The 285,805-nt window shown below is 34.0% G+C and overlaps 26 protein-coding genes, 1 long non-coding RNA gene and 3 pseudogenes across 35 annotated transcripts; 19 read left to right on the forward strand and 11 right to left on the reverse strand.

The window, feature by feature from the left end:
• Positions 1-3,287: 3,287 nt before the first annotated feature.
• LOC145605282 (putative pterin-4-alpha-carbinolamine dehydratase, chloroplastic pseudogene) lies at positions 3,288-4,098 on the reverse strand (annotated as a pseudogene).
• An 812-nt stretch (positions 4,099-4,910) lies between these two features.
• On the reverse strand, positions 4,911-8,510 carry LOC145604898 (small ubiquitin-related modifier 1). The gene is made up of 3 exons (XM_081660886.1): positions 8,329-8,510; positions 5,421-5,570; positions 4,911-5,230 (listed from the first exon to the last, which is right to left on the reverse strand). Exons 1-3 carry the CDS (start codon positions 8,401-8,403, stop codon positions 5,165-5,167), a joined length of 291 nt encoding a protein of 96 aa, XP_081517012.1. The 5' UTR covers positions 8,404-8,510; the 3' UTR covers positions 4,911-5,164.
• Positions 8,511-10,026: 1,516 nt separating this feature from the next.
• LOC145604495 (small ubiquitin-related modifier 1-like) lies at positions 10,027-12,549 on the reverse strand. Its single transcript, XM_081660378.1, has 3 exons — positions 12,352-12,549; positions 10,434-10,583; positions 10,027-10,337 (listed from the first exon to the last, which is right to left on the reverse strand). The coding sequence occupies exons 1-3, from the start codon at positions 12,436-12,438 to the stop codon at positions 10,269-10,271; spliced, it is 306 nt and encodes a 101-aa protein (XP_081516504.1). The 5' UTR covers positions 12,439-12,549; the 3' UTR covers positions 10,027-10,268.
• Positions 12,550-15,688: 3,139 nt separating this feature from the next.
• Positions 15,689-19,600, forward strand: LOC145605779 (uncharacterized). The gene is made up of 16 exons (XM_081661844.1): positions 15,689-15,826; positions 15,916-16,046; positions 16,425-16,533; positions 16,657-16,721; positions 16,856-16,894; positions 17,326-17,422; positions 17,530-17,614; positions 17,699-17,762; positions 17,844-17,920; positions 18,017-18,098; positions 18,240-18,319; positions 18,409-18,493; positions 18,591-18,659; positions 18,752-18,819; positions 18,922-18,970; positions 19,061-19,600. Exons 1-16 carry the CDS (start codon positions 15,760-15,762, stop codon positions 19,415-19,417), a joined length of 1,524 nt encoding a protein of 507 aa, XP_081517970.1. The 5' UTR covers positions 15,689-15,759; the 3' UTR covers positions 19,418-19,600.
• Positions 19,601-19,788: 188 nt separating this feature from the next.
• On the reverse strand, positions 19,789-23,943 carry LOC145605409 (mitogen-activated protein kinase kinase 3-like). The gene is made up of 9 exons (XM_081661453.1): positions 23,751-23,943; positions 23,386-23,640; positions 22,965-23,183; positions 22,714-22,851; positions 22,463-22,630; positions 22,123-22,236; positions 21,207-21,314; positions 20,556-20,650; positions 19,789-20,433 (listed from the first exon to the last, which is right to left on the reverse strand). Exons 1-9 carry the CDS (start codon positions 23,850-23,852, stop codon positions 20,064-20,066), a joined length of 1,569 nt encoding a protein of 522 aa, XP_081517579.1. The 5' UTR covers positions 23,853-23,943; the 3' UTR covers positions 19,789-20,063.
• A 2,875-nt stretch (positions 23,944-26,818) lies between these two features.
• On the forward strand, positions 26,819-32,597 carry LOC145605562 (APO protein 4, mitochondrial-like). 2 transcript variants are annotated; one of them, XM_081661631.1, is made up of 4 exons: positions 26,819-26,963; positions 28,301-28,710; positions 29,298-30,190; positions 32,016-32,597. In XM_081661631.1, the coding sequence occupies exons 2-3, from the start codon at positions 28,433-28,435 to the stop codon at positions 30,040-30,042; spliced, it is 1,023 nt and encodes a 340-aa protein (XP_081517757.1). In that variant the 5' UTR covers positions 26,819-26,963; positions 28,301-28,432; the 3' UTR covers positions 30,043-30,190; positions 32,016-32,597. The 2 variants fall into 2 exon arrangements, with proteins under 2 accessions (XP_081517757.1, XP_081517756.1); XM_081661630.1 differs by having other exon boundaries at positions 29,298-30,165.
• A 424-nt stretch (positions 32,598-33,021) lies between these two features.
• Positions 33,022-43,781, forward strand: LOC145603669 (peptidyl-prolyl cis-trans isomerase PASTICCINO1-like). 2 transcript variants are annotated; one of them, XM_081659618.1, is made up of 20 exons: positions 33,022-33,306; positions 33,411-33,498; positions 33,626-33,695; positions 34,881-34,978; positions 35,608-35,730; positions 36,029-36,061; positions 36,993-37,051; positions 37,709-37,793; positions 37,933-38,091; positions 38,883-38,940; positions 39,725-39,873; positions 40,729-40,826; positions 40,992-41,061; positions 41,406-41,465; positions 41,743-41,799; positions 42,156-42,224; positions 42,324-42,401; positions 42,799-42,900; positions 43,021-43,092; positions 43,177-43,781. In XM_081659618.1, the coding sequence occupies exons 1-20, from the start codon at positions 33,230-33,232 to the stop codon at positions 43,498-43,500; spliced, it is 1,929 nt and encodes a 642-aa protein (XP_081515744.1). In that variant the 5' UTR covers positions 33,022-33,229; the 3' UTR covers positions 43,501-43,781. The 2 variants fall into 2 exon arrangements, with proteins under 2 accessions (XP_081515744.1, XP_081515745.1); XM_081659619.1 differs by lacking the exons at positions 33,022-33,306; positions 33,411-33,498; positions 33,626-33,695 and having other exon boundaries at positions 35,613-35,730.
• A 3,969-nt stretch (positions 43,782-47,750) lies between these two features.
• On the forward strand, positions 47,751-49,821 carry LOC145605083 (glucan endo-1,3-beta-glucosidase 14 pseudogene; annotated as a pseudogene). The gene is made up of 3 exons (XR_014105002.1): positions 47,751-48,498; positions 48,934-49,614; positions 49,740-49,821. The product of XR_014105002.1 is annotated as a glucan endo-1,3-beta-glucosidase 14 pseudogene (transcript).
• Positions 49,822-51,241: 1,420 nt separating this feature from the next.
• On the forward strand, positions 51,242-54,763 carry LOC145605579 (uncharacterized). 3 transcript variants are annotated; one of them, XR_014105103.1, is made up of 6 exons: positions 51,242-51,463; positions 51,907-52,021; positions 52,729-52,801; positions 53,032-53,070; positions 54,071-54,165; positions 54,389-54,763. It is a non-coding gene; the product is annotated as an uncharacterized LOC145605579 (long non-coding RNA). The 3 variants fall into 3 exon arrangements; XR_014105102.1 differs by having other exon boundaries at positions 51,917-52,021; XR_014105104.1 differs by lacking the exon at positions 54,071-54,165 and having other exon boundaries at positions 51,917-52,021.
• Positions 54,764-58,553: 3,790 nt separating this feature from the next.
• Positions 58,554-60,322, reverse strand: LOC145604405 (F-box protein At4g09920-like). The gene is made up of 3 exons (XM_081660312.1): positions 59,480-60,322; positions 58,954-59,115; positions 58,554-58,841 (listed from the first exon to the last, which is right to left on the reverse strand). The coding sequence occupies exons 1-3, from the start codon at positions 60,320-60,322 to the stop codon at positions 58,554-58,556; spliced, it is 1,293 nt and encodes a 430-aa protein (XP_081516438.1).
• A 1,820-nt stretch (positions 60,323-62,142) lies between these two features.
• On the forward strand, positions 62,143-64,397 carry LOC145604406 (glucan endo-1,3-beta-D-glucosidase-like). The gene is made up of 2 exons (XM_081660313.1): positions 62,143-64,190; positions 64,304-64,397. The coding sequence occupies exons 1-2, from the start codon at positions 62,143-62,145 to the stop codon at positions 64,395-64,397; spliced, it is 2,142 nt and encodes a 713-aa protein (XP_081516439.1).
• A 22,687-nt stretch (positions 64,398-87,084) lies between these two features.
• LOC145605977 (ethylene-responsive transcription factor 3-like) lies at positions 87,085-88,948 on the forward strand. Its single transcript, XM_081662048.1, has one exon. It carries the CDS (start codon positions 87,496-87,498, stop codon positions 88,252-88,254), a length of 759 nt encoding a protein of 252 aa, XP_081518174.1. The 5' UTR covers positions 87,085-87,495; the 3' UTR covers positions 88,255-88,948.
• Positions 88,949-99,690: 10,742 nt separating this feature from the next.
• LOC145605627 (uncharacterized) lies at positions 99,691-104,850 on the forward strand. The gene is made up of 4 exons (XM_081661698.1): positions 99,691-100,115; positions 103,425-103,874; positions 103,954-104,260; positions 104,363-104,850. The coding sequence occupies exons 1-4, from the start codon at positions 99,711-99,713 to the stop codon at positions 104,494-104,496; spliced, it is 1,296 nt and encodes a 431-aa protein (XP_081517824.1). The 5' UTR covers positions 99,691-99,710; the 3' UTR covers positions 104,497-104,850.
• Positions 104,851-110,644: 5,794 nt separating this feature from the next.
• Positions 110,645-114,938, forward strand: LOC145605156 (uncharacterized). The gene is made up of 4 exons (XM_081661183.1): positions 110,645-111,101; positions 113,112-113,561; positions 113,865-114,183; positions 114,318-114,938. Exons 1-4 carry the CDS (start codon positions 110,679-110,681, stop codon positions 114,449-114,451), a joined length of 1,326 nt encoding a protein of 441 aa, XP_081517309.1. The 5' UTR covers positions 110,645-110,678; the 3' UTR covers positions 114,452-114,938.
• Positions 114,939-115,702: 764 nt separating this feature from the next.
• LOC145603764 (dihydroxy-acid dehydratase, chloroplastic-like) lies at positions 115,703-121,915 on the forward strand. The gene is made up of 15 exons (XM_081659747.1): positions 115,703-115,818; positions 116,440-117,003; positions 117,571-117,642; positions 117,738-117,785; positions 118,169-118,323; positions 118,395-118,589; positions 118,664-118,775; positions 118,927-118,996; positions 119,101-119,159; positions 119,267-119,390; positions 119,552-119,622; positions 119,711-119,812; positions 121,114-121,194; positions 121,346-121,504; positions 121,589-121,915. Exons 2-15 carry the CDS (start codon positions 116,458-116,460, stop codon positions 121,637-121,639), a joined length of 1,845 nt encoding a protein of 614 aa, XP_081515873.1. The 5' UTR covers positions 115,703-115,818; positions 116,440-116,457; the 3' UTR covers positions 121,640-121,915.
• Positions 121,916-125,449: 3,534 nt separating this feature from the next.
• LOC145605103 (GDSL esterase/lipase At4g26790-like) lies at positions 125,450-128,544 on the reverse strand. Its single transcript, XM_081661122.1, has 3 exons — positions 127,537-128,544; positions 126,777-127,266; positions 125,450-125,708 (listed from the first exon to the last, which is right to left on the reverse strand). The coding sequence occupies exons 1-3, from the start codon at positions 127,900-127,902 to the stop codon at positions 125,515-125,517; spliced, it is 1,050 nt and encodes a 349-aa protein (XP_081517248.1). The 5' UTR covers positions 127,903-128,544; the 3' UTR covers positions 125,450-125,514.
• An 815-nt stretch (positions 128,545-129,359) lies between these two features.
• Positions 129,360-131,663, forward strand: LOC145605226 (photosystem I chlorophyll a/b-binding protein 5, chloroplastic-like). The gene is made up of 6 exons (XM_081661264.1): positions 129,360-129,603; positions 130,156-130,288; positions 130,492-130,604; positions 130,696-130,797; positions 131,139-131,227; positions 131,375-131,663. Exons 1-6 carry the CDS (start codon positions 129,395-129,397, stop codon positions 131,506-131,508), a joined length of 780 nt encoding a protein of 259 aa, XP_081517390.1. The 5' UTR covers positions 129,360-129,394; the 3' UTR covers positions 131,509-131,663.
• Positions 131,664-132,242: 579 nt separating this feature from the next.
• Positions 132,243-134,630, forward strand: LOC145604818 (chloroplast stem-loop binding protein of 41 kDa a, chloroplastic-like). The gene is made up of 6 exons (XM_081660786.1): positions 132,243-132,736; positions 132,986-133,107; positions 133,270-133,372; positions 133,481-133,619; positions 133,829-134,106; positions 134,198-134,630. The coding sequence occupies exons 1-6, from the start codon at positions 132,308-132,310 to the stop codon at positions 134,366-134,368; spliced, it is 1,242 nt and encodes a 413-aa protein (XP_081516912.1). The 5' UTR covers positions 132,243-132,307; the 3' UTR covers positions 134,369-134,630.
• A 1,940-nt stretch (positions 134,631-136,570) lies between these two features.
• LOC145605450 (mitochondrial pyruvate carrier 3-like) lies at positions 136,571-138,664 on the forward strand. Its single transcript, XM_081661504.1, has 5 exons — positions 136,571-136,780; positions 137,266-137,364; positions 137,595-137,647; positions 137,751-137,824; positions 138,202-138,664. Exons 1-5 carry the CDS (start codon positions 136,726-136,728, stop codon positions 138,245-138,247), a joined length of 327 nt encoding a protein of 108 aa, XP_081517630.1. The 5' UTR covers positions 136,571-136,725; the 3' UTR covers positions 138,248-138,664.
• A 1,263-nt stretch (positions 138,665-139,927) lies between these two features.
• Positions 139,928-145,955, forward strand: LOC145604490 (EH domain-containing protein 1-like). Its single transcript, XM_081660372.1, has 10 exons — positions 139,928-140,133; positions 143,508-143,621; positions 143,768-143,870; positions 143,969-144,018; positions 144,158-144,286; positions 144,374-144,625; positions 144,757-144,836; positions 145,010-145,136; positions 145,355-145,498; positions 145,608-145,955. The coding sequence occupies exons 1-10, from the start codon at positions 139,960-139,962 to the stop codon at positions 145,791-145,793; spliced, it is 1,359 nt and encodes a 452-aa protein (XP_081516498.1). The 5' UTR covers positions 139,928-139,959; the 3' UTR covers positions 145,794-145,955.
• Positions 145,956-146,158: 203 nt separating this feature from the next.
• LOC145605519 (nuclear pore complex protein NUP214-like) lies at positions 146,159-172,635 on the reverse strand. Its single transcript, XM_081661588.1, has 17 exons — positions 172,319-172,635; positions 172,017-172,225; positions 169,738-169,903; positions 168,550-168,687; positions 166,390-166,514; positions 164,005-164,117; positions 162,159-162,292; positions 161,711-161,876; positions 159,519-160,398; positions 158,528-158,680; positions 155,647-155,704; positions 155,106-155,239; positions 153,573-153,697; positions 149,889-150,237; positions 148,634-148,808; positions 146,550-148,445; positions 146,159-146,471 (listed from the first exon to the last, which is right to left on the reverse strand). Exons 1-17 carry the CDS (start codon positions 172,536-172,538, stop codon positions 146,359-146,361), a joined length of 5,154 nt encoding a protein of 1,717 aa, XP_081517714.1. The 5' UTR covers positions 172,539-172,635; the 3' UTR covers positions 146,159-146,358.
• Positions 172,636-175,556: 2,921 nt separating this feature from the next.
• LOC145605504 (grpE protein homolog 1, mitochondrial-like) lies at positions 175,557-180,685 on the forward strand. Of its 2 annotated transcripts, none has more exons than XM_081661565.1 (6): positions 175,557-175,796; positions 178,298-178,490; positions 178,575-178,774; positions 178,869-179,036; positions 179,419-179,547; positions 180,338-180,685. In XM_081661565.1, exons 1-6 carry the CDS (start codon positions 175,644-175,646, stop codon positions 180,422-180,424), a joined length of 930 nt encoding a protein of 309 aa, XP_081517691.1. In that variant the 5' UTR covers positions 175,557-175,643; the 3' UTR covers positions 180,425-180,685. The 2 variants fall into 2 exon arrangements, with proteins under 2 accessions (XP_081517691.1, XP_081517692.1); XM_081661566.1 differs by having other exon boundaries at positions 178,298-178,442; positions 178,578-178,774.
• Positions 180,686-181,667: 982 nt separating this feature from the next.
• Positions 181,668-184,693, reverse strand: LOC145606077 (uncharacterized). The gene is made up of 3 exons (XM_081662136.1): positions 184,277-184,693; positions 182,647-182,799; positions 181,668-182,074 (listed from the first exon to the last, which is right to left on the reverse strand). The coding sequence occupies exons 1-3, from the start codon at positions 184,637-184,639 to the stop codon at positions 181,955-181,957; spliced, it is 636 nt and encodes a 211-aa protein (XP_081518262.1). The 5' UTR covers positions 184,640-184,693; the 3' UTR covers positions 181,668-181,954.
• A 2,149-nt stretch (positions 184,694-186,842) lies between these two features.
• On the forward strand, positions 186,843-193,466 carry LOC145604578 (trigger factor-like protein TIG, Chloroplastic). The gene is made up of 13 exons (XM_081660465.1): positions 186,843-187,243; positions 187,704-187,787; positions 188,820-188,948; positions 189,144-189,232; positions 189,605-189,788; positions 190,427-190,517; positions 191,131-191,285; positions 191,552-191,644; positions 191,732-191,824; positions 191,978-192,058; positions 192,635-192,784; positions 192,908-193,003; positions 193,104-193,466. The coding sequence occupies exons 1-13, from the start codon at positions 186,932-186,934 to the stop codon at positions 193,179-193,181; spliced, it is 1,635 nt and encodes a 544-aa protein (XP_081516591.1). The 5' UTR covers positions 186,843-186,931; the 3' UTR covers positions 193,182-193,466.
• Positions 193,467-199,225: 5,759 nt separating this feature from the next.
• LOC145605051 (65-kDa microtubule-associated protein 1-like) lies at positions 199,226-204,687 on the forward strand. Its single transcript, XM_081661065.1, has 10 exons — positions 199,226-199,427; positions 201,295-201,389; positions 201,468-201,671; positions 201,804-202,052; positions 202,137-202,352; positions 202,706-202,861; positions 202,958-203,269; positions 203,506-203,593; positions 203,713-203,861; positions 204,210-204,687. Exons 2-10 carry the CDS (start codon positions 201,318-201,320, stop codon positions 204,495-204,497), a joined length of 1,734 nt encoding a protein of 577 aa, XP_081517191.1. The 5' UTR covers positions 199,226-199,427; positions 201,295-201,317; the 3' UTR covers positions 204,498-204,687.
• A 3,162-nt stretch (positions 204,688-207,849) lies between these two features.
• On the forward strand, positions 207,850-211,229 carry LOC145605840 (putative disease resistance RPP13-like protein 1). The gene has a single exon (XM_081661901.1). The coding sequence runs from the start codon at positions 207,954-207,956 to the stop codon at positions 210,798-210,800; it is 2,847 nt and encodes a 948-aa protein (XP_081518027.1). The 5' UTR covers positions 207,850-207,953; the 3' UTR covers positions 210,801-211,229.
• A 1,710-nt stretch (positions 211,230-212,939) lies between these two features.
• Positions 212,940-221,228, forward strand: LOC145605470 (protein HOMOLOG OF MAMMALIAN LYST-INTERACTING PROTEIN 5-like). Its single transcript, XM_081661527.1, has 6 exons — positions 212,940-213,197; positions 213,326-213,426; positions 214,389-214,498; positions 218,929-219,004; positions 219,102-219,242; positions 220,280-221,228. Exons 1-6 carry the CDS (start codon positions 213,104-213,106, stop codon positions 221,060-221,062), a joined length of 1,305 nt encoding a protein of 434 aa, XP_081517653.1. The 5' UTR covers positions 212,940-213,103; the 3' UTR covers positions 221,063-221,228.
• A 1,652-nt stretch (positions 221,229-222,880) lies between these two features.
• LOC145605839 (indole-3-acetate O-methyltransferase 1-like) lies at positions 222,881-226,449 on the reverse strand (annotated as a pseudogene). The gene is made up of 4 exons (XR_014105150.1): positions 226,156-226,449; positions 225,080-225,508; positions 224,203-224,471; positions 222,881-223,453 (listed from the first exon to the last, which is right to left on the reverse strand). The product of XR_014105150.1 is annotated as an indole-3-acetate O-methyltransferase 1-like (transcript).
• A 13,778-nt stretch (positions 226,450-240,227) lies between these two features.
• Positions 240,228-249,085, reverse strand: LOC145604527 (uncharacterized). Of its 2 annotated transcripts, none has more exons than XM_081660416.1 (8): positions 248,934-249,085; positions 248,245-248,719; positions 246,401-246,773; positions 243,138-244,633; positions 242,855-242,968; positions 242,503-242,654; positions 241,757-241,880; positions 240,228-240,473 (listed from the first exon to the last, which is right to left on the reverse strand). In XM_081660416.1, exons 2-7 carry the CDS (start codon positions 248,680-248,682, stop codon positions 241,832-241,834), a joined length of 2,622 nt encoding a protein of 873 aa, XP_081516542.1. In that variant the 5' UTR covers positions 248,683-248,719; positions 248,934-249,085; the 3' UTR covers positions 240,228-240,473; positions 241,757-241,831. The 2 variants fall into 2 exon arrangements, with proteins under 2 accessions (XP_081516542.1, XP_081516541.1); XM_081660415.1 differs by lacking the exon at positions 240,228-240,473 and adding an exon at positions 240,732-240,933.
• Positions 249,086-249,801: 716 nt separating this feature from the next.
• On the reverse strand, positions 249,802-255,331 carry LOC145604529 (putative BPI/LBP family protein At1g04970). The gene is made up of 6 exons (XM_081660417.1): positions 254,820-255,331; positions 252,854-252,993; positions 252,307-252,658; positions 251,514-251,762; positions 251,168-251,293; positions 249,802-250,185 (listed from the first exon to the last, which is right to left on the reverse strand). Exons 1-6 carry the CDS (start codon positions 255,231-255,233, stop codon positions 249,961-249,963), a joined length of 1,506 nt encoding a protein of 501 aa, XP_081516543.1. The 5' UTR covers positions 255,234-255,331; the 3' UTR covers positions 249,802-249,960.
• Positions 255,332-285,805: the final 30,474 nt, after the last annotated feature.

Below are 285,805 nucleotides of genomic sequence, written 5' to 3' on the forward strand. Positions count from 1 at the left end.
CCTCTATGGTCAATAGGATAACCCAAGAACACACACGGTGTAGATCGAGGAGCTAATTTATGTGGAGCTATTGCAGACAAATTAGGAAAACAAAGACACCCAAAAACACGGATATGATCATACGAAGGAGTTTTTCCAAACAAGGCAAAAGCAGGAGTATTGTTTTTAAGGGCTTTTGTTGGCAAAATATTTAGAAGATAAGTGGTCATTTCAAGAGCATAAAACCAATACGAAGGGGGAAGAGACGCATGAAAGAGAATTGTACGCTTAATATTATTAAGTGTGCGAATCATACGCTCGGCTTTACCATTTTGTGAAGAAGTGTGTGGACAAGAAAAGCGGAAGAGCATTCCATGGTCAATACATTTTTGCTTAAATGGGTCATTGTCAAATTCCCTACCATGATCACATTGAAAACATTTAATCTGACGTTCAAATTGGGTTTCAACATATTTTCGGAAATTGATAAATGATTGAAAAGCTTGGGATTTGTATTTTAGAGGAATTGTCCACACAAAATGAGTATGATCATCTAATAAAACTAAATAATATTTGTGACCTTGAGCACTACGAATAGGAGATGTCCATAAATCGACATGTATAATATCAAAAGCACAAATAGTAGTATTATTAGAATTTTCAAAGGGAAGACGGGTATGTTTTCCTAATTGGCATGAATTGCAAAACGGGGAGTCATGCTCCTTATTACAATAAATATGATTTTTAGACTTAAGATAGCTAAAAACTTGAGCTCCAGGATGTCCTAGACGGCTATGCCATGTAGAAGGTGAAACAGAAGTAAGGGAAGTAGCAAGACAAGTTGATGGAGTGGACTTGGTGGTTCTCACTGGATATAGGTCTCCCGAACTATCACATCTCGTTATTATTTTCCCCGTACGAAGATCCTTCACAGAAAAACCAAAAGGATCAAACTCAATAGACACAGAATTATCAGTGGTAAATTTACGAACTGAAATAAGGTTTTTAATGAGTTGAGGTGCTAAAAGGACATCACGAAGAACGAGAGGTGTTTTAGGATGGGGAAGGGTGCTATGACCATAACCTGTTACTGGAATACGATGACCATTACCAACTAAAATATGATTTTTAGTGCTTAAATTAAACAGGGGTAAGAGATTACCGGCATTATTCGTCATGTGAGATGTTGCACCCGAATCCACATACCACTGATTGTCGGGATTTGGAAGTGTCATCGTGGAGAAAGAAGATGCCAATTCCGTTGGTGTCATGGGCTGCCCGTATTGGGCCGTGTATGCTTGCTGCTGCGAGGGTCTAGGCTGAACGAGAATAGACTGCTGCTGTTGGGCTGGAAATGGAGCAGGAGGCCTGGCCCATGTGGCTTGCTGAGCCCACTGCTGAAAACTTGCCCATAGTTGTTGTTGGCTTGGGCCTGATTGATTAGCAGGGGTGGACTGGGCTGCCACGGACTGTTGCTGCTGGTTTTGCCCACGCCCTCTGCCTTTGGCTTTGGGTTTGCCACCCCTGCCCTTGTTGCCACGCCCACCGCCACCACCTCCTCTGCCCTGGTGTTGCGGCTGCTGCTGCTGGTGGTGGGTGGCTGCTGCGGAGGTGGTGGTGATGTTATTAGTTTGCGTAACAAAAGCCTGTCCATAGTTTTCCTTAGCCGACTTGCGAGACTCTTCGAGCAAAATTCGTGATCGTGCTTCATCAAATCCGAGTAGAGGGCGAATTTGAGTGATGGATTGAGCCACTCCATCATAGTCTGAGTCAATTAAACCTGCGCAAAGACGTAAAACCAAAGTTCTCTCGGACACGGGTTGACCAACGTTAGCAAGTTGATCTTTTAGTTCCTTCAATTTCTGACAATAAGAAGACACATCTGGAAAATTCTCAACAAACAAATTGTTAAACTGATTTTCAAGATAAATAGCACGAATTTCACCATTGTCTTGAAAAATATTAGCGAGCCTATCCCAAGTTTCTTGTGCCGTAGCATTCTTGTACAACACCGTGCTTCGTAAATCTGCAGAAATTGTGTTATAAATCCACTTTTTCACAATTGAGTCAAGGCGGTTCCACTGCGCCGTGGTGAGGTCCGTAGGACGGGGTGATTTTGGATCTATATGGTCAATAACATTGCAGGAATGACAATGAATCTCAAAGAGTTCTACCCAACTACCATAATTCCCTTTGTCACAATCAAGAATTTCAGGCACCTCATTCTTGATATTGCTAATAGAATTAGCAGGGTGATAGTCGTTGGAAGGTGGAGGAGATGGGGCAGGTTCATCATCTTTTGCCATTGTTAATTAAGGAAAAGAACAAAAGGCTGCTACTGGAGAAACAACAATCGTCAATCTTGCGGCAAGAAGGACAAAATAAGGTAGCAAATATGGTGATGAATTACCACGTGAAAGAAGAGTTTGCGGAAGAAAGGATCGGAATTTTTTAGAAAAAAAAATAAAAAATTTGTGGAACCCTAAAAAATTCTAGGCTGTGATACCATGTTAGATTTCGGGAAAACTCCTTGGGTTGGAGTGTGTACCATTGAATAATATATATAGTGTTACAATACTAGTCCTAATCATGTTAGGAAACCTAGTACGATAAGAATACAAACTATATCACAAATATATACAAATATATCCTACTCTGCGACAAATATTATAATAATCCTATAATATCTATCAAGTAGTAATGGACATGTGACTCTTATTTTCACAACCAGGTTAGGTCCCGTGCCATGCACGGTTATTTTAATTACTCCATATTTTAATTTATGGCATACAAAATAAAAAGTTAATATCTTTGTAGAATAAATTATATTCCACCATAATTACATCTTCAGTAAAAAAAATTATTTATTTCCTTATTAATCCGTATTTAATTGCATAATAACATAAGAAAGGTAAATATTATTGCTTGTTTATTTGTTTGACAAAAAAACTTTTCTTTTAAATAACTTCCCTAAACAATTTTTTTCTAATTAATTAAAAACAAATATTAAAGACACACCAGGAAATGACACGTGTCATTACTGATGTGTCTTTTAATATATAGTTATTGATTGATGACAAGATTTAAGTGATCAAAGTGGAAGTAACCTCCAAATCGGCTCTCAACTTCTCACTATAGTTGCGTTTTACTCCGTAAATACAAGCTATACGACACAATGATCAACTACAAATTGCAATGGGAGTGACCGAGTGAACCACATTTTCAGGCAAGAAAATTCTTATGTCAGGATTTCATCTTGACATAAGAGATAAGATTGGGAAAAAAAGTGAAGATAAACCCTCTATGAATTCTTGCAAAATTGGGATAATGGAATCAATTGAATTAATTCAACCAATTTGTAATACAACTTTGAATAACAAAAATACTAAGCCCAAAATCTCTTCTTAGGAAGAAGATCAGAAATCTTAACCTTATCAATTTTAGCAGCAACAATAAAATCATTAACACTCAACCCACCAATTTGCTCAGTCCACAAAACAGCAGTCATCTGATTATTATCTTCCTGATGAAAAACAGGGGAATGTCCAGTTCCAGCACTTTGAACAACCTTAGAAATCCTATCTTTCAACTCAATTCCTGCTTCAACATCCTTCAACTTCCACAAACACTTCAACTTCAATACAACCTTACCATCTTCGGTTACATCTTCGAGTAACCGCCATCCGACAACCTTCAAGAGGAGCTGCTTAGCATCATCCTTAGACATTGGAGCATCAGTAGGAGATATAGGGATAAAAGGCTGTTCAGAAAGAGCAAGAGCTGAAGTATGTGGGATGAGAATCTTATGTTCTGTGCTCACGTTTCCTAGGACTTTTTCACCGAAGTTGCTCTCTAGTTCAGCTGGGAAAGGGTCCCTGGCTCCGAAATCGCCTAGGAAGTCTGTTCCTGTGACCATCAATGGAGTGAGCCGAAGGCGACGAGTTTGAGTGGTTAGAAAAGGAAGGAGGGTAGGAGTTGAGGGAGTAATAGAGGGTTTGATGGAAGATTTAGAGTAAAAGAGGGAGGTGATGGCGGATGTGGTAGCCATTGAAGAAAGTGAGAGTGTAAAGAGTAATGGTGTTTGGGAAAGGATAGAGTGAAAGATAAGAAGTTAGTTTGTCATACTGTTACAAGTGTTTGTTGAATGATGTGGGAATTTTGTGGCTGGAAAAGTTTGTTGAGTAATTGGATAAGGCCCACATAAGAAAAAGGCATTATTTTGTGGCCTTGATTGGAGTCGTGTTTTCATGAACTATTCTGCCCATAGCAAAATAGGATGCACGAGATCGGGTACGGAAATAATTTGGATACCGGATTCGGTACCGTTTAAAATATAATGGCACAGTTAATAATTAAATTTATTTTTTTTAAAAAAATAATGATAACCTTTTTTGATAAAACACGATTTCTTTTTATTTTTTATATTTATGAATAAATAAAACACAAAATTCGTATAATTAAAACAGAAGGAAAAATCGGTTTTTCTAAAATAAAAAATTAAATAAATACAATGCAAGTAATAGTTCAGCTATCAGATAGACAGATACAAAGACACATTAATAATATTACAACTTAACAAGAATTAAGATTTCTAAGCACTTGAAACAAGAAAATCAAACACATAAGGGTCAAAGGCATTAAAAAGTTTGAAACAATGAAACTCTTATGAAAGCTATTTCCAGCACAGTAGTCTACTAGTCTTAAGTCTTAACCTAACTAATTCCCAAGGGAAAAAGTAATCAAGCTTCAAACTGAGCACACAAAACCAAATAACCATTGGTAAAGAGATCAAGTTTCAAGCATAGTACTCCTCGGACAGCTCAAGCTTAATTACAATCGAATTCAAACTTTGAGCACGTTTATAACATCCCTGGATATTTCATTAGGCAACAAATAATGAATTTGGTTCCAAAGCCACAAGACAAGGAGAATATACAAAATAGTTTCCATATAGTTGAGAATCTTGAGATACTAATACGATGTGCTTTGGGACGATGCCCTAACAGGTAAATGACATACCAAGCATCCAGAATTCACGTCAACAAACAGAGCTCAAACAGAGCACAAAGTTCAAAATAGACTCATCAAGTTACAATAAAGTTTTAGACATGGTCTTTCACAAAGCCAATCTCAGAAATAACCTAAACTTTTTTTTCAACCTAGTAAACCTGAGGTTCGGTAATAACTAGATCATAGCACCTCCAGTCTGATGAAGCATAGCGTCTATCTCATCACCATCCTCCATTTCCAACTGTTGCAAATAACATAAATTAGTTAGAGAGATATAGGAACATAAAAGGTAAGTATTACCATTAAACCCATCATTGTTCTGACAATCTGACTCAAGACCAAGAAGATAAGTAAAACTGATATAGACTCCTTAAACCAGGATACATAAGTACAAGAGTAAAACAGAAAAAGAGAGAGAAGAAGAGAGACACCTCTTCAGGAGTCTGCTCGGCTCGAAGTCGACGCCCATCAAACAAGAAAGCAATGGAGTTCAATTCCACTGATTGTCGGTCACAGTAAGCATTCATAAGTTTCTTCAGCTGTGTAGACCTCTTGATACGAAAGAAGACCTCATTCCCATCCTAAAACAGGCCCCAAACAGAAACACATTAAGAACTGAAGCAGTCCTGATGCATATACTCAAAATAGATAAAAAAAAAGTGTAATACGCTCAGTTAGAGGTAAATCCGTAAATATCATATCTGACACTGGAACAGAAATCATGGCCAGGATATTTAAACTGGACATCAGTAAAACCATGTGGTAGAGATAAAAGGGAATGGTAAAAACACACGCATGCATGCAAAAGGAATGCTTTTTAATACCAGCTTCAAGGCTGCCTTCTCAGTTTCTCAACTTAAAAAATAAAGATTTTGGAAAATAAAAATGTTCATAATAGTTTAGGAGGTTATGATAAGTTCAAACAAGTTTAGATAAGGGCTACAAAGTTGAAGGCTCATTTCAGAGCTAAAAATCAAGTTCAGTACAAGGACCCAAAAAAAAATCAAATTATTTCAGATACTCCGTAAGTGATTTTCATGTGAAAAGATCATTAGGGATAATCCACTTGTTCTAATGGGGGCAGGGGGGCAACCTGTGTCATAATTCATAACTAAATCTGGGAAGGTATCAATCCTTAAGGTTACAAAAATGGCACCTCGTGATCTAGAACTCAAACCATAGAATTTATTTGAAACTTAAAAATTCTGTAACTGATTTTAGTATTTAACAAAGCTAAAGGGTAAAGTGGAACAATGAAATAGATGTTTGCCCAAATTCATCAACAGAAAACATATAAAAGACCGTTTAATTAATCCTGCAGTGGACAGGATTAAAGTAAATTGGGAAAATAGAATGATCAATGGTCTAGTTTCATCACTTTCATGGATAACTACATTGCAAAAATTTTGTAACAGTAGTCTATATCGAGCATATTTTATTCACTCATCATCCCCCTCTTCCATAGAGGCAATAGAACCTAGTAGCCTACTTCCTTATCCAAGCATTTTCAATAAGACAGAGAGAGTATGCTTTCAGCTATAATTGAAATATGATATCACGAATCAATACTTGACTACTTGTAAAATACACTACACAGTAACCATCATTATCAAGATTATAATAATTACACATGAGAAACTGTAGAAATGTATGCTGTAATATGAAAATGCATTAATAAGGGAAAAGATATGATTGAATACAATTAGGAAAGATATCAGGAAATAATGGAATAAATCAAAAGATATAATGCAATTATACAAGATACAGATTACGAGAATAAATTTGATTTAGTTCCTTGTATTGCATCTAGTGGTGATGTGAAGGAATTTGATTAATAATTGACTGTCAATCAAATTAAATCAGCTGTCAATCAATTAATATCACCGATTCATAATGTCTACAGCATGAGGTTGCTTTAACACAGCTACTAACCATCAAACACCAACAAAAAAGATACGCAGATAGTCAGATAGAGCCCACATGTATGATATATCGACTACAATTTCATCCGGCAAACTCAGTAACCTATCACTAAACATGTTCCAACATCATAGAACACCACAAAAGCTTGGCAGCGAGCAACAAACATCGACGTTTAAATTTAAATTGCACCGCAGATAAGGTGCTTCTACAACAAATTTATTAACTTGTAATAAATAATAAAAAGTAAATCCTACTTGATCTTTGTTCCTCTTTCACACTCAACCCTTGCTATCCATCAATTATAACTATTTCCAAACCATCCGTCAATTATAATTGTTTCCAAAATATTCATCAATTATAATTATTTCCTAAATATCCATCAATTATAATTATTTCCAAAATATCCATCAATTATAATTATTTCCAAACTATCCATCAATTATAATTATTTCCAAACTATCCATCAATTATAATTATTTCCAAACTATCCATCAATTATAATTATTTCCAAACTATCCATCAATTATATCTATTTCCAAACTATCCAACAATTATAACTATTTCCAAACTATCCATCCATTATAACTATCTGGTCAAATAAAACCATGAATGCCTCACGAGTCACGACCTTGTAACCCGCTAAGTCACCTCTAACCAAACTCGTAAACAGATTGTTTCTCCCCTGAATACAAAAATCTAAATCCAAGGACCAGCGACATCCTTTCTACTCAGCAATCAGCATACAACAATTCAAAACAAATTAAGGAAAACTGTACACTCAAACCAGTAATTCACTCTGACAAGGTCTTGCAATTCTTAAAACAACATATAATTTGATTCAAAGGCTTAATTGACAGTTGATTCAATGATTCTACTCCATGGAAGCAGCGATAATTAATTCAATTTATTAAAAAAAAAAAAAAAAAATTTATTGTACTTAATTTTGATAATTGAATCAACTCAAAATCAATATACAGATCACTTTAATCAAATGCCTTATAAATCATCTACTCGTATCACTCAAATTCAAGCAATTCAAAAACACTAACAATTAATCGCAAACAACAATAGAGTGAATTGCCACCAAAAATCAAACCAAACAAAAATTAAAAAATTAATCTCTGTACTTAATTATAATAATTGAATCAACTCAACATCAAACAAACAGATCACTTTAATCAAATGCCTGATAAAATCATCTACTCGTCTTACTCAAATTCAAGCAATTCACAGACACTAACAAATAATCGTAAACAAAAATTAACGAAAAACAAAAAATAAATCAAAAGGAGTTAATTACTACCAAAAATCAAACCAAAACAAGCAGCAAAAACCCTAGAATTACAAAAACCACAAAATTCAAAAATTAAGCATAAAAATCACAAGAATTAAACCCTAAATCGTTGAAAAAATTACCTGACCCTTGACTTTGAGATTGATGTGAGCACCTTGGTCACCGGGCTTCTTGTCTTCTTCCTGAGTTCCTGACATTTTTTTCTCTCTCTTCGAGCTTCGCTTCGTTATCACGCTAACAGTCTCCCTCCCTCCTTGAATGCACCACTTTCTCCCCCTTTTTTATTTTCAATTTTGAGTCTCTCTTTTATAAATGGAGTTTTGGTCTTCTCCACTTTATTTATAATTAAATTAATTTAATATGGCGTCAGCGGCGACCTGCAAGTTTTGAAGCCCAATAGAAGCATAGCCCAATCATGATGAATTTGGTTTTGGTGATAATGTTTTAATGGGATCATGTAGGGGATAATATAGACAAATTTGATACTCGATTTTAAGAATTTGTGTTGATTACTATATTTATCGGAATTTCTTGGTTAATGTATGTTGCAGAGTTTTGATTTACACTGAGATAATGAAGATGTTGGCTGAGTGCGGTGTTATCATGTTTAGAGACGATAACTGTAGACAAATTTGATACTCGGTTTTAAGAGTTTGTGTTGATTACTATACTTATCGGAATTTCTTGGTTATGCTGATAGAATGGAAAATCTTGGTTGAATTCAATGTTGTCGTGTTTAGAGGCGATGATGTAGACAAATTAATACTCGGTTTTAAGAACTTGTGTTGATTACTAATTGGGATTTTTGGTTGATGTATGTTGCAGAGTTTTGATTTACTCTGGGATAATGAAAAATCTTGGTTAAATTTCATTTTATCGTGTTTTTATAGGCGATGATGTAAACGAATTTGATGCTCAACTTTAAGAACTTGTGTTGATTACTATACTTATTGAGATTTCTTGGTTGATGTATGCTGCAGAGTGTTGATTTATGCTGGGAGAATGAAAAATCTTGATTGAATTTTATGTTATCGTGTTTAGAGGCTTTGAAAAAGAAAAAATTCGGCTTTAAGAGCTTGTGTTGATTGTTATACTTGTTAGGATTTCTTCGTTAATGTATGTTGTACGGCTCTAATTTTACACTGAGAGAATGAAAAAACTTGGTGAATTATTTGTTATTGCATTAAGAGGATGTAGACAAATTTGATACTCAATTTTAAGTTCGCAGGAAAAATGAAAAATATAATCTTCGTCCTATCCAGAGTTATCATGTTTCTATTTTCTTGAATCTTTTTTCAAAATGTTTGCGATTGGTATTGGAAGATTATGGACTCTTGATAGGTAGTCAAACGAGGTAATGAATGTAAGATATCTCGATATTGCTAATCTTGATATGGTTAGAAGGGTTACATTACAAGGTAGTTAAATTGGTGCTTCTTATTCTACCCTCCCCGTCTCATCCCCTTCATCATTGCTCCTATTCGCAACATTACCGGCCAACATCAGCCCCAGCAAAAAGAACTAATGAGGAAGGGGGGAAATTGATGGTTATGGACATTGTGGTGGTTGGGGATGGAAAGGATTAATCAAATTAGCAGCTGGTAAAGACCCAATTAACATAATTTGGATCAAGCTTCAATTTTGTGAGCACCCTCAATCTTAAGATTGACTTATCCTACTTGATTGAAATGTTGGATATTTCAAAGTTCACCTTTCAATAGATTTACCTGTTTAATGAAACTCCATCCAGGCACATAAAATACCAAAAAGATTTATGCTAAAGGAGAAAAAAAAAAAAAAAAAAAAAAAAAAAAAGAGGCTTTGATTCCTGCAAGTCTGCAACCAATTGATAGCAATGTATAGAGTACAGACACAAAGCTTGCTATGCTTACAAGCGCTATCTTGTTAACCATCCGCACTGATTAGTACTAGAAACTAATGGTAAAGATCATAATCACTGAAGTTGCCTATATAGTTACTATACCATGCCATAGCCTATCCAATGAAACAAAACAATACACGGAAGCCTACTTCATCCTACCAAAGTATCAAAGTACATCCTCTAGAAGAAAACAGCGCCTCCAGTCTGATGAAGCATAGCATCTATCTCATCACCATCTTCCATTTCCAGCTGTAAGTTATGTGCAATGAGGTTATAAAGTGACAAGTAGAGACATTTGATACAAAAAGACAATCTGTGGAGGGAAAGCAGCATAAGGAAAGATACCTCATCCGGAGTCTGATCTGCACGTAGTCGACGTCCATCAAACAGGAAAGCAATAGAGTTAAACTCCACTGACTGTCGGTCACAATATGCATTCATGAGCTTCTTCAGTTGGGTGGACCTCTTGATTCGGAAGAAAACTTCATTGCCATCCTGAAAAACCAAATATCAAACCAGAATTAAACATGGAATCGGGCAGCTTTTATAACAACACATGATGCAAGACAATTGCATGATTCAGTGATTAGTCCATACTGCTTTACACTGGACATCTAAAAATCTAATAACAAAACAAGATTCACTCAACATAACAAAATGAGATCATTCAATGAAATAATACCACAATTTATCACAATACGTAGCAATTACATGAAGCTTAAATCATGCATGGGGAGTAAAGGCTGCACAAATCTGCATACTTCAAAATTGCCCATACTATTTTTTTTGAATCATAAAAAAATATCTTACAGCACATTTCATGCACTAGTGAGTTTCATCTGGCTTAACAACCCCACCACCGCCACAAGTGCCTGTCATTAACATTACAGACCACACAGCTGAAAGAGACAGGACTTCTGTTCCCATTAACATATTTTCTTGACAAAGACTGATTTAAACTGCCTCAAAAGCTTATGGATCAGATTCATTAGCTTCTCAAATCATATAGCACCAAGAATTGAAAACACGTTATCATGAACAACATACATAGTGATCTTCTTTGTATTACACAGACTCCTCACTTCAGGCTTGGGTCTTAAAGTGTCACTTTTACCATGTGAAGACTTAGAATCTCAAACAAGTTGTATATAATATACAGACTTCAACTTAGCCTAAAATCTTGAAACTTTCTTAGTCAATTAAAATTACTCCGTAATCTAGAGATGACCGAATTTGAGATGATGACATATTCACATGAGCAGAGCCCATCTAAATGCAGAATCAAGTCTTACAATATACAATGCAGACATAAGACTCAAATGAATATACACAAGCCACTCCTCCCCAAGGGGGTAGCAAAATAGTGTGTATGAGTGTATGACCAAATGTTACGCACCTAAATTCCTCCGGACAAAAGTTATGAGAACACCCATACCCTGGATCCACATTAACACATCTCATAGACAAAAAACTTGACATTACAATCATTAATAAATTGATAATTCCCCTATGATTCCTCGAAACAAAGTAATAATTGCAATTCCATACTCTCTCAGTAGCAAAGAAATTATGCTCTCACTTCTCTTACTCTCTTAGCATGCATATGATTTACCCTTTACTTCCTCAGTTATCTAAAGATAACTTTATACTAAACGTTTCGCGCAGCATTGGCACCACTTCAAAACAGATGCATTAACTTTAAACTATAAAAGGAGTTCATCAATTTCATACTTAATACTTGTTACAAAATACAAGTCTTACAACCAGAAAATCCATATATCAAATTAAAACCACAAACTTCCCAAAGCAGTCAATAATCCCTGTCCAACAAATTTAATATTCACAACAATTGTAATATTCGCAATTTAGTGGTCAATCTGCATTAAAATAAACAAAAATCACCAATAATTCCTGAAATTCAAACTAAATTTCACATAAAAACTCACATAATTACCAATTACAAGCCATATAACCTAATCTCCTCCAATTATCCAACACACATAGTAATATACCAATAATTTAAATCAGTCTTAATTCCTCACACTAATCAACAATCTCAAACAAATTATAGCAAAACAACTAAACACAAAGATAGCAGATTAACAAATTAAGTTTCCAAACACAGAATTCAAACTTAATAACAGAAAATACATCAAAATAAACAATTAAAAACGCCAACAAAACCCAAATTAAAATAAACGATGAACCCTAAATTAAGACAAATCAATTAAAATTAAAACAAACAAAGATTCAAAACTCAAACCTGGCCTTTGACTTTGAGATTGATATGAGCAGATTGATCGCCAGGTTTCTTATCTTCTTCCTGAGCTTGATTAGGCGGACTTGACATTTTTGTTCGTCGAAAATTACAGAGGAATAAACGAGAGCTTGAATTGTACGCTGTTTAGAGTAAGCAACTGAAGCGCCTCTCACCTGCTGTTTTGAGTCATCCAATTAAATCAAAAATTTAAAGCTTCTCTCCCTATTCACCGACTTAGTTTTCAGGCCCATTATCTGAGTAATTGGACCTTATATTTTTATCTTGGGCTATTGAACAAGTAGGTCGGTCCATATATCGGGCTTTGTTTGGTTCACCTGATTAAATTATACGTAGTACTTTACTTTGTACTCCGTATTATTTTGTCTAGTATGTATTTATACCCGTATTAATTTGTTGAAACTAATCTTAGCTTATAGTACTTTTTTTTTGTGTGTGTGTTTAGAGTGCTGTAAATGTGGTTGACGAGAAGCGATTGAAATCGGAAGGAAAACTCTAATCACCTGAGTTATTGAAATTGAAGTAACATGAACCGAAGATTGAATAAGGGTGGCAAATTGGCATGTGGAGGAGGTGAGCACAATTGTGCACAATGTGATATAAATGCACGAAATGATATGGAATGCATTAAAGGCATGAAAATTAAGTTTATAGGACAACATTTATTTTTAATCCACTCATTGTTTGGACCAAATTTATTAATTTGCCACTGTGGTACAACTTTGATCTTAAGATAAATGATTTTCTCTACATATCTAAAATTTAAAGAAAAAATACACTTTAATAATCCCAACTATTGCCGATTTACTTCTAATAATCCTAAATAAGGTTTATTTTTTTTAATAATCCTAACTATTACATGACTTTGCTTTCAATAGACCCAACCAGTCAACACCAAGTCAAGTGACTTTTTGTAATAAGTCACCAATACACGTGTCAGCACGTGATTGGTCTATAATATAAAAAAAAAAAAAACTTAAATCCCTAACAGCCACCACCCCCTCCTCCGGCCACCGCGAAACGCTATGGCCAACCCCCAGCTCATAAGAAAACAGCCGGTCGTCTCCCCTAACCCTCACAAACGGTCGGCCGTCCCCTCTCAACACCAAAAACCACCCTAGCCAACCTCACTCCCACCCCAAACCACCCATCCTCCCTTGAAATAACCTCCGCCCACCGCAATGACACAACCAAAGTAGCGACAGCCATCACAATGGAGCAACCGCAGCGACAGCCACCACAATGGCGTAACCAGAGCAGCAGTTGCCACCGTAGCAACAACCATCGCAACGGCGTAACCAAAGCAGCTGCCACTAGGGGTGTCCGTTCGGTTTTCGGTTTGGATTTAGTCCAAATCCGATCCAATCCGAAATATAATTCGGTTTTCAATTTTTCAATCCGATCCGATCCGAATTTCTCTCTTGAAAGTCTTGATCCAATCCGAATTAAAATTCGGTTATTTGGATCCAATCCGAAAATTCGAATTATTATTACATTATTTTTTAGCTCCTAATACAATTATAAAAATAAAGCTTTAATACAAATAAAATTTTTTAAAATAATGAGTAAAATAAATAGTTCAACGTCAAGTCATTAATTAATTAATACAAAGTCTCCCTAATTTATTTTTTGTACTAGTAAGTATTTGAGCTAAACTTCAAAAAATAAAGAAATCCATATTTATACAAGCTTAATTTTACAATTCGATTTTCGGTTTGGATTGGATCCAATTAGGGTAAATCCGATCCAATCCGAAAATCCGAATTGCCAAAAAATCTCAATCCGATCCAATCCGATTTAAAGTTCGAATCCGATCCGATTTAAAGTTCGAATCCGATCCGAATTGATAATTCGGTTTGGATTGGATTAGATTTCGGTTTTTATCCGAAGAATGGACACCCCTAGCTGCCACCGAAATGGCGCAACCAAAACAACGACAGGCACCAGTGATTGCATCGACAACCGCAAGCTGTTGCTGCTTTGATTACGGTTGCGGTTGAAGCCTATATTCGCACCCATTTCGGCCTCGATTCGCAACATTTGCGCACAACAACCACCATACATTGAAACCCAGATTTGGTCCGACCATTTTCGAGTGGTCAAGGTGGTGGTCGGTCGGTTTTTCGGTTGCCTGTGGTGGCTGATATTTCACGGTGGGTTTGCCGAGATGCCGGGATAGATTTTTTTTTTTTTTTAATATTGAGCCAATCATGTGTTGATATGTGGCGTTTAAAAAACAAAAAAAAAGTTTACCATTTCAACAGGTCACCTGTTTTTGGGTCTATTGGAGGCAACGTCAGGTAATAGTTAGGATTATTAAAAAATACACCTTAGTTGGGATTATTAAAAGTAAATCGACAATAGTTGGGATCATTAAAGTGTATTTTTTCCAAATTAAAAATCTTGGTTCGTTTTTTACTCGAACCAATTTTGAAATCTATGAGTAACTCCTTTTGTTTCGAATTAATGCAACGCTTCTAATTTCCATTAGTCACACAATTTGACCATTAAAAATTCATACTTCTTTCGTTCCCCTGATATTGCAATATGCATGATATAAAAGTTAAGATTATGAATATAGGAGAGAAATAGAGAATGAAGATGACCAATGGGAAAAGGACAGAGATATCGAGGAAAACACGTGCGATTATCAGGTGCAAATGTCGCATATTAAGGGAACACATGAAACACATTAGTGAAGAAGCATATGATTAGACAATAGATAACAATGTAAAAATGACTGTACATGTTACGATTTATCTGAAACAATCTAAATCGAAGAAGCAATGACTATTGAATCACTGTCATTAATGTTTCTAATCCTGCCAAATGAGAGTTCGTAATAGCTACTAGCCGCTAGGGATAGGAATTCTATTACCATTCCCTATATTTCTAAGTGCCTAACTTGTAAATATTTATTAGAAAATGCATTAAATTTGAGGATTGACCAATTGAATGAATTGATCAGTTTTTTTTTATTTATTGAGGAAACCGACAGAGAATATTATTAAATCAAATCAATCTCCGCCAATAAACTTTGGAAAAAAGGACCAAAACATACAAAATTACAAATTAATCACAGTTTCTAGAATCCCACCTTGCTACCAAATGAGCTAAGGTATTGAGTATTGACCGATTGATCAGTTCTCTTACCCATTTTTCAAAGATAAACAAAAACAAAAATTAACACGTCAAAGGTCAAAGAAGTAACGAGGGACAGATTGGCGGTCAGACCACCAAAACATCAAATTTCAAAAATATTCCCGCTCTTCACTCCTCCCGCCACCCTACACAAAACCACTTAAAACACTGCAAAACTCTCAATTCCCCAACTTTTTCTCTCTCCTCTTTTCCCCCTTTCTTCATCTCTCTTCTCTCTAAACCTCAACAACAATGGAGATCTATAACTCTCACTCAATCCTACATGACATTAAATCAAGAGAGCTTCATGGGTTCAAAGGTATTTTATAATCCGTCTTCTTCATTTTTCGATCCTCAATTTTTCTGGGTTTATTTTGGAATCTTAAAAGTTTAATCTGATTTTTCCAGGAAGAAAACGACCATTGTTTGCTTATAATACCTCATTCGATGATCGGAATGATGAACCTAGCTGTAGTAGAGGTGTAGAGAGCTCACATGATGGCGTTCCTACTCCGCCGATGTCGGTCTCATTTGCTAAGGTTACCTCTAATTTCTTATTATTAGTTTAATTTTCTGAATTTTTTGGTAAATTTTATTTGGGGTTTATTGATTTTTATAGTGGGTTAGCTTGATGTGTTCATTTTATGAAATGTTGTAGATTTTAGTTTAATTTTTGCAGAAAATTAAGAATCTTTATGTTTTGGAGATTATTGAAAATTTGTCAATTATTAATTGGGATTAATTTGTTTTTATAGTGGGTGTGTTCTATATGTTCATTGTTCATATTTATTTGCAGACAAATAGATTTTAGAAATGTCCATGTTCTTGACAAATTTTTATTTGGGATTAGCTCATTTTATTGATTTAATTGTGGGTGTGTTTTATTGTTGAATGTTTGAAATTTGTTATTTATGTAGACAATTAGGTATGGTCATATTTTGGGTGTTACGGATGAAGAAGGTTATGTGAACTTAATCAATACTCGTTTGAAGCTCAAACCTTCAGCAACCCACCAAGAAAATGCAGGTCTTTGAAACGAAAAATCCATCATCTTATTTATTCACAATCAATTTTAGCATCCAGTTTTTAGACAAATCCATTTGATGAGCTAATGAAGTTTATTGCTATATGTTCCTTTGATCAATGCAGAAAAAGCGATTGTTTCGAGTTGGGTTGCTCATGATAATTCTGTTTATGATATCTGTTGGACTAAGGTGACCCCCTTTTCTCTATTGACTTTTTTTGGGGTACATTTATATTATATTGTCCTTTGGTTTTGGCATGTTATTTGTTCCAAAAGCTATGAAGACTAAAAGAGTTCGTATCATGATGCACTTGTTCATTGCAGGATGACACAAGTGTTCTGACAGCTTCAGCTGACCATACTGTAAGTCACTAAAACTTGCAGCAGAATATTAGCAATATATGGTGTATTGGTGTGGTAGAGCCGTAGAGCAAGGAATTAGCTTACTAGGTATTTTTTGGGATTGTTTAAGTCAAAACCGGTCTTTCTTCTGACCTTCATCACAATCTACTTGGCACATTCATGGTTCTACAACATATTCAGCTTACTGTATAACGAGCCAATACACTGGATTATTGTCAAACATCTACCATGGGTGCTTCGCTGTATATAATTTCCTAATAACTAAATCTCCAAAACTCTTGGCTTGTTTGCACATACTATTCAATGATCTAGCCATTGCCCATGGTTAATGAAAATGAATGTTTGCACAATTGCATTATTGCGCATAATCAAGAAAGAGAAGACTGTTCTGATTGAAAGTTTGTTTATGGGTGTTATCCTTTTCTTGCCAGATCAAGTTATGGGATGTTGAGCAAAAGAAATGTTATGGAATGTTAAGAGGCCATGTAGGCAGTGTTAAATCTGTCGCTTGCCACCCTACAAATCCTGGTAATGATATAGTTTTTTTGTGGTCCTTCTGCCTCAACTGTTAGTATTGTGTTTAAGAGGTGTACAATATTTAATATTTCTGTGTTGGTTTCTTTACAACCCAACAGATCTTGTTGTATCTGGCTCAAGAGATGGGTCCTTTGCGCTATGGGACTTGAGGTCTAACCCTTACCATGGTAGAGACTGGATAATGTAAGTGAATGACACTTTCTTTTGAATCATAATATTTCAATCAAAAGCTGTTATCTGATAGGTTTTTTACTTGCTTTGTTAAAGGTCAACTGAACAGGTTAATGGGGCTCATGCCTCTGCTAAACGTAAGCGGTTCATTAAAGGAAAGGTAAGTATCATATATGGCAATCATAGTAATTAAAAAAATCCTTACAATTGTATTAGTATAATTGACATTTCATGCTTTCAGGCAGCTTCAATGACTGTAACGTCAGTTCTTTATCTCAAAGATGGAGTCTCAATTGCTACAGCAGGGGCAGTAGACAGGTACTACAGATATCACTCCCCCTATGCCAATACTCTTAAAAGTATCTCTATCTGTATTAGTTTGAGTGTGTGACATTGTCATTTATTCAAATTCAGTGTTGTAAAATTCTGGGACACAAGAAATCTTCGAGTTCCAGCTGCTCAAGCTAGTCCACTTCATGACTCCATGACAGACACGGTTAGTATTAATAATGTGCTTTCTTTCAATCTCACAAGTACATTGTGATCACTCTTATCAGCAAGAATATCCATCTTATTCTTTTCCATCCAGTCCTTTTTACATAGTCTCAATTTCTATGAGCTGTTTGGGCCTTTTCAGAACGGGAGACAACATGGAATAACCAGCCTATCCCAAGATCTTAACGGAGTGCTGCTTTCTGCATCTTGTACAGATAATAGGTACCTTTAAGAGTTGAAGACATTAAGCATAATGTCAGATATGATCTTGATTTTCCCTTAGATCTGATAATTGTATTTCTTTGTTTCAGAATATATTTGTATAATGTTCTCCAACCAGAAAAAGGTCCTATTAGCTCCTTCACAGGCTGCCAAATCGGAACATTTTTTATAAAGGTAAAACAACTGATCTTTGCATGTTCAAATACATGAAACTGTATGTACAACTGCTTTGATCGTTCTCTTATTTGGTTATGGTTTTGTATGGTTGTAGTCAAGCATCAGTCCAGATGCATCTCACATACTGAGTGGATCTGGAGACGGAAATGCCTACATTTGGCAGGTTTGAATTCACTTTTCAATCTAACAAACCAGTGATTTGTCATATAACCTTTTTGGTATAATACTTTGCTCAATCAAATTTGTTGAAACCAGGTAGATGAACCTCATCAAGATCCCATTTCATTGACAAGCCATGAAAAAGAAGTCACTGCAGTTGATTGGTATGTTTCTAACATATACATAGTTGTCAATGCCACTATCAGCTCTATCACATTATTAACAGCAAACAGAAATTCATCCAAGCATTCAATTGTATGCCACAGGTGCCTACAAGAACCAGGGAAGATTGCTACGGCTTCAGATGACTTCACAGTAAGCTACCTGACAGTTTAAAAGGAGTAGTTTACAGTATTTGTTTTTTTGCCTTAACTTTACGATATTAATTACCCCTTTGTTTCCCAGGTTCGCTTTTGGAATGTACAGAATAGAAACTATCTGTCACCAAGAACAAGTGCTGTTCGTAGAAGAGTGATGGCAGTGTCTAAAACTGACTGCCATGAGCCTTCTCCACAGAAGGAAAGCCTGTGTAGTTCAAGTCATAAAGAAGAAGTCATACAAGATCAAAGCATAGTTGAGTTGATGAAGACACCAGAAACCATACCCAACAAGTTTCTAAGAGATAGATTACTTCCAGGAGTTAACTTGAATGAAGCCTTTAATAAAACTCCTGAATCTGCATCAAGGAGCCCGTCTTCTGTTTTAAGTCCTCCATCTTCCTTGAAAAAAAGAACTATCCGGGATTACTTTGTTGTGTGTTAAGCATCTGTTTGTAGAAATGTACAGGTCTTTCTTGTAAGCTTGATATACTCCTGTTGATTCTTAAACCATCCACAGACCATAAGCTGTTTCCCCCACCTTCTTTCTCACAAATTTTGTAGTAGAAAGCTTGATGGTACTGTACTTGGATGATCTTCAATCTTGAGGAAAAATGATACAATTGTAGGTGTGTAGCCGTTTCTTTCACATGATATATACAAGCAGACTATTCTAATAAAATTTAGAGCTAAAAGTTTATTATTCAGAAGGATTAAATATAGATTAAAGAGTATTCCTCACACCTTGGGTTACAAATTAAGGTGTAATATTAGTGTAGTAAGGAGAGTAAACAAGTATGAAATATTAGGACTCACTTCAAGTTGGAACTAAATAATGATGATTATTGTTAAACTTACAAAACAATGTTACACATACATTATTCTCTGTAATAAATCAGCTTTTATATATATATATCTACAATTTGAATTATAATTGATGATAGGCTGCAGTGCTAGACTGCTAGCTATTATCACTATACAAATTGGATTAACTAGTTACACACTTCTATAAACTTAAAAATACAGTAAAAGAATTATAACTCTTAGTGGAATACACTAGCCTCGTAACTAAAATAAGGCATATGGCGATCTTAACTGTTTGATGACATGATGTAAAGCTCTTGACTAGTAATGTAGTAACATCCGATGGCGTCTCCTGCTTCAATGATAAACTGCTCTTTAAATGTTCCCATTTGTTTGCTTGGTATATCAATGTCGAGATCTCTAAAATTTGGCAAGCCCTCTACTTGCATACCGTCACCACATATAATAAACTGGTTTCCAACAATCAAAGATCCAGATACACGAATTGCAACTCCACCTTTACCATGAGCTCGACACTGCAGTTTCTCTACAACGTGGACGAGCTTCTCAGGAGGCCATTTGCCTGCTAGGGTTCTCCGTACATCCGACAATTTAGTGAAGATATCATTTGATCCTACATATTGCACCCCAGAAAAACTGGCAAAATGAAAAGAACTGTTATATATCTACAATGCATTTGACCATGAGATAGCTTTCTTCTCAAATTGCTACATTTTATTTTGTGTAATAAACTAAATAAAGAAAAGGAATATACGAACCTGAAAACAGATTCTTCACTGTAGAGCGACTTCACATGTTGCCACTCTTCATCATCAGGTCCATCAAAGAGCAAGTAATAGTGGATACTAAGCATCTGCATAAACAAAATTTTGGAATTTGAGAAAAAATACATGAGCTATAAGTTAACTATATGTTATCAGCTCAAATTGCATCAGGTTGTCAGCTCTCAAGCAATAGCAACTCATGTATTTGCAAATTCTAATGCAGACAGTGGATGCCACATTGTCACTAGCTTAGTTAGTTTAACCGTTCAAGTCTTGGGGGAGTGGTACATCATTGCCCTGGCGCTCTCTGAACACCCAAAAAACATTCTAATGCAGACACCACAGGTGGATAAACGATAACAGTTCAGAATTTTAATATTCTTTATTGAAGTTTACGTTTTACAACTAAAACCTCATAACTAGACAGGTATAAGACTTAGAACTAGTATAGAGTACAAAGAAACAACACTAACCCTAGAAAGTAGAAACTAATCATAACTTCAAAGAAAAATCCAAGAGGCTTAGAGTATATAAACGTACGAAAGAAAAGTTCATGCTTTTCATGTGTTTGAACCATATTTCAAATCATCCAATATATTATTACTTTAAAAGGTAAACAAAGGTATATAAGAACAAGAAGCTTACATCAGCCAAATCCTTCAACTTCTGCACAGGATCGAAAACCCTTTGAACAAAAGCTGCTAAGTCAACTTGAGAATCCTTGTACTTTGTAATAAATGGATGTGAAAGAAGCTGCACAAAAGCAAAATATAAATTTCAAACCATAGTTTTCTTTCATAATCCTGAAATAGCACCCAGAGAAATGTCACTGATAAACTCAGATGCCTATAAGTCACAGGTAGTCTCAACATTCAAGTAACAAGCCAAGGCCCAGGGTAGCTCACAAGTCCAAGGCTCACAACAGAGACATGTTTATCCCTGCAAGCACTTCCTATAAAATGGTTTAATAAGAATTACAAGCCAGCTAGGACTCTAGGAGTGAGCACCAAGTTTACAAAAAGCTAATTGGGCATATTAAGAGGACCAATAAGATGATCCAACCAAAATTTGATACTCAGGGTATTTATCGATTTATGTGTGGAAAATAAAATATGTAATCACACAATCACACCCCCATGCGGTAGAAAGGCCATTTCTAGAGTACCTGACTGAAAATTCCATGAAGCATTGTATTTTTTTGGCATCTTTCTAGAATGGGCTTTTATAAAGGGCTTTGTCACTTGAACACTTTATATAAGCATGGTCAACAAGACAACAGTTAGGGTCTTAGGGAGCTCATTTTGTAATGAGAAATTAAATGCACATCAACAAAAGATCACAGTAAAAGATCTTTTCCTCCACTAGCAAACTATCCTAGTCCCACCAATTACAATTGTCCTGGCGAGTCAAGTTCCAACCAAAAGTCACCAACAACCATAAACGTGTGCAAGTCTCAAGTGTTATACAAAGGGAAATCCTTACTTTATTGACACATCGGCACATAATGTGATATAAAGGCCTAATTCTATTGCAAGCATCACACAAGTGACATATAACTCACCTGTTCTGCTGTGGGCCGTGCCTCAGGATCCTTTTGTAGACAAGCATCAATAAATGAGCAAAATTCTGACGAGAATTTTTCCTTGGATGGTGAGGGAGAAGGATCATCCAAGATCTGTACACATGAAAGTGAATTAATATTGTTAAGAACAAGTGATCCCCTCCGCTATAACAAGGATGGAATTGACAAAGCCAAGGCTAATAAACAACCTAAATTATAGAAGAGAACAATATAAATTGCTCCAAAAAGTTATCATGTAGGAGACCAGCATTAAAATAATAAAAAAAATTATAAATAGAGGGAGAATAAACATAAGACTAAAAAGAAGAATAAAAATAACCTGTAGCATGAGACTAACGGGTCCATCATTTGCAATATAAGGAAACTCTCCTGTACCGCACTCAAAAAGTGCAAGACCAAGGCTCCAAATATCAGCTGGATATGAATATGACTCATTACGAATTCTCTCTGGAGACATATATGTGACAGTTCCAATAAAGGTGGCGCACTGAAACATAAATATTCATGAATTAAATAGGTGAAGCGAAAATATCTTAAGTAAATTTATCTTGTGTAGTAATAGGAACTAACCATTGCCATAGAATTCTCCAGTCCAGCACTTATACCAAAATCTGTTATCTTTGGCTCTCCCTTGAGGTCGATAAGCAAATTGGCTGGCTTAATGTCTCTATGCACCAAATGTCGAACTCCGTGCAGGTAGCTTAGTCCCTTGAAGAAAAATACAGAATATAGGAATCTTCAGCAAAATAGCATAAACCACAGCACATCACCATAAACAAGTAAGGTACAATTAAGTGAAAGAGGACAAAAGAACAAATTACCAATAGAAGCTTTCGGACAATAGATGAAAGAAGAGGTTCTGGTATAAATTTCTGAACTCTTATGATATCTGCAAGAGATCCACCATTCATGTACTCCAAAGCAATACTAATTTGTCCAGAGTCGGGAATATAAAATGCCCCATAAAATTCTACTAGTCCTTCAGAACAAGGTGCTTCGCAGAGCGTCCTGATCTCAGTAAGGAGCTGTTGCCGTTTCTCCTGAGTGACACATATAGTATTAATTTTACAAATCACACCAAAAAAATTTCAATATAAAGTAAAGTTCAATCAAACGATCATTAGAATAAGACAAGAACAAAAGAGCAAGATATAAGTAAAAATTTAAAGTGTCTCTTATTATCTAGTGATGAACAGATAGATTCAGTAATGATAATAAACCATAATTAGAAAGAAAACCCACCTTCTCAAAAATATTAATCTTCTTCAATGCAATAATTCTATGAGTGGGAATGTGAATAGCTCTCTGAACAATACTACTTGCACCACTGCCTATAGCTCCAAAAACCCTCATCTCACGGGATGCAATCCGATATGTCTTTTCACTAGGACTGCTTTCATCCACTGGAGATGAAGAGCATTTTTGCAATCCTAATTCATTAAAGTTGTAAACTCCATATGATCTGCTCAATAAGTTAATGGTTCCACCATCTGAGAGCTGCAAAGAACACAATAGCATATTAAAATAACGAAACATTCTACACATGCTGCCTCTTTTTTTTTTTTTTTTAAAGACACCTTATTAACTTTAGGGATAGGAAGTTTTACCATGTCATTATCACCACATTCAAGGGTGGTTTCAGACGAAAACCCTTTCTCGGCATCAAATAACGGAGTAAGCTTCTTTTTCAGGGCCTCGAGCGCAGCCATATCAGAATCAACTTCAAAGTACACCAGATGCAAGGGATTAATAAAAACTTCCTCAAAGCATCCTACTTCAAAGTGCTCTCTTACAGTGTTACTCACTCACCTGTAATCAACCCATCATATCAAGAAAAATGACAATAATTTGTACTGTTATAAACTTCATATTCAGCAGATTAAATATAAACTTCGATTGACCTGACCAAATATTGAATTATCGGTCAATAATAATGAGAAATAAAGAACAGGTCACATTAGTTGTACTTTAACAAAGAACCCAAGCATGTATTCGTCATCCATTTGTATCCCTCAACACCCAACTTAAGTACACAACAAAATTTCCCTTCTTTCACGAGCCAAATAGGCACAAAATGCCTCACAAAGTGAGAAAACTATCAACCCAATGGTATAAGTCCTAGCTATTTGCAACATCTTGAAGAGTGCAGGAACACCAATGATGGGGGTATACCGAGCCCGAAAGAATCTTCGTCTTTTAATTATTCCATTCCACTGTCATATTACTAGCATGCGATGTTCTTATCGTTTCATATATCACTTTATCTCTACATTAGTGAAGATATCATTTGATACAACATATTGCATCTCAGAAAAACTCGCAAAAATTTAAATAAAAACTTTTTTTCTCAATTTTATTTTCTTTTATATTCTGTAGTAATCAGTAACACATTCGTGTTTCAAAATTCCGTAGTGGAAAAAATCATTGCAACTAAGCACTATCTACGAATTAGTCTAAACCCGAGACATTTAAAATAATAGTAATAATAATAATAAAATTTAAAAAAAAACAGCAAAACTACTAAATTATATACATCAATTCATCAACTAAGTAGCGTCAAAATTAGGGTAAAATCAAATTGATAGTAACAAATAGCAGATTTTATGATATAGCGAACATGAAACATATTGATTAGAGATTACAAAGATGAATAGCGAAATAATTTTAGGTTTTAGAAGAAATTGGTAAAGGTTACCTTTTAGTTGATGAGTCGAAACTCAGAAACTTGGAAAGTGAAATAATTTACTGCCGTTGAGCCGGCGAACGACGTCGGATTCCGGGCTGAAGACGGCGGCGATAAGAGGGAGTAATAGATCAGATTAAGACAGAAGTGCAGTTAATTTGGTAAAGGCGGTTAACTAGACAATTTATAGTTTAACTCTACAGTTACACTACCTCCTTTACATAAGTTCCCCAAGGCACAAATAGAGTAATGTTACACAATTTTACCAAAATTACTTTATCAAAGAAACGGTTAATAAACACTTAAAAGGCCCAAAAAAAAGTCCAATCACAACTCACCAATATATGGTTAATGACTTGAGCCCTATTCGAATTTAAATTATTTTTACTGAACTGAAATTATTTTTACAGTTTGGTGTGGTTTGATTTGGGTTTTACAGCACTATAATAATATACTTCCTCCGTTTTCTTTTATTTGCAACACTTCCCTAAAAAAGAAATGTCACAATACTTGTAACACACTATAAAATGAAAAGGAAAACTTTTGTATACACCCGGTTTTCAGTAATTTACTGTACATCGGATACACTTTTGTCAGATTTAGTGTCACTTTTGTCAGATTTAGTGTCACTTTTGTCAAATTTATCAATGAAGCATAAATAACTCTTATATATGTCAGGGTAACTTTTGTACATTTTAGTGTAACTTTTGCACATTTTATTGTCACTTTATAGTGGATGTTCAGTAATTTACTGAACATCCGTTTTATTTAAAAGTTTGTCAAATGAAAATTACTTTATGGAAAAACTATACTATTTTCCTTATTTAAAGCACATGGGCCACAAAATTACACTCCTAACAACCACTCATCCTATTTTAAAGTTTATTATATCATGTAAACCCCACCTTTCTTAATTACCGCGCTAAAGGGTGTGTTGCATCTAAAGAAAATGGAGGAAGTATATTTTTTTAAATGTAAAAAATACATTTTTTTTCAAAAAATTTCATATGTGGTTGGCCACATGGTATGACTAGGGTTACTCTGTCAGGGGCCAGTTAGTGTTTTGCTATAGTCAGCTTGTTGCACGGTGTGGCTAGCCACACAAAAAAAAAAAAAAAAAAAATTGTAGTTTAATTAGATAACTTAAAATGAATTGAAAAAAAAATCACATTAGTCTACGCATAAATCAAATTATATAGTATCGAACTTTTATACTGTAATTACATTTAATTTTTTAAAAAAGGAAGCTACAAATTAGTAATTATTTATAAAACGGTTAGCCAATTTATGGCGTATTCCTTTCACCTTAAAAAAAATTATGTTTAAGAAGTTCAAATGATTTTAAATCATGTCTAATGTACCAATAATGTCAATCGCGTTTAATAGGCTTTAAGTTCAATCAGATCTAATAAGCTGTAAAAGTTTAGGTCTAATAAAGTGAAGAAAACATACCTTTATTATAGTTTGGGTTTGGTTTCAAATTTTCAAGAAACCAAATCGAACTATAAGCGATTTCAAATTATTTTAAGGTTTTGTTTGGCAAAAGTAGTGTTACCGGGTAGCTTTTAGCGGTGGAGTAGCAGGTAGCTATTAAGATAGTGAGTGACTGTCAATTAGTAGTGGGTAGAGGTCAGCTGTCAAAGTAACGGTTGATAGTATGAGTGTTTGACAAAAGTAGCGGTTGCAATATTAAAATATACGGAGTATTAAAGTTCATATAAATATTGTTTAAAAAGTAGTAAAAATTTGTAAACGCTATCTGTTACTTCTAAACGATACTATATATTTAACACTTGAGAAAAACTACCTAAACACTACCTCTATCGCTAACCGCTACTAAAACCGTTACCTTGCCAAACGCTCAAATTATTTCTTATAGTGTTTTGATTGGTCAAAGCGTTAACCGCTGCCTCAAATGCTAGATTTGAAACAATAAACCAAACCGAAATACCCATTTGTTGCGAGTAAATTGAACCGGAGGCAGTATTTTCTTTTACCCTTTGCCCTCCTATTGTCGTCTGCGCTAAATCGCTGACTGGCTGCACCTCGCCCCCTCTCACTCCTCCATTGAAGTGCACTCTATACTCCATTGAAGCGGCTTGTGATTTTTCTCTCTTCTCCTGAAGCTGCTTCTGAGGTAAAATTTCGAATATCAGTCTCAAAATCTAGTGTTAATCGTTGATTTAATTGTCAGTAATCTCAGTATAGTCAATTTAGGGTTCTTCTTAGGTGGATTATTGAACTATTGGTTATAGTTTCTGAATTTATGAAAGATTATAACGGCCGATTTTGTTTCTAGAATTTCACTGTTCTTAACTTCTTATACTTAAGCAAGTAAACATTACACAGAGGGGAATACAAAGAGAAGATCATGGTTGATGGTACATGAGATAAAAATCTTGTATTAAGGTTTTGATTGTTGCTGTTGTTATACTATACTATAGAGAAGAAATTAACGTAATTTTTCGAGCCTACTTAGATAAATGAGTCAAATTTGGTTGTTATTTGCTAACGTGTTGCTTACTGACTTTTGTTTATGTAACCCTTTAATTGTTAGAATCAAACTATTGAAAAAAATGGACTTTTATCTGCCCTTCCTGCCCTCGATCAGAGACGGGGTTGATGGGGATATCTGAATGGGATGTTCTTATTGTGATGTTGAGACATTGAGGTGTTTTGCAGAGGCGAGGGAGCAAAGGTGTATCTTTTTCTATATACTTCGTAGGTGTTTACATCAAGTAAAAAATTGTAATGGAATTGCATGTTGGGAGGTGTTTTAGTGTATCGAATTTTCAGTGAAGAAAGTGTAATGAATTTATCCTCAATTTGAATTTTGTATCAAGTGTAAGTCTTTGTATAAAAGGGTTGTGATGAGTTTTAGAGTGAAATACAAGTTGCAATGCGTCCTAAGACTTTTAATTTAACAGGTGTATATAGTTTTATGTCTAATGAGTTTCGATTTGATGGGTGTTTTAGTCTTCACAAGTTCATGGGTGTTTTTAGGTGTAATGGGCTTTACCTCGTTGGGTGTGTAGAGGTTCAATTTCATAGTGTAATGAGTTTGATTCCTTTCATACTAGAACTTATAATTATCTGATAAGAAAAAAGAGAATATGATTGTATAAAGTAGTTATTCGTAGCGAAACGCTAGTATGTAGAAGATGAAGATTGTAATTCAATTTTTCAATTGAACTACATTACTGAACATTGTATTGTATGATTCGTGTATTTGATATTTAAATTGCATCCTCATTCCAAATTATAAGTATTTTCCCTACTTTTGATTTTAATTGCACTGTTTCTCTGCCAATCATTTCTTCTCTTTATTTTTTTTGGCACTAAATCTTACATTGTTACTGCATTAGATCGAATTTATAGATATCTGTTTGCCTGATTTTTAGATTTGACCTGATCTCTGTCTCTATCTAGCTTGAAAATCTCTCAATTTTTGTTGTTTATGTATTACTGTATTAGATGCGTGGGCCAGGTTTGGACTGTTTCGTGGACTTAAACTTGCACTCTCAATAAGACTCGTAAGCCAGACTGCAAACTTTCTTTCGACTATTACTCTGGAAAATTAATTCCCTGGAGCAATCATTTCAAGACATGGCATTCATTAAGCATAAGAACTGGTGTAAAATCTTGAGTGGAATGTTGATAGCTAATGTAGAGATTAATGCGATGGGAAGAAGATGGTATGCTAATAATACAAAGATTGACTGGAATAAGCTGAGGCCAATGATAAAACAGAGGATAGAAAACAGGTATAGTGGATATCCAATCCGATCCATGATTCCTATTGCACAAGAAGTTCTTCAAGCTCGATCTGCTGTCATCCGCGGTGTCTCTGCACTCCTCAAGGTGTTGCCAGTACTAGCCTGCAAGTAGGTTTCTTTATTTATTCACTAATTATTTATTAGCATATTGATTTATTTGCGCGTAGTTGTGTTGCATTTAATTACTTGTTAATATTTAAATACAAAAATTTGAAGAATGACACTTGTTGGGTTTCTGTTTCAACATTTATTCATATGTGTTAAGCCTGTTAAAACTTAAAGTGATCCCATTAGTTTAATAATCATTGGCAGATAGTGATTCGGATGATTCTCTCATTTGTTTGTTGTATATTATTAATTTCTTGGTTGGAATCCCTTTCTGTTGAGTTTAGAGACTCAACTCAAAATTACTTTCTTGAAATAAATATATAGGAACATAAATATAAGGGTGTATAACAGGGGATGGCAATAATTCATCCAGCATTGTCAAAAAGTGGTTCAGAAAATTTCTCATTTGTTTGTTGTGTATACGTGAAGTCTTGCAGCTTATATATCACTGTCCTTTTTGATGAGTTATGAGATTCAAGTTATTCTCTCTTGAACGCTGTTTTCAAATACTTTTTTTTGGTACTATCTACTTCAGGTTTTGTAGTTACATCATCTTTTCTACTTTTGATTGGTGCAACTTCTTTCAGGTACTGTCCAGAAGTGTATGTTGGTGAGACAGGTCACCTTATTCGTTCGTGCCATGGCCACAGACGATTGAACAAGAATCAGGCTCATCAATGGATCAGGGCAAGTTTAAATGATATACTTGTCCCTGTGGAGACATTTCATCTCGATAACATGGTCCAAGATGTGATCAAGCACCAGCGAAGATTTGATTTTGATCGTGTTCCTGCTGTTGTTGAACTGTGCTGTCAGGCAGGAGCTTTTCCTCATGATTTGGATATTCAATCTTTGAACTGTTTGCCTGACCCTACTGTAGATCTTGCTTTGAGCGGAGCTGATTCCTTGTCTGCAGATCAACTGAGAGCCATAGGAAATCGAACATTAAGCGCATGGGAAATTCTTAGACATGGTGTGCAAAAGCTCTTGTTAGTCTATTCAGCTAAGGTCTGCAAATACTGTTCAGAAGTTCATGTGGGGCCATCAGGCCATAAGGCCCGACTTTGTGGAGTATTCAAGTATCAGAATTGGCGAGGTAATCATTTCTGGGAAAAGGCAGGTGTAGATGATTTGGTACCACCTAAAATGGTGTGGTTTCGTCGGCCTCAAGACCCTCCAGCACTTTTGCATGAAGACCGCAATTATTATGGACACGCACCTGCTGTAATAGATCTCTGCGTGAAGGCCGGTGCTGTGCCACCCAACAAGTATTTGTGTATGATGAAAGCTCAAGGTTTAAAAGGGCCGCCTCCACATAGGGCTTCTGGCTAAATGCACATCTTTAACTGCTCATGGCTTTGCATTCACTTGCCATTGTCTATGGTTTTTGAGCTCAAGCAAATTCTGTTTTAGCACGATCTTACATCCCCAAAGAAGCTTTTGGATGACAGTCTGGTATGTCCTTGTGACCAAATTCATTGTAAGTAGTATTTTGTTTAAGATATTTAGATTTAGTTGATTTTATCATTTGTACGCCTGTTGAAATAAATGGACTGGCAAACCCCACCAAAGTTTGGATCTAAAGTGGCGGAAAGGGGGGGGGGGGGGTTGTTATTTTATCCAGATTAGCTGAATTTTTGAGCTGATCAGTTCTGGTCCAGGATATAGTTCAGGTTTTGGCTGAAATTTTTGATTTTGACTTGTGGGTTGGACTATGTGCGTTAGTTTCTAGGTCAGTTAGTCTATTCTGGTCCAAAAAATGCGTACCCTCTTGATTTAGGCTGAAATTCGCCTGGGTTTTGTTTCCATAGCCGATTTGGTCTTTTGATAGATGAATTATGACGGGTAAGTCAAATAAAGAATCCCTTACCACTTAATATTTGGCAGGTTAGATTTACTTCTTCGCTGCTCCACCCAAAAGATAAATATCAGCTTTTTGAAGTTAATAATTTATAGGTCAGATAATTAATTTTATAAGATAATTCTAGGTATCTAGAAAAATAATACCTTGTGAGTCTGTCATCAGTTCACCACAATGACACAAAAGTACGAAGTATAATGGAGTGTAAATAATGAGAGAGATTAATGTGCTAATATGATATAATTAGGGGAAAAACCAAGGCATTTAAACAGTAGGGATTTCCGTACTCTGGAGCTGATTTCCATTGGTGATTGCACTCTCCCTCTATAAATTATAGTGTAGAAATTAATTCAAGGTGTGCGGAAATCTTATTAAAAGAATTTCCCGTTTGATTGTAACTAAAATGTATTCTGATCTTGGACTGATGCATGTTCAAGATTGATGACTAGTGATGTGATTCAACTCTTTTTTTTTTTTTTTTTTTTTTTTTTTTTTTAATGAAATCTTGGAATCCCATTATGTAATTTTCTTGCTCTACTAGTCTACTTTGTTTGCTTTTACAGTTTTGATTAACACCCCCAACCTGTGAACCTGGGCTAAAGTAACTCAGGGATTTCTGATTTTCCTATTCATTACCTACTGCTTAACTGGAGATTTTGATTTACTTGCTCTCTCTGCATGTTGTGGACATGTAATTTGACCTGCAGAGGATATTTGGTCACTAGTGTTTTCATCTCTTAGGCATGTTACAACAATTCACATGGTTAGTGCCCTAAAATCCTGAAATGCACCGGGTTTGACATTATTTTTGGCCTCTGTTCCCCTTTTTCCTAATCAATTAAGGGATTGCTTTGGCTTCCAAAGGATACTGGTTTTCAGATCTTGACAGGGAAATATTTTTTTCTATATTAAAGAATTGAAGTGAGTAGTGATCCTGTTAGGCCAAATTTCATACTTTCGAAACTTGGTAGTTGGAATTGGTGGCAGTAACTAACTGTTATGTCACCAATTCTTCCTTGTGAAATGCATGAGAATCACCTTGTCAAATTCAGTAAATTTGGAAGTTGCTGTTAAAGGAATCATAGGGTGTCAGGTTTGATGTATTGTGGGGATATATACCTTGGAAAGTAAAGAGGAATTTTGGAAATGTTTGAGGTGATGTATAACTTTTGTACTTACCTGAGGAACTCTTTTTTATTCTCGAAAAGAGAAATTTGATCTATTTTTAGGGTGCTCCTATTTTAAAGCTGCTCTCTAATTTAATCAGGTATCCAAATAATGTATGTAGTGCCCAGAAAATCAGAAAATGCCATAGAAATTTCTGTCCGATTTTAGATTTATCATTGCTCAAATTTTATCGCTCATAACTTTATATACCTTACTGATAATTTTGATAGTTTACCCTCTGACTTTGCATCTGTCATTGTCTGATGATGAGTTTCAGGTGCAGTGGTGCACTGTTGCCAAGTGTATATTACTCCCCGGCTCATACATCGCAACTATAAGCTCGTGCAAGCCTCAAGAAATTGTCAAGTGGAGATTCCTTCATGAATTACTCTACTCGAGCACCTATTCAAACCTCTTAACAGCTTCCAAAGGGTTGATAGTTGGATACTTGTCAGTTGTCATTGTGCATTGTATTTAGTTATGCTAACTATCCTTTAAAACAACAAGGTGCTGGAATATCTCATCATGATCTTAATAAGACACCGAATTTTATTATTTGTATTAATTATGATAATGAGCATAGAAGGAACAGCAAGGCGCCTCTTTACAAGCAGGAACATTATGCCAAATTTGGTTTACCAATACCACCTACCAATCTACCATATGGGTGCAGGAAGCAGAAATTCATCACAATCATGTGTGGATTACTCTCGCTGTCATTTGGACACAAAATTGTGGTGAAATGCCTTATGGAGCCTATGAAACTGACCAAACTTAAATGGTGTGACTGCGTTTCACACCAAAGCTAATGTTGACATGTTGTAAATACTAAATACTAGTATAGTTTCTCCTTCAACAATTGGTAACTTACCCATCAAACTACGCATTGCAAAATAGTATGACTATGGTCAGTTCGCATAATCTAATCTTCATATTTGACTAAACATTGATTTTATTTGTACATTATTTGTAAGATAAAATATTGTGAAATAAGATGTTATTAGATTTATATTAAAATATACACTTTTCAAATATAAAAACTTTATTTTAGGAAATTTAGTACATATAACGATAAAACTAAATATCTTGTATAGCTTTATAATTTAATGAAAGTCCACCGTAATCAAGGACTTGTATAGCCTCTGGCTTAAATAACTTGACCCCGTTTAAATAAAATAAATTAATAAATACGAAGTAAAAAAAGAAAAAACTTGAAGTACGAAGTACTGTATATTACGGAGTATTAGTAACGGCGTACTTAGCTCCTCAACCATCTAATTAATTTAACCACTCCACTAAAATTCACTCTCTACTTTTTTATAGAGTAATCAACCAAATCCCTAATTTATATCGTTAATCTCCTCTCATTCACCAAATTCTGCTCAAAATTAAGCTATTGGCGTGCAAAATTTGGGCCAATTTCACTCAAATTGAACATTTGTACGCAAATTTCTCCCAAATTACGAGCAATTCCTTCATCATTCTACTCTAATGGCGGTCTTGGAACCTGTGGAGCAGAACACCATGCCTCCGCCGAAGAAGAAGCAGCCTTCCGAAGATGATAAAAGGTTCAATTCAATTATTTCAACAAATTTTTTATTTTGTTGCAAAATTTCAGATTTAATTGCTTCATTTTTGATGAATTTCTCGTAAATTTTGCTTCTAATTTCAGAAGGAAGAAGAATCTTGTGCCTGGAGGATTGTTGAAGGCTGAATTGAGACCTGGTGGAGGAGAATCTACACCTTCTGATGGTGATCAGGTTTTTGATTATCAAATTTTCATAATTATATCATATTTTGATAAATGATATTGCCATGATTATTGTATAGTAGGTTAATTCTTAGTTATGATTTTGATGAAATAATTTGTATGACATTATTATTTAGGTAATCTACCATTGCACTGTGCGTACAATGGACGGAGTTGGTGTTTACTCTACCAGAAAAGATTTTGGAGGTCAGTATGACATTTTTTTTAAAATCTCGGCTTAATATATGTTGTTTAGGGATGTATTAGAAGCCACAAAGGGCAGTGATGTAGACGATGTACGATATGAAGTTTTAATTTATGTTGACGATGTTTCGGGCTTTAATGTTGGATGTCAGTGTACTTCCTTATTACTTTGTTGGTTATTATAATTGTCTTACACCTTAAATTGTATATTTAGCTAAGCGTTTCCAACATTTAAATATCAGCCATGTGGTTATATTAGTTGCTAAGTGCTAACAACGAAAGCATTGTACTTCTGTTATTCTCTTTAATGAATATTCTTTGTTGTGATCAAATGATCTGATTAATCTCTTTCTCGCCACTTATCATGGGAATGTTATGGATTAGTGAAACTTCAATTATTTTGTGCACGTAAGTGTCGAATCATTGGTCAAATTGTTGTGAGGCATCGTATTATAAAAGAGCAATGATCTGTTTCTTACTGCTAGCCTGATTCTGTGTATAGACACTTTTCTGTTTCATCTCAGTGTTTCTTCTCCTGGACTCTACGAGGTTGAAAAATGCTATATTGACGAAGTAAGAAAAAAGAAAGTGTAAGAAAGATATGACATCCTGTAAGGCTGTAAGTGAAACAGGGACCGGAAAAGGGTATCCTTGGAAAATGGAAAGCGTTATATCTAAAGTCCATTCACCCAAAGTGGCTCCAAGATTGTCTCTTACTCCCCCACAAATTAGAAAGAGCTTCTAGATACTAAAATATTCTAGATTCTTGATTCACCCAAATGCAAAAAATATTTGCTAGTATAGTGTCATGTGCAGCAACCAGAAGTTGCTATATAGATTTCTGTCTTTTCATTGGTCTCTTTTTATGCTTTTATTAGATTATTTTCCTCTTTGTCATCATCTTTAGGAAAGGAATTTGTTGTCTGAATCTCTATTCTCTAGTGATACTTTCTAAACTGCTATTTGGTTCTTGATAATTTTTGTGCGTTGAACTTTTGGTTGTGATTTTCTAAATCTCAACTAATTACAATGGATTTTGATTCGGTGCTGATATTAGTCATCTTTAGTGCTTGCAGAATATTTTTTTAGCTATCATTTATGGTCTTTGGTGACTTTGTATTTGATGCTTTTGAAAGTTAAATTTACACCTTGATGCCATATTTATTATTAATATCTCTGCTCTTGCAGGTACGGGAGCGCCTATAAGGCAAGTTTTGGGTAAAAGCAAGATGATACTGGGATTGCTTGAAGGAATACCTACAATGCAGAAGGGTGAAGTTTGCATGGTAATATTCTGTTAGTGCCACTGACAAATTGTTTAGTAAGCTGTTTATACTATATCAACATTATATATAAATGTATAATGTTGAAGACAATATCAACAGCAATAAAGGAAAGTCCAATTTCTGGATCTTCTCATCTTTGGGAGGGGGTGTTGGGGAAATAAAACTGAAAAACAAAGACAGGTGTGGTTTCAGATTGTAAGAACATATATGCCTGCTGCAAAGAGATGTGTTAGCTATAGGTGTTGAGGGTTTAGGTCTTCCTCTTGCATCTTCCAAAATTATGTGGATGTGTATCATTTGATCATATGAACTTTCCTTGTGATACTTATAGGCGCTGTAAATTGAAAGTATGCTAATGTCTCAAGTTGTTTTTATATATTAGACATGGGAAATCCAAAGTTATAGGTCCTTTTTTGACGCACCTTAAAGTTGGCAATTGCTTATTAATGCTTAGTGCTGACTCGTAGATGATCTCTGCTTGCATCACAAAGTAATGAAAGATAATACTCTATATCTAAGGAAGCTGCTGGCCTGCTGATTCTGCTTCTGTATTGCACATGCATGATGATTTTTAGGTTCTGAAATTCCTGCTTTGGGTTTATCATTCTGCTATTATCATTTGTATTCAGTTCAGGATGAAATCTGGGATGCATTATGGTGAGCCTGATTGCCCAGTTCCAATCTCAGAGGGCTTCCCAAAGGATGTTGATCTCAACTTTGAGATTGAACTCATTGATTTTGGCAAAGCTAAGGTAAGATTTATTTTTCACTAAATGTTGTATGTTGATATGATAACACTATAATGTCTACTTTGTGGTGAAAATTTTTGGAAAGGAAATTACCGACAAATAATATTTATGATAAGACTAGAATGAGATTATTTACATTTTGTGAGGTAACATTGAAGATCATATAAATCATATTTTGTCCTTTTTGATTTCAAGTACCTTTTGTTGTTTGGGTGCCTATAAATATTTAGGCATGAGGTTTAGCTTCTGTTGCATGAAAATTACATTTATTTTTAAAACATCAAACTTGTTTAATTTTCAGGTTATTTCTGAAGATCTTGGAGTTGTGAAAAAGGTATGAAAATGATCACAATCTTGTTTGGCATATAATTTTCATTTTTCTTATCATAGTGTAATGAACTGAAACTCTTGTCTGGCAAAGGTTTTTAGATTCTCTTCTATAGTGTAATAAACTGAAATTCTGGGCAAAAATTAGAGGGAGATGAACTTGATTGATAATATGAGATTTTCAGAAGATATAATTAATATTGAGCTTTTGAGTCTCTCTCTCTCAGTTACAAATAGAAAGATTAGAAACTAAAATGAACACTTGATAAAATTCTTCATCATTCATGTCTTTCTAATTTCCTCTGATTGTAGATTAACTGATCTTCCTCTTCTTGTTTCTCAAGCTACTTCTAATTGAATTGTAATGCTGTTCCTAATTTGCCCATCCCCTATCCCTGATGCATTACACATAGCAAAGATGTCGTAAAACTGGAAAATTCAATATTCTAGAGACGTGCTCTAGGAGAAAAAGAAAGCATGAATAGGTTTCACAGTGCAGAATGTTTGTCTTATTTATTTTGGCTCATGATTTTGGATTGTTAATACAGTCTGCAATAGAATTACTAGTTCAGATTCTGGTTTCCTCTGATCCTTGTCTGGTCTGAGTGTTTTGATAGGTATACATATGTATAAATTATACCGGAAGGTAACCTATGGTATATGTGATTGAGTGATGCTCTATAATATAATAAGTGTTGAGAAGTTAAACCAGTTGACAGAGCCACATATCATTTTCTATTCTTTTATCATGATACATTGTCTAGCATTAGTAATAAGGTGATGTACTAGGTCCATACATAAAAAAATTAAAGATAATGTCTCATTATACCCCCATTTCACCAGAAAGTTGATAGGTAATATCACAAAATGAAGTTCATGTAGTACTAGCATAGTATCTCGTTTCTTCCGGTGCATTTATACTTCCTTTACTTGTGTAGGTCATAAAAGACGGGCAAGGTTGGGAGTCGCCAAGGGCTCCTTATGAAGTAAAAGCTTGGTATATGATTCTTCCTGCACCAACTGCCATATCTCTGTTTTCCTTTAGTTTCTTGGATGGATCTAACTTAACTTGATGCTTGTTTGAAGTTTATAAGTATTTTCTCTTACAACCCACTACAATGGGTCAGTTGGTTTTATATTCACAGCTAGAAAGAGCAAGGATAGAGAGAGAAAATGCTAGTGCATGATTCTTGGCTAAGTTAGTTTCCTCTACCGTTTGTAGTGGTTGTCTCTCGTCATTGCTTGATTGGTGAATTCCAGTAAGGTTTCTAGAGGCTGCAAGGTGCTGGTTAGACTATGATGGATGTGATGTTTGGCAGTTAGGATGGTGTTTGATTGACTTGGTGTAAGGGAAACTATCTTATTGGCTTAGAAGCCTTGTACCTGGAAGTTTCATTTTTAGAAAGAAATGCAAATTTTTTTACATTTGGGGATTGTGTCTAAGTGGTGAAGCATTAATCTTAACTTTTTTTGTGAAAAAAGGCTCCTTCGGAACATGTTAAAGGCAAAGTTCTTTTGTTTCCTCTGTTGAAGATTAAATTTGCTTAACCAAAAAAATCCAAGTTCTTGTCATTAAAATATTTGCATGCTTGTTGTGAACAATGAACTGTGAGATTGGCCTTAATTTCTTAATGTAATTTATGCTTCATTTCAGGATTTTTGCAAAAACTGCAGATGGAAAACCGATTTGGAGTCATGTTGATGGAGAACCGTTTTTCTTTACATTTGGAAACTCAGAGGTTAGTTTGTTACACTTGGATTGGCTTGGCATGCCAGGCATGGCATGCCCATTGATTGAAGTTAACTTGATGATCACCTCTCTTCCTGTTCTTCATGGAAATAATGCCTAAACTACTCTTTAAATCTATGTGGTGACAGTTGCCTAAAGGTCTTGAGATGGGAATCGGAACTATGACAAGGAGGGAGAAGGCCATGATCTATGTAACCAATCCATACTTGACTGAATGTGCAGTCCTTCCTCAAGTAAAAGGTCTGGAAGAAGTTCATTTTGAAGTGGAATTAGTTCACTTTGTCCAGGTTTGTTTCATCTTTCTTAAATAATCACGCATTCTTTCTTTCTTTCTTTCTTATATCATTATACGTGTTTATCAATTTCTTTTAATTTTGATCGATAACAATGCCATTTTACTGAAAACTATGACTTGTCAGTAAGATGTAGTATGCTCTTTAAGTGTTGAGTAGTTTCTTGTCACCAAATTGCCTTAGTCAGTCATCATCTTAGTGAGTTACGTGGCCACTGCAACTTTCTGGTAGCTTATAACATGAAATTCATATGAGAGGCTTATGAATGTTAATATTTTAAATATTACTCTGTATCATTTTGACATCGTTATTTCATTCTTCTATTCTATCTCTGCTCAGTTGTTCAGTTAGATGATTATAAATGCCCCATTTATATATTCTGATGTAGCTGTGAGCTATGTCATCCGTACTCTTGGCCAAACCTCAAGTACCAATGTTGAATTCTTGATACTTAAACATGTAGGACATTTGACAAATAATTTTGGACTAAATACGCCTAACACGGAAAATTTTCATATAATAGTCTGACACTTGAACAGATACATGTGTCTGACACAAGTATCTAAATTCCACTAACACCGGTTGTGAGATCACCCAAACACAAGTCTCAGCCACACTCACATTCACACTCACACTCACCCTCACACTCACCCTCTCAAGCCGGTATATATATCAGTAACATATACCATGTTTTCTGAAAATTTAGAAGAACTTATTGTTCAATTTGAGTGATCTACTGAATGCTTTTATGATTAGATCATGATAATGGGTTTCTGTAATGTCAGGTCCGTGATGTGCTTGGAGACGGAAGACTCATTAAACGACGGATCCGTGATGGAGAAGGTTCAAGTCTATTTTTTTAATTTGTCTTTTTTTTTTTTTTTTTTTTTTTCGGGTGAGTGTGTGTATGTTTGGGGTTTTGGATTCTGATATTATACATTGATTAGATAATAGCAGATGATTTCTTGTGTATTGTGGTGTTTGTTTTTTTTCATCAGTCCACATCTTTCACTGGCTCTGGATGATAATTGTGGAGGTGGTCACATTGTGTACATATTATGATTATTCTATGCATGCATCCTAGCAGGCTGTTGTGGCTTGCAAATTGTACTCTCCATTCAGTTTGTATATACCTCCTCTTTTGCTGGAATCCTGGAATCTACGGATCTGCCAAGCTTTGCATTTCTTAGATTCTATATTGTAGTGTGCTGTGGCCAGTATGTATATGTGGTGGCTTTGGCTTCTCTCAATTGTTTAGCAAACTCATATCTCGATTCTGTTTACAGTTATTTTTCTTTCTTTTCTTAGGTGGGTTTTGAATGACTAGTTGTACTGTTATTTTTGCACTTCAGTAACTCCAATGTGTTGCACTATTCAAAATTATTATTTTTCGCTGCTTTATAATTATGTTTCTGATTGATATTGCATTTAATAGTTATATTATTTGAGCTATGACACTGAAATTTTCCTCCCAAAGATGACATCTGGTCTGGTTTAATGATAATTTCATACTGAAAAGTGAGGGATATCTGAGTTTTAATCTGTGATGGTTTATTTAGATCCTGTTTGCCTTGCAATATTACATTTGATGTATGTTTAAGCTTTTCTTATTCTTTCTGATTACTAGGGGAATTTCCCATGGACTGCCCACTTCAGGACAGTCAACTATGTGTCCATTACAAGGGCATGCTTTTGGATGACAAGAAGACAGTCTTCTATGATACAAGAATTGATAATGATGGTCAGCCACTAGAGTTCTGTTCTGGAGAAGGCCTTGTGAGTTGTTATCTTTATCATGCACATCATGTACTATAGATGTATAAAAAAGGGGTTAAAACAAAATGCATTAATAATTATTTTTTGTTCAATATAGTTGCTGTTATCAATAAGGGAAAGACTCCCCTGCCCTTTGCATTAATATGAATTGGCCTGTTTGTTAGTATTATGCTAGAAGAGTGTATATGTATTAATGTATATGCCTTTTTTTTGTTCAAAATAAGCACACAGAAATTCTTATCAATTTGACAATATTTTTATAATCTGCATCTTACCAGTATTCGATGTTTATATTTTAATCTGCCCTCAATTTTTATATTTGAAAGTCACTTTTGTCATTAAAATACTGTAAAAAGAATAATTTTACCTCTTTGTTAACCCTCCTTGATTTCTGCCTATAAATCTAAACTACACCTGAATGTGGATGGGGAGTTAATTCTGTTTTATTACCTTTGAAGTGTTAAAGAAATGATGAGTATCTTTCCTTGTCAATTGAATTATGTGTCATAGAAGCCTTGGCAGCAGATTGCTGTGTAGCTGAAATCATATGGTGATAAGACAATTGGCTTTGTTTCGGCTCTTAATAATAGAATCTATATATTGTGCACTTTTGGTTGTAATTGCCCACTTGCTTGTCATTGTTGCCTTGTGGGGCTATCATCTTCCAACTAGGCCTGGAATAGCCAATTTCTTTCTCTGTATTACATGCATTTTGCTCATCAGTTAGTGAATTGGTTTAACTCTTTAAAGCGATCAATCATCATCTTTGCCTACTTTCACTGGGAGGGAGCTGCATACTTGCATACATACACATGATGTGAAATTGTGCATGACTCATATTCTTTGCCTTTGTAGGTACCAGAAGGCTTTGAAATGTCTGTACGATTAATGTTACCCGGGGAACTAGCTCTTGTTACTTGTCCGCCTGATTATGCATATGACAAGTTTCCAAGGTTACTTTCTCGTCTTGTTTCTCTGGATCTCTTATTTAAAAAAATAATAATAAAAAAAAAAAACAATATTTTTCGTTGTTTATGAATTATAAATTTTCTCTTGCAATGATTCTTCTTGTTTGAAAGTGCTGATTTACATCTCTCATTTTTGCTTTTGGATACTAGGCCAGCTAATGTTCCAGAAGGGGCATATGTGGAATGGGAAATTGAACTTCTTAATTTCGAGATGCCAAAGGTATACAAGTTTCCACCTTCTTTTAACTAACTTGAAATTTTATGGAGTTGATGGGTAGTATTTACTAAGCACCAAATGAATTCTTAGTTGAGAACTGGACCATGTATTGTTCATTATTACGGTGTATGATTTCAAGGGAACGGGATAGTGTGAAGTTTAGCATAGGAAAACTTATATGGGAGGTCACCCTTTCATGTATATTGCATGTCATCTTGACACAATGCTCTCTCATCCTCAAAGGATAATATATACTTGGTTTAGCTGTTATGAAGGATTAGCAAGGCCTTTTGTTTTATTTTGTTCATGTGCTTTCTGATTAACATTACACCGGTCTTTCTTGACAGGACTGGACTGGTTTGGATTTCAGAAGTATTATGGCCGAGGCAGAGAATATTAGATCCACGGTATTGCACTATCATTGATCTACAGTATCAGTGTTGCTTGGCCTCAGTTACTGATTTGTTTATGATATCATGTTCTGTGTCATTATGGGCTGTCTAAAGTGCTATTAGCTATTCAGTCATTTTAATTCTATTATTGTACTCTTAAGTGACCTTGGAAATTAATGCTTTTACTGTTAAGTACAGTTGAAAATTTTTGTGCAGCTTTTGTAGTTCTTTGTTAGTACTTTCTGCTTCAAAGATGTGAAAGTTGAAACTGCCTCTGATTTTTCATTGTCAGGGTAACAGGCTTTTCAAGGAAGGAAAGTATGGATTGGCAAAAGCTAAATATGAGAAGGTACATGTTTCCTTCATTAGCATGGTCAACTTTACTTGCATGATTTGAAACTTGTGAAAAATTCATGTAGTATAATTAAGTAGAGGATCTAATTATTATATATGTACATTGATCACTCTTAAGCATTTTTAAAAAATGAGGAAAGAAAAAGCATTGCTTAGTAATTTGCTATAAATAAAAAAAGAAATAAAAAAAAAAAAAGCATTGCGTATATTTGTCAGAAGTTTGATCTTTCAGTACCATTGTTAAATGCTACTTGGCTTTCGTATGTTTGTTTAAATTAATGTGATTCTTACAATGATAGGACTAAGCCACCACAATTTTGTTACTAATATATAAAATCATTATCTTTACAGGTGCTTCGGGACTTTAATCATGTTAATCCCCAGGATGACGAGGAAGGGAAAGAATTTCTGAATGCAAGAGTAGGTCCCTAATATTGGTTTATTATCGTTTGTTTTTCTTTTTTCATTTTCTGTAATGTTCACTCAGTATATTACTAACTTACTTGATTTGATGCGAAGAACATGTTACATTTAAATGTTGCTGCCTGCTATCTGAAAATGGGGGAGTGCAGAAAGTCCATTGAAACATGTGACAAGGTACGTGTGGTGTAAAGCTCCTTTTATACATAGAATAGTGGAAGAGTTGTTTGCTTTTTTTCTCCAATTCTAGTTTGTTTGCTTAACAAATTTGATTGATTTGCCTTTAAATTGTTCAACAACAAGAAATTTCTTACGTGATGTACTGATGTGTGTCATCAGACTCATCACCAATCAAATATAGCTTTGAACTTTTGTGGATGGATACTTCATACAAATTTCATCTGTAGTTGACAATTAATTTGGGATTTAAATCATAACTCTACAACCTGAGTTAGTCACCGATGAAGCTGTGCTATGTTTGTATTCTAAAAACAGAGGAGTACTTAGAAAGTAAATGGTTGACGTTCAGAATTCCGTTGATGCATATTAATGAATATGTCAAATATCACTGCAGGTATTAGATGCCAACCCTGTCCATGTCAAAGCTTTGTATCGCCGTGGAATGGCATATATGGAACTTGGAGAATTTGAGGAGGCAAAAAATAATTTCGACAAGGTACTTTACTCTTCCAATGATGCCATAATAGCAAGGTATTTTGATAAGGTATTCTGTTAATGAGCTATTATGGCAATGTAACTGTGGGCTGTGGCTTTTCAATTATTGGCTTTATTGCAGATGATGAAATTTGACAAATCATCTGAATCTGATGCTAAAGCAGCCTTACAAAAATTGAAGCAAAGGGAACAGGTATGTTTGTCACTAACTTAATAAATTTTGGCCATACAGTTTGTACCAAATTCTTAGTGCATGCTATTATTCACCTTCGACCAGGAAACTGCAAGAAAAGCTAAGCAGCAATTTAAAGGGTTATTTGACAAAAGACCTGGTGAGATTGCAGAGGTCAGCACTGAAAGAGCAGAGCAAGTAACAGATGAAAATTCTTGTGAGAACGATAATGATAATGAAGATTCAAGTAAAGCAAAATCAGATGAAAAACACATAGTAGCACCTAAAAGGCGTCTTGGGTTGATCATCGGTTTAACCTTTATGATGTTTCTAGTTTTTTTCGTATTGTTCCTCTTATTTGGTGGAGAGCTGCTCGGAATTTCTTCTTTGCCAGATGCCATGCCGCTGCATGATATTGATGAACTGTAGATGACTTCAGGTTGAGCTTAGATAGATTTGTTCTGGCGCATTGGGACCCATTCGAAGAAAACTTATCGTTGTGAGGTAGAACTATAGAAGGGATAAATTTTCAATGGCAGTCTCACTTATTGTATGTTTGTTGTTATTACACATAGTTAGGATCAAGCACTGGCATATTGTTAGCCAAAAATTAGAAATTTCTGTTGGAGTGTTGGAGTGGACAAATGATCCATTCACAGACATTTTGTATCAGTTGTTAACTATTGATAATACCAATATACCCTTTGAAAGTGGATTATGTCTAAACTTCATGACTATCACCCTTGAAACTGAATTACTAAAAGAGCTTAGTAGAGCTGGTATTAGGCTGTAAGGATGATCTCGTTCACTGTGCACCTAATTTTCTAATATCTGACATTAATAATCTAATATTTGACATTAACAATCTAATATTTGACATTAACAATCTAATATTTGACATTAACAATCTAATACAGAGTATCTAACATTAGATTATTAATGTCAGATATTAGATTATTAATGTCAAATATTAGAATATTATAGTCAGTATATTGAACTTACGAAGTTATGATGAGTCTCATCTCACGCAAAAGCTTTTCAAAAATTTATATTTTTTGCGTTTATCTTATCCTATTTGTCTTTTTAAATTCTTCATTCCTATCTATTGCCCTAAGATATCATACACAAAAGTCCAATTAATAATTCTTTCTAAATTAATTTTCGAGAGGGAGTCCAACTTAAAGATTGAGTTCACATATCACTTGGATTGCCCAAACTACTTGTAATAAATCAATACAAAGATGAACACAAACGAAAATGATGTTACTCCTACTTTTTTCCGCGTAATGTGTGTATTTCCAACTCTCCAAGTTCCCATTGAAACACGATATCATATTGCCACAAATGAGTATTGCCCCAACTACAATTTTCTTTTATACGAAGTTTTTTATAGGTCAACCAAAATAACACACAACTGTCATAGATACAGACAAACTATATTTTGACTTATTTCCATTGAATGTTGGAGATCATATGGTACAAAATTACGTCTTACAAGTTAATTATAAGGAGCATAAAAACAGGTAGTAATTTTTGTTGATGCAATGTATTTCATGTTAGGTGTTATTTTACTTGGTAGTTATTTGTTAGCTTTTAGACGATTATATATATAACTATCAAATCAAATATGGAGTAACGGAGTATTGACTTGTAGATGTTTAACGTAGGTGTTCAACATAAGTAGTAGTTGAACTAGTTGGTAAATAAAAAATGATACCAATTCTAAAGGATTGTCATACATACGTATGTGTTAAAATCTTCTTTTGGTAATATTACTATCTATTAATTGTTCATGCATATGGGAAATCATCACTGATTTGCATAACATTAATATCTGAATTAGCTATATATTGACTAGTAGATAAAAACATTAGATGTTACAAAATTATTGAAGAATTTTTTTCATTAAAACAAAAGGTTTGAGTAGAACTATACACATATACGGACTAGATTATAACTAGTAGTGAAATATATCAAGTAAGGTTTGACTCATTTATTATGCGACTTGTATTAGATCTAAGATTAACGGTTCGACACCTAAGAAATGAGGTTAAACTCTTAAAAATATTGTGACATATGCATAAGCAGGGGTCAAAGGCAGTGGTTTATAAACCAACAAAAGGTTGGCTACTTTTTCGTAACACCATGAGTCAATATGCAGTTGGACAAAGTATTCCTAGATGAAAAAGTCTATGCACTTTACCATTATTTTTCTCAACTGTACTACCAATATTTTACATTGTTTTTCTATGACAAAAACTTATAAAAATGTGATTTCATTAAATTTTTCTAGTTAACTTTAAGGATTTCATTACACCTAAGGCAGTCTTCTTGTATGTTAGGCAAGCTTCAAGGAATAAATCTGATCTAATGCCATTAATTAACAAGTAAGAGGAACAAGAAAATATTAAATGTTTAAACAATTAACTGTTCTTTTCTTGTAAGTTTTAAATTCATCATTATATTGTTGCACAACTTGAAGACAAAAAAAATTGACCAGTTGGAGATTCTTCAAAGCAATGGTGCTTTCGATTCTCCACAAGCCACTTGTGATCATGGTATATATTTAAATCGGAAAATTTACATTCGATTTTAACCTTTAATTAAATCAACGAGCTAGCTATTAAAAAAAAAAAAAAAAAATCAATACATGGTCTGGATGTGAGTTGCAAATACAAAAAAATAGCTCACGAGCGTGAAAGATCAATCTTTGTGTAATACATTATATGTAATGTTTGGCCAAATTGGATGATGGTTGAGGTATAACGACGAAGGGTAAAAATCGAGAGTTTGACTATTGTCCAAGCCAAATGAAATTATAAATACACTTTCTATATATTTATTTATTTTTGCTAGCTTAATGTGTCACAATCTTAAGAAAATTTGAAAGAGTTGTATCGTCTATCCAATAGTTGCCCTAATAATATCGTTGACAATTGATATAATTAGCAAGGACAACTATCATTCAAACATCAAAACATTAACTGTTAAGCAACATCTAAAAACAAAGATTAATTATGTTCATATAATCACATCAATATGATTACAATTTTATAGTCGACCGTTGCAATTAGATGACAAATTGTCAGCATTCAGCAAATTGATTCTACCTGTCTATTTATCAAGTACTTGTTGGACTTATGTTTTCCATTTAAAAAAACACTCATAGCCCATGCAATAACTTCATAACGTACAACTATTTCTAACGTTTATTAAATCCTATTCTGTTGAAAATAATTTTTTAGGTCCCTACATTAATTATTTGTCACCTTAATTTTTTTTTTTTTTTTTTTTTTATCAAGAATAAATATTTGTCGCCTTTTAGTTGTTCTAAATTCAATATGTGGGCCATGGCTCAAGTGAATAACAACATATGAAAACTTGAAAACTTTGGTATATAAGGAAAATGACGACGTTGGTCTAAATTAAAAATTAATCTTATTAGTGTGAACCTAGTTAAGGAAATGGTAATTATAAATTAAAAAATTTGTCTAGTGGAGAATATGTGTATTGAATTTTGTCTTCTAATGTTTTTTCCGGTATCTATCTAAATATTATAATTATCACACGTAATTACGTAGATAGTTATCATTAGCAAGATGATCAAATTGCATAGGTATGGATTATAATTTCTATCAAAAATTGTTGTAGTTTAATACTTCATGAAAGCAAGTCGGCACATAGGCTATGCAAGCTTTGTATCATATGGTATTCTGTCATGTTAAAAAACCATCAAGTTGCTTCTTTTTTAAACAGCTTGTACTTGATAACAAAATATAAAAATAATTGACGAAATTAATTGTTAGTTTTTTATGTAGAAATTATTAGCCAGTTAAATTTGACAAATGCATCGGTTAAAATGTCAATAAATTTAGATAAGATAAGTCAATAAATAGATATAAGGAATTTCTTTGTTTAACGTATTATAAATAAGCTGAACATTTATATTTACTTTGATAACTAAACATTTTAAATTTATTGGATGGAATAAAACCTAATGATTATATATGTTCACAAAAACAGGTGAAAGTAGTTGTTTGTAAAACTAAGTTACAACAAGAAGTAAAAGGATTAATAAATATTTACATTGACTAAACACAAAAACAATAATTAAAAATAAGCAAAAATAACAACCCACAACCCCAATGACCGCGGCATTTTCTGAAATAACGTCCCCCATTTTGGCCATTATCACGTTTTTACTCCTCTTTTCTTTCCTTCCACTCTGTCAACTCTAAACCCCCACTTTCTTTCCTAACCCCCCATTTTTCCTCCTTATATAAACTATAAACCTCCCTCTCTCTTTTTCTTAACCTCTCCCACTTCTCCTTTAAACAATGGCTCCCTCATCTATCCCTTCCCTCCTCTTTTCCTTCCTCCTCCTCTCCGCCTCCACCCTCGCCGCCGGTACGAAAATTTAATTGTCTATTTATATTATCACTAATCCCTCTGGAGGGATTTAGTATGGTCCGATACAATTTTTAAATAAAGTGTATCGGACCATACTACTTTTGATATTATCAATCCTCTCCTGATACTTCTATTACAGTATCGGGAGGGATTTAAGTATGGTCCGATACACATTTTTATAGGTGTATCGGACCGTACTACTTAATATTATTGCATTTTATCGTAATAATATTAATTTATTATTATTATTATGATTCTAATACAATTTTTTTTTGTTTTTTTTTTCAGAGACCGGACAAATTGGGATCAACTACGGGAGAATAGCGAACAACCTTCCAACCCCCGACAAGGTGGTACAACTCCTTAAACAACAAGGAATAACACGTGTGAAGCTCTATGACACCGATGCAAGCGTCCTAAAAGCCTTCTCCGGTTCAAAAATCGCGGTCACAGTCGCCCTCCCAAACGAAAAGCTAGCCGAAGCAGCCGGTAGTCAGTCATTCACGGACTCATGGGTGCAAACCAACATCCTACCATACCACCCGAGCTCAAACATCATTGCAATCGCGGTCGGGAACGAAGCGAATGCCGACTCAAAAGTGACATCCTACGTCGTTCCCGCCATGAACAATGTCTATGCCACTCTACAAAAGAATTCTCTTGCAAATGACATAAAAATATCTTCTCCTATTTCTTATTCCGTCCTCCAAAACTCGTACCCGGCTTCATCCGGGTCGTTTAAACAGGAGCTTATGGACCCGTTTATTAAGCCTATGCTTGAGTTTTTGAAGAAAACTAAGTCTTATATGATGGTTAATGCTTACCCGTTTTTTGCTTATTCGGCTAATTCGGGTGATATTTCGTTGGATTATGCCTTGTTTAGGCCCAATTCTGGTAATGTGGATTCGGGTAATGGGCTTAAGTATAATAGCCTTTTTGAGGCCCAATTGGATGCTGTTTATGCTGCTATGGATGCCCTTAAATTCAACGACCTCAAAATTGTCGTCACTGAAACAGGTATTTATTTGTTTCGTTACGTATTACTCCTTCTGTTTCTTTATTATTCATTCAGTTTCATAAAAATTATGTAGTAATTATAAGTAAATGTTACATCAACGTATCCTTGTTAATCATAGAAATCGATACAACAATCATTTATTTAAGAAAAAATAATCTACATAGCGTAAGGCTCTAAGCTTCTAATTACGATAAAGTATGTTTGTACTTGTTATGTATGATAAGAAAATGATTAGTCATAAGACGTAGGTTTTAATTACGATAAAATAAGTTTGTTCTTTTTATGTACTCCGTATAATTATAAGACCGTTGCGCGTAACTTTATTGCTATTTGTTTTTTGTCTTTAGTGCTAAACTCTTAATGAATTTAATCTTTTTTTTTTTTTTTTTTTTTTTGTGGGTAGAAATTAATTAATTTTAATTTTTTTCTCAAAGGTTGGCCATCAAAGGGAGATGAAAACGAAATAGGAGCAAGCAGCCAAAATGCAGCAGCATACAACGGAAACTTAATCAAAAGAGTCTTAACAGGTGGTGGGACCCCTTTAAGGCCCAAAATTCCATTGGACGTTTACTTATTCGCTTTGTTCAACGAAAACCAAAAGCCCGGCCCAACAAGCGAGAGAAACTATGGGCTTTTCTACCCAACTGAGCAAAAAGTCTATGATGTCCCTCTCACCGCGTCGAAAGCTGCGGCGGCGGCTCCGGCAGTCGGCGCGGTGGCTCCGGCAGCAGGTGCGGTGGCGCCGGTGGCAGGTGCAGTTGCTCCGGCAGCTGGTGCGGTGGCGCCGGCGACTAATGCGGTGGCTCCGGTGGCTGGTGCGGTGGCGCCAGCTGCTGCGAATAATGCCGGAAAGACGGTAGTCCCTAAAGAGGGCCAGAGTTGGTGTGTGGCTAATGAGGCTGTTGATGCCAAGAAGTTGCAAGCTGGGCTTGATTGGGCCTGTGGTCAGGGAAAAGCGGACTGCCGTCCGATTCAGCCTGGTGCCACGTGTTACAATCCGGGTAACCTTAATGCACACGCTTCGTATGCTTTCAATAGTTACTATCAAATGCAGACACGTGCGGCTGGTACGTGTGATTTTGGTGGTGCTGCTCATGTTGTCACCCAACCTCCTAGTAAGTCTTAATTGTTATTATGCTCCTTAATTACATTAAGTAACTTAATTAATCAACAAATTAATTACTACTGTATTATTATTATTATTTTAAAATGACTTATGAATTTTTTTAATTTTTTGCAGAATTTGGAAGTTGTGAGTTTCCTACTGGCTATTGATGAGAATGAAGGACAAAGATGGTGTTTTAAAGCTTATTGAAATAGATTTAGTGTTTTATGCACATTAGTATAGTACTATATTTATAAATGAGTGATTTATTCACTTTTTAGTAAATTTTTTTAGATTATATAGTATTCTTTTACTACTATGTATTTCATATGTACCTAATTCTTTCCTACTAGTACTAGTAAGATGGAGATCATGGTTATGGATTTCTTGGTATATATATAAAATTTATTTTCCCTTCTAATTTTCCAAAGTAATTGGATCATCATTGTTGGTTTGATAATTTTATGTAATTGAAACAGAAAAGGATTTCAAGCTTTGGTTCTTAGAAGATATCATCTCTCTATTAACATTAGTTTATTTTATAAGCAATTATGAGATGAATGATAGTTACATATATCTAAACAACTTAATATATACATTTCTTAACTATAGGGAGAGCATGCATGTGAGATTTTGTGCTTAATACGTACAAATATGTGCAAATTAGCGGTTTTACTTCAATTTTTAATGTCCAACCTATTTAAATAAGCGTACCGCTACCTACCTACCGCACATTAGTATAATACTTATGGAATATTGGATGTATTTGATGAGTTTTTCCGTTCGTGTCATTTCTGGCTATTTAAAAAATCATAATTGAGATAATATCTATTCTTTAACAAACAACATTCCAACAATTTTATCATTATATGTTATACTTTTCCCCATTTAAAAAGAAAGAAGGTGAAAAATGCAATTACTTACTAAAGATTGCAAGTAGGTGTGTTGATGTAGGTTTATCATCTTCTTTGTTTAGCTAAATTTACAACTACCGATGCATTTACCAAATTTTGATTTTAAGGTATGTCATTCTTCCGACAAATAGTATGAGAATTCACATCAAACTGATACATCGATCTATGTTCATAGAAGTGCCCTTTTTTTTTGAAACGGGCATTAATAAAAACATGGCCTACTATGTCGAGACTTAGGGCCTGTTCACATTTACTTAATTTCAGTTCAGTTCAGTTCAGTTCAGTTCCAATCAGTTCAGTTCAGTTCAGTTCCAATCAGTTCAGTTCAGTTCAGTTCAGCTCTTAATTTCTCTCTCACATAAAATATTCATTTCAGCTCAGTTCAGTTCAGTTCAGTTTCAATCAGTTCAGTTCAGTTCAGTTCCAATCAGTTCAGTTCAGTTCAGTTCAGCTCAATTCAGTAAATATGAACAGGCCCTTACACTATCTCTAAAAAAAAAGAACGGAGAAAGGACTTCGTAAATCAGTTGGAATGTGTTATATTCTCATTCTAAAAAGTTAAAAATAAGAAAATAGTAATTACAGCCCAATAGGCCCATTGGATAAATGATACTGTAATAAACTGGCCCTATTATTTTGAGACTTTTGACTATTCCTTAGATTATCTGAGTCTCTGAGGCAATGTAGAAATACTAGTAGAATAATTGAATAAGCACAAATCGGGTCAAATTTGGCAGACCCAAATCCAATTACGGTTTTACTTCAATTTCAACTACACTTTTTTCTCTCTCTTAAACCGTTAAATTTAGCATGCTAAATTGGATGAATTTCTGAGATTTTGTCGTCGAATTAGCAAGTTTTAGCTCAAGATTAGCAAATTTGATTGCTGTTATTGCTCGAGATCAGCTGAATTGGCGAAACCTAGGGCAACGATTCATACTCTCGGTAAATCTATTTTTGTTTTAGGATGTTTTTATATCAAAAATTGCAAATTTTTAGGTCAATTATATGAAGCAAGAGATAATTAGAGCTAAAAGTTTCAATTTGATTGATATTATTGGTGTTTAGGTTCAGAAAACTTAAAATTTGGCAAACAAAATGTTGCTTTTTTTTTTTTTTTTTTTTTTTTTGATAACTTATTTAATTCTGCATTTAGATTTGTTATGTGGTAGAATTGAATTAATTGCAGCATTTATGAGTAGTATTATGATGAAGAATTGTTAGAAACACATATGATATACTTGTTTACTCAACATTAGTTTATGTTTGTATTAGTGATGAAGCAAATCATTGTAACCAGATGTAGGTAGTTCATGGTGAAAATTCTTACAGGTTTCAATTCAAATCTAGGAAAATATATATGTATTTGAGTTGTGACATTGATCTAGGGTTTTGCAGGTCGTGGTCGTCGAGCAATCATGAATTGGTTGCAACGTAAGATCTACCTTTACAATGTCACTTTTGGACTCTATATGTTAGATTGGTGGGAGCGTTACCTTTTCAGTATCCTTGATGCTTCGTTTGATTGTGCTCGCGTTTTTAAAAATGTCTAATATGTTGTGCTTTCTATTGTTTGTGTGTCAGCCATCAGTTCTAAATCATGGAGAACTATGGTATTAGTTGTTTTGTGGAGTTATAGTATTAATTGCGACTTCTATGTGATGCTTAGAATCGTGAACTCTAATAAGGCATTTGCCGTGTCTTTTTTCCATACATGTGTTGAAGTAGCTTTCCTGTCAATGACTGCTGGTGCCTTGATGTGATTTCAATCTAGTCTCGGTGTCATTCTTTGCGAACAGCTACGATTACTGATACCTTTATTTCAGGATGGATACTTGCTTTACATTGTTAAATTAATTCAACTCTTGAACCTCTTAAGCTATGTGATTGGGTTAAATACGGCTAGCTTGAAATATACAGAGTACTTCATATTCAAGAAGTGAGAGTGGAGGAGTGAATAACTATTGTCCTAATGTAATTTGTTTCCTTTAATGAGATTGAAGAAGAAAGTCTGACCACATAGGAATATAGGATAGTTTTATTCGTCTTGCTGGGTTACTTATGGTCTTTTTTGTTGCATGTGATAGTAAGCCTATCTATCAAAGCATATAAATTCCTTGTATTGATAAAGTGGTTTTTTGCTATCCAAAGTTATTCTGTTCACAGGAATTTCTTTTTTATCTTAATATTGAGCTCCTTAACTAGGGCAGATACACTAATCGTTATTTTAATGTGGTTTATTTTGTACAACGGATCACGGCAAGTATCTGAAATATGGAACAGGTAATGTAACTTACCACATGCTTGATTTAGTGAGTGCGTTTTTGGTTTGGTGATGAAGTGCTTTGGTATATTTTTTTATGACATCATTTTTACTAAAAGTAAATGTGAGTTAGAAATGGTCTCATTTATCAGAGAAAGGCATGTATAGTATTGTTGAATTTTGTGAAAAGATAGAATTTATAAGGGAAAAATATTGATTAACAGGGTATGCCTTTTGTATCTATTTGCAGTTCTCTTGGCTATGCTCAATCTCAATCAACGTTGAAAGGGTATGCACTTTCTTCTTCTTCTTCTTCTTCCTTTTTTCCCATTGTGTAAATGGACTTGGTTTGTTTCTTCTCATACATGAATTATGGTATCCCAATTCACCTTGAAAGGATCAAATCCTTGGATATTATGAATTGTATGCTATTGTACCAGTACTGTTAGAATAGAATTTGGCCTTCTTTTCCAGCTAGGATCCTGTCAAACTCGTAGGAATATTTATTGCCTACCTTACTGCACCTACGCATTACAGGATATCTGACATCAACTAGATGATTATAGTCTATAAGTGGTGCTTGATGAGGAACTTAAATCCTCTTATATAATTTTTTTTCTTGTTCCTTTTACCATTTACTTATTATCTAAGATATTTTTAAATCCTCTGATAGGATTTATTATAGCCCAATTAAAATCAAGAACAAGGACGAACTAAATTATCATATTTCCCCTCTGACTTCTGATATCCTCTTAATGAATTCAGATTCTGGGGCTGATTGCTTTGGATTTTGGAACCGTCTTAACTCCAAACTACTTTCCCTAGTAATATGCTATTATTATGTATGAAGTATTTACTTCCCCCGATCACTTTCTAAGCCTGTCCATCTGTGTTGGCCTTTCTTAATACATCCTTCCAGATTGTCCTGCTGCATTAGTCTGCAGATCTTTTCTTATATTCTTAGGATTGAACTGTTTGTTGATGTACATCTTTAATTACCTTTGACATAGACTCAGTGTGATGTTTGTGACTCTATATTCCAAAGCATCCTTTTTCAGCAATGCGTTTTTCATCTTTGTTAAAACCAACCCTTTGTCCATTGCGAGACTACCTGGAAGCTTTTTCTGTCAGTATGATGCACAAGAGGAGCTGTTTTTCTTTTGTAGTAAAATTGATTAGTGTATTTGTGCCCAGCTGAAAAAAAAAAAAAACAACATTAGTGTATGCTGAAACATCTTATCTTATATGCCAAAAAGTGACAACTGCATTTATGTTTGAATCTTATGTAGGATGAACCTTAATTTATCTGAAGTATCTTTCAAGTCTCAACCTGTAGTGCAAGGGGTGTTGCTTTAGTTCCTACTTCCTATTTTCATATGGAGGGGTAATGTTTGCTTAAAACTTAGTAATGACTGCAACCTCTTTATTTGCACCGAGGCTTGCTCTCAGCCTTTTTATGTACTCATTTGGTTATATCTATGTAGCTGGTTTTAATTTAGATTAATGATATTATGTCTTTCTGTGTTAGAATGGTTTAATCGCCTGCCTTGCATTTGCTAATTCCTGAAGGGTTGTATTGATATGCTTTTGCTCATCATTTTCTACAGGCATATATGGGGAGGTGCATAGAAAAATTTTAGATACCTCAACGTACAATGGGAAGATATAAGAAGTAATTCCAAAGTTGATGTCGGACAGAACTTCTGATCTGCTGGAAATTACTGGTAGATCCTATTAAATGTGGCTTTCGGGATTGTCTTTTTGTTCCTTTTACTCTGTAATCTCTATATTCAAAGGAGGATTGTTGATCTTGATTTTTGTTCCTCATCATATATTGACCCTTATACTAGTTCCATGTTGATATTGTATTTTGAGAATGAAAATCTTGGAAGAGGGTCATCAATCTCATCATTGAACAATTACTATGAACAACCTTTCATTTTCAATTCTTTTGAAATTACAGAATTATATTTTGATTCATACATCTTGGCTTTTTGAATGTTTCAAGTTAGAACTTGCCACTCATTCTTTTCATTTGATTGTTCACCAATGTAATAATTCACCATTGAGTTACTACAATTATTATTTTCTTTTTCACCATTTGATTATCAGAATTTGCAATATCTGTAGTAGTCATCAACTTCATGATCGTCATTTGCTAGCATCACTATAGTATATATTAGCTCATTATTTTGACAGATCAATGGACTTTAGCAAAGCTCTGTATTTTCCCCATAATTATCTTTGTACACATCCGTTACTATGCAGTGAAACATGCAAGTCAATCTAGGCTGCAAGGGTGACTGCCAAGATCGTTCACTTGCATATCTGAGCACACCTGCACACCTTCCAATCTCTACAGATTTTTTCGAGTAATTGTTATAAGTCAGGTTACAATTTGTGTAACTTGTTATGCTAAATGTTTCTTCAGTGAGACTATTTTTCCGATTGCAGTATCATTTTCTAGCTGAATTGAAGATATATGACCGAATAGAGTTAGAGTACTTCAAATTATGGCAGAAATCCAAAACATTCAAGGCTAGCTAATAGAGTATATTAGCAGTTTAGCACTAATATAGAACCATTTACATTGCAAACTCACCAACTCAGAGTAACAGTAGTGTCACTGTGTCACCTTATAGCACGCGTCGAGCTGCTAAAATCACAATAGGGGGGGTGTTTCTAAGTACTCAACATAATATTAATTTCCACTTTATTCGGCGATGCCATTGGGAAGCTTGATACCTGGTTAATGAATTCGAGCCCCTCTGTTGAAAACAACTGATCCTTGTTACTGCAGCGAATAACCAGTTTATCCAAGACTACGGCACTTTTAAGCACAAATTCTATCAACTGAAGTAGGCCTTTATATGGCTTCTCGTATTCATGTATGGTGATAGTTTTAAGCTTCTTCAGCACACAAGGAGAAGAAAGCTCACGCTGAAGCATGTTGCAGTCACAGAAATAATCCTGATGAACAAATTAAACGAAATAAGTTATATCAAAGTATATAACAATGTATATGTATACGTACATTAGCTTGAAAAACCTACCCCATTGGCATAGATACAAAATACTAAATTAATCAACAAATGATATTTGTTAACACCGTTGATAATGCATCATAAGTTATTATTATCCATACCTTTTATCGTAGCCACGAAAAGAAACTAATTCCAATGTATACTACACAATTTAAAAACCAAATCGGGTGTCAGCTTACCAATTTATCATGATTTTAATAAGTTTAACTAATTTTTGATTCAATTGTACATAAATCATACTACCTCCGTTTTTTTAGTTGACACATTTCTATTATCACCCTCGCCAACGCATATTTTTAACGTTTAATAAGATTCAAACAAGATCGCACATGACTATATTTTATGGTATTCATAAGTTACAAAATCGAGTCAAAGTGTAGTGTGTGAATAGTGTAAAAGTCAAACAGTGTCAATTAAAAAACGGAGATAACATGATTTTGAAAAGAAAAAAAGAACAAAAAACAAACTACAACAATGTCAAACGGATTCATTATATGATTGAAAACAAAAAATAAACTCACCGCAAGAACCTCAATATTTGGGAACTTATCAACTAATTGATCAAAATCGCGATGAGGAATGGCGTAAGGGGTGGTGATCGAAGCATAATAAACAGATGAAACATTGATGAATTGTAGTTGACGCATATATGTTTTTTCAACATGCAAGATGCTAAGGTTAGGGCAATCAATTGTAAAACCCGTCACATTTCTTTCATCAAGTTGAAGCATCAACATTTCGATATTTGGAGCCGTAAATTGTACACCTTGTATATATACCAATAGGGTTCACTATAAGCAATTCTTTCAAACAAGGGCATCCATCTATCACTTTTTCAAGCGCGCCTTCACAAAAATTCACGTCGACAAGGTGCAATCGCATCAATGATCCCGCGAAAACCGGGCCTTCGAGTTCGAGTATCATACCTTGGAGAACGAGCATAACAATGTACTGACTTCGAAACACATGACGAGGCACAACACGTAAAAATTCTCCATACCTTGTAACAAGAAAAAGTTGTTTGGTTTTTTTTGTTGAAGCGAGATTTGCACATTTTGTTTGAGTTGCTTGTGAAAGTCCAACGACACCGCACAATCTCAACGTGTGAATGACGGGGCTTTTGTGATGTTTTAGGACATTGCATACGAATTCATCGTCATTGGGATCTTCGAATGTAAGGGTAGGAATCAAAGTCCATAAGTTTCCGAAACAACGAAGTAAGACTGTTCGACTAGCGTCTGTAGTAGGGAGAAAAGAGAGAATATGGACAAGTAATTCGTCTGGTAATTCACTTAAGCGATCTCTTTTGTTGCCATGTTTGACTTTTTTGTTGCCTTGTAATTTTGTAGTTTTCATGGTTTTTGTTAAACAACAATGGAAGAAGAGGGGAGGAATAGGACTCATGGCTGTATGCATATTTGATGGAGATGTAGAAACCATAAATGGCGACAAAACATTTTTTTTTTTATTATTATTATTTTATTTTTTTTAATGTCAAAATACTACACGGACGGACTAGATTGATCTATATAATTTAAAGGGTCAAGATTGAATATAGTTTCAATGGCTACAATTTTATTGTAGCCATTCAAAAGTCTTCCATTATATTATATGCATCCGTAATTCCATATTGAAGATATGTGTACGATAACACATGTTCGAATTCCTCGGGCCCATTAGTGTAAAAGGCATGTAAATAGTGTGATGACTTTTTTACCCCTTAATGTTTATTTACTCATATACCCATTTAATTCATATTAACTCTTATGCTTTCCGTATTTATTTCTCTCAGTCTTTAGCCTTCATTCCTTCCCTTCCAACGCCCAAAGTTATTTTTCTTCTAACGTTAGAAGGCAAAACTATTTAACCTGATACTAGTCCTCTTCAAGGGGTGGAGGAATAGGCTGGATATAATCCACTTTGTTACTATTTTCATAAAAAAAAAAACATACACACACACAAATCCACTGAATTTAATTACCTCATCAGCTAATTAGACATTTTCCTTTTGAAACTTTCTTCATTAACTTTTACGTTTGTCAATACATAATTTCAATCTCTTGTATATCGCATTATAGACATGTAAAAAATCTAAAGATTAAAAATTTGAAACATATAAATAAATCGAGATGAATCTAATAAGATCTCACATGACTAATATGCCCAACAAAAAAAGGCAATAAAAATAAAGATCAATTATAAAAAAAATGAGAAATGTATATATATTTTCAAGTGTTGCAACTAAAAGTGACAGATGATGTATACTATAATTCACAACAAAAGTCATATTGCACCATAAAAAGCTTACAACTAAAAAGTGAATAGTGTATATATGTTTTCAAGTGTTACATTTTCGTACCTACGCAAGAATATGATTGTCAACAATTTATTTCTTAGTATATGCGTTTAAAAGCCTAGCCACTAAGTTTTGGGTGTCATAACAAACTATTACATCTCGACCTTAAATATCGAATATGTCGCCCGCGTTGCGCGCGTAGACCCCTAATTAACACCCCTAATTTAGAAAAGTAATTTAATAAGGTAACTCATTCGACATTACTTGTATAACAAATCAATAATCCAAAATATTAAGGCTAATAGAGTATATTAGCAGTTTAGCACTAATATAGAACCATTTACATTGCAAAACTCACTAACTCAGATTAACAGTAGTGTCACCTTATTATCTCACGCATTAGGCTGCTAAAATCACAATAGGGGGGTGTTTCTAAATACTGAACATAATATTAATTGCCACTGTTTTCGGCGATGCTCTTGGGAAACTTGATACCTGGTTAATGAATTCGATCCCCTCTGTTGAAAACAACTGATCCTTGCTACCGCAGCAAATAACCAGTTTGTCTAAGACTACGGCACTTTTAAGCACAAATTCTATCAGCTGAAGTAGGCCTTTAGTTGGCTTCTCGCATTCATGAATGGTGATAGTTTTAAGCATCTTCAGCTTACAAGGAGAAGAAAGCTCGCGCTGAAGCATGTTGCAATCACAGAAATAATCCTGATGAACAAGTTAAAAAAATGAAACAAGTTATAGGAAAGGTACACCATACATATAACCTTGCGTATACACATACATTAGCTAGATAAACTCGGTGTGCAGAATGACCTACCCCATTGGCATATATAATAAGTTCTTGCAAGCAGCCCGACCCTTTTAGCAATTTACAAATGATGTTTTGTAAGCAGCTTCCATGGATTCTTGGCCTCAGAGCTAAACGGACCCATTTGTTATTTTCCAAATCCAGTAGCGAATTTCCACAGTGTGCTGGTTGCTGGTGAAGAGTGGAACAACAATAGGATATTAACTCAATAACTTGATTTTGATAATCATACAGAGTAGTATTCTAAATTAGATGACTCCACAAACATGTAATAGTCAATAAACACCGAGAATTTGAGAGAAACTTAAATCTGTATATTCATTACAAATTGCTCAGTATCTAGCGACTGGTCCTCTATCACATCGCGCATGATTAGAAGATTTCAATTCAGGAACTACTCAAGATACTTTCAACTAATTTAATTAAACTATTGTGCTCACAACAAGCACATTTATAAACAATGTAAGAAAAAAAAAAAAAGTATTTTTACTTTTCTGTTGTCAGTTTTTAAAATTCCTGAAAACAAAAAACTCACCGCATAAGCTTCATTATTAACATGAAGAACCTCAATGTTTGGGAACTTATCAACTAATTTATCAAAATCGCGACGAGGAATGCCACACTCGTAAGGGTTGATCGAAGCATAATAAACAGAGGATACGTTGATGAATTGTAGTTGATCAAAAAATGTTCTTTCAACATGCAAGATTCCAAGGTTAGGACAATCAAGTGTAAAAACTGTGTCATGACTTTCATGAACACAAAGCATTAACCTTTCGATATTCGGAGCCGTAAAATGCAAACCTTCTAGTCCAATAGGGTTCATTATAAACAATTCTTTCAAACAAGGGCATCCATCTATCACTTTTGAAAGAGCGCCTTTACAAAAATTCACATCGATAAGTTCCAATCGCCTCAATGATCCCATCGATACAGGGCGTTGGAGTACGAATCCTAAACCATCGAGAACGAGCGTAACAATGTGTTGACTTGTAAACACATGATGAGGCAGAAAAAAGTCTACTTTGTAAGGATCATAATACTCCAAATTAATAAACAGGTGTTTGGTTTTCTTCCTTGAAGCGAGTTTTGCACATTTTGTCAAAGTTGCCTGAGAAAGTGCTACTACATCGCGCAATCTCAACGTGTGAATGACGGGACTTTTGTGATGGTTTAGCACATTACATACGAATTTATCGGCAATCGGATAATGAAATGAAAGGGTAGGAGTCAAAGTCCATAAGTTTCCGAATCGACGAAGTAAGACTGTTCGAATAGCGTCTTTAATTGGGAGAAAAGAGAGAATATGAACAAGTAATTCATCTGCTAATTCGCTTAAGCGATCTCTTTTGTTGCGTTGTAATTTTGTAGCATTCATGGTTTTTGTTTAAAACAACAATGAAGGAAGAGGGGGCGAAAAGGGCTAGGGTTAGGATAAGAAGAAAATATTCTAGTGTGGAAGGTTGTTACGATATATATATTAATCACGCAAAATCTAATCTAATATATATATGTAAAGGGGAGTTTTTTCCCGAGATTTTAGAGCGCCGCGTAGGATTTTTATTTTTAAAAAATGATTAGAGCGCCAAATAGGATTAATATTTTTAAAACGCTACAGTAGAGTTATGCCACCTAAGATTAGTTAACGTGCCACGTAGGATTATAATTTATAGTTATATCCAATAAATAATTCAATTGCCACATAATCATAATTGACCAATGAGATTTTAATGGTTACATTAATTAAATACGAAATATTATCATTTGAGATTAGAAATTTTATCAAAATTTTTTAAACAAATACGGAGAAAATGATATATTACATAGAACTAATAAAATAACAAATTTCTATGAGAAATGTCATCATTTCTATGAGTGATGTCATCATAATAATAAACTTTGAGCGAATAGGGGAGGGGGTCTAGGTTGAGCCGGTGGGAGAGGGGATCTGAGCGGTTGGTGGGATGAGAGACGCCACCACGCCAGACGTGGGTGGAGGTGGGGTTGTCGTGGGTTGGATGTTTTTTTTTATATTTATTTTCAACCATTTACGTGGTGACACGTGTCACTTAACTAAAAAAATTACCTCTTCTACGTGTTATTGATCACTCAAGATCATTTTGAGCGAATAACCTCGCTCCAAAGTTCAGATCTATTAACTACTAATATTATTAAAACAGAATATTGCTTAATCATCAACCCCTAATCTATATTATGCGTTATTCTCACATTAAAAAATTTCCCACCATTTCTATGAGTGATGTCATTAATTATGAACTTTCTTCTTTAATCTACATTATTATACATTAATTTTCAAACAAAAAATACTGATCACTCTTGTTACATTATTCAAATCTTACCGCGCACGAGTTTATTCTAGTTATTTAAATATAATCCAACGTTGGAAATATTTTAAGCAAACCGATTAAAGGTAGGATAATTTTTTTAAAATTTTCTTTTTTTTTAGGAAAATTTACCACCTTCTGTTATGTCCATTTTAGCAATTACCACCTTCTATTTTTTTTTTTTTGAAAATTACCACCTTCTATTTTCAAAAACATCAAAAGTTACCACCTTCTTGCCCCTCAACTACCACGTGACGTCATTTTGGGCTCATTCTTTCCCTTTCCTCCCAATTTCCCTCACATTTCTCATTCCTAACTCTATTCTCATCCCCCCTTTCACTTCTTTTCCCCCAAACAATCAAAAACACTTCAATTCACTCCTCCAAATCAAAATTGACCAACAATTATTGGTGGTTTGGGGGGAAAAAAGTGAAAGGGGAGATGAGAATCCAAATAGGAATGAGAAATGTGAGGGAAATAGGGAGGAAAGGGAAAAAATGGGCCCAAAATGACGTCACGTGGTAGTTGGGGGGTAAGAAGGTGGTAACTTTTGATATTTTTGAAAATAGAAGGTGGTAATTTTCAAAAAAAAAAATAGAAGGTGGTAATTGCTAAAATGGACATAACAGAAGGTGGTAATTGTCAAAATTTCCTTTTTTTTATTTGAGAAAATACAAATTTATCTTCAACATAAATAGAAAAAAGTGGTAGAGATAAACGAGGCCTCAATCGGCTTTTTCCCCCAATTTTCAGCTTTTTAAAAGTTCAAATTCAAATTTCTATTCAAAAACACCATCATCACCATACTTCTTAAAACCCTCTCATTTTACACTGCATTACCAAATTCACAACAATGCCACCAACCGAAACCCCTTCATCTTCAACCTTTCAATTCTGCTTCCCTCCATTAACAACAATGCCACCAAAACTCGAAACCCCTTCATCTTCTTCAACCTCTCATTTCGTCTTCCCTCATGCAAATTCCAATATTACCCCTAACCCATCTAAGTTCTTCTCCCCAAAACTCCTCTCCTCTGCTCTTCCCGCCACTTCCTTCTTCACCAATTTCACCCTCAAAAATGGCGATCAACCCATCTTCGTCCACCCTTACCTCGTCAAACTTTCTCTCTCCTCACTTTCTCTCTCCTACCCATCTCTCACCTCGTCGTCTTCTTCTATTTCCCAGAAATTCACCCTTGATTTCACCGTCTCAACTTCACAGTCTTCTCCTCATTTGGTCTCATCGTTCAGTGACTTGACTGTTACTGTTGATTTCTTAGGCTCTGATTTTAGGTTTTTGCTTGCAAGAGGAAGCCCTTATGTCACTCTAGAAGTTTCTAGACCTTTGCCCCTCTTATTTGCGACGAATTCTGCCATTCAAACCATCTCCTCTTCTTCTTCTCAAACGAAACACAGAATCGAACTTCAAAACAATCAAACTTGGGTTGTTTACTCATCTTCTGAGTTAAATCTGGAAAAACAAGATAATACCCATATCAAAAGTTCAAAATCATTTTTTGGGGTAGTTAGAATTGCAGTTATTCCTCAAGAAAAATCAAACAAATTTGAGGAAGTTCTTGATTTTCACAACACTTGTTATCCAACAAATGGGGAAGCAGTCTTTTCAACCCCATTTAGTTTGGATTACAAATGGGAGAAAAAGGGGTGGGGTGAATTGTTGATGTTAGCCCATCCTTTGCATGTTAAGCTTCTGTCAGTTTATAATTCTAGGGTTAAAGTTCTTGATGATTTTAGGTTTAAAAGCATAGATGGTGAGTTAATTGGAATTGTTGGTAATCGATGGAATTTGAGGGTTGATAATATTCCAATTTCTTGGCATTCAGTTAGAGGAATTCCTGAAGAAAGTTACCCAGAAATTGTTACTGCACTATGGAAAGATGTTGGTGCTTTAGATTCGAACCCGATTTCGATAACAAATGTTTATAGATATTCAATGCAGGTTTCTAGGGCTGCTAGATTGGCTTTGATTGCTGAAGAAGTGAATTGCTTGGAAGTGATTCCAGCAATTAGGAAGTTTTTGAGGGATTCAATTGAACCTTGGTTAGTGGGTTCTTCTGAAAAAAATGGGTTTTTATATGATGAGAAATGGGGTGGAATTGTGTCAAAAGATGGTTCTGTTGATCCGAAGGCAGATTATGGGTTTGGGTTTTACAATAATCATGTTTATGCATTGGGTTATTTTGTGTTTTCAATTGCTGTTCTTGCAAAAATTGATGTTCAATGGGGGATGAAATTTAAGATGGAAGTGTATGCGTTGGTAGCATCTTATATAAGCTTGGGTAAAGGGGAAAAATCTAAGTATACTAAGCTTAGGTCATTTGATGTGTATAAATTGCATTCATGGACTAGGAATTTCAATGATGATTATGAACGGAATTCCGAAAATCCAAGTGCTTCTATCAATGCTTACTATTCAGCTTCACTCTTGGGTAAGGTGTTTGGGGATGATCATCTTGTGGCGATAGACTCGACACTTGCTGCGTTTGAGATCGAAGCAGCTAAGACTTGGTGGCATGTCAAGGAAGGTGGAGAGGTGTATGAGGGCGAATTTGTTAAGAAGAATAAAATGGTTGGTCTAGTTTGGGAGTACACGAGAGAAGATAAGCTGTGGTGCACTGCAACTGGGAACCGGGAATGTAGGGTAGGAATACAAGTTAAGCCACTGATGCCTGCATTAACTGAGATGCTGTTTGCTGATCTTGGATACATTAGAGAGGTCATCGATTGGGTGGCACCGTCTTTGGCAAAAACGGATGTTAGTGATAATTGGAAGAGCTATTCTTACGCATTGGAAGCTATAATTGACTCAAAAAATGCATTGAACAAGGTCCGAAATCTGAAAGGTTTCGATGAAATGAACTCATTGTCGAACATGCTCTGGTGGTGTCATAGCAGAATTGGGAAGCAGGATTATTGTTCTTGGTGTAGAAAAGAGTTGAAAGATTGCTCCTATTGTTGCTATTGCTGCTAAATTGACCTTGTTAATCTTGCAGGATGTTCGAGTTTAATCAGTTTATTAGAGCACTTGTAGTTTTTGCTACCATGGTCACCCTTTTGAGTTTTGAGTCTATATGGTTATTTGTGTAGTTTTTCATACAGTAAGGCAATCGAGCTCTTGCAGGTTTTGCTACCTCTTGAAAATTAGTTATCATAGGGTATCTGGAGCTCTATTTTTGGCTATGGCTAATAATGAACTATGTTATGTTTGTGCTCCCTAGTTTGTGGTAAATCAAATCTCTTCTAGTAAAGAATTTCTTGGCTAGTGTAGTTCTCTGTTTTTAGTTAGCTTTATTATAAAATATAAGTTCGAAGTAATATGATATGTTCAATTTGCTTGTTGTGAATCGAATACTCCATATTCAAGTTGTTTGAGCTCTTGTAGTCGAGTGTTGAGGCAAACTCTATGAAATTTCAATAATAGGATATGTTTTCAATGTGACATCTTGGTTATCTGATGAAAAATGTGAGGTGTTAGAATGGCAAATTTTGGATATTCGAGCAAATGCTTACACTACATTGTAGACTTGTAAGTCTTTTATTGTGTAAGTAGTAGTAATGTTTAGCCGAAGTTACCACACCATGGCTGTGAGGTTTTTGTGTTATCTTGTGTTAGCAAATCATGTGATTCATGCCTCCTGCATTATATTGTGTTAGTAGTATTTATGTTTCAATCTTGTGTAGGATGGACCTTTATCTATCTGAAGTTCTTTCAAGTCTCGACCTATAGTACAAGGGGTCTTGTTTTATGTGTAGTGGTAATGTTTGCTACTTAAAACTTAGTGTAATAGCTACCATTTCATTTGCGCTTAGGCTTGCTATCAACCTTTCGATGCATTCATTTGACGTTTATATCTGTTTTTCCAGTTTTTAGCTTGATGACAGTATTTCTCTGTGTTAGAATGATAAGAAGTAATGCCAAAGTTAATGTCAGACATAACATCCGATCTGCTGGAAATCATTGGTAGATCTCCTTTAGTGTGACATTCGCGATTTTTTGTTTTTCTTTTTTTTTTGTTTCTTTTAACTCTCTAGTCTCTATAATCAAAAGAAGGATCATTGAGCTTAGTATATGTTTATCATCATATATTGGCTCTTATGTTAGGTCCATGTTAATATAGTATTTTGAGAGTGAAAATTCTTTGAAGAGGGCCATCATTGAACCATTACTTTGAACAACCTTTCATATTCAATTAAATTGACAATGCAGATTTTATTTTGAGTTACGAGTCTTGATTGAAGTAACTCACCATTGAATTGCTATGATTATTATTACCACCATCTTATTTCTTCAGTTCATCAGAAATTGCAATTTCTATTAGGCTGTAGCATCTCGACCTTTTTTTAGTTGGGCTGGGCTGCCTCTCTACTATTGAAGGTGCTCTTAGCCCACTTTTTAAAGTCACCGATTGATAAAGGTGGCCCAATAAACTAAGAGAACGTTGGTTCAGAAAATTTTGATTTCTTTTATTCCCTTGGTTTTGCATCTTGCTGATTAGTGGGCGCCTAGGCATATATTTTTTAAAAAAAATACAATACAATACCTTGGTTTAGTATTGACATTAGAAAATCAATTGTTGATATTAGGATTAGAGTTTTATACTTCTTATCATAAGTTTGGAAATTTTCAACAACGAGAATAATGGTATTTATTAAATTAGTTACTTACCCTTGATATGTACTCATAAACTTAACTAAAGCAAAAATCTTTTAGATGACATTGGTTGGTTGAAAATTAAAAGTACATTGTAAATTCGTGTGGACATAAGCAAAAAATTATATGCATTTCATTGTTTATAATTCCAACAACTACACAGTACGTGATATAGTTATGTATGATAATAATTTAATTTAGACGTACGATAATAATTTTTAGGACTTTATTTACTAAATTAAGCTCGTTATATCCTTATGCTAGTTACACATAGCTTTTGCTAGTTAAAATTATTATAACACTTTAATTTGAGCATATTGTAACAAGCTTAGCTAAATCATTCCATTCGAAACTAATTGATATTGTCATAAATTCAAATTTTTTTTTTAAAAAAAAAAAGGAGTAATCGTCTTCTCCCTTGAATCTTCTCGTCTCTAGTCCGTAGAAGTTAATTAGTGGAAAGCACTTCGCTTAGCGTGATTGTAACTCCACTCTAAGAATTGTCTCTCTAATCTCCCCAACTAGACAATGCAACTACTCACAACTACATTTACAAATATTGAAATATACATCCTACTCATCAATAAATTATCAATTAATCATGGTAACTACTTTTGAAGTGGTAATTAATTGCCTAGATCGCAAACTAGGATGGTTTACGATGTTCAAAGTTGATCTTATATTACGGAAAACTAGAGCATACCCGTGCAAAGCACGGGATACATTATACATGAAAGAAAATCACCTGAAGTGAAATGTTGGTGGTTATAGTAAAACTTTAAAATAGTAGAATGGGTAGGGTAGTTATTAGTGTTTACAAAAAAAATCAAGAATAATAATATTTAAAATAAAAAATGGAAGTTACTTAATTGTAGGTTATAGCCAAAAAAAAAAAACCAAATTCATGAGAGCTGGGGATTGAGGTTTTGAAGAAACCTCATCAACAAACTCTACAATTATATATTAGACTAGAGTGTACCCGTGCTAAATGCACGGGATGTATAAGAAAAAATATATTTAAAATATGGAAAATTGATCTTGATGTTATAACTTATACTTGGGCTGCAGTGGCCGGTTTTGGACTGGTCGGTTCTGTTGAACCCTAATTAGTTTTGTTGTACTGAGTATCACTACAAGAAAACACCTTAATTGCGACGGAAAAATTTCGTCGTAAACTATGTAAATTCCGTCGTAAAGTTGGTTTACGACGGACTTCCGTCGTAAATGGTTGTCGGAAAACCCTTTGTAGGAAAATGGCCATTTTACGACGGAATTTCCGTCGTAAACCAACTTTACGACGGAATTCACGACGGAACTAATATCGTCAGACTTGGAATTGGCCTTTGAAGAAGTTCCATCGCAAATTTGCGACGGAAAAGGTTCCCTCGCAAATTATATTTTGCGACGGAATTTTCCCTCGCAAAATATTACTTGCGACGGAATATTTCGTCGTAATTTACATATTTGCGACGGAATTTTCCCTCGCAAAATATAATTTACGACGGACAATTCCGTCGCAATATATATTTGTACGATAGAAAATTCCGTCGTAAATTATATTTTGCGAGGGAAAATTCCGCCGCAAATTATATTTTGCGAGGGAAAATTCCGTCGCAAAATATAATTTGCGACGAAATATTCCGTCGCAAATTGTATTTCCAGCCCAAAACAAATTTTTGTAATTTACTGCATTTTCAAACCTTAATTTTTTTAATGATAAATCGCTAAAAAAAAAACTAAATATTGAGTCCTTAAATTGTTGTTTTTAAAAAATTAATTACCGACCTACGAAATTGGGGTTATGTACATATATATACAATAATTATGTCCTAGTACAAAAGATAGTCCACATTTTGGTAATCTATACCAAACAAAAGCTAGGTTAGAGTGATTCTATGCTAGACTAAAGCTAAGCTACGCAATCGCCTGGAAACCCTGGCCTGCTCCACCACCACCTGGGTCGTCCCTAGGGTCTCGATGCTGAGGATGAATGGTGGAACATGAGTCGTTGTTGTTGAGACGACTCATCATCTCATCCATACTCTCCTTGTATCTCCTCTCCATTTCAGCCATTCGGGCTTCCATTTGAGTTTGGAGAGCTTGCACCCTGTGTTCCATCTGGTCTTGCATTTGAGAAATGACAGACGGCGTGTATTGCTGTGAAGAACGGGAACCTCGACCCATCTGTTTGCCATAGTAGAGCTCTGCACTTTGGCCAAGTCCCTTCACATGCCCCTTCATATTGCGCCCACCCACCGACTTCCAGTACAACTCATTGGGACTCTTCTGAATCCCCTGACTCCTTGTTTCTTCGAGCTTCTTCTGGTAGGTTTCCTACAAAATATTGAAGATAATAAAAAATATTGTTAAAAAAACAACCAACAATATAAGGTAAGGTTTCTTTCTTCTAAAATTCCAATATCACATATTTTTAAGTGCCTAAGGATATAGAAATAAAGAGAAATAAGCACATAAGTCACTTTTCGACCCTAACTCATCCAAAATCACCCAAATTTGGCCTATATGGCTAAAACCATGCCTATTTTCTAAATTTACAAGCAAATGGACTCGTTCTTTCTTATAACATTCCAATATCACATACTTTTAAGTGCCTAAGGATAGAAATTAAGAGAAATAAGCAAATAAGTCACTTTTCGACCCTAACTCATCCAAAATCACCCAAATTTGGCCTATATGGCTAAAACCTTGCCTATTTTCTAAGTTTTCAAGCAAATGGACTCGTTCTTTCTTATAACATTCCAATATCACATACTTTTAAGTGCCTAAGGATAGAAATTAAGAGATATAAGCACATATGTCAGATATCGACCCTAACTCATCCAAAATAAGCATATAATGTGTTCTACTTTGCTAATTTGCCATATATCAACTCATATAATAAGTGTTTACCGCATTCCTTTTTGCTTTGTTGTTGGCAGCCACTTGGCCTTTTCCAGGCACTTCCTTGAAGTGTGTCGACAAGAAAAGATCATGGGGATTTGGTGATTGGCCTTGGTTTTTTGCAGCCTTTATATGTACATGCAGAAAATCATTGAAAACATGTTAGCCCACCAAAATTCATTAATAGACAAATGACTTAATTGTTACTGGACATATTGTAGGAACCTTACCATCCTTCTAGCATGTTGTACTGATGACATTGAACCTTGAAAGTGGGTCGGTTCAACGACATTTTCCATGGATCCGCCTCTTCGGTTCTTCTTGTTTTGTTCCGACCGCTTCTTATATTCTGGATCGGTTGCAACAATTCGCATCATGCCTTCGTGGACATCCTTATTAAGCCATCTTGGTTTGCGACCATTCATCCTGTGTGTGATGTTGTAGAACGTGTCACGTAGGCGTTCTGCAAACTTTACGACGAAAGTGTCCTTCACTTGGTTGTTTAACTCAGGTGCCCACTTGAATTTTTTCTGCAAATCAAGAAAATATCTTTATTACAAAATTCAACTCTATCAATATAATTTATGAAACATGTATTATGTTAGGTTAAAGTTATCATACGTTGAACAAGTTCCAAAAGTGCTCTCTCGAATCTTCATCAACCTCTCCATAATTCCTCCAAGGCTGAACATAGTAGCCGGTTAGCGAGTCGGAGACCGCATTCTTCACCGGGATAATCCCAAACCTATAATAAAGGATAGACATTCATGTAAGTAGATAATCAACAAGAAGTGAACAAAACATGGTTAAAGAAATACAAATTCACTTTATCAAAGTAAATACGAATTTAAGGATATTTCATTATACAAATACATACGCACCAAAGTGTGGAAGGGTCCAACTCTAGCAAGTCATTAGGATGCGGGTCCTGTAGCTCCTGTTCCTGTTGCTCCTGTTGCCCTTGTACATGCCTAGGAATCTGTCTCTGATTGACGATTTCTTGAGAGGCCCCCAAATCATGTGCCTCCTCTTCCTCCATTGACTCATCCTCGTCATCACGTGCAACCTGAGATTTCCCCTTAGTCTTTCTCCTATTGGACGTTTCTCCTTTATTTCCTCCTCCCATGATGACCACCTGAAAAAGTTGTTAGTACCATGATCACACATTGTAAATTCATAAATTAGAATAAAAAAGACATTAAAATAATAAAATGAGACCAAAAATGTAATGCAATATTAAAAGTCCGAGTAGTCATTAAAAACTAAACATTCGAAGACGATAGTTAAAGGAGTAACTACATATTCTCCTCTTCATTACTCTTATCACTACTACCACTATCATTATCACTATCATTATCACCATCACTAGTGTCATCTAAAAATACATCGATGTCCTCTTCTTCGTCACTGTCACTGGAGCCAATGCTTTCTTCTTCTTCTTCATCGCTTGAGATAATAAAGCCATCGTCATCATCATCATCACTATCAAGTTCATAGTCTGGAATGTCATTTGGTGGACAAAGCGTTGCATGTACTTGTGATGAAGGACTCTGCAAAAACTCTAAATCCACCGGAGCATCAATCACCGACCTTGCTTGAGTTCTAAAAACAGCCCACCATTGAACCCGATCACGTTTAAGGCTAGGGTAAGATGCATAATACACTTGAGACACTTGGTAAGATAAGACAAATGGATCATACTTGGGATACTTCTTAGTATGATTTACTTCGACAAGCTTGTATTGTTCATGAATGTTCATTCCTTTACCACAATCCATCCAACTACAACTAAACAAAATAGTCTTGTACTCTTTTTCGGGACCGGTGTAGACAAGTTCAATTATGTCGTTTAAAATGCCAAAGTACTCTCCACCGTCCTCACTTGAGACACACACCCCATAATTCATCGTAGATAATTGTTTGCCATAGGACTGTGTGTGGAAATTAAATCCACCGACAAATATCTGGTTCCAAGTTCGAACACGCTTGAAAGGCCTCATAGACAATGCTCGCAATACATCGGAACTTGGTTTTTGTTCTCTCACCTATAACCGTTACAAATACAAATGTCACACTAATTGAAATGAAATATATTATATTATATTATGACAAATTAATCGATATACAATGTTCCAAAAGTATTATCACCTTGTGATGAAACCAATTAGGGAATTCACCTTCCCATTTCTCCATGACATCTTCTCGGCGCTAGTAAGTTCGAGTACTAAGAATGTAGTCCTCAAACTGCCTAATAGATTAATGACACATGGTTAATCTTTGCAGCAATTATATTAAATTTAAGGGATTTTCAAAAGTTTATCCTAAACATATATACCTTTCGTATTCACCAAGAATGCCGGTATTTCTTAAAACGAACAAATGAGCACGTTCGAGTTCCTTGTCATCTAAATACCGAGTTTTACCCTTATTTGACACACGACCCTTATCCACAATGAACAGCTCTGGGATTTCATCGTTGTTGGCCGGTGAATCCACATCAGCATTCACATTTCGACCTAGATCTCGTGTTTTTGTGTCAACTGAGGGCTGAAAGTAATTGGAGCAGAAGTTTGATATCTCTTCAGTGAGATAAGCGTTGCATATGGAACCTTCAACACGAGCCTTATTACCAATTTTTCGTTTCAGGTGATTCAGGAACATGTAATTATGTTTATGTAGCCGTAGAAGTATAAGTAATGAAAAGCAATGAAAGAGATGAAAGTAAGAGTTAAGAAAGGACCTTTGATTTACCTTTCGAAAGGATACATCCACCGATATTGAACAGGTCCACATAACTTGCCCTCATATGGCAAATGAATTGGTAAATGCTCCATGGAGTTAAAGAAAGATGGGGGGAAAACCTTCTCAAGCTTGCACAGGATCTCAGCTATGTTTTTTTCCAATCGCTCCATGTCGCTTACTGTAATTGTGTAGCAACATAAATCGCGAAAGAATTGGCTTATCTCTGTAATTGCATTCCATATATGGGTAGGGAGCAATTCTCTCAAAGCAGTGGGCAACAACCTCTCCATGAACACGTGACAATCATGACTTTTCATTCCATGTAACTTACCTGATTGCAATTCAACGCATCGGCTCAAATTGGAAGCGTAACCATCAGGAAACCGAAGCTGTTTGACCCACTCACACAAAACCTTTCTCTGAGCCTTGTCAAGAGCAAATGGAGCCTTTGGCATGAATTCTTTTCCTCTATCATCCTCTTGAAGATGTAGCTGGGGCCGTTTATAGTATTTAGCAATGTCATTCCGAGCTGATGGCGTGTCACAAGAAAGCCTTTTCACGTCCATTATAGTGTGAATCAACTGATCAAAAAAGTTTTTTTCAACGTGCATGACATCTAAGTTGTGACGAACAAGCAGATGTTTCCAATATGGAAGGTCCCATAGAGTGCTTTGCTTGAACCACCCTTTTTTTGCCTTCTTGAGACGTTTCAGTGCCTCGGGGCCATCTGTTGCTTTAGGGAGGTTTTTCACACATTCCCAAAGTTCCTCTCCTGACATGATGTGAGGTGGTGAACCTTTTTCGACTTTGTTTTTACAAAATGCAGTTTTACTATTTCGAAAAGGATGATTTGTCGGAAGGAATTGACGATGGCAATCAAACCAAGAAACCTTACCACCATTTTCGAGCCAAAATGCTTTGCTTTTTTCCATACAATATGGACAAGCCTTCTTACCGGCTGTGGTCCAACCAGATAACATACCATAAGCCGGGAAGTCACTAACGGTCCATAGGATGGCTGCTCGAAGATTGAAATTTTGTTTTCTCGAAATATCGTAAGTATTTGCCCCAACTTCCCACAACTGTTTCAACTCGTGTATGAGCGGCTGCATGTAAACATCCAAGTTGCCCTTAAGGTTTTTAGGACCAGGAACAAGTAACGACAGAAACATGAACTGTCTTTTCATACACATTGACGGAGGCAAGTTATAAGGGGTCAAAATGACAGGCCAACATGAATATTGTCCCCCAAACTGACCATGTGGAGCAAATCCATCCGTACATAGGCCAAGTCGAACATTACGAGGTTCAGAGACAAACTCAGGAAAGCAACTATCTAGGTGTTTCCACGCTTCACTATCGCTAGGGTGTGCCATTGTGCCTTGAACTCGAGGATTTTTAGCATGCCATGTCATTTCCTCAGAAATGTTTTTAGTTGCAAAAAGCCTTTGCAACCTAGGTGTGATAGGGAAATAAAATAAAACATTCAAAGGCACTAAGCTACCTTTAGAAGTCTTCTTGTATCGGTCGCTGCCACACACCCTACATGTAGATAATTGAGCATCATCTTTCCAAAACAACATACATCCTTTCGGGCATGCATGAATCTTTTCATGGGGCAGCTCTAACCCCTTAACAATTTTCTTGACCTCATAGAATGTCTCGGCCATGTGGTTGTTGTTAGGAGTCGCTTCATTAACCAAAGAAGCAAATCCATCAACACATCCGTGCGGCAAATTATACTCACACTTTAGGCTAGTGATTCTAGAAGCCATCTCTAACACAGACAATGAACTTCCTTCGTATAACGGTTGCTCAGAAGCCCTTAACAAATCAAAAAATGGCTTGGCTTGTGCATTAGGCTCCTCCTCTAATGAAACAGGTGGCTCTTCGGAATGGCCTTGATCTTGAGACTGACCAAAGGCATCCAACACCATTTCACGATATTCATTTGACTGCCTTCTACGAGTTCCTGGAAACCCTTCCCCATGACACATCCACTCGTAGTAATTAGGTAAAAAACCGCTACGATACAAATGAAGTTTGACCGTATCTGGATCCCAAAAACGTTTGTTTTTGCATTTAAAACATGGACACCTAACTTCATTCGGGTTGCTACTCTCGGGATGATCTTCCACATGTTTAAGGAATTCATCTACCCCCTTCAAGAACTTAGGATTAATAGAATTCCCAACCTTCCTTTCGTACATCCAGCTACGTTCTGTTCGTTTCATGATTACAAGTTCTACACAACTAACACATATACCATTAATCACATTAGTCATAAGCAAAATATATATTCATTATAGATCAAACTGTTATGGAAATGCAAATGAGAAGAGAAATGATTTCCAAGGGTCCTTATCACTCCAACCTAACCCATCCTTGTACGTTCAATCTCACTAGTGAATGTATGCCAGAATTTCAATTCTATGGAAAATCCGGCAGCATCTCCCTACAGTTCCCCAAGTACACAATATAGGCGATTAGAAACACCTATATATGTACCTAGAGAACATTGTAGAGAAATGACAAGCAAGGATCTTCCTTAGAATTAAAACAAAGGAATACATTCACCACCTAAGTGAGAATAAACGTACAAGGACAGTCCCAACTGGGGACTATTCAAGACATACTCCTAATGTGTATGCCTTGAACGGATATCTAGGCATATGATTATGCAAATGATTTTTTTAAAAATATATATACTTAACTAACATACATAATATTAAACAAATATATCAAGATTAAACTAAACAAGAGAAACAAATCAAACCAAACCAAAGTAAACTAATATATCATATTAAACTAAACCAAACCAAACTACCGTTTTATATATTAAATTAAACTAACATATTTCTAAAAAAACTAAACTACAATAAGATACGTTATATTAAAATAAATTAAACTAAAACACAATATATTAACATAAACTTAACTAAACTACATTATGTTACACTAAACTAAACCAAACTTACATTATATTGTTTTTTTAAAGAGAAGGGAGCAATTAATTACTTATAAGAGATGACCAATGTCACTTAATTAACCAAACTAAAAGTTATTGAATACATTCTAATTATAATTCAACACACTATCTAACAACCAAAGTAAGATACACACATACATTATATTAGGGTTTGTAATGTAGCTAACCTTTAGATCTGCACTTCTTTTTAACAATTAAACCAACAAAATTGTACAAATCCTACAACAAAATTAAAAAAAATAAAATAATTAAGGGTTTATAAGTAAACAAAATTAAATTTAAAAAAAAAGGGGAAAGCAAAGGCAACTTACTGTCAGGCGGAGGTGTGGCGTCGCCGAAAACAACCACGGCCAGGTGGTTCAGTCACGGCTAGGGGACGGAGGTGCGGCACATAGGCTGCATTGTGGTGGTTATATGTTAGCTGTTGGTGGTTTTTTTGCAAAAAAAAAAAAAAAAAAAAAAAAAAAAAAAAAAAAAAAAAACAATTAATTGACCAATTGCACACACTTACCTAGACGCGGCGGCTCGCCGGAAACCACCAGGGCTCGACAGCTCTCCCTTCCTCCTTATCTTTCTCTTTCCCGTTCTCTTTCTCCTCTCTCTTTCTTTCCCGTTCTTTTTCTCCTCTCTGTTTCCCGTTCTCTTTCTCGGCGGCTGATGTGCGTCGTCTGCAGGTGTCACCGGCGTAAAGAAATCACCACCGCCGCCGCGACTTTCTCATCTCTCCTTCTCTCTCTCCTTCTCTTTCTCTCTCTCCTCGCGCTGCTTCGCTTCTCTCTCTGATTTTCAATTATTTCCCCCTTTTTTTTTTAGGTCGCAACTTTTAATTTTCAAAAAATGACAGTAATATTTACGACGGAATTTATTTCCGTCGTAATTTAAAACTTGCGACGGAATACTCCGTCGCAAAACACTTTACGACGGAATATTCCGTCGCAAGTTTTAAATTACGACGGAAATAAATTCCGTCGTAAATTTTACGAGGGAAAATGCGTCGTAATAGAAATTTTCCGTCGCTAAATTGTGACGAAATATTTTCCGTCGAAAATATCCACCTTTACGACGGAAAATCATATCCGTCGTAAGCATTCCGTCGCAATTTAGCCTATTTCTAGTAGTGTATTAATAATAATCGTATAAATAATGTGCTAACACCTGCTGTGCTATGCTGAAATATGATATTCTATGCTTTGCTTAGAAGCTCAAAAAACAGGGTCTTACTCTTTTATGTCGGTGTCTACGCAATGCTATTATGGGGTTTACTTTTTCAAAGTTATAGTGGTTACCCGTTCAGTGTTATAGGGGTTACTCGTGTTACTCAGTTAGTAAACCCTAATTTGTACTGAGTATAAATAATAATTGTATTAATAATGTGTTGACACCTGTTGTGCTATGATGAAATGTGATATTCTATGCTTTGCTAAGAAGCTCTAAAAACGGTGGCAACGCAATGTAGTTAGATATTATGGGGTTTACTTTGTCAAATTTGAAATATTTTCCGTCGAAAATATCCACCTTTACGACGGAAAATCATATCCGTCGTAAGCATTCCGTCGCAATTTAGCCTATTTCTAGTAGTGTATTAATAATAATCGTATAAATAATGTGCTAACACCTGCTGTGCTATGCTGAAATATGATATTCTATGCTTTGCTTAGAAGCTCAAAAAACAGGGTCTTACTCTTTTATGTCGGTGTCTACGCAATGCTATTATGGGGTTTACTTTTTCAAAGTTATAGTGGTTACCCGTTCAGTGTTATAGGGGTTACTCGTGTTACTCAGTTAGTAAACCCTAATTTGTACTGAGTATAAATAATAATTGTATTAATAATGTGTTGACACCTGTTGTGCTATGATGAAATGTGATATTCTATGCTTTGCTAAGAAGCTCTAAAAACGGTGGCAACGCAATGTAGCTAGATATTATGGGGTTTACTTTGTCAAATTTATAGAGGTTACCCGTTTAGTGTTATAGGGGTTACTCGGGTTAGTCGGTTAGTGTCATATTGGTTAGTGCATGTCTTGCTCTAAGAGTTATATACTTTAATATGTTGCAAATAGTTATTCAGTGAGGCCGGTTGCGCAAAAACGTGTTGCACTTTTTTTTTTTGTTTTTTTTTTTTTTTTTTTTGATGATAAGAGAAGTGGAAATTGTTTAGAAGGTAGTGCCTAAAAAAATGCATATAATTGAAGGGTTGAAGATTTAGAGTACTATAGTGAATTGTTGATAAAGGAATTGTATACTCGTGCTTATGCATGACATATATTATACTATCTACCAAAAAATACTCGTAAAACAAAGTGAAATGTTAGTACATATTGTTTTAAAAAAAAAAAGTGAAATGCTGGGAATTTTGAGTGTTACAGTGAATTGTTGATAAAGATTTTGTATACTTGTGCTAATGCATGTCATATATTATACTACGTACCAAAATAAAAAAAAAACATAATAAAAATTAAAAAAAATAAAAAAAAAACACAAAGTTAAATGTTAGTAGTACTTTCTTGAAAAAAAACAAGGTAGTTATGGTTTTTTTTTTAAAAAAAAAAAGATAAAAAATAAATAAAAATAAAGTTGTTGGATAGGTAGTTATTTTTATTTAAAAATAAATAAATAAAAAAAAATACCTTAAATGCACGAGAGTTGAGCATTTGGGTTTTGGAGGATTTTGGTGAAAAGTGTCTCTACAATTATAATATAGATTTCATATCTAAAATTAACTGTTTCAGGTTTTTTTTATTGTTATAAATATAGCGATTACATACGAAAAGAAGAATGAACTAGAAATTTAATTAAAATGAATTCTGGGCAGCGAAAATTTAACACGCATTCATAATATAACTTACAACTCTATTACTACCTCAGTTACATATTATTTTCAACAAAAAATAACTTATTTTTCACAATTAATACTCACAAAGTATTGGGTGAAACAAGCTTAATAAAAATCAATATACCAAAAAAAAAAATTACAAAACTATACTATTAGGGCTTGTTTGGCATCATTTTTGGTTTTCAGTTTTCTGTTTTTTTCAAAACTAAAAACCAAAAACAGGAAACAAGAAAAAGGTGTTTCCACTTTTTTGTTGCCAGTTTTAAAAAATATTATGATTTTAATAAGTTTATATAATTTTTGATTCATTATGTGGCATATATCATATACTTTCATATAACAAAAAACCAAAAAACAGAAAACCACAGCAATGCCAAACTAACATTTATATTTTTGTTTTCAGATCAAAGACTTGAGTAAGAGGCTATTTAAACCAAAAACTGAAATTTGACCCATAATACTCACTTTGTCTCAATTTACTTGCAACATTTTGACTAAACATGCTTGTCGATGCACGTGTTTCACCGTCGATATCTTTTATTACATATTTATAAAAGCTATATAAAGTTTATATTAAGAGACTATATATTAAGAAAGATCCAACAACATTTTACATAATTACATTGGCTTTTATATAATAATTAAAAATAATGATCAAAGTGAGATGCGTTAGTAGTGAAAAAAATCAAAAAATTGCGAGTAATTTAGAAAAGAGGTGTAAACATGGGAGTAGATGCCTAAAATCACCTTAATAAACATAAACCTTGCAAAAGTTTCAAGCGGTACGCAGCTCTAGTCAGCTTGTTAAAGAAAAGGAAGAGGTGGGTCCAACACCAAAGAGGAGCTTTCTTTTCTACAATGAAATTCGACTACTCTGAGTCTCTCTCTCTGACCGACCATCAGTATACCGCGGCACAGACTAATATACCGTATACTTTATACATGCCATATTAGTATACGGAAGCGTTTTTTTTTTTTTTTTTTTTTTTAAGGTAAGAAGAAGGACCCTATTGAGCCAGCACCTTTCACAGGTTTAGCCAACCCAGTGTAGAGTTTTATTATGGAGTACTCCGTATTATACTATGTGGGTTTGAAATCAGGAATAGAATTGTGGTGATAACCGTCAATTATAGGAGTATAAGTTATAAAGCAATGATTAAATACATGTATCAATAGCAAATTATGATCAAGATGAGTTGACGTTGGTACTTTCATTTAAGTGTATTATTTTTATTTGACTCAAACAAAACAATCCATATCACACATTAAAAAGAAAAGATCAAAAAATTGTTTTACAAGTATTTTTTTAGTTTGTGCACATTATTCATTAAGATGAGTGTAGCCAAATTACATTTAGTAAAGATTTTTCTTTCAATAATACAAGTACTAGTAAATTCAAAGTAAAATTAAAATTAGACTAAACCAAAAGCTTTCAAACCAAATCATTTCGAAATATATACTACGATTACAAAGTACTCGTAAATTTTACCATAACATTTCATTCGTCAAGAGTCAAGACACACCCTTTGTCCAAAACAAGTAGAGGGGAAGGTAAGTAAATTCCTAACCGTAAGTACCCTTAGTTGGTAGGATTTGAACCCTGAATTTCTAGCATTTGAGACAAGAGTCTGACTAAGTGAGGGTCTGTTCCGATTTACTGAAAACAATTGAATTGAGCTGAACTGAATCGGTTGGGGCAGAACTGAACTGAAATGAAATGTTTATGAGAGATGAAATTAAAAATTGAACTGAAATAAACTAAACAGAATATACCTTACACTTTAATGGTGTTTTTTTTTTTTGTTTTTTTTTTTAGACACACACTTTATTGGTTCTATTACTGAGTATTTCCTGAATTCAAATACTCATTGTATTTCCACTCCATATCTTATATGCAATCTCCTCGTAATTTGCTCGCATCAATAATTAAATTCATCACTTACAAACTTTCATTTAAAAAAAATTAAATAAAGTCTTCCAAAAACGTGTCAGGCTATGGTTGGCTTATTAGAGCTCGTGGAAGATTATGGGCAGGCTAAGCGTGATATGTTGGCGCGTATTACGAGTTGAGTACACACTTTATGGGGCCCATTTTCTTTGTTGGGTTCTTTCTTTTTTAAAATCCTGTAAATCTGTGTTCCGAACCACCCGGCCCCATACCACAAGCTGACTTTCTCTTACGTTGACAGAATCACAGAACCAATAACTCATACTAGTACAATTATGCCCTCCATCCAAACCAAGGTTACACTCTCCTAACCCCTCCTTTTTTTTTTTCTTTTTTTTTTCTTTTTTTTTTTTGAGGGGTTACAGTTTCCTCACATTTAGGTTATGTTCTCTTCAGCTTATTCTCAGTTCAGTTCAGCTTCAATAAGTTCACTTCACTTCTTGTCTTAATTTCCTTCTCTCATAAAATATTCAGTTCACTTTAGCTCCGATACATTACGTTCAGTTCAATCAATCAATACAGACCGTTAAAGTGTTATGGATAGAGCTTGGGATATTGTGTTTTGGGTAGAGCTTCGGCATGGCTTAACCTGGCACGAGCCTATCACAAGTTCAGCACAAGATGAGAGGCACTTTGATTGATTATAGAGCTTGTACAGTTGTATTAAAATAATATTCTAGATTTAGCGCAAGTTCGATCGACGCGAGTACGATGGGTAGACTCGTGTGTCGGCTTGCTTGAGCATGACACGACTCGTGCCTACTTTTGGTTTTGGATTCTATTTTTATAGCTAGTCTAGAAACCTTTGACGTACTCATAGTGCGAGTAGATATGTATTTGAATTCACAATGGAAATATAATTTTGGGTTCAACACTTCAGCCATTTACATTGGATATTGAATAAATTGAACACCTCTTTTGTTTCAATTTTTTTTCATCATTGACACAACATTTAAGTGTCCAATTTCATAATATCAGGCTCTGATTGACCACTTAAGCTGAGTTGGCACTTGGTTGTCACGTGTTAGCCTCTCATAAAACTTACTAAATTTTCTTCTTGATTCACATGGAAGAGATCGATGCTTTTACCCTAGACATCTTTTGTTTAATTATTGAATACTAATGAAAAGAGAAAACCTAAAACTTACTAACTTTTCCTTATTGTACGTCTTTGATTAATAATATTGTTTTAACTGATAATATGTCGATTGTGAACTGAATATACACATCGTCAAAGTTCTTTTGTTTGCTTCATTACTGCTCGAATCATCATATAGTATGGACGTATGGTTAAATAATCGTCACACTATTCGGAATAATAACCTTATTAAGGGTCTGTTCTCATTGACTAAACTCGCTGCACTGAACTTATTAGATCTGAACTAGACTGAACTGAACTGAATATTTTATAAAAGAAGGAAATTAGGAGTTGAACTGAACTGAAAATAATCGTATGAGAACATGCCCTAAGTCAAAACCCGATTAAGAACTTAAGATCAATGTATGGTATGATATCTTTATCTTCCATCACTAAAACTCCAGATTGTTATATGGTATGGATTATAGCCAATTATGTTAAGTGTCCATTACAAATGATTGGTGGATGAGGTTTACTAATAAATATTCCATCCCATGGTTAACAGTACGTACATGTATATTAATAAAATTTGGATCATCAAAGTCCTAATCCTAATTTTTGTTAACAAATTTTACAATCTCTATAATGTGACACGTCTAAAACTTTAACCAATGACTTGTCAATTTTTATTTTATTTTTTTAAAAAAACATAATTTGATATTGAAGCTATTTGTCATTTTACTAACTAGAGTCAATACTTTCTAACAAATTAAGTTCTCAACTTATTGGATTTTGGGCACAAGCCCGACAAATACAATTGACCAAACCTACCAACCATTTTAAGAGAATAGTTAACAAATACAATGGGTGATACCGATCACCGAGGACCATTGTTAATGCTAACAGGGCCTTTAATAATTAAATTTAACAAGAAATCACTGAAAATTCTACAATGTCATTCTTCAAAAAAGGCACCACAATATGTTGACATGGCGAAATTTGATTGATCGATATTTAGTATTTTGATTTTGATTTTGAATTATTTTAAATGCCCATAATGTATTAAAATTATATTTATATTATGTATACTTTTTAATACATGTTTTTTTTTTTTTTTTTTTTTTTTTAAGAAATACATAATTATAAATTATGAAAATATATTAGTCTAATATCAATAAAATTTCGAAAATAATTTATAATTAAAAATTAAAACTTTTCATCATCAAACTGTTCATCATTGTTCATCCCAAAATGAATGATATGGTATTCTCAATTACCCCTTGCACCACGAAATATCCAACAAACAACCAGAATGATGGTCACGAAATTGCTACCCAAGAAGAAGAACGACTGCCGAAATATTTGCCTAAAAGTACCTTCCTAAAATTGACCAAAACCAGTCCTAAAAGCATCGCCAAACAGTCCAAGAATTGCAACGCCGCAAAGCCTTATTATCGCCAGAAAACAACCGCCTAAACCCCCCTGTAAAGTCGCCTGAAAACCGCCTAAAACTGCACCAAGAATCAAGAAATCCACCAGGAAAGACGCTTGAAAACGCAGCCAAAATTTGAGCCGCCACCGTGGGCCCTTCGCCGGACCTATGTGCGCCAGTAATGCCGTCAGTTGCTGCACCCTAATTGCCCAGAATCGCACGGGAGCGAGATCATAAAGAAGAAATTGCCATGAACAATCAAGAACGATGAAGAACGTATTTGATTTTCTAAATTTTAATTATTATTTAATTTTCAAAAATAATTTTACAGTATACAATAGATTTTTAAATATAATAATACATGTAATCTGGTAAAAAAAATACAATTACTTCGTATTTACAATTATACATATATTATAATACAAATTAACCTTTTAAAATTAAACAAAAAATTGACTAACCATAACATGCCACGTCAGCATGTTATGGTGTCATTTTTTGAAGAATGACACGGTAGAATTATCCAGAAATCACACCTAAGTGGATGCATGATTCTCAAAGTTGTTCCTTAGTATTTTGAAGGTCTTAGGTAGGTTTTGAAATATCCAATTTGTTTTTTATATTAAATACTTTTGTATAAGGTTAAGAAATGAATAATGCGACAAGCTCCATTGGGTTGTCTAAGACAACAAATAGGGTTCCATCCTAAAATTTAGTGGTAATAGGTGGAGCCGTGGAGGCCGTGGAGCTAGGCAAGATAGACTTGGCAAAAACCAACCTATGTTCAGTTCTCTTACTCGAAATAGATAAATTGATAGAAATCACTAATTTATTCTTGACCCATAACCAGTCCGATCTAATCTAAACATATACAAATCATTGATTCTAATATATAATAATATGATCGATTATATTAATAATACAAGCATATAAACTATAAAAAAGAAAATGACTCGATCTAACCAGACTCGACCCTAATATATATTCGACCAACTTGAATATGAACAAACCAAAATTGACTCAATTTGACTCCAACCTGAATGATCTGGTTCCACCTCTGCTATAGAGATGATGTTAGCTATTTTATCTCTATTATTTCTTTAATGTGGGACAACTTAACATGTTATTTTTCAACTCTCCTCCCCTAATGTGTGATACCTTTTGATCTTGTTCCAGCCTCACTAGACCCTCTATAGACTTCCAACATGATGAGGTCGATCAAATGTCCTCTACTTGAGGTAATCACAAAATTGTTGGACTACTTAGCTTGCTCCAAATAGAACTTGTAATTTTGGCTAAAAGATCATGATATTCCGCCAGTGGGTTTAATTTTCTCATACCAAGCTTCGATGTGGTCAATTTCTCTTCCAATGTGGCCAGGGCTTGTGCTCGACCCAATAAAGTTATCAAACATCATCTTCTATACACCCTAACATACACATAGATATATAATAGATGTTTGGTCAGAAGCTTAGCTCGCATAATATTTTTCAGAATAAGTTCAAGAGATTTCGTAAGCCACAAATGAAAGTTACATTTAGCAATAAGATTTGAGTCAAAATTTGTGGATTACAATGAGTGTGGAATGTGGATACATAGAGCTTTAGAAGATTAAAACGAATATCCAGTACCTAAACCAACTCCACTTTCTTCCAATTGGTCACTCCCATTAGTAAAAAAAGTATGATGATTCAAATTAATTAGTAAATTATACTTTGATGTCCACATTTATGTTCATATTTAAGGGACTTTAATTTGTACAAACATTATTTTAATGGTGACATACCAATCAAATTTCTAATGTTGATAGGAATGGTTAAAAGCATATTCTCGTGATTTCTTTAAGTTATGCTGTTATGTTTCGATCTTATAGACATATAGTGCTCGAAATAAGCATAGTTTTCTGCCAATTTTGTGACAAAAAATCAAATAAGACACCATCTACATGGGGCAAATTATGGTGAACACGGAAGCATTGAGTATGGTGCTTCCATTCATAGATATACTTTGTATATAATTGTATGTTTGATCACGTCATGTGTCTCTCATGCATAACAATGTTATCTGTATAAAATCAATATTATGGATTTCAATTATTAGCTTAAGTTTTTTGTTTATAGTGTCAAGGGGGTGACAAAAAAAAAAAAAATAACGAGTTCAAGGGGGTGACAATATTATGGGTTTCAATTATTAGCTTAAGTTTTTAAAGTTATGACAAAAAAATAACGAGTTCAAATTTTATCTACCTCTACTAGTTCCTTCGGGACCTTTTTTGATTAAAGTTCATACGACTATAGTTATTTTGGAGAAAGTCATGTACATCAAGTCATCAATCCCAAGTATGTAATCTTAAAACCTAAATACTTGTATATTAGTCCTTTGAGCCCTTTCGCCTCTAAATACAATATTAGGTTAGATTTCTATTTAAAAAATTTTCTTAAAGTGCTAGCTCTATTACAACTTGTTTATATGAACTACAGATAATTTCAATAATAACCTTAACAGTCAATATCTTGTAGTATCCTTAAAATGTCATTATTTATCCATCGAATTTGGCACATTATTTATCGAGGGAAGAAGTAATACAAGTATACAACCAAATATCTTGGTATATATATACCCATTACTTATAGAACAATGTTACTCCTAATTATAGTTTAGGGCGGAGGATTTAAAAGTTATAGCTCGAAAAGGAACAGGTCCATGAAAAGAAAAGAATGATGATAAATCAAGTGAAATTATGATTAATTGGGTGAAAAATGAAATGCAAGCTGTAAATTGACCACCAATAATTGTCGTTTACTCTTTAATCAGCACTTAATCTTGATTAAAAATTGGATTACTAGCATACCACACACACAGGCACTCTTTTATTGGGCATGGACCAAATCAAAAATCAATTCAATTTTCTGTCACACGTCTTTGGGAGGCGAATTACATCCCATTTACTGTAAAAATTAAGGTGAAAATCCTTTACCATTACAATTAAACTTAACATGTTTGTTAATGAGCTAATTTGACCATAGTATATAAGTACATAATATTAAAAAATAATATTAATAATAATAAATATTAAAGTAGAAATTATAAAAAGTTGATACTTATTTTATAAGTTATAAGTATGATCGAAACAATAGTTAAACTGTCAAACAAAGTATGTGAATTATGTAAAGTCAAATTAAAATACGAAGTACATTAATATTAAAAAAAAAAAAATGAAGCATAGGCATAGCCGGTTCAGTATTGGCGCATAGCGCCTATATGATTTAGAAACATATAGGATGACAAAACGTACCACTACAGCATAATAGGTGATAGGTCGTAAGTATATTATGAGAAAATAATTAACAACAAAGGATGACAAAAAGTACCACTACATGCATAATGGTATACAAAAGTACTATTAAGACAATTTATACTTTAGTGGTACATTGTACATGCATAATAATACACAAAAATGTACCACTATAAAAAAAATATATCAAATGAAAAAAAAAAACTCATAATGCCCTCCTATATGGCTATATGTATGCTTAACATATAAGTGTTATGCCCCCTATGCGCCTATATGCACTCTGCATAGCCAAACGAAACCTAAATTAGTTCCATTTTAAGAAGTACTTGCAGAATTTTGCTCCAAAGATGAACCTCACTCGGTGACTTTGTTGACTGCTTGATTCATATACAAATATTGAATAATATGATAGTTACCGAGTGATAAAATGGAACTATTTAGGTTTCGTTTGGCTATGCCAATACTTCATCACATTTTTTTTTTAATTATTTTTATTAATTTACGTATTTCAATTTGACAATCCACATACATTATTAGGGCATGTTCTCTTCATATTATTTTCAGTTCAGTTCACTTCTGCTCAATTCAGTCAATTAGAACAGGCTCTTAGTTTGACACTTTAAGGGTCTGTTCTCATATGTTGAAATTCAGTTCTGTTCAGCTCCTAATTTGCTTCTCTTATAAAATATTCAGTTCAGTTCAGTTCAGCTGAGTTCAGTCAATGAGAACAGGCCCTAACTATTGTTTCATACTTATAAATTAAATATCTCAATTCTTTGTTCCCTTAAGATTTTAACAAACCAAAGCTAGTTTCTCGTACATTCTAGAGATTACACAATAAAAGATCTACATATAAAATAGGTGATTGATAATATAACTTCTTTACTTGAGTACTTGTAGTGTACAAATCAAAAACACAGTTTAATTTCCATTTTAAAAGAGATTGGCGTATTGGCATTGCATAATTGTTAATATAGTAACTTTTTTTTTTTATTAGAATTTGGCGGGTGTGTCATAAATGTGAGTTGATTATCTTAACAAAAGATTTTCATAAAAGTGGTTCATAACTGTTAATATAAATACCTTTTTGATTAGAATGTGGCGGGTGTGTTATAAATGGGTGTTGATCTTATAAGTCGTTATAAAAAATTTCAAATGATTCAATATTATTACCTCACTATTTAGAATTCGGCGAGTGTCTTACAAATAAGAGTTGAATACCCAGTTCGTTATGAAATCCAAACAGTTCATAACTGTTAATATAATTACCTTTTTTGAAAGGATTTGGTGGGTGTGTCATAAATGAAAGTCGAGTACATGCTTTGTTATTAAAAGGAAACTACATGCTACTGTAAAACATATTCAAATCAAAACACACACTGGTATTTCCGATTCTCCGTTCCCTCAAGACATTAACGAACTAATGCTAATAACTCGTAGCACATATTATTTCGACCTTCAAGGCTTGAACTATAAAATACATTCAAATCAAACACACTCTAGTATCTCAGATTCTTCGTTCTCTGAAAAATTTTCACGAACTAATGCTAGTAACTCGTTCATCACATTATTTTGACCTTCAAAACTTAAACCGTAAAACATATTCTTTGTCCTCTTAAGACTTTAATGAACTAATGCTAATCATATAATTTTGATCTTAAAGGCTTAAACATTGATAATCTACATCCAAAGAGCACAAGTACAAATACTTTATTTATCAATACATTCATACCGAGTACACGGTAACCGTATTTAAATTATTTTCTGGTAGAGTAGAGTAGTCGGTTTGTGGGGGCAAGCGAAGAGAAGGTAGAGATTTCGAGAAAGCAAACCAAAAACAATGCCAAAACGCAATAAAAATTATTCATAAAAATATAAATTATTAATAAACCAACCAAAAATAAAAAAATAAGATTCAAAGACTTCCTTCCTCTCAGAAAAAAAAAAAAAAAAAGGAGGAGAGAGAAAATATGCCTTCCATCCTCCTACCCACACATTCCTCCTCTTCCTTTTAGAGAGAGAAATTTTTTCATTTTTCTAGAGAGAGAAAAGGAACTGCCATTGTTACAACCACCACCACCTTCTTCTTCTTCCTGCAACAAAACAATCACTGCAAAAAATTCCCCATTTTTATTTTTAATAAATAAAAAATACCCACAATTTTTTTTTTGAAATTTAATATAATCCCCCATTTTTTCACCCACTATTTGACAAAGCTTTTAGCTTTTCCTCTTCCATTTTATCTCCTCTTTCTCTCTCTGTAAAACCACCCATTATTCATTCATTTTTCTCTCTCCTCGAAAATCCAATCAATCATGAGAAGAGGAAGATCAACGGCTAAGACAATCCAACCCCAAACCCAGAATGGATCTACACCGTTGGATCCCCCACCGGCGGCGATTGGAATCAACGGCTCAAATTCAAATGTAAAATTCCGAGGAGTTCGAAAACGGCCGTGGGGTAGATTCGCGGCGGAGATCCGTGACCCGTGGAAGAAAACCCGGGTTTGGTTAGGAACCTTCGATTCTGCAGAAGACGCTGCACGGGCTTACGATAAGGCCGCACGGCAACTCCGTGGCCCCAAAGCTAAAACCAACTTCCCACCTTCTTCCTCCAATCACAACCATCATCAAAACGACACTGTTTTAAACCACCCTTCTCCGTTCTACCGAAACGACGCCGTTTTGGTTGACCCTTATCATCATGGAACCGACGGTGTTGGTGGTGGTGGTTGCAGCGATGCCGAGATGATCCAACGGCCGGCTTCGAGTGGGATGAGTAGTACCGTTGAGTCTTACAGCGCGTCTCAGGCGATTCGGATTCGTCACGCGCCGCCGGTAAAAGCGCGTGTTGTTCACGCGCCGTCGGATGATTGTCGGAGTGATTGTGATTCGTCGTCGTCGGTGATTGATGACGTGGACGGTGATATTGCTTCGTCGTCTGCAGCCGTTGGATTTAACAGTGAGGTGGTTTTGAAGCAGCCTCTGCCGTTCGATCTGAATCTTCCGCCGCCGGAGATTGACGGGTGTTTTTACGGGTTTGAGGATTTTCCGACGACGGCGCTTTGTCTTTAACGGTAAAGAAAATTAATGGTAATAATTTGATGACGAAAAAAAAAATATTGGAAGAAGGAATTTGATGAAGGAAACAAAAAACAACTGAGTGATTCTCTTTCTATTTCTTCCATTTCTCTCTACTATGGGTTTAATTTTATGTTCTTTGAAATTTTAATGCGGAAGAACAGGAAAAAAAAAATTGAAAAAATGGGGAAGATTGAAATTGAAAAATGAAATATGGGTATGAAAATATATCATCATATATTATAATTATAATATATGATATGATATGGTATGATATGATGTTATATCATATGAATGATGTTGGGAGAAGATTAACTTGTAGTTTCTTGTTAAATTTTTTTTTTTTTTTGGTTGGTTATAAAAATTTCCCCCTTTGATTTTAGGGGGGAAATAGTGATTATATGAGATCTGTTGATTTCAGAGGAGAGAGAAAATGAGATTACAAAAATGGTGTTTGTTGTTGAAGAAGGGGGGTTTGAAGATTGGAGAGTTGTATTTTACTAATAGAAAAAAGAGATCTGATGAAATTGAGGGAAGGGGTATTTTAGGTCTTGTTTAGAATGAAAGATCAATGCTAATACTCCCCCTTTTCATTCAACTTCAACCCCCCCTTGTTCATCACTTGTATTGTAGAGATAAAGAGGAAATTTCTATCATGAATGAATGAGAAAACAAAATTTCTTATTTACATGTTGATGATGGAGCTTCGAGTTTCGTTATTTATGTTCTTGTTTTCGATTGCTCGAATACGAGTTTAAGCTTCTGCTTTTGTTGTTGTTGTTGTTCATGAACTTGTAATTATCTTACCTTTGTGTGTATATGCTTGACATGATCCTATTGTGTTTATCAAACGTGGAATACATTTTGGCTAATTTGAATATCTTGAACCTTTTCTCACTATTGTGTTTGTGAGGATTAACCATCTAAGCTCAAAATGAGATCAATCTGTAATGTGCATATTTGAGCAGGTGAAATCGTTCCGTCGTGATTCTTTGTTGTTGTTTACAGATCATGAATATGCTTCATTTTGCATCATGTATTACATTCAACATGGATTTGTTCATTCTACTCTTTATCTTCATTTACTCATGTCATTAGATCGGTATTAGCCAAGGGCGATGTTTTAGTCTTGTTTATGAATTTTTTACTCTCATTTTCATGGTCATTAGATCGGTATTAGCCAAGGGCGATGCTGGTTGGATCAATAGTCTATCTTGTGATTTTTTCGATGTCCTTTGCTCGAATGCTGTTGTTTATGCTTGACTGAAAATCTCTTTAAAGATGCCTTTAATTTGAACATTTGATTGATAGGAAAACTAGATGCTTGTGTTTTGGGTCTTCCTTTTGGGATCTTTTGTTCAACATTTGGTTTACAATTCATCATCTTTGCCCTGTAGTTTTTGTTCTTTTCTCTTTTTTTATTTTCCTTCTTTTTTTCTGTATTCTTTAGAATTGGGTTTTTGCAGACTTTATTAGATTGCTATGATTATGCACAAAATCCTTTTGCTTGTAGGTGTGAAGATGAGTAATCATGTCACCCCTCTTTACAGGAATCTTTTTTGATAAGATTTTTTTTGCTGATAAAAGGCTCATTTTATTTCACGTCATTGATTAAAACTTGCTTTTATTTCCTGGCATGGCATACCCAAGATTGAAGGATTCTGGATGCTTCTTCGTTACCTTTTATCTTCGTGTTCATTATGATTTTTATTTTTCTAGTGTTTGTAGAAGACTTGGTTATACATTTGGCGTATTTAGGGGCGTTATCAGCTGAACCAGTTGCAGTTTTGGTAGTGGATAAAAAAAAAATGAGATTCAGGGTTTTGATTAACTTTCCTCTATGCATTGGGTTATGCATTCGGCGTACTTAGGGGCGTAATTGGCTGAACAAGGGGCAGTTTTGGTAGAGAAAGAATGGGATTCAATGCTTTGTTTAACTTTCCTTTTGCATTGGGTTATGCATTCGACGTATTTAGTAGCGTTTTTGGTTTAATAATGGGCAGTCCTGGTTATGAAAGAGAGGTCAAGTGATTTGTTTATCCTTGCTATATTACAAGTTTGGTTATGAATTGGGCTTACCTAGGGGCGTATTCGGCATCCTCGGGAAAAATCGAGGGGCATTTTGGGAAGAGAAAGGGATAAGAGCTATCTATTAGATTCATTTAACCCTTCATATATGGAATTTGGTGTGTGTGCCATTATGAGTTTTGGATGTAATGTGTGGGTGGGAAGTGGGAACTAGGGAAGGTGAGGTGATGAAAACTTTGGTTAGGCATAGTAGTTGTATGAATGTTGGATTTTTTATATCAACTTCTAGACCTACCTAAATGTGTTACTAGACAACATTTTGACCTAAAAGCTTATTGTTTTTGGTGCATTATTTTTGTCATCCACCTCTCATTTTTGGTTTCGGTTGTTGATTTTTAAATTATATGAACAAATTTAGCAGCTGGAAATTTGTTAGTATAATTTATATTTGAGGTGTTTTTTCTTTAGCAACTCACAAAAACCTTTTTTCTAAAAAATACATATAAAAAACAGACGTGTTATTTCATATTTTTTTTATTCATTTTTTGTGTGACGGAAAACTTTAATAATATTCGCAGTCAATCTAAAAACCATTGTTGCGGAGTATGAGATATTGTTACATTCGTTTCAATGTATAGTTTAATCATCAACTTTAATCTATAATAATATGTAATGAAATATTATTATGGTCAAAAGTTTGTTTTGGATACCGCACAAAATGGAAAAAGGCCTAGGATGAAGAGTATTTTGTATTGCAAAGATCAAAATCTATTGAAGTTTTGTGTTAGCTTGGCTACATCTACTTGTTATTGTTCAAATTTGATTATCAATGTTTTCGCTTGCTTAAGTTTTGTTACAATCAAGGTGCTTTGTGAAGTATAATTTTGGACCATATATTAGTAAACATATCTTCAAAGGCAAGTTGTCGACTGGATGAGTTGATTTCTTGTCCTTTCAGTATGAATTTTGACGAGCACTTTGAGTGATTATGCGTTTGATGTATTATGCTTGTAAATCATGCAATTTGGCGACCATTACTTTTTGGTTTATGCTTGTTAAGCTAACTTTTTGCTCCTAATTATTTTTATGAGCGACCACGGCATACTTGAAAAAATACATGTATTTGTAGATGCAAGTATTCTGTACTACTTGTCGAAACTGAAGGCTAAACGTTTGAGCAAAAAATAAGATCTCACTTGATACATTTATTCATTATACATTATCAATATATCGTACACATAAATTCAAAGTTTGGTTAAATCAAACAATCAGATTAGATTAGTCTGGATCAGATAATGTGTCTTTAAGACATTTCCATAGCCTATTAGCCTTGTTTTAAAACATTTTGCTGGGAAAACATGCAAATTGGAAAACCCTTTTTTTTTCTTCATATTGTAATTTACATTTCTAATGGCCTAATATGAGAATTTCAATTTCAACCCGTCACATAATCTATATGAGGAATTCTGAACCTCTAGTACTTTCACTTTTACTGCATTTGGAAAAAAAAAATGTCATAACACGTGTTGATATTTCATTATACTTTAAATGATATCATTATGATACTAATAACCTTATTCAGTGATAACAACGAATGCAAAAATGTTTTGTTGATATCAATATGATTTGTTGTTAGTATCATGTGAAATACCAGCGTGTGTTATTTGAGTCATTCGTGACTCTAACAATTGGAGGCTAAGAATTCCTCTAATTTATATTGCTAGAGAAAACCTATTTGTAACTACCAAGGGACAAAAGATCCAATAAACCTAATGTCACCAATTCGTTGTTTAACTCAAGTAAGGATGTTAATATCGTGTTTTGGCGTTTTTATTCAATGTAATGTGAGTTTGTGATACACATAAAGAAAAGTAGAAAACCACTAAATAAGGAGTATATATCTAGGTTGTGAGAATTTGTAGGTTTTCTAATAACTTGTAAATGAGTATATTGAGGATTGAGAAAATAAATTAACTAGGTGGTGAATTGGTGATGGTTTAGTTGAGAGATCAATTCAACCATTTCAATTCAACATGCTAGTGATATTCATTGTTCATGGAGAATTTGGAGGGCCATGTCGAATTACAAAATATCTTGGAGAAATTTTAAATTCTTTGAATTGGAGAGGGGAAAAACAGGAAAAGAAATGTAAGAATAAGTTCTTTCTTATCTAAGGAAGAATATAAGTATTTTCAATTATACTTTCATGCTTTATAATATATTTATTCAAAATGTGTTATGTTAATAATGATGGATCAAAATCATGGTTTGATTCCAAAAAGATACAATGTTAATATGTTTTAATATTAAAAAATAGGGTTACATACATGTTCAAACAATAAATTTAAAGTACTTACTAAAAATTGAAAAGTAGACCCATACAATGCTATAAAAAATAGGATTTATATATATATATATATATATATATATATATATATATATATATATATATATATATATATATATATATATATATATAAAATCCTGGCTTTCCTCAACTTATCTACTAAAACAAACTACGTTAAAATACCCTCTCTTTTTTTTCACGAGAACTACATTAAATACCAAATTCCTAGCTTTAATTATTTCTAAAAAATTTATTACTCCCTCCGTCCCCAAAAGAACGACCCATTTGGGTTGATTACGCAGGTATTAAGAAAGTTAAATGAAAAGAAGTAAAAGTATATTGAAAAGATAAATTTACATGGGGTTTGTAAAAAAAATAGAGAGAGAAAGTAATAAAATTACATGGAAAATCAAATTTTTATATGGGGAAGCTAATTTTGCGCAAATATTGTTGCAAATTGGTGGGTGTTTTAATGCAAATGGGTCATTCTTTTTGGGACTAAAATTAGGCCAAATGGGTTGTTCTTTCGGGGACGGAGGGAGTAGTTTTATATGCAAAATAAGTTGATTGGAAATCTACTAAAACAAACTACGTTAAAATACCTCTATTTTTCCACGAGAACTACATTAAATACCAAATTCCTAGCTTTAATTATTTCTAAAAAATTTAGTAGTTTTATATGTTGATTGGAAATCAAACAATTAATATTTTTATTTTTTGTTTTTTTTACCTCCCACTTGCAATCAAAATATTTTACTTTAATAATGAGCCTAATATTGAACCTTTCAAAAAAAAAAAAAAAAAAAAGCCTATTATTGAAAATTATCGTCCTTCGCCTAAGGACACACAAATTATATAAGTAATGAGTAAATTTGTCATTCAAATAAAAACTCATTTTACTTTATTAATATCAGCAAACAAATAAATATGTAGTAAAAATAAAAGCTTGTGTTATAAGAAGAGCATCAAAAATAGTGTTTTCATTATACATTAAACACACACAATACTACATAAGCTGTGATAATTGAATTCGTCTTAAACATAATTAAATCAACAAAAGTGGTCCAAACTTATACAGTATTTGCTCACATCTTGATTTGTGACCAAAGTAGGTTTAATTAGGAAGCCAAAGGAAGTTGGCAGAAACTTAGCTTAATAACTTTCCAATGTGTTACTCCTACAACTCTTAAGGATTTAAAGCATAATACTTGTATGTTAGAAGTATAGATTTTATTTACCAAAAATTATCAGAAATTCATATTTCCATGAGTTAGACATAAATAAATAAATAAATAAATAGAGGAAGATGGAAACCAAAGTGGATTGCACATCTTGCCAACTTTGACCTGCAAAATGCTAAAGTTTGTTTCTTTTTTCTTTTTATATTTTAAATAATATTTTTTGGTTGGTTGAGCGAATGATGTATAGTTTTGAGGCTTCTGCCTCCCTTAAAACTCCAATCTGGATGCCAAAGCTACACGCCTCCCAATACCGGCCTTTTATTTATTTATTTATTTCAATTTTTATTCAACTTTCAAATTTGGCTTTGGTTAATTATACTTGTTAGGCAATTTATTATAACTAAAAAAAAAAAAAAAAAAAATCTTTCCCAATGTATTCAAACTTTCCTATATACTTTAACTTCTATTTCAATACTTGGTATTTTTTTTATTGGAACTTCTAAATTAGTATTGTGTACATGCATTCATTCAAAAATGATTCACTTCAGCTCCAATCAGTTCAGTTCTAATCAGTTCAGTCCAGTTCTTAATTTCCCTCTCTTATAAATATTCATTTCAGCTCAGTTCAGTTCAGCTCCAATCAGTTCAGTTCAGACATTTAATTCAGTTCAGTAAATGTGAACAACCCCGTAGCATGAAAGATTGTGAGGTTGGAAGTTCAATCCCTACTAGAGACATTTTGAGGGTGGATATCCCTTACCCTTCTCCCTCTCACTCTTAAAGTGTCTGAGTGTCTGACCCGCAAATATACTGCAAGCAGCCAAGCATATATAGCATATTGTGTGCTTGTATATAATTAAGGACAAAGTGTAGTCAAGCTTGTATAATTTTGTAGGGTTGTTTGTGGATTATAGAAAAGCTACTCATGGCCCAGAAAGAGTTCGAGGGTGATCAAATTTAGATAAGATGGACTTTGTTTTCCTTACAATTAGCATTTATGTTATCAAGATTAATTCCAAATATTGCATAAAGTTAACTTGAGAAAATCAAGTAAAGATAAGTTAGGTTCAAATATGTAAAACTTACTAAATAAGGGTGAAATGACTGCGAGGCTTTAGCCAACTTGACTTATTGGTTTATGGCTTGGTGAACATCAAGTTAACATCTATCTTAATTAGTCTTAAAAGATTTTATTTTGAGGGATAATTAGACTTATAAGATAGACAAGTTAAAGTTGGCTTGATTAAACTATCATTTGAATTTTGAATCATACTAGTAGGGAATAGGGATGATTAAGGGGAAAAAAAAAAACTCAAAATAGTATAGCGGCTTGAGTTTAAAATATTTTTTTTTTTTTTTTTTTTTGAAAGAGAGTTTTAAAATAATTTAAAAATATTTAAAATGCTTTGTTTAATACGTCTCATATTTTTTTTCTAAAATGAATTGTCATGATTTTTGACCCATTAAAATGGCAAATTAGACTATACAGATAACTAGATAAGTGGATGATGTGTGTTCTGCGCTCAAACTACAAAAATAGTATAGAATAAAAATTAAGAGCTTATATGATCTTCATATATAATTCAATACGTAGTATAAAGTTCTTTTGTCACAATCTCATAAAATTATGATTTTAAATTTTATTTTCTTTTAAGAAAATAGCGCACATCATGCTATCAAGTGTAGGATTTAAGTATTATATAGTACTGTATTAGTTTAACTTGTTTACCAAATTAAAGTTGATGAGCATATACGTATAATTTAGAATTGATTGCTCAAAGTCAAAGGTTGATGAAACTTGATCTGACTTCACTCTTAAAACGATCTTGGCCCAAATTGGATCATATTGAAGCACGGCCATTGTTGATGAGAAGATGGAGGACACTAATGGAAACCTTTTTATTTTTGGTCTAAAGTAGAAACTTTATTAATTCGGTCCATAAATTAGATTAGGATTAAGTCTAATCATTTATAGTCTCATTTGTCCTCATTCTCAAATAATGTTCAATTATAAAGGAAGAAAACCAACACACTCACCACCTTACATTACTTCATACATTAAATAATTTGATAAATTATATACATTCAATTATTCACAAGGTATTCATAGGTGTTGGATGATAAGATAGGACTACTAGGAATGAGTTTTTATCACGGAAGAAAAGATTAGGGGTACAATTAGTGAGATTTATCATGATTTATCCCATAAAGATGTACAAATATAAAAGTTTAAAGTCTGATCGGAATTCTTTTTCTTGCCTTAAAAAATGTCGGTTAAAGTTTCACTTAGTAAAAATTCAATGGTAATCCTAACTTATCTAAGTTCACTTATAACTAAGTACACTTGATGTGGATCGGATAATAGAGAAGAAAATGAAGAATATGCTTCATGCATATGCATTAATGGATAATGTGGATCACATGATCCTTTCGTTTTTGTGATTATTTCTCTCACATGATTTTGCAGTTTTTGTTTATTTTTTAAAGTTTTTTTATTCTAAACTTTATTATACTTCTATGTGTTAGATTGAGGAGGATGCTGATTTAGTTGCCCACTTGGATAAGGCTAGATAAGGTCATAAGGGATGTTTCTTTATTAACTTTTGTTTGTTATACAAGTATATTATTATATTTAAAAGAGAAATAAAAACTTAAAGAGCTTAGACTACTACAAATAAAATAGTACTTCGTGTAATTACATTCATTTGTCTATTCTTAAAATCACTCTCATCTTAAATAATTAGGTATGTCACATATATGGTATATAACTTATACAATCTCTGTTTCATAATATTTTTTACTTTGAGGTATTATTTGTGAGATATAAAATATTTCAAAGTTACAAAGAATATGAAACGAAGGTAGTATATTGATTGAAAAAGAAAAAGAAATTATAGGTTGAAGCATCATCACCATATGAGTCCTCAAGCATTACACATGAATGAAGTGCATGTAGATACATACTATTGATATTGATTTAATGATAATAACTCAAATGTGAGTTAAGGATAATTACAAATTGAAAATTTATTGATTTTGTATGTAGTTAGAAAATGTATCTGTTATATACTTGTCCTTACTAATAGTTATTATTTTTTTTCTAGATATAATGTAAATCAAGATCTTGACATATTGGTAGTCATCAAAAGATAAACAATCCAACATTTTGAAATATGATACGTGTAAGGCTGATGTGACAAGTTGTTTAGAGCACAAAGTCGGGTTATGTTGATTGTCTTAAGAAAGAGTCGTTTAAACTTGTGTTAGAATGTTATTAATAAGAAAGGCGAAGAAAATTAATTAGCGTATTTATGTTTTGTAATCCTGTATTTTTCAATCAACAATTAAATGAGTACTTTGTCTTATATTCATGAATTTCCAACAACTATTTTTCAATCTATACCCGCTCTCAATTCCTAAAACTCTTATATTCAAGTCTCATATGCAAAATAAAGCTTTTAGGCCTATCAACTTAATGATTAGGGTAGAAATCATATAATGATGAAGGATTAAAGACTAAATTTTATATTTTCATTTTTTAATTTTTTGTAAAAAAGGTTGCAAAAGGGAACTAATTTAGGTAAAATTTGATCAGTGAAATCTTTAAAAACTTTAACCAACTAAATAAGCCGAAAACCGAAATCTACAAGTTCAACAATCAACATATTGGCATATTGCTCATTCATTGCTATATACACTTTTTGTTTTTTTGGGCACTACAATTCAATTGGACATTGCTATATTCATCTGAAAAATCTGATGGGCTTCAAAAGTTGTCTGATGGACTTTTTGGGCTTGCCTTTTTGTAGTCCATTCACCATCATAAGGCTTAATGGGCCTGGGTTTTATTACAAGTCAGAATTTTACTCGAAGAGTTAGAACTATAAAATCATGGCCCTCAAACCTTGATCCAGTTAGTACAAGTGCACGACCAAGGTTTTTTCGAAGTATAATATATAATTATTATTACTATTTTTTTTTTTTTTTTACTTAGCAAAACTAAACTTTAAAAATGGAATATTTAATTTTATTTTACTTGAGAGGTATATCAAGGTTATTAAAATAGATTAGTCTTAAATTGTTATCATCTCCAAAATTATTTAGAAGATCCGCAATTTACAATGTGATGCAACTAAAATAGGAGGAAATATTAATATTTTTCATTTCATTACACTATTATTTACAAAGTATTAGATTTTAGAAATCAGAATTTGAAATGATAATATAAAGTATATAAGAGTTAATTAAGTTATGATAAGTATCAACTAGCTCGGATTAGATCTAAGAAAGGGTACATCAGATTGGATAAGTGAAATCGCGGTTAGAAAAACACAATTGTAGGACTCGACGACTCGTAGTATGTGCATTATATATATACCTTTGGACTTTTGGAGAAGTCTTGTATAGCTACGTACTTATTCAATCTCGTTTCCCACAACTCGATTAGTACTTAGAAAATGGCATTCAACTCTCACATAAAATGCTTTGCTTGAATGTGTTGAAACTGTACTTTCCAAGTTTCCTACAATTATTGTCATTTCTCAAAATGAATTCAGACACATCACGTATCCAATTTTCCTTTTAACAGAAAAGGACATCCATTCAAATAAAAATGTGACAAAATTCATATTTGCTTCATTCTTTTCACACTCTTTCAACTTGCAACACCTTTTAGTAAAAAATTAAGATACAACTTTACTTCATCAAACAAATTCTAATACAACTTTTACTTTTATAAAACCAAATTAAGTAGTGTTTTACAAGGGGTTGAAAGACTTGTAATTAAAGATACAACAATGAGATTTCCACACGAAAGAATTCATACAATAATGTACTAGTGTTAGACAAGATGATAAACTTTCAAATACGGAGTATTATTATATCCACTCAGATGTAATTGTTGCATACGTTATTATGGGATGTTCAATTCACATTACCAATTTTAGTCTTAGTTTTATGTATAATTTTTTTTTTTTAACATATTTCTATTGTATTTTTCTTTTCTATTTACTAGTTTTATCCTGAGATAGATAGAGAGATTTTTAGATTCTAGTGGCCTATTCCTGAGATAGAAGGTTAATTAGACCCATATACTCTATTCCTACTTAAAAATATGACTAGGGAGAAGAGGAGTATATAAAACAGCAAAAACCATGTGATTAGGCCTTCTATTAACCAACCTTAAAGCTTAATATAGCCAATACATACAATAAACTTGACTTTTCTAACAACTGTACTAAAACCTTTTTGTCTAGGGTTCTCAGCCACCATGGCATAAATGCCTATAAATAGTCATTAAATGAAGATTAAGATTTCAAGTTACGTCTATTTACACTCACCATCAAGTGCTAACGTAGGTATCAGAAGAGATTTCCTTAGACGAATTGAATAAAAATCGAGGTTAGCTTACAAACAAGCAAGTTTGTATGTATAAGTTCGTTTTTAAAACCAAAAACACGTACAAATCTGTTTACAAATCGTAAAAATTTCATACTCGAAACATATACAGTGAAATAATTGGATCATATTGTGACAACTAAGTAACTAACACAACTTTGATTATTGATAGGGGAACAACTAGTATCAATTACAAAAACTATTATAAGTAGTTTAGAATTTCTAATTAAACTATAGAGTAGTACTAGTAGTCGGCACTAACTAAAAGACAACCAAATAAGAGCATAAAATCTAAATGCCAAATAATACACCAAAACTTTTGTGATCCACAATTAAACTAAGGGTCCCATTTGTCGTATTAGTGGCCACAATTTTATTTCACACTATCTATCTTTCCCTTCTTTTCAATCATTGTTCTTATTAATCTACTTATCAAATATAAAAACACTTATCAAATTTTTATTCTACAACAACAACACAAAAAAATAAAAATAAAAATGGCAGAAGATGAAGTTTTAATTTCCAAACACCAAAATAAATCATATAATCGTAGCTTATCCCATGCTAACGATGAATTATGTACAGTTCGTTCTTATTTACGTTACATGTGCGTAGACCAATCAACAATTTTCAATATTATTATTTCATGGACCGTTTTCATCTTTTTTACCATCATAGTTCCTGCATTTTCCCATTTTTACTTGGGTTGTGAAACTTGTGATGCTAAGCACCATCGGCCTTACGACGGTACAGTGCAGCTCTCTCTATCTAGCATCGCGACGTTGTCGTTTTTATGCTTGTCTAAGTTTGTGAGGAAGTTTGGTGTTCGGAGGTTCTTGTTCTTTGATAAGCTTGTTCATGAGAGCAACTCTGTTAGGAGTCACTATACTTCACAACTTGACGTATGTTTCTAATTCCTTTTATTTATTATTGCTTGATTGCTTATCCATATTTAATATTTGATTTAATTATGATTTTAACTTAAATTAAACAGAGTTTTTATTGGAGTGAGTTGACTGGTCGAGTTTATAAATTAAATTTTATAAAATAATCAACTCTTTAACACGTTAAATTATCTGTTTGGATACATATGAATTTCTAATTTGAGTGAAATTGGATTGTGTAAAGTGATCTTATATTCTTGAACTTTAGTGGTTCTATAATATAACAACAGTACAAAACTACAAGTATGACTTTAGTTTTAGTCTACATTTGTTAGAATGTTAGATTGTGTTAGGTGAGGCTTGATTATTGATTTGGATGAATGTTGTTGCTAGATTTGGTCCTTGCTACCTTGTTGTATGACTTTTGAGACCAATGATAAGGAGAAACATTATGAAATACGAAATTTATTGGAATTAGGAAGATCAAAATGAAGAAACTTTACTAATTAAGTTAGTTGATAAGGAATAAGACATATTTTAACTTATCAAAATGATAAATAAATGCTATATATGAACTACTCATTAACTCAAATGTATAAAGGAGCAAATTTAAAAGGTTATAAGCACTAAACTCTCACGAAAACATCAACTAATTCTTATCTTCAATAGTTACTTTTGAAAACAATATTCTTTTTTTCTTTCTTATCGGCTTGTAGTTCATTTCATTAGTTAACTCCGATCAATCGATTTCATCTATGTTTTTTGAGAAGCATTAAAGTATTTAATTAGTAATATTTGCCACTAAATGATTTATACTTTGAGGACGACATTCATCTTTACACCCTATTTTATTTAAACAATGATATTTCTTATTGTATTAATGGAATCTTACCATTACTTTCTACGTTCAGGTTATGACACCTAAATCGATAATAATAGTATAAAAATACTCCCATTATTTTACTATACTTTGCGGTTTACACAACCGTACATATAAGAAATGGATGATCCATGTCCATGGAAAGGATCCCGTCCTCAAAAGAACAAGCTTCCCATGACCCCATATTCCGCTTTCAATTCACAAAGCATCTCATTCCAACACAACATGTGGCATCCATTGCGGATGAGATTGACAAACCTTTAATTTTTATAAATAATGAGTTTGACAATATTATGATTTCTTTATTTAATGATGAAAATGACAACATGCTAATGTGTTACATTAGAGTATTAGACCTACCTATATAAAACAAAACAAAAAAAATAACACGACTTATCACAACTGTATCAATCTTCTATCATATAAATTGTTTACCAAACCCAAAAAACAGTAGATAAAAATTGTAACAACCCCAAAAAAACAAAAAAAAAAAACCCCACAAAAAATAATGGAGGAAGAAGATTTAATACCCAGAAATCAAAAAAAGTGTTTTGATCGAGTATTATCACATGCACAAGATGAATTGCAAAGTTATCGTATTTATCTACGTTGGATGTGCGTGGACCAATCAGATTGGTTGAATACTATCATATCATGGTCTGTATTTTTGGTATTTGCAATCATAGTCCCTGCATTTTCGTATTTTTACCTCACATGTCCTTCGTGTGATGACAAGCATAGACAACCATACGACGCCGTTGTGCAGCTCTCATTGTCAAGCATTGCAACGCTGTCGTTTTTGTGTCTTTCTCATTTTGTGAGGAAGTTTGGTGTCAGGAGGTTCTTGTTCTTTGATAAGCTTTACAATGACAGTGATTCTGTTAGGCATCATTATACTACCCAGCTCAATGTATGTTTCTAATTTTGGAGGATTTTTTGAATAATTTTTGTTCATGTTTTAGTATTTTTGATGATTTTTGAGGTGGGGTTTGATTATTGAATTGCATGATTTGATGGGTGATTTTGGTTTTTTGGGTTAATTTGGTGTTTTAATGGGATAATGATGTAGACGAGATTTGATCAGAGTTCGACATCCCAGGACTTTGACCAAATAACTAAGCTTTTGTGGTTTTTTGGTGTTTATTGATTTTGATTAAATTGGGTGATCTTGTAGTTGAGTTCAAAGTTTTATGGTGTTTTTATCTTTTAATTTGATGGGTTTTGAGTGTTAACTAATTTTTAACCTGGGTGATATTTATTGCTGCATTTGATTCCTTGTATCAGTTTGATGGTTGATTCAATTGGGTGTGAATTTGGTTATTTTTTGTGGCCTTGTGGGTATTTTTGTTATTCTGATTTTATGGGAAAGTCAGAAAATGGACCAATTGGCAATTGTTTAAGGAGTATTTTATTGTTGTAGATTGGTTTTGCACATTACAAATTAGAGTACATAGAAAGATATGCTTAAGTGAGTTACACTCCTTGGATAAGATGTATTCTTCATAATAAAACAAAGAAGATTTTATGTGAATTAAGGAGTTTAGTATAATGGAAGGACCAAGATTGTTGTTGTCGTAGTGGCTGTAGTCGTGGTTGTCTTAGGTGACACTCCTATAGTAAAAACCAAAGAAGATCCAAGTTTGATACTTGGAGGGTTTGGAAAAATGAAAACCTCTTGTCATATATGCTTTGGAGGAAAAAGTTTAGCTGGAACGGGGTCAACTGTTAGTTTACCAATATGCTTGACATAAGAAAACAAGTAAGGAGTACATCTTAACAAAACAGCAATTTACATACCTTTGATAGCCTAAAATTTTGAGTAGCTATTTCTATTACTACAGGTATTTCATGCTAAATGCCTTGGATTGGTTATGGCATTATTGAGTACTATAGTGGCATGTTTCGCTGACCACTAGATCATCGTGTTGCTTTTTGGCTTGGCTGTGTACCAAAGGAGATGGACCTAATGAGCGATGCATCGTTGATGTTTGGAGACAATAGTTGTGTATATGCTTTATCAATCTATTACTGCTTATCCTAGCATAACCATAAGACTTCTTACATGTCCTACCATACCATAGATACGACTAGGAAGTTGGCATTTTGCACAATGGTGGCGGATTATCCCAGAAACCAGGAGTCATATATCAGACTGATTAAATTTTAACCTCCTAATTGCTCTTTTACACCTTCTCCAAGGCTCCAGCTACATGAATCCATGTGGCTGGAATGCCTAAATCATTTGGCCATTAAAACCCTGATCAATCAATTACGACTTTGTACTTCACGAACTAGGCCTGGTTGAGGATCCCTACCAAAATTTCCAACTAGTCAAGTGAAATTTCTTATTGTCTTCACTATTTACAAACTTTCCACTCTAATGTCATTGTGAATTGATTAATGATAGTAGTAATGATGAATTAACTTTTCTTTTTTGGTTTATGCAGAGATCATTGAACATTCTGTGTATATTTGTTATCCCATGTTTTGTAGCTGAATGCGCATATAAAGTCTGGTGGTATGCTACTGGGGCCTCCCGAATTCCCTTCTTGGGTAATGTCATCTTGAGTGACATTGTAGCCTGCTCATTGGAGCTAATCTCATGGATTTATCGTACCTTAGTCTTTTTCCTGGTCTGTGTCCTCTTCCGTCTGATATGCTACCTCCAGATATTGCGGCTCAAGGATTTTGCGTCTGTTTTTGAGGTAGATTCAGATGTGGCTTCTATTCTAATAGAGCACCTGAGGATCAGGAGGCACTTGAGGATCATAAGCCATCGTTACCGTGCATTTATTTTATTTTCCTTAATATTGATCACTCTGAGCCAGCTTACTTTCCTGGTGTTGACTACCAAACCTAATGCTGATATGAGCATATTCAGGGCCGGGGAACTAGCAGTATGTCTCTTTTTTAATCATCTGAATACTAGTTAATGCTCTGAAACCACTTTATTTATTAATACTACTTCTGGTGCAGCTTTGCTCTGTGACTCTATTGGCAGGGTTGATGATAATACTGAGAAGTGCTACAAAGATCACGCATAAGGCACAGGCAATCACCGCTCTATCAGCCAAGTGGCATGTCTGCGCAACGATTGACTCCTTTGTCACTTCTGAGACTGAATTGCCAGGAGCAAACCATACTAATGCAGGTCTCTTTGATCCTAGGAGCTTAGATTCAGATGACGATGATGCAGGATCTGAGGAAGATGATGTCGATACTACCAAATTGCTCCCGGCTTATGCCTACAGCACGATCTCATTCCAGAAACGACATGCTCTTGGTAAGCTTAAAATTGTGTTACTTAAAAACAGAAATATTTATGATTGCTTATGTAGATTAGATATTGAAGCTTATATATTGCACTCTTTTTTCTGTATAACAGTAACATATTTTGAGAGAAACCGAGCTGGAATTACGTTGTATGGATTTATGCTGGATAGAACTTGGCTTCAACTTATTTTTGGTGTTGAATTATCCTTAGTACTCTTCTTGCTCAAAAAGACCATCAATTTTTGATGAAGTAATCATGATATTTAGTGATTTGGCTCCTAAGATCATATCAAACCCCTGCTTAATCTCCGTGAAGTTCTCCCTTTTTGTCATTTGGAGTGATGAGCGAGGAGTTGCAGCCTTTCAGGGCTGGAGAGAGAGAGAGAAAGAGAGAGAGAGAGTTTAAGCTGACGTATGACTTGTTTCGCAGTCTTGGTTCGGTCTTCCTACAAAGAGGCACCATTGCAGTATAGTGAGCTCCACCATTTTGTTTTATAATTTGTAATGTTCTTCCTGTTGTCAATTCTAAGATCCTTTTTTTATAATCTTGTAATTAACATCTCCACTTTCTGTGATATATCATATATGTTTTTTTTTGGATCTTTTATGTGATACTATAATCAGTGCATTGTATGGCAGTATGGGCGTGCGTATTCCTGTAATATGGTCCGATATTGTGCTGTATTCGTATGACTGTATGGTCCTGTGTTGTAATCTTATGACCGCATGGTTCTGTCTCCTGTGCTTTTTTACTAAAAAAATATAATGGAGCATTTGTTCTAAGTTTCTGACTTTTAGCTCTAATCTTCTCGAGTTCTTGCTACATAAATTGAGTTAATGAAGGAAAGACGATTGCCTGAAAAAAGCTTCAGCAAACAGCTGCTATGCATTCAGTTGACATACAAACTTGTACTCTTATTATGTAATGCTGGTAATACTCGACAGAAGTGTTGCTCATTACGTATATGATATTGTTTGCTTTGGTCCTAGACTGCACAGCCTTGGTTTTTGGCCTTTTGGGCACCTAATGGAGTAGGTGGACACTTATAAGTTATAAGGAACTAAGCAAGTCACCACATCCTTATTCTTACTAGGTGGGGCTTGGATTGCATACCCTAACATAGAATTACGCGGTTAATGCTACTCCTTTCGGCCTGGTGACCGAGTCTCACTCCTGTAACATGCTAGGATTTGGGAAGTTTATATAATCCAATGTATGTGCATAACCTTGATTAAATAAATACCGAGTACTTAGGTAGCTAAGTTACACGGGATTTGAGACTATACTTAGAAAATTTCCTGCATTTCCTCTAAGTTGGCAAATAGAAGTCAGAATGTTAAGTTGCCAAAAACAAAAGAAGCCGTAATGTTGAACATCAGCCCATGTGCAAAGTCAGCAATGAGCATAGATTTTGCGACACTCCAGCTTAAGTCAATTGACCATTAGTTGTCCTTGGGCCGTCAACTTAATTTTAGCCAAACTAGTGCTTTAAAAATGAATGTTTGATTGACATTGTACATTGACGGATTCAATTTTTGGCTTTCTTAGCTTTACAAATTTATAGGGAGAGTTAGAATTTGATCTACTCTCATACTCTGTCGACTATCGTCTCTTCTCAGTTCTCACCATGTAATTTTCTTTTTAGGCGGGGTAAAGAAGTCATAACTTAAAAATATATACTCCGTATCATCTCTGTTTCTTATAATTTACAATAAAATAATTTTTTATGTCTTACAAATAATAAGAAACGGATATATTACCACTTATCTCAACTAAATGACTTATAGATTTCATCACATACGCCATGTACGACCATCCTTCCAGCTCGTCTTCTACGACTCTTGCAACCCTCTTTCATCCTCCTCCTCCACCACCACCACTCTACCCTCTATAACCCCATCACTTCACAATATTCACTCTCATTCTTCCTTCATACTACAAATCACAACCTACAAGGCTACAAGCTCTCTAAATCTCCAAGTCATTGTAACATCAAAATATTTGTGGCATTATGTTGAAAAAAAGATTTTAAAAAAAATAATGATACGAAGACTAAAAAGTATATAATCACTGGGCCAGCCATTTGACAACAATAATTTTTTTTTATTACTTATTAGCTTACTACCTCCGTTAACATTTAGTTGCAACTTTGGGGTATTATTTGAGAGACATAAAATATTCCAAAGTTGCAACTAAATGTTAACGGAGGTAGTATTTCGGTTAGTCTTGTGCAATATATGCCTCTTTAAGAATCATTATTTGTCAACAAAAAAAAATTAAAAAAAAAAATCAAATTAAAATGTCAGCAAATTGATTACATAATCACCAATATTTTGTAGTGACTTGTTGCTTTCGTTCTCTTAAGAAAAGTGACATATTATCATCAAAAAAAGAAAAAAGAAAAGTGACATATAATTTATTTTATATAAAGAATTGACAAATTTCACTTTTATAGTATAGGCTGTAGCTAATTTGTGTAATCACCAAAAGAATAATATACTCGGTAATTCATTATAATGAAACAAAGAATTTAAATAACACAAATTCTAGATTAATAAAGTATTATTCAAGTATAAAGTGTATAGGTCAACCATCTCATGATTCTAAGAGCGAAACTTGACTGGTTGATTATGAATGGATTCTTCATTATCTCTAAGTTTAATAACTTCTTGGGACCTATAAATTAAATACGTCTAGTATTTGATTACTTGATGTTGATAACCTAACACAATCTTGAAGGGTGCCTACAATACATGACTCGGTTTTACTAATATTAATCTGATCCAATAATTAATATGACTAATATTGATTGATTTATGACAATAAATTAATCAACATTAATTTGTATATTACATGAATTATTGGCTAAGTACCGAATTGGATGAATTATCACTAGGACATTACACGAACCTAATTTATCTAAGGGTCTGTTCACTTCAGCTTAATTTTAGTTCAGTTCAGTTTAGCTCCATTCAGTTCAGTTCAGTTCAGTTCAGCTCAGTTCAGTAAATGTGAACAGGTCATAAGTACATCATTTTCACTTCAAATTTTCTTTGTAAGATTTTTTCCCCCTATTGTAGCTTGTTTTTAGATTAGGAATAATTTGCAGAATTACAGGTTAATTAATGTAATTACTGCTTACTTCGTACTCCTAGTTTAGTTTAGTGTATTCATCTTTAAGACTTTGCTGACTCATTACATATTTACATGATGCCCTAAAGCCGCATAAATAATTTTCCTGCAATTGATGAGGTCTTGAGGTGATAAAATCCAAAGGTTAAATTATTATTACTCCCTATTTTTTTTTTTTTTACAACTAAATTATCATTATTTTCAAAGTATGATGTTGACAACTTGTAACTTTGTAAGCTTATAACAAGTAAAACTCGGACGTATTTAAATAAACATTCTATAACCTCTCCCTCCATTTATACGACAAAACTAGGTGAGGACGTGCCAATTATCAACAAATCGGCCGCAATCACATAAAAACCTACATACTACATACAAGTATTTTTTAATTTTTTTTTGTGTGTTTGATACTATACTTTATGCAAATCTTTATGTCATGTCACAATACTAAGATCACAAGTGTCAACGTACTTAAGGGCCAGCCTTAGCTTAGAATGTTTAATTACTAATTAGCTGTTTAAAAATCAATGTGAAAGTTGCAAACTTGCAATTTTAGGATGTGGCACAATATTGTTGGCCATATAAGCACATTTGACGGGCGTTGATTGTGCCAAGTACACAGTATTATTCTATATGAAAATAACATGATCGATGTTAGACCTAATTGGTTATTAGCTGTGTCGTCATGTATACTAGTACTTCTTCTGTTTTTAAAAGTTTATTCGAATATTGATTGCTCCAAGTAATAGTATTACTCAGTACTCCATATTATCTTCCTATAATATTATTACAGAGTACTTAATAGATCTAAATGAAAATAACATGAGATTGGAGCGAATTGGATGTGTCATACGTATTTCCTTTGTTTTTTTGAATGTTGTTCTTTCAATTTTCATTTATACCCAATACCTAAAGTTTCAATAGATATGTAATTGAATAATTTTAAAAATGCACGTTAGAAATTTTGCTCAAAGAATTTGGATAGAAATGGAGAAAGTACATTAATATTAGCCTGATTAAACATTTTTTTGTTGCATTTCTTATTTACATCATCATATCATACTTTTGTAATTAAATTAATTTGTAGTTGGTAAACAAAGGATGTATAGTATTTGCAAAATATGATTAATGGACAAAGTGCCACAAATCAATTGGTTATACAGTACTAAACTCATCACATGGGAGTAAAGGACAAGTAGCTAGTGGTATATCATTTGAGTATGGGATTAAGTATTTAATTTCTCTCTTATATGGCTGATGATTTGGTTTAAGGTTGGTATTAATCAGGGAAATAGTAGGTCCGGAGGTGCGAGATCTGATCTAATTTATAAGTCAATTATTACTTGCATGATAGGTGTAATTGAATAGTAGGTACAAAATTATGTCATTAATCTTTGAACGATGTATGTGGTCGTGTGATTGTACATAAAACGTAAAATGTCCTTTAATTTGCAATTTCTAATACTTTTCATATATGGAGTAGCTAATATTAGTTGGATGATTGTGAAAAATCGAAATTCTTAGTTTAAGGCCCTGTTTGATTCACCTTAATTTTGCCGAACTGAAATTATTTTTACTGAACTGAACTTATTTTTACTGAACTGAACTTAATTTTACTGAACTGAAATTATTTTTACTGAACTTAAATTATTTTTACTGAACTGAAATTATTTTTACTGATTTTCTATTATAATTCTTCTTTAAGAAAACTGAATCTTACTGAACTGAACTTATTTTTACTGAACTGAAATTATTTTTATTGAACTGAAATTAATTTTACTGAACTGAACTTATTTTTAGTGAACTGAAATTATTTTTACTTAATATTATTTTTTTAAGGTGAATCAAACAGGGCCTAAATACTACTTACACGGAAAGGATAGTTAGCCAAAAAGTAATTTATTTTCCCAATTATGTGAGAAATATATATGAAACTCCTTAAGAAGTTTTCCATTCATCTGCATGTGTCTTATATCAACCAAATAATTTCTTAAATTTTAACTTTATAGGAATCAGCTCATATAATTTGATGTCAACCAAGCAATCACTATATGAATTGTATAGCGTTAGACAATAAGTGATGAATTTTACAACTATCTTGAACTCAAAATAGTCTAAATTCTACTTATCTTTCGCGAGAAAGCCAATGATCACCCGTTAAAATCATAGGCATCTAGACAAATGCAAATATGAAATATAGTATTTACGTGCTTTAAGTTTAAGTGATATAGAGGGTCGAAAATAAGTTGTTCGATATCTATAAAAGGCCATAGTTAAGATTTTCAACCTTTTTTTTTTATTTTTTTTTTATGGATGTTATATTTTGGTAATTGAAAGAATTTTTCTTGACATACACAAATTATTTACATAGATAGTCTAATAAATTTTATTCTAAAAATTATTATATGTCAAATTTAGGAGTTTAGAAGCCACAAATATTATTGTAAGCACAAATCTATGAAGTAGTTTATAATAGCACCAAAAATTTCACTCATAAGCCAAGGATGTCTAAATCATAGGAATAGTTTTCAATTTGCCACCTTAACATTAGCAAAGAATACTTGTTTTCTGTCGCTATTGTAAATGTGCTTGCGATATGTGGATGAAACTCAAAGCCAACCATGTTGATAGCTTTCAAAATTTTGTTGGTAGAAACTATAGATTTACTAGAATTTGATGTAAATTTCCTTAAAATAATTAGGTATAGATGTAACTCCAACCTGTAAATTCTAATATTGTAGAGAAATGATTTCAATTTTACGTCAATTACATGTAATGATGTAAGAGTTTTAAATTATCACATTTTATATGTATTGATTTTTACATATTAAGTTTGTTACAAAGAACCATTAAAACTATCTAGTTCGTATGAAGCTATTTTGTAATATCACTTACAAAACATTTCTTACATCATGGACAAAAATTGGTATCAAGTTCCACATCCTGGTCCTATTACATATTGATACTCTGTATTTGTATAACATGATACTCTGTATTTGTATAACATCGATCTTTATATTCTTTTAACATATCAACCTAAGATACTCGATAATTGGTATTTTATAATATTACATGTTACTTTAATCATATGACCAATCAGACAATCATTGTTTATAAACTTTAAACTATGTATGGTTAATTTTTATTACACATTCACGAGTCATCATAATCTTAAAATTACAATACCACTTATCAAACAAGTCGTCACGGGTACTAAACATTTATATAAAAACCCCCTACACCCAAATAGACATTCTTACACCCTCTTCTCTTCTTACATCTTTCTCCCCAAAAAATGGGGGATGATTCAACCCCAACACATAGCTTAATACCAACATCTCGAACTCCCAGAAAATCATTCAATCGATTACTTTCGCACGCCCAAGATGAATTGCACGGCTTTCGTTCTTACCTTCGATGGATGTGCGTTGATCAATCAAACATTTACACAGCAATTTTATCATGGTCTATTTTTCTTATATTTGCAATTCTAGTCCCTGCATTCTCTCATTTTTACCTCGCTTGCCCTTCTTGCGACGCCACGCACGACCGCCCTTACGACACGGTCGTGCAACTTTCTCTCTCCTCCGTTGCGACGCTTTCGTTTGTTTGTCTTACACAGTATGTACGGAAGTACGGTCTTCGAAGGTTCTTGTTCTTTGATAAGCTTGTTGATGAGAGTGATTCTGTTAGACATCATTACACTACCCAAGTCTATGTATGTATTTTTTCCCTTGATTTTTTTGATGATTAATTATTAAATTATGGATTTTTAATGGTTTTTTGTTTGATTGGTGAATTGGGTTTTTGATTGGTTGCATTGGGTATTTAGATTAATTTTTTTGGTTGATTTTATTCTCTGTTTATGGGTTGTTGATTTTTTGATTGAATTGGGTGAATTTGTAATTAATTTGTGGAATAAATGTTCCATTTTGGGGTATTAATTGGTTTAAATTTGATTTGTGTCATGGGTTTTAGATTAATTTGGAAGGTGGCATTGGTGATTTTGGTTTAAATGATTGCTTGATTTCATCCTCTGTTTCTGGGTTTGTTAAATTGTCAAATTAATTGGGTAATTTTATGTTTAAATTACTAATTTTTCTTTGATTTAATGGATTTTTTAATACATTGAATGTGATGAATTACATGAATTATGATCAATTAGCTTGTGAATTGTTTTTTTGTTTTGAAATGTGGTTTGATTGTGACATGGGTAGCCGGGTAGGTGTTTCTAGATTTGATCCCCTGTTCTTGTATTTTTATTTAATTTGATTTTTATGGAGTATATTATTTTATGGTATGATTTGATTTTAGATGTCATAATTATTGATTTGAAGACTTCATGAGCTGGTATTTTCGGTGATTATATTAATATTTTGTGTAATAATTAGGGTTCTTAAAGTCTTAATAATTCTAATTGAATTACTGTGATAAAAATGATTTCTTTCTAAATTTGGATTTTCTTGATTCATTCATTAATGCGAGTCCCTTTCCAATTTATCCCTTCTTTTTTATGAAATATGTTCGGATTGAATTATGCTTTAGTTCTTTTGATCTTTTGCTGTCCTCGAAATCGGTCAACTTAGTGTTTATGATCGGAATGTTGGGAATCCGAAGCAGAATGATTGCCTGAAATTTACCTTACTTCTGGAATTCTGGTTTGCTGATTGCTCAGTATGTTTGGTTTTTTGCCTGACCTTAACGAAGAAGTTGTGGCTGTCACCCTACTTGGACTAACTTTGGTGATTTTTATTTACGATTAACTCATGTGGGTTCTTATTAGAATCGTTATATTTTTCAACTTCTCAATACTCTTTAAAAAAATATTTATTGATTAGTAATTGATAATGCTAATGGTTGAATTTATGCATTTACAAACGTGAAAATAATAAATGCTCAGTAATTTGATAACGGTTGAGCTGTGATTCTTGTGAAGCTTGTTCATTTGGTCAATCTAAGGTTGGCTACCAGCCTGTCTTCTCAATACAGTTACCTTTCTTTCTCTTTTTCATTCTTTAGGAGAAAATATGCTTTGTGTATGTTCTTTTGCGTGTGTCATGTGTTATGGGATGTGTCTTGTTTTTATTAACCAAAATAGTTTAGTATTTTGGCTTAATATAGGTGTAACATTATTTGATAAAGAAATAAATCTTCCTGACCATAACTTATTGTTCCTTAGAGTATTCATTCACCATACCGTACATCTTTATAATTACGGGATCAGATAAGTTAATTAAAAGTAAGATTTGGGACCGACAGTGATTAGCCTTTTTTAATACTCTACATTATTCCTTAGTTAATCTTGCATTAGCCGACATAAAGTAATGATATAGTACTAGTATCATCATCAACTAGAAGAATCTGGAAATATTATGGATCTTGTACTAGTGGGTTTATGTGATTACTATATTAGTTGGTCTTGTTTCTGATCCACCTCATTAAGCACTGCATTAACACTTAAGAGCTGTTCAGCAAGACTGAATAGGCCGAATTGGGTTGGGTTCATCACAATATGATTAGCTCTAGTCAAGCATACTGTAGTGCAAACAAAGTTTTCCTAGAAAGTAGTACTTGTATGAAATAGTACATGTAATGTACTTTTGTCATTGGAAATTAGGGGAGCTTCATGCTATGTGGTAGGCCCTAGGAATTGTAAACATCGCAATAATCATGTAATTGTTAATTGAATGGTGATAACTGATTAGCTTTTCTTCCTATGCTTATGCAGGGATCACTGAAGATATTATCTGTATTTGTTCTCCCATGCTTTTTAGCCGAATGTGCCTACAAAATCTGGTGGTATGCTTCTGGTGCCTCCCAAATTCCATTCTTGGGTAACATCATTTTAAGTGACATTGTAGCATGCTCATTGGAGCTGATATCATGGCTTTATCGGACATTAGTCTTCTTCCTGGTCTGCATTCTCTTCCGTCTGATCTGCTACCTTCAGATCCTGCGGCTCAAGGACTTTGCCAACGTGTTCCAGGAAGATTCAGATGTTATGTCTGTTTTGATGGAGCACCTTCGGATTAGGAGGCACTTGAGGATCATAAGCCATCGTTATCGTTCATTTATCTTATTGGCATTGGTTTTAATCACTTCGAGCCAATTTGCTGCCTTGCTGTACACTACCAAAAACCATTCAAATATGAGCATCTTCAGAGCTGGAGAACTTGCAGTATGTTTCTCTTGCCATATTTCCTTTGCGATACTTAATTTCTCAAAAAGCTGTCTGAAACTAACCATAATTTGCGCTAAAATACGAAAAAAAACCCTGAAGTTTCAACTTTGATATAGCTAAGCATACACTAAGTAATGGTAACATGCTGGTATGCGCGGATCCTGGCTATCATGAAAATTTTCTCAGAAAGTTTTGGTCTTAGAAATGTCAATTTCCTTACAGAATACGGAGTAATAAAAAATGTAACAACAAATTCAACAATATCTAATGAGAGTACTTTGTTTTCTTGGAATTGTGCAGCTATGCTCCATTACTCTATTGACCGGGATTGTAATAATACTACAAAGCGCCACAAAGATAACACACAAAGCTCAAGCAATCACCTCTCTTTCCGCAAAATGGCATGTCTGCGCGACAGTTGAGTCCTTTGGTACCACCTCTGAGACTGAAACACCCGTAGCCCAGACCAGTAGTGGCGGAAGCCCAGGTTTCTTTGATTCGAGGAGCAGTCATTCAGATGACGATGAGGCAGGGGATGAGGAGGATGATGTAGATAACACCAAGTTCCTCCCTGCTTATGCCTATAGCTCAATCGGTTTCCAGAAACGACAAGCTCTAGGTAAGAGTAATAATTACTTCATTTTAACACAATATAATCTCGAGTTTTATCTGTCTTCTGATAGTGATTAAATTTATCAGTCTGCAGTAATAATAATTTACATACTGATTTCTTTATCTTGGGTAAATTGGCAGTGACATATTTTGAGAACAACAAAGCTGGAATTACAGTTTACGGATTTATGTTAGATAGGACTTGGCTCCAACTCATTTTTGGTATCGAGTTATCTTTAGTACTCTGGCTACTCGGAAAAACAGTTGGTATTTAACAGACAAGAACATCCTCATTTGCGCGTAATATTATACACAAACTTTGCTTCTCTGACCTTATACGGTCCTTGATATCCTTACAAGATCGATTTCTTCTAGAGAGAGTGAACGAGTCAAGGGAGTCAGGGAGCTAGCATAAGGACTGATTATACAGTCTCGGTTTGGACCTCATCATGCAAATAGATACTACTACGTATTGAAGTACAGTTAGTTTCACCATTTTGTGCACTTAATGCGATGATTCTTTTACAACATCCATATGTATGTAGATTCTATAAATATGTTCATGTACTTTAGCTTGTTCACAGCATCTACAACCTGTACTTGACTATCTTCATTTGGGGAGCTTATTGGCTTGTCTTCATGGCATTTGCTTATTTTTTTTTATTTATTGGTGTAATTTATTTGGGAAGAGTGGTTATTTGTATGTTGTAATATATATTGAGTATCAGTAATAATATAATGCATCATATTTGTTCTTTCGTTTTTGCAACTTGGAGTTTCTCTTATGCTTTTGTTTTGTCATTAGAGATAATTAGAGTTGATTTAAGAAGTGCAATTTCTGTCCAAGAAGAGATGATTAAAAAAAAAAAAAATTGTAGGGAAAGGGAAGAGAGAGGTAGACGTAGAACTAAACCTCTTAATCAATCTTACATGGACGGTATGGTGAGAAATAGTTTTCACATTAACTCATATAAAGATTAAAATTTTGTTTTAACATTATTTATGGAAATAGCAATTACTCTCTTCATAACAATATTTTTTGTTACCCTACCATTCCCTCCAAAAAAAAAAAAAAAAAAAAAAAATAGCATTCACATAAATATAGGGAAAAACCTAAAACAAGATAAACCTTCCAAATTTATAGGAAAACTTCTAACAATAATGACTATTATTATCCTTAACGCATACACATTATTTTTACTTTCACGGATTTTTTGAAAAGAGAGATAGAGAGACATAAATATAGGGATCCATGTGATGAGGAGACAGATAGAGAGAAACCACGTACAATTAACTTCGATACTTCGTATAAATTTTTTATAACTTTCTAAAATGATGATGGTCAATATTTAGAAAATGAAATACTTCTAAGATGATTAGCATGGACTTCCCTATGAATCGGCATTCTAGTTTGGACTATGATACTCCGTAATAATCTCAAAAGAAAAGACTTGAAAGCCCAACAACCAAAAACTGATTCCACTTTCCACTCACTTTTAAATAATTGGTTGGATTACTCAATTCTTGTACTTGTGTTAAACCCCCCTCATTCTCTCTCCTCGTTTCTTTACGTCCGCCATTTTTCTCACCTAAAACCTTCAGCTTTTGGGTTTATCTGAGGTCAGAGTTTGACAGTATTAAGGTAATTCCTACTTTTTATTTCAATTTGATTAAATTCCTTACTATAAGTTGTACTTAGCTTCATTTCAATGTATTATTCGTTGTATCCTTAATTTTTTGGCTGAAGTCATCAAAGTTTTGATTTTTAAGCAATTTCTAGCATTACCCAGGTTTGATTTTAGGATGGCATTTCTGTTTTCTTTTCAATTTAGACCCAATAAAGTGTTAGTTTTCTTAATTACAGATTTTTAATTTTTGAGTAGTTTTATCATATCCTAGAATAAAAGTGCTATTTAATTTGTTATTTTATCATGTTAGATGTTGCCCTTTTGATTTTGAAACCCTTTATGTTGTTTATTGTTCTTGATTGTTGTTGTTTCATTTGTGAAATCGTTTTTTAATCGTTCAACCTAGTGTAAAGTGTTGTTCTTGGCATATTAGTGATATTACTAGTCCAGAAATTCGAGCTAATAAACGAATGATTATATAATTATAGTTTTTTAGGTGGAATATCTGAGTAGTAAATGATAGAGAAGTTTTTATCATTGTTTTTGTTGTAATTTGGCTCTCATTGATATATTTCTCCCCGTAATTACAGTGTTTGTACCCATGTCTTTACCTAATTTACTCTTGTGCTATACAGCTATAATAGTCAACAAAGATGCAAGCTGCTCTTGTCGTTCCGAATGTGGGTTCAAACTTTGCTGCTCCCTGCATTTCAAAACGATTAGCTCCGAATGCTCGTAGCTATCGGCCTTTGAAATGTGTTTCTACACTCTCAAGTCCAGCAGCCGAACCACAGACAGTTGTTACATCAGAATCCACAGGGGGGAAGCTCAACAAGTACAGCTCTCGCATTACTGAACCTAAGTCTCAAGGTGCCTCGCAAGCTGTGCTTTATGGAGTTGGACTGTCAGAAGATGATATGAGCAAACCTCAGATTGGTATTTCATCGGTTTGGTACGAAGGTAATACTTGCAATATGCACCTGTTAGAGCTAGCAGAAGCAGTGAAAGAGGGAGTCCAAGAGGCCGGGATGATTGGCTTTAGGTTCAACACCATTGGTGTTAGTGATGCTATCTCGATGGGTACTAGAGGCATGTGTTACAGTTTGCAATCACGGGATTTGATTGCTGACAGTATTGAGACGGTTATGTCTGCTCAATGGTATGATGGAAATATCTCTATCCCTGGATGTGATAAAAATGTAAGTATTGCTTCTTCTGGTCATCAACTTGTCTATGGTGACCGAGCTTAGTATTTTCCTTTTGTGTTGAGTTACAATATCAAGTGTATTGTCATCTGTGGGATTTAAAACATAAGTGTTGTTATAATGGATACCCTAATCATGATGGTTGGTTCCAGTCCTAAAAATTTCAAATAATGACTTAATTTAAGGTTGTAATTTGTGAATAATTCAGTCGTGTGTTGATTGTTTTTTTCTTTGATGCATAAAATTGAAATTATATTACATATATGTTGCTCAAAATTTGATGTAAATGAGAACTGATGAATTATGTTATTTGGTAATGTGACACATGAGATAAATGTTCAATGCAAAATGTTTACTCTCATTTGAATTTTAAATTTTGTAGGTGTCCAGTAACCAATTTTTAAAATTGGGTCCCTGTATCCTGTTGTTTGCTAAATTGTATTATTGCTTCTTTAAGGCTGAGTACTTTCATATTTTAATAAGATGCTATCTTGAGTTTGGTTAAGCATGCAGTAAGTTGGGCCACTGCCTATACTTTGTTGATAATTGTTCTGTTTACAGATGCCGGGTACAATCATGGCTATGGGACGCCTTAATAGGCCAGGCATCATGGTCTATGGTGGTACGATCAAGGTCAGGGTTGGACATTGGAAACTTTGTATTGCTCCATCTTTCTTTGCCCCTCTGTAAAACCATCTTTTATTAATTTTTTTAATTTTGATTTGCAGCCTGGTCATTTTCAAGGTAATACGTTGGACATTGTTAATGCGTTCCAGGTATGTAGCTAATTTTACATGTGACCTTCGTTTCCTTGAATATGAATTTCATCTTCTTAAGAATAAATGTGCTGGATTTTAGGGATTTCTTGTCACCTTAATGCACAATTATCATGCTGTCAATCTATCTTTCCCTGTCTTTCTACTTTGAATGAATGGCAGCGCTTTGCTGAAAATGCGTGCTATAACTCTTAACTCTACTACTTAAGCAGCTCATTTGAGATTTTCATGTTCCAGTATTATTTAGAATATGTTTGGGGGACTATTATTGATGATATGTGTTAATGCTTTGTGTTAAATTTGTAATTTGTTGCTGAACTAAAGCAATTACCTTAAAGTGCAAATGTGCAATTTTTCAAAATTTTTTTTTGACTCTTCTGTAGTGTTATGGGGAATTCGTTAGCGGGTCGATTAATGATGAACAAAGAATGAATGTCATACGTAATTCCTGCCCTGGAGCAGGAGCTTGTGGTGGTATGTATACTGCAAATACCATGGCATCAGCTATCGAGGCTATGGGAATGTCTATTCCTTACAGGTATTGTATTTACTTAATAGAGTTGAGATTTTGTTCTTTCTTGGGTTATAATTCCCTCTTCTCTTTTTAAGCTCGTCAACACCAGCTGAAGACCCTTTGAAACTAGATGAATGCCGTCTTGCTGGAAAATATCTGCTTGAACTGCTTAAAATGGACTTAAAGCCACGAGACATAATAACTGAGAAATCTCTGCGGAATGCAATGGTTGTGGTGATGGCCCTTGGTGGGTCGACCAATGCTGTCTTGCATCTAATTGCTATTGCCAGGTGAGAGATGCTGCTGTGTAATTTCTGTAGCCTGCTTGAAATTGGTGCCTAATAGGCTTCTTGTGTCTTTGTAGGTCCGTTGGTGTAGACTTAACTCTTGATGACTTTCAGAAGATAAGTGATCAGGTTCCATTCCTTGCAGACCTTAAGCCAAGTGGAAAGTACGTCATGGAAGATTTACACAAGGTAGATTTGAGCTCCCTTAGCTTAATCGAGCTTTAACTTTTGACTTTTGTACAAATGATAATTTCCTTACTTGGGCTACTAGGTGAACTTTTGTTTTGTTTTCAGCATTGTAAGATTTATAACCTATACTTCTTTAAATGGATCTTTATAGGTTGGTGGCACACCTGCAGTGATTCGCTACCTTCTTGAGCTAGGATTTCTAGATGGGGACTGCATCACTGGTAATTCTTCCTGCACCCTTGGACATGCTTTTGCTTCAAGTCATTTGCTTTTGTTAATCTTTTATCTTAAAAGTCATGATCTTTTGTGTTTCTTGTTTGTCTAGTTACTGGGAAAACATTGGCAGAGAATGCCAAACTCTTCCCAGCCTTGGCTGAAGGTCAGGTATGATGCATATCTTCCATGCTAGTATTCACTATTCATGTAAAAAACTTTTATTCTTCAATTTTTCTTATTAATAATTTATTAATCTGTTTGTTAATATGTTTCAGCAAATAATACGGTCATTGTCAAATCCCATTAAGGAAACGGGGCATATACAGATATTGTATGGTAATCTTGCTCCAGAGGGCTCTGTAGCAAAAATTACTGGAAAGGAAGGACTATATTTTTCTGGTAATTTCCCTTCTAACCAAACACTTTTTGGGTTATTATAAATCTCATGGCCTTCTAATGTTAGAACTATGTGAGTTTGTGAACAAACAGGATTTTCCTAATTTTTTTCTCACCAGATCTAATAATGCAACTGAGAAACTTCTTATCATATAAACTTTTAGGTCCAGCCCTTGTTTTTGAAGGAGAAGAAGCTATGATAACTGCTATTTCAGAAGACCCTCAGAGTTTCAAGGTACTTTTTGTGCAATAGTTGGTTCATTCACAGTGACTGAACGATCGAAAAATTTCATATATATTCGCTGCTTGTAAACCTTTTTCAGGGTAAAGTAGTAGTCATTAGAGGAGAAGGGCCAAAAGGTGGACCTGGCATGCCTGAAATGTTGACACCTACTAGCGCTATAATGGGAGCAGGACTGGGGAAGGTATTTTGATCTGATCTGTATGCTTGCATTGTGCCTGAAATAATGTAATCTTGATCTCACTCTTCCCAACCTCCTTAGAAGCTTTGAGTTAATAATGTTAATGTTGGCATTCTGCTAGGCATATTCTCACTGTTTATTCTTTATCCTAAACGGACTCTCACAGCCTTTGGTTATGGCATCAGCAAGTTTTTATATCACTTTATTTCTGGGTCAGCTCATCATAACTGATAGTAGCATAACCCTTCACATATCTTGTTAGATGTATATGATTTCATCCCAGATGCTCACCTGACCAATTAACATCATTGACATATACAAAATACACATGATATGATGACATCTTTTGTAAAAGAAGGAAGAAGTTTTACTTTCCAATTTCTCCTTTAAATACTTTCACTCACTTCATTGGGTATTCCTTTGATGGGAAATGAGGTTGGGATTCTTGGGAATGGGGAATGATTTCCTAATGTAACTTATTTCCCATGTTTATTAGAGAGAGATGGGAAATGATAGTGGAATAGCGAATGGGAAATGAAGACCTCATTTCTCACTGTATTATTACGCAAGGAGTGGTAGGTATTGAGGATGGGAATTGGGAGGAGTAAATTGGTTCATTGCTATATTAAGGGAAGAGGAGAAGAATATCCAAGGATATATTTTTAACTTGGTGTTTATTCCCTACTTTTTCTGATCAATCCACCAGACAAGAAATTGTCAATTAATTTATGAATTCCCAAATATCAATTTCCAACCCCTATCCCACTCTCTATTCCCCATTCCCATCCCACATACCAATTGCTCTGTCAGGGTCAGTCCGACAGTCATGTAGCTTCTGTGTCACTACGTAGTGATTTTACTTACAAAAGTATGTATTCAATCTTTTGTGGCCTTTTGTACTTGTAATTCTCTATGTATTTGATTAAGGAAAATACGAAGTATATAGCAAGCACTAGTGCACTACTGCTACCAAGTTTGAATGAAAAGGGATTTTCGTATAAAATGCCAAAAGCTATGTTAACCTGACTCTTTGTTTTGCCTCAAGTACCCCTATTAGATCCTTCCTCTCTGAGACCTGAGTTGACACTTATTTCCGGACAGAAAGCAGAAAACATGGATTTTTTATTTATTTATTCTGAGTGACACTTGGACAGATTCACAGTACTCGTGTCTAACACTAATACTCGGGTTTGAGTAATGTAATCCAAAAGAACAAATGGGTGTACTATTGTATCAGTATAGTTGAAAAATCAGATTTCTTCTCGAATTAATGCCTAACATTACCATGCTTTGGATTGTTGCAGGATGTGGCTCTACTAACTGATGGAAGGTTTTCAGGAGGCTCACATGGATTTGTTATCGGTCATGTTTGTCCTGAAGCACAAGTATGCACAATTCTTCATCTTTCAGTGTTTACTCTTTCTTTTGATAATATTTTCAATCTAGGCCTTGATGGGTGTGGTTTAATAACTGTGAAGTTCTAGACAAAACAAATATGGAAGGATCTTAAACAATTCTACTTTTCGGAATGTTTAGGAGGGTGGACCAATAGGTCTGGTGCAGAATGGAGACATCATCACGATTGACGTAGGGAAAAAGATCATGGATGTTCAGCTGACAGACGAGGAGATGGAGGAGCGAAAGAAAAAGTGGACCGCACCTGCATACAAAGCTAACAGGGGAGTACTGTACAAGGTATCATCTTGCATTTCCTTACACCCTTCTAACAAAGTCCACACTCAAGTAATTTTGCTGACAGTTGTGTTCCTTCATTTTCAGTATATCAAGAATGTGCAGTCAGCTTCAAGGGGCTGTGTAACTGATGAGTAGCCAGATGAGAAAGCATTGATTTATTTAAAGCGAAAACAGCTCGCATTCTTGATTCTAGTTTGGGATTTTAAAAAATCCCACAGATTTGTGTAGGCTTGAGCTTTTTGTTTACAGGTTGTAGTTTTAGTTGCTTGTAATCTAGTCTTTGGTACGTTTTATGAGGTCTAGTATTCTTCGAACAGAAACGCTGAGCAACTCTGCATTTTGGAGGAGAAAGGGTTATTGATTGAAATTATGCCTGTGCTAAAGTTGCAGGGCAAAAATAAATTCACTGAAGTTTTTGCATGTTTCAAGTCCAAATTTTTTCATGTTCTATGCACTAGTGCATTTCTACTTCAACTTTCACCATTAGTCGAATATGAGTACGGAGTATCATTTATTCTTTAGAGCAACACGGATGTTTTATTATTAAGGGTATAAGTTTCTCAAATTTTGCAACAAGTGTCTTGCATCGAGTAACCATATTTTTCTAAGCTTTCACTTACACCTCTAGTTTACCACAAAATAAGCTCAGATTTGAAATTAACAGTTGAATTAACTACTAAAATAAATCCAGGTACGTTCAATTGTTCAAATGAGTGTCATAAAGCTTTGATAAATTCAAATACTACCTATTTAGTAAGAGAACTCAAGTGAATAGAATGCTTTCGACGTGGTACACTTCAACTTGCAAATGTACATACTAACACACTAGTATCAAACAAACTTGGGGAATTTAGGTTGTGTTCTATTCACCTTATTTCCACTTATTTCAGGAAAAATAAGTTTAAATAAGTTATGATAAGGGTTAATCAGGGCTACCAAGTTCAATTTATAACTAAAATAAGTTTTAATAAGGGGCTAAGGGCTAATAAGATCAGATAAGATCGGACCCTTAGTTTTTACGAATCTCGGTTTAAGTTAATTGTCACACCAATCTTTGCACATTTTCATTAATTTTTTTTTACGACAAATTGATATGAATCGCCCAACACAGAAAATCTAGCAGTACGGTATTAGCAATTTAGCATTTCAACTGTCAGCAAATTTGGAGAGAGGCTGCGCTCAAAACACTCTCTCTCTTTGCCTGCTGTTCTTCCCAATCAGCGTCGCTCCAATTCTCCAGGTTTCTTCTTTTTTAGCCTTAATTTCTCCTTAAAATTCAATTATTTGTTTAAATGATTCACTAAATTACAACCAATTTTTGAGCTTGTTGATCGATGACATCAATTATCACTATCACGTTTGCAAAATTACATACTAAATAGTAGTGATAAGGATCATGCACAACAAGTGTTTGATAAAAGTCCCCTTTGAATTTGCTCTGTTTTTCTGAGTTATAATCTTGTTGAATGATGCATAAATCTGTCCTAAACCTTGGAATTTGACTAAAGATGATATCTTTCTCTTTTTCCTCCAAATTAATTAAGTATTAGTACAAATTCTGAGATGGGTTTTCCAAGTTACTGACAGCAAGCTGAAAGATGAACTGTGGGGGTTTCAAGTCCGTAGGTATTGATAGGATCTAGAGTTGCTACATTTACATGGTATCTTTCTGGCATATCATGTTTCGTAATTGAGGATTCAGTTTAACTCGATTTTGAGGACCTCCCATTTTTTGTAAGTTTGATTTGATTGAGTAATGCTGTAATAATTGAACTGGTTATTATGTGCTATGTCACTCATGTGTTGCTATTTTTAGGTCCTTCCGTTGGAGGAAAAGAATTACACCTATATCCACTTTCGAGAAGTTGACATCGAGTTTCATGTATATAAGTGGTGAACTACTTGTGAATGAAATGTTATCTAGAAATTGAACCTTAGTGCTAAACTTTATGCTATGTTTTGGTCGTGCATGTTCTATGAATTAGCTATTGACAAAGAAAAAATCCCCTCTTTACCTTCCTTAATAAGGTCTGAAGATGGATCTAAAGGTTCTAATCTAGGCGATTTTTACTGATTATTGATTGGACTTGTGCACTTGTAACAAGCATCTAGTAGTCTTTTGTATATTATTGTGATATATCTAGCATTATATTTATTTTGAGTGGATTATTGTCTGCACCAAAAAATGTTCAGTTATATACTTGAAAGCATAGAAACAGAAGTAGATAATGCTGGTGACATTTAATCAATCAAAGCCTTATTCCCATAAAAGGGGTTGGCTAACTGGTAACAATTACTAATTTATCTTTATTTATGGCATGAAGGTTTGAAATGCTACCACCGCGTTTGAAGAAAAGTGTTATAGACAATCCAAAAAAGCTTGCTAATTTGATTGATCTAGTAAATCTCCCATCAACTTTGCGGGAGTTTGTTGGTCAATCTCAGATTTCTCGCTTGGGGTGCTTCATGCGAGTTTGGTCCTACATCAAGACAAATAATCTCCAGGTTACACCAAATAGTTCCTCTTTGATATTTAATCTTGATGATTTAAGGGATCTACTATCACAATTTTAAATGTTTCCTGTTGTCAAAAGGTTCTTAAATTATTAATGCTTAGATCCAGTTCAGTCAGAAGATATTATTTGTTGATGTAACATTTGATTAATGTATCGCCTCACTTTCAGCTGCTTTCGCTTTGGTGGTTAAGTAATACGAAGTATATCCTACAAATATTCTACTTTTGTGGAGTAGACTTTAGGCTTTAGACCCACGGAAATCGAATCCAAGCTTTTTTTCCATGGAGATTTGATTGGAGCTAGCTAGACTGTGGGGTTGGAAGTGATGTCAAATAAATTTCGTATCACCGTCTAGATATTCAATTAATAGTTCATGTTATATTTAAGTCCATTTGGTAAAAAGGTCAATTGAGGTGATTTTAATGAGTCCGTGCTTTTATTTTTTCTCCCTTCTTATTTTTAATGTTACTGCTTTTCATCTCCAAGTATTTGATTTTCTACATTAATTCTCATTTCCTACTCTGAAGGAGGTACCAAACGGTAAGAAAGTTTAGGAAGAAAAACACATGCTTGAGGTGGAGATGCAGTATCATAAACATGTCAATAGTATTTTCCATGCAAAAGTAGTCATTACCTCTCATTTACCTTATACTAAATATACAATTTGTGTACTATTAGTGTGGCATTGTCTCATGGTTTGGAACCTATTTCATCGTACATTATATTTGAACTATTTATTATCCTTCACATCAAGGAGTCTTAGATATGTTGCCTAGTTTTTTCTGTTAAATGAGCTGATGAAGGGAATAAATAACAGAGATAGGAGGGGTGCAAATATGTAACAACAGTTGATTCCTCTCCTCCATTATCATAGTACATTTGATTCTTGACATATTGTTTGCCTTGATGCTGACAAGAAGTGTGTCTATGCAGGATCCAAAAAACAAAAATTATGTCAATTGTGATGAAAAATTGAAGAGTATTTTGCTTGGAAAATCAAAGGTGGATCTAGCTGAGCTTCCTTCCTTGATCAAATTGCATTTTCCCAAGGAGCCGAAGTGATGTTCACTCTGTAGTCAAGGTTCATGCCATCCTCTGCTAGTTGTTGCAACATTCTATTATAAGTAGGCTCTTGTTTTTCTGATTTCCATTCTGTTAACTGCATATGATAGTTCTTGCCAATCTGCAATCAACATGAATATCTCATAAATCAACAGTATTTAAAAGTTATTTTATTATTTTGCTTGTCAATGTTGGGAAGCGTTGGGATGAATTAGGAGGCCTATCTCTCTCTTTTTTTTTTTGTTTTTTTTTTTTGGTAATTAGATTCCTTGTCAAGTTCTTAGACAATGAACTAACAGGATTATGTACTCAAAGGAGTAAGAATTTAGGTGCCTGATGAAAATTGTGTTATAAGGTCTTACTTTGATGCAATGTGGTATGCACATGATGCCTCATTGCATTGTAGGCGGGGATCATATACCTTGTTGTCAATTATAGAAACTTGGTTGACCATTTCTTCATCAGATGAGCAGCTACAAGACCATTTGTCCTTTCAGTGGGATGGAAAGCATCCCAAAATACATATTTATCAGCATCTTTACATGTGAATGGGTTGAGTTGATTGCACATGTAACCCATCTCAAGATATCCAGTGGCACAACATCCTACATCTGCATTGTCAAATCCTGAAAATAAGAAATTAAGCATCCATATACATTAATCAGTTGTTGCCACAAATTCAGATTACAAAGCAAGAGTGAAAGTCTTAATGAAGTCTGTTTTCTATTTCTCATTTTTTTTTTTTTATATATAGATTCTAAATCTCTATTTTAGCTGAGTTTTTGCAGTTATTAAGTACTCCCTCTGTCCAAATATTTAGTGCCTATTAAATTTGCAAGATCTTTAAGACTTCAAGACGTACATTTGTCCATTGACGTCTTTTATTAAGTATTAATAGAATATAGAAATTATGATATTATTAAACTACACATTGAGATGAATTTAACGACATATCTCACATGATTATATTTGTTGTATATATTGATGAGAATTTTTAGTCAAATTTTTTTAAAGTTCGATCATGAAAACTAAAATATGCTCTATAATTTGAGAAGAAGAGTAAGTATGATAATGCTTTATAATTTTAATAGAAAAAAAATAATTCTCTGTTTTTTTTTTTTTTTTGGTGTTTAGAGAGCCACAAGGGCGGGGGTGAGAATCGATCCCAGGTCTCCTGGAACCGGGAGGGAGCTCTAACCACTTGAGCTCTAACAAAAAAAATAATTCTCTGTAACTATATGTATTCTCCTGTTTAAAAATAAAAATTTATATAATAAAATTTATAACAAAACATTTGTAAACAGAGTTGCATTTTATTAAATCACTCCAAGAATTGACATACAGCATATAAAAGGCCCAGTAAGGTTATTTCCTGCAAGTTTACTTTAAATGAAATATTATAAAGTTTGGTTTGGTTTAAACTGAAAAGTAATTTTTGCATGTAAGTCCAAGATGTTTTCATGAAATAAATGTGAGGCATGAAGCTTGATATTTAATGCATTATGTTGTGCTGTATATGATTTAAAGGATTTAACTGCCCAATTGCTGAGTCTAAAGCCAGCTAGCAGTTGCAAGACTTTAGTTGGTTTCTAAAAGGGTAAATAGCATGATGTTTCATGTGACTGGAAATGTTTGTTGCATTTCTTCACACTTTTTAGGCTAGGCCCTTTCAGTTTTAAGTGAAAATATCTTACCGAAAAATGATGGCTTTTGAATCATCTCTAACAGAATGTCGTAAGGGTTTGATAATAATAGCTGTATTCCCTTCAGCTCTGTGTTTAGCCTGTCGACCAAATTTGCCAATTTCATATTAAATTCTCTAGCTACCTGGTTGTATTCTTCTATGCATTGACGCTTAAACATGATGTTTCTGGTTCTTTCCAATGGCAAACATCCCATTGGAGGTAGGCCACCGAGAGATATTCTACGAGCTCCAAGATTATATAGATCTTTAATGAAGTCATTAGCAATCCCAATGAGGAAATATTGGTACTCTTCAATACTAAATTCCGATCGCCTTTTATGGCGTGCATAGTAGTTCTCTAAGAAATCATTGGTTCCGATACTTATTAGGTATACTGCTTCTTCAAGAATTGTGTTAGCTCTGTCATCACCAAGATAGTCCCTCAGCTGCTGCTGGTATTGCTTATAATACCCCACTTCCTTCCATAGTGGGAGAACAGACTGCATGTTATAATTATGTACAATATGTTAGCTTTTTTTTATTTTTTTTTATTTATTATTTTTTTTTAATACATTCATCCTCATATAGGTAAGACTTGAACCCTTGGAGCTAGAACACCAAATTAAAAGCACATTTAGAAGATTCAACACTTACCCAACTATAATAGTTGGGTAGCCATTATAAAAAAAAGAAGGTTCAACACTTTATTAATTAAGAATGTGTAGCCATATTAGAATGTTTGCATTTTTTTTGGAAGTTAGAAGACTTACTAGCGTATCAGATGTAGCGTTATCATACCCTGTTCCTGCTGATGCAAAACAAACTCCTGTAGCAAAATCATCTATGTTGTAATTAGGATTCAAGAAGGCAGGGACTACTGGTTTCAGCCCAAATGCCTCAGATATGAAATCTGATGGAAGACGGCCATTGGAGAACCTCCCAGTGGGTTCTCCTCCGAAAAAATCACGACCATATGGCTCAAAGTTGCTCCTCAAAATTGTGGAGAGCTCATTGTTATTCCCTGTATCAACAGAGGAGTCCCCAAAGACTATGACCGCCGGAATTTTAGCATCAATGGCTAGGAAGTATTGTAGTAGTTTAACAAAGAGAAGCCAAAAGGTAGCCTTGTGTATCATGTGGGTTTAGTCCTATGTGCACCCTTTTCAATTTTTAAACGCTGGATATGCTGGGGTTAGACTCTGCTTATTGAAATAAACTGATGCTAGAAGGATTTCCCTTTCCTTTAAAATTTTTTTTTCTTTCCTTTGATGAAAAGATGGTAGAAGAAAAAGCTTAACAAGGGGGAATTTTTGAAATATGTCGGTGTAGTTTGTTACTAGAGGGAATTGACTTATGTTGTGACTTGTGGTAGTTGAAAAGAATAAGCTTTGCTTCCTGTTATTGTTTACAGGTGGGTGAATCAGTTTCAGATTATATACTTTGACAGTTATACGAGCACCCGTCATTGGATTTATAATAACGGATCGATATAATCTATGACGCGGGAACTAATTGATACTCCGTATTTATTACTTCATATGTATTATCATTACTTAATAGCTGATCTTCCTCTTGTATAATTTACCAATCTTTCATCATTATAATTTTTTGTTCTGCTAAATGCATGTACTGTCATTTTTCTATTGAAGAGCATTTATCCTTCATCAGAAAGAAGTTTTCTGATTACTGTCAGAAATGAGAAGTTCAGATACAGAAAGGTTGATAGAAGAAAAGGCAGTAGAAACTGTTATAGGCTAAGCTAAACTTTAACGCTTAAAACCCCTTTGTATACCCTCATTGCTATCACAGTTCAAGAAATGCATGATAACCATTTGTATTTCCGTTTAACGTGCATTATTTTTGTGATGATTAAATGCACCTTCACATTTTCACTAAACTGTTACATTGTGGTCTTGTGGATACAGATGAGGACGAAGACGAAGACGTTGGTGCATGCTGCTTCCATATCTGCTGGTTAATGATTCGACATCAGAGTGATCAATGACATGTATTTAATATATATAGCATAGTTGTTAACGAATATGCAGCATATCATAAATTGAAGGTTCATACACTTTTTTGTTACATCTCTGGGATTTAAGCAACTCTTCTTTTGGTTAGGAAAATCTTTGAGTACACACATACTTCTTATATTCAAACTATAATAAGAGCAATCTTGTTAAAAGTTCGTATAAATGAATTTATTTCTCCAACATATTGTGTTTTTAATTTGTCGTCGTAGCGAACTCGTGGTTAACCATTATTAACATAATCAAATTGAAATTTCAATTAAATAGTAAAATGATTAACCAAAATTGTAGATATGGTCTCAATTTAACGATATGTCAAGTTAAATTTCTAACGGGTAACCGAACCTGAATTTGGATTAAAAACCTTCTAACGGGTAACCGAACGTGAATTTGAATTAAAAACCTTTTAACGGGTAACCGAACCTGAATTTGGATTAAAAACCATAAAGGCGGGATAGGTTGCTCTTACGGTTACAATAGGATAAGTTGGGCCCATTATATATCTCATAGCCACCAAGTAAAATGTGAAGCATTTTTATGGCATATATTGCTCGAGTAGCTTGGCAATTTGGCATTAAGCAGGGAAAATTGAAAAATAATGGCAACTACTTTTGTAGCAAAAAACATTCTTAAACAACTACCTTGTAATTTTAGTTCATCATCTTTCTTAACAAACAATTTGTACAAATCTTCATCTATAATATTAGCTACTCCTAATGATAGATTAACTAGGCAAGTTGTTCTTCAAGCTCAAGCACGCCCCACGTGGCTTCCTGGCCTTGACCCTCCATCTCACCTTGATGGAAGGTAAGATTGTTTCTTTTCATTTCTTAATAATTTTTTTTCATTACTAAAATTTGCTTGATTAATCTCATAGTTGAACATTAGCTAATTTCTTGCATTATCATGTTACTTAGGATGAGTTCTCATCAACTTATTCTATAATCAGACTAGATCAGACTAGATATCGACCAATTCAATTCGGAACAACCTTTTATTATTCGGTTCACTTATTGCTTTAATTGCATAGTAACAACAATTAATGAACATTTAGACATTCCCATTGTAGGACACATGTTGAAACGAATTTCGCAAGATCTCACTTAATACTTTATTTATTTTTCCCTGACACATAATGCAAAAACACGGTAAGATTTTAGAGAAATAATAATAAAAAAATAGATTAGACCAAATCTTAACAAAATTAATATCATACCACAAGTCCACAACACCTTATTGCAAAGAGAATAAGCTATTAGAGTATTAGTGTTTTTTCTTTTTTCTTTTTTTAAAAGGAACTTAAGTAGGTCGGTCCATTTGTATTTATAATTTTGAACTTATGGGCTTTGGTTTGCTTAGTTTGGCAGGAGATTTCGGGTTTGACCCACTTGGATTGGGAGAGGACCCAGATAGCTTAAAGTGGTATGTTCAGGCTGAATTGGTTCATGCCCGTTTTGCTATGGCTGGTATTGCTGGCATTCTTTTCACTGATGTAAGTACTTGAACAATGTAGATGATAAATATAACTTGGCAAATGAATCGTAATTTTGTATTCGTTATATAACATTTGTTGCACGTAACCATAGATTTTGTTAGGCTTATTGAGGCAAATAAAATGAGACGAAGGGAATATTATTTCTTGAACTTGACTATGAGTCTTACACTAACGCGTGAAGTCTATTCTACTCTATGCAGTTGCTTCGGACTACAGGGATCAGTAGATTGCCAGTGTGGTACGAGGCTGGTGCAACTAAATTCGACTTCGCTAGCACAAGAACCTTGTTATTTATCCAATTAGTGTTAATGGGGTAAATTTTTTTGGCAAGATTACCAAGTTTTTGCACTCTTCATTTGCTGAAATTTAACTGAAGTCCCTTACTAATTATAAACTATTGCCAGATTTGTGGAAACTAAAAGGTATATGGACTTCGTTAATCCTGGATCACAAGCTGATGGTCCTTTCTTTGGCATGGAATCAGCATTTGGGGGCTTAGAACCTGGGTAATTATAATTATAATTACTTTTTCATATTAGTATACTGAAAATTCGACTCATTTTTTCGTTTTGAGGCATTTCAAAAAGTTTGATTTACATATTTTTTTTACTACCTTACACAGAGCAATTTATAATATCTTCCATTATACGGAGTCATTATATCGTACTGCTAACTCTTTTTCATTATACACATTATTCTTACAGACACGTACACACGTTACACTCTTTTTTTTTCCCCAAACTTTTTAAAAAACGAGTATACAAATGAGCAACCAAAAAATCAAAGTAATTTATGAGTACAAATTTTCTGGTTTGGCTATAGATGATTTATAAATTTGGAAAAACAGGTACCCAGGTGGCCCACTGTTAAACCCTCTTGGGCTAGCCAAAGATATAAAGAACGCTCATGATTGGAAGCTCAAAGAAATTAAAAATGGTAAGTTTTTGTTAGTTCATTAATCTAATTTTCCAAGATCAATGTTTCCTGTTTATTTTGTTTCAATAATACTAATATAATCTTTTCAAAATTTGGACTTTATTTATAGATGTTGATAATTAAGTGTGAATTATAATGTTTTCTCAGGAAGGTTGGCAATGATAGCAATGTTAGGCATATTTGTGCAAGCTTATGTAACACATGCTGGTCCAATTGAGAATCTTGTGGAGCATCTCTCTGATCCATGGCATAAGACTATTATTCAGACTCTCTCCAATTAAACATAATTCATTCTTACATCATTTTTTTCTTCTGTGATTGAATATCCAAAGTTATTCAATGTGTAACATGATCAGTACGAAGTAGACCACAAATTTTATCATTGTTCCATAGAAAAATAATATATACTCGTGAGATCTTGTTGGATTTGTTGCAATATTTACTTTACAATACCACATTTTAAAATTACTTGCATAAACGAATTTAGAGATATTTATGTTATAAGACGTGTCTTAAAGACCGTGAAAAGTCAAATGCAGCAAAAAATTAACGAAGGGGACAAATAGCATAAACTAAATGACATTTCGCATTTCGTTTACCTAGATAACTATTCTAATATAAGATATACTTGTATATGGAATGTAATTATGGAAAAGAAAATAATTGATCGCGCTTTTCTTTTGGATTGGTTTGGTCAGAAGAGACGTTAATGACACAATGAGTGCGTGTTGCATTTTGGTATTAAAATTTTTAAGGACAGAAACCTACTTTTAACCTTTGCGGCGGAGGACCGGAGGGGGGTGGGGTGTTTGCGGTCCAGCCTGTTTCGAGCAAGCCAGTAGAACAAGAGCCCAGTATTAAGATGACTCAGTTGGTCATGAATAACTGGGATAAATAGGCCCCTTACCCATCTCATTTCCTACCACATATATAGCCTCTCTAAATTTTGATCCTGAATGAATTAAGATGGTCCTCCCATCTTCAATTCAAATAAAAAAGCTTACAACTCCTTCAAATAAAGTTGTTGGGCTAGTTATCACAAGATCACTAGCATCAGAAACTAGCTAAACACTGAAAAAAATGGCAACTTTTGTTGCTGCTCTTTCATCCAATTCCCTCATTTCTTCCTCTGTACTTCAACAATCTTACAGCAATGCCAACAATCCTTCTCAAACACTCCCACCATTTTCGCTTTCATCTTCCTGCTTTTCTTCCTCCAAATCCTCCTTTTTCTCCCCTCTAATGAGTCCCTCACATTCATCAAATCGCGCTGTTTTTCCTCTGATGTTCAGAAACAGCAGCAATGTCTGCAGTAGCGGTTTCAGTATTAATGCCAGTGCTGCAGATAAGAAAAGGGTACTTATTGTTAACACCAATAGTGGTGGACATGCTGTTATTGGTTTCTACTTTGCTAAAGAGCTTCTGGGTGCCGGTCATCAAGTCACTGTCCTTACTGTTGGAGATGAAAGCTCTGACAAAATGAAGAAACCGCCTTTCACCCGCTTTTCTGTTAAGTTTCATTCTTCTGAATGTTTATATTTTAGTTACTCTAATCAGATTACTGTCTGTTATATATAATGTGGTACATTTATTTGGTTGTTCATGTGCTGTGTTAGGCACACCTCACATACAAGTATATATACAACCTGACTGTAGCATTTCGAGTTGATCATATTGATCAACTCGAAATGAAGTCTATTCAGAATTGATGAAGTGATTGATTGTGACACTTTCTATCCTTTATTTTGGTATGATTAGGAAATTACAAGTGCTGGAGGAAAGACGATATGGGGAAATCCGGCTGACATTGGGAGCGTAGTGGGAGGAGAAACCTTTGATGTGGTGCTCGATAATAATGGCAAGGACCTTGAAGCTGTAAGGTATATATTCATGTAGTAATATATGCTTTATCAAGACTACTTCTATATTTATGACAAGGATCATGAACTCTTAGCTAATTATCTTGTCAAATAATATCGATTATAATGATGTTTGTGTTAATTATAACAAATTTACTGATAAAAATCAGCTGTAACATGTAGTCCTGTGATAGACTGGGCGAAAAGCTCTGGAGTGGAACAATTTTTGTTCATCAGCAGTGCAGGAATATATAACCCTACAGATGAGCCCCCTCATGTTGAAGGCGTAAGTTTGCATTTCGAGTCCATAGAAAAAATTGATGCATACTTGTTTGAACAGCAAAATTTTTTATCCAGTAAAATTTATAAACAAACTATGATCATTCTGTTTTAGGATGCTGTTAAAGCTAGTGCCTCGCACGTTGCAGTAGAAGAGAGTATTGCTAAAACTTTCAGTAATTGGGCATCTTTCCGGCCTCAATATATGATTGGATCAGGAAACAACAAGGATTGTGAAGAATGGTTCTTTGATCGTACGTTCAATCATCATTACATTCTGCTGATTTTTGTTCATAACTTCATTTCTGACAGACAATATTCTGAGGCTAAGTTCTGTTCACTTGTTGCTTTTAGCCTGTTATCACCGCGTTTTAAAGATTAGATTCATTTGAAGATGATTATTAAAACTAATACTAACAGGCCTTATTCCTAATTGTATCTCATTTGATGTGTCTGATGTCAGGGATTGTCCGAGACAGGCCAATTCCTATCCCCGGTTCAGGAATGCAGCTGACTAACATCACTCATGTAAGGGACTTATCATCCATGCTTACTGCAGCAGTCGAAAACCCATCTGCAGCAAGCGGAAACATATTCAATTGTGTTAGTGATCGAGCAGTGACCCTTGATGGGATGGCCAAACTCTGTTCTCAAGCAGCTGGTCGCCCTGTTAAAATCGTGCATTATGATCCAAAGGCAATCGGGGTTGATGCCAAGAAAGCCTTCCCTTTCCGTAACATGGTAATCAACAGCTAACAGACATAACATTTCTGTTACATCTTTTTTTCTAGTGTTGTAACTCATTCTTGTGAATCTGTTGTCCTTTGTTCAGCACTTTTACGCGGAGCCAAGAGCAGCTAAGGATATCCTCGGATGGCAGGCTACTACATACCTTCCGGAAGATCTTAAGGAGCGGTATGAGGAGTATGTAAAGATTGGAAGAGACAAGAAAGATATGAAGTTCGAGTTGGATGATAAGATACTCGAATCACTTAATGTATAAGTGGCATGATCTTCACAGTTCAATAACATAAAAGAGTCATCTATCTTGTAAGGAAACTAATGATGGAATTTTTGGCAATTTTTTCATGTATGAAATAACTTCAATTTATCTCCAAGATCTTGAGTGTCTTTGTAAAATTAAGATGAGCTTCAGGAAATTTCTAAGTCTTTCAGAGATGTACTAGATGTATTCTATAACATATTTATCAAAAAGCTAATTGTGCCTGATTAGCAAAAAATATTGGTGCTCAAGTTAGATTTTTTGCCAGAATTCCTTATCATTTTATTAGAATCAGAGAGTATCCGTGCGAATGCACGGTATATACGTAACATGTATATTTAGAAAAAAATAAAAATTACCTTATATCATATCTATCTTTTTTATTCACGGAATTTAATTACCTTATCCAACAAATTAATAATGATGAAAATCTAAATGAAAAATAATAAACATAGTCCTTAAGGCTATGTATAAGAAGCTAAAAAAAGAAATATTAAGGTTAAATTAACATTAAATTATAATGATTTACGCGTAATTTTGTCATAAATTTCCAACTTAATTCAATTTTAGAAAGTATATTTAATGCGTATATAATCTACATATATATAGCCCTAAGGATTACATACATCATAACTGAGAAAATAAAATGGGAGCTCATATCAGTGGCGGATCCAGGAATTATACTTAGGGGGTTCGAACTTCATCAAACACCCGATATCCGAATGCACTGATATAAATCGGGTATTCAAGTATAAAATAGAGTGTTCAAATAAATACCAATACACAAGTACATAACAAAATAAGTCCAGATTCCAAAAAAATGCAAAATAATTATTAAAAAAAAATTAATTTTTGAGATTTGTTTTAAAAATGCTCCGAACTTTTCAGGGTCACACACTATAATAATAAAATAAAAAAAAAAACATTAATCACTACTCTACTGCCCATTTAACAATACAATTATAAAAGTATACAACAAAACAATCAACATACTAACAATTAAAAAATTGAAATACTCAAAAACAGATTATTCATTATTAGATTTACAATATACAATTAAAAAACAATATACAATTGACAAATTAACACTTAAATGAAAAAAGATTAACAATGTTCAATTTAAACAAGTGAAAAACATATTAAAATATTTTAGATTTTGAAAAAAAAAATATAATAAAAAATAATAAAAAAAAAACTGAGAAGTACAGCAGCACGAAATTGCAAAATATTCAGCATATAAAGGAGGTGGACTTGATTTGGTTATCTGAATGGGCCATAAGCTGCTCGATTGCAAAGGTGAAAAAAAAAAACGAAGAATGCGTTACTATAAGTCTCGAACATGGGACCTTCAGTCCAAAACTTACTAACTTATCCAACTGAACTGCGTGGCCAACATTGTACATATTTGTTTTGAATATAATTTATATAGTTTTTCTGTTTTTTTTTTTTTTTTAATAAAATTTCCATTTTTTTTTCCGGATCTAACGGGGTTCAGTTGAACCCCTGAACCCCCGTCCGCCACTGGCTCATATATAAAGAGTTCGATTCCCGTTACCTTCAACCTTTCCAATGGATAATTTCCTAGATAAGGTTTCCACGTTAAGACCTCTAAGTTTAGTAAATCTTCAAAACGAAAACTTAGGAACTTTGACGTCATGTTGTTTTTGGTAATAAGGGTATAAAGTTCTTCACAATATTTATTCATTTTAATTTCTAATGTGCACTTAGGCCCTATTTGATTCACCTTAATTTTGCTGAACTGAAATTATTTTTACTGAACTGAACTTATTTTTACTGAACTGAAATTATTTTTACTGATTTTCTATTATAATTCTTCTTTAAGAAAACTGAATTTTACTGAACTGAACTTATTTTTATTGAATTGAAATTAATTTTACTAAACTGAACTTATTTATACTTAAATGAAATTATTTTTACTTAATATTATTTTTATAAGGTGAAAAGAACCGGGCCTTAAAAATATAGTTATATGTTAACCTAATACTTTAATTGGATATGTTTTAGACTTTAGTCAAATCTTATCTCATAGTCAATTCATAAAGCTTTACTACTTTTATTTACTTGCATTATTTTTTGACAACCATACTTCAACGAAATACAAATATCTTATTATGAGAATCTTTTTCTTCTATATAAAGCATTAATAATAATAATATTAATTTTTATTATTTATATTAAAGATTACCTAAGTTCTTGGTGGCCAAACTTTACAAATAATAAATGCATAGCCATTAGCCACCCTTTCTTGATTGGATCCATTACAAACTAATTTTTATAAATAATATCCAAAAAAAAAAAAAAAAAGAAACTGAAAAATTGCTCTGCACAAGAAAATCATGGCGTCTTCGAAATTTAAAGCTTTCTGGAATCATCCAGCCGGTCTCAAAACAAGTTTGTTTTTCCCTCTAATCCACCTTCTTAACATCTCTAAATATTTTTTGTTCAATTTTTCTAGCATGTAATATTGTAAATGCTTAATTACTCATGAATCGTGATAATTCCATATAAAATGTTGTTATTGCGTTATAGATACGAGATATAATTAATAACGGTTAATTTACTGAATCATTTTTCGATTTTAATCTTATTACTTTGAATTTAAGTTGGGGCCTAGCTATTTTTTACTACAGATGGGGCCTTTTTTTTTTTTTTTAAGGTCTATTTTTACTATCGAGGGGTCTAATTGTTACTCCGTATAATTGAACGTGAAAGGATAAGAGTAATTTGCCACTTTCTTCCTTGATTAATTAAATGAGTGTAAAATAATCTTTGTAGTTCTGTTTGAATTATTTGAATGAATTTTGGTTATTCTAGAATTTGGATTATAGTCCTTATAATTACTAGTGTTTGATCATCAAATTAAATAAACAATACAGTTCACTTTTGGGCACCAACGTTCAAATGGGGTCTTAGCATAGCAAATGTTGCAGATTTTGCCAAGCCACCAGAGACGATTTCGTACCCTCAGCAAATCGGTTAGCCTATTTAACACATATTTACGACTTGTTTGGATAGCAATGTGGTAGCAAAAGGGAAGGGAAAGCGAGAGCATTACTCTTGACCCCTTCCCTTTCTACTAAAAACCTCTCGTCCAAACACATTGTTAATGATATTAAGTTGTTGCATATTTGGTCATATGTTTAGAATTTTAGTCCCATTTCAATAGTCTAAGGGTATGGCAGATCGTGTCGATTTTTGCTTACAGTCGTAGCAGCCTCAGGACTTATTTGGACGCGGTATGGCATGGTTATTACACCGGTAAGACTATATAGTATCTTCATATGATTTTCTGGTGGCCTTATTGCTACTGATTTCTATGTCCCTTACCCTTCTTATGTTAAGTTTTGTGTTTCAATTGCAGAGAAATTGGAATTTGTGTAGTGTAAATTTTGCAATGTCAATGACAGGGTTGTGTCAGCTTACTAGGAAGATTCGGTAATTTTATGAATCATTTCTCTATTTTTAGCATACTCAACCATTGTCATTTGGAGTTTACATACTTGTCCTCCAAATGTGAAATGTCTAGAACTTTCTATGTCTTTAGATATTAGGTCACATTATTTGATCATATCGAGGGTCATTTTAAAGTTAGTGAATCGAAATAGCATAATTAGTTTTCACTTTTTATAGAATGTTAGTCGAGGCTGTAAAGACTAAAATAGAAATGTGGCCTATTATTAAGGGACAGATGGAGTATCTTTTTAGATGGATTAAACCATTTTTGTCAGACCCAAGTCAATTTTAACATTCTTAGATTTCGCAATTTTCATTGTTGATAATCTTGAATTCTTGATGCATTGGCATTTTGGCAGGTATGACATCTCTAATGAGAGAAAAACAACTATTGTAAAGGAATGATCGATACAAAGTTACTAATACTTGGTGTAAAGATCAACATCTCTAGTATACTTCATTTGATTCCTGCTCTTGACACTTCAATCAAATTCGAAAACTTAACTCAAACTTTCTAGTTGATGATAGTACATGCTACCAAATGGAGAAGCACCATTAGCATATATATAGTTGTATTTTCGCCAGAGAATCGGAAACTTTGGTATTGATATGAAAGTTTGTTAAGGAAGATTGTGTAAAGTAGTTGCACGTGTAGTTATTACATTACAATTTACATAATTACATATCTTCTTCTAATGTATGTAATAGAAGTGTAGAAACTTATGATATGATAAAGTATCTCAATTGCAAAGTTCGTACTAGAAATAAATTGATTAATGGTTGTCTATTAAGGGTTTGACAATTTGATTTATTCCAACAAGACTTCCGATTGTTATATCATGTTCCTCTTCCATTGAAAACTTATATTACTCCCTCTGTGTTTTTTTAAGTGTTACACTTTCCATTTCCGACCGTGTTTTTTAAGTGTTACACTTTCTTTTTTTTGGCAAAAACCTATATTAAGATATTATATCTCTCTCTTCTTATGGTCCCACCCAAACCCACTACTACTTTTTTATTATATCTTTTCTCTCACATTCATTACTTTTCAATAAACTATTAACTGCACTATTTTTCTTTTACAATTTTTTAATATTTCAACTACCCCACTTACCTCTTATTATATTTAAGTCAATTAAATTGCCTAAAACTATGTACCGATCAAACTGTAACACTTAAAAAAACACGGAGGGAGTACATAAATACTGGTAAATTATCAACTGGAATTACATTAGTAATGAAAGTACTCTAATTTTAATGGGCCTCAAATTTATTGACAAACTCTAATTTTTACTTTTAATGTGCCTCAAGTAGGTGTTTCATGTGTACGTTACAATTTAGTGAATTTACATATCTTCTTCTAATGTAGTAGAATTGTAGAAACTTATGATATGATAAAGAATCTCAAGTTTTTATATTTACATTTTTTAGACAACAAAAGAGTTAAAATGGTTATTTATGTTTTAATCGTATTATTGTATGACATTTATTAATAAATAAATAAATAAATTATAAAAAATTAAAAAAGGTAATAAATGAAGGTGGTCTTTGTTATTATTCTTCAATTGTAAGAATATTGGTAATAATACTTCTACGGTTTATGTACTCTAAACAAATAATTTCAGCTCAACAGTGAAGAAACAAGCCTAATTGCCTAATTTATAAGATCACTCTATCTAGTTACAAAGTTTTTTCTTCCTTGAAACAAAATCACAGTCTTAGACTCTTAGGGCCTGTTCTGATTGACTGAACTAAGCTGAACTGAACTGAACTGAACTGAATATTTTATAAGTGAAGGAAATTAAAAACTGAATTGAACTGAATTATTTTATAAGTGAAGGAAATTAAAAACTGAATTGAACTGAAAATAATTTGAAGTAAACATACCCTTAGTTAGTTAGACTAGATTCAATATTTTGTATTTTTGTATGAACTTGTTCCCACGGTAATATGTTTGCCTAACTGTTTTTCTACCAAAAAAAAAAAAAAAAAAAAAGGTACGGTGTTTTTTTGTGCTTCTTTGTCAAGAAATCAGTAAACGGCACCGTTTTGTCAAGTGTAAGAATAACAATTCCTCCACTTTCTCGTTTCTCTTCCTTGGTTGAGATTCTGTAAAGATGGCGGCATCAATGTTTCTTCGAAGATCGCCATTAAAGCTTCTACCTCAATGTCGAAGCTTCTACTTTCTCTCTCCTCTTTCCTCTTCTTCTTCTTCTTCAACTTTCTACAACAATCAGCTTCTTCGACTTGGCTCCAATGGCTTCCACTCTCTCTCCAACATTCCCGACGAGGTATCCTCTCTTTCTTCTGTTGAATTTTGGTTTCAATTTTTCTAGGGCTTTTATTTTCCTCAATTTCTTCATTGCAATTCAATTATACTTGTAAATTGTAATATTGACTCAAAGTTTTGATATTCTGAATTTTAATTGAAGTATGATGTGGTTTTTATAATGTGAATTTCAATTCGGAAATTTTGATTGATTTTAAACTTGATTATGAGTACGAATTTAATGATCATCTGATTTCTACTGAAAATCATATAATAGATAAAAATCTGAATGTATTCACAGGAAAAATGTTGGAACATATATATAAATTGTGCTTGTGATATAATTTGATATATTTATGTTAATGTCTTCAATAAAATTCCAATACGAAGTATATATTAGTGTTAATTGAGTAATAGAGTGTATTACAAAAGAGACTCAATAGTAATAATAACAAATATACAATTAATACAAACTAATGTGTATTAGCCTGGCTAAACAACCAAGAGTGATTGAATCTTCTTTGTATCGCAATAGAGTTATCGTTCCGTTGTTCTAGACTTTTAGTATGAGTGTTGGTAAATTACCATTAAGAAAGTCGAAATTTGATACATTTACATTCATCTTCCCTACATTGTTCTAACAAAGATTAGGAAAAGGTTCATTGAGATAGGGTGATTAATTTCTACATCTTGTCATAAAGGTTCCATTTTTTGCTTTTGGCACAAGTAGTAAAACTCAGTAACCCTCACAAGCTCTAAACATGCAACATATATTGTGACGGATTAGTATGTATTAAAATATCAATGGGTTATTCTTTGAAAATTTGTCCAGATGTGGAGAAATTGGTTGCATGGGTTTATTGCTTGAGTAAAAGGCCTAATTTTCAAGTCTTTTGGTTATTGATAATTTCTAGTAATAGAAGCTACTTATGGCATTGGTCGATGATAGTATAGTATTAGAAGCAGTTTATATATTGTCTGTTGGGGTAGTAGGGAAGAAAGAAGTAATAATATATCGAATAGGAAAGTATTTGTGTCTTGACCACATTCATCAGCTATGAGGCCTATGACCCAAGGGTTGATAGTCCAATTCTCTAATCAATAATTTTGTTTGAGGTATACTTTATTTGATGCAAAAGGGTAGCTGTGGCCTGGAAGAACTTCAGGTAAAATCTCATATTTGAGTAATGTTCACAAGCTTTTACTTTATTATTAGTTGAGGTTGATGGAGCCAAATTAGCTATGAATGTGTTAAAGGAAGCAGAAACTTTGTTGGAGAAAGACATAGGAATAACAAAAAAAATGTTGACCTATTGAAGGGTTTGTCCTTGTATTATGGGAGTAAAGAATCCTTTATGCATGAAAAGAACAATTGAGTGTGAGGCTGTAATCAATTTGTAAAAGAGGATGCAGCATCCAAGGGTTTGGGATTTCTGAAGATAGAGCAAATTTGTAGATAATTGCAAGATATAGTTCAAAGTTTCTTGGAAGGAACACACTAAGTTTTAGTAAATGATGTTAACAGCAAATAAAAGATCATTTTAAAAGAAGAGGCAGAAGTTTGTGCTGTGATATTATAACTCTGGGAGTTGACTTGTCTCCCAGATATATGGGTTAATTATAGATTGTCCTATTGTATAAGGAGAATCAGACAATATACTGAATGAGTAGCAGGTTTCTGAAGCCAGCCATGCACACTCTGCGGTGCGCCTGTGCCACCAAGCTAATGATGATAACCATTTATTCAAACCCTTGCCAAATTTGTAGACAGTTCAAGGATTAGAGGGTAAGGATTGACAAACCTGTCTTCTGTTGTCCAACATTGGGTGAAGAGTGTGTCAAAGCGATAAGAAATTTGTTATTATTTGTCATTTCCTTGGATAAGCTTGGATAAATTAGGAAGCAGCTAATATAATCTTCACAAAACTTAAGTATAAAAGTTCATATTGTGTATATTGTGAATTTTTCAAAATAAAAATCTATGCTTGACTCAGGCTTTCATGTAATTAATGCTTGATGTCAGATTGTTAGCTAGAGAATGCTTATTAAGTAACCAGAAGCAAGGGCACGAAAAGGTGAAACTTTGTTTGATTCCTGGTTTAAGCAAGTACTCTGTTATTTCGCATTTCAGATATGGAATTATGAAGTCTTATATTTTGTCTTTATTGTTTAGAGTTGGGACAATCTTTTTCCCTACTCAGAACTTCTTGCATCTGTTTTTATCTTTTATATTTGTGCTTTTTTATCCTTAGGGTCATTTTTTTCCTTTTTCTAATTTTTTTCTTCTGCTTTTCAGTTAATGCTCGCATTTCTAATTACTACCTCCGTTTCACATAATCTGCAACAAACTCCCTTTCACATTCCCCAAGACAAAATTTCTTAAGCAAAGATTAGTAAAATAAAAACATGTGATTAATTGGATGAGAGAGAAAGCAAACACCACCAGCACCCACCCTCTCACCACCACCAAAATCTGAAACCCCACCACACCACCACCCAAAACCCACTTGACCAAATCGCACCACCACCAATCAGCTCACACCACCACCCAAAACCCACCCAACCAATTGCACCACCACCTATCAACTCGCACCACCACCAAACCAACCCAACCAGCCACCAATCAACACGCACGGTCGCACCACAACCCAACAAAACCACCCAACCAACCTGACGAGCCACCAATCAACTCGCACCACAACCCAACCAACCAACCCGACCAGCCAATGAACCCAACAAACCAACCAACCCGACCACTACTAATTTAGATCTAAAACCACAACTTACCACCATCCAATTTCGATTTTGAAAAGGGGCGAATTTTGAATAGGGGAAAAGAGGCGGCGGCGACAGCTTTGATAAGGGTAAAAGAGGCGGCGGCGGCGAACTTGCAAGGTGAAATATTCGGTGGTGCGGTGGATAAGAGAGAAGATAGAAGAGAGAGAACAGAGAGAAGAGATGGTGTGGTGGTGGTGCGGTGGAATGGTCGGTGGTGTGGTGGATCTGGGTGGTGGTGGTGCGTTGGTTGTGCGAGAAGAGAGTGAAGAGAGATAAATGTTGGTGCTGGTGGTGGTTTATGGGGAGGAGAGAGAAAAAATGGTGATGGTGGTGGTGGATATGGTTGTGAGGGAGGAGAGAGAATGTGGGTTAGGGTTTTAATTATGGGTAAATTAATTTGGGTTAAAGAGTTAATATGTTGTTTATTAAAGTTAAGTGCAATTTAGTAAGGGTATGGTGGTAATTTTACACAGAAAAATTTACTAAAAGAGGAAACTTTTTTTTTGTTGCACATAATGTGAAGCTTCCCTAAATGGAAATTGTTGCAGATAATGCGAAACGGAGGTAGTATTAAATTGGACCAAGTTCTCTGATCATAATTTTGGGTACACTTTTCAGGAACAATTGTCTACCATGACATCTATATATGATGGTCTAAAGAGGTTGTATGAACAAAAGCTGAAGCCATTAGAGCTTACTTATCAGTTTAACGATTTTGCATCACCCGTGTTAGTAAGGAACTAAAGGCACAAGATTTGCCAATTTTCTTTTTATTGACTCGTTCTCCTATGTTTGTAGTGATAAAGTGAGTTAATTACTTGTTCTCAAATGCCTATTTCATTATCTTACCATTTTCTCTTTCCCTTTCCGTGTCACAGACAGATAGCGATTTTGATGCAAAACCTATGGTCATGCTTCTTGGACAGTATTCCACTGGGAAAACTACTTTCATCAAGCACTTGCTAAAAAGTTCTTATCCTGGTAGTTATATAATGCCTTTTCTCTCTCTTTTCTGTTGGTCTAATTCAAATTGTGGAGTGGTAATACCATTTCTGACTGACCTTTACTGGTTATCGCAGGAGCTCATGTCGGGCCAGAGCCAACCACAGATAGATTTATCGTAATTATGGTAAAGGATTATTATCATTCTTAATTTTATTGCAGAGCTCAAAGACAGAATTTCCTCCTGTTCTGTTATGGTGGTGTAATTGCTGTTGTAGGGTTTTTTTTTTTTTTTCCCTTGGTTAATCTGATATGAATTTCTGCAGTCTGGCCCTGATGAAAGACGTATTCCGGGCAACACAATTTCTGTTCAAGAAGACATGCCATACAAAGGTCTTACGACATTTGGGTCTGCGTTTTTGTCAAAATTTGAGTGTTCCCAGATGCCACATCCAGTGAGTTTGCCTGCCACATTTCTCAACATATACATCTTGAATATGTACAGTAGCAGGAAGTGAACTTTCTGTTGTTTTATCTTAAAGCTTTTGGAGCATATGACTCTCATTGATACCCCTGGGGTATTATCAGGTGAGAAGCAACGAATAGAAAGGAGTTATGACTTCACTGGTGTAACATCTTGGTTTGCTGCCAAGTGTGACCTCATCTTGCTCCTTTTTGATCCCCACAAACTTGATATTAGTGATGAATTCAAACGTGTGATTTCATCGCTACAAGGCCATGATGATAAGATACGTGTTGTTTTGAACAAGGCAGATCAAGTGGACACTCAGCAGGTGAATGGCAAGTTCAAATTCAAAATACAGTATTAATATTTTCTTCTTAAAAGTGCTCAGTGCGATGGCAATAAGTTGATATATTAATTCTTTTTTTATTTCATCTCAATCCATGTTTGGTTATGCGGCAGTTGATGAGGATTTATGGGGCATTGATGTGGTCACTTGGGAAGGTTTTAAACACTCCTGAGGTTACTCGTGTTTACATTGGGTAAGCTTCATCCAGTTGAGCTTCATATGGGACTTGAATTATCTTGTCAAAATTGGAGTGCTTATGAATTTTGTTTGGTCTTTAAGCTTTTACAGCATCTCACATGTTTATGAGCCATAGTGCTCAATTAATTCATGAGGGTGCATAATTTACTAATTTAGTCATTTATGCAGCTCTTTTAATGATGGGCCTTTAAATGAAGCAGTGGCCGGTCCAATGGGACGGGATCTTTTCTTAAAGGAACAGAATGATCTTCTTGCTGATCTAAAAGACATTCCAAAAAATGCTTGTAATCGAAGAGTAAGTTTGCTGAATTCATTTTACTAGGACTATGAATCAATCGCAATCAGTGCTATTGTTAGAAATGACAATGCGATTGCCACTAGGTAGCTAGCTTGTGTTGTGAACTTGTAGCAGGGATTGCACTCATTGAAGTTCCTAGCAATAAGCTGCTTATATGATTTTTTAATTGTGAAATACACAAAAAAAAACAGGTACTTATGTTGTTTGATCTCCAGGTTAACGAATTTGTGAAGCGAGCTAGGGCAGCAAAGATTCACGCTCTTATCATCAGTCATCTGAAGAAGGAGATGCCTGTTTTGATAGGCAAGGCCAAGGCGCAAGAGAATCTTATTGAGAACTTGGACGTTGAATTCAGAAAGGTTTCTGGCTTACCCTATACTCTCTTCCTCTTTTTGTATGTATGATATCTGCAAATAGTTTATGATATTCCCTCTGTTAATCGAGATCTAAACTTTTTCTTCTGCTTAGATCCAAAGGGAGTACCACTTACCAGCAGGGGATTTTCCAAATGTGGAGCATTTTCAGGAAGTTCTCCAGGATTATAACATTGACAAATTTGAGAAGTTGAAACCGAAGTTGATTCAAGCTGTTGATGAGATGTTGGGTTATGACATCCCAGAGCTTCTCAGAAATTTAAAAAGTTTAGACAATTAATGATTTATATTGGAACAAAGCTTGCCAGTTCAGGAAAAAAAAAAAAAAAAGTTACAAGCAAAACTAACCACCAATGTAACCTTGGAAAATTTGGTTGATTATGATTATACGCCCTGTTTTTGTTGGGGAAATGTCATATTTGGGTAATTTTACCCTTGCATATTGTGTTGTATGCTTGACTGACTATATCCTAGCCCAAAAAAATACCCCTAAAGTGGTATACAAACTGGTTACTATTATGGTTGGGATTTATCCCTAACTAGTTGTATAATTCAAAGATGCGGAAATACAGCATCTTGAAAAATGTTTTTTTTTTTTGGGAGAATTAAAGAGCAAGGGACATTAAAGAAAGAACATGTTAATTTGCTAATTAAATGACTGCTTGATATTGCTTTGCTGGCAATGAGCACATTCACTTCTTCCAATTACATGCACCTTTTTTTAATCACTATAACAAAAGAGTAGGATCACAAAAAAGGTAACATCATCACGAGAAAATCTGAATATACAAGGGCTCAGCCCCTCACAAGCTTCAGAGGTCTACCACTGTTTCCATTCTCGCTAACTATTTTCTCATTTGCGTAAATAACTCGGGCGGTGCAGATCTTCCTCCAACACTGCTACCAAATGCAGAAAACCCACTATTCCCTGGTTTACCAAAAGCGCCAAATCCACCAGCTGCAAAATACAAACAGAATTAATCAGCTAAAAAACTTTATGAGGTGCAGAGGCCAGAAGTATTCTCAAGGAACTTACCCCCACTAGCAGCACCAGCAAACCCGCCTCCGCTTGGGGCTGCAGCTGCAAACCCTCCTCCGCTTGGAGCAGCAGCCGCAAATCCTCCTCCGCTAGGAGCAGCAGCAGCAAATCCTCCTCCGCTAGGAGCTGCAGCAGCAAATCCTCCTCCACTAGGGGCTGCAGCAGCAAATCCTCCTCCACTAGGGGCTGCAGCAGCAAATCCGCCCCCACTAGTAGCTGCACCAGCAAAACCGCCACCAAAGCCACTGGCCACCGAACTAATGCCTGCAAATCCACCAGCTGTGGTTGTATTTTGAAAACCTCCAGCTGGAGATTGAGGAATCCCAAAACCACTACCAGGTAAGCCAGCACCAAGTTGCCTTGATTGTCCAAATGAACCAAGAACCGACCCCAAAGCCTGTTGTCCTGAGCCAATCTGTGATGGCTGACCAAACCCACTTCCCAAGGAAACCTGCTGAAGTGGATTCGCAAAACCGAATGCACCAAAAGAAGCTCCTGTATTTGAGGGCTGTGAGGGTTGGGAAGCCTGCAGAGATTGAAGACTAAAAGATGCAGGACGGAACAACTCTCCAGAAGGGACATTTAGAGATATTGAACTCGACATAGTTTGTAATGCACTAGTAATTGGACCGCCAAATGGATTAGATTTGGGAGTGGTAGAATTGGGTGCTGATCCTAAGCCAAATCCAGCCAGGCTTCCTAGAGAAAGCTCTGCGGTTTGATTTGTCTCAGGTGCTACTTCCTCCATTTCATCTTCTTGGGCAACAGTAGCATCAATATCACCCTTTCCAACAGTTGTACCTCCAACTTCAGGAGATGTTGGGGATGGTGTGACTGCTGCAGATTGCTTTTCTGGAGTATTTGAAACCATATTAGATACATGTGTTGCAATTTTGTTCATATCAGGGCTTGAGGCAAGTGCTTTTGGGACTTCAGCTGAAGGAACAGATGGCATCAAATTCAAAAAATTTGAGCCGCCACTGGTTGAAGAGGCCAACTTTTCAGTAGACTGTGGAGTTGCAGCCAGACTATTAGCTGCACTTTCTTTGTTAGCAGCAACTTGAGGCCCTGCCGTTGAAATCTTTTCGGCTAAATTCAGAGAAGGTCCAGTAGAATCAGAATCTACCACTTCTGTACTTTTGGAAGGCAGAGAAATCGCAAGAGCTTCTTGTGGAGTAGAAACTGATATTGATGATGTCGAAAATCGTGAAACCTCCTTAAAATGGCTAGAGATAGATGAGGATGAAGATGCTGAAAGAGAGGAAGATACAGAAAAGGCTGAAGAGGAGAATTGTAAGCCTTCCTTGTTATCTTTGGCCATCTCTGTATTGGTTGTAGATCCACCCACAGATGTAGTTGATAAGGTCTGCATACTCAGATTAGGTAATGAAGAGTTGACTGGTGGAAAGATTGATGAAGGTGAGGCTCTAAAATCTTGCTTACTAGTCGAAGCAAAGCTTTGATCACCAACAGGCTTTGTTGTTTCAGTCTCCTTTTTACCAAAAGTTGGTATTTCACCACCTTTTATTGAGAAGGAAAATGGTTGTGGATGATTCTTTTGAATGATTGATTCTTCTTTTCCAAACTGTAACAAAGAAGGCACTGTGTCAGCTGAAGAAGTACCAGACCTGTCAATACTCCTTATCTGAGACCCTGGTCTTTCAGCAGTGGAACGAATATTTCCTTTATTTGCATTTGGATCAACAAATGGTGATAATAATGATGAAGATGAAGAAATGTTTTGGGTAGCCTTAATACTATCTCCTTGATTAAACTGCCATCTGGGAGGTTGCTCAGTTTCAGCCTCTGACAGTCCAGGGATGCTTCCAGTCCACTTGAATTTGGATACGGCTGCTGTATCAGCGCTGAGTTTTTGTGATGTGTCATTGTGTCCTGTGAAATGTACAAGTTTTCAGATTGCAAATAATTTTCTTTGAATTTGAAGGGAGGGGGGGGGGGGGGGGGGGGGGAGGGGGTGGGTGTTGGGGTTGAGTAGGGATTGGGTTACGGAATCCTTTCAAGCAAACTTGTTAAACATCAATTTAACTAAAGAATACCAGTCTCTGGTTATCTTTGCTTACCATTTCTATCTTGCACAGAAAGAACCTTGGAATGATTGGCTACTGACGCTTCCATTTTGCCAGGACTGGCAAATTGCTTATCCATTGAAGAAAACAAACCTCCAACTTTCTGGCGCTCATTCTGAACCACCATCCTTTTTACTGTTGTTTTAGCAGCCTCAAAGTTAACCCAATTCTGAAAGGAAGATTAATAAGGAACTAGAAAAAAATATAGATAAGAAGGGAAAGCATACTACATGAAGTACCTAAATAAGAATTAAAGTGGCTCCTTAATGGATGAACATATAACGATTATCCGCGGACATGAATTGTAATAACAGAAAATATTTTAGTAATCAAGCTGTCATTAGTATTCTTAACATAATTAGAGCATAAATGAATGCCTGGCTTAGTTAATGTCATCAATATGAGATTTAGGAGAGAACAACCGCAGTAGATGATAAAGAATAATCTAAGACTCCCAATTCAAGTTTGAACATTTGTAATAGTCCAGCACCATTATATATCGATTTCTTAAAAATTAAAAAAATACTTAAACCTTAAGCAAACTGCATTAAGTTCCTTGTTTGCAACTTCTACTAATGCAATGTAATCGTTTAGCATCAATACACAACAACAGAATCATTAGTAATTAACTAAACAAAATCAGACCAAAAGCAGCCTCTTGCCACCTATGATTGTGAACACATACAATGGCTAGTTGGCTACCCAACACCAGTAAATTCTTCAATTGAAGGTCACAGCCTGTAATTTCAAGGTAAGAAAGAACATATTTAAAGATCCCATTTAGTCCTCTGGCAACAATAATGCGCATACAGGTCATTTATTTCATGATACTCACAATTCCTTATACAAGGTACATGGTTTCTCATTCATAATCATATCATACAAAGCAAGGGTTTGAAGAGTTTCATTTACTGTTGACAATATCGCAATTTGCAAGCTTTCCCAGAATACTCATTTTAAAAGTTTAAATTTTTAATACCAATCAGATGGCAAAACACTTGCCACATAATCTTCAGAGATAAAACAATATCAGATTCGCCAACATTTGGACCATTCTCACATGGCCTCCTCACTTAGGGTGATAGACAAAATGAAAATTAAACAAAAACAAGGCAGCATATTAAATATTCTAGAGTGTACTCAGGGTTGTACAAATATCATATTTCACATGAAAACTTCACAGGACAGAACGTTGAAAGCGGTAGCATGTGGGAAAAAGATCATAGAAGCAGTTGAAGAAAATATTTACCCTATCTAGTGAATCCCTCCTTCTCCTTGCAGTTTCAGGCTCAGGATTGCTTACACCCGTCAATTGGATCCTTTTAGAATCATTACGAGTTTCACTCGAGCACAAAACCAATGGATGTCTGTTTGAAGGAGAATTCATCACCTTTACTGTGCCAGGAGAACGAAGAGGACCATCAGGGTAAGGTATTCCAATAGACTCAAACACTTGCTGTTTCACAGTAGCTTGTTTTGTAGGAGGTGATTTGATGCTCAGCACAGCCATTTGTTTGGACAGAGAGTCAGAAAGTTGACTTGCGGCAGCTAGCTGTGAAATTGCTGCATTATGAATAGCATGCAATGTCTGGTTGTGCCTGCAGAATAATTGTCAAGTAAATAAGACAGAAACCTTTTTAGGAGGGGAGAGGGAAGGGACAACAAACAGTCAAACAGAGAGTCAGATTGTAAAACAACAAATGCTGGGTCATCCATTAAACATGCCCCCAACAAGAAGGAGCTTCAAGGAATTGGAAACAGGTATTATTGAATCTACTGAAGTACTACTTGTTAAAAACATGATTCATTGAAAGGGCAATAAAAGAAATCCCAGAGACCTGGAGTTATATTATCATTCAACTATAGCTCCTAGAATAGAGTTTGCCAACAACAAAAACAAACAGAAAAATTAAATCCCCAAGCTGTTCGCTCTGACTGGTAGATCTAGTAAATCATTATTTCGGACGTCACTTCTCTCAGCATCTGAAATTAACAGTGATGAAATCTCATTGGACATGATGCAGCATAGTTTCCTATTCCAGCACTAGGACTTAAAAAAACTTCTATGTTAAACGAGTAAATGAATGAATCACCAATGTGTTATAGACCCAGTGTCTACCACCACTAAGCCAACAAGGAATACGATAGCACACTAGCACTAGAGGACAAAATAAATTAAGAAAGCACTAAGGAGAGGGGGAGCATGGGACTGATTCCTGATTTTGTATGGCAGCAGTAGAGGACAAGAACAATTAATATCAGGTTAATGTTTTGTAATGTGGCTTTAGTATATACAGTACAGTGTAATAGTGAATGCAGTAGGACATTATGTGAATTGTGGAGGAAATATGTTGAGAATAGTAACCTCAAGTTACTAGGAGAGTGATAACCTAAAGTTATCAAGAGAGATATAGCCTCAAGCTATTAACCTATCCTTTGTAACCTTTCAGCCATTATCAATCAAAATCTAAAGCTTTCACCTTTATTAACCCTTAGTATTCATATAATTTTTTTAATCAGAAAATCAGTCTATTACACAAAGTGAGTTCCATAGACAACAAAACACATGCTCATCAAGCCAACATACAAATAAGACCAAGACAAAAGGACCCCACAAATTTGTGCTGTATAAGAACTCCATAAGTATCATAAAGTCCTGTCACAGGTCATAAACTCAGTTAAATTACTGTATCAGATGACCTCTTCTATGTTCTTTATCTTCCTTTTCCTTTCTTGATGGGCTATAAACATAAATCTCTCATTATTATAAGAGAAAAAAAAAAACATTAAAGGCCCGCAGGCAGGAATCTAGCAAAAAATAGCTTTAAAAAAAAAAGGAACCATGACACTAATTACTTCCATAAGTCCACAAAAATGCTACCTCAGGTCATGTTCTCCTTCAGCTTCACTCTTCCTTTATTAAAGGGCATTATTTAAGCTTGACTTTACACGATTTAACTTCAATGTACCATTGCTCCCATGTTACCCTGAAATACAGATCTACTTAAGTTTTAACCCTGTCCTAGTACCCATGAAACAGCACATCCTAATCTCAGATCTCAAAATTACACAAATAATATAATGTTCATGTATAGACTATAGACATTAAAAAATACTTCTGTTTGGGTTCATAAAAAGTCTTATTGTAGCACAAAACTCTCAAGCTACTTGCCCATTTCTTGTGCAAGCTTGCACTCTGATGATTGACTAATTTTATTGGCTTAAATGATTGGCTTAAATGTTCCTCCAAAAACATTCAATATGTATATGTGCTGCTGATATAATCTTTGATACTTTTTCCAAATTCTAAGTTCATGTCAGTGCGTTTTTTTTAAATACATAGACAAAATTATCAAGTGACATGAACAATGTAGAACATCCAAAACTATTCTAGTTGACCAGAGGACCATGATATAAACCAACATCCATAGAAAAGCGTGCGTTTGCATCTCCACCACACATTCAAAAACTTCCAAAATGGACATATCTAGACCACAATCTCTTTTCACCACCCTTTCCACAATTTCTGGATGAGACATGTTGAAATCAAGAAATTGAACATTCTAACCATCCACATCAAAAGCCCTATTCCCTCTGGGTTTTAGTTAAGTGTTATAGTTTGACTTTTTGCACTATCCACATATTACCTTGATTTTTCAACCAGTATATAAAATTAGAAGCAACGTTATTGTGTAATATGTTATTAGAATAGTTACAATGTATACTTTCATAATATCAAAATTTAATAATTTTTACTTATAGATATTGAAAGATATTAGTGGCCAAAATTGTATCTTAACATGCGTACCCGGTCAAGCTGTAACACTTAATAATAAAACAATGGCAATATCATTGAAGAACCTACAGGCTGAATTGCTTATTACTCCAAATCACATATCAATCAATCAATACGAGTATTTCATGATCCTATACCCATAACTTTTAAAAAAGAGCTGTACTTCAATCCAATTATTATATTCGTGTCACCATAACTTAATTTTAACTCTATAGCTCACCTCATTTTTGCTTTATTCAAAAATATTTATACCAAATCAAGAAAATATGTAACATTAAACCAGCTCATCATCAGAATTTATCATTAATGTAATTTGAAGTAAAAAAACAAATTGATAAGATAATGCCAAGTCATCATATGCATTTACTAGTAGCACTATTAATCTTTTATTGTCAGAATATTTTCTTTTTCTTACATACTTCAAATTTCAATACAAAAAACATATAAACATTATATATATATATATATATATATATATATATATATATATATATATATATATATATATATATATATATATATATATATTCTTTAAATACGAAAAAATGTGCAAAACAAACCATTATCTTACAAAAAAACTAGATAATTATTGTCACTTAATTAGTAAATGAATAACCCCAATGTCAATAAAGTTTCTTCCCTAGAATTTACTTAGCAAAAGAAAAAATTGATGATAACACTAGTATTTAGTAAATACTCTGTCTATTCCATTTTAACAGAAAATTAACTTTTTAAAATTGTTCCACATTATCTGTCATATAAGATATCAAAACCTCAGAATTTGTTTGTTTAAGGTGTCGATAGAATATTACCAGACAGTTTTAAAAAAAACAGTGCATTAAATAAAATATCTGAATTCGAAAGCAATTAATTGGGAACAGATAGTATATAGTAAAATCTTATGTTTCAAAGATGTTCTGCTTAAAGATCAATTAATTTCAGGTGAAGAAAACATAACCTTTATATGTAAGGATAAAAAAAAAGGTCACACCCATCACAACTTTAAGCAAAAGGCACACTTCAAGCATCTGACTTTTTAAATAATTAAAAGAAAAAAAAAATGCTCATATGTTGCAACATCACGCAAGTGCAGACCTCATCACTGGAGGGTGCTGGCTGGATGAAACAATTCAATACCTTGATGGCGCAGATCTGGAATGGAGAGCTCGAGAAACCAAGTTTGCCCCACTGCTTTCACCAAACAGGTTCAGCTCAAGATTGTTGAAATGCCTTTCTAGTTCGATCATCCGATTAGTCAGATCCTGTGCAAAAAAAAATTGATAGATGATCCACTTGTTAGAATACTTAGAATAACACTAATGACACATCGTAGTCTTGTTTCCTCAGTCAATTTTAATGGAGCTATTAGATTCAGAGGCATCCATCCTTTATATTGTTTTTAAACCTAAACTACATTTCATACAGAATTACAGGAGCTACAGCCACTCGTTATCATCTTCCGCATCACTACCACAGTACCAGCCTATCCTTATTCCTCATGATCGCCACTGTCACACTCTATAACATAAACTCCCTTGTCTCCCTCTATCATCAAAAGCACAACAAAGAAGCACCTATAGTCGTATTCAAACTTCAGATCCAAAGTTTTAATACTCGAATTCAAATTCAACTATAAATTCCAATCTAGAGTGCCCAAAAGCAATGTTCTCCAAACAGATTTTCATAGCAGGAATTTGTATTCGAAGATCTGACATAAAGGTCACTATCAAGATACATCTATCCTCAGGCAAAATCCAATCATACATTAGTGTTGAAAATAATGCAGACAAGCAAAGGGGGGATTGCAAAAGACTTCAAAGCCTATTGTTTAACAAAAAGATATTGGGTAATTCTACAACCCCTCCCCATCCAACAAAAAGTTGAAGAAAATTAGGTGAACCCAAGTTTTGACACCCAGCTCCAATGCATTTCTATCACCTTCCCATAAGAACTACAAAAGCTGCATGATAGGTTTTACAATGGGTATATATATAGTCCTAGAGTACAACCTACTGCATGTTTTAGCTCAAATAAAGCTTTATTACCAGTTTTCTATGCCACATAATCAAATATTCCTACGCCAAATGATCATTACCAGTTTTCTTCATGACAAAGGTTTAGTAGAAGTCCTGACCAAATGCTGTTTCCAACAGGCTAGATAATTGGAAACAAGGATGTAACTCATGTTTCTATCATAAGATGTACATTTTATTTTTTATTTTTTGAGAAATTATGATGTACCAACAAGGAAATTTCATATAATAGTTATCAGCTTATCATGACATTTTAAAGCAAATATCCAGTGATTCACCCTGTGAAATTACAGACAATCAATAGGACACGATATTTATCAAATCCAGACACGCCATGCAAGTTATCTAAATCCCCAGGCTAGCCTGAAAATCGTTAAAACTTCTTATGCAATTGAGTCTAACTAACCTGATGACTTTGCCATACGATTAATAGTACCAACAAAACTACACCCAGATACTGCAAGAAAATAGGCTAGTGACTCACTTCATTTACCCAGTTATACAATGTTCTTATAACAAGGATGAAAACCTGAGTTTAGCACCAACACTGAGTATTATAGAGATCAATAATCCACTTGAGCAAGCATAACTGCAAAAACTTTCACTTGTGCTTATGTAGCACAAAAAAAAAATGTACCTGACTCCGATTTAACACGTTTAGTCGCTTTTGATCGAGTTCTGAATTTAACTTTTGACGATTCCATAAATCCCAATATTGTCCATCAGTAGTCTGCCTCACGACACCTTCCATGTGTGTTTTCCTTGCCAAAACTGTAACACGATTGAAACAAAAAATCAAAGTAAAGGCCAATTAGTCAGGCCAGAAATTAAGGAGGCAAGTAAAACTGTTGATAGATTGGAAGGTAACATTTGAAAAAACACCAGAGTATTGCATTGCTGAGTAGTTATGAAAACAACAAATGCATTGCATTGGGAAACTCGCACCGCATTAATGTATTTAAAATGTTAGACGTAATATTAGACAATTTAATGGAGCCTTTCTATTCATGGTAACTTCTGTTAAGGACAAGAAAACAGATCCTACAGATTTTGGATAAAGCAAGGGTGAAAGCCTCGCCCAGAATATAACATAATAGTAGGAACAATCACAAAAAAGCCAAAACAGGGAAAATCAAATGCAGACCACAGCGAAATTGAACTTAGGTGCCAGTAAATACCTTGTACAGTCTTATCAAGAAGAAGTTGGATCTCTCTATGTTGTTCCTCTGTATGATTCTTCAGAAAATATAAGCAAATTATGATTAGTAAAAAGAGAGTGTGTTTTGTGTGTTTAATTAGCATCATATATATATGGTCAAATGAGAAGGACCTTATAATGAGAAGAATGAGAAGTAATCTCATCCATTGAAATAAAAAGATCTAATGGCTCTAATGACATACTTCATTAATGGCAAAACTGTAAATACTGTAAAAAAAATTAAAAAAATAAAAAAAATAAAAAAAAAATATTTGTCATTTCTTTCTTTCCTCACGTGTTCATCTTCAATACATTTCCTCCATATTCATCACTTTCCCCCATTTTTTTCTCTCTGATTTGATTTTCCCATTTATCTCTCTTTCTCTCTCCTCCCATTCCTGATTCCTCTCCTTCTCGGTGCTCTATATTCATCTCTTTTCCCAATTTTTCTCCTCAAAATATGATCTTTTAATTAAATGTGCATCTTTCGTGTACAAAATATGCATTATTGATCTACAAAATGTGCATTATTCTTGAACAAAATTGTTCAGATTTTAAAAGTGATACATAAATATTTACAGATAGAAACGTGCAAATCTTTTGTACTAACGAAATTAAATGTGCGTAATGTTGAATGTTTTGTATATACATGAGGAATGTATTTCAATTAACCTCTGTTCAACTGATTGATTGATTTTCAAAATCTATATTTGCTAAGTTATAAGCTAGATCTTTTTTTAGGTTAAGACATTGTTTAACGTTATAAATTTGTAATCCTAGAATAATGTTTAACACTACGACGGGTTCGAGAATGCGAATCGACAAAATAACTAATCTACTTAACAAAGCCCGAAATACTTATTATAAAGTATGCAAGTTGTTCACTACCACAATTACTTTCTCATCACTATAGTTAAAAGCTTGATCTTTAAAATAAGTTTGAATGGAGAAATCTAAGTGTTTCGTTGCTGTGAAGAGATGTATTGAAAGTAAAAATTTATGTGCATAAATTTGGTATTAAATGTGCATAACTTTTATATTTAATGTGTATTTCGGCAGATGAAATATGAATCGTGAGATTCATATTTACAATCAAGATTCCTTCTCATTTTAAAATCATATATATATATATGTGTGTGTGTGTGTGTGTAATAAAATAAAAAAAAATAAAAAACATGCGGCTAATAAGAAGTGCAAGGGGCCTAGGGATCAAGTGGGAAGAAAACTAGATTGTGCAGAATTAACAACTCCTTTCTCACCAGAAATTAGTATTTCACTCATGGAGTGAATAAAGTATCGTATCAATGAGAAAAATAAGCAAGTGCATGGATGCCCTTTATAAAGTAATAAAATGGTTCAAGTAATAAGTGCCAAGTTTCCAATGCCTCTCAATACCCATGGTCAAAAAGAAAGTCTAGTTAGAGATTATCCCAAAAAAAAAATACAACTATTAGCTGCAATCAATATCACTAGGAAGGAAAGGCTTCTCCACATATATCCCCATTTCATGGAGATTCCAATAAGCATCCCATAGCTGTCATCTGATTCCTTTGATCAGATATGAATTCTGAACATCAAACTAGATCATACAAGACATAATTCAATAGATCCAAAGTCTAGTGAACTTCCAGCTAGCCTACACAGCTGGAAGTAGGGTGGAGAATTATGGGGCGAAAGAAGATAGAACAGAGCAGTACGAAGCAAGAGCAATGATTTGCATTATTGTTACAATAGACACCCCAACACTCCATAGAGAAACTCAGAAATCACATGGGATCAGAATAGTAGATAATTGATAGAAAGGCAGAAAGAGGAATGCTTACGGCGCAAAGAGAGATAATCAGACATCAATTGAGATTATAAATTAAATAATAAAAAAAAAAAAATTATGCTGCTTCCATGCGTGTTAACCTATATTTGCTTTGTTCAACCCAATTTTGTGTGGCATCCCTCTTCATTGGTCATATATTTTATAATTCTCAATACCATTTGAACTTCTTCAAGGTCCTGTAACTCAGGCTCACTTCAATGCTGGTCTGGCTAGGGCCTAGGGGTGTACTAGAAAGCCAAGGAAAAGAGAAAACCACAAGCAAAATTCACCACCATAGCACCACTAGGGCTTTAGTTACTAGCTTACTATAAGGGTGAGATTGGTAACAGTTGAGCCCATAACCCTTGAAAAGAACGTTTTTAGTTCCTTGATCGAGAATGGGTCTGTGGTGATGCCCATATTATCTGAAGTCTTTGCTTCTTGATCCTTGATGATATTACTTTATTTCATATCTTTGACAAAACCCTCATTGCCAGTAACTATATCATAGTCAAATTCCTCAAAGGTATTACAAGGTAATATCATATACATCTTGACATACTCACATCCCCATAAACACCTATAGGTGGTGTATTGTTTTAGCTAAGCAAAATTCTTTTAAGGAACATCTCAAATCTCTCCAGGTGTAGCGAGGAGTAGGGTTGAGTAATCTCCCCACCTTAACTCCCAAAGTCGCAATATAGAATAAGTCTGGTATACAACAAGCCTAGTGATCCTACATCGCATAGAAGGTAAACCTTTGTAAGGTTGACCATTGCCACTTGGCTAGCAATATAGAGTAAGTCTAGTATACCATTGCCACTTGGCTAGCACTATAGATGAAGCTTATAATTACCTACGATCCTATAGATACAGTTAAACATAACAGCCAGTGTAGTTCATGCCACTTGCAGAATCTAGCAATGAAAAGTGTACACAGGCACACAGCCTTAATTGTAAAGTCTAAACAATCAAAAACTGCAAAAAACAGTAGCAATTAGCAAGAAACCACAGGCAATGCAAGACTGACTTAGTCTACATAATAAACTACCTGCCACACTCTGTTCCTTTCAGAGAGACCATTCATGCCTTCCTCTAGGATTTTTAGAGAATTTCTATGAGCAGCTGTGCAAATATCCTTGAAACCTCCCTCTTCTTCTATAGATTTGAGAAGTTTATCCAACTCCTTTGCCATATTTTGTACCTAGCAAAAATATAGAAATTATGTCAGAATCTCAGGTTCAGACTTCATACTCAATAAACACACTCTGGAAAAGCCTATACCTGCACTTACATAAAAATTCATTCAAGCAAAACAAGTCTCCACTTTTTAAAGGAAATACAAAGGAATCAATCAGTGCATACCCAAAGTAACATCAACACCCTGCCAATGACTATGACTGTTAAATAAGACTAAAAGCTAAAAGTGGAGACCTAGAAATAATGGATAATATAAAAATATCAAGAAGAGATGAAGATATTCCATAACCCTTAAAATGCCAAATATTAAGTAATTGACAGTTTGGTGCAGAAACCGGCTTAAAAACATCAGGAATGGAGCTCTGTAAAGCTGCTTCACAATGTTAACCAGCAGTGGTGGATTTGGGGAAGGCAGAGTGACACCAATATGAGAAAAAATATTAATCTCCATCCCTAAAAGATTGGCTCATTTCCTTTTTGATTTATCCCGAAAAAAATTTCCAATTTCCTTTTTATTTAACATGGCTTCCCATAATCTCTGACTACACCACTTTCTACCCAGAGTGCAAAAATTCTACAAAAGGAAGGGAAATATGTCCACTGATCAAAAACATTTTAAGCTATATCATGAATTCACTTAAATCTGATTATCTACTCATAAGATACCTCGCCACTCCACCCTCCCTCTAGTAAGTAAACTCAAGAACGATCAAGGTAGGCCAAAGAGGAAGGAGATCATATGAAAAGATGGCTTTTAAGGCAGGGGAACATGTAGCAAACACATACAATCAGCAAAACAAAAAGAAACCATATTGCAAAAGGAAGAGAAGCAAGGATCTTACATTGGAAAATTGCTTGGGTAAATTCTGCTCAGAGTTCAGCTGCCCAAGAGGAGAAGATCTCCTATCATTACCAAACATTGGTGGCACACTTTGACCAGTTAAATTCTGTAATTTGCCACTATCTTGTAACAGCATTTTTGAGCCAGGAATATTAGACGGTAAGCCAGACATGCCACTGCTAGTTATTGATTTTTGACTGTGGTCCACACCTTTTGTTGAAGAAACAAATGAATCTGATGGACGAGAACTAGAGTTTTTAAACAAACTTTCAGAACTATTTGCTATGTTTGTGGATGTAAAAGGGCTACCAGATAAGGTACTTTTGTCAAAACTTTGTGGTGAAAACAGAGATCTTGAATTCGGTACACCTGAGCTTCCCAGAAAACTGCCTGAAGTTGTGGGAGTTAGGGTTCTATTCAACTCACCACGCTCAGTCTTCGAATTTTCAGTCACAACAGTATTTCCTGCAGCAGAACCTAAGCCATGCAAGCTCTTAAATGGCGACTGGTTTAAATTTCCCACTTGAGCCAGCCCCAATTGTCCAAAAGGCTTAGAGTTGTTGACATCTGCCACCTCCTTCTGATGATTGCTTCCAGAAATTAGTTCCTTTCTGGTGTTCTGATCAAAATTAGTAATACCAAGAGTGTATGCCTTCTGCTCAGGTAGCTCTTGAACCTTGCTAACAGGAACATCAAGAGCAGAGCTAATTTTCTTTTTACCAGATTCACATAATCCCAAATCAAAAACAGATTGTTTAGACCTTTCCTCCTCCAATTGAATAGGAGCTTTACTAACATTTGAAGATTCAACAGCAGATATGCTTTGTGCATCAGATGAAGCAACAGATGAATCCTGACTTGAGCGTTGAGACCCTGCAATACTGCAAGAACAGGCGAAAGTGATTCAGAAAATGGACAAGTGGGCAACATTATTAAGATTAGTGAGAGAAATTTAACATGTATGGGACTGAGTGGTCTCTCACTCTCAAGTATTTCCATTAAGACATTCTACTAGGACTTTACAAAGGATTCTTTCTATGATGTGAACTATAGTTTTCCAGCACCACTACAGGATTACTGATCTTTAACATGTACAGAGAATTGTGTTATAAATTAAATTTATAAATATATACCGGGGAAGGCTCTCGTGAGAACCTCTCCTTTATGTAAAACCCTTGATTATGTGAGAACACTTTTAATGTTCTAAATTTTTACTCATATGTTCTAAATTTTAAATCTAATGTGTTCTAAATTAAATCAGATACTCTAAATTATTACTCACATGTTCTAAACCTTAAATTAGTTAAATCAAATGTTATAAATTTTAAATGAGCTGTTCCAAAATTATAACTTATACTTCCTCCGTTTTCTTTTAGATGCAACACACCCTTTAGCGCGGTAATTAAGAAAGGTGGGGTTTACATGATATAATAAACTTTAAAATAGGATGAGTGGTTGTTACAAGTGTAATTTAGTGGGCCATGGTGCTTTAAATAAGGGAAATAGTATAGTTTTTCCCTAAAGTAATTTTCCTTTTATAGTGTGTTGCAAGTATTGTGACATTTCCTTTTTAGGGAAGTGTTTCAAGTAAAAGAAAACGGAGGAAGTACTTTCTGAATTTAAAATCATGTGTTCTAAGATTTTTAATCAAATGCATAGGGGAGCTCTAAATTTTTACTCACATGTTCTATTTTATAAATTAGGTGTTCTGAAATTTTATTCACATGTTCTAAATCTTAAATAAGATGTTCTAAAGTTTACTCATGTGTTCTAAATTTTATAAATCAGATTATCTAATTTTTACTCACATGTTCTAATTCTTAAATCAGATGTTCTAAATTATTTCTCACACAGAAGTTCTAACTTATTACAGATATGTTCTTAATTTTAATTTGAATCACATGTTCTAAATATTTTCTCGTATGTTCTAAGTTTTTACTCGCATGTTCTAACTTTTTACTCGCATGTTCTAACTTTTAGATCAGTTCTCATATAAGTTGAGTTCTCACATATGGACCTATTCTCATATATGAAATGATTTGGATCACAAGAAAGATCTACATTAAACCAGAGCTCGGCTACACAAAATCCATTTTAGGTAGTTGTTGTAGCTGTGGGTTGTAGCCATATTAAAACAGTATACAGCAATTCATCAATCTCAACGATATTTATTGGGAGGACGAAGTTTTTTACCTTGCAACATTGTACATAACAAGCTTCCCTTCAAGCGTCAAACACACAAGAAGGCAATGCGGTGGAAGTTCTCTCTCCTCTTCAGCTCCGATCTTGACTTTCACATTTTCATAAACTGAAGATTTGTCAGCACAAAGCCCAAGGACCAAGTTTTCATCCCCATTTTCTGAAAATTGAAAATAAAAACAGATAAGGATATGCTTCACTAGAGTTCATTGCTTCATGCCTTACCTCTAGAAACCATGAAGATGTAAATATTTGCGAAATTCAAAGGAAATCAACCGTCAATCCCATTCATCCAACCATTGAGTCCCAAAATGAAAAGTGTGACATTTCATCTCGAAAATTCAAATCTTAGAATAAACCAAACCCATTCAACTACCAATTATGTCTCGAAAAAAAAATAAGAAAGGAGCTAAGATCCACCAGTAGCACAAAAATAATGTACCTTGAAGTTCTATTCTTGGCAGCCAACTATCTCTCTCAATGTCAACCACAGAAACTTGGTTGTCACCTTGCGACCAATCAAACAACATGATATGTTGATCAGTATTCTTCCTATTAGAAACAAAAGCAAGTTCACTGCAAAAGCCCAAACAAGATCTCATTAATGAACACAAGTGAACATGACATTCTAATCAATGCTACTACTATTAAATAATGTTAAACTTCCAGGGGAAAATCAAACAAATTCAGTATTTGCTGCATTGCTCAACCAGAGAGTATAATCATACAAAAACTAGTGGAAGGTACGTCCAGTTTATGTGCAACTTTTGTTATAGACTGATGATACCAAATCTCCACAAGAGAACACATTGAAGAGCAGGGATGTAACAAACCAAGGATCACATGTTCATGCTGTCAAAAAAATAACAACAAAAACACTGGGAGAAATGTGAGCTGAGATCATTGTAAGCAAAACTAGTAAAAAGCATACAAGTTACATGCCTTTATCAGTCAATTATAAATGCCTCAACTCTCCTTCAGGTTTACAATTACAACATCTTGTCCAAGACTCCAAGTATAGTGTGACAGGATTATTCATCCTATTGTTTTGGATACGTTTTCTTCTTTGGATGGATATGAGATCCGTACATTGCCTTAAACTAATAACCTCCTTAAAAAACACTTGCGCTGTCGCCAAAAGGTCAAGGATTAATTTTTTAGCATTCTCGTGCTTTCCCTTCCTCGACCTCATTTTCCACTGACTTGACCCCTTTTTTTCCTCAATGTGGATCAAAAAGGTTACCACACGGTCACTTTTAAAACATTCCCCCCCCCCCCCCCCCCACCCCCAAAAAAAAAAAAGAAAAAGAAAAAAAAAATTGAAAAGAAAACAAATTCTTGAGAGCAATGATAGGATTGTGATTTTGTACAGAAATAAAAGAAGAAATTGTAAGGGGGGAGAATTGAATCTATATTTACAGCCATTAAAAATTACTTTTCCTCATATGCATAAAGCAAAACACATATATCCAACAGTGGTTTCACCAAGACAAACTCAGACAACAAAGCCATGTGGCAAGGCATGAATGAGTGCAGCAATAGGTGTGTCCAGCATGCTACCCTCGTGAAGTGTGCATGCTTCAGCCCAGAAAACACGACATAACTTGAAAGAAGAATGAAGGAAGGCTAGGAAGCAACATGAAGTGCGCAATTTTCGTCTTGCTACCAAGGATATTGTTTTTGCATCATCACATGCCAACATGCCATCCTAAATTTCTTATAAGCAATATTTCATTATAGAAGCCATAGAAAAAATTTCATAAAGCTAAAATGAGCAAGATTCCTATAACTAAATCAGGCTTGAACACCTAACTTTGAGGTGTAGTTTCACATTACTAAGTACATGGAAGACTAGGCAAATGACATAATTAATCATGAGGGTACCAGTTAATTAACCTTAATGGTACCAGTTATTTCCCTACTACCTACTTCTTCCATACTCAACTCAACCACAGTTCAATCCCAAGACTTCAAGGCCCCTAAATACGCAACTACACATGGTCCAATCACCTCCTATAACAAAACCTATATCTCAGCACCTCAATGCAATCTCTGATGATCACTGGAGGCTAGCCAAGCAACAGATCTCTCTCAGCTTTATCAGTAATAGAATTTACTGCATACTGGCCCAAAAGAGCGGTTAGCTCTACTTCAACATCGTTTTCAATTCAGTTTCTTAATCACCTTATTGAATCAACAAACTTAATAAATAAATCTGCATTGGTCTACAAAGGAAATACTATTAAAACAATAAGCCATAAGGGAAATGAGTTCATAAGTGAAAGTACCAGTTTTCCAAATAATTCAAAAAAAGATGCGGCCCACAGCCATATGGCACAATATCATCAACAATGCCAGTAAAAAGATCGCTAAAGTCCACTGAAACGAGCGTCGCAAAATCCTACAAGAATAATAAGGAGCTCAAAACGTCAAAAGTACAGAAAAACAAGAAGGCTGTGTGGACAATAAGCAAATAATAAAATCAAGCATTCTTTCTCATTAAAGATATCAAAAGAATTCAATAGCAACCGAAAAAAAAAAATGAATATCCAAAATTTCCATTATCACTGTTGAAAACTGCATTTCTGCAATACATCTTGGGAAGATGATCGAAGATATAAAAGTGATTCTGGAAGTCAGAAGCAATGCAAGCCAATTCCAAACGGTACAAAAAATAATTATCTGGACAATATTAAATAAGACACAGAAATAATTTTTTTTTTTTTATTTTTTTACAAAAAAAAACAATCACCCAGTAAGGATTTATGGGATCCTCCAAAACCTCAAGGGGAAAATAAACAACTCAAAGAATGATGTTTTTATGAAGGTTTTTAATTTTATGAGATTCTAAACCAAAAACTCAAAGAATGGCGTCACTTTTTAATGACTTTTGAGCTCATTAATTTCCTAACTCCTTTTTGGGTGGATATTCAGAAATTGAGAGCCTAGAAGAACAGAATCAGTAATTGCTGAAACTAAAGAAACGCACCATAAAGGGGCTTTGAAGTGTATGTGTGACAAACCAAGCCTTGTATCATTGGATAAAGAAAAACTGTATTTGTCACAAGAAAGAACAGAACAGCATTCATAGGACCATAAGTCTCTTCTAACAACCAAGAAATACAGAAAGACATATAAGGTGTGTCAATCACATTGAACATACAGGAACAATCCCAATTAGGGCACCACAATGAAGCAAGAAAAAACACTATCTGAAACAGACTCTCAAATAGAAGATCCTCCCTGGTTATTCATTTCCATCGACAATAGACAACAGCAAAGAATTACCATATAATGATACAAGGAAACCACCATAGAGCTTTCCCATTCTTATAGAACAGCATCAAAGCCTTAATTCTAAAACAGATGATATCCCTAAGAGTTGCTTGCATTACTCCTCCTCCCCTCACCTCTTTCCAATGCAAGATGATCACCAAGACTAAGTTGTTTCATGCCCCTACTTACCCAGTCATCCCTTCCGACTAGATCAACATTGGTTATCCTTGACACAGTTAAAAGTTTTACTATTCCAAACGTCCATTACTCCATTTTATGAGCCATTGTTTCCAATGTTGTCATCAAACATGGAAACCCTCACTCCCCAAACAAAAGAATAAAGAGTAGCAATTATCTCACAATGTAAAAGTAAAATTCAAAAGAGGAGAAGTTAACTTCCTACCTTTCCCATCCATCCTACAAATATGTTGCCAAAGAATTCAAGAGTTTCCCTAATACATGAGGCCTAAACCATCTTCTTTAGGATGACAAACCTAATTCAACACCGTAAGATAATATTTACCTCACATCAACTTATTCATAGATAATAACGACACCAGCAAATCAAGCCGAATGTTTCTTTGCTTGAGTTAGGTTTATACGTTGGGCCTAGTCAATATATACATATCCTATTTCCTCAAGACCCGGATAAATACTTCCATCTCATGGGAGTAGCTTAAATTCTTTAGTGAGCCTCATAAATTCTTGGTGCTATTCTAGATTGTATCTTTGTTACCTTTCTCATATATATTATATTCATTACAAAGCGGATACCACAAGGGCAAGTGTTTTGAAAAAAAAATGCTCCTCTTCTATCCGGAAGCCTCATAGAAACTCTTCCGTTGTTAGGGCCCAAAACTAGATTCTTTTTGGCTTTAAGGGTTCCCATCAAATACAACACTAAGATAAGTGAGCAGTAGAAACTGGTCACGCACCTAGCAAAAGATGCAAAAGAAGTATGAGCAGGAAGTTCAGAATTAATCTCATTAACCATGGACTTTCCTAAAGTAAAGGCAATAAACCAATCAAAACATAGGAAAAGGATAAAGGCTTCCATGAATTTATAAGTGAGAAACTAAAATAAACCCTTCATCCCCTCCTTAACCCACAAAACTGTCCACAACCTATCTCTTAACAAGAAGATGACCAAGTGAATTAACTGCCACGCTGATAATGAATAAACCATCTTGAAGCAACCCCCCCCCCCCTTCCCCATAGACACAAGAGCACCCCTTAGATTGGTCATTGACTAAGACCCAAAATGTGACAAACACCCGAGACAAGTTCCCCTATAGATTTCTATGTATAACCCAGCTTCCTTGCTTATGGTGCATACGTGCATACAATAGATCATAGTGCTATGTTCCAAAAAACATGAAGTAAAGAGCTTGACTTACATCGATGATTTTTCCAGCTTTACTCGTGATAACTTGTACAAAGTAATTTTCCTCCTTGCCATCTTCAGTCTGCTGAAAACATCCCACCACGATACTGTCGGAGCGAACCCACTTGATGCTATCCACTGCCATGAAAACATCCAAGAATGTAAAAAAAAAAAAAAAAAAGTAGCTTAGTATCTCAAAACTCTCACATTGAATGAAACATTTGAATAATAATTCCAGCAAAGCCAATTAGACTAGCTTATTGTACATTTGTACTAGTTGTCTGTATAAAAGTGTTGGTATATAGATGTAAGTTGATAGCTACTTGGTTGTTTAAAATGACCAACAAGGAGATTAATACAATTTTTTGCTAAGTATATTTGTTTTAAGTAATATGGATATTGATCTAGCCATGAATAACTTGCAACATATATCTTGTTTGAATGCAAAAATGATGGAAAAGAATAAAATATAACTCATATTTAATCATTGGAATTTCTCACAATAAGATGCCATTCTTAAAAATGGTTATCCAAATTTTTGAGGAAAACCTAAACCTGTAAGACCCTACCCCAAGATACAGGTATGGGTCTTATTTTTTTAGACTCTATGGGTCCAAGTAGGGTATGGGTCTAGATGGCATAGGTAGGGTAAAGGTCCGGGTATAATGTTTTACCCACAGACCTAGAAGTACATAGACCGGCACAATATGTTAGACAAAGAAAAAAGTTTCAAAGTCAAATAAAAAAATATCAAAAAATTAATTGGTCACTCATGTACTATTTTTTTTTTTTAATATGGGGAAAAAAAAGTAGGTATAGAACCCATATTGGACCCTGAGCCTACCCTACTAAACCCATTGGGTCCGGGTAATGGTCTTCAAATTTCAGACCGTAAGGTTCTGAGGGTATGAGTATGGATAAAAAAATTCGGGTCCTAGTATTACTAGATCCTACCCATTTTCATCCCTACCCACAAGAGGAGAAGGCCACCTCAGCACCAACTTAGTAACTAATTCACATGTCATTAGGAAGGAATAAAAGGAGGAAATATTCTAGAAGTTCTTAGAGAATTTGTTATGCCTTAAACGTTATAAATAAGTAAATATGGATGTAAGAAATCATTGAGAAATATATTAGAATTTTTTGGAGAGAACTCTTGCCTCTCAAAAGTAGGAAGGGCTAATTGACTACCTTAGGCCAATTCATATCTTTTGCTATGTATTTCTGCCTTGTTAATTCTGTCACCACTCTGATTCATACTATACACATTATAGAAAATTATAAAAAGTTAACAGTTAAAAATTACACATAGTGACGAATCTAACAAGATTCCACATAAATCATGTTTTTTTCTAATATATGGATAAGCAAAAAAATACTTTCACAGACTCCTAGGAAATTTTGGAGTAGAGAGAGAGAGAAAAATAAAATAAAGAAGGCCCATGTGATATGAGAGGGATAAAGAGAATTTATTAACTAGTAAGGAAAATGATGCATCTAAATTGAAACTTTTATTTTTAGAAAGTGATGCATTTAAAAATGCCAATTTGCAAGAGAATTCCAGCGAATTCATGCTCCTCCTTTAATCCAGATAATAGAAACAACTTATTCTTGAATATCTGTGTACCTATTTCAATTCTTTAGGGTCACAAATCAGTCCCTTATTTCATTCTAATTTGAGAGCATTTATGAGAAAGAATGTCAATTTGCAAGGATTTTTCAAACCTCTCCTTGGAAAACACTATTTGAGACCTCTAGTTATCATACACCAGAATCAGCATTTTGGCTGGTCAAACCGCTAAGTTGGCCTCAAACAGCTAAAAGATCATGAACTTCTCCTAACCATACAGGACCGCAATTTACAGAATCACAAGGTTCAGATTTACAAGAGTTATCAACCATCCAGTAAGAGTGGAAAGAGAGAAAAAACATTATGAATTGATTTACACATACAATCACATATATAATGATCTGTAAAGTACTTTACTTCATAGCTCAAACACAAAACACTTTATCACCATCCATGCAGCTGGCAAGTGTTAGAAATCATAGGCATCAAAAGCAAAACTTTTATAAATTGTAGAGGGGACTTACAAGCTTATATCAACTTATTAGAATTAAAATGTAAGCATGGAGCATGGATAAGTCTACATCCGCGAAGGGCATTACATACCTTTGATGGTGTCACTCTCGTTAGTCCATGTATCTGTTGGAAGTAGAACTTGTAAAATCTCTTCTAATTTTGAAGAATATATAGTAAGGTATTTCTTTCTCCCGACAGCAACAAAATTTCCATCAACACTCCTTCCAACTGTGTATGAATCAAGAAACAGCTCGATCAAGTATAATAGAAGTTACAATACAAATGCAGAGCACCTAAACTGAATGTTGAAAGCATGAATGTGCTGACATCGGCCAGCCAAGAGATATACGTATTTGGTTAATAATCAAACAAATCATGAACTGAAAAATAACAGCTAACATGGGCTCATTTGGAAGCAAAGAATCAGCAAAATTGTGTACCAAGATAATTTCACCCTTGAAAATAAAAAAACCTATATTTGTGAGTGATTGTGTATGTAAGAGAGAGTTAGTAAACATTATGCACATCTGTACCAATACATTTATGTGTGTGCACGTATCAATATTTGTGTGGACATAGAACTACAAAACCATACATGAAAGCAATAAAGTATATAGAAGAACAAATATAGAGCCAAGCCTATATTCAACCATCTAAAGCAAAGCATAATAACATTAAAGTAAAACGTTTGACTCAAGAGTAAAATCCCAAACATAGCAACTCTTTAAACTCGAATATCTTAGCTTTTAATGACAAAGACACACAAATAGTCATCAAATAGTAACATTGACAACAAATTTTAAATCTCTTTGCTCTAAGATTGTCATACATATGTTATCGCTCACTTGATTTATAAGGAGGGAGAGAGAAATAGATTTTTAATAATATGAAATCAATTTGCACATTTGGCCATAGCATAGCTGTGAAAATGTCATTAATGACATTGGTTAGACATTGATCGTTAGTACATACACTCTCTCTTTTACACACTTTCACACATTCTCTCTTCATTTCCTTTGTAGACCGAAAGAGTTTTGCTATTTAGAGAAGCAGATTGACCAGCAAAAAGAGTGTTTACTCCTTTTGATTGTTATCTTAGAAGCTCAATTAAGGATTGGTTTAATCTAACTTTACAAAACACAAGAAATCAACCACTTTGTTTCTCCTTTTTTCAACATTTAGCGTCAAAACACTGATAAATCCATAAATTAAAACAAAGATAAGCAATATTTGATTAAGTACATAATCCATTTATATAATCAATTACCTAGCACTCACCAGCATCAACTTCATCCATCACATGTTTTAGACTCTTGTTTATAGCTCCATTAAATACTGTCCCACCAGAAGTAAGGACAATAAAGGAAGGATCAGTCTCATTGATCCAAAACATGTCCTTCACAGGGGTTGATTCGACAGAAGAGCAAAATGTAGGTTTTGTATCCTGCAAGTCACCGTGTAAGTAGCTGTACAACAAAAATTCAAATGCCGCATAGACTTCTATATCAATATAATTCTAGTGCCTCTAGAGAGTCTCTTGCTTTAAACATATATGGGATCACATGTACCACACATGCAATTTTAACCTTACCCTCGCAATAACATTGGTATCTAAAATGCCACAACCATTTGCTACTTCACAATAAGTCAAGACAAGCTATGGAACCATCAAGCTATATTAAAAATTAATAAAAATAAAATAAAATAAAATAAAAATAAAGCATTTCAAAAAGCTATATGACCAAAGTAGAAGTCCTCTATTCTCCTAAAAACTACACAGTGTGACACTGAAAAGAAATTGTGAGGATCAACATCCAACTTAAGTATAACTCCTAAGCTTAAGGTTTTTACTTGTCAAATTTGGCAACTGCATCCTGATGGAACTTAATTACCGTCCTAGTGCATGTCCCTTGAGGTCTCAATGTCTTTTACTTTTATGATAAGTGAAATCCTATTAAATAGGACTAAAAAGGGTACATTGAAGGGCTGAAGGCTGGTTATCCTCTTCAAGAAAATCAATAAAGAGTATTCCAATCACAAAATCAAAATTAACATCATTTAATGTGCCTAAGAAAGTGTCGCATAGTTCACACAGGATAACTTAGCCTGGAAGAAGAAGTGTTATTCTGCATGTCCTAACCATTAATTCCATATTGTGAAGATAACTCTTCAAAAAAGATTGCTATAACAATATCCCCATAAAGAAAATCACTACAAAGACCACCAGGCCCTTGTCCAAAAAAGACTGTCCTAAGCTTCTCCAAATTATCAGCCCCACATTAATAAATTTTTAAAGAGAAAAACTGAAAGGGAATGACAAGGATAAGTATATATAAGGGTGAGGTACCCTGTCAAGCTTAAAGAAGGCCAATTCAGCCAGTCATATCTCCTAAAAGTTCTACATTATCTAATCTCAAAAGCAAATCACCCTCTAACTCCTTAAGATTACTTCCTAAAGACCACCAAGATACTTGATCAGAAACCAATAAAAAAAAAAAATAATAATAATAATAATAATTAAAAAAAAAAAAAAAAAAAAAAGCAAACACAACAAGACACCAACAACAACAACAAAGCCAAGGTGTTATCATCAAACTTGATAAGATCAACTGCATAAACCAAAAATCTAACTTCAATGGTAATCCACAAAGATCCTCTTGCTCTATTCGCTTCTATCTAAAGATAGATGCCCTTGTAAACCCACCTTTTTAAAGGCATCATTAACTCCTAGACACAATAAGTACAGATACATACAGTATAATCCTCCCAAAAACACTGACTTCGATGAGGTATTATTATGTCTTGTCTGCTTACCTTATCTCAAGAGCCTACATCACAGTAAACCCAATTTTAATTTCTGTTATTTCCCCGTACAAGTCATAAACCCTAAGTCCTGTTCAAAGACCTTCAAAGAGTCACAAAGTCCTCTTTTGTAATAGAAGATAACCTTACCTTAACCAATCACTGCCCTAAGCCCCTAACACATCACCAAACCCAGGTGAGCCCTCTTTCCGCCTCAAAACATCAAACACCTTGTTACCAACAAGAGCAGCACCCAAAATATACATCTGCTCACCACAGAAGTATTCTAGTAATTCTACAATTAAGATAATTCCAGGGCGAGCACCATCAAGCCTATTCATGGGAATTGTAGCCAGGATAAAAACACTAGTTAATATGTCTGGGAAGTCTTCCTTTTCTTGCAAACAAACTACAGCAAGTCAGCAACTCCTCCCAAATTTACTTCAGCCTGTTAACTAAAATAAAAAGCCCTAACCTCTCTATGCTTCCGGAATACAACAACTTATCATGATATCCATTGCCTTTAAACTTCACCTTATGTTACAAACTTTGTCACTGGTATAGAAGACATATTCCAAAAACATAGATACCAATGGGACTCCTCTAAAAACCCAACTCTAGTCAAACAATCATAACAAATAATTAACAAAGAATAAAGATCACTGATTTCCACTTCAATTATCTAATCAGCTAAATAAATTAAGTAACTTCTATAATTCAATACATGACTACAAACATAGGGCAGAAGGTATTACCATATTGAGAAGCGAATCGACGAAAAAGAACTGAATCTCCCCCTCAACAACCGCCGAAATGACCGAACAATCAGTCGAAAGAGCCAATATCGAAACCCTACCAATAAGAACATCAACAACACACAATTCCTGAACAGAAGGACCACTTCCTTTATCCTTAATCTCCTTGGCCGCCGCAACAACATCCTTAATCTTCGCAACACAAAATCCTGCTCAAATCATCAAACAATTACAACAAAAACTTGACAAAATTGATTGATAACAAAATCAAATGATAATCGTTGATTAATTAACTCGTTTACCAGTAGAATGAGCAGCAAAAATGAGACCAGAACTTTCAGAGATAACCAAGGGTTTTGCAGGAGGATTGTTTGAATCGAAAATCGAACCGTCGGACATGATAGGAATAGAATCGCCGATTTTGCAGAAGAAATAGTCATTTGTTTCGATACGTTCGCCTTCAACGTGTTCTTCAACTTGTATGGTTTTCTTGCTTGAATCGTTAACACTGATAACCGCCATTGTTGACGAGCTTGAGCTGAGGATTCTTCGACTTGGTGTTTTCGAAGGAGAAATTGGGGGTTTTAGAGTGAAATCCCTGGTTTAGGCGGGAATGAGGAATGAGGAATGAGTGAGGACTGAGGAGTGTGAAGTTAATTACTACGTATGTTCAATTCTTCTAGGTTGCGTTTGATTATTGGGTATGACCTCGTAGTGACAAACTGACAATAACCTATTACCCCGCCGAGAAGGCCCGGAACAAGGCACGATACAACATGACAAATAATATACGTAGTATATGTTGGTACAATTGATGCGCGATAGTCGATAGATAATTTGATAATGTGTGTGGAATATTGGTCGTGTCTACTTGTATTTTTTTTGTTGAAAAAACATGGCATAATCTACACGAAAAAAATAACATGACACGACATGTTACTATGTGTGTCGATCATGAGATCCACATTAGTCGAGTCATGGGTGTGGCTAGGTGTGTTTTTGATGGAAAATTAATCAAATGACTCAGCATAATAGGCATGAGTGCATACACAAATAATAACAAAATAACTAAAATTATGTTTGGGGAAGTAGGGCATAACATGGCTAACACGATGGGAATGTGGTTGTGCTTGGACCATTTTAACTTCGTAGGGCCGTCTTAATCATTTTGGAGGCCCTGTTCTAACCTTATAAATTGGGCCCTAAAAAAAGAATTATTTCAATATTCAATATACTAGGGGTATAAATGCAATAGGGTTGCCATATTTGAGAAGTTTTTTCGATTTAGCCTTATGCCATAACTCTATTTGTTGGTAATTTAAATGAGGAAAATTATATGAACAAATATTTTTATGGGTACTAGGGCAGCTGACGCGCGCGGAGTGGCTTGTCCTTTCTTAATGTTTATATTAGGTTGTGTTTAAACTCTCCACGACATTGGAGTTTTAGAGAAAATAATTTGATAAATTAATGGAATGAGTATATTGGATTGTGTTTAAACTTTTTGTTTTTCCGGCAGAACTTTTCCACTTGTTTACAACTTTTCCTTAAAAAACATTTACTTCCTCCGTTCTTTTTTACTTGACCCGCTTTGACTTTTACACTATTCATCACCCCTCCTTTGACCGTCTTTTGTGAATAATATATAAGAAAAAACATATTCATGTGGGATCTTTTTGAATTCGTCTTAAAAAATACTATCATAATATATAATTTTTATAATTTTTACTTATGGGGAATTCAAGTTATTGATCGTTAAAGTTTTGTATTGGCAAGCGTGATAAAAGAAACATGTCAAGTAAAAAAGAACAGAGGAAGTATACAGTTATTCAACAATGCAATAATGCAAAAACATCTACAAACTTAATTAAGAATAGATTAAATATAATTAAAAAATCATAGAGCACATATTACATACAAATAGAAGTAATTTAACATTGCATATGCATATAATAATGGAAAAGTTTTTCGGAGCATTTACTATTTGCAAGTATATACTCTCACCCAACCTAGTAATTACTCTACATAAATTATATAGGATTACCTATATGAAACTAAAAAAAGAGAAACAGTTACACCCAACTCACATAAACATTAACATTTAGGCAATCAGGGAAAATATAGTATCAGCTTGCATTTGCAACTTTCTTCCAAAAACGTGAATTTGGTTATGCAGTAGAAAAAGTTTTATGCAGTCCCAATTATAGCCTTAAACCCTTGATAATTCCCTTGACTTCGTTCTTGCTTTTTTCCCTTTTCATCGTAGTTAGTTAGGTTCCCTTTCTTCTTAGTACATCTACTTCGACAAAATCATCAAATCATTGGTCTCAATGTCATTTATATACAATTATGTGTATGTCGTTAATTTTGACCTTCGATCACAAAAAAAGAAATAACTTTTTGCTTGTGCGGTTGGTAAAGTTGTCATGCAATTAAACTATAACCTCCATTAAATATCAAAATTTTAAATTTCATGATTTCATTAACCTTTTAATTAATTTAATTAATTAATTAGAAAGATTTTTCAAGCTCATCTATCTTGTAGAGTCATCTTTTTTATTTCAATCATAAGAGATGAACTTTAAATTTTACCTATAGCATAAATAAATAAATAAAAAGTGCATAAATGTAAGGAGATAGAAAGCTCAACACTCATTATTACATTTGTACATGTGGAAGGACATAAATGTAAGAAATAGGACATAAATGTAAGAAATAACATATGAGGGTAAGAACATAAATAAACATTTTGAAGGGCATATAGGTCCATGCACTATTCATAAGCGCAATCTTCTACTTTTTATAAGGTAGGGATAAATGTAAACACACTATTCATAAGAGTTAACTCAAACTTTTTAAAAGGTAGGGATAGGGATTGTTGAACTAATTTTTCTTTTGTTGTTTCCTTTTTCTTCTTGCTCGATCTTCTTCGTCTCCTTCTTCTTCTTCCCCTTCATCCCGTAATTGTGCTTTCCTCCTCCTCCATCGAATTTACTCGTAAACCACCATTTTCACCACATTTATTTTCAACAACGAACAAAAACCGACAAAGAATTGAGAAATGAATGGCATGGTTTAGCTCAAAGGGATAGGAGTGCCGTTTTTCTCCATCGAATCACCTAATCAATTTCGATTTCTGCATTAAACTGTTGATTTCTCTATTGAAGTTCTTTCATTTTTTCATTGAAACTCTTCTGTTTGTACTTAAATTTATTGATGTCTTAGGCAAAACTACAACATTAATTCCACTTATTGATTGCAATGACAAATTTACTCGTTAAAAATGTTTCACTTGTATTTTCAGATTTGCTTCATTCATATTCATGTTCATATTCTTAATCCATTTGTCAAACCTTCTAAAACCCTTCCAAAAACCCTCAAAGTCACAACTCCCACGTATCCAAATCAAAATATTGCCAACCAACTCCCGAACGACGAGTATTACGCAACTTTACCCCATTCCGACGTCGTTTCGTAGTTCGTACACCTCTTTAGCTTCTTCTCCAAGAACCTTCTTTAACCTTCCGACAATTTCTCCCTTCTCCCTCAATTCATCAACCATTCAACCTCCATTTTTTTCTCTCTCTACTTTCTCTCTCTAAGTTTCTGCATCACAAAGCGCCGAAAATGTCGCTAACTAGGGTTTTGGGAAGAGCGTCGAGAACTACGCTTTCCCAATGTCGGGCCTACTTTCTCTCTCCTCCTCCTCTCCATCAACACAATTCCCCTTTTTCTGTCCTATGCAATCGATTTCATTCTCTTTCCGACGTTTCTAGCAAGGTAATTGACCGTTATTTTTGATGAATTTTTGTCTTTTTTTTGTTAATTGTTTAAACTATTATTGGGGTTTATTTTGTTTAGCAGGGTTTTGCTAGGGTTTAAGGATTTAGCCTACATGATCTGAATTTCAGATTATTTTTGTTGATTTTAAAAAAAAAAATTAGCTAATTTATGATATTTGTGTTCCAAATTGGTTCGAAATGAAATGTAATGATATTCTAAAAGATTGATTATTGTCTTAAAGTTTCAATTTTGAAATTTTAGAATTGATATATTATGATATTCTGACCTCTATATTTGTTTCATTTTGGCGTTGTAGTTCCATTTTTGTTGCTCTATATTGTTGGGTTTTGCTATGGAAGCTCAAGGCTTTATTTGTTATATGTCAATTTGGAGCAAATTTTTGTGAAGTTCGGCCTCATATTGTATTGTTTAGGATATGCTAATTGATTAGAAAATCTCTTAATAGCTAATCGTTAACTAATACTCCAGCCATCCCTCTTTAATAGGCTGTATTTGATTACAGGTCATGTTATTCTTTTGATATGTCATAAATGTTTTTGATAATATATACAATTGTTGAGAACAAGCAACTTAAGAGTATTATGGATCAAGTCTTAAATAAAGTAAGAGAACTACTTTATATGAAAATTTTCATAATTTAACTATAAGATATGCGACCTAACAATTTGGGACATCCCAAAATGAAAATGTGGCCTATTAAAGTGGGATGAAGGGAGTAATTCTTAGTGCACTAGGAAAGTTGAAATAAAAGGGTAAGTGTCGAGAATTGAACTCCAGCTCTTTATCTTGCTCTTGTTGAGTTCTGAGGCTAGTAGGTTGTCAAACAAAGATGCATATTAATCTGTGGCCTGTATTGTAGGCTGTAATATGATGGATATTTGTGCATTTAGCAAGGGGAGTTTAGTGACATTGCCCATAGTAAACTTTACCCTCATGTTTTATTTGGATACTTATATTCCACCACCACCCATTACTACTTTAGAAGGGTTATTGAATGGTGGTGGCAAATTATCAATAAAAACTTGTTGGGGGCCGAGTTGCATCACCACAAATGATGGCATGGAACTTCTCTTGCAATAGCATGTTAACCTTTACCATTACTTTTTCCCCCTTTTTACCAAATGGCCATAACTGCTTTAGTGACCTGGAATTTTGGGATCCGATAATTTATTTTTATTGACAAATTATTTTTCCTTCTCGTTGATGTTCAGCCTTTATTGCTGCCTTATAGACTTATAGTGAATAATCTAGTGGAGTTGCTGAGGTGATGATTCTTTGATAAAATTTGGATACTATTATCATGGATTTGGGAGTCTTACTTGCAAGGGAAAAACGTAGTTATACATTAAGGTCATAACGATACAATGCTTATAGGGAAATTGAAAATTTTTTTGCTTATTGGGTGCCTAGATAACTATTTTGAAGATCATCCATTAGTATATTTATCGAGGGAAAATATTCCCCAGAAGGCAGTGAATCCAGTTGGGTTGCTGCGGTATTTCTTTTATGGCCAAATTTGGTTTTAATTTTATAGATTAGTTTTTAACACTCTACATTCTCAGTTGCCATCTGCTTTACTGTTTGTTCTTCAATGTAAGTTTGTACGCTTTATGATAAGCATATCATATAGGGATCAGAATGACCTTTGTTCTCTTCCCTGCCTTTATGTCTTTTACGGCATTCAGTGTATTCCAGAAGATAGGTGCCTTTGTTTTGGATTTTTCATGGGGTTGACAGCTGGATATCTGCTAGACTTCGTAGGATTGAAAACTTACACACGAGTTATTACATGTTTGATGAGAGTGAATTTAGATTTGCCGCTTAAAGTTGTCTTCAGTTATTTGCCAAAGTATTTTATACTCCCTTGTTATCTGTCAACAAACAGTTTCATATATTCAGCGTCAGACGTTTCCTTCTAGAGTGGAAGTTGTTATTTCTCTTGAAATATCTTACCCTGTTGACGCCTTACATCACCATTCATACATCTATAATATAACTGTAGATTGCATTGCATTTTTGGGGGATTTTTTGTGGAGATGTGACTACTACCTGTGTCCCAGCCTTTCATGTTTCAAAATCATGTATATTACTTCAGTTGCAATACATCCTACTACTGTATTTAACTTGAGAGCTTTTACGTTTTTAGAGTCTCTTGAAAGAGGTTTTTCTAAATTATCATTAAAATCTGTGGTGGCTTGTAGAGTGTATACTTGCAGATTGTGTTCTTATGATGTTTCCTGCCTTGATGAAAATTGGATTTTAGATGTAAATTTATGATCGTAGTGCTACTGCTATCTGATTCAGGGAGTTGTACATGTGAAGTTTAAGCCTTTATGTTTGATATGGACCTCTCTAAATGCACATTGATGGTGAATTTTGCATGTTTACTTTGTTCTTTGAAATGCATGCTAATCTATCTTTGGTTCTTTATATAAGTTTTAATTACGAAATAAAGCTATTTTGTATGTTTTTGTTAGGCATCTCCTTTGCATAATGGACTATGTAGTATTGTTGCTTTCCCTCATCGTGGAATGTCAACCTTTGCATCTACTGAACAAGAGCAGGGGACACCCGCTGAGAAAAAAGGAGATAATGGTGGTGCTGATGGTGCAAAGCAATCAGGTGAGGGAATTAATGCAGACAGTGAGACTTCTGTACAAAGTCAAGAAACAGTAACTACTTCAGATACACAACCTACGTCTCAGTCTGTCAAAAGACAGAGTTGAGGCACTAAAAGAACTGCCTTTTCTGATTCAGATTCCGAGGAAAACATGGATGACCTTTCCAAAGAAGATCTGGTAAAACTTGTGCTGGAGAAGGAGGAAACCTTAGGGAACAAACAAAAAGAGTTTGCTGAATTTAAAGACAAGTTTCTTCGTAGTTATGCCGAATTAGAGAATATCATGGAAAGAACACGGCGTGATGCAGAGAACTCAAAGAAATTTGCCGTGCAGGTTTGTGTCTATGATTTGGATGCTGGTCCCTATTTCATTTCCGTTAGTAGCACTTCTGAAATACTTTGTGGCACATTGTGTGTTCATACTGCAGAGTTTTGCAAAGAATCTACTGGATGTTGCTGACAACCTTGGCAGAGCAGCTTCTGTAACCAGAGAGAGTGCCAATAAAATTGATGTCTCTCAGGATACTGTTGGAGCAATGCCACTTTTGAAAACCCTGCTGGAAGGTGTAGAAATGACTGAAAAGCAGCTTACAGAGGTAATATTTCCAACATACACTTAGTTTATTGTAGTCACCTCCTAGTAATTTGAATTTTATTACATGATTTCTACCCCTCTCCTCCCCATCATCTTAGTTCGAATTAACAGTGTACTTGTAATTTTTATATTGCTGACTTTGTACTACCTCGGTTAAATATTAGTTGCAACTTTGGAGTATTATTTGTGAGATATAAAATATTCTAAAGTTGCAACTAATATTTAACGGAGGTAGTAGAATTTACCGGTATCATGTTTATCCATTTGCCACGTAAAGTTTTAGTTAATCTGATCTAGATCAGATGATTATGATTTTGATTAATTTAGGCGTCCACTTCACTTGCACATATTATATTCTTGCTTAGAGACCATTATTCTTTCAGGTATTCAGAAAAGCTGGTGTTGAGAAATATGAATCTATCGATGAGCAATTTGATCCTAACAGGCATAATGCTGTGTTTCAAGTTCCTGACAATTCTAAGCCTCCTGGTACTGTTGCTGTTGTCCTCAAGGTATTTTCCAGTGCTCTGATCTAGATATAATGTAAGAACGTTAGTTGATGTGATGTAATTTCTTGGTTCTTAAAAAGTAATAAGCTTAGCTCATCTAGTCTTTTTACTCATGTATGTTTATCTTGCGTGCAATTATCTTCTATATGTGACTTTTATGTGTTTACTCTTCTGGGATGTAGATATTTTGAGGGTTTTTGCATGTGTTAGCCTGTGGTTGTCTTATGAAACTTGTTGATTATGGGCCTTAAAGGCATGTTGTGGTATGAGAAATTATCTGATTGTGAAGCTGAATTAGTTTTGAGGTCAAGGTGTTGTTGATATGTTTTTGGATCTTATTTTTTTTTTTTTTTGTATTATTGTTTTTTACTATCCTTTAGGGAAGATCCCTGCATAAATAAAACACAGAAGTTTCACACTAAACAGAAAAGAGTATTTGATCATAAGGCTTGTGCTATCTGAATTCTATGTATCCCTATTAAAAACATTGATGAATGGTGTTGTATGGTTTCTCTGCTAACCTTTGTTATGTCTTCTCACCTTGAAATGGCTTGCTATTCTTTCTTAGTTTCAGTGCCTCTAGTGGCCTTCTACTTTATGGATTTGGCATAGGGGATCAACTTTTTTACTTGTCTTCAAAATAAGAAACATTTAGACTATAGAACTTTCTTCTGAATATACTGAAATAGTTATATGTCATCAAGTTCTCAATTAGATGGCTTGAAGTGAGGTCCTATTGATATAAAAAGTGGTCTTAATTATCTGTGAAGTAAATTAATTTCGGCATATGCAGGTGGGCTACACGCTTAACGACAGGATCATCCGACCAGCTGAAGTTGGTGTTACCATTGCTGTAGAAAATAATGATGCCAGTTCTTGAAGCTCAAGACATCTCATCCGAGCGAGCCCGTTCATTATACTTGAGAATTTTGTCAAATATTGCAATTGTCTAAATATTACAACACTTTTTGGACACTAGGTTAGCATAGTTGCCTCCATGGTACTATTTTTTGTCTCCTCCCCTTGAAATTTGTTCCAATTACAACATAAATGAGCTTCAAAGCAACATTTTAGCTCTACTTTGTATTTATAAAGTGGTCACGGGTAATTATAAGCAAATTCGCAACCTAATTAAGGTCAACTGAAATTGGTAACTGTAGTTGTACTTTACATGGGTATAAAAAAAAAACAATCTTTTAGCCATGTTCTTTTGGATTGAATGAATATGAACTAAACTGAGCTGAATGAACTGATAGGGGGGGAAATTGATTGAACCAATTGGAACAGAGCTAAAGTAAATTGAAAATAAGATTGAAAAAACATTGTCTAAAACAGTAGAACATCTCATATTCTCACCCATGAAACACAGATTGACACCAAGTCAGACCAGAAGTCCAATGCCAGCATGGAAAAATGCAATTCAATTTTACTCTTATGTTATTTTAAATATTTGGTTGTATATTTAATTTAGTATTTTATTGGACACTACAAAGTGTCAAAAAAGTTTACATATATAAAATTGTAAGCAACTTTAACATTTTTAAAAAACTTTAAAAAAAAAAAATTATGACTTAAGTATCTTTTGATTCAAATGAGAAGTAACTTCTCGTGGGAATTTTAAAATTTTTATTTCATACGAAATTTTTACCCTTATATCAATTTCCTAGGAATTGAACTAACTTATTTGGTTGGCACTTTCCTAGGAAATTCCAATCACCGGGGGGCTTGGTGAGAAATTTCTCATGTCTTGCGGGAATTTGCATTTCCCTTAGAATTTCTAATTATTATGCTTTTCTCATTTTTCTCCAACCAAACACAACCCCATATGCCTATTTCCTAGGAAAATAAACTCCTATATACACCACATATTTGACTATCTATTAACGAAATATGTTATATTCTCTTAGATTAACTTTTCAAGTCCCTGTGAGTACGAGAGAAGGCTCTTCAAAGTTGAATAGGTTCATCTTTCTCCCCCACAAAAACTCAGGTTGCTGATACAATTACTTCAGCAATGCAAAGTCTGTTTATCTGTCTTCATTTTTGCTGTCTGCAATTAAATGTATCTCATCCCTGAGACCCTGAATATGACCCTTGCTTATTTTTTAAAGCGTAGGACAATAGAGGATGAGTAAAGGGCTGAAGGATGTAATTCTGCCCAATATATGAACACTGAGAATTAACTTGTCAACACATTCGTACTACAAGGAATTTGTTATTACATTACATCTAAAGCAACGTAGAGTTGCACCAGGATTTACCATCCTTGACAAGGGCATAGGATGTCATACTTACAAAGCCTTTTAACAAAATACTACTACCTGGTTAACCACAGCCAGTGAATGGCATCAATCTACAAGATCCACAACGCCAAAGCCATTATTTCTGTACTATCTACAGGCGAAATCTTTCAATTTATAGCCCATAATCCTCTTTTTTGCAGACCTGATTGAGTATTTTTGTTCTCCAGGTGCAGACCAAGATTCAAGTGGCTTCTCCTTGTATAAATTAGATCACAGTCACTGGTTCCCTGCAAACAAATTAGCAAGGATTGAATATTGATCGCTACAAAATTTTATTCATGCAAAAATATCGACCTCCATATCAGCCATGGACTGTATACAGCATACCATTTCATCCCTGCACCTTTCTTCTTTTTTTTTTCCTCTTACCATCATAGAGTTACATAATGGATAACAAGGCTTTAGAGTTTAGACCTCTAGTGGGTACTTGTGAGATGGAAGGGAGATAAGCTCCATACATGCGCCCACCAGACATTAAAAAAAAAAAAAAAAAAGAAAAAAAAAGCACACACTTTCACTTTTCAGACCATGATAAAAATGGCAAAGCCTGTTTGCGGAAGCAAAAAGTTCTTTTTGGTATATATTAAACGAAGACAAAAAGAAAGATAAGAAAAATTGTGAAGGATACTAGATGGGTTCAGCTTGATCTATGGACACTAATACCTCACAACTAGCTAAGCTAAGGCTGTCTAGGACCTCGGATCATATCTGTCTACTTCAATTCTCTTCATGGTTTCCCTTCCTGTAGACCATCAAAATAATAGTACTAGTTAAAACAACTCTAGCACTAACTTATTACCTGACGTACTCCCATGAGGTCAGTGTTGATATCCAGCAACCCATATATATCTATTACTGCCTTTTCTGCATACTGGTCAGTTTCTCCTGATTTAGCTTCATCGGCAACTCCTTTTGCAGTCAGCTTCTTCTTCTTCTCCTCAAAGACAGTAATCTGCAATTGAAAGACATGATTTATGTAACACATAACACGCATTCTAAAACCCAGCGATTATGCTAAATCACAAATACAACAGACAAGAAAGTGGCTAGCACTACCTATTACAAAGTACTAAGGAAGTTGTGGACAGTCAGCTTGAACTAAAAGTAAAAATAAATAAAAATAGATTTTATAGCATACAATAAACATAAAAGTTACAGAACTAAGGGTCGGGTCAGCTCGGATCGGATCGGCTCGGCTCAGTAAATCAGAACAGGCCCTAAGATATTAAAAGATGAATTCACTTGATCTAGATGTAAGAAAATTTTGGAATCATATATAGCAGCTGATAACAGGCTCTACTTCCATTCAAAATTACCAAGGGAAAATTCATAATCGTCAATGGGCATAGCAGCCTACTTATCACACATAGCACTCTAAAATTCCTTAATAGATTTATGGAAGCACATACATTACATTATTACAGCATATAGAAACTCAAAAGTTCTTTTAGTCAATTGAACATTGGAATTAAACTGAATTAAACCAGTAAAAACCAAGATATATCAACTTGTTCCATGTTAAAGATGACATGTTTGGCATGAATATAGGAAAGGAAATTGAAAGGAAACACATACGAAGAGGAGAGGGTAATGTTAAGTGTTACCATTATGATATGTTTAGTATACCTAAGGATAGGAAACCCGGAAACAACTTTGTTATCATAGGGATGGTAGGGGGGTAACAAATTGGAGGTAAAGATTATCTTCAAGAAATGAAGTGTGTTTACCCTAATTCTCATACCAAAACACTTGTAATGATAATGATTAATTGATTCCATTTCCACCCCTTAAAAACACTATACCAAACATGCTCTAAACGAAAAAGAAAAGGCATCATAATAAATCCCACAACACAAAACACCAAGAATTTCGATAATCAACCTGTCAATAGTTCTCTATTATTCAAAACTTCCCCAAATTAATAAGTTATTCACATTCAAAAATTAATTACTAATAAGCAGTAAGCATACACATATTATATTACTAAAGTAAGCACGTTAACAAAGATTAAGGTCATTTAATCGGATAAAACCCATCATCAAGAAGGGTCTAAACAAAATCACGATCATGCAAGCTGAAATTCATAGTCAATCACAAAATGACAAAAAAATGATCAATGAAAGTGTTCATCTTATAAGTAAAAGCAACCAACATCAATGAAAGTGTTCATCTTTTTAACATTTAACAATAACTTCATCCAAAAATCCAAGCTTTACTTTATTCTCTAAAAAAAGGGGGGAATTTATAATTTTTGAAAACCCAGAAAAATTAAGAATAAAGGGTACATAAAAATCTAATTTATTTCCTTTTCTAGCAAAGCATTCAATATAATCGAAATCATTCAACCACCCAAAAACCCTAATTTCATCCTTCTCCAAAATCTAAAACCTTCATTTTGAAAAAAATCTTAAAACAATTAAGGGACTCACCGGAGTATACCGAAACCTCCGACGACAAATTTGATCGGAATTCGAATTCCCATCGGCGGTTTCTGCGGCGGCGGAGGGAGGGCGAGAAAGTGGGGTCCATTTACAGAGAAGAAGAGGAGCATCAGATGGTTTGAGACCGTTGGATAGGAATAGTTTACGAGGTTTAGAAGAAGTGGAGGATTGAGATGATGACACGTGGACCCACTTCTTCTCCCACCTTCGAACGGGCCCACGAAAGGTGGCCGGAGAAGCGGAGGAAGAAGAAGAGTTGCCGTATAAGAAGCGGGAAGCTCTAACAGGGCGCGAGTTAGAGTGAAAGTGAGTGTGAGAGTGTGTGTTTGTGTTTGTGGAGGGTCCCTCCATTGTTGTTGTTGTGTGTTTTTTTTACTGGTTTCACTGTTGTTTTTATCTTTGCTCTTCTTCAGGTTCAAATGGAGGGTTTTGTGTCTTGAAATGGTTTACTGTATTTAAGAGGTTTGCTATTGTGTTGTTGAGGAGTAATTATGTAGTACTTGTAGCTTTGTAGGACAAGGTTTCAGTCTTTAGAGAAGACGGATTAGGGATGAAATTTGATCTCATAATCAATTATATACTTTTGAGAGAGATATTTTTTAATAATGTGTGATCTGTAGGCATCTGTATTAATACAAAAGATTCTATATTAATATAATTATTTAAACTGAATAATTTCATAATCTTTCAGAGTATTTAATTTAATTTAAAAGTGAGACGGTGAATAAATTTCCTTTTAGGCTTCACTATTCTCATATTTGCTTTATATTTGAGGCCGCCCCAATTAATATATTTGATAAACGCTTTTCGTTTATCAAATGGTTCTTTTGTAAATAAGTCAAACAATATTAATTGCCAACTCATGAATATGTTGTCAATTATTGTTGCGTGGCATTTAACTGAGCCAGCAATGAAATAACTCCATCAAAAATTTTCCTTCCTTCATTCATCAATGGCAGCCATAGAACCACCAGTTGAACCTTCGCAAAGACCATCTCAATTCCACCCATGACCCATCGGAGACATCACCATTATCGGCGGCTTCGCCGCCAAATTAAACTAAAACCATATGAATAAAGTGTTAAATTAAGGGCATGGTCAACCCCAAAAGGGTAGAGGTAACATCTTCTCCATTGAAGCAGTTTTCTTTATTTGATTTCCGAATATGCAGTTGAAAATGGTGGAAATTAGGAAAGAGTTGTGAGGAAGAGGAAGGAAGAAGGAGTACTTCAAGTCTTCAATGGAGAAAACAGACGTTTATTATGCTAACTCTTTTGGTAGGTAAACATTAAGTGAGTTTCATGACAGGGCATTGTATCCATGTCAGTCATGTCAAAAGTACAATATTCCCCCCTTAAAGTGGAAAAATTGTCCAAAATACCTCTTGATATGTTTCTTTTGTTAATCAAATATATCAACATGTATTTTTTCTTTATATTTGTAGGGTTTTTAGTTATGGAGTAATTTGGTAGCAAAACTTTTTATTTTTATTTTATTTTGTAGCTTAACATGTGTCCTTGAGCACACATAAGACTTTTTTTAATTTTTTTTTTTTTTAATGATGTATTGTTATGCTTAAGTAGTACTCATATGTGAATTGCTATACACTAACCAAGATCATTTAGTGGAGATGGTGAAGGACTCCATTCATCTACATTTGTTTAGGAGTAGAGATGTTCCCTTACTTCCTCTAAACTCTCAAGCACTAACTTATATAGTTGGGCTGGCTAACTTGTGAAAAGTGTTGGTTTAATAAAGTTTTTTTTTCCTTACAAGAAAATCCTATTGTAATACTCATTGCCTACATGTTAAGTGACAATATGACATAAAGGTTGTAACATTTACATTATCTCGGTTAAGAGGGAAGAGAGATTTGGGAATATAAATGGAGACTTAGGATGATGAAGAGAGGGTAAAGAAAATCATTCGCCAATATAGGATAAGTTTTATCAGCTTACTTAAATAGTATCTAATTCAATTGCAAAATAACACCTTTACTCTAAATCTCCAAATATACTTAGCAATATTGTGATGACATGATGCTCATAGAGTCATAAGTCTTTTCAAATATCAAAAAAAAAATAAAAATAAATAAAGAACCTACATGAATTATTACAAACACAAATGACTAATTAAAGTCAAGTTGATATTGTAATAAACTTGGCAATCAACCAAGTTGGATTAAAGTGATTCAGTGAATGAGGTTATATGGTGCGACAAGTAAATTATGGAAGCTCTCCTATTTGTTTGATTTATGATGATATGGATCGGCTTAGTAGATCTTTTCATGTCCTTAAGTTTTCTCATGTACGTAGAGCAGGAAATACGATTACTGCCCATCTTGTAGTAAGATGGGACACCCATAATTGTGATGAACTTGTTTTTTTTTTTTTTTTTTTACGAGGTGATGAACTTGTTTGCTAAACTAGTTTGTGAGATTAATTAAAAATACTACTCGTAAAAAGAGGGAGAGAAAAAATGAAATAGTAAAAAAAAAACCAAATATCTCATCACAAATTCACAATTCACAATTCACAATTCACAATTCACAAGTCATACATTAAAAGATCACATTTATCCATTCAATCAAACAACTTCCTCCCTCTCTTCTTCACTCCACTGAAAAAGCAGTATAGCACAGCCATGTCTTTAGAACTTTGGAGCTCAGCAATTTCCATGAATCTTTCATTCCATACTCGTTCTTCTTCTTTCTCATTCTTACCCACCAATAATTTCCACCCTCTTCACTTAACCAAATCCAACAACACCCTTTACAAATTCCTCCATTTTTCTCCTTCTTCCCGCCAATTCTCTGCCCTGCAACACCAATTTTCCAAAACTCCAACCCATTTATCAGCTTCATCCTCTGCTACGTCTTCGACCGCGAATGCCGAAAAGGAAGATAAGCTTCCTGCTGATCTTGACATCACAGAGATTCAGGAACCCAATTCTAGAGTAATTGTTCAACTATTTTGTTTTTAAATTTGTTATCTTTTTTGCTCTATTGAGCATAATTTGATGATTTCTCAATTGGGTATTGGTTGATTTCTTGAATTTTTACTAAAAGTCCAAATGGGTTTTTCTCTTAGTGATGAATTATCATGTGGGTGTTGCTCAATTAGTTTATTTTTATTGGAAAATATAAATGGGTTGTCTTTGTTTTCCCTATTTGTGATTGAAATGTCTGTGATTTCAATTTTTCTCTAAGTATATATATATATATATATATATATATATATATATATATATATATATATATATATATATATATATATATATATATATATATATATATATATATATATATATATATATATATATATATAATATGAATTTTGTCTTGTGAGTTAAAAAAAATCATTGTCAATTGATTTTCCTCTTTTCCCTCTAAATTTGATGTGTTTTCTCATATCAGGTCAAGTTGACTGTGAATGTTCCATCAGAAGTATGTGAAGATTGCTATGAAAAAGTAATGCGAGAGCTTTCTAAGCAGGCTAAGGTGCTCATCTCCACACTTTTCATTCCTATTAGAAAGTTTTTTTTTGTAAATAATAGCTCCTGTATTAAATTTAGTATATATGCATGACAATATGACATATACCTAATTTGTTTACTGATTGAATTAAATACCCCATCCCATTTTTATAGATCATATTTCTATGTTGGAATCCCAGAATGATAGGCCACTTCATAACTGATTCTTATTTATCATGAATTTTCCCATATTACTTCCAAATATCTAAGGATTTGGCCCTTATCAGTTATCATCATAAGATTCATTTAAAAAAACGAGGTAACTATGGTACTTTTAATGAATCCTTTAAAAATGACATTTAACTAAATGTGGCCTATTAAAACGGGATGGAGGAAATATTATGCCTTTCTGAGGACCTATATTCACATTGAAGCTTGATGTGCTGATATGTGTTTGGATATCGTTCCCTTTTATAATTTTATCTGAGCCAGAAGATTGTGCTGTGGTTTAGTTTACTAAGGGCTTTTGTCCATATATTTATGTTTTTGGATGAAGTTCTCCTTTAATCCATGATGTTGTTGAATTCTTATGTATAGTACGACTCAGTAGAAGTTGGAACCAGTTTGCTTGGGATTTTTTTTTCGACTTTGGGTCACAATTGACTAACTCAGATGTCTCAATGAACCATTCTGCTTCTGCTTGCTTGATGTAAATTACTAAGCATATAATGCATCCACGGAATTTCCCAAACAATCTCTTTACAGTTATAGTACAAGGAGTGTTGACTTCTTTGGTAATCAAAACTCCATATACTGGATTGCCTTATCCATCTCTAGGCAGGATTCATGTAGAGGCATTGGAGTAATGGTATGGTATTGCCTTAATGATTGGTTGAGTTGGTTGCACTCACTTTCCTTCCGGAATTCTTGTAACTTAGTTCATGTATATATATATATATATATATATATATATATATATATATATATATATATATATATATATATATATATCTTATGATTACTCATATTCATACAAGTTATGATTTTATTTTCTTAGGTTCCTGGATTTCGACCTGGAAAGCAAGTTCCAGACAGTATTCTTCTTAGTTATGCTGGGAAGCGAAATGTTGACAGGGCTACTATTGAGTCTATACTCAAAAGAACCCTTCCTCACGCCTTGTCATCGGTATAATCCATTTCCTTTTGAATATATTGCAATAGAATTTTCTTATTAATGTGGAATGCCTTTATACACCAAATTTTTTGCTTGATGAGTACACCATTCTGCATTCATAGTTTAGCCTCATTATGAAAAAAATTGCTTTGATGAGATTACAGATTAGTTTTCTTACCTTTTTTTGTTGTTGGTCATCTGATATAGGTAAATGAAATAGCTTTACAAGATTCCGTTAGAATCATTACTTCCTTTGCAGAGTTGGAGAAGATGTATGCCTCATCAAATTCTTTGAAGTAAGTGATTTATATTATGTGAAATATAATATGTTGTATTCTGGCAACTATTTGAAAAAATATGTATCATGCACTTCAGACAACTTAGACGCATAATACGCAAATTGGGAAGATGAAGCTATAACCTACTCATTGCACTCGCATCATGGCTTCATTCATTTGAATATAAAATTGGTCTAATATATGAGGGTTGAAAATTAAGGATGTGCGTCTTTATTGGGCTTAGCTGATTTCAAGTAAATGTAAGGCCACTTGGTGGTGTACCATTTCAGGATTTCTGACCATCTTACAATTAAATTCATGTGTTTTTTTTTTTTTTTTGTTGCTTGCATCTTGTTTTATATTTTTTGTCATTTTGTGTCATTCATACAGGTTTGATATCGTCGTAGATGTGATGCCTGAAGTGAAATGGAATCCTGAAGATGGATACAAGAACTTAAAGATTGTTGTTGAAATAGATAATGATATTACTGCCGAGGTAGCTTGCGAACGAGAGCTAAAACGTCGCCATAAGACATTAGGTCCAATGAGAATAGTCACTGATAGAGGGCTTCAGGTAAATGTTGAGAGTGGAAAAGTACTTATCTTATTTTAAGCAAGCATATCACAATTTACTATCAAGGAAGAAATTTGATCAAAGTTTCATTTACATAAGCATCAATGGGATGCTAGTTATCATAACTCATCATGTACAGTTAGAGCACTCTAGTCTGTGCTCTATTGTATAGTCCCTCTAATCAAAAATATAAAATATGTTTTTTAATTTCTACCCATATTAAGAAGTAAGATAGCTTGTGTTCGAGTTGCATTAGTAGTGTAAATTGGCATTTAATGTTGTATATATAAAACAAGATCCAACTTCTATTTGGTAACTCCATTTCAGGATGATGTCAAGGTTTTACAATTTACTTTTTATTCAGAAAGCAAAAACCTTTTTTTCAATCAATGAAATGCAGTGCGAGACTGAGAGAGAGATTTCAAGTAGGTTTACTGATTCTTCTTTCTTCAGTTGTGCAAATGTCTGATGCTCTCTCTCACCTTGAACTCCAGCATATGAGCTTTAAAGAAAAAAAATAAACTACTATCTTTAAAAAGTACTTTCCTGTAATCTTTTACTGATGCTATTTAATTGCTTAATTTTTCTTCTGCATACTGGAGGTGATATATATCTGGGTCATCATTGATTGTATGCAGGCTGGTGATGTTGTGGTAGTGGATATATCAGCAGCAACACTTGAGGAAGGTGGGAAAGGTTCTCAAAAGATTCCATCTGCCGAGAGCAAAGGTTTTGCTTCTAGGATCTTAATCACTTTCTATTAAAAGTACATTATCGTGAATATCGCAGTTATTTTTTGGAATCTTTGGATTCTTTGATCGACTTATCTAGAATTTGGACTGCAAATTTCGATGAAAAATGTCTGTATACCCATACTACTTAATAAAGTACTAGTTTCTCCTCAATTTAAGAGCAATATTTTGTGAGAAAGTGGTTTTTTTCGAATTTGATGCAGCTTCCTGGCTACTTTTGGGGAATTTTCACCCTTTTCTTTGCTATACATTGGCTTCAGTGATATCCTTGTCATTTCATATGATCCATTGTTCATCTAGTTATTCTTTCTATCTTGATGATTCCAAGGTTTCTCCACTCTATACAACAGAAATTAATGGCACTATGAGAGGGAGTTTGTGGTGCAGGTTCAACACTTTAGAACAATATCATAATTTCAAAATACATGTGATGTGAGAAAATGCAAGTTAGGGCTCCATTCATGTGCTAGACTTTCAACATTTCATGCTTCAAATTTGTGATTCTCACTTGAAGTATCTAATCAGGCAATTTGCCAAGGGTAACGTGCATCTACTCTTAAGTCTTTAACTGTTGATTTATATGTTCTCAGGTTTCAACTTTGACACAGAAGATGCTGAAACTGTTCTTCCTGGTTTCCTTGATTCGATAATTGGAATTCGACAAGGTGAAACAAAATCCTTTCCACTTATATTTCCTGAATCGTGGAAACAAGAAGATCTTCGTGGAGTGCAAGCTCAATTCACAGTGAGTATTGTATATTCAGCAGAACCTCATGTTACCTAGGAAAATTAAAAGGGGGGGGGGGGGGGGTGAAGACAAAAAATGGGGAAAGCTGGCCTCCAAAATGCATGATATTTTCCGTAAAACTTTGCATTTTTTACATTGGAAATCAGTTGATAGAATGTTGTTTCTTCCTTGAATAGAATTTGCTGTTCTGCCTGTTCATTTATGACAAAAATTTTTTTGTATGAACAAACAATAATTTAAGTACCTCAACTCTTCATATCCAGGTAGACTGTAAAGAACTATTTTACAGAGAGCTGCCACCGCTTGATGATTCCGTTGCTGAACAGCTTCTGTCAGGATGTTCAACTTTGGAGGAGGTAAATTGTTTAAGATAACTGTAGCTTGTGGTGGCTTTAGGAAGGAGATTAATATGTCATTATCTTACTTATGCTACATTTTTGCAGGTCAGGGAAGCGTTGCTGCAGAGATGCCGAGAGCTGGAGAAAACAGCCAAGGAACAAGCAACAGATAATGCAATCCTAGACCAGATTCGTAAGGTATTGCTGTCTTTTCAATTCTTCTGTGCGCGCTTCTCTAGAATAGCAACTATAATGGGTCATTGAAGAACTCAGATTATACCTCAACAAAATAGTGTAGATCTTACATTAGGGTGTCACAGCTTCTAAATTTGAATCTTTTTCTAAATACAGATGGTCGAAGTTGATATTCCTCAGTCCTTGTATGAGGAAGAAGGCAGGCAGATGTTTGGATCAAAGCTTCTCGAAGTTCAGGTCAGCACTTACTATTTTCCTCGGTCCTAGTATGAGCAAGACTGGAATTTACTCCTGAAAAGTATTATCAATTTATAATAGGGAGGGAGATACGGAAATTCCAACAGCACTACTTGCCCAAGTATATAGGATCACAATAAAGAAAAACCATAAATTGAGAGGCTTGCTTGCTTTGACATACTAGTATGCTACAAAGCTAGTCTCACTCCTCAAATATGTGGGTGGAGAGTAGGAAAAAAAATTGAACTTTAGAAGGTGATTTATAATAGGAACAAGTGGAAATCGGGCTGTTTGGCCTGAATCATATTTATATGATAAGTCTGCTAGGCATTAGCATGGTTTTTGACAAGATTACAGCTCTATTTATGGCTGAAATTAGGGAAGAACAATGCTGATGATATTGATAATAATGTGAATTACACTAATAGAACGATAATTCCACTTTCGAGAGGTGGATGCTCTCCTAACATGAGCTTTCGAGAGGCTCACTCTCTCCCAATAAGAATCCTTACAATTTTCAACATGATAATTTCCTATCTAATGTTTTCTTTCGTCTGTTTCCATTTGATTTCATAGGCACAAATGAAGCTGAGTGATGAGCAGTTGGCATCCTTGACAAATCCGAAGACTGTAAGCGAATACATTGAACAAGAGAAAGAAAACATAATTCAGATAATTAAACAGAATCTGGCTGTAGGAGATATTTTCAAACGAGAAAATTTGCAGGTACAGATCTTATGCTAAAGCAACTACACTTGTTACCTCAACTCATAATTCCTACTTCATTGTTAAGGCATCGAAGGTAACTTTGAAAGATACCATACCACTTGCTGATGATACCGAATGCAGGTATCAACTGATGAAGTGGTCAAGGAGGTTGAAAACTCCATTGCTGAATTTAAGAAACATCAGCAAGAGTACAATGAAGAGCGTGTCAGAGAACAGGTTTACCCTATGCCCTTAAAATTTTATTTCTTGCCCTACTCCTTTCTTCTTCAAGTGTAATGCTTTACTGTGAAATGTGTTAACACATTTAATTGTTCAGGTTCAAGAGGTTCTGGAGGGAGCAAAAGTGCTCGAGTGGCTGAGAGAACATGCTGAAATTCAGTATATTATCAGGTGAAAAGCAAAAAAATACACTCAAAACTGGGAAGAAAACCTGTTTTGTTGTGCATTCGATAATTAGGCTATTTCAGATGCTCTAGTCTGTATATCAATGAAGCCGCGTTATTTGACACTGCATGGGGTGCGTCCCAAATTTGAGGTATAGAGATGTTTAGCCCGTGACTAAAAATTTTTGTAATTTGATTGTTGGCATTTGAAGTATCAGTTTTGTTGTATATAGGAAGTAGCTACTTAACTTCAGTGTTCAGTAGTTGTTTCTTTAGTGATCTTTTCTTTTCAGTCACATTTTCATATTATGGTAGCACATAATTCAATGATCAGATGTTTGATAAAGAGAAGAAAAGGCCTTAAATGCATACAATCAAATTCCCTCTGTCGTCTAGATGCAAGGGTTTTGATTCTTGTGGGATACAACATACTGGGAACACCAGGTATGCAAGTCTAACTCGAGAGAGGACATGTTTGATCTAGTCCATAAGATACTATATACCGATCCAAGGAATTTTTGTAAGAGTTTTGTACTCCCTGCGCTTAGAATCAACAATCATGTATACTACTCGTATTTAAATTGTTTTACAAAACCTTGCTTAATATTCAAAACCTTGCTTAATATTAAAAACAAAAAAAGGATGATCAGTATACTATGATCTATATATAAATGTCCTCTCTTGTCATTGTAATATGACATTTCTTATACAAAATTACAAATGACTCACTCTTATGCTGGCTAATAAATAATTTCAAGTGTATACTCCCTTAGTCCCTTGGCAGTTTTAATTATCTTACTCCCGTACCCATATTTACACTTGTTTATGCACCCTCTTTTACCATATACACTTTTTTTTTTTTTTTTTTTTTTTTTTTTTTTTTTTTAAAAATATCTACCAACACTTTTAGAATCAAGAGTCAACAGTAAATGAATATATAAAAAGAAAACGGGGGAGAGAAGAGACGTAACAACAGTAGTATACTATGGAGTAGTATATGCTACACTGGTACACAAAATTGATATTGCACGTGCGTGAAACTGTGAATGAGCTTGTGTTTAGATTTAAGTTTTTTTTAGCATCTCACTATTTGTGTGCATATGTGTCTAATTGCATTAATAGATTTAATACTATACTAATCCAAAAATCATTACATTATCTACATGATTTGGACCATTAGTGCACAAGGTTGTTATCATTATTATAAAAAGTTTCATGCAATAATTTTGTTCAATATCGTATTAGATAGTACGGACAATGAGGTAAAGGTATTAATAGCCCTCTTCTTCTCTATATGAATCATGATTGTTAACTGGTTATAGAAAATTAAAAATCAAGAGTCCCACTTCTCTCATTTACGAATTAATTAATTGTTTTTTCTTTTCACAATTGTTAATATAAAACTTTGACCGTTAATATTCCTAAATACGCAGATTTATTTTACAAATTATTAGATGTTGATATTCTTAAAATACATATTGTGCTAATTTTTCATGACTTCTTACATGATATTTGTTTCTATGCACGTGGTACAAATTATAAATGAAAAAAACCCTCAAAATGAAGTTCATGATTAGTGTCAAGAGTTGAATTGTTGAAAAAAAAAAAAAAATTGAAGACAAAGGGCATATTTATTCCAATCCAATTTTGGAACTGCAATTTATATGTGATTTTGATTTCGGGTATTCTAGATATGAAAAAAATTGAACATTTAGTAATAAAAAATACACACATCAAAAAAAAAAAACATTTAGTGCTAAAATTTTAATATGTAAAAATATATATTAGTATATTAAAATGGACATGATTCTCATATAATCATAGAATTGATGAACTACGGCTTGTAAAATTAACATTTAGTAAAAAAAAATAAATAAATAAATAATTGAGCATGTAAAAAAAATGACCATTTAGTAATAGCAAAAATGAACATTTAGTAACAAAAAGTGAACATGACGCCAAAAAAAATGAAAATTTAGTATATTCAATATGAACATGATTATCATAAAATAATTGAATAGCAAGACCATGCCCAATAAAATGAACGTGTAGTACCAAAAAAAAAAAAAAAACATATATAATTTATTTTGTCTTTATTTTTATCAATAATTATATACAATGAATCTGAACATATTTGAATATATAAAATTCATGATCATTTTTAATATATTAAATGTTCATATAACATTTTGACATCTTCATTTTTAAAATTTTTTTTTTACGTATTTTCTTTTTTATTATTAAATGTTCACTTTTTTTTTTCAATGTGTTCAAATATTTTTTTACTAAATGTTCATCTTATTAGGCATGATTTGATATTCTAATCATTTTTATTTTTAATATACTATTAATAAATATTCACTTTTTCATGTTTTTTTTTTATTACTACGTATTATTTTTAAATGTTCATTTAAGACTTTTATTGTTGCATTTGCATTTATAAAAAATCCAACTGGCAAATAAAGCATTATTGGGCTTAAAACATTACTTCTTGAAATAAATAAGCAAAGGGCCCATCTGACCCCTTAGAAGGGTGCATGTCATGTGGCCCATGCTTAAGAATTTTATCCATTATAATAATCAACTTCTATTACTAGTATTATAATTCTATCCATTTTAATAATGATTTTCTAAAATTATAAACAACAATTAATAATCCATATAAATAAAGTCTAGTTGTTGAAGCAGTAGAGAAGGACAAATTGCATGTGAAATATTTTGGATGGTTCAAATGGGTCATCAACGTTACGACCCCATACTCTATTACCCACATCACTTCCTAGGGACTCATAAATTAGAAAAGGACCTACTAATAAAAGTCTAAAATATGTTGCTTTCTGCTTCCTATTTGATGAGCTGCTAGTCACAAACTAACAATTTAATAATTATCGATGATTAGTGTTAACGAGCTTGTTTAGTTGGTGATATGGATACACAGTACGATACCTTTAATCTCACCAAGCTTCTCCAACTGTCCTCGACTAAACTAAAAAAAAACATAATCATTATAAATTTATCATATAGAACAATTTTAGAGAAACCGGCGGAGTATATATATACTACTCGTAGTATATACAATATCGACATAATAATCTTTATACGAATTACAGAGTCAATGCATTGGTCAAGTTTTCAGATCATGGGAGTCTCGAGACAATGCTTCCATTGCTCCACACATTACCATGAAAAAGGTTAAAGTAACACTTAGTTATACTATTTTATTAAGTAATATCAATCAATCAAAGTGATTGATCATGGAATTTTAAGCACTTTACCAAAATCACTAATGCAAGAAAGGAACAAGAAGTTCGTATAACTCGGTAAATGTATATTTTATGATATAGACTATTATTAAATTGGAAAATTTGATTTAAATAATCCAACCTTTGACGTATTTATTTTTAATAATCCAACCTTTTGATTATACTACAATAATCCAAGCTTTGGGGGGTGTCTTAGATTATCAGGCCTAGCAGGTCACTTAACCAAAAAGTGCAGGTCACCTTCCACGTGTCAGATTGTCATTTGTCCAATAAATATTTTTATTTTTTTTTTTAAAAAAAATTAAATTAAAAAAAAATCCCCTTTTTTCCCCTCCTTCTTCCCTTCAAACCTCCATTACAGCACCACCACCACCACTCCCTCCCCTCCAAAATCCGATCACCAGCCACCACCACTCCTACCCATCCAAAATCCGACAACCACCACGCATGACACCATCCCTCCCCTCCAAAATCCGACCATCCACAGTCGGTACCTTCATTTGCCGAGCACCCCACCTCCTTCCTTCTCTTCCATAATTTTCGGCAGCTCATTCCTTCCTCCTTCCTTCTTACTTCCTTTCTTTTTCCTTCCTCCCTCCTTCCTTTCTCTTTCCCTTCACTCTCCATTAATTCCGATCCCAGCCACCCACGACTGACCACGCGCCGCCTACCGTCCCTCGTCCTCAATTTCTCTCTCTTCGTTCTCAATTCCTGGCCGTCGCTTCCCCCTCGAATAACAGATTCCTTTTTCGATGTATAAGTTTTCGATGTTTTAGGGATTCGGGTTTTAGGGAATTGGGGTGGTTTCAAGGGAAGTCAGTTGGACAAGGGAGTGGGAATTGGGGTGGATTTCGAGGGGTAGCAGCTGCGCGGAGGGGAGGGGTAGGGGGAGGGTCGGCAGCGGGGTAGGGGTGGCGGTGGTCGGAAAATGGAAAAGAGAAAGGGAAGGGCGGCGGAGAGGTAGGTTGCTGGGTTTTAATTTTTTTTTTTTTAATCTATTTTGTCAAAAAAAAATTTAATTGAAATGAAAAAAAAAAAAAAAAAAAATTACCTGAGAAACAGGTTGCAAGTCACCTTGGCCTGATAATCTAAGACACCCCCAAAGCTTGGATTATTGTGGAATAATCAAAAGGTTGGATTATTAAAAATAAATACGTTAAAGGTTGGATTATTTAAATCAAATTCTCCTATTAAATTATACTATATACTAATAATAAAAACTAAAAAGATACATAAAAATTAAAAAATAAATAGTTAATTGTTTGTATCATTGTATGTGTTAATGTGGCCTATTAATTAACTTTTTAAGGTTGTCTACTCGTGAAGATTGGTTAAGAAGTATGTGCATGCCATCCCTGTGTCCAATTTTTTTTTATTTTTTTTTTTAATTTCTTTATCTTAGCTGTATAAAATAAAATAAAATAATTGAAGTATTTTTATTTTTTAATTTATTTCTTTTTTGCAGTTGCGCCAAAAGTGAATAGATTGCCAGTCAAAGAAGCAGCTATTAGCTCAAGCTGGTCAAAAACCAGCAAAACTGGTCAAATGTCTTCGTCTCTAACTACCAACTACAACCTTGTTCGCCAAATTACTCCGTAATTATGTACGGAGTAGGAATTAAGTGTTGCTTGGACAACTTTGAATTGGACTTAATTGATGGAGTTAATTGAGGTGACTCGCATAGCTACATTCTATGGCGATATTACGAACCATGGAGTACAATAATTTGATTCTAGATAGAGGTGATAAACATTAACCCAACCTGAAAATAGAGCAGGTTTGGACAAGCCTAAAAACACATTTTTAGTTAAAAGCTTGAACCGATTCTAAAAACTCCGGAAAATCCGCTTTGGCCCGACAAGCCCGCTCCTTTTGAGCGGATTTGGGCACAACGTATCATGTTAAGATCTGACCCAACCCGAATATTTGATCACCTCTAGTTCTAGTATGTATACCATTCTACTCGTATTTTACTGCGTCTGTTTCTGTAAGATATTTATGTGAAGGAAAATCTACGTTGGTTTGTTGTCACGTCGAGTGTTTCTTATAATATACTCGCAGAGATTAGCATGAAACTGATAAATTTCACAAAAATTCAAATAGATCGAGTATTATGTATGCATGTGCAAGATGCTCATTTGGATCATACTATTTTTGTGCAATCAATGGACAAGATTTTAAGAAGGGAAAATCCGTAGATAAGGTTTGAACATAAGATTGTTTGTATTGAATCTTCATAGTCTAACACATGACACCATAATTCAAACCCAAAAAAGATTTTTAAAAGCATACCCAAACACAACATGATATGCCAATGACCATCTCAAGGTATGAGATAAAGCATGAATATAATTTTTGTTGATAAAACCCGACACAACTTATAAGCTAATTCGTATGAGTTTAATACATTAACAAATAAAAACGTAATTTGGATTATGCGTAGTCATAACCACCATCAAACAAGAACAAGTACGACATAACACTACACAACGTCACGACCTACGTTGTGGCTCGGGCCTGAACAACCACCCACGACTCCACGAGACCACTAGTTCACGACCCAGACACCCAGTGCTGTCAAGTCTCAACATCTTAAAGGGCAAAAACTGTCATTTGAGAAGAGAACAATGTCACAAATCACAATCAGTAAACACCACAAGAAATCATAGGTACCAAATTTGTCAAACAAGAAAAAGAAATTATTTTTAATTACAAGAAATTAAAATTATAAACCTACCAAAAAATAAAGAAAAAAAAAACTTTTCAGACAATCATATGGGAAAGAGAGAGAAAGAAAAGGGTAGTAGGTCCCACCTCAATTAACACTCACAAATCACAATTTTCTCTCTCTTATTCTTCTTCAATCTTCATCTTCCTTCACTCAAGAGTCCTCACTTCACTCTCTCTTTCTCACTCTTCTCACTTTCTCTCTCCTCGAGACGACCAAAATACTTCAGATCTAACTACCCAGAAAACCCTAATCATTTCTCAAGAGTAAGCTTTTTCTTCCTCTACTTCTCAGTTCATTTACTGCTACATTGCCTTTTTCTTGCTATTTTTGGTACTGGGTATGGTTTAATTTTTGTTATTAATGCTTAATTTGTCTTATTATTATCTAATTTGAAGTGGGTTTTTGTTTGATTACTTCGAGGATCTGAATGATTGACTGATTTTTTGATTTAGTAACTGATTTCTTGAGTTAATTCATTTGGTGGGTTTGATTTGATTTTTACAGGGAAATTTATTTCTTGATTTTTCTGGGGTTTTTTTGTTGGTTAATGAGGTGGTTTTAGTTAAAGATCTTGTTTTAGTTAAATGGGTGTTTGATTCATTTCAATGTAATGATGTAGACGAGATTTGATCTTGGGTTTTTGTTCTAGCAACCCCAAGCGTTTCCTAACTAAGCTAGGTGTTGGATAATATATCAAAATGACTTGGGGTTTAAGATCTTCAAATCATCAATTTGTTGATTGTTTGTCTGGTGAAATGGATGAGTTGGTCTTTTGCTGATTCTTGAGTTTTTTTTTTTTTTAATTTTGATTTTATAATATTAATTATTTTTTATTAACAAATGTTTAAAAAAACCCGATTTACAGTAATGTATTGTATGGCGGCAACAAGGAAAGAAATTTGTTACTGCCAATTTCATTCACACTGGCCAGTTGGCAAAACTAAAGACACACATTTTTATTTTTCTCTCTCTTCCTCATACTTTACTTTCTCTCTCTTCCTCTATTTTCTCTCTCTTTCAATTTGATCTGATTTTTCTTCAATTTTTTGCATTTTGATCTGATTTTCTACCTTTTCTTTCACTTGCGAATCTGTTTGTCGCTTAATTTAGGTTTGTTACTTAATTTTTTGTGTATTTTTGTTAGTTTTACAATTGCATTTTTTTTGAAAGAACGACAAAGGACGCAAGGGAGGAATTTGGGTCGGAGGAGTTTGGCGGATCTTCGGTGTTGGGATTGATTTCGCCATTAAAGGAGAGAGAAAATGGAGGAAATTACTTGCTAATTGTAGAAGAAAAGGGTAACTTTTTTATTTTGATACCCTGTTTTTGTGGAAAAAAAAAAGGTCACTTTTGTGAAAAAAGGGTCACTTTTGTGTAAAAAAAGGGTAACTTTTGTGAAAATATAGGTCACTTTTATAAATAAAAAAGGGGTCACTTTTGTGAAAAAAAAGGGTCACTTTTGTATAAATATGGGTCACTTTTGTAAAAAAAAAAGGGTCACTTTTCGTAAAATGTTCGATGTACAATAAAATTATTGTAAACCGGGTGCATGCAAAAGGTTTTGTTTTTTATTATGGGCATTTAGCATGCTATGTTTTTATTTACTTAAAACAAAATCATTATCCAGTAAAAAAATATAAATATGAGTTGGCTGTTGTTATCATTATGTGGGTTATTGGTGAGTGATGCCAAAGATGTTAATTTTGAGGATAATGTTGCTATTTGCTAACTTGCAACTTTATAGTACTAGATTAGTAGATTGACCTATTAATTTTATGGTAGTACCATTTGTAAATGATAGTTGATCTGTCACATATTATTGCCTCGTCATTGATGTTCTTATCATAGTTGGTGGGTAATTGAAGCCATTGCTTTCTTTTCTGTATATATGATGGGAGTCCTAGTGTGATTATCACCCGTATTCTTTCTCGGCATATTCAAGTCTTGTAGAATCGTGGTTTTGTGTGATTATACTTCCGCGAGAGAAATTGATGGAAGGGTTTTTTTGTGTGTTTTGATCATTAGCTAAAAGATAGTTTTTGAGTTTTTGTTTTGTTTTCATCATTTTGGAAGTTGTGTTTGGCTTTTAAAAGAATAAGCTGAAAGTCTGAAACTTTGGGCTCAATGCAGGTCTGTTATAGGCTCTTTCTTCAATGGCAGTGGCAGATGCAGAAAATCCTCTTACAGGAGAAACCACTTGTGGGTCTCTACTACAGCAGTTACAGGTAATTAAAGAGGAATGAGATAATTGTGTTTCGAACATCTTAGCATTGTGCTGATTGTCAATTTTAATTTGGGTGTAGCGAATATGGGATGAAGTTGGTGAAAGTGATGAGGATAGGGACAAGATGCTTCTTCAGATAGAACAGGAATGCCTGGATGTTTACAAAAGGAAAGTTGACCTGGCTGTCAAATCAAGGGCTCAGCTTCTCCAGACCTTGGCCGATGCTAATGTTGAACTTTCTACCCTCTTTTCTGCTCTTGGAGACAAAACTGCTGTTGGAATGGTTTGATTCTACTATAATTCAATTTATTTATTTAATTTTTCAAGCAGAAACAAGCCAATATCTGTTTGTGTCTGATCTGCATGTGAATTTGAAGTGTTGATTATAATCAGTCTACTCATTACTTTTGGGCAGCCTGAAAAAACATCTGGAACAATTAAGGAACAACTTGCAGCAGTTGCACCAACATTGGAGAAGCTGTGTAAACAAAAAGAGTATAGGTTGAGAGAGTTCTCTGATGTACTGAGACAGATTCAGGAAATTAGTGGAGAAATTGCTGGGAAGTTGAACCTGAATGATGCACCAGTAGTTGATGAATCGGATTTATCCCTACCAAAGTTAGAGGAATATTATGCTCAACTTCAAGATCTTCAAAAAGAAAAGGTATAAATTAACCTTAAATGTTACATGGTGATACTATGTCCTATTTGATAGGAGTTACACTCATAAATTTTGTTGATGTGATAGAGTGAAAGGCTGCACAAGGTCTTGGAATTTGTGAGCACTGTACATGATCTTTGTTCTGTCCTTGGTATGGACTTCTACAGCACCGTGACTGAAGTGCACCCAAGCTTGAATGACTCTAATGGTGTGCAGTCAAAAAGCATTAGTGATGAAACACTGTCTAAGCTTGCTGAGACAGTTGTTGTTCTAGAAGAGGACAAAAAACAGAGGCTTCAAAAGGTAAACCATCTATCTACTCAACATCATTTAGACCTGCTTAAAGTTGATGTGATCTCTTAAAGTTCTGACCCCACTCAATATGTAAAAAATTTTGAGCTCAAAGTTCCAATGGTTACCCTGAAAGGCTGAAACAACCCGGAAAAGAAGGAAAAATAGAGTTTATCCAAAGTGACTTGACCTGAACCAAATCAAACTGACCAAAGAGTGCCACACCTGTGATTCTTAAGTTGTCCTAGTAATTTTTGTGTTCATGTTTCATTTTAAGCTGCTGCTATGAGGGATGTGAGGTTAGAATTTGATGTTGCCATTCATGTAAGACTAACATGAGGCTAACAGAGTGTCTCTATGTGCAGCTTCAAGAGTTAGCTAATCAGTTAACTGATCTTTGGAATCTAATGGACACACCTGAAGAAGAGCGACAATTGTTTGACCATGTTACATGTAACATATCAACCTCAGTGGATGAAGTGACTATTCCAGGTGCTCTTGCTCTGGACCTGATTGAGCAGGTACTGTAGTTGTATTTTATGTATGCTGCTCTTATCAAAAATGATGCTTGGTACTGACATTAGTTTTTTCATTGTATTTGGACTTTTTGTGGTTAGGCTGAGGTTGAGGTAGAGAGGCTTGATCATCTAAAGTTTAGTCGGATGAAGGAAATTGCCTTCAAGAAGCAGGGTGAACTTGAGGAGATATATGCACGTGCACATATAGAAATTGACACAGAAGCTGCTCGGGAAAAGATTTTGGCAATTATTGATGCTGGGAATGTTGAGCCCTCAGATTTGATTGCTGACATGGATAGTCAGATCTTGAAGGCCAAAGAAGAGGCTCTTAGTAGAAAAGAGATACTGGACAGGGTTGAAAAATGGATGTCAGCTTGTGAAGAAGAGAGCTGGCTTGAAGACTACAACCGGGTATGGCTCTATTCTATTTTGTTTTGTATTTCAGGGATTTCTTTTCTTTGTCTTGTTGCTTCTTTCTTTTCTATTATCTCTTCCAGAGGTTGGAAATGTTTGGGATTGATTTTGCTTTACAATGGGCATTGCCCAGAATGTTTGTCATCATTTTCACCTGTCTTTTGAGTGAAGTGATGTGTAGAGCGTATGCACATGCATTGACCTCCGACTCATAACCTCTTTCATTTTTACAGGATGACAACAGATATAATGCTAGCAGGGGTGCTCACTTAAATCTTAAGCGGGCAGAGAAAGCCAGAATTCTGGTGAACAAAATCCCAGGTTTGTATGATATTTGATGACATATGAAGCTGCATTTAGTGGCTGCAACTGATTATTCACACAATGCAGACTTCTTATAACTTTAATATGTGAAGTAAACTAATTTTGTGACCTTGCAGTGATGGTTGAGACTCTTGTTGCCAAAACTCGCACGTGGGAAGATGACCGGGGCCTGACATTCACTTATGATGGAGTTCCCCTGCTTGCTATGCTGGATGAATATGCCATGCTCAGGCACGAAAGAGAGGAGGAGAAACGGAGGTTGAGGGTAAGTTACCTACTGTAACAGCTCAAAGCAAAACTCATGGCTGCATAGCCTGGACTTGTATTGTTCCCGTTCACCCCTTGTCTACATAGGCTGGATTTTAAGCATATAGCGGTGGAAAATTCAATTTTCTAAAGTCAAAAAACTTAGTGAGAAAGAGCACCACGTCCTTGAGCCTATATCATCCCCTATCCCTACATTTTTGTTCTCACTTGATTATGTATGGAGTTGGTTTTATGCTGGTACCTGTCCTCAATGGTGTAGATGAATTGGATATCACCTTTTTTTTTTTAATTTTTTAATTTTTTTTTTTTTAACTGTGATGGTAACTTCAGTGTGTTGACCCTGCAGGACCAAAAGAAATATGTAGAACAGGTAAGCACAGACCAGGAAACTGCTTTCACTTCAAGACCTAGCCCTGCTAGACCTGGAAGTGCAAATAAGAAAGGACCACGTGCAAATGGAGGCCCCAACGGGACTCCTAATCGTCGACTCTCTCTAAACAGTCATCAAAATGGAACCCGGTCATCGAAAGAGGGTAAGATCAGGCCTGCAGCTCCAGTAAACTATGTTTCCGTATCAAAAGATGATGCTTCCTCCCACATCTCTGCCTCAGACTCCATTCCTGTTACGCCTTGATAGTCGAAACTAGAAGAGATAATCTGTAGGTTTGTTGTCATAGTGTAGTTTTAGTTTTCTGTAGTAGGATGATAAATGTGAACAGTAAGGTGTAATGAGAGAGTATTTAGTATATACTGGGAACTGTCTATGTGTGTTATATTGACATCAAGAAGCTTACTAATTCATGCTGTACTATTTCTCATTTTCCCATGTTCTTAGTCGGTTTCAAAACCTATGAGATAACAAAGTTCTGTGCCTTCGAAAACTTATGTTCACAGAGCATCAGTAACAGGAAAATTCTTCTCACATGTTGTATAAGCTATAACTTCTACTCTGTATTTACGCTTACAAACAATTGTCATTAGCAAGGCTAGTTGAGTGCCAAAATTTTGCCTTTAGCTTGTTTTCGGCTTTTTACCTCAGTCTGAGAGTCCGGTTAAACTCACAAATTCATATTCAAGGTCCTCTATTCATATTCGACTACTTTGTTATTGTACGAGTATGAGTAGCTTGTTAGTTGTCTCGTCTCATTAGCTAGTATCTTGAGCACTAATGAATCAGTGAAGTTCTTGCTTGTCATTGCTAACCTATCTTCAACTCGCCAACGAGCTCGTTAAAACTCTCGTCGCATAGAACTGTAATTCATTTCTTCTCTCTTCCTTAGATGGATCTAAATCAATCCCGAATCATTTCCTTGAATCGTCAATTATTTTTTTATTTATTATTTCTCTGGTAAAATTAATTGTAGGTCGATTTCATGCAATGGAAATTCCTCCTCATTTCTTTCATGAAGCAGCTTAAAAAGGTTCTGATTTATCTCAATCTCAGTTAAATTTTTTTTTTGGGGTTCTTTATGAGCATTTACTTGCAATTTGAGTGTTTTTGTGAAATAATTTCCCAAAAAATTAAAAACAAATCATATTGAGGTTTTTGTAATTCAATATGTTTGATCAGATTGCTGGATTTTATGAGCTAGGTCATGACTGTATGAATGTCAGTGAATCAATCAATCAATCAATCAATCAAAGCCTTAATCCCAAAAGTGGGGTCGGCTAACATGAACCAAATTTGATTATTCCGTGTAGTCATCAACATAAATCTTTCTCCTCCATCCCTTACGATCCAAAACTTCATCCTCACGTAAATCCATGCACTTCATATCCTTCCTCACTCCTTCCAACCAAGTCATCTTTGGTCTCCCTCTTCCTCGTTTAATCCCTCCATGGTCCCACTCTTCCACTCTTCGCACCGGTGCACCCTCGGGTCTCCGTCTTACATGTCCAAACCAACGCAGACGATTTTCCCTTAATTTATCTACAATGCCCGCCACACCTACTTTCTTGCGAATAACCTCATTTCTGATTCTATCTCTTAAAGTGTTTCCACACATCCACCTTAACATGCGCATTTCCGTAACCTCCATCTTTTTAATATGCTCTTTCTTAGAAGCCCAACATTCTGTACCATAGAGCAACACTGGTCTTATGGCAGTCCTGTAGAATTTTCCCTTCAACTTTAAGGGAATGCTGCGGTCGCATAACACTCCCGTGGCCGCTCTCCATTTAAGCCACCCTGACTTAATCCTGTGGGTCACGTCTTGATCAATGTCACCATTCTTCTGGATGATCGACCCTAGGTACTTAAAACATTCACTCATGGTCAAATCCTTTCCATCCAAACTCACCACTTCATTGCTTGTCCCCCTCTGAGTGCCAAAACGACATACCAAATATTCAGTCTTACTCCGACTTAGCTTAAACCCTCTAGATTCCAACCTTTGCCTCCATTGCTCCAACTTGACATTAACCCCATCCTTAGTCTCATCCACCAAAACGATATCATCTGCGAACAGCATACACCATGGAACCTCATCTTGAATTGGTCTAGTTAATTCATCTAGAACCGTTGCAAAAAGAAAAGGGCTTAATGCAGACCCTTGATGCAATCCGATTGTAATAGGGAAATCTTTTGTCAACCCTCCGCATGTCCTCACATTTGTTGACACATCCCGATACATATCCTTAACTAGGTCTACATACCTTCGTGGGATACCTTTCTTCAACATTGCCCACCAAAGTATCTCTCTTGGCACCTTGTCATATGCCTTCTCTAAATCAATAAAGACCATATGAAGATCTTTCTTCTTTACCCTATAAAACTCCATCATTTGTCTTATCAAATGGATTGCCTCCATAGTAGATCTCCCAGGCATAAAACCAAATTGGTTATCTGAAATGCTTGTGCATGCCCTCAACCTTTGTTCAATCACCCTTTCCCACAACTTCATAGTATGGCTCATAAGCTTAATTCCTCGATAGTTAGAACAATCTTGAGCGTCTCCTTTGTTTTTATAAACCGGGACCAAGGTGCTCTTCCTCCAATCTTGTGGGATCCTTGTAGCCGTCCATATCTTGTTGAAAAGGTTTGTTAACCAATCAATACCAATCTTACCCAAACACCTCCACACCTCTATCGGTACCCCATCAGGGCCAACCGCCTTCTTAGGTTTCATCTTCCTCAGTGCAATCTCCACCTCTACTCTCCTAATCCTTCGCACATACTCCATGTTGATTTCTTCATCACTCATAGAGGTATCTCCTATCACAACTCCATTACTTCCATTAAATAATTCATCGAAGTACCCCTTCCACCTGTCCTTGATGCCCTCCTCTTGCACTAGGACCATTTGGTTCTTATCTTTGACACACTTCACCATGCCAATATCCTTCCTTGCCTCTTGTCTTCTCTTTGCCATCTTATAAATGATCCTTTCTCCCTCCTTGGAATCAAGCTTTTCATAAACCTCCTGATATGCCTTTTCTTTTGCTTGGCGAACAGCTGCCTTTGCCTTACTCTTAGCCTCCTTATACGCTGCAAAGGTTTCATCACTCCTACATTTTCCTAAGGCTTGATAGCATTCCCTTTTTTGCTTAATTACTGCTTTCACCTCTTCATTCCACCACGAAGTATCTCTCTGTACCGAAGTTCTTCCCCTTACTTCCCCTAAGACCTCTTTGGCCACTCTTAGGAAACAGTTCTTCATTCGTAACCAAGTCTTGTCCGGATCCATAAGATTTACGAAATCGAATCGATTTGAAAAAAATGTCATAATGTCAGTGAGAACATAAGATTTACGAAATCGAATCGATTTGAAAAAAATGTCATAATTTCAATTCTGGTTAGTTGTATGTCCACACTCTAATTTAACTTACTAGTAATTCTGTGGTATATTTTTGAATTACACCACATTTGACTTAGATCAATTGATAGAGACAGATGCAAATTCGTAGGAACTTAACATTTGCTATTCAATACATTATTCATGTGAGGTCAATTTCTTGCGAGACTAATCGATTCGAGCCGAGCTTGTTGTTAGCCTTTTGTTTAGCCAATCTAACCCAACCTAAAACTAGATCAATCACTTCTGAAATTATCTTTTGATAAAAGAAATTCAGGTAATCTTTTGACATAGAAATGGACATTGGAACACTGCTATCTGTTGCTCAGACTGTGTTTGCAGCGTTGCAATGTCCGGAGCTCAAAAAGATGTGCTCAATTCTTGGCTACAAATCCCATCTTGGTGACCTTCAAGCCACTGTCTCCACCATCAACACTGTGCTCCGCAAGGCAGAGGCCAAGCGCGAGCTTAATGATGAAGAACAACTTTATGTTGAGGACCTCAAGGATGCAATCTATGAAGCAGATGATCTGTTGGACGAGTTTGTTACTCTGGTTGAGCAGAAGAAACTCACAGAGAGTGACAAGCTGGCGCGTTTCTTTTCTCTTTTTAAAGAGTTAGGTGTTGCTTACAAGATGTCTAGAGGGGTTGAGAAGATAAGGCGGAAGTTGGATGCTATTGCTTACAACAATCAGCTTAGATTTAAGCTTGATTCTGAGCCTGCCAGGAAGAGGAGGCCCGAGAGCGACTCTTGTGTGAATGCAGTGGATATTATTGGAAGAGAGGGTGACTTGGAGAAAATCATTGGTATGTTGCTTGATTCTAATGTTCAGCAAGATGTGTCTTTCATTACTATTGTGGGTATTGGAGGGTTAGGCAAAACTGCCCTTGCTCAACTTGTGTACAACGATCCAAGGGTCAAGAGTGCATTTTCGTTGAGGTTGTGGACTTGTGTCTCTGATCAAGATAGAAAAGAGTTAGACTTAGAAGATATTCTTGGTAAGATTTTGGCTTCAGTTACTGGCCGGAAGCATGAGGGGTCAACCATGGATTGGGTGCAAGGACAGCTTCGAAAAATACTAGCAGATCATAAATATTTGCTTGTTTTAGATGATGTATGGACTGAGATTCGCAATCAATGGTGTGCTTTGGTTAAGTACTTCATTGGAGGTCAAACGGGAAGTCGAATAGTGGTGACCACACGTTCGCAAAAAACTGCAGCAATTATAGGAGTTAGTTCAATGTATGAGCTACAAGGCTTGTCAAAGGAGGATTCATGGTGTTTGTTTGAAAGGACAGCATTTGGATCAAATCAATCAAACCTGCCAGATCATGACTTAGTCGAAATTGGCAGAGAGATTGTTGATTTATGTGCTCATGTCCCTCTTGCTATAAGAGTGATAGGAAGTCTGTTGTATGGTCAAGACAAGAGTGCTTGGAGGTCATATCAGAAGACGGGGTTAGCCAACATCAGAGAGGGTGAAAACGATATTATGCCCATATTGAAGTTAAGTTACCATAATCTCGAATCTCCACTAAAGAGTTGCTTCAGTTATTGCACATTGTTTCCCAAGGATTTTGAGATAGAGAAAGAGATGTTGATAAGCCTTTGGATGGCACAAGGCTATATTGTTCCATTAGATAAAAATCAGAGCATTGAAGATGCTGGTGAGGAATATTTTTCGACCTTGCTGAGAAGATGTTTCTTCCAAGACATCAGAATAGACGCATTTAATGAGATAATTACATGTAAGATACACGATCTCATGCATGACATGGCTCAAAGTGTCACTGAAAAGGAGATCTATGTAACAAACACCATTAGGGGCAACCTGGATAAAAAAATTCGCCATCTATCAGTTTCCAGTAGGAGGGAATATGGCAGATATTTCTTCAGTAAGAACCATATTCGTTCCTATCTTCATGTTGACCGAGGTGGTTTATTATTGAGCACGGTGGACCTGTTTTTCCTAGAGCCATTAGTAGCAAATTGTATGTGCCTAAGGGTATTAGACCTAAGTTGGTTAAAGATCAAGAAATTACCAGGCTCCATTGGTAAATTGTTGCATTTAAGGTATTTAGATCTCTCATATAATGTTGATTTGGAAATGCTTCCTAAGTCAATTACAAAACTATATAATCTCCAAACTTTTTTATTAACCGGGTGTGAGAAATTGAAAGAGTTACCAAAAGATTTGAGTAAATTGGTTAAGCTCAGGGTTTTGGATATAGATGATTGCTACCATCTGACTTATATGCCTCGGGGCATGGGTAAGTTGAGTTGCCTTCATAGGCTAAGCAACTTTATAGCGGGAGGAAAAGGTAGTAATTCAAGTTGGAAGCAGTGGTTTAGCGGGCTGGAAAATCTAAAGGCTCTAGAGAAGCTGAAGGGTGATCTTGAAGTCCAAATCAGATGGCCAAAGGATGCTAATAATGCTGTTAAGGAAGACTATACGAGGGATAGATTATACCTGAGGAGTAAGGAACATCTCAAGGCAATATGCTTTAAGTTCACTCATGAGGAGGGTGGTGGAAGTGTTGATGATGAGATGGCAGGAAGTTTGATGGAAGAACTGCAGCCGCATTCTAATCTGAAACGGTTAGAGGTGCAGGAGTACCATGGTGCGAGAATGCCTGATTGGGCAACCCTTCTTCCAAATCTTGTTCAACTTTGTCTTTTTCATTGTGGGGAGTTGGAATACCTGCCATTCCTGGGAAGCTTGTGTCATTTGAAAGTCCTCAAACTTTTAGGGTTGGATAAGTTGGAGTACATAGAAGTAAATACTTCATTGACTAATTTTAGTTTCATGCCTGCATCCCAATTGGTGTGTACAGAGGAGCTATCACTCTTGCCCTCTCTTAAGTTACTTTGGTTAAACAATCTGCCGGAGTTCAAAGGTTGGAGGAGAGCGGTAGTAGGTCTGGGAAATCATCATCGTACTCAAGTTACTATTGATAGCAGCAACAGCAACAAGGCACAATGGCAGTTACTACCGTGTCTTTCTCAAGTGAGGTCATTGGAGATTAGAAGGTGCCCAAAACTGACATGTATGCCAGTGTGTCCTAGGGTGGATAATCTATATATATACAAGTCCAATGATATACTAAATGAGAAATATATACGGAATGGGATGCGAAATTAGAAGATGCTGCTCCATAAATTCAGTTGCAGTTGTGTTCCTGTGTGCAATTGAGGGTAATTGGCATAAACAATGTGGCATGGCTAAAATTGTTTCCCATGGAGGTGCTTTTCATAGCTGCTCGTTTGAACGTTTGCAGTATACACTCTATACAACCTTTGTAAGTCTTCACATTTATCTGTTGGGCAGTAAATCTGAGCTAGTCCAAAACAAATGCTTGTACATTGTTTCATTTGTTTGTCATTTCAATCATTTGCTAACAGTAACCTTTTTTTTTTCGCTCTCTTTGATTTCTGTGATTTAAAGGGATAGTTTTTGTTTTTGAATTATAGTTTTCTTTGTATTTTTTTGTTGACGATTTCTGTAGTGGTAGTAAATTATCAAATTGCAACCCAAATTTAATAATCGGGGCCTCAAGGGGTGAAAACTGTGAAATTGAAACTACATACATCTTATACGAAGTACATTGTTAGGATCTTCTGTATGTGCTATCTTATATGCCCTCTATACAGAGCTAGGTGTACCCGAACACCTTAAGCTATGTACATTGTCCATGCTTTGATGTATATTGGCTGAATATACTAATTTGGCCTCTTAATAATTAAGAGTTTTGCATACAAGCAAAAGTAGCAGATAAGTTTATCTGCAAAAGATGTAGAGAAAATAGACTTATTTAAAAAAAAAAAAATTTAGCCTAATCCTACAGTTTAAAGTACAGTATATTTTAGCTAGATAAAAGAGCTGTTGGATCTCTTGATTCCAGTAGGGCAGTGAATAGGAATCACTTGAGACTTGGGTTTAAAAGATGTTTCCTACAAATCAGAGTTTAGTGTATCAAACAAGACAGCCGTCAAGTATTAAGTGCTACTTTAGGTGACACTATGTATTGGCTTCTGGCTTGTGTCTTGCATTTTCTCGTCTTTCCCTTTCTTTGCATCAGCAATTTCCGCATAGCCAGAACTGTTTTTTATCTATTTATTTATTTATTTTTTTTTTTTTAAGCAATGGTTGATATAGCTTAGGTTTCCAAGTGAAGTGCTGATTTCCATTTTTGGAGACAGACAATGACTCTAAATTTGTTTGGTTTCTTGCTGTTGATTTACTTGTTACAGTTGCAATAAGCCAGTAACATACAATTAAAGAAGCTACCAATTTTTGCAACATGCTTTATTGCTTTCAATCTTTACCTGAGTGACTGACTCTTACCTACTCTTATATCTTTGTGACTTCTATTGGTTTCTGGTGTGTGTGTGGGTTTTAATTGTACAGGAAATTTCTAGTAACAATTTTTTTCCAAGACTAATTGAATGGTTTAATTTAGTCAGGAAATTAGAGACTGAAAATCTGATTCTGGTTCCAAGCTTAAGAATTGAAGCTGCATGGTGAGTAGATGGAATCTATTTAAACTTCAGATTTATGAATGGGACACTGACAATTGAGACCAGACTTCGTACTGATGGCTCTAAATCATCAATGACCTCAGTTACCCTTTACAAGGCAAATATGTGTTGTGATCACAGAGCTTTGTGAGGGATTGTTATCAAGAAATGACAATGCATGACGAGTACATACAAGGAGTATATCAACACTTCGGATACATGGAGTATATCAATACTGACAATTGTGAGCAGAATTGGTATTGAGGGCTCTAATTCATCAATGAGCTCAATTAACGGATCAAATGTGTGTTACATTTATAGCACTCCGTATGTTTTAATGAGAAGATGTTATGACAGTGCAAGTAGTTTTGTGGCTGTATTTTTTCTTTTTTAAAATTTTGAAAGAACCCTATTGGACATTAGGTCTAGGCTAATGAATTAGGCCCTTTTGGAAAGATGGGGAAGGGGGGTAAAGGAATCTCCACCCTAAAGTACCTCTATTGAGTAGTTTTTTTGACGAAGTCAAAACTCTATCCTCTCTAAGGGAAAAAAAAAATATTACTTCGTAGGCATACAAAATACGGAGTATGTATTTTTTTTTAATTTAAAAAAGATAACAAATATCCAAACCCGCTTTCCAACTCATTAGCCACCTAATCCATTCCGATCAACCCATAGCCCCAGCCAACCCGGAAACTAATTCGAGCCAATCCCATGTGAATATTCTCCGATCCCAGCCTATAACGGCCCCGGTGACCACTTCTAATTACAATACACCGTCGTAACAAAACTAACAAGTAACAAGTCCAAAATTGTTTCTTCCTTAAGGAAACTTCCTAAGATTGACAAAATAAAGCTCGACGCTTTCAAATTTACAAATTTATTCTCTCCTTCAATCTTCTTCCCTGAAACTAATCAAGCTCAGCAATGGCGAGCGACAATGAACCCGCGAAGCTGCTACTACCCTATCTTCAACGCGCCGATGAACTCCAAAAGCACGAACCTCTCGTCGCTTATTACTGTAATTTTCAAATTTCCTTTTTAATCACCTTAATTGATCTCATTGTTACTCGAAAACCCTAATTTTTTCGCTTAATTGTATGAAATTTCATCATTTTTGGTGTTGATTTTGCGGAATTTGATTGATAGGTCGATTGTATGCGATGGAACGAGGGTTGAAGATTCCTCAAAGCGAGCGTACTAAGACTACTAGCTCACTCCTTATTTCTCTCATGAAACAGCTTGAAAAGGTGCGAGTTTTCTCGATCTTGATGTTTTTGTTCATCCTTTTGATCAATTTTGCAATTTTTGAGTGTTAGTGTTGAGTAATTTTGGTTGATCATGTTGCTGGAATTGATGAGAACTAGGTTATGAATGTATGAATTCTAGGGGGTAGATATATTTCTGTTTGATGTTTTCCACTCTTTTTTGTGATATATATGGCTGGATTGTTGGCCTTTTTCCAAGTTGAAGTTATAGTCGAGAGAGATGAGACTGCTTATTTGAAATTTTGGGGCTTTGCTGCAAGCAAGAGCTTTAATTGAGGCATTTAATTAGCAGTGTTGTTTGAAAGTATATTGTATGATTGTGATATTTGTGAATTTGGATGTGATTATAGATCATAAGAAATATTCTTCAAAAAAAAAAAAAAAAAAAGAACAAAAAAAGATCATAAGCAATAGCACGAGGCCCTTACAATAATAACGTTCAGCTATGTAGCAAGGAACTGGCTTGGGTTTCAGCAATGGGAAATCTTTAGGCTTACCTATTTCCGGCTGCGTTAGCATGGGTATAGTGTGGTTTTAGAAATGATTATGGGTTTTGGAAGTGGAGAAAGTTCATGTTCCAGGAGTTTTTGTGCTTTCTAGCTGCTCGATTTTGGTTGCTTTATAGTTGCATTGCATCATGTTAGTGGTATGTACACAACCTCTGAGAACATGCCTAGACACATCAACATATAGTTGCATCAAAGTATAAACTTTATTCTAATATAAGTCAAAACATGCCTAGATACGTTCTTAAATCATTTTGATTTTTTTTTTTTAATCAAAATTTAACTAAATGAAATTACAAATCTAGAATAGCTTAGATCTTTTAAAAGGAAAGAAAATATGGTTCCATAGTCATTGATTGTGTTTTTTTTGCAAGAATCTCATCTTACCATTACTCAGTTTGGTGCTGGCTTGTGCTGATATGCATGCATATTTTTCAGGATAAGAAGTCGTTGAAGTTGGCACCTGATGACCACTTGCACTTAGAAGGTTTTGCTCTAAACGTATTCTCGAAGGCTGACAAGCAAGATAGAGCTGGGCGAGCCGACATGTATGATTTTATGTATTTTAATTTTAGTTTGATGGTTTTCTGATGTTTTCTTGTGGTTCTCATCTTCTCGTTAACCTTTTAAAGAGTTTGTGTTCATTTTTATTAATTATTTATTCATATTCACGTGTTTGAGGTTTCACCCTGGAAAGTTCCCATGGTTTAGGTCCTTGCTGTTGTGGTTTCTGTATTATTGTGCATTTTCGTTATTCTATAACTTAGTTCTATATTAGGCTTATCCCAACTTATAAAACTATCAAACTATAATCTAAGCTACTTACACTTAAATTATAATGCAAGTAATATCGATTTATGGTGCATGCTTACAGTTTGGTCTAATAGAGAAATATGTATATGTGCTTATTCTGTATTATAAACATTAAATCTATTGAAATATGAGCCAGTTTATGATGCCAGTTGCTGCCTTGTGATATGCTCAAGGATGCTCATGTTGCATCAAGTGAATTTAGGGTTTTAAATCTTGGTTAAGATCATGACCCTCAATATTGCAGTAATGGTCGTAGATCATGGAAATATACTTCTATGCAGTGTCATTTAAAGGGTTGGTGGTTGACATAGAATAACTTTCATATTAGTTAATTGGTTGTTTATTTTATTTATCAACCTGTATGTGTCAGCCATATAGGTTCTTTGTAAGCTGCATCTGCTGATATTTTGTTTCTTGGGCTATATTAGTTCAGTTAGCTGAGAAATAATTTGTATTGCCAAGATGTTGCATATCAGCTTTGATTCAAAACCATGAGCTATACATGATAGCTTATGCTTCTTAAAGGTTTCATATTTGGGACTATTCATTTTAAAACTTTTGGAAAAGAGAGTAGAAGAGAGCGCGTCAATACTGAAGAAGACCTCATCTACTTTGAGTAGCTTGGTCGAATGAAAGACACTAATTTGTTATAGAAAAGTTGGAAGTGTGGAACATGGATGATTTAGGTGGTGTTAGAATAAGAAGTGTTCTCTTTGGAAAAAAAAAAAGACATGACGTTATGGCTGGTTGACAAAGTAAATGTACCATGGGACAGCTTGTTTAGAGTGAAATTGGAGGAATTGATCCTTAGGAAAGAAGAGCATAGCCGAATTTTCAAATTAATTTGGGCTAGATAGGGATAGGGGTAGAAATCATAGTAGCTCTCCAAGTATGGATGTGAAAAGGAGGACCTTTCAGAGTAAATTAAATTGAGTATTTTGCACTGTTTAGAGCTCAAGAGGCTTTTCTAGAGGAGATCCATTATACAGAAGGGAATGGATATTTGATACAGTGGACTTAAAAGAGTTGGAGCAATATTTATGGTGCTGTTAGTGCTTGGCTTGAAAGACATTTACAGATTACAAATTTACAGGACCATGTGTTGTATTTAGCATACAAGGCTCTTAGTTTGCAAAGGCATTTTTGTTGATGGTTGTACGTCGATTCATGCTCCTTCGATCTGCAACCTTTGCCTCTTAAATCTCCTTTTATCGTCTTCCAAACATTCCACACTCAGCTTACACCCTAGGAGGCTTAACAGAACTCAGAGATCATCAATGTAGTTTCTCATTTTTGCCCTTATCTGCATGCCTAACATCTGTATAGAAGATCTGTGGCTGCTTGGGTTAATGCATTATAAGGTTCAGATTGTCTTTTGACTTTGTGCTTTGGATTTTTGTTACTGGTCTTTTGAGTTGCATCAGGTCCTCAGCATGCATGACTTGATCCCTACAACTGTACCATTACTGTCTCCTCTTTGAAGGTTTGAATTCATCCTGGCCACACTTTCTTGAGATGTGATATAAAATGTTGATGATGGGCTTTCAAAATTGTAATTTACCTTCAACCCAAATCAGAGGCTTAAGTCATAACTAAAATATCAAGTCTGAAGGCTGGTGAAAACCTTTAAATTAAAATCATAAAGAATTTGTCTAGCTTCAAGTAACTCCCATGGTCTCTTGTGTTCCATCTTGGCCATCAGGATAATCACCATCCATGAAGTGGATGGGGTTTTTGGTTTATTAGGGAAGGTAAATTTTTGTTGACATTCTAGTTTTTGCTTTTGGTGCTGGTGAACTGCCATCTTTGGTGGTGGCATGAGATCTGAGGAGTAGAATTTCAATTAGATGCTTTTGGCGAGAATTTTGTGGCGTGGGAAACCTCTAGGGCTGCAAACAATTCGGGCCGAGCCGAGTTTTAGTCTGTTCGAGGCTTTGAGCTAAGCTTGATAAAAAATATTTGTGTTCGAACTATCTTGAGCTTGAACATGCTTTTAAAAATCTTGTTCGAGCTAGGCTCGTTAAAAAATTGGCTTGTTCAAGCTTTGTTCATGAACATACTCGTTTGCATTTCATGTTTAAGTTCGAGCTTGAACGGATCTAAATCGGGTTTGATTAAATAAACGAGCCGAAATTTATCATTAAAAATATGATTTCTTTCAAATCTTGACACATCCATTTAATTTTATATAAGATATTCACACCCCTAGAAACCTCCCAGGGTATCTGTCTTGATTGTTTTTAGAAGTGACAAACTGAGTGATTTTACTAATGACTAGCCCCTTAATGAATGAATAACTTCGAGACTCCTTTTCAGTTGTAAAGCAAGGAAAAAACACACTATTATAAAACGATTAGTATTAAAGGTCGGATTATTAAAAAATAATCGAAAGGTGGGATTATTTTGGGCGGACGAGACAAAGGTCGGATTATTCTGGGCAATTTTCCATTATAGAAAGGAATGTTAATTGCAGATGCCATATGATAAACAAGAGAGTATAATTTAAATTCAAGTTATTCAACTGTAGATTAAATGAATTGGATGATTTTGGAGGGAGAAAAGACTGGTATTGCTAGTGGTTTTTGGATGGGGAAGAGAATTAATTGATGTGGCTCTTTGATTTCATGGATGATACTATTCTATATCAATTATGTTTTGGAAAATTTGAAGAGTGATTAACTTTCTTGAATTTTTTTTTGGGACCTAAATATGGTTTAAATGAATGTCTTTGGGAGATAAAGTAAGGATGGATTTCTTTGGGGAATAAAGTAATCTAAAGAACAGGGCTCATTTTTTGTTGGGAGATCATTTCAGGGATTTTGAAGTCTTGAGCTTCTGTCGGTTGTGGTTGAGAGGTATGAAGAATTGTGAAGGCTTCATTATGTTTGGAAGAGAAAAGAGCTTACCTAGTGGGCTTGGACCTTGTCTCCAAATCCTATGAGGCCCAAAGAAGAGGGAAGATAAATTGGCTTTATGGAATTCTCTTGTGTTTGTAGTAGCAATTCCTTATACATATAAACACGTCTTTCATTTTTATTTTTCTTTTTTTTAGAATTTTCTTGTTTATTCATGCACTTACCTCTACATATATATGGTGGAAAAGTTGTATTTAGAATTTTCATTCTGGAGAAATGCTTATGATAAAGAACTGGTTGAGCATTCTAGTTTTTGACTTCACTTCTTATAAATCTTCATAGAGATGGCATATTTCCTTTTCTGCTTTATTTTTTCTACGAGAACTAACTTAAGCCATTGTTTGCCTCTCTTATATGCTTGTCTGCAGTGTCAAATTCAATTGATTGTCTAAGGCCTTAAAGTGATTGAGAGCTTTTCTTTGCTCTGTTTCCTTGTAGAGAGTCAATAGCAGTTATAAGCTGCGGGTTTCTAGAACCAATAATGTACATCTTTTTCACGTATGCAGCATGCATCTTACTTGCAATGAGACATTAAGCCGTTTGTTTTCACACTCCAAGCTAGCTATCTTCTTGTAGCAGCTGACCTGTACAACTACTTGGAATCAGTGGGGGTCTGTCCTGCTGTTGTCTAAAAGCACTTGCATGTTTGTTATCTGAGTTTCAGAAAGCAAAGGGCGGACAATCTTTGATGGTCTGTTTTTTTGGCTATCTTGTGGATATATGATTGGTGAAGAATGATAGAATCTTTAGTTACTGGATATCTAGTCAAACTGTGTGGGAAAGTCTAGTTAACCTATGCATTCCTTGTTCACTTCACCGAGCTTGCCCTGGAATGTCCTCTTTTAGTTGGGATTTTCTTAAATCCTAATCTGAAATAATTTTTGTGTTTGAAAAGGTAAAATGATTATTATCAAAGGAGGTTATAGAGTCATTGAAGTTAAGTAAAACTGTTGTAGTCAAGATTGTGGTCAAAATTAGTTCAGTGTTTGAATGTATGACTTATCCAATAACAATAAACTTAAATCTCCTTGTGTTTCAGGACCCCACTGCAATAATAGAGAGTGGGCTAATTCCTTTTTCGATTTTGTTATGTTCCGTATGATAGTTCAATGCTTGCCTCCCTGTCCTTTATTTATCTTCACTTCCTCCTCTTCCCTCTCAATCAGAAGTGGAAAATACATCTTAACAAATTATTGATGAAGGTCTTGTTGGAAAGTATGTCAAATGCTAATATACTGAATCTGATGCAGAAATACTGCAAAAACTTTTTATGCTGCGAGCATCTTCTTTGAGATTTTGAATCAGTTTGGCACAATTCAACCTGACGTAAGTTTCTTACTTTGTGGTAACTTCTTTTCCTGCATTTTAAAAATCCAGTCTTTTGTTGTACTATTTAATTTAAATTTCCTTTTCTGCTAAACAGCTTGAGCAAAAGCAGAAGTATGCAGTGTGGAAAGCCGCTGATATAAGGAAGGCTCTAAAAGAAGGAAGAAAGCCAGTTCCAGGTCCTCCTGGTGGTGAACAAGATTTATCTGCTCCATCTAGTGCTTCAAGTGGTGAATTTGTAAGATCCCAACTTGTCACACATTGTTATTTCAGTGCACCCATGTTTTTTGTTAGTATTCTTAATAAAGTTACAGCAAGTTGTGTTGTTAAAACATGATTTAAAGCATTTGAGTCATTGCTGATGTAGTGTATGGTGATAAGCCAAGTATTGTCATGTCATGAAGGAAGTCCTTACAACTACTAATTTTCACTTTCATTTTTTTTTTATTTTGACTTTAATTACCATAATAATATATTACTCTCGATCCAAGCTCAAATAAGAGTTAATAAGGGTTATCCAAATCCAAGTTCAGTTAACAACTACAATGAGTATCAAAAGTTCAGACAAGTGAAAAGAAAATCAGATGAATAGAATGCACCTAATACGGCGAGAAGTCAAGTATTACGGTGAAAGAAGGTTTTTTTTGCTTCCCTTGTCAAGGGATAAAAGTTTTGCTGATTTTGTCTTTTCCTAGGAATGTACATAGATTTACAAACCCTGTTGGAGGTTTAACGCAAACCAATAACACTCAACTTTTGTTGGACCAATTTCTGATTGGGATTATTGCCTGTTGATAGCCAAATTGTACTTCGGTAATCTGTAAAGTGGACTTTTTGTGTGGGAAATATGCTTTAAAATATTACTTCCTCCGTTTTCTTTTACTTGCAACACAGCCTTGTGGCACGTGTTTTGAGGTCGGGTTTATGTAATGTAAACGGACAAATTTTTCATTATAATTTTTACACATGATACTTAACCCTATTCTTATTTTCGTGTAAAAATTATATTGATAAAATCGCTCGTTTACCCTCACTAATCATCTCCTAAAACTGTGTACTTAATAGGTGTGTTGCAAGTAAAAGAAAACGGAGGAAGTATATCTGAAGCTTTTTGATAAAAAGTTTGGCGTTCATTTAACATGATTTTTGCTGTTTTGATTTACTAGGGATACATCTATTGACGCATCAAATATATGTATCCAGTGACATTGAATTTCTATTGGTATTATTTGTACTTAGATTCTGAGTTTATAAACTTCTAATTGTTTTTCACAGGATGTTGACCCAAGGCAGACAGGACATGATATCAGTCCGGGTCCAGAACTGGACCGAATGCCCTCTGCTCATTTTCCTGATGGTATGAGGAGGCAGCCTTCCAATGAAGGCTTGCCATCACCTCCATCTTTTCCGAGTGGTGATTATCCTTCCCAAAGAGCTGATTATCCTTCTCATGATATCCAATCTGGTCCTGGTTTTGGAAGGCCAGAGAACCCTACTTCCCACAGTGCTGATTATCCTTCTCATGATTACCCATCTGGTCCTGGTTTTGGAAGGCCAGAGAACCCCACTTACCCTCAGCCATATCAGAGTCAATCTTATCCGCAAGAACCTCAACATCTACCACAGGTTCCACAAAATTATCATACTCAGGACGTTCCAGCACCCTTAAACTATCCTAACTTTCAGTCATACCCAAGTTTTTCAGAAAGCACTCTCCCAGCTGCCCCATCACACCAGCCATCTTTTTATCAAGGTTCTGATGCTTCATATTCACATCAGTCTAGCCCATCAGTAACGAACTATGCGTCAGCTCCTCAGTACAGTTCTAGCGGAAGAAATGGAGTTGTACAAGATGTCCCAACCAGTGTTCAGACTCCAACCAGTGCGCAGACTTTCCATTATGATAGTAACTACCAGCCCTCAGCTGACAAAATTGCCGAAGCACATAAGGCAGCAAGATTTGCTGTAGGGGCATTGGCATTTGATGAGGTGCCTGTTGCAGTTGAACATCTCAGAAAAGCACTCGAGTATCTGACAAATCCTTCTGCAGGTCAGTAGGTTTGCTGTTTGACACTACCAATATGATTTGGCTGTGATGATGTTTCTTGTTGCATCCTTGTTTTTTTTCTAATGGATTGAGTTGTAAATGTTACTGGATATGTCAATGAGCAATTGCCTTTACCCCAGATACATGATGTGAATGAAAATTATGTTTGCTTTCGAAGTGTGTACTCTTGTCTTATAATTTAATGGTTGGGTTGAGATTGCAGGGGTACTATCATGAAATCTGAAAATGCCCTACTTATTGGGTTGCATGATTCTCTGATCTGTCTCCTGTCTAATAAGACAGAGACACATAATCAAATTGTGTCCTTGCTGCTTCTACTTTACCCTTTGAAACCATTTCTGAATGTCGAATCAGACACTGTGCTAATTATTTGCCAAAAGTACATTAGAAGGGACAGTCCAATTTTAAAAAATTACATGATTACATGCATTTTAATACTGTTTACTTTATTTCCTTCAATGATTTACCATTTTGGTTTATCCATACATGACACAACTTTTCAGCGCTTGCACAACCTTTTTGCTTCAGTTTTTTAGCCTGGTTTTATCCACAAACACAAGCACTTATGCTGCGCCCTTTTGTGTTTCAGCATGATTTGTATAAACATGATCCATAGTAGTGATTTCACCCTAGAAATGAAAACCTTGTACTAGTTGTTTCATTCATCAGATAATATATTTCATTGCTATTCGTAGAAACATGAGTCATCTTTACTTAAACTGAATGATGTTAAAAACCTCGTTTTCAGTGATGTTATGATTTATATTATGATGCAGAAACGTTATTAATGCTAATATGCATTGCTTATGATGATTTCTGATTTTTTTTTTACTTCTTCTAAACCCTATTCAGCTCTTGATACTTGAGGAAATTAGTAATTTTCTGTTTTTTTTTTTTTTTTTTTTTTTCTTTGTAAAAAACCCACTTGAGCAAGTACCAGAATTATGGACATCTTAACAAGTATAGAAGAGAGAGTAGTTACTCTGCAGATAGTTGTGGTGATTGGTTCAATCGACCCAACCAGGCTTAGACCCACCTGCCAACCGGCCTGAAATTGTTCCACAAATTCAGCTCAATAGCTGTGGTAAATGACTAAATGGTTGTGTTGCTCCAACTGAAGTTAAACCGACCTGCTGTGTGGGCTGGAATCGTTCCACAAATTTAGTTCAGTCTACACCTTCCTTGTCAGGGCACTAATCGACTTGTGTCTGTAAGACTAACCATAAACTATGTAGATCCTGTGTCTTATTTTGCTCACTTGACCCAAACTTTTACCCGCGACTACTGGAATAACCAAGCCAAATGCCGTAATTCTACTTGTATCACTATAATAGATCACATTTTTCTTTACTCGGGTATAGGACATTTGCCTCACTACTTGCATCCTACTTCTCTTACATGATTATTGGAGATAATTTAAGATAATGTTATGAACAAATAAAGTCCCAAAATGTATTAGAAAGTAATATTCTTAATCGTCCATTGTTAGTCTAATCAGTATGAATATGTGAATTTTGGATCCTCGTCTTTGTACACAACTAACTAAAGTTATGTTTGTGACGTTAACCAACTCCTTTTCGTACTAAACATACCATAAAGTTTAGAGCGTTAGACATATATGCACCCGAGTGCACTTAGCTTTCTCTACTAAAGGCTAGTTGTTGCTCATAAGAGGTTAAATTAGCTCCAAATGACTAGGATAACAATCTTGTAAGTGCACTGATATGCATAATACAAAGTAGATTTTGCACATAAAGTTGACATGAAGTCATGAACATATGTAATTTTTTTTTTTCGTGGTTAATACTCTTCAAATACTCTACGTAGATTGAAAAGGCTAAAAATAAAGGCAAAAGAAATGAAAAAGTAAACAAACAAAGAATACACAAGATTAGATCAACTCAACTAAAACCTACAGTTGTTTTGACTTGGATCATCAGTCAGCAAAGACCCACCTAAAACCTCCCTTTCTACTGCCTTTTTTGAACTAATTAGATATTCTTCAAAGTAGTCATTGATTTTTGGTTTGAGCAAAAAGAAAGGGAGGCAACAATGTGGAAAAACTGAAGTTGTTCTAGTAGCTCATTTGCATGGTTTGTAGCTCGGTTTTCCACCCTTAGAAAGAGCTCATCGCCTAGCTTGTCACCTATGTGAGCGTCGACAAGGACCCCACAAACACTCTGGCAGCTGTTGGCAAAGGCTTGACCTACCTCGGTTGGGTCATCGGGGTGGCTCACCACCAAGGGGCTTCCACCCCTAAACACTTCTAGCTTGTTTATGGCAAATGAGCCATTGGCTTCTACTACTTCCCTGAAGTCTTGTAAACTTGGTGCATAGACTGGAATATTGAAGCTGTCACGTTTTTCGCTAGTTATAAGACCCTGTAGTATTAAAGAAATGTGCAGATGAAATTAAAATACAAATAACATGTGTGACAATTGAAAAATATTATCTCTCCCCCTCAGAAGAAAAAAAGAAAAAAAAAACACTTATATTATGAGTAAAATATTTAAGAAGTATTGCACATAGATGAACTAATTTGACTGTGCCTTTTTTTTTTTAACAAATTTTTAGTGCACTTGAAACTTGAAAGTATAGTATATGAGGACACATAATTAAGATTGTATGTTTGAAGTTTTAAATCTATATTGTTAACATAAATTGAGTAATAAATATTAGATCAAGTTGCCAAAAAGCTTGTACAAAAACATGTCATCATATTAACATTCGACAATATGATTAAAAGATAAACGAATGAATTGAAGCTTATTATTAGGTAAAAGCACAATAAAATTATGCGAGAACATTTAACAGCTGTCGATGCGTTAATATAGAACATTATTCATGATTGTCAAATGGTAGATTCTTCTAACAACCTTAGTTATCATCTTAGCTAACATACAATGAACCTTTCAATTTCCCAAACAAAAGCCAAAAAATTGCCATTTTGATCAAATAGTGCTTTTTAGGGATGTTAGGGTAGGCATGATTCCAAAGAAAAAGAGATAATATGCATGGTTCTTTGATAATAACAAGGAAAAATAAATGCATATAATAATCATGATTTTTGTATAGCATGCAATGGTTATGAAAATCTAGTAACTAGTATAGTTAAAACTTTGTAATTTACCTCTTGGACAAGTTCATTCCATGCATCTTGAAAGTGGGTCCCAAAGAGAAGGCCAGCCCCACCTTGGTCAGTGGGGTCCATTGAAGTCCTTCCTAAGCAAACAAGGAACATGGACCCACCTCTCTTCATTTCAACTGCTCTTGCCCTTAAGAATCCAGCCAAATCTGTTTGGAATTGCTTTTTGTAAGCATTTGCTATTATCTCATTTGATCCATGAATAAATATTCTTCCTATCCCTTTGACCTCTTGTCTAATATACTCTCTGGAATCTGCAATATTTCATGCAAAAACTACTTATTTACAACATCTGATACAATAAAACATTTAATAACATGACAACTAAATTCGAACATAAATGAATTTTGAATCTACATAACCATGTAGTAATTATAATGAAGAAATAATAATGTTCTCCTATAATAGCAAATATAATTTTGGCTAATCTCTTGTTTTGAATGATGTTTAGATTAAAACAAAAAAATGAAGTTATTATTACCCTTTTTAACCTAAGAATTTTATTAGATAAATGATAAGTCTCCCTTTTATTCTATTACTGTTGATATTAACTATGCTAATTACTGTTTTACAGTGTCTAACTAGATGTTCAAGATTGTCATTAGCTTATGCCAAAGTTATGGCTCACATTAGCTTAATGTATAAGCTACAGTTACATTAACATAAAGTAATTATTCATTTCACACTTACTTTGATATTTTTTGTGAGACAATCACCGTCAAAGTAACACAAATATTAATTAATTAAAAAAACAGACGAAGTAATTTTTATAACACTAGAATTAAAGTTAGGTCTCGATATTAATCTAATTCTAATATAACATGAAATTTTCTCTAGGAAACATAGGTTATAAGTTATATACCTGAGATAGCCAGTGCAAGGAAAATGCCGAGTGAAAAACATCAATAGACCTCGCCGGGAAAAGGCGACGGTAGAAACTACCGGGAACCCCGGCAGCAAAGTAGGATCGATGCTTATCAGCAGCCAAGCACTCCTCCATGCTACCACCTCCCTCACCATCATAGGGGTAGTAGTTAGGAAGCAGTTGAAAGAGGGTGTTAAAGTCATTGGATGGAAGGTCAGAAAAGAAGGCCGAGAACTCGGGTGGCTCATAACCCGAGGCCTCGTACCGCTTTGCCATGTGGTTAACCATCACATCGACGATGTAAATGGTGTTGGAACCACATGAACATCCTAGGTCAACCACCACAAAGGGCGTGCTTGGTGGTCCTAGTTGCACCCTGTCTAGGGCCTCTCTTAGGAGGTGTAACATTGATTTTGCATGTTGTGCCTAAAAAAACACAAACAAAATAAAATCTTGTGTTAGCATATTTTATGTGACAAATGAATCAAGATGACTTTAATTATATAGTAACAACGTTTATTTAATTATTTATAATAATGAAATTTTTTGTCTCACAAACAATATCCTTTGCCGCAAATAATAAGAAACGAGTTATTACTAATGTTTTTATTGCAATGTATTTAAAGAAGCGCAAAATTTAGTACAACAAATATAATGTAACGTATAAAAGAAAGATTTGATACGTGAATATACAGTAAGTTCAAAACTTGAAAAGGTAAAGAGGGACAAAGGAAAAATCCTTAAACCTCTCTAAATTGTCAAAGATTATCAATTGCGTAACTAATTGATGTATTTTAGGAGAACATGAATAAATCAGTTATGGTATAACAAAAAAATCTAACAATACAACGTCAAAATAACGTTATAATTTTATTTTTTTAAATTTCTTTTTGTAAATCTTTTCAAATAACTCAAAAATTACTGATAAATAAACAGAATACATCATTAATATGAATTGTAATCGATCTAATAATAATCATGCTTAATCTACTTATGACATAGCAATAACAAACGTTATTTACTTAAATATTTGTGATTTAAATGATAATATGAAAAATGAAAAGATATAAAACCTGAGCTTGTGAATTATTGGCATAGCTGGTTTGATCCTTGCCACCTTTCATGCACAACATCTTCTCAAGTTTCATATTAGAAACCATCACATTCTCTCCTTTATGAGACATAGCTAATCGATCGATCGAGTTTACAACCAAATTTAATGTTAAATTTCTCAAAATTATACAACTGAGGATCAATGAATGAAAGAGGGTGATATATATTGTTGTTGTTTTTTTTTGTTGAACTATAATTGTGTAGTGTGGTTAGAATAAGGCTAGAAATAGTATATATGAATAAGTGAATAACCAAATAAGGAAGAAAAGGAGTGTGGGAATGAGAGAAGGTAAGAATGAAAACTTGTGCTGTAGTTTGGTCTATTTATAGGAGTGAAAAAGTTGATATGTGGGAGAAAATTTGAAGATAAAGATAAGCTTGCCATTTGGGTTACTACTTTTGGGGTATTTATGTTGCGCATGGGGTCTAATGTGTGAGCAATTATCGTCTGATGCTGGTGACATTGTCTCGCACTAATTTAATTATTCTCATACATTAATTAAAAAAAAAGTAGTTTTAAAAGCGAATGAATTCAAAAATAGTAATCGATGTATAAGTTGATATTTGATTTCACGTCTTGGGTATCATCTTGACAATATTAAAACAAGTTGACAATTGCCACATTTGTTACATTATAAAAAAAGTGAAAGATATATTATTTCAACCTCCAAATCCTAACAATAAATTAAACAATACACTAAAATATTACTTAATAGATAGGGTAATCACCTAATTCAAAAAATAATCCACTAAAATATTGATTATAATTACATATCCTAACTTCCATGGGGGTTACTAAATAATTCATAATTATTATTCTGATCAAGAAATGATATGAGTAAAGTGTTATCTAATAATATGAGGCATATTCACATGGTAGAAGTCAAGGAGAAAGATAGAAGGCCAAGATTGACGGCGGATTTTGATGTTATTATTTTAACATGTTATGTTATTAATTATACATTTAATTATACTAATTAAGCTTATATTAGTAACTCCATTCAAAAAATTAAATTAATATTAAGTCCCTTACTACTCGGTCTTCTCTAATTACCTTCCCAACTTTAATGATGTTACTGCGTGAGATCCGCGTTTTGTTTCATAGTTACCTTTTTGATTGTTTGAGTGTCAATGTTTGAGAAATTACACTCTCACTACCTTTTTCTTCTCATGGTTAAATTTTATCCCACCATATATAATGTGTGATTATTATGAGTGTGACAACAATAAGTCTTGTATATAACAGTATCGATAAATAATTTGTATACATTTAATCGCAGTGGCGGAGCCAGAATTTCTAAGTGAGGGGGGCCAAGATTATACCTACGTATCACAACTATTGAATTGATTACATTTACTTTAAAAAAAAAATAAAATTTGTTAGCTACAAGATTTGATCCCTTGACATCTTACATACCCTGTACACCATAATCAATGACAATTAAGAGCAAATTTAATAAATATCTCAAGCCAAGGGGGAGGCCAAGGCCCCCGCCAGTCCCCCCTTGGCTCCGCCCCTGTTTAATCGAAGATACCATCGAGTGTATTGAGCATAACTAAAATCTTTGAATTTGTTATTAAAGATTTTCGATGAACAATGAATCCCTACCTTATAAAAAGTAGAAACATACTCTTATGAATAGTGTAATGCCAATTATACCCTTCAAAATGTGTATTTACATACATACCCTCATTAATATGTAGATGCTATTTTAATGAATAGTGTTTAGACAACTATACCCTCTAAAATATTTATGTACTTTTATGCTTTCATAAATGTTAGTTGTCTTGAACATTTATACCACCTAAATATAGTTGATTACATATTTTCTCTTATTGTTTTTTTTTTTTTAGGAAAAATTTCTCTTATTGTTAATTTAACTAATTTTGTGATTTAAAAGCCAAACCAAAAAAACCTTCAAGATATTTGCGCGCGTTAGCTGCCCTAGTATATATATATATATATATAATATATATATATATATATATGTGTGTGTGTGTGTGTGTGTGTGTTATATACTACACAAGCTTCAACATTTATTTAATTGAAGTTGGCCTTTTATAATAGGTTTCATTATATGCCATAAGTTATATAAAACAAATTAAATCTATTGAATTGTCGGGATTACTACACTTATGTCTAGGTGCGTAGACTTAACACATGCTCAAATGTGTGTTCGGGCATGTATGTGTCGCATACGCAATTGTCAACACCTAACTAACTTTAAGTGAATAATCTACATTGTACAATAGATTTTGTACAAATGAATAATGTGAAAGTAAGAAGATGTTGATTTTGTCTGCTACAAGTATCTAAAACTAGCAAAAGTATGATGTATATCTTCCTAAAATCCCACCTGTCATGCCTCAAAGAGTTAGACAAGCACTAATTACATAGTGTTCTACCCTCTTGGGAGACCATGCTACTGTATAACTTTCACTTAATAAGACACAATCATTTACCCTATTTTACCTCCTAATCCTAGCCATTTCATTGGACATGTCATATATTTATAATAAGCTATGATTATATGCTTTTCACTACTATTTTTTTTACTAACAATTGTGTGGTAATTAACTACCACAATTTACCCATTTTCTTGTAATTATTTCTGTTGTATTTGTAAATAAGATTAATTACATACAAATCCTAAAAGAGCTACTTAGTTTGATCATTAGCGATATCATTTGCACAATTATTTAGCTAATAAAGTGATAATTAATTATATTAGGTTTTGTAATATTGGGTTAGCCATGCAATACTGTCGGCAATGTATTTGTGTTGTATGATTTTATCTTTACAAAATAGGATATAATCATTCACTTAAAACTTTAAAAGGGGAGATACACGTTAAAGATAAGCCATTGCTATTGCATGCACTTGAGCAATAATCAACCAAGAATACCCTTTAAAAAAAAACAATTATTAGCTACTTGGCTAATTCTATTAATTATGAATGAACTTAATTTGAGTATATATATATATATACTTATTATGCAAAAATTCACATTTATAAACTTGTAAAAGGAAGCATGCACATACAATTTTTATTTTTTTTAAAATTTTTTTAATTTTATTTTTGAGAGAGAGTCATAAAAGGCAATGAATAATATAGATGAGATTTGATGTTATGTCATGATTACTACCACCCATAAGATTTAAATCAATTGAATTAGTTTACATCCATGTACGGTGCAATTATATGCAAGTACTAGTTAAGATCAGACTATGGTAGCATTTTGTATTGTATGATGATTCATAGAGATAAACGTGATTTGAAGAATATAAAATTAAAGTTTAAAGAGCAAACAATAAAAAAGAACAGAGAAAGTATTAGTACATATATGCAATACTACGTGATGGTCAATATATTAATGTGCAAATCAAATCATGAATTCCCCTTAGTTTTAAACAATTCCTCACCATAATCAACGAAACTTTCGTGACTTTTGTGCTCCCCTAATCTCCTTATTGCTTTTTCCTTTTCACCAATCCTTAGAAACGCAGTAGACTCGTAGGTTTAGCTTGATTTCATTTGCTAAAAAAAAGAAAAGGACGATTCTAGGTTAATTAATTTAATTTAATTTTTGTCTTGATTATGAAAGCATCAATGCTATATGTTATTAATTATATATTAAGGCCCAAATTCTATGTCGAAGTAACAAATTATAGGTCAATTATCAAGTTTTAAATTGATATTAGACTAAGTTAAGTAGGTAGAGTCACATCCCAAGGATATTATATTATTACAATATATTGCATTAATTTTGAAGCTTATACTAGTATCTAAAATTAGCTAAATCCCAACGTGACTGTGAAATCGATTGGCTTAATTTTTGGAATAATGTCTGGTATTGGTTAAGTTGATTATAAGCATACAACATGCAAAATTGCAAATAATAGCTACAATTTATTACTGTCTAATAGCCACCTAGCTTTAATAAAAATTAAACTAAGCAAATAATTACTTGATTTTAAATTAAGTAAACTAGTTTTACCATGATGAATTTTGACAATATTCATATAATAATTCGATCATATATCTATCTTTTATCATTTTTAGTGATTTATACGTACATAGTAATTAAAAACATAAAAATAGGCCAGGTGATCTTGTTATATTCGTCTCAATATATACTTAAGCTAAGATACATGCAGCGTATCCATGCATTTTGACCCACTCTTAAGTAAAACTATAACTCGCAAAATACGGGTGGGTGCATGCAGGATGAAAAAGCTCACCACCTTTGCAAATTCTGATTCTGATCGAATATTATTTAATTAGGCAGACAGATAGGCTCCATTGCTTAACTAAAAGTGAAGTTTGAACTAACCATTTCCACTACCACTAATACTGATCTGAAAGTCTCTTAACAATATGGATACAACTAGTAGTGTTTTACAAGAACTTTACCAACCTCAAATGTTTTGTTGGACTTCAAATTGAATATATACCTAGCTAGCCTCCAAGTGGCCTCTAAGATTCTATGTAGATGGTTTTTTTTTTTTTTTTTTTTTTTTTTTTTTTTTTTTTTTTTTTTTCATTTAAGCACTCTTTCCCAATCTTGAAAAAGAAAAAAAAAATGTTCAGCTAATTAGTTTATTAAAAATAATATTTATAATTAATAAAAATCCGTAACTTCAAAGGAACTTCATTATAGCGAATTAACAAAAATAATTCCAGTTCAGCAAAAGTAAGGTGAAGAGAACATGACCTTAATTTATATAAAATTTATTCAGATAATTTAACATAAGCTCATATATGTAGAGAAAAATTTATTTTTGTATAGACAATTTAAGCAAATCCACACAAATAATAAGACGATCTCAAACAACATAAGGGTTTTTTTTTTTTTTTTAATTTTTTTTTTAATCATATAAATCAAAATAAAATAGATCAATTTCAGTTTCTAATAAATTAAATTGAGTCAAACACGGCAAATCGAATTCAAAGAAAATCCTAAACCCATGACTGAATTGCATCATACTCTTCCAACAACCATGGCTAGCATTGCAGCCTTGGAATGGTGCATTATATGTGTTGCATGTCTTCTAATCTTTTTAGTATTTACCTTGGCTTAAAAGGAAGCCAAGAAATAATACGTTTTCTTTTTTGCTTTAATAAAGAAGTTAAAGTCGTATTTCTGACCATGCAAATATATATACGTATTTATAATATAATAAGAAACTTTTTAGATTTTATAACCATGAGAATGTGCCTTTTTAATTCTTCATCCTTTATTGTTTGGCCTTTTTCTTTAGGGTTTCTAATTTCTGTTTTGCCTTTGTCAATTATTTCTGATGCTGCCGGTTGATGCTTTTTCTAGGTCCATCCCCTTACCTTTTGTGTGCATGCCCCCCCATTCAAATTTATGAAAATGGTATCTTTGAAATTTAATTCAATTTGTACATGACAATTTAAAGAACAACTTATCATGCATGTATCATCTTCATAGATTATATTCAAAGAGCTAATGGCCGGTTCCTCTTAGGAATCACAACCCTAATTTCAAAAGAAGGTATAATGTACATGTCAAAATTGTCAGTCATAATAATGACCGACTAATTTAACTAGTTGGGATATTACTTCTGTTATTTGATATAATAAACCAAACAATTATCAAGCTGGGCGATCATTATTATATAAAGATATACATACAATGATACAAATGCACATAATTATCAGCCTCAAAATAAAAGTCATTATTGTATACTTTGTACGTCCAATTAGAGGCACGGCACAATCTATCATGAGAAAGCAAGCTATTACAAGTAAGCACAATATGTTATTGCTTGTGCACGTTGGGACTAGGTTTTGTTGTCTCTAGGTTATGTTTGAGGCACAATTTTGATGGTCATCGATGAAGAGCTTAAAATGACACAATAAGATTATATAAATAAAATAATAAAAAAGTTGACATAGCTTAGACTCACAAACACGATAAAACACAATATTGACATGAGTTGAGATCGATGTGTCTGGCCACTCAATTTCAAAATAACATTAACACTGTCCATAACCATTTTTACTACAAAGTAAGGGCCTGTTCAGTTCAGCTTAATTTCAGTTTAGTTCAGTTCAGTTCAGCTCAATCAGCTCAGTTCAGTACATCTTCAATTAGTTCAGTTCAGTCCAGCTCTTAATTTCCTTCTCTCATAAAATATTAATTTCAGCTCTATTAAATTCAGTTCAGTTTAGTTCACCTTCAATTACTTCAGCTTTATTCAGTAAATGTGAACAATCCCTAAAACATAACTAAGTTACGAATTTTATTTTTTGATCATATAATCCGTCTTCTCCACTTTCGGCAGCCCTTCGCAATTAGATGGAATCCGTGAAAATCGGCCTATCACGTGACTCTAGGCCGTGATAGCGTTTTGCTTTCTAACTTCTTTAACTACCAACTAACCCCAATATTAAACACTAAACACTTTTTGAGGTGATATTATACATTAATTACATAGTTTAAACAGTTGGAGCAAGATTCAACTGTCTGCTAATTAATTACTTCAACTTTTTTATTCAATTTTATTTTTGCTATATTGCTCAATACGTTGATTAATCATTGCCAAATACTAAAGTAAACAAATCATAGAAAACTAATCAATGTAATTATACCTTCTTGTATTGCTTAATGATTTTATATATATGGTCTCATAATCAAATCATGAGATTAAATCATAAATAGTTCTTGTGCAATAAGAAGCAAAAACTATTAAGAATGATTCTTGATCTAAGATTAGTATTAATTACAATATAATAAACTATTTGTTGGTTGTTAATTATTACTAGCTTTGGGCAGTCAAAAGCTAATGAAGTTTAAAAACGTCAATTATTAAACCCTAGTAAGATGCAATACTATCTCCGTTCTTAATCATAAATAATTATTAAACTCCATAATTATTGATTTATTGTAATTTCTATTCTTCAAAGTTGTAATTTAGCAGTCGATATTTCAATAAAAACACAAAGTTAAATCACACAAAGTAATACTAGTAATTAAAATCACAAAAAGTATGTGTTTCAATGTTTTATGAAGTACAAATCTAGTAGCTAAAAAAATTAATATAAATCTCATATATATTTGATCTAGTAAAGCAAACTACAGTTTTTGTAAGAGTAGATGAGGATGAAACTACTGTATGAGATGGAAAAGGCGGTTAATTAGTATAATAATTAATTGGAAAAGGAGTCTTTTGATTTCATGGTTGGTTGAATAATTAAAAGTGTTTGTCTTCAAATTTACAGTCAAAAAGAGTAATTTTTAATTCTTTCTAGTCAAAGTAATACTCAAAAAGTTTGTACAAAGGAATCTTTTGTGAGCAAATCTGCAAGTACTTGTACTTATAATGGATGGAATTTGGATAGTAATTGATGGGAGTATTTGATTTATTACTAGATATATACTCAATTATCAAATTTTGGCATAGTTGAGCCCTTTGTTTGAAATACTAGCTAGGTTGTTGTTAATTGTTATTAGAAGTATAAAATATGTCATTTTTCTCTTTTGATATTGAAAATTTCTACAATACAGTAAGTTTCCAATGACTTTCATAACCCTTTATTAAACAGGTGAAATTAACGTGATTAGTCCGACTAAAAAATTCGTAGCTAAATCAACAAACATAGCTAATGACTAATGACATGAAATTTTTTTTTTTTTTTGACAGGGACATGAAAATTGAAGGTTAGAATCGGTAATAACTTGATGATGACTCTTTTTACCTAGTAAGAACAAAGTCGTGAAAGTATTAAATTAAAAAAACAAAAAAAGTCGTGAAAGCGTAAAGACTTTAATGAAGAATTAGGGCCTTTAGGGAATAATTAGGGGTTAAGGTTTTGATAGGAGCAATGCGAGTGAAGAACGTGTAGTAGAGAATAAATTTTCATACTCGTTTGACGATTGTTTATTTAAAGCAATAATTAAAGATGTAGTTAGGTAAAAATGGTCAAAAAGATGGTTAATTTAATAATTATGGTAACATCACAAAAGTCTTTACATATTATTCCACCAAAAATCAAAAATGATTTTGTGATTCTTTGGGCCCTCTTATTTGTTTAAGATTTCTAACTAAGGTTTGGTGGTTTATTTGTTGAATTTTCAAAAAGTTTGTAGAATATTTTTTTTATTTTTAATTTATTTTTGGATTAAGGGCAGGGACAAAGTGAGCTTTATGGGTTTCATCATAGATGGTTTTATTCAAAGTTTACACCGTATCCAAAGGGGATGCAATAATTAGAAGATGTCGGGTTAAGTTGAAAGATTAAAAGAAGGTGAGGTTAAATAATATACTCCGTAATTTTTTATATATAAAAAAGTTACTATTACGTATATTTTTTTCCCCTAATCAATCGTATTTGGTAAGCAATAGTGATTAGAGAGATTTTATGTATAAATTTATTAGTAAAAATCTCATACGAGTATAGTTTTATTGCGGATTATCATCATGGTAATAAAACTCCATCACCAAAAGCGCCTACTTTGTATTACAACTCAATAGTCTCTCTCAAGCTGTAGTAAAAGATGATTGCAATTACGAAGATAATTTGGTAGGAAAGGAATTACATAAATATGAATTGACATACGGAGTAATATTTAATCTCATGTTTATTATTATTCTTGCCATATATGACCATTTAACGAATTAATTACAAGGTATTAGAACATTACTTTGTATATGCTTATAAAAGTCCTCACACTAATCAACTCTACTTTTCTATTTTAAGTTCACCCATAAAATTAGAGAAACCATTTACAGTAGCTTAGCTTTTATGCTAAATTTAATGAAGATTGGATTTGAAAATTGTACATGTCACACACACATGCATCCATAAGCTCCAACACTAAACACATAACCTACTCGTATACTCCCACCATTCTCAAAGTGCTTAAATTTATAACTCGAGCTGGATTAACTTGTGAGAAGTCTTGACTCCGCATGCAAGACTCGTCTTACATACCAGGAAAAAACATGGACTTTTCAAACTTCAAGAGCTAGGACAGCCATCTTTGGCCATTACTTAGGAGTAAATAAACTCGAGGTTTTGGATTCAATCATAGGTTAAGAATGACCTATTGTTGTCAACTGAGACATAGGAAACAAACTTTACATCAACCAAGAAAAACTCTGTAACAAAGGACAAATACTTCATTAAAGTTTGATGCTTTTGCAAAACATAAATCAGTTGAAATATGACTTATCCTGAGGCATAGCTTTGTCTAGGAAACCAATAATTTTCTAATATCTTGACATCAATTGATGAAATGTTTCGAACATGCACAACCATTCTGCCCTAATCTAGGGTCCTGCCTATGATATGGGGGTGAAGCTTTTTCAATTTGTTTCTTAATATAATTACAAGCAATTATAAATGCTAACATATTTTCCAAGATCGAAGCTATTAGAATATGATTCTTTTTATCATACTCATTCGTTTTCGTAAAAGTGTAATTGTTTAACTGATCAATATCTAATTGTCGCCTTTTATATCTTTAATTTACTTATATACATTACTAATTAGTAGTATTATGAAATTTAGATACATTTAAGTACACATTGAGACATCCTATAAAAAAAGTACATATTGAGACAAATATAACAATATATTCCATAACAACAATTTTAAGTCAAACTATAGAATATTTTTTGCTCTTTGTTTTATAATTATATGCCATCCAATATGTCTTAAAACGGTCAACTTATCCGTTTGAAACTTGCACTAATTAAATGAGCTGAAGCCTACCATGAACATCTTTGACAACATATAATGGTCATATATGGTTTCAAACGTCATTTTATGAACCTAATATGTATCCCCTAGGGTCTCAAAACTTTTCGCCACCGGACCCTATAACCTAAAAAATTCCTCAAAAACCGTGGATAATAGCCTTTAATTTTGGAATTTTTTGACCTTTTTTCACCCGTAAATAAAAATTGTCGAGATGTTTACCATGGTCCCTAATACCCACCGGGGGTCCAATTGGGTGGGTGTAACTATCCAATAAATCTTAAAACGGTCAATTTACCCGTTCGAAACTTGCACCGATTTCGTGAACTGAAGCCTACCACGGACATCTTTGACAACATATAATGTTCATATAGGTTCCAAACGTAATTATATGACCCTAATATGTATCCCATAGGGTCTCAAGACATTTAGCCACTGGGCCCTGTAACCTCAAAAATTTCTCAAAAAGCGTTGACAATAGCCTTTAATTTTGGAAATTTCTAACATTTTTTCGCCCGAAAATAAAAATTATTGAGATGTTTACCATAGTCTCTAATACCCTCCGCGATTTCAATTGGATGGTGGAACCATCCAATATGTCGTAAAACGGTCAATTTACCCGTACGAAACTTGCACAGATTTAGTGAACTGAAGCCTACCACGAACATCTTTGACAGCATATAATGGTCATATATAGTTCCAAATGTCATTATATGACCCAACGATGTAGTATCCCCTAGGGTCTCAAGACTTTTCGCCACTGGGCCCTATAACTTCAAAAATTCCTCAAAAATCGTGGATAATATCCTTCAATTTTGGAATTTTTTTACCTTTTTTTCGCCTGGAAATAAAAATTGTCGAGATGTTTACTATGGTTCCAAATACCCTCCGCGAATCTAATTGGGTGGGTGGAACTATCCAATATGTCTTAAAACGGTTAATTTACCCGTACGAAACTTGCACCGATTTCGTGAACTGAAGCCTACCACGGACATCTTTGACACCATATAATGGTTACATAAGTTCCAAACGTCATTATATGATCCCAAGATGTATTCCTTAGGGTCTAAAGACTTTTCGCCACCGGGCCCTGTAATTTCTCAAAAAGCGTTAATTTTGGAATTTTATAACATTTTTTGGCCCGGAAATAAAAATTATTGAGATATTTACCATGGTCTCTAATACCCTCCGGAATTCCAATTGGGAGGGTGGAACCATCCAATATGTCTTAAAACGGTCAATTTACCCGTTCGAAACTTGCACTGATTTGGTGAACTGAAGCATACCACGAACATCTTTGACACATATAATGGTCATATATGGTTCCAAACGTTATTATATGACCCTAAGATATATTCCCTAGGGTCTCAAGACTTTTCGCCACCGGACCCTTTAACCTAAAAAATCCCTCAAAAATCGTGGATAATAGCCTTCAATTTTGAAATTTTTTGACCTTTTTTCGCCCGAAAATAAAAATTGTCGAGATGTTTATCTTGGTCCCTAAACTCTCCGGGAGTCCAAATGAGTGGCTGGAACCATCCAATATGTCTTAAAATGATCAATTTACCCGTTTGAAACTTGCACTGATTTCGTGAACTGAAGCCTACCTCGGATATCTTTGAAAACATATAATGGGTATATATGGTTCCAACCGTCATTATATGACCCTAAGATGTATCCCCTAGGGTCTCAAGAGTTTTCACCACCGGGTCCTGTAACCTCAAAAATTCCTAAAAAAGCGTGGATAATAGCCTTCAATTTTGGAATTTTTTGACCTTTTTTCGTCCGGAAATAAAAATTGCCGAGATGTTTACCATGGTCCCTAATACCCTCCAGGAGTCCAATTGGGTGGGTGGAACCATCCAATATTTCTTTAAACGGTCAATTTACCCATTCGAAACTTGCATCGATTTCGTGAACTGAAGCCTACTACGGACATCTTTGACAACATATAATGGTCATATATGGTTCCAAATGTCATTATATGACCCTAAGATGTATCCCCTAGGTTCTCAAGACTTTTCACCCCCGGGCCCTATAACCTCAAAAATTCCTCAAAAACTTGCGGATAATAGCCTTCAATTATGGAATTTTTTGACCTTTTTTCGCCTGGAAATAAAAATTGTCGAGATATTTACCATGGTTCCTAATACCCTCCGGGAGTCCAATTGGGTAGGTGGACCTATCCAATTTGTCTTCAAACAGTCAATTTACCCATTCGAAACTTGTACCGATTTCGTGAACCGAAGCCTACGATTGTAACACCCTGACCCCAAACAAATTAGGGAGGGGCATATTGTCACGAAATGCGCATCGAGGGCTAACAACTGTCCCCACAGACCAACACAAGTCCTTCCGGCGCATTTTGTCCTCACTCATGCGCACCCCAGGAAAACTTCCCAAGAGGTCACCCATCTCAAGACTAAGCACGCTTAACTATGGAGTATTCTTAGCATATGAGCTCCCTAAAAGGAAGATGCATCTTATTGATATGAGTAGTATATCAAACTCCTTTAAAGCAATCATGAGGGGTATTACAACGATGGATATCTTTGACAACATATAATGGTTATATAGGTTCCAAACGTTATTATATGACCCTAAGATGTATTCCCTAGAGTTTCAAGACTTTTCACCATCGGGCCCTGCAACCTCAAAAATTTCTCATAAAGCGTTGATAATAGCCTTTAATTTTGGAATTTTTTAACATTTTTTCGCCCGAAAATAGAAATTGGTTAGATTTTTACCATGGTCTCTAATACCCTTCGGGATTCTAATTGGGTGGGTAGAACCATCCAATATGTCTTTAAACGGTGAATTTATCTATTCGAAACTTGCATCGATTTTGTTAATTGAAGCCTACAACGGACATCTTTGACAACATATAATGATCATTCATGGTTCCAGATGTCTTTATATGATCCCAAGATGTATCCCCTAGGGTCTCAAGACTTTTCGCCACTGGATCCTGTAACCTCAAAAATTTCTCAAAAAGCGTTGATAATAGCCTTTAATTTTTTTGAATTTTTTAACATTTTTTGGCCCGGAAATAAAAATTATGGAGATGTTTACCAAGGTCTCTAATACCCTCCGGGATTCCAATTAGGTGGGTGGAACCATTCAATATGTCTTAAAACGGTCAATTTACCCGTTCGAAACTTGCACCGATTTCGTTAACTGAAGCATATCACGGACATCTTTGACTACATATAATGGTCATATATGGTTCCAAACGTCATTATATGACCCTAAGATATGTTCCCTAGGGTCTCAAGACTTTTCGCCACCGGGCCCTGTAACCTAAAAAATCCCTCAAAAACCGTGGATAATAGCCTTCAATTTTGGAATTTTTTGACCTTTTTTCGCCCGAAAATAAAAATTGCCGAGATGTTTACCTTGGTCCCTAATATTCTCCGGGAGTCCAAATGGGTGGGTGGAAGTGTGGAACCATCCAATATGCCTTAAAATGATCAATTTACCCGTTTGAAACTTGTAATGGTTATATGATATCTTTGACAACATATAATGGTTATATATGGTTCCAAACGTCATTATATGACCCTAAGATGTATCCCCTAGGGTCTCAAGAGTTTTCACCACCGGGTCCTGTAACCTCAAAAATTCCTAAAAAAGCGTGGATAATAGCCTTCAATTTTGGAATTTTTTAACCTTTTTTCGTCCGGAAATAAAAATTGCCGAGATGTTTACCTTGGTCCCTAATATCCTCCGGGAGTCTAATTGGGTAGGTGAAATTACCCAATATGTCTTAAAACGGTCAATTTACCCGTTCGAAACTTGCACCGATTTCGTTAACTGAAGCCTACCACGGACATCTTTGACAACATATAATGATTATATATGGTATCAAACGTCATTATGTGACCGTAAAATGTATCCCCTATTTATGTAGAAATCTAACAACAATCAATATTTTCAATTATCTTATATTAAATTTATGAAAGTTGATATTTCAAAATATATAACTGAGGTAATTAGTGTTAAGTTGACACTTGAAATTTTTTTTTTTTTGTACTTTTAACTTGTACGTTAGCTTTTTAATTTGTCTGTAGTACACGTCAAAAAAAAAAAAAAAAAGTCTGTAGTATATCATTTTTCTCCATATGTGTTTTTTAGTTGATTAGATGAAGGGTTTTATCAAGTAAGAACCCCTCACAAGATAATCATGTCACTTTAATAAATAATCTCACTTTAATACGAAGTATACAACTACAAATTTAACCAAATAACTGCAAGTCTACAAATTTAATCAATGTACATGTGTGAAGTTTACAAATGCCGCCTATGTTTCGGATCAGAGTACAATCTAAAAGAGTAAATACTATATACACACTAAAGTGAGGGAACCATATTATATCACTTACAAATTACAGAAACAAATATTCTAGATAACTAACGTACAAATGCATCAGAGAAAGAGAAGAGACAAAAAGAACCTGTAATTGATGCAATACATTGATTATAGCCATGGTTATATCGGATATAACTCATCTCAGATTCCTTGGGACTAGATGTGCATCAAAGTCATGCTGATAGATTAAAAAAATAGTTCGCGTTTATAATTATTTTCCGAATTTAGATCTTAAATACAGGCAGAAATTGACTAATACTTCGAATAAATAACGTACATTTCCAGTATTCACCCATACTATCCACAAAAAAGACCAGCTTCAATAACGATCAAAGGATCAAAACACGATAACAGCAACAAAACCAAAAACGACGGAGTCAATTATATGGCCAGAAAATGATCATATACTCACTGGAAGCCCCAAACTTAGCACAAATTTAAAGGGAAAAAAAGGCTTTGGATATCATTATTCATTAAATGCTTGGGCACCCAAAAATTAAGGGTAAGCCCTGTACAAATTAAATCTAAAGGGCTGTGAAAGAAATGTTACAGCGCAAATAAACGCAGTAATGCTACATATTGTACAGAGGAGAAAAAGACTACCCTATAGGCTGAGAACTTCATCCGCAATATTTTACCTGGAGACGAGAGGAAACTATTAGGAGAAAGACTTACATAACTGAACAAAATAAATACGAAGTATTTGAAAACAAGAACAAATAAAGTTTGGTAATCTTGTTCGCTTATTTCTATACTACGTCACATATATTTTAACCTTAAAAACCCTAATTTCATACAGGAATTTCCATATGTTTTTTTAGTATTCTTAGACAATGTCTGACTGATTAACAGATTTGCAGTTTTCCCATGACATAACCAGCAATTAGCATTGAATCTTCATGACAATATGCACTCAAATTCAGCTCTATATTTATTGAACACCGACTTTTTAAGGCGTCTCACGTTGGTTAAAACAACTAGTCCATGCCTCATGCTGATCGTCTTCTTATAACCAATTGACAAAAGAAATCACTTCAGACACTCAGAAACTACATAAACCACATCACCCAGAGTCCAAGACTGTAATTACGGAGTAATATTTTGCAAATTTACAACAAAGCTTAGATGCTACAGCCAAGAGCATGATGGGCACTCTCAGTTATGTTCCTTTTTCCATGTTCATTATAGTGAAACTTACAATGTTATTGAATTTAAATAATTCTTAAGGAAATGAAAACCATACAAGTTCTTTCATCTGGAACCATATATTCTTTTATTTATATAAATATATATAACTGTAATTAATAAAATTCAGTCTGTCACACCGCCCACCACCCCACCCCCCCCCCCCCCCCCCCCCCCCCCCCCCCCAAAACACCCACAACAGACAAAGCCTATACAATCTCTAAAAACAATCAAATACAACTTCACTCAAAAGAAAACCAATACAAAGCGTCCTACCTGAAGACATATGAGCTGTATGCCACGAAAGTTTCTGAAAGCATCAACAAGTACAGCATTTATCAACATCCAAGATCAGCTAGCGTTGGGGCAAAAAGCCCGTCTTGTCTCATCATAGAACCAACTGCAAGGCATTGGCACAAAATTACAAATCCAGCATAACACTTCAAAAATCTCGAACAAAACATGTACAGAAAAAACCACTAGGCACTGGTGAGACTGCTTTGGTACTTTTATCCACTTGTTTATCAGCTCCCCAAATTCTTCGTATCTTTCTTGTCCTTCTGCATAGCATTTTTTTTCTTACTAATTTCATTCCTAATTCGTCATGTACGACACAGGAAAAAACTTTTATGACACGGATAAATGTATACATTACGTAATCAATGTACTTCATAGGTAGATCTCTCATATGATGAAAACACACATAACTATGCTCATAATTATTAGGAAAACTTGAATGCCTACAACCAGGAAACACTACCAACACTATTCTTTTAATTCAGCACAAGTAACAGCATCAGTTAACTGATACTTGTATGCACCAGAAAGAAGTTAGGTTGTACAAAGTCAGTTATGAAGAACCTTGGTTGACCTCTAGAAGAAGAAAAAAAAAGTACCCCGTTACGAGTTACGACAACCTTGTACAAATCTCTCTCTCAACAGACAAATCACACACATCCAATAATTCCTATGTTGCCACAAATTAAACATTTACAGCCAGAAATAACTAAATAAACACATACTTTCGTATAAAAACTGGCTGCTTCTGGTCATTCATTGGAGAAACTTGATCACTTTTTTCAGCCTCTTCTCCAAATTTCCTGAATGGAAGGACTTCACATGGGCCTTGAACTAAACCCGCCAACACCTTGCTATCATGAGTAGACTCATAGACCTACCAGAAACAAACATGTCAAATCCACCGTCATAATCCAACTTTCGTACTTGCAAAGTTGCAATTGGCCAACATCATTCTAGATGTAGTATATTTATATATCAGACTTTACTATGAACTTTATAAAGTTAAAAGGAGAAAATGATAACAAGTTTTCTACATAAATTTTGTTTTTTTTTTTTTTCTAAAAAAAAAAGCACCTCATTGTTTTGAGGAGCACCCGGGCGGCCAACCTCCTCTGGCAAGTCATCAGGAAAGTAACACCTATGGACAACAAGCCATTTGGAACTAGTTTGAATATCCTCCCACATGTCCTGAAGCACAATAAAAAAAACATCATTATACAGCCAAAACATGATTGAGTTACATAGGTATATGTAACTTATGAATCAAATATAACTTTATATTTTAAAAGTTGAGAAAATATAGCATTCTAAACAAGAAGCTAAATGGCATCAAGATGTTGATGTGGATAACATTTACCTGGAGCTTTACAGGTATCAATTTGCCATTTTTAGAACGGAGAAGGACATAAGTCTGCAATTGATATACCATTCCATTGATACGTAAAGACCGAAAAAACTTCTTTTCATCTACGACTCTATCTGCATCACCAACCCAGTCAACATTATGCAAGCAACTCTCTGAAGTGTCAGTAAACTCCTCAGCAAGGTCACTAATCCTCTCCATCTCAACTAGATTTTTCTGCACAACATCTTTTTCATCATTATTATCAATGTTACACTGAGTGGATTCAATAACGCCATTGCTGTCACTGTGTTGATGTAGTGAAATTTCAACACTATCTAACACTTTTTGATCAACATTGTTTTGATTGCTTGATGTTGGTAAGAAATCAAGATTGTTATTTGCTTGAGGTATGGCTGGAATTTTGGGCTCTGCCTCAGACATCAACTTATCTTCAGAAGAAGATATTTCAGATTTCACCTGCAGTGAAGGTTTATCACTAGAAGGTTCTTTTGATGTTGATAAAGAGGGATCTACTGCAGTTTCTGTTGTTTTGTTTAAGCAATTTTTTGACCTAGGTTCATCTTCCTGTAAGCCTTTCAATATGTCCTTTCCGTCAATCTCACTCCCACGTCCCAGGATTGACTCAGACGATGGTTCAACAACTTTAACAGCCTTAGAGTGCGCTTTAGAATTTTGGCTTCCATTTGTCGTAGCATTTGGCTTATTCACCTGAGTGTGTGGTTTAAAATCTTGGATTCTATCCATCATTGCATTTGGTTGGTTCACCTGAGAGTGTGTTTTGAAATCTTGAAATCTGTCAATAACTGCAGTTGGCTGATTCACCTTCTCAACCATGAATCCCGCCTTTCTCTCAGAAGGCAATTGAACTCCAGTCGTGTTTGAAAGGACTTTTGGTACATTCATATTTCTGGTAACACGGCCATATTTTGGAGGAAACGGTTTCCCATGGCTCATTGTCAAGCACCTAGGACAATGCCACTCTCCTCTAGGAATGCTTTTTGCATTGTGTGATTGAAGACATCCCATATGGAAACCCTTCTCACAAGCATCACAAACAACCATATTTTCAACCTCGTTGATAGCCAGCTTGCAGAACTGACATAATAATGCCCTGTTCATATAATCCCTTGAAGGTGGAGTCCACACAGAACGTGGAGGAGGCTTTGGGTTCAGAAACTTCTGCACTATCCTAGATACCTCAAGGTGGTGATTGACAGCAGGAGTATGAACAAATGGCATACCCTGAACTGGGTGATGCATAGTAGGCAAAGCTCCAGGAGCCGCCTGACTGACGATAAGCCCTGGCATGTGACCAACAGCTGATTGTGATGTCGCTTGTGGACCACTCAAACTGACATTAATGTCAGATCTTGCAGGCAGTTGAACTGGCACCATATTCTTTGTTCCAACATTAACCTGCATCGGAGGTTGAGGTTGCAGGTGTACAGGAGTAGTCCTCACCATATGTTGATTAGTTGCAGAGCTCACTGAGAAATAGAAGGCATATATGTATAAGTTTGCAGCTATTCTACAACCTCTACATGAATTATGGTACTAAATTACCACAATAGATTGAGGTTCACATAATCTATAACTATGACACATGAAATATTATACAATTAAATGAGAATACCGGAAATAACAAATAAAAAAAATATCACCATGAATCAAATGATATCTAGAGCATTGTTGCAAACTAACAAGGTAAGCTTTAGCACAGCATAGTAGAAGGCACAAAGTAGTATGCATAATCATTATAACATGAGAGAATCAAAATATGAGGTTTGAATAAAGAAAAAGTGAGGTTTCAAAATTAAACATGAATTGTGAACTTCCCAATGAAGCCTAAGGGAGCCAAAAATTCATTTATCAAGTGGCAAAACCATGAATAAATCAACAAAAATGTCCAATCAAATAGCATTTTTGTACTTATACCAACTGTGGGGCCTATATTTAACAAAAAGTTGTTGATTTTTTTTCTTTTATAGTTTTGCCATTTGATGTGATAAACTCGTATTTTCTCAGGAAGCCTCTTTGCTAAGTCAATCCCTGTTAGCTGTTACAGGAAGAAACCCACTTCAGCGCTTGTTTCTAGTACTATTATTGTGTCAAAACCTTTCTAAGAAATAACGCACTTTGTAAACTATAGTTCATCATATATGCACATATCAGGTACCAGCAAAACAACCAGCCGCTGCACAGGATTAGCTTACCTTGGGAGGTGATAATACTTGGGACCTTATTTCTACAAAGGTTAAAAAAGGAACTACTCCCTCCGTATTTTATTACTTGCTCCAAATTCCTTTTGCGGCTGTATTTTATTAATTGCTCCATTTCCTTTTTTGGATTCCTTTCACAATATTAGTAAATTTCTTCTCTCCCCAACTATCATACTTTTAGATTCTCTCTCCTCCCAATTATCATACTTAATTCTTCCACCAACCCCACTTCCTTCAAATTTTATTACTTTCTACGATTTCTCCCAATACTCCGAACATGGAGAAATGGAGCAATAATAAAATTCGGAGGAAGTATATTCTCTACATGGAAATTAATTTTATGTATTAAAAAAATACTTTCTTAACCAGCTCTTTCACACGCACGCACACACACACGCACAACACATGCACACACCCTAAAATAAAAATCTAATACATCTAGAAAATTGCATGTACGCTCAGGATGATTATAACACATTAGTGCACGTTCATGAAGTATAAAGCAATTCTTCGTATTTTACGAACTTGATGTCATTTGTATGAGTAATGCCCCTGACTAACAACATGTCTCATAGTAAAACAAGGGTATATATTGGTGTAAGACCCATATTTACCCCGAACATCTGCCCAACCAGAAAATAGCATATTATGATACAATGGCCAGTCATCCTTTCAATTATTTACTTAATATGTCTAGTAGTATGAAAACAGATGACTGGTGCTTCAAAAAAAGAAGTATTATTCATATATGAAAAATACATATATCATAATTATTAAGATTATACATCTGTAAAAAGCAACTAAATGAAAACTGATGCCTCAATAGAAAATAATTTATTACACCTATAGTTCCAGCAACTAATAATATTAAGCATTTTTATAGACAACAGCCAATAAAAATTTAATTAGAACAATTCAATAGGAGCAGTATGACTAGGCAACTAGCTCATCATGCAATCATGACTTAACACAGCTAACAAAGAAGGAGATGAGTATAAACACAATTGAATTTTATCAGAATAGATGGGCAACAACCTGGAACATGAGGCAAAGATTGCCCATTCAGTCTGACGTCAGGTCTTATATGAGATCTATCGAGTCTAGGAGGCATCACAGATGTCGGATCCCTTCCCATGTTATTTGGAACTGAAGAAACAAGTGGAGGGCGAGCTTCAGTGCCAGAAGGGTGTTTCCGCACGGGCATAGAAGCTGCAGAAGAAACACTAGCAACAGTAGTAGGAGGTTGAAAAGCTCCTGTGGAAACAGGCACATGACCCACTTTATCAGAAGGGAAACCACGGACAACGGAAGGTGGTCCACGATTCTCACCAACAGCCCCAGTAGCAGTTTGCACTCTCTGAGATGAAAATGTAGCAGGCTGTGCAGCAAATGCCTTGGATTCTTCCATCTACAGTAAATATCAATCAAAGCAACAGAAAGTAATCAGATCAGGGCAAATAGGTCTGCAACTTTGCATGCATGACAGATTTATCTACCCTCACTGAGCTATCTCAAAGAACATAGCATTAGCAATAAAAATCAACAATATAAACAGAATAGAAATCCTATGTCATGCAATTCCATGCACAGCCTACTACTCGACGTGAGCAAAAAGACAGTTGCATTCATTTCATGACCTGAATAAAAAATCCTACTCCCTCATAATCCAATACTAAATCAAAACCATAGTATTTTTCATAGACCACACAAATAGCCAAACAAACAGCACATGCTACACAGAAGTACAATGTCAAACAAATATGCAAAGATAATAGCAACCCCAGATTGACATGCAGCAAGATCAATTTTTCATATAAAAGCTTTAATGACACGTTCAAGACTCCAGGGACCTAGCAGACCCAAACAGACAAGTAAATACCTCTAAATTTCAAAGCCAAATAGCTCTTAGATTGACCTAACTAATGGCTTGTTTGGTATGAAGTAATCAAAATGCAACTTAAATTAACTAAAGAAAAATATGCCTGAATATATGTTCTGACAAGTTTGGGGTAAGGAGTCATCAAGTATATAGGCTAGACATAACCTAGTCAATCTCGGTGATTAGGAAACAATCATAACACCTTACTTTCCTAGAAGATAATCCTGAATAAGTAAATATCCTAAAGATATTCTAATTTACCCAATATCAATATGAAAAAGGCAATATATCACACAAATATATTTTCTATATTGAGTATATTTCATATCTCTAACAAGTAAGAGTAAAATTAATCAATATCCTCTAAAACCTCATGTTTTACTGGACAATTAATGTCATAGTTATGTCACATTTGACTAGCACATTTGCCAAAGCAAAACTTTGACTAATAATATCAATAATTATCAACAGCCATAAATTATCAAATTATAATACTCGGTAAGTAGATACTTGGAAACTATATTGAGACGATTCTAAAAGTTCCTAAATGACTAAATTTAATTTTAAGTATAAAGTATAAAATGCACAAACAAAGGTCAAAGTGGTGTGTGTGAATAATGCATAGGTCAAACAAGGGCATTAAATTTGAAACGGAGGGAGTAATAAACATATGAAACAAAAACAATACGAGTAATAGCATAAAGAATGTAAATTTACACACAAACGTACTAATACTTCACCCTATCGATCAAACACGAAATTTATCAAATTTAAACCTAATGCTTTAATCAAAGCTTTAGTCACATAGATTCAATTATTTTTAAATGATCAACATAGTCTTCCTCTGCCTTTAAAACAAACAAGAAACACCTTTCTTTCTCAAATTTAGCATATATGTACAACATTAATTCAATTGCAAACTTAAATAACTCATTAGCAAGTATAAAAACAAAATCAACAAAACTCGAATCAATAAAATAGTGATGAACAAAAACCTCACCCTGCGCTTACTAAGAGCAATCTTATCCGAAATCGAGATCTTCGGAGGGCGAAACCCTACATTTCGATCCTTCAATCGATTAAGCCCTAAATCTTCAATCACAGCACTAAAAGCTTCGGTAGGAAGAATATCTTTAGGAGCCAATTCCTCACACATAGACACAACCTTACCCCTAGCTTCCGCCATCATCGCCTTCTCCGCAACCGTCGGATCTCTTCCAGCTCTCATCCTTCCTAAAGCCGATAACACAAGCACAATCTCCGCCACTCTCTTCATCTCCACAACCTCCTTCTTCCTCCTCTTCGCCGCCACAACCTCACCACCACCGCCACATCCGCCGCCGTCAATCGCAACCTCGACCTCCATCGCTCGCTTCACACCACCGCCACCACCTCCGCCGCCGCCGATATCGCCGGAAATCGGCAAACAATCATCCATAAGACAAAGAAAGCGCGAGAAACAAAGGTCGAAGTACCTGCAATGGAGAAAAAAACAAGCACAGAGAGAGATTAGCCGCCATTGAAGGAAGAGGAGAGAGAAAGTGAGAGGTGAGGAAACCCTAGAGAGAGAAAGTGAGAGGAAGGAGGAGAGAGAAAGAGAGGGAAAAACTCAAAAATGAGGAAGAAGAAAGACGTTGATAAAATTGAGAAATTAAAATAAAAAATAAAAAAATTGAGCAAAAATGAAACCTTTTTTTGGCGGGTAAAATTGAGAGGAATTTGTAGGACTAGTATAATTGTCTGGAAAAATTGAAGGAGAGATTGGTAGTAGTATTTGATTACTGAAGCATAAACGAAGAAGAGAGAAAAAAGGCAGGTGAGTTGAAAACTGATGAGAGAGAAACTTAATTTAGGGGTTTTTTTATTTTTATATTTATTTATTGATTTCTTCGGACTTTGCTTTAATTCTCTTGGGTTTTAGTTTGAGTTGGATTGTGTTTCTTGCAAGCCCATTTTTGAAAGGCTGGCCTCATAATTTTTTTATTTTTATTTTTTTGTATGTGTTCTACCACCCCAATTCACTAAATAGAATAATCCGGATTTGAGGTTCAGTTATGGGTAATAAACCGAGAATAACTTCTCAATTATAACTAGATATTTCTTTATCTCTATTTGTTTAAAGATTGTTTTTCATTATTATTAGTATATTTTTATGACATTCATTATAACAAACTTTTCATTTGATTTGTTATGAGAATTATTGGAAATAAGTATTGAAATTTCCAAAATAATAACAGTAATAATCCCTCCCCTTGTAAGTAGACCTGGTGGGGGTATTTGGTAAGTTGGAATATGGGATGGGAATGGGAGTTTTAATCCCATCTATAAAAAAAAATCCCTTTTTATTTTTATTTTATTTTTTATTTTTTATTTTTTTTGCATGAACAATTGAATGCCAATGCCACAACTTTTCTCCAAGGATTTAAGCCCTGTTTTTATTTCTTCAAAATGCAATTTGGTGCTCAGCCATCAAGTTTCCATGAAAGGAGCTTCATGTGGAAAACACGTAATGTTCGGTTCTAACAATGTCTGTTCAACATAGCATACAAAAACTGAATTTAGGAGAAAAAATAAGAGATATTAACAAAAGAACTGAGTGCAGAGAACTTCTCTGATTTATTGATTTACAATGCAGAAATATCCAACCAGGAGAAGGAAATTACAGATACAAAAAGTTACAACAGGGACAACAACACAATGGAGACTGAAGTATATTTCACAAGAACAAACGGAAAGAAAACATGTCTCTAAAGCTATGTTCTGCCAGAAGCTGATCTTCAGTAAATGCGACATTGCTACAAACAGTAACTACAGAATCAGAGTAGACAATCTCTGCATCCTGAAGAGTGAAGCCATGGATCAGTGGCAAAGGAAATCCTTTTATCAAGCGCGTGTTCAGTTGTGGCAGTAGCACATCTTTTAGCACCTCTGCTAATACTGGCTGCAAAATTGTGCCCATATATTATAAAAGATGTATATATATCGTTATAACTGTCTTAGACATAGTTGCAGAGATAATAAAGAGCAAGGTTTTCCATTATATCTTGGTATCAATAACTCTATCCTCATATGAAACTCACCAAGTCACCATACTAGAAAACCACAAATCCAAGGCATAAACCAGACCTCCAGAGAGGTAAAACTAGGATTACTTTAAAACTTATATTACATAGTTAGACAATAAAGTTTGAAGTCAATAAAGTTTTAAGATCACTGCTTAGATTTCGATAAATAATTATTACAATAATTTTTATTTATCATATATTTCATTTTACAAACTTGCACATTCACACAAGTACAAGTAGAGAAACTATTTCTAAACTCTCTCGATAGCTTAAGCAAAGGCATACTAGGAAAAATTCAATCATAAACCATACTAGTATAGACGTGAAAACTTTTTCAGACATCCAACAATAGTATAAGTGACCATTACATTTAGACACTATGTTTTAAATCCAAAAATACTACAAGAAACCTCTATGCAACTATTCAAGTATGACCTAAATGTACTTGCAGGTGTCAAATTTCCCTGTTAATGGCTAGTACATTTCAGATTTTCTTATTCTTTATCTGGTAGTTCATATGTAATCTTACTTCTCTCCCGGGTCCGTGATTTTTAACACTAAGGACATTAAATACTAACAGGACATCCTTATCTTCCTTTCCACTGCCATCGGCTTCTTAAAAGTACAAAAATGGAGGGTTGGTGACTTCGGACTTCCCCTCCTCTCTTCAGCATCCTCAATTTCCCCAACCCATTACTTCAAGAAGAGCTTTTTGCGTAAAGCATAACATCATATTGTATTTTTTTTTTAAAATTATTAAAGAGCGGAAAAGATCAGCATTAAATTTCTGTATTTGACCAGGTTGCTAACAGATTCACCATTACTCTTGTGTGCAGGCAATGGGAGCAGAAGGCATACCTCAATTACATCAATCTGCAGATCACCAATTTTACTCCATTTAGCTGACAAGTTAAACTTATCCAGTTCTATGCTGCCTGTCAGGTTATTCCCTGCGATTACAACAGAACCTGAAGCACTACTTACCTGCGTCATAAATTTGCCAGTTTAACACATTAAATGTATTTTGCAGAGATCATGTCTAAGATTTAGACTTCAGAAATAAGTATAATATGGTATGTTTGAAATTAAGTCACGGTAGTTAAGAGGGGAGGGACAAGTAGTTCAGCAGAAAATTGAAAATATTCCTTGGTTGGCAAAGATACATGTAATCCAAGGCACCACATTAGCTATATAATAAACTTACAACAGATCCGCAAGCAATTGGCACCGCTTCCCCATCACTCACAACATTAATTGTTACTTCTGCATTGATAGTTGCTTCCATTTCACCATCAAACACGTGCACATATGGAGGAGAGGCCACTGATAAGTCCAAAGCCATTTTGGCATTGGGATATTGCTCATAAAGTTGGGGTACAACTTCTTTCCACTCGCTAGTATTCAGAAGAGACTGATCTGGTATTTTGTCAACTCTCCACTCCATAAGCCCTGCCTAACTACAGAAAAATGTAGTTAATTTCGGCCCTACATCACATGCTGCAAGGGAGTTGAGCAAGATGGTTTGACACAGTGAACTGGTAAAGTCTGTAGTATTCAGCTTGTTACAAGTGTGCAAGCCAAATATATTAGAAAATGGAAACTAGAAGAGCTTAATCTTATATCTGCAATGCTAAGAGAAGATTTCTTGAGTTTATCATAGATTGTAGCTTTGCCTTCCAAATGTGTTTTTTGCAAAGATGAGCGATACGTAATATTTCATAGTTTTTAAATAGAAAAACTACATCCTCACGGCACAATTCAATATACATTTCATTAATGCTTTTGTGTCATTTATGGTTTAATAATTCACAAAATAATAATATATAAAAAAAAAAAAAAAAAAAAAAAAAAACAAGCATAACTAACCAATATTGACAAGAGGTTAGTAATGAAGTTTATTATAAACAGCATGCCTTGGCAACAGAAAGATATCAAGATTAACTCATAATGGGACCCAGAGGAACGAGAGACGAAAATATCAAGCCAAAAAGACTTACATTGAAATACACTAAAGCTGCAGAGTTGAAAACATCTTCATGCAATGACATTGCTATCATCTTAGCAGGAGTAAAGCATGGAACTGAAGTTTGTAATATGCGGTGCTGATGTGGGGTGGCCAGAGCTCCATTCCTTGGAATAAATAACCCGTTTATCACAAATCCAATGGAAGAATCACTTAAGGTGGGATCTCCAACAAAGGTAACATTTAACGCAGAAGATTCATCCACTTTTATTTCTGTTGGAAGAGACTGCAACAAGGAACCAATCTTTGAGATCCCTTCATTAAGTTTCTTTACAATAGCATTCTCAACTGCTGATTCGATATGGTTACTAAAGGCATCCACCACCCTGCGAGTTAAGCATCACATGCAGTCATGCACTCTGTTAAAACCATTCTATGAACAGTTCAGGGACTTCAAGGCCACAATATTTGGAGTCTTATTTGAGAAGTAATAACTCATGAATTATAAATAAATAGATAAATAAATTAATTAAAGTGAGATACCGAGCTAAGATCTCAAGTACAAGATCTTAAAACCATACCCTTGATATAGCCATGACGCTCCACCGTCTAACTGAATATCGATGTCATCTACGTCACATATACTATCCAAGAGGGACAACTTAAGACCACCACCTTGGTTCTCCAAGCTTAACTTCAAGCCCGCCTCCATATCTTGAACCTTTGGAAAAGTAACATTCATCAATTACTTTTCATGAGAACTGATAATAGAGAATTAATTTTTTTTTTTTTAAAAAATAAATAAATCCTTCAAAGGACTCTGTAAAAATACGATTCCATATATCCTAGTATCAACTTATAGAGGTAGGTAATGATTGATCAACATTATATTCCTTTTTCCGCAAAGATCATAACTTGTACATTCAGTCATTGACTAGGAATCTACTAAGATATATTTTTCATTTGCTTTGATTCGTTTGGACTAATAACACAAGTCAGATATCATTTACTATGTATAAACCATTCAACATCAAGATCAATCAGGAAATCTAGTTAAGAAGAAATTGATCCATTTGCAACATATGCTTCCGCGTATCTGACAGTATCTAGACAAAAAAAAAAAAAAAAAAAAGAAAAAAGAACAAGTAGATAAAGCAAACAATATGACGGCTCCTCAAAATCTCGTGGAAAAAGAATGACCGAGTTCACCTTAAAACCTTCGACAATTTACTGTACCTTGTAAAAGAAACTATGTCCACACACACAGCAGCAGCAACATAAGCAGGGTTTTCATGGAATCATATGTATAAATTTTTTAGACTATGGTATTATATCACCTCCAAACAGTCTAAAGCAGCTAGAAAGACTGCTCTCTAGAGATTCCCAGGGAGCAAAGAACAGTCAATTTCATCTTCCCAATTAAACAAACTTGACAATGGCTACTAGTAAAGTCAAAACCAAACTTTCGTCTTCTTTGCAGTCCAGCTAATTTAATTGAATTTTTGATAATACAACAGTCCTTAGCATTCCATAAATACAACTAATTCCAACAAAGATTAATCTTTGCTTTTGTCTGTATATATTACATCCCTGATCCCTCCAACAGAGGAAGCTACAGATAGGCCTACAGTTTCTAATATTCATTAATCAATGTCTTTTCCCAATAACTAACAAAAGAGCATATTAATAATTATTTTCTGAAGTTTAATAAATCCTTCAATGGAGTCTGTAAATAAAAATTTCAATGTATCCTAGTATGAACTGATAGAGCTAGATAATAAATGATGAAACAAAAAATATGAACAAGAAGAAAATAACAAACAATGTGACTAGTTCTCCTCAAACCTACTAATCAGGCTCTCCTAAAAATAGCAAGAAGAATGCCCTAGTTTTCTCTTTAAACCTGCTGCAACATACTCCGTAAGATGCATCATCACTACAAGTCAAGCTAATCATCACTCATCACTCATCACTCATTCCCTCTTAGCTAACATATGCTCCGAATGCTAATTCAATTCTTGTAACTTGTGAAGGAAACCATGTCCACTGTCCACACACAGATCACCACAGCACCAACAACAAAAGCAGGATTTTCGCCGAATCATAAGCATACATTCTAACACGAAATCACCTCCAAACAGTCTAAACAGCTAGAAAAACTGCTCTCTACAGATTCCCAATGAACATAAAACAGTCAATTGCAATCTTCTCAAATCAACAAACCTGCACTAGCTACCAGAAAAGTCTAATCCAAGCTTTTTTGCCTGCTATGTAGTCCAGCCAAATCGGTCGAATTGTCATTTATACAACAATCTCTAGCAATTTATAAATACAACTACATTCCAACAAAGACTAATCTTTGCTTTTGTCTATAAACCAAAAAGAGAAAATTGCAAATATGCCTAAATTTTCATCTCACAGTTCACAGTTACAGTAAAATCATACCGGAGTGATAAAATTATAACCGTTATAAACTCGACAACTCTCATCGATTAAACATCATATATGACACAGTAAAAATAAAAAGAAGAGTGATAAAATTTATACCTCAACTGAAGCTTTTCCTTGATCAGAAACTTCAACAAACCAATTCTGGTAAGTATACTTCCAATCCATACTTAAATTAGCAGTTGCTTTTGAAGCCTTGATTCTAATTTCATCATCACCCACTTCAACACTTGATGAAAGAACATCGATATGATAAATTATTATGTTGGAAAGAACGATTTTGACTCTTCCCACTAGTAAAATTCTTACAGTTCTCTCGATTGGGGGAAGTTCAAGTGGGGTTAGAGAAGAAATTGCTTTGTCAGTCAATAAATCTTTGAGAAAATCAAGACCCTTTTCTGAAATTGATACAGAAATAAACCCATCTTGTTTTGATTGTAATTGGGCATTTGAAATTATGCAGATTAGTGAAAAAAAGATGAAGAATTTTTTGAAAAAAGTTTGAGCTGCCATTAAAGAGTGAATGATGAAATTGAAAACTCAAAATTAAGGGTGATTTTGTTTTTTGGGGTAGGATTAATGTAGAAAGGAGATTTGGATTTATTAGCCAACAAGGAGAAATCTGAATTTGTTTATGCCATAATCGTAATCAGTACGTTTTATGGGTTTGGTTTATTAGAACAATGAATGACGGTGCAAACTGCAAATAATAGATTTGACATCCAGGGAAAGTATGTAAATACACAAATGGTTTGATTTATTATGCCTTTCACAAGTTGCACACAATGTGGTCGGAGTTACTCGATTATAACTACTTCACCGGTTAGTGGATACTTGATCAACAATTATTTCTTTAGGAGTTACTCAGTCGGTCAATATTTATTTGATCAGGAGTTACTCATTGATTAGTGTTTTGGTATGTGTCAGCTTACTGTATCGTGTGACTTGTCACACCAAATAAGTGTAACATTGACCGGGTAACCCATGATCTTTGAGTAACTCATAACCAACCCATTAATTTACCCCAACTATACAACCATTGATCAACCAAATAATTCTCAATCGGGTGATTCCTACCACTTGAGTAACTCATGACCGAATAACTCAGACCTCATTGCGTGAACAGCCACATGTGAAAATTTATAATGTAAATATACTATTATATTTTGGTCAATAAATGTATGCACAGTATTTGATAAAATTAAAGAGACAATTAACATTAACGAAGGCAAACAAGTTAATAACCATTTTAAAGAATATCATTATATAAACACCATTTACTACGTACTTTTAAAGGTAAGGAGGAAAAAAAAAGTTACAATCACTTAAATTAAATTAAAATTAAATTAAAATTAAAATTAAATTAAATAGTTGACATTAATAATATTGTACTCATGTACTACGTACAGTATTACAGCAAATAACACACACTTGAATTTTATTTCCAGTTTTCTCGAGCACTTCTACTCTGTATAAATTAAACATGAAGTGAACTCATCAGTTCAATACAGTAGATCAAATCGACGGCCTTTAATAAAAAACTAAGCACGAACTCTACTCGGTCTTAGGGACGCACCCCTGCAATCCAAACATTGATTTAAGTATTAGATGTGCATGTATCGGCACCGGAGCTCACCCGGAACAAGATTAAACAATCATTCAAATAATTTTAGTATTTTACATGCATACAGCATACTACTACATTTTTTAGTTGTTAAATTTTTCACAATAATAGCTATTTCCAAGGGTTCAAAACTTTTCCCTTCTGTAAGAAATGATCATTGCAATTTGATCACCTTTTTCTACCTTCTATTTTCTCATTCTGCTGTATTTCTATTACTTTTTCAATAGCTAATTATCTATAAACTTATTAGGTGCACAAATACAAAAATTTCAGAGCTGAATTGAAATTACACTACATTTATGTGTGCAGTTTTCATGCCATTTCAAACTCAAATGTTTATAATAGAATCCATACATTAGCCTTAACCAAAGATTAAAATTTTAATTAAGTGAGATTATTAATTTTAAAGATAGAATATATTAATACGAAGTATAAGCTATTAAACAAAAAGCGTACCAATTCCATCATACGAAATCGATCTTTGCACTCCTTACTTTGAGAAGGGAATAACTTATATATGTACTCTAGAGCACGGTACAGGAGAGTCTTGTTGATTGAAATTCCAATGAGAGAGCTCATGATGACAATAATAAGGATAGCTGCCCACAATGACTTAGGGGCTATGACAGTGTAGACTCCCGACATAAACGCCAACAATGTGCAATTTAGTGCCAAAAGGAGTAACACCATACTCCGATCAATCAACATCAATGATTTGTCTGAATCAAAGACCATAGACCATATGAGACAAATCAGGACCAACATTGAAAAAAATAGGGCTAGTGTATTGGATACCAAAAACACCAAAAACGCTGCCTTCTTTGCCAAAATTGCTTCCCCGTTGTCTTGATTAAATCCACCGGGCAGAGTGAATCCAGCAGTGAATGTAATGGTGGCTAATAAGGCAGCTACCACAAACAAAGAATTTCGCACTTCCAACAAATTTGTCTTAGCTCGAAAGTATGTCGTTTTAATCTCTGGATCAAGTCCAATTCTCTTGCACATTTGGTCCTGCAATGATTCATAATTGAAGTTCACTTCTACAGTTCTACCTTCCAAACTATATGACATATAATAAAAAAAATAAAAATAAAAAAAAAAAACAACACCTTTGTATACTAGTCCACATACGTATTGCCAACATAGTTAATTCAATAAAATTTGTGTTCATTGATATGCAAAGCTCGATTAGATCTTATCTTTTTATGTTTTAAGGAAAAGGTACAAAAGAGCATAATATTTGTTTATTTTGCGCATTAAAAAAGCATCATATTCATATATATATAACATTTAATAAAATGAATCTTAAATTGCAAATTTTATTGGAAAGAAAACATACCCATGATTGATTGTCATTGCATTTTTGAGCTAACATATCCATGGCAGATTCATCTTTATTATCCTTGATGTCATAGTTGATCTTATCAACGCTGAGTAAAGTTTCAGTCAAGAATAAGTCGTCATCTTGTATTGCTTTGTGTAATGGTGTTACACCTTGAGAGTCTTGAAGATTAATTAGATCCTTCATCCGTGGAATCTTGAGAAACTCTTCATAGTCTGTTAAACTTGAAAGTTTTATATGATGTAAAGGAGAATCCTTATTTTCAATACAAAGATCTCGAAACGTGTTGGGGAATTTGTGTATGATCAAGGGTCACAAAAATCACATGCTTTAATCCAAACCAAGGGTTCACTCCTGAACACGGATGGTTTCTTTTCCAAAACTGCTTTTATAAACCACACACAACCAATTTCATGCGATTTCTCCCAAGGTGATTGTCCGTTGTTGTCTTTTTGGGTGATGAATTCTGGTGCTTCATTTACTAACCATGTCCCAAAGCTTACATCTGCTTCAATTTATTAACCATAAATTAGTAAAAGAAGAAAATATTCCCACCATCCTCAGACCAAACAAAATCACTTATACATTACTTAGCTTTCTTAGTCAAACAATGCATTAACTTATTATCTCATAATTATGTGTCATCAAGATATTATGTGTCAAGATATCATGTGTTAAAAATAAATATTCGGAAAAAAATACACTTTCAAATTAATTAATTAATTAAATCATACCTGTTAAGCAGCTTGTAGCAAGATGCAATATATTCAAACCAGTTGAGGAATCTTTTAGATATTTGGTCCAGCTTCTCTTATCCAAATTTCCCAATATGGCTGTGGCTTCTTGAGAGCAATTGTTTTGTATAGCAATAAACAAAGTAGAGTACTCTAGCTTGTAAAAATCTAGCAGTTTATACACAGTTTGATCATTCCGGAGTAGTGACAATATGTAAAGTGCAAGATCTTCACGATTGTTGCGTAATGCCAAGTGTAGAGCTCCTTCATATTCTTTGTTCTTTGCAAACCAGGGCAATAAATTAAAATCATCTACAATCCATCTTAGTCTGCTTTTTTTGAAAGCTTCTACAAGGATTCGTACAATCTGGTTTGTTGCTTCATGAGTGGTAGTTGCAGCAACATGAAAAGGATTGTTTTGATTATTGTAATCCTTAAGATCAACAAGATCCACAAATTGATCTTTCCAATTGCTCTCCAATATGAATTTAAATAGCCATTCTTTGTCACTTTTTATCCAACTATGAACTATTGTAGATCCTTCTTTATCTACTCCTTTGATTAATTCTGGATGTCTTTCCAAAACTTGTGCACAAAAGTTTTCTGCTTGTAATGAAGAATTGCTATTTAATAATTTTTATACGTACAATCATTCATTATTAAACATTATGCGTAAGTGAAGCCTTTTTTTTAATTTTTTTTTTCAACCGGACGTAAATGAAAAGTGAAGCAAGTATTTAAAAACAGGAGGAGTATGTACTATCATATAATAATGACAAAATTGGCCTCAACACTCTAAATTATGGTTTGGGTGCACCCTGCACCATGTTCTTTGCTTAATAGTCAAAACACCACAAACTTACAATAGTAATGTAACAATACATTAGTATGTAATCTATTATCTTCTTTCAAAAAAAAAAAAAGTAATCTATTATCAGGAATAGTAAATAAATATATGGCATGAGTATATTAGATTATTAATGAAAGATATTAGATTATTAAATATTAATATTAGATATATTGGACTCACCCAATTTTTTTCGTTTATTTTATTTTCTTGTTTAATTTGTTTATTAAAATACTTCATTCTTTTGCTTTTTATGAGATGAAACATTTAATCCCGTAGTTATTATTTTATCCAAGTAAGAGTTCAAGACTCAAGAGTGCTTGATTGGTTAATCATTAAAATTGAGGGATCGGAAACAAATCAAAATTTAAGGGAATGTGCAAATGGGGGTGTTTGGTTGATAACAACATAGTAGTAAAATATCTGTAAAAAAACATAGTGCGAGTGGTAAAGTGAAGGAAGTAAAAAAAAAAAAAATGAAAAAAAAAAAACAAACAAATAAGTAAAAAAAAAACTGTTTTTTTTTTTTTTTTTTTTTTTTTCACCGTCTGTTTTTTTCTCTCAAATCTTGATTTCCATTAATATTTGTATAGTAATACACTAATATAGCAAAAAATCAACATGGTAAATTTTATAGTATCATCAAGATTAGGAATATAGATACAGAGTATCATTTTATCTTCTACAATATAACTTGTTGTCAAAACTACTCAAAATAGAAAACTACTCTATATTCCCATTAAAAAAAGTTATCACCGGACACCAATGTTATGCGAAATGCATCTCATTGAAGTTGAAATGCAAATCAAACAATTCTTATTATATATTTTAAAAAATTAAATGTTAATACACTAATTTGGTAAAAAAAAAAAAAAAAAAAAAAATCAAATTTTAACTATTTTGTAATTTTGTAACAAATTATTTGTAGGTAAAGATAAGCAAGGTAAATTTAGTAAAAACTATCACCGCAAATTCACGGAAAACTAGTAGATACAACATTACATAATATCGTGTAAAATCAATATTAATATCCTTTTTTTTTTAATCTATCTATAAACCTATACTTAGGGCTTGTTCACATTTACTTAATTTCAGTTCAGTTCAGTTCAGCTCTATTCAGTTCAGTTCAGTTAAGTTCCAATCAGTTCAGTTCAGTTCAGCTCTTAATTTCCCTCTCACATAAAATATTCATTTCAGCTCAATTCAGTTCAGTTCAGTTCAGTTCAGTTCCAATCAGTTCAGTTCAGTTCAGCTCCAATCAGTTCAGTTCAGTTTAGTTCAGCTCAGTTCAGTAAATGTGAACAGGCCCTTAAGGCGAAACCTGGAATGACACTTGTCGTTTCCTGGTTAAAAATTGTCCCGCCTTTTTTTATTTCTTTTATTTTTTGCCATATTTTAATGACATTCATTTTATAAACCTCAATAATAGTTATTTCCATTTTAACAACATATTTAATCCTATTATACTCAATTTCTTTTACATATATTTTATGTACTAGGAAACTTTTACTTACATAAATACTAACATAGATTAAAAATAAGGTATTGTTTTCTCAAAAAAAATAAAAATAAAAAAAAATTATTGTAATATATTATTTTTTCTATATCAAATTTTTTCTATATATAGTATAATTTTATCATTATCAATTTTTTCTCTAACATTCATCATCTGACAATAAAATTTATTTTAATCTACAGAAAAATCATTTGGTAGCATACTTTGTATAAATAATCTTAAAATTACATAACATTTATAAGAACAAAATCATTCTGTTATAGTATACATAACATATATTGGAAAATTTAATCTAATTACTCTAAATATTTATGTGATCATTTAAAAAATAAAAACCCCTACTAATCACTAAAAATATATAAAAAAAAATTGATTACGGATCGGAATATTAATAATTCTAAAGTAAAATAAAATCAGCAAAATTTCCATATTATTCGAGTCAAAGTGTGTTAACAATTTAAGGATAGATGTATACGAGTTTGTATATGGGTACAAATCTAAGCTAATATTTTAATTCTCTTACATAAAAGCTTATAGCTTCTAAATTTTTATTATTATATTAATTTTTTTATACAATCTAATTCAATAACCTTTACGTATTTGGTATTTGTATAAACTAAAATTCAAGTTATTTTGTTATAAATAATTTTTATAGATAAATTAATGTTGAATTTACACCATTATTTATATTTTACTGTTGTAAAATTTAACTATGATCGTGCATGGCACAGGACTTAACCTAGTTTTATCTAAAATCATATGATCACCTTCCTAATTTACAGTGATTAACAATTTGAGATCTTCATTGATCCTTTAACAATGGCATTGTTTATATTTGAGAGCTTCAATATTCAACAATGGTGGATAAATTAATAAAAATATAATTAATATTATATAATCATAAAATCATTAGATATGATACAACTTGTCAAAAAAAAAAATATATACTACAAGATCTTTTAAATGAAAATGTTTACGAAGATAATCATATTGATTATTATCAATAAAATTAATTTGACATAAAATTGAAGAAAAATCATCATATTTTTACATTAAATTTATTAATTTCTTATGAACTTAAGTACGCCTGACCCAAAGATAAGCAATCAAAATGAGGATGAAGGTTGAATTAGCAATTTAATGGAATTTGAGTTTATTTGAAAAAAGGAATTTACCCTCTGAAAGTAAGAAAACAAACAATACTTTAAATTAGATTTTTCAATCTATAACTATAACTAAAATAGAAACCACTGACATCATCCTTCTCCAAAGCTGTATACGTTTTTAAGAAATTTTTTCCTGCCTAAATGCATTGATGAGATCATCGCTATTTTTTATTTTTTATTTTAAAGCTAAGCTACTTCCTTAAATTGCTTTGAAATATGAAAATTATTATAAATATTGACAACAACTATTTAACAAAAAAAAAAAAAAAAAAAATACGGAGTAGATGCTTCTACATACTATTGTATAAATGTACAAATTTGCTAATCATAGGAAAGCCAATTTTTTTTTATTTTTTTTTGGTTCCTAAATAAACAGAAAAAGTTGATTGTTCTCAATATAACTAAAAATTATATATTCATCGTTATATATTTTGATAAAACCGTGCATTGCACGGGACTAACCTAGTTCCTATCATAGTAGTGACAAGTTATCATGGTCACTGATAAGTTATGATATAAATGACATGTAAATTAGATTTTTTAATTTTTTTTTTAAATGTAATATTTAAAGGCTAAGATTAAGCAACAAACATAATAAACGGTTCAGATTTAATCTCTTAGTGTAGTCGACGACTATACTAGAACCATTCATTTTTTTTATCATGTTATTTTTTACGAAACAAAATTTTGGTCTGAAAATTTTGATTGTGGATGCAAACACGTATGAATTAGGAATAATTTTATTCATTAATAATTAAATTATAGATTATATAGTGTGTAAATTATATAGCACCATGTCAACTTAAGATGGATAAATCAAGACCAAAACGTTTTATTTCTTTGCTTTAGGTTTTAGTGGATAGTAAAGATTAGAAAGAAAAACTAACTAAAGAGATACCCATATTTAATCTATTTAATCTATTATCATCAATAATGCTATAACTGAAAGGTAAAAAAAAAAAGATAAATAGATCGTCGATTCACCTGTGCATAATGGAGCAAGATGCAAGATATTGAGCTTTTGATCATTCGTAAGAAGTTGAGTCCAACCTTTGTTATCGATTATTTTCAATATCTCTTCAGCAACTGTATGACATTGATTCTCGACAGCCAAGAATAGTACATTCTTCTCACTTTCGATAACTACATTTTCATCCACTGACAACAAATATACTGCTAGATTTTCTTTCTTATGAATTATGGCCAATGACAAAGGCGTGTCTCCAAAATTGTCTTTCACTAACCAGGGATAATGTTGATTATTTGAAAGGCTCGGTGATTCTTTTTTGTAAATATTTACAAGCAATTCTGCTATTTTTATAGCATCTTCTGTACACGGGGCATAATATGCCAAGTTGTGTAATGGGTTGGCACCATACTTAATATCCATTGAAGATACCAAGTGTGTGAAAATTTTATTTACATCTTGGATGATATCCTTACATTCTAAGAGAATTTTGAATGGCCAAATTTTACCATAATGTGTCCACAAATGAAACGCCGAACCTCCATATTTATTTTTTTGTTTGATTAGCTCAGGCTCTCTCCGAAGTAGTTCTCCAAAGATTTCTTCTGCTTCTTCTGTAATCATAAAAGGTTTACATAGATTATACTAATGCACATGTGTGTATATTTGTGTGTTCAAAACTTTACATAAAGAAAATGGTACTCATGTGCTACCTTCACCCCAGAATATCTGACACATATGAATATATGATACACTAGTTTGATTTTTTTGTATAAGTAAATATTAATGAAAATTATTTTAAATATATTTGAAACTTTTTTTTTTATTGAAAAAAAATATATTTGAAACTTTGTACTCTATTGACACCTATCTATTTAACAACATATTTTATGATATAATATGTTTTTATATGTTAGTAAAAAGTTATTGTCACATCTAATACATAAATAGTGAAAAAAGTTCAATATTCTAGATATTTTAGGACAGAGGGAGTAATAAGATTTTATTAGATTCATATTGATGTTGTACGAAGTACAATATAATATTAATTGTCCGTACAACTTTCTTATCAACAAGTGTTTGTTCGCTTCCATTTTGACTTACCATGTATTTTTGCGTCGTGTAATTTTAATACTCCGTACAACTTTCTCATCAACAGGTGTTTGTTCGCTGTTCCATTTTGACTTACCATGTATTTTTTCGTCGTGTAACTTTGACCCACACTATCAATAACAAAATTTTGTTGGAATAAATTCATGAAAATCAGTTGTTTGAAAAACTACCTTATAAAAACGACTTAATAAATAAAATTTGTTTATCAAATGGAAAAATCATAAATAAAACAACTTAAATGTCCAATCAGTATGCCATTTTCGTAAATATTACAACAACAGTGTGACCTTATTTACAATTTTGCCATTTGATAAACAAGTTTTGTTATCATATTGATAAACTTGTATTTTCTGTATAAAAACTACTTTATAAAGTTTAATAAAATGTTGTAACAGGTTCCATGCTTCATGCATGGCCATATTTTTGGAGTTTAACTTTTTTTTTTTTTTTTAAAATAGTATTGGGAGTTTAACTATCTTCCAACATTTACTTTTAATTCATTATTGTCTTTTTAAAATTAGTTTTCAAGAAAATATTCCCATATTTAATTATTTATTTGTTAAAAAACTATCAAAAAAACTATTATGTTCGTTATCGAAAGAAGTTAACAATAATCATGTTTACCTGAGCCTTCGATAAAATGTATTGAGTGGAATGGAGTGAAGCCATCGACGCCGTTGCAACTAATAGGATGGGGTGACCTCAAGATCTCTAAAGCTAACTTGCTCAGTTTATTGTGTACGGCTTCGAACACTAAGGAGCAACCACGTTTACTAGGCATATTGGAAATCAACTCCGTATCCATTTTATAAATTTCCAACGCACATTCTTCTTGATAATTAAAAACAGCCGTAAAGCAAGGGTTATCTCCCCTTGAATCCTTCAACAACCAGGGTCGTTCTTGTTCTGATGGTAATGTTGATAAACATCGATAAACATCTAGAAACATCTTTACTATCTCTAAATTACCAACATTGGCTGCTACATGAAGAGGGTTCCACTTGCTCATTTTATTCCCTGGTTGAACAAGGAGTTGCGGCTTGGCTTCTTGAGGTAAAATCCCCATGGTTTCTCTTATAAACTCTTCTTGGTTTTGCAGCGCCGCCATGTGAAAGATGTTGCCATGATAAAATCTTCCAGAATGGTCATCCTCCTCAGGATAGAAAGTCAAGTAGTATTCGGTGGGTTTATTGGATTCAACACATTGTTTAAGGAACTCTACATCTCCTCTCACTGCTGCATTTCTCAGCTCTTCATCCATTTTTGAGGATGTCATGATTGGAATTTTGGGTTTTGAGGGAATTTTTTGAGTTCAAAAACAAAACAAATTAAGTGGGGTTTGGAGTCAAATAATTAAAAATCAAGTTGGTCTATATATATTGTTTTTCACTTTTTGGATGTTTTTTTAGGTGATACTTTCAGAAAATGAAAAATAAAAAAATTAACGAATATAATAAAGCAACCAATTTAGCAAATTCATATTCTATAAGCTAGAATGTTTAACTTTGGTGAAATGCAAGCCAGTAAGAATCTTTGTAATTAATTAAAAGGCACGCAATATGTGTTTACCTTTTGAAATTTAGTTGTCACACTTTTACTTTATGTTATTTTCAACTTAATTGTCAAAGTTTCTAGTATAACATAGACAATTTATATCATAATTATTTACATTAGCTCTTCCCACTAACAATATTGTTTGAGTAGGTTAGAAAAGTGCTTTGTATCAACTAAAAATAAATAAAGTATTGAAATTGAAACTGCTTGTTTAACAAAAATAAATTACGTACAAAATCAAATGATTAATTGATAATCTACCACATGTAAATTATATTTTCAGTGTTGAACGTTATAAGTACATCCAATAAAGAAGCTTAAATAAATGGGTTAAATTAATTTAAAGTTACAATTAAAAAAAATTAAATATTAAAGTTATTTTCAAATTGACCTTCTTTTAACAATAAAAATAACAAAAATAAGTTTTATAAACTATTCATTAAATTGCTTAAAGCTTGGTATAGGAATATCAATATATGTTCCAAACTTATCTAAACATTACACGAAACAAATTTTCACTTTTGATTTTATTCCTACCTGTATATATACTTTGTCTTTATCACCTTTTCTCATCATTTTTTTCTCTTTTATTTTCTCTTTTTTTAATTTTTGTTTCAAGATTTACATAGATGCATATAATTTTGTAGAACATTTAGGAAAGATATTTGCATTTAACCATTAGCTTCTAAATTGATTACTACGCAAAGGATAAATATAAAAATATATTCCAAACCTCTCTAAATATTTCAAGGAATGAATTTTAACTTTAAAAGATTCATATATTCTAAGACTTCTAACGATAACCCCACTTCTCACGATGCAACATTGGTACTTAAGTGTATGTTTGACTCACAAAATCTAGGTATATATAGGTTATATTATGATCAATCTAAAGTTTAAACCCATAACACGTGTTTGGGTGATAATTTATAGAATAGTGAATCCATACATCATAACTAGAGGTGTTGATTTGAAAAATTGGATCAGGTTCAGTAGGGCCTATTTGGGTTGTCGGATCAGGTCCATTTCAGGTTGAACTCATGCAAACTCTTTATGCACATATAAGTAGAAATTTGAATCGGGCTACTTTTTAGTCGGGACGAGTTACTTTTTGATACAAATTTTTGCCTATACTCTAGGCTAGTCAGCTTTCCCTACACCCCATGATATTACGTCGTTTTATATTGCACTGATCTGCCACTTTTGTTTTTTTTTTTTTTGTTTTTTTTTTCTTTCTTCATTTTTCATTTTTGTTAACTTTCTATTCAAGCAACTATATAATGATTTTCTTAACCTAATTTCCATTTTATTTCTCTCTTATTTTACTGATTTCATTTTCTCTCTCCTGCATTTTTTATTTTTCCCCCAATTTTTTTCTCTCTTCTTCCATGGAAATTTCTAGCTCAATTGCGTTTGATCGTGACTGTGATTCTAGCTTAATTGCTTTTGATCGTGATGGTGATTGTACGATTATAATGTTTTGATGTCATAGTTTTTGTTCTACTGATTTTAATTTTGATTATAATGCTCTGGTTTTGGTATTGGTTTTTGTAATTAGAAGTTGATTCAAAATTTTGGTTGTATTATTCTTCTAATTTGATTCTTATTTGTGTAATTGTTTTTATTTTGTAATTATGATTGTAATCTTATCATTTGATTGTTGCCTTTCCAGTTTTGTGCGTCTTATATGAACATCTATAGTTGTTATTGTTAAGCCAAATCGATTATTTTTATCACATTGGTGTGTCGTTTAAAATAATTTTAGTAAAAAAAATGACCACTTGTGTAATAGTAAATGTTCATTTATGTTTAATGTATGTTTCTGTAATAAACTATATGTTTATTGTAGTAGTATACGAAAATATATGTTGTACATGTAAATTTAAATGATTTTCATTCTTTTAAAGATGCTCATGTAAATTTTAACTAGTGAACATATTTTAATATTTATTCCCTCCAAAAAAAAATAGTTTAACATTTGTTATTCGGCTTTGTTGTAATAATGTTCAATTATGCAATTATAAATGTTCATTTATATATACACTTGTGTTTATGGAATTATAAGTTGTACATGCAACTTTTAATGATTATCACTGTTTTGTAGTTTCATTAATAATGTTCAGTTATGTAACTATAGATAATCATATATATTTTTACATATGGTAATTTTACTGTAATTGATCAAATGCATTATTGTAATTGACCATTATTGCTACTGTATTTGTTCATTTGTTACACGTTTAATTATTGCAGTGAGAATAGAGGATGCTGTTATTTTTTAAGAAGCAAGTCACTTTGATTTTTGGAGGAAACAATTTTCTTCGGTAGATGATGCATATGAAATGTATAATGAGTATGCTTTTATGAAAGGTTTGGGATCAGAGTTAGGAGGAGTAAGAGGCGAAAGGATGGCTCATTTTTTATGAAAGGATTTATTTGTTCTAATAAGGGGTTATAAAGATAATAAGTGTAGAAATATTATTTCCTATGAGTGACTTGATACAAGAACTGAATGTTTAACTTTTGTACAGTTTCCTATTGATCGTTAAGGTGTGTTTATGAACATATTTTAATATAGTTAGTGAATGATGGTTCAAAGTCGTCAAAAAAATATTAGTATTATATATATCCTATTTAAATGTTTGCTTTTGAACGATGTGATTTGTAATAATACTTTGGGAAACAAAAAGTTTATATCCTTCTTATTAAAATCAAATAGAAATTGTATATCACCAAAAATTAAACTATTGAATATTAAATATACAATTCATGATTCTACACATATTGATGTTGCGCGAATCCATGCATTCTTGACTTCCTTATTTTTGTTGTCTGATCTTCCTTTTTTTTCCTTGCTAAATATCCACGATTTTTTGTTTAACTAATAGACAAAAACAAGATTTTTTTAGTTAGATTTGAGCAAGAATAAGTGTTGAAATGAACCAATTTTCATATGAATATGAACATAAAACAATTGAAATGATCGATATGGAAATGAACATATATTAATATATAAATGAACATATATATTTGTAGAATTGATCATCTATTAATATGGAATGAACAACTATTAATACAATAATGAACATATTTACATAATTGAATATGAAAATGTACATCTATTAATATATAAATGAACATGCATTAGTTTAAAAATGTCTATGAAAGATATCAATCAATGAACATGAAATATATACGTAAATAACACTTGAAGCTATCAATATGTGATTTATCATACATCCATCTGAAAAAAAGACATATGTTGAAACTCAAAATTTAACCGAGCATGAAATATTTGAAGAAGATGACCAAAATATAAATATTTATCAAAATTCTAGTAATCGTATATTAATATGTGAAAACCATATACTTTTATGCGATTGAACATCTACCAAAATACAAATGAATATTCATCTAAAATAACTTTCCACTCCAAACTATGAAAAAGAATGAACATTTATATACACAATGACTATGTAGTAATAATTTTCCACTCCAAACTATGAAAAAGAATGAACATTAATACAATGATTATGTTGTAATATATAAATGTAGTAATATATTTATATTAATCATCTATTAACATGTGAATGATTGTATACTAGTATATAAATGAACATTTATTGAAACGGAAATGAACATTCAGTAAAAAAGAAACGCTACGAACAAATTCAATTAATGCTTACTTTTCTCCAGATTCTTTGATGTTGTTCTCTGAAACTATTTCCTTCAACTGCCCCCCCCCCCAAAAAAAAGAGAATACTTCATAGTTCATACCCAAAAATCAAAAGCTACTTGTTCAGATTACTAGTTTTTAAACGAAAATTAGTAAAAATTACTAAAATGCAATAGTTCATAATCTTTTTCTATGTTTTATACTTCGATGATGATCCTGTAACACAATTGCAACAAAAAATTACTAAAACTAGGGTTTATACTTTTTTTTGAACTAAATATGAACAAAATCACTTACTCCTTTGAATTTCGACCTTGATTAGTTGAATTATGTAGTAACTGAACAATTTTTTTTTGATAATTTGTCATAAATTCATAGAAATTTTATATTTGAAAATGCAAAAAATAGATTTAGAGAGAGAAAATGTAGAAAATGGGTGAGGAGAGAGAAAGTGAAATGATAATGCTTTTTTTTTTCTTCTGTATATATGGGGTGGGGGAAATAGTACGGATATTACTATGAAGTTGCTGTAAAAGTGAGTATTTGGGGAAGGGGTGTTAAACGATGAGTTTAGAGAGGGGTGTAGGCTAAGATGCCTAGACTAGAGTCTAGCCATATATAATTAACTTTTTGACACTCTTTCAAAACTCCAAAGTATAAATATTAGAAATTGGGTTAGGGAAGAAAAGGTGGGTTTGAGTCGCATAAAAGGAAAAAAAAAGAAAAAAAAAATTGAAAAACTATAGAACTAACAATTATATTCCTTGTTTCAAAAAAAAAAAAAAAAAAAAAAAAAAAAAAAAAAAAATTATATTCGATGCAACCATCAAACCACGCCATACGCCGTACGCTGATGCAAAGGACAAGAATCATATATAACTTGAAGGTGTTATTATAATAAAGCCCAACTTTAGTAAAAAGCGTGCGAAGCATATCATTTGTTGAAATCCATCGTAGTCGACTTGTGAGTGTCTCACATTAGAAAAAGAGGAGAGTGGTTCAACTTTATATGGTAGAGGAGTTACTCCTTGTTCGGGTTGCCCAGCCCCATTTTTTATTATTTCGAAATTTAACAGTATTTGATCAACAATTGTGTGTTGGAAGTTCTTGTTATAATACAAGAGTGTTGGGAAAAAATAAGAGAGAGAGAGAAAAACAATGAAAGGGGAAAAGTCCCACATTGATTGGGGAGGAAGGTTTTTCCTTGTTTTTATAATGTAGTGCTTTAGCACTACTTAGTTGAGTAAGTTGGAGGTGTGTGTTACTCCACACACGCGCGCGCGCGCGCGCCAAGCCGGGTCGGGCTCGGGCCTCGGGACTTGGGGTCTTGGGGAATGCGATGCGCGGGCGTGGGTCCTTGTTATCTTTTTGGAGAAATTTTATTTCCTTTTTCTTGTTAACAGAATAGCTAATTAATTCACTCCCTTGTTTCTTGCCTCGTTTGTTGACTGACTAGATTAATCTGGTCATCTTCTTGGCCAGATTCTTCCCACCTTTTATGCTTCCCGTTTTTCCTCTTCACCTTATAAATATTCGGTGGTTTTCTCAGCCAAAACACAATACAATCAGTCTTCTCTCTTCTCTAAAATTATCTAAACACATGTTCTTCCTGTTCTGTTTTCTGGGCAAGTATTCTGAGTTCCAGTCGGGTTTGTGAGTGCACATAAACTCCGGCGCCGTGCTTATCCTGGAGGGCGACCGCAATTGTCTACTGCACCGGGAGGTAGCGCGGAATCGTCTTTTAGGTCAGTGGTTCTCCACGACGCGGCTATTGTCAGTTTGGTTCACGCATCAAGAGATAAGTTATTTCTGTTTATTGCTTATTAGTATAACAATCTAAAAGACGATTATGGCTTCCAAATTCCTTGTTCCTGATATGTCTAAACTAGAACCTCTTGATGGAAAGAATTATAAACGTTGGGCTGTTAGGATGCATTTTTATTTGGAGCAGATTGATGTTGCATATGTTCTTGATGATATTGTTGAACCTGTTGATAAAGATGATTTGTCTGAATCTGAGATTAAGTTTTTTAAGGATGATAGAACTTGTAAGGGCATGTTGTTGCATTATATGTCGAATAGTCTGTTGGATATTTATATGGGTTTTCATCATGCTAAGGATATTTGGGATGCTTTAGAGAAAAAATATGGAACTGATGATGCTGGTACTAAACGTTATTGTGTTAGTAAGTGGTTAAGTTTTCAAGTTGTTGATGATAAGCCTATTATTGATCAGATTCATGCTTATGAGAGTGTTTGTATTAATATGGCTGCTGAAGGTCTGTCTATTTGTGATACTACCCTTGCTATTGTTCTGATTGAGAAACTCCCTCCCTCTTGGAAGGATTTTCGTAACCAACTCATGCACAAAAAGAAAGACCTAACCTTAGAGGAACTTGCTGCCCACCTCAAAATTGAGGAGGAAAACCGTATCAAAGACAAAGCCCCTTCTGTTTTTCCTTCCTCTTCTTCTGCCAAAGCCAACCTTGTTGAACCCAAATCAAACAACCAGTCCAAAGCCAAAAACAGTAACCTTAAGCCTAATGGGAAAATTCAGAAGTACAAGTTTAAGGGGATCTGTTATGAGTGTGGTATGACTGGTCACAGGGCTAGAGATTGCAGGGTCAAGAAGAAGAATGGGCAAAGTCAAGCAAACCTTATTGAAGATTCTGACGTTATTGTTGCTGTTGTTTTAGAAGCTAACTTTACAGGTAATGCTGCTGAGTGGATTGTTGACACTGGAGCTACCAGACACATCTGCGCCAACAAGGACATGTTCACTACCTATGACAAGGTTGAAGGCGAAAATGTCTTCATGGGCAACTCAGCTTCTGCATCTATCCAAGGCAAAGGGAAGATCGTTCTCACTCTCACTTCTGGAAAATTGCTTACTCTCACTAATGTTTTGCATGTTCCAGAAATGCGCAGGAATTTAATTTCTGGCAGTTTGCTCATGAAAGCTGGACTGAAGCTCTCCTTTGATTCTGATAGATTAGTTCTTACTCGCAATGGGGAATTTGTGGGGAAGGGCTTTTGTAATGGGGGGCTTTTTACTCTTGATGTTAAAATTGACACTATGAATAAGAATGCTAGTACTTCTTCTGCTTATATTGCTGAGTCTATTGATTTATGGCATGCTAGATTAGGCCACGTTAATTTTGATTCTGTTAAAAGGCTTAAACACTTAAATTTGATTCCAAGTTTTTCTAAAACTGATTTTTCGAAATGTCAAGTTTGTGTTGAAGCCAAATTTACTAAGAAGCCATTTAAATCAGTAGATAGACAGACTGAAGTACTGGAACTTGTTCATAGTGACTTAGGTGATTTTAATAATCACGAAAGTAGAGGGGGTAAAAAGTATTATATTACTTTTGTTGATGATTGTTCACGCTTTTGCATGGTTTATCTTCTCAGGTCTAAGGACGAAGCTGAGGAAATGTTCCTCAAATATAAAGCTGAGGTAGAAAACCAGTTAGACAAAAAGATCAAGAGAGTTAGGAGTGACAGGGGTGGTGAGTACAGCCCTGACACTCTTAAGGCATTTTGTGAGCAACTTGGCATTGTTCACGAGACGACGACTCCCTATTCACCCGAACAAAACGGTATAGCTGAAAGGAAAAATAGAACTTTAAAGAATATGATGAATTCTATGCTTATTAGTTCTGGGCTTCCTAATAACATGTGGGGGGAGGCTATTCTTTCTGCTTGTCATGTTTTGAACAGGGTTCCTCACAAGAAGCTTGACAAGACTCCATACGAAATATGGAAAGGTCGAGCGCCAAACCTGAAATACTTGAAAGTGTGGGGGTGCCTAGCAAAAGTAGGCATACCTAGTTTCAAGAGGGATAAAATTGGTCCCAAAACTGTTGACGCTATTTTTATTGGCTATGCTTATCAAAGTGCAGCTTATCGTTTCTTTGTTAAAGGTGCTAACAACTCTTATGCAGGTGGTCATATCATTGAAGCAAGAGATGCTGAGTTCTTTGAGAACATTTTTCCTTTGAAAATGTCTCCTTCTAATGATAGTGAATTGCATGCTAGTAGTTCTGTTAGTTTACCTATTGCTAATGCTCCTATTACTAACGATGATTCTGTTTTGGAGCCAAGGAGAAGCAAAAGGGCAAGAAAGGAAAATAGTTTTGGTCCTGATTTTATTACTTCTTATTTATCTGAATCTTCCTTAATTGATGATGATTTTGTGCATATTTTTGTTTTGGAAGATGATCCAAGAACCTATGATGAGGCAATGAGGTCAGTTGATGCTGTTTTTTGGAAAGAAGCAATTGATAGTGAATTACAATCAATTCTCAATAATAACACTTGGGAATTGGTTGAACTTCCTAGAGGTTGTAAGCCCATTACTTGTAAATGGATCTTTCGGAAAAAATTAAAGGCCGATGGATCCATAGACAAGTATAAGGCAAGGATAGTGGTAAGGGGTTTTACTCAAAAGTTTGGCATTGATTATTTTGATACTTACTCCCCTGTTACTAAAATTGCAACCATTAGGACTTTAATTGCTCTTGCTTGCATTTTTGGTCTTGTTGTTCATCAAATGGATGTCAAAACTGCTTTTTTGAATGGTGACTTGGATGAGGAGATTTACATGGTCCAACCTGAAGGGTTCGTTGTTCCAGGACAAGAGGAGAAGGTTTGTAAGTTAGTCAAGGCATTGTATGGGCTTAAACAAGCTCCAAAGCAATGGCATGACAAATTCGATAAGACTATGACTGGTAATGGTTTTCATGTTAATGAAGGTGACTCTTGTGTTTATTTTAAGCATGATAGTCATGGTTGTGTAATTATTTGTCTTTATGTGGATGATATGTTGATTTTTGGGACTGACTTGGATCGTGTAAATGAGACAAAACAGTTTTTGAGTTCGAACTTTGAAATGAAAGACATGGGTGAGGCAGATGTGATTTTGGGAGTAAAAATCAAGAGGACTCCAAATGGCATCTGTCTTAATCAGTCACACTATGTTGAAAAACTTCTTAAAAAGTTTGACTCATTTAATGTCGATCCAGTTAAGACTCCCTATGACCCAAGTTTCCACTTAAAGAAAAATAATGGTAATCCAGTTAATCAGTCTGAATATGCTAGAATTATTGGTAGTGTTATGTTTCTTATGAAGTATGAACTACACTAGACCTGACATTGCTTATTCTGTTAGTAGGTTGAGCAGGTACACTCATAATCCAAGCAGTGATCATTGGATTGCTCTAAGGAGGTTTCTTAGGTACCTTAAGGGTACTATGGATTGGGGTTTGCACTACTCCAAATTTCCTGGAGTTTTGGAGGGTTTTTGTGATGCCAACTGGGTATCCGATAATGATGAAGTTAACTCCACTAGTGGCTATGTCTTCACCCTTGGGGGTGGAGCCGTATCCTGGAAATCTTGTAAGCAATCTTGTACTGCTATGTCTACTATGGAATCTGAGTTTATTGCTCTTGAATTGGCAGGTCATGAGGCAGAATGGTTGAGGAACATGCTTGCAGATATTCCACTGTGGGGGAAGCCAGCTCCTTCAGTTGCACTTCATTGTGATTCGCAAGCTGCTATTGCTGTTGCACACAACCATGCCTATAATGGGAAGAAGAGACACATCCGTCTGAGGCATAAAGCCATCAGAAATTTGTTGTCTGAAGGGGTGATATCACTGGACTATGTAAAGTCCGAAAAGAACATTGCGGATCCGTTAACTAAAGGCCTATGTAAAAAACTAGTTTTGGAAACATCGGAAGAGATGGGGCTAAAGCCCGTTGTATGAATTGTGAAATAATGAACTCCTACTCACTATGAGTTCAAAGGGGAACGTTATGTAATAATTCGGAAGCACATTTTTATTTTATTTGTCCATCTTTAGATGTTTGTTTTGTGCTTAGCTACATATGAGAAAGAGGATGAGCATACGGCTCTTAATGAACCCATATCCATATTTTTGGAGGTGTGTTGTAGCTCACACTTGATGGAGTTCACCTACTTAGGTGTGGAAGTGTGGCCGCTTCCTATGAGTATTTCGTGGGCTTATACTCTAGAGCACCTATGAGCATCCAGGCTGGACGTATGGCCAGTATAATGCGTCACCTTTATTCGCGGAATTTCAGAATATTATACATGTTCAATTGTGTGGCTCAAAGTGACGGGTCCCTAACTCCCTATTGAGTTCAAGACGAAGGTCACTTGGTAGGTGAGGGATCATAGCTTGATGTCCACTATGTGTTAATTCAAGTCGCGAGACATTGACACTTATGCAATTGTTTTGTTTTGCCCAGAATTCATTTTTTCTTTCATTCTTTTCATATCTTCGAACCTGTGGGGGATTGTTGGAAGTTCTTGATATAATACAAGAGTGTTGGGAAAAAATAAGAGAGAGAGAGAAAAACAATGAAAGGGGAAAAGTCCCACATTGATTGGGGAGGAAGGTTTTTCCTTGTTTTTATAATGTAGTGCTTTAGCACTACTTAGTTGAGTAAGTTGGAGGTGTGTGTTACTCCACACACACACGCGCGCGCGCGCGCCGAGCCGAGCCGGGTCGGGTCGGGCTCGGGACTCGGGACTCGGGTCTTGGGGAATGCGATGCGCGGGCGTGGGTCCTTGTTATCTTTTTGGAGAAATTTTATTTCCTTTTTCTTGTTAACAGAATATTCCCAAGTATCCGTTTTTTTTACTGTTGGGATTTTCTGACTGTTGTGGGAATTAATCAGCCATTAATCCCTTGATTTTAGCTGATTAATTCACTCCCTTGTTTCTTGCCTCGTTTGTTGACTGACTAGATTAATCTGGTCATCTTCTTGGCCAGATTCTTCCCACCTTTTATGCTTCCCGTTTTTCCTCTTCACCTTATAAATATTCGGTGGTTTTCTCAGCCAAAACACAACACAATTAGTCTTCTCTCTTCTCTAAAATTATCTAAACACATGTTCTTCCTGTTTTGTTTTCTGGGCAAGTATTCTGAGTTCCAGTCGGGTTTGTGAGTGCACATAAACTCCGGCGCCGTGCTTATCCTGGAGGGCGACCGCAATTGTCTACTACACCGGGAGGTAGCGCGGAATCGTCTTTTAGGTCAGTGGTTCTCCACGACGCGGCTATTGTCAGTTTGGTTCACGCATCAAGAGATAAGTTATTTCTGTTTATTGCTTATTAGTATAACATTGTGATCTATGAGGAAGTGAGGAACGCACATACTTTCTTCCTCTTTTTTTTTTTTAAAAAAATGTTTTTTTTAAAATTTTTTGTTTTTTGTTTTTTTTTTAACTCTCATTTCACTCAAATACCTAGCTACTGCTATGTAACATGGAAAACTTAGGGTTCGTTTGGCATCGCTATGGTTTTCTGTTTTTTTGTTTTTTGTTTTTTGTTTTCTAAAAGTATATTATATATGTCACATAATGAATCAAAAATTATTTAGACTTATTAAAATCATGATAATTTTGAAAACTGATAACAGAAAAGTGGAAACACCTTTTTCTTGTTTCCATTTTTTGTTTTTAGTTTTCAAAAAAACAGGAAACTGAAAACCAAAAATGATGCCAAACAATTAGTTTTTTTTAGAAAGCCTTAATATTTAATTTAAAGTATGTTATAAAAGTATAAGGCTATATATTATCACTTTAAATTATACGTTATTAAACATATTAATTTGATGGACATATATTTATATGAAACGTGAAAAGGCAATTGTAAAGTACTAAAAAAAAGGGTAGAGGTAATAACAAGTAATGACTCTCTAAAGCTATTTATAGGGATGTCTGTGTCAAAAAAAATTTAGGGATGTCAAAACATGTACTATGCATACTCCAATACTATTGAAAATTTAATGAAGATATGCAAACATAAAAACTAGTTACAACAGAAAAAGATTCACAAGGTCTATCTCTATTATTGTCAAAGGGAGTAGTAGAATTATACTCTTTTTTTTTTTTTTTTTTTTTTTTTTTTGAATGATATGGAATGGAATACGGAGTAGTAGAATTATACTCCCTTTGTCTCTTAATAAAAAGCCTCTTTCTAGCATTTATTAGTCACATAATAAAGAGAAAGAGGCTTTTAATTTAGAGACGGAAGGAGTACTTCATATACAAGAAAGTCCAATTTATTGTCACTTTTAGATGTTTTTTAGGTTATATCTTCAAAAAGTGAAAATAAAAAATAAAAAATTAACTAATACAAGTATAGAAAAGCAACCACTTTAGGCTTTAGCAAATCCATATTCTACAAGCTAGAATGCTTAAACTTTGGTAAGATGCAAGCTAGTGAGAATCCTATTAATTAATTGAAAGACACGCAATAGATGTTTAGTTTGTTTACCTTTTAGGGCATTGGGGCTATTGTAATTCGTAAGAGGAAAGTCAAACAACCTATTACTTGTATAGACTAATTAACACTCTCTTTTTTCTTTTTTCTTTTTTGACTAATTAACATTCTCTACTCTAGCACACACTTGAATTTTACAACAAATTATATTTACAACAAATAAAATTGTATACATGTATTATATTTACAACAAATAACACACACTTGAATTTTATTTCCACTTTTCTCAAGCACTTCTACTCCGTAAAAATAAAACATGAAGTGAACTTAGTTCAATACAGTAAATCAAATCGACGACCTTTAATCAGTTGGAATTCCGGTATCAAAAACTAAGCACGAACTCTACTCAGTATTAGGGACGCACCCCTGCAATCAAAACATTGATTTAAGTATTAGATATGCATGCATTAGCTTAGCTTTTTTAGTATATTCTAGCAGCAATAGGTAAGATTCAACAATCATTCAAATTATTTTTATATTTTACATGCATACTACTACATTTTTTAGAAATGATTATTGTAATTTAACCACTTTTTCTACCTTCTATTTTCTCTTTCTGAACTATTTCTATTATTTTTTCAATAGCTAATTATCTATAAACTTATTAGGTGCACATGTAAAAGAATTTCAGAGCAAAAATTAAACTATATTTGTGTGTGTACAATTTTCACGCCATTTCAACCTCAAATGTTTACAATAGACTCCAAACACTAGCCTTAACCAAAGTTTAAAATTTAAGTGAGATTATTAATGTTAAAGATAGAAGAAATCAAACGAAGTATAAGTTATAAAACAAAAAGCTTACCAATTCCATCTCACGAAGTCGATCTATGCACTTCTTACTCGGAGAAGGAAATAACTTGTCAAGATACTCTAGAGCATTGTACAAGCGATCCTTGTTGATGATAGATATTCCAATGAGAGAGCTCACGATGACAATAATGAGAATAGCTGCCCATAATGACTTTGGGGCTATGACAACATAGACTCCCGTCATAAACGTCAATAATGTGAAATTTAGTGCTAAACGAAGTAACGTCATACTTCGATCAATCATTGTCAATGATTTACTAGGACTATCAAAGACCATGGACCATATGAGACAAATCAGCACCAACATTGAAAAAAATAGGGCTATTGTATTAGATACCAAAAACACCAAAAACGCTGCCTTCTTTGCCAAAATTGCTTCCCCGGTATCTTGAGTAAATCCACCAGGGAGAGTGAATCCAGCGGTGAATGTAATGGTGGCTAGTAAGGCAGCTACCACAAACAAAGAATTTCGCACATCCAACAAATTTGTCGTTTTAGTTCCAAAATATGTCGTTTTAATCCTTGGATCAAGTCCAATTCTCTTGCACATTCGCTCCTACAATGATTCACAATTGATGTTCATTTCTACAGTAGCTTTCAACAACAAATGAGAAGCAACTATATGTTTTAAAAAATAAAAAAGAACTATTGAACTATGTATGCTAGTCGCTGGCCACATAAATTATTGCCAACTAATTAATTCAGTTAAATCTTACTTCCTAAATCTTACTTCCTTTTGCGTTGCAACAATGATTAAAGAGAGCAAATTATTTATTTTATTTTTTGCATTAAAGAAACATCTTATAGAAGTAACACTTTTCTAAACAAGAAATGACGAAATTAAATGTCACAAAACCTGCAGGCTGCAGATCTATAACACACTAATTGGAAATTTATTTTGAGAAAGATTTGTACTATTTCTCTTATTTAAAATCTATGGCTCACTGAATTATACTTTTAACACCCTCTCACCCCATTTTTAAATATATTAAATATGAACCTCATTTTTCTTATATACCGTGAAAATTATATTATAACTTACTACGTTATTAATGGTTATATGCAACTTTTGAATATTTTATACCTCACAAATATATAATACCCTCAAATTGCAAATAACCATTAATGGAGGAAGTATTTAAAAACGGATGAAGTACATAACATTTAATTAAATGAATCTTAATAGCAAATTTTATTGGAAAGAAATCATACCCATGCCTGGTTGTCGGCGCATTTCTTAGCCAATAGATCTATGGCAGAATTATCTCCATTGTCCTTGATGTCATAGTTGATCTTATCAACGCTGAGTAAAGTTTCAGTCAAGAATAAGTCATCATCTTGTATTGCTTTGTGTAATGGTGTTACACCTTGAGAGTCTTGAAGATTAATTAGATCCTTCATCCGTGGAATCTTGAGAAACTCTTCATAGTCTGTTAAACTTGAAAGTTTTATATGATGTAAAGGAGAATCCTTATTTTCAATACAAAGATCTCGAAACGTGTTGGGGAATTTGTGTATGATCAAGGGTCACAAAAATCACATGCTTTAATCCAAACCAAGGGTTCACTCCTGAACACGGATGGTTTCTTTTCCAAAACTGCTTTTATAAACCACACACAACCAATTTCATGCGATTTCTCCCAAGGTGATTGTCCGTTGTTGTCTTTTTGGGTGATGAATTCTGGTGCTTCATTTACTAACCATGTCCCAAAGCTTACATCTGCTTCAATTTATTAACCATAAATTAGTAAAAGAAGAAAATATTCCCACCATCCTCAGACCAAACAAAATCACTTATACATTACTTAGCTTTCTTAGTCAAACAATGCATTAACTTATTATCTCATCATTATGTGTCATCAAGATATTATGTGTCAAGATATCATGTGTTAAAAATAAATACTCGGAAAAAAATTCACTTTCAAATTTATTAATTACTATTTAGAGGGGAACAAATTAGTAAATCATACCTGTTAAGCAGCTTGTAGCAAGATGCAATATATTCAAACCAGTTGAGGAATCTTTTAGATATTTGGTCCAGCTTCTCTTATCCAAATTTCCCAATATGGCTTTGGCTACTTGAGAGCAATTGTTTTGCATAGCAACAAACAGAGTAGAGTGCTCTGGCTCGTAATAATCAAGTAGTTCATCCATAGTTTGATCATTCCGGAGTAGTGACAATATGTAAAGTGCAAGATCTTCACGATTGTTGCGTAATGCCAAGTGTAGAGCTCCTTCTTTTTCTTTATTCTTTGCAAACCAGGGTAATAAATCAAAATCATCTACAATCCATCTCAGTCTGCTTTTTTTGAAAGCTTCGACAAGGAGTGGTAGAATCTGGTTTGTTACTTCATGAGTGGTAGTTGCAGCAACATGGAAAGGATTGTTTTGATTATTGTAATCCTTAAGATCAACAAGTTTCACAAAAGGAACCTTCCACTTGCTCTCCAATATGAATTTAAATAGCCAGTCTTTGTCACTTTTTATCCAACTATGAACTATTGTAGATCCTTCTTTATCTACTCCTTTGATTAATTCTGGATGTCTTTCCATTACTTGTGCACAAAAGTTTTCTGCTTGTAATGAAGAATTGCTATTTAATAATTTTTATACGTACAATCATTCATTATTAAACATTATGCGTAAATGAAGCCTTTTTTTTAAAAAAATTTTGGACATTTTGTGAAAAACTACCTTATAAAGCACTTTTTTTGCGAGAAACTACCTAATAAAAAAAATGTTGTAAGAAACTACCTTATAAAAGGATAAATGTTGTAAAAGACTACCCTTGGTCGAAAAATCATCGTTGACTTTTATTTTCCGGCGTTGATCATGTCACGTGCCAATTAAGAAAAAAGGAGGGAAAGAGTGAATTAAAAGTCACGAGATTGGCACATGATGTGGTCAACGCCGGAATTTGAAAGTCAACGGTGACTTTCCGATCAATGGTAGTATCTTACAACATTACCCTTTTATTAGGTAGTTTCTTACAACATTTTTTTTATTAGGTGGTTTCTCGCAAAAAAAGTGTTTTATAAGGTAGTTTTTTACAAAATGTCCAAAATTTTTTTTTTAACCAGACGTAAATGAAAAGTGAAACAAGTATTTAAAAACAGGAGGAGTATGTACTATCATATAATAATGACAAAATTGGCCTCAACACTCTAAATTATGGTTTGGGTGCACCCTGCACCATATTCTTTGCTTAGTAGTTAAAACACCACAAACTTACAATAGTAATCTAACAGTAATAAATTAGTATGTAATCTATTATCTGGAATAGTAAACTAATATATGACATGAGTATATTAGATTATTAATGTTAGATCTAAGATTATTAATGTAAGATATTAGATTATTAAATATTAATATTAGATATATTGGACTCACCTAATTTTTTTCGTTTATTTTGTATTCTTGTAATACTTCATTCTTTTGCTTTTTATGAGATGAAACATTTAATCCTGTAGTTATTATTTTATCCAAGTAATAGTTCAAGACTCAAGAGTGCTTGATTGGTTAATCATTAAAATTGAGGGATCGGAAACAGATCAAAATTTATGGGAATGTGCAAATGGGGATGTTTGTTTGATAACAACATAGTAGTAAAGTATTTGTAAAAAAAACATAGTAGTAAAGTGAAGGAAGTAAAAAAAAAAAAAAATAAATAAATAAAGAGGAAGTTCTAGTTAATCAATTTGATAAACAAAATTTGTTTATCAAATGGCAAAAGGGTAAATAAAACAACATAAATGTACAGTCCTCATGGCATTTTCGTAAATATATCAACAACAGTGGGACCCATATTTAATAAAAAGTTGTTGATTTATTTACAATTGTGCCATTTGATAAACAAATTTTGTTTATCAAATTGATAAACTTGAATTTTCCCATAAATAAATAAATAAACTGTTTTTTTTCTTGTTTCAAAAAAAAAAAAATTTGGTAATTTTTATAGTATCATCAAGAGTAGGAATATAGATACAGAGTATTATTTTATCTTCTACAATATAACTTGTTGTCAAAACTACTCAAAATAGAAAACTACTCTATATTCCCATTAAAATAGTTATCACCGGACACCAATGTTATGCGAAATGCATCTCATTGAAGTCGAAATTCGAATGAAACAATTCTTATTATATATTTTAAAAAATCAAATGTTAATACACAAATTTGGTATAAAAAAAATAATAAAAAAAAATCAAATTTTGACTATATTGTAATTTTGTAACAAATTATTTTTACGTAAAGATAAGCAAGGTAAATTTAGTAAAAACTATCACCCCAAATTTATGGAAAACTGGTAATATCGGTTTTTTTATTTATTTATTTTTTGTGGTAAATAACTCTATTTTTCATTATTTCTAAAATCAATATTAATATCCTTTTTTTTAATCTATCTATCTATCTATCTATCTATAAACTTATACTAAAGGTGAAACCTGGAATGACACTTGTCATTTCTTGGTTAAAAATTGTCCCGCTTTTTTTTTATTTCTTTTTTTTTTTTTTTGCCATATTTTAATGACATTCATTTTATAACCCTCAATAATAGTTATTTCCATTTTAACAACATATTTAATCCGATTATACTCAATTTCTTTTACATATATTTTATGTACTAGGAACTTTTACTTACATAAATACTAACATAGATTAAAAATAAGGTATTGTTTTCTCAAAAAAAAAAAGTATTGTAATATATTATTTTTTCTATATCAACTTTTTTCTATATATAGTATAATATTATCAATATCAAATTTTTTCTCTAACATTCATCATCTGACAATAAAATTTATTTGGGTTTTTCTACACAGTGCCCCTATGGTATTGACTTTTCCAAGGTGTGCCCACCCAATTTCAAAATTCTACACTGTACCCTCAAGGTACATTTAATGTGTACACTGTAGCCTTGCGTTAAGTCGCCGTTTGCTAATTCCGTTAGTTTTATTTATCCACACCTAGCAACCACCACACCCAGCAACCACCACACCTAGCAACCGCCACACACCAACAACCACCATACACCAACAACCCCATCATCGCATATCGCCTCACCAAAGAAAGTGTTTGCAAGAATGGAAGAATTTTGTTCGAAAATTTGCAGAAAATTTCAACAAATTATTTTAGGGCTTTAGTTTCATCGGATTCGGATTGCAAAATTAAGTTGTTAATTGTTGTTTTCGTTTGGAAATCAAAGATTTGGTTCGAAACAATAGAAAACCCTAATTCTTTTTCCCCAATTTGATTTTCATTGTTAAATTCATCAATTTTGGTTTAATTAGTTTGAGATTAAATACACAAAACTTGTTTTAATTGTTTTTTTCGATTAAAATCTGCACGACTATGCATTTAATTTTGGTTGAAACTTTTCCAAGCTAAGGAACGGCGGTGCGTGGTGCGTGGTGCGTGGCACTTTTAGTGGCTAGGTGTGGTGGTTTGCTAGGTGCGATTCGTAGAGTGGGGTGGTTTTCTAGGTGCAGTGGTTGGTGGGTGCGATTCGCAGGATGGGTGCGGTTCGTAGGGTGGGCGGTGGTTTAATTTGCTAGGTGCGGTGGCTGCTGGGCGCGATTCGCAAGATGGGTGCAGTTCGTAGGGTGGGTGCGGTGGCTTGGGTGAAGTCCGGTGGCTGGAGTGGGGTTCGTTGGGTGGTTCACTGGGTTTGGAGGAGAGAGGGGTTGGTGGTGGGTGGGTTTGGAGGAGTAAGGGGTTTAATTTTAATTTTTTAACAGATTTTTTAGCAAAAGTTAACGGTGTTAACTTTAGGATTAGTGGAGGGGTTACATCGTACACATTAAAGGTAACTTGGGGTCACAGCGTAGAATTTTGAAAATGGGTGGGCGCAGCTTGGAAAAGTGAATACCTTAAGGGTACTATGTAGAAAAACCCAATTTATTTTAATTAAAAGAAAAATCATTTGGTAGCATACTTTGTATAAATATTCTACAAACCTATACTAAAGGCGAAATCTGAAATGACACTTGTCATTTCCTGGTTTAAAATCGTCCCGCCTTTTTTTTTTTTTTTTGCCATAATTTAATGACATTCATTTTATAACCCTGAATAATAGTTATTTCCATTTTAACAACATATTTAATCTGATTATACTCAATTTCTTTTACATATATTTTATGTACTAGGAAACTTTTACTTACATAAATACTAACATAGATTAAAATTAAGGTATTGTTTTCTCAAAAAAAAATTAAGTATTATAATATATTATTTTTTCTATATATAGTATAATATTATCAATATCAAATTTTTTCTCTAACATTCATCATCTAACAATAAAATTTATTTTAATTTAAAGAAAAATCATTTGGTAGCATACTTTGTATAAATAATCTTAAATTTATATAATATTTATAAGAACAAAATCATTCTGTTATAGTATACATAACATATATTGGAAAATTTAATCTAATTACTCTAAATATTTATGTGATTATTTAAAAAATAAAAACCCCTACTACTCACTAAAAATATGTTAAAAAATTGATTACGGATCATCGGAATATTAATTATTCTAAAGTAAAATGAAATCAGCTAAACTTCCATATTATTCGGGTCAAAGTGTGTTAATAATTTAAGGATAGATGTATATGAGTTCGTATATGGGTACAAATCTAAGCTAATATTTTAATTCTTATATAAAACCTTATAGCTTTTAAATTTTTAGGAAATTTTGACAATTACCACCTTCTGTTATGTCCATTTTAGCAATTACCACCTTCTATTTTTAAAAACATCAAAAGTTACCACCTTCTTGTCCCCTAACTACCACGTGACGTCATTTTGGGCCCATTCTTTCCCTTTCCTCCCTATTTCCCTCACATTTCTCATTCCTCTTTGGATTCTCATCTCCCTTTTCACTTTTTTTCCCCTAAACCACCAATAATTGTTCATCAATTTTGATTTGGAGGAGTGAATTGAAATGTTTTTGATTGTTTGGGGGAAAAGAAGTGAAAGGGGGGATAAGAATCGAGTTAGGAATGAGAAATGTGAGGAAAATAGGGAGGAAAGGGAAAGAATGAGCCCAAAATGACGTCACGTGGTAGTAGAGGGGCAAGAAGGTGGTAACTTTTGATGTTTTTGAAAATAGAAGGTGGTAATTTTCAAAAAAAAAAAAATAGAAGGTGGTAATTGCTAAAATGGACATAACAGAAGGTGGTAATTATCAAATTTTCCAAATTTTTATTATTATATTAATTTTTTATACAATCAATCTAATTCAATAACCTAAACGTATTTGGTATTGGTATAAACTAAAATTCAAGTTATTTTGTTACAAATAATTTTTATAGATAAATTAATGTTGAATTTACACCATTATTTATATTTTATTGTTGTAAAATTTAACTATGACCGTGCATTGCATGGGACTTAACCTAGTTTATATATATATATATA

This window comes from Chenopodium album, chromosome 22, assembly GCF_948465745.1.
Source record: "Chenopodium album chromosome 22, dcCheAlbu1.1, whole genome shotgun sequence".
Classification (NCBI taxonomy): Eukaryota; Viridiplantae; Streptophyta; class Magnoliopsida; order Caryophyllales; family Amaranthaceae; genus Chenopodium; species Chenopodium album.

Coding starts and splice junctions, on each gene's coding strand:
- LOC145604898 (XM_081660886.1), bottom strand. CDS start 8,403: ATGTCAGGAACTCAGGAAGAAGACAAGAAGCCCGGTGACCAAGGTGCT. Junction 5,571..8,328: donor ATCTCAAAGTCAAGGGTCAG/GTAATTTTTTCA, acceptor GGCCTGTTTTAG/GATGGGAATGAGGTCTTCTT. Junction 5,231..5,420: donor CCGAGCAGACTCCTGAAGAG/GTGTCTCTCTTC, acceptor TATTTGCAACAG/TTGGAAATGGAGGATGGTGA.
- LOC145604495 (XM_081660378.1), bottom strand. CDS start 12,438: ATGTCAAGTCCGCCTAATCAAGCTCAGGAAGAAGATAAGAAACCTGGC. Junction 10,584..12,351: donor ATCTCAAAGTCAAAGGCCAG/GTTTGAGTTTTG, acceptor TTGGTTTTTCAG/GATGGCAATGAAGTTTTCTT. Junction 10,338..10,433: donor CAGATCAGACTCCGGATGAG/GTATCTTTCCTT, acceptor CATAACTTACAG/CTGGAAATGGAAGATGGTGA.
- LOC145605779 (XM_081661844.1), top strand. CDS start 15,760: ATGGAGATCTATAACTCTCACTCAATCCTACATGACATTAAATCAAGA. Junction 16,534..16,656: donor AACCCACCAAGAAAATGCAG/GTCTTTGAAACG, acceptor TGATCAATGCAG/AAAAAGCGATTGTTTCGAGT. Junction 17,423..17,529: donor TTGCCACCCTACAAATCCTG/GTAATGATATAG, acceptor ACAACCCAACAG/ATCTTGTTGTATCTGGCTCA.
- LOC145605409 (XM_081661453.1), bottom strand. CDS start 23,852: ATGGCTGCGCTCGAGGCCCTGAAAAAGAAGCTTACTCCGTTATTTGAT. Junction 22,852..22,964: donor TTGTCCGAAAGCTTCTATTG/GTAATTTGTTCT, acceptor TTTTTCTTCAAG/GGACTAAGCTACCTGCACGG. Junction 20,651..21,206: donor AGTTGAAGGATTTGGCTGAT/GTAAGCTTCTTG, acceptor TTGTTTATGCAG/ATGCTTAGTATCCACTATTA.
- LOC145605562 (XM_081661631.1), top strand. CDS start 28,433: ATGGCATTCATTAAGCATAAGAACTGGTGTAAAATCTTGAGTGGAATG. Junction 28,711..29,297: donor TTGCCAGTACTAGCCTGCAA/GTAGGTTTCTTT, acceptor AACTTCTTTCAG/GTACTGTCCAGAAGTGTATG.
- LOC145603669 (XM_081659618.1), top strand. CDS start 33,230: ATGGCGGTCTTGGAACCTGTGGAGCAGAACACCATGCCTCCGCCGAAG. Junction 33,499..33,625: donor CACCTTCTGATGGTGATCAG/GTTTTTGATTAT, acceptor ATTATTATTTAG/GTAATCTACCATTGCACTGT. Junction 40,827..40,991: donor GCATATGACAAGTTTCCAAG/GTTACTTTCTCG, acceptor TTTGGATACTAG/GCCAGCTAATGTTCCAGAAG.
- LOC145604405 (XM_081660312.1), bottom strand. CDS start 60,322: ATGAATGCTACAAAATTACAACGCAACAAAAGAGATCGCTTAAGCGAA. Junction 59,116..59,479: donor TTAATAATGAAGCTTATGCG/GTGAGTTTTTTG, acceptor ACTCTTCACCAG/CAACCAGCACACTGTGGAAA. Junction 58,842..58,953: donor TTATTATATATGCCAATGGG/GTAGGTCATTCT, acceptor CTTGTTCATCAG/GATTATTTCTGTGATTGCAA.
- LOC145604406 (XM_081660313.1), top strand. CDS start 62,143: ATGCCACCAACCGAAACCCCTTCATCTTCAACCTTTCAATTCTGCTTC. Junction 64,191..64,303: donor TCATTGTCGAACATGCTCTG/GTGGTGTCATAG, acceptor TTAATCTTGCAG/GATGTTCGAGTTTAATCAGT.
- LOC145605977 (XM_081662048.1), top strand. CDS start 87,496: ATGAGAAGAGGAAGATCAACGGCTAAGACAATCCAACCCCAAACCCAG.
- LOC145605627 (XM_081661698.1), top strand. CDS start 99,711: ATGGCAGAAGATGAAGTTTTAATTTCCAAACACCAAAATAAATCATAT. Junction 100,116..103,424: donor ACTATACTTCACAACTTGAC/GTATGTTTCTAA, acceptor TGGTTTATGCAG/AGATCATTGAACATTCTGTG. Junction 103,875..103,953: donor TCAGGGCCGGGGAACTAGCA/GTATGTCTCTTT, acceptor CTTCTGGTGCAG/CTTTGCTCTGTGACTCTATT.
- LOC145605156 (XM_081661183.1), top strand. CDS start 110,679: ATGGGGGATGATTCAACCCCAACACATAGCTTAATACCAACATCTCGA. Junction 111,102..113,111: donor ATTACACTACCCAAGTCTAT/GTATGTATTTTT, acceptor ATGCTTATGCAG/GGATCACTGAAGATATTATC. Junction 113,562..113,864: donor TCAGAGCTGGAGAACTTGCA/GTATGTTTCTCT, acceptor GGAATTGTGCAG/CTATGCTCCATTACTCTATT.
- LOC145603764 (XM_081659747.1), top strand. CDS start 116,458: ATGCAAGCTGCTCTTGTCGTTCCGAATGTGGGTTCAAACTTTGCTGCT. Junction 117,643..117,737: donor TCTATGGTGGTACGATCAAG/GTCAGGGTTGGA, acceptor TTTGATTTGCAG/CCTGGTCATTTTCAAGGTAA. Junction 117,786..118,168: donor ACATTGTTAATGCGTTCCAG/GTATGTAGCTAA, acceptor ACTCTTCTGTAG/TGTTATGGGGAATTCGTTAG.
- LOC145605103 (XM_081661122.1), bottom strand. CDS start 127,902: ATGATACACAAGGCTACCTTTTGGCTTCTCTTTGTTAAACTACTACAA. Junction 127,267..127,536: donor ACGCTACATCTGATACGCTA/GTAAGTCTTCTA, acceptor TATAACATGCAG/TCTGTTCTCCCACTATGGAA. Junction 125,709..126,776: donor TCAAAAGCCATCATTTTTCG/GTAAGATATTTT, acceptor TCTTATTTTCAG/GATTTGACAATGCAGATGTA.
- LOC145605226 (XM_081661264.1), top strand. CDS start 129,395: ATGGCAACTACTTTTGTAGCAAAAAACATTCTTAAACAACTACCTTGT. Junction 130,605..130,695: donor ATCCAATTAGTGTTAATGGG/GTAAATTTTTTT, acceptor AACTATTGCCAG/ATTTGTGGAAACTAAAAGGT. Junction 130,798..131,138: donor TTTGGGGGCTTAGAACCTGG/GTAATTATAATT, acceptor TTGGAAAAACAG/GTACCCAGGTGGCCCACTGT.
- LOC145604818 (XM_081660786.1), top strand. CDS start 132,308: ATGGCAACTTTTGTTGCTGCTCTTTCATCCAATTCCCTCATTTCTTCC. Junction 132,737..132,985: donor CGCCTTTCACCCGCTTTTCT/GTTAAGTTTCAT, acceptor TGGTATGATTAG/GAAATTACAAGTGCTGGAGG. Junction 134,107..134,197: donor CCTTCCCTTTCCGTAACATG/GTAATCAACAGC, acceptor TCCTTTGTTCAG/CACTTTTACGCGGAGCCAAG.
- LOC145605450 (XM_081661504.1), top strand. CDS start 136,726: ATGGCGTCTTCGAAATTTAAAGCTTTCTGGAATCATCCAGCCGGTCTC. Junction 137,648..137,750: donor ATGGCATGGTTATTACACCG/GTAAGACTATAT, acceptor TTTCAATTGCAG/AGAAATTGGAATTTGTGTAG. Junction 137,825..138,201: donor CAGCTTACTAGGAAGATTCG/GTAATTTTATGA, acceptor GCATTTTGGCAG/GTATGACATCTCTAATGAGA.
- LOC145604490 (XM_081660372.1), top strand. CDS start 139,960: ATGGCGGCATCAATGTTTCTTCGAAGATCGCCATTAAAGCTTCTACCT. Junction 143,871..143,968: donor GCTAAAAAGTTCTTATCCTG/GTAGTTATATAA, acceptor TGGTTATCGCAG/GAGCTCATGTCGGGCCAGAG. Junction 144,019..144,157: donor ATAGATTTATCGTAATTATG/GTAAAGGATTAT, acceptor GAATTTCTGCAG/TCTGGCCCTGATGAAAGACG.
- LOC145605519 (XM_081661588.1), bottom strand. CDS start 172,538: ATGGCGGTTATCAGTGTTAACGATTCAAGCAAGAAAACCATACAAGTT. Junction 169,904..172,016: donor TCGATTCGCTTCTCAATATG/GTAATACCTTCT, acceptor GGTGACTTGCAG/GATACAAAACCTACATTTTG. Junction 168,688..169,737: donor GATGGATGAAGTTGATGCTG/GTGAGTGCTAGG, acceptor ATTCATACACAG/TTGGAAGGAGTGTTGATGGA.
- LOC145605504 (XM_081661565.1), top strand. CDS start 175,644: ATGTCGCTAACTAGGGTTTTGGGAAGAGCGTCGAGAACTACGCTTTCC. Junction 178,775..178,868: donor CAAAGAAATTTGCCGTGCAG/GTTTGTGTCTAT, acceptor TTCATACTGCAG/AGTTTTGCAAAGAATCTACT. Junction 179,037..179,418: donor CTGAAAAGCAGCTTACAGAG/GTAATATTTCCA, acceptor TTATTCTTTCAG/GTATTCAGAAAAGCTGGTGT.
- LOC145606077 (XM_081662136.1), bottom strand. CDS start 184,639: ATGGAGGGACCCTCCACAAACACAAACACACACTCTCACACTCACTTT. Junction 182,800..184,276: donor GGAGGTTTCGGTATACTCCG/GTGAGTCCCTTA, acceptor TTTCAATTGCAG/ATTACTGTCTTTGAGGAGAA. Junction 182,075..182,646: donor ACCTCATGGGAGTACGTCAG/GTAATAAGTTAG, acceptor ATTTGTTTGCAG/GGAACCAGTGACTGTGATCT.
- LOC145604578 (XM_081660465.1), top strand. CDS start 186,932: ATGTCTTTAGAACTTTGGAGCTCAGCAATTTCCATGAATCTTTCATTC. Junction 187,244..187,703: donor TTCAGGAACCCAATTCTAGA/GTAATTGTTCAA, acceptor TTCTCATATCAG/GTCAAGTTGACTGTGAATGT. Junction 188,949..189,143: donor TTCCTCACGCCTTGTCATCG/GTATAATCCATT, acceptor CATCTGATATAG/GTAAATGAAATAGCTTTACA.
- LOC145605051 (XM_081661065.1), top strand. CDS start 201,318: ATGGCAGTGGCAGATGCAGAAAATCCTCTTACAGGAGAAACCACTTGT. Junction 201,390..201,467: donor CTCTACTACAGCAGTTACAG/GTAATTAAAGAG, acceptor ATTTGGGTGTAG/CGAATATGGGATGAAGTTGG. Junction 203,862..204,209: donor AGGAGAAACGGAGGTTGAGG/GTAAGTTACCTA, acceptor TTGACCCTGCAG/GACCAAAAGAAATATGTAGA.
- LOC145605840 (XM_081661901.1), top strand. CDS start 207,954: ATGGACATTGGAACACTGCTATCTGTTGCTCAGACTGTGTTTGCAGCG.
- LOC145605470 (XM_081661527.1), top strand. CDS start 213,104: ATGGCGAGCGACAATGAACCCGCGAAGCTGCTACTACCCTATCTTCAA. Junction 213,198..213,325: donor ACCTCTCGTCGCTTATTACT/GTAATTTTCAAA, acceptor TTTGATTGATAG/GTCGATTGTATGCGATGGAA. Junction 219,005..219,101: donor TTGGCACAATTCAACCTGAC/GTAAGTTTCTTA, acceptor TCTGCTAAACAG/CTTGAGCAAAAGCAGAAGTA.
- LOC145604527 (XM_081660416.1), bottom strand. CDS start 248,682: ATGGATGATTGTTTGCCGATTTCCGGCGATATCGGCGGCGGCGGAGGT. Junction 242,969..243,137: donor TGATACCTGTAAAGCTCCAG/GTAAATGTTATC, acceptor ATTGTGCTTCAG/GACATGTGGGAGGATATTCA. Junction 242,655..242,854: donor GTGCTCCTCAAAACAATGAG/GTGCTTTTTTTT, acceptor TGTTTCTGGTAG/GTCTATGAGTCTACTCATGA.
- LOC145604529 (XM_081660417.1), bottom strand. CDS start 255,233: ATGGCAGCTCAAACTTTTTTCAAAAAATTCTTCATCTTTTTTTCACTA. Junction 252,659..252,853: donor GCGTCATGGCTATATCAAGG/GTATGGTTTTAA, acceptor CTTAACTCGCAG/GGTGGTGGATGCCTTTAGTA. Junction 251,294..251,513: donor CAATTGCTTGCGGATCTGTT/GTAAGTTTATTA, acceptor TTTATGACGCAG/GTAAGTAGTGCTTCAGGTTC.